This window comes from Pseudophryne corroboree, chromosome 8 (assembly GCF_028390025.1).
Source record: "Pseudophryne corroboree isolate aPseCor3 chromosome 8, aPseCor3.hap2, whole genome shotgun sequence".
Lineage (NCBI taxonomy): Eukaryota > Metazoa > Chordata > Amphibia > Anura > Myobatrachidae > Pseudophryne > Pseudophryne corroboree.
Window position 1 is genome coordinate 99092020 of NC_086451.1, and position 243793 is coordinate 99335812.

At 46.3% G+C, this 243793-nt stretch overlaps 1 long non-coding RNA gene and 1 pseudogene across 1 annotated transcript; both read left to right on the forward strand.

The window, feature by feature from the left end:
- Positions 1 to 84912: 84912 nt before the first annotated feature.
- Positions 84913 to 243118, forward strand: LOC134947528 (uncharacterized). Its single transcript, XR_010182599.1, has 4 exons — positions 84913 to 85126; positions 117256 to 117337; positions 212515 to 212643; positions 242968 to 243118. It is a non-coding gene; the product is annotated as an uncharacterized LOC134947528 (long non-coding RNA).
- On the forward strand, positions 142444 to 142560 carry LOC134951164 (5S ribosomal RNA; annotated as a pseudogene).
- Positions 243119 to 243793: the final 675 nt, after the last annotated feature.

Consider the following 243793-nt stretch of genomic DNA (forward strand, 5'->3'; position numbering starts at 1 on the left):
TCGACCCTTCTTCCACTGGAAAGGGGGTGGGCGCCACACAGCCTGCCCACCTCCTGTACACTTCCGGGGGCTCAGGTCAAACGGACCTGCCTACCTAACACCTCAGGGTGGCGTGGACCTAGTGCCCAGTACCACCTTTATTTACCTCGGGGGAACACTGATTCACTGGGCCTAGTGCCCCCTGACTGCCCACAGGCCGGAGGCCTGATTTCACCTACGGGCCTAGCGCCCGCCTAACTTGTCACTCGTGGGGTGACCTGGGCCTAGTACCCAGCATCACCTTTATATATCCCTAGCGGCCGCCAACTAAAGTAGGGCCTAGTGCCCCCTACTGTCCCCTCAGGCCTATTGCCTGTATTTGCCCTCGGGCCTAATGCCCGCCTAACTGGCGCTGGAGGGGTAGCTTGGGCCTAATACCCAAACTACTCAAATGATGGCCCCCAAATCTTAGCCGGGCCACGGGCCGGGGGGAACCCCGACTGCGCAGGGCCCGACTAAAGGTACCCACGGGCCGGGAGGGCCCGACTACTTGCCCACAGGCCGGGAGGGCCTGACTGTGCCCACGGGCCTAATGCCCGAACACCCGGTGGTCTAGGGAGGAGCGGGTACAGGGGCACCTGAAAAGGGCCTACCTGACCCGCTGGGAGAGGCACCAGGGGGGAGCTTCGCCAGCCCTTTGCTTCCCACCCCTGGTGACCCCTCCGGCGTTCTTCTTTAATCTTCGGCCGCTGGCCCGTCCTGGCCAGCGGCGCCGCCGTCGCCTCACCGCGTCCAGCCGCCGCTGGACATCTTCCTGCCGCCGGACGTCTTCAGGCCTCTTCCGCGGCCTCCCGAGCTCCCACCGCGACGACTTCTTCCTCGCGCCGCCGGGATCTCTTCTGCTCTTCGGCGCGCTTCTGATAGAGATAAAAGCTTAGCTACCATTCTTAATTATAATAATGCAATTCATTTTAATTTTACAAAGAGATTTGATTAAACTAGCTTGAACATATGGAAAATTATAAAAGCTTGTGTTATATAACATTGTGTGTGAAAGTGAGCATTTGGCACCCTGCTCTCTGCTCTCTCTTCAGAAATGGAAAATATCTATATGTAGCTCCAGATAAGCAGAAGGACAAGGGGCATATGAAGTTATATAATTGTGTTAATCATTTACTGCCAATATTTGTGTATAAATATCGAAGCTGACCAAAATAAAGCAGATTACTTATGAGACATGCGGCTGTGTGTGTCTTTGAGTTTTCTCAGCAATACATTATGACCTGGTATCCAGAAGTGACATGATAATCAAAGGGACCGAACCAGAGCTACCTAGACGGATCTATCATTTAATGGGGGACTCTACGGGATGACTAACACAAGGAAAGGCATCTAATGAGAGTTTCTGTGTTGGAGGCGAATTGTTCTCAAGGACTCTGATTTCACATTGGGTGAGTAAAACGATGGGACTGCAGCCATATTTTGCTCAAAATCAGACTTCTTGAGTGTAATTCTAGAGACAATGTGCATTTATGTTTTTCCTTGAACTGTCATTATAAAGAAACCCGATTATCTTGTCACACAGCCTAGATTACTTGAATTATGTTGTATTGCGCAGCTAAAAAGTATTGCTTGTTGTAATCTAAGGCAGATACAGGTGTATTGCTTGCGCAGCTAAAGTTTATTGCTTGTTGTAATCTAAGGCATATACAGGTGTATTGCTTAGCTAAGGTGCATTGCTTGTTGCAGCTATAGTATAAAGCTAAGGCATAAGGCGTAAGGCATATTGCAGTTGTTGTCATATGTTTGTATGTTCTATATGTATGCTGAATGACTGAATCTGTGTCTATGTCTTATTAGCGCATGCGCCCACAGAACAATTGGAATAGTATACAAAGGCGTACCTAGTTTGCAATTGTGTGCGGTACAGAGGTGTACTAAGGTTAATTATTATGCAGGATTTACCCAGTGTTTTTTGCAACGTAGATAACCATCTCAGAATAGGAAAGGCATTTTAAAAGAATTTGCTAGTATTGTGGGATATCATTTGGATGCTCAATTGTTGTCAGTGCATAGAAATGAACCATATCCTTTATGCTTAGCTGATTAACCTACTGATCATTTATTTTTATTTTTTTAAATACCAGCAGTGTCCAACAAGTTGTCAGAAAAGTTAGAAGACTGAATATGGTGTTTTAGATTGCATGTATTGTAAATGTGATTTAGTACAGTCAGACAAGTTCAGTAGAAACAAAAATAGGCTGAGAAAGGTTTGTGTCCAGACAAAACTTATAGCCAGTGATACACAGATACTTCTCGGTCAAGGACATATCCCTCTTCACCGCAGGTGGATTCGGCCACACCCAGAGGGCTTAATTACCCCAATGGGAGGGAAAGGGAGTAAGATGAAGCGCTTAGCAGAACGTGAGGGAAGGAGAGGAATTAAGCATATTAACGCTATCCTTAAAAGAGCTAATTTTCCAAAGGATGGAATCTTAGATACAGAGGCTTGGAAAAGGTTCCAGGCCACAGATAGTCACTGGTTACAAAAGAAAGGTTATTTGGACACTGTAAATATATGGCTTATTGTTTCACAAGAACTGGAAGATGAGGAAAGAATTAGACAGGAAGATTGTAGGTCTAATATAATACCACCACCCAATGTTACAATAACATGTTATGCTATTTATAATGATGGGAATGTGGAAGGGGGGTCAGCCCCCTCAGCAGTATCAATGCATGCAGAATCAAGGACACATGATAAAGCGGGAGTTTTAACTCCTTCAGCAACATATGCAGAACAAATGACACCTGAAAAACGTTATGAAAATACTTTAAGTTATAAAAACAATCCAGAAGGTACACTGGTTCTTAGGGATGTTATCCACTACCCTGAAAGAAAGTGTCTTTATTGTGGGAGATGTGTTCCGGAGGGCAGTGAAAAATGTTTCTTTTGTGGTAACTGGGTAGAGCCAAATTCAGGACCATGTGAATCACAAAATGTGAAACCAAAAACTCCAGGGATATTTAGGAGGTTGTGGAACTTTGCTAGTAGTCCTAACAGAGATCCAAGAGGAATATCTCGTAAAAATTACAATGTAATGCCTGTTAGAGTTAGTAGTCATGCTAATCCCAGACATACAACTGACAGGTTACCTGGGGCTGAAGGTTATATTGCAGCATATGTGGAGCAGGAACAATACATACCCTGGCTCCCTTCAGAGGTTATGCGTACTGTAAATGACTTACCAGATATCAGAAAAAGTCCAGCTGAATTTGAAAAAAAGATTAAACACGTGTATCTTGTGTATAGACCGTGTTGGGTTGATTTAGAAGAGATTCTTAGAGCTTCCATAGGAATAGGTGAATATAATATGCTTCTTGCCATAGCTCCCCAGGAGGCTGATGGTGATAGGGGGAAAATTGAGAATGCTCCCCTTGAAGCCAACCGCTATACTATGGCTTCAGGCTCACAACTGTTGTATAGAGTACAAGTCAGATGTAAGCAAATCAGAGACACTGCACCAGCTGAACCTGATCTGGTACAAAAAAACCTCAGCATAAGGGAATACTCTAACAACGCCAGACTGTTTAAGACCAGGTTCCTTAATGGACTTAGACCTGAATACAGGCAGCAGTTGTATGCAGTCCGACCAGAAGCAAATTTGATGAACATTACCTCACTAGTAGAAGTCCTAGAAGGGATTCAAGATAACGAGAAAGAAAGGAGAGATAAGAGAACTTCCAAAGCACCAGCTGTTACTATACATGTAGTGCAGGCTGCCCAGTCTAACACCAAGACAAATAAGGTCCAAAATCAAGGTAAAGGTGTAAATAACTCCAGGCCCTACACCACAAGAAATGTGCAGGGTGAAGACATGACTGGTAAATGTTTTTGGTGCAAGGTTTCAGGTCATCAGAAGAAGAAAAGCAGAAAATACCAGACATGGCTGAAATATAAGGACTCTGTCCCAACCTTCACGGTACAACAGGAATGACTGAATCCTGCTACGGGGTCCACCTACTCAAGTGACACCTACACTGACCCCATAAAAGGTACTGTTATGCTTACTCTACCTACAGGAAACACCCTAGAATGCCTTTTGGACACTGGAGCAGCAGTCACTGTACTTAAGAAAACTGACGTCCCAGAAGAACTCTTAACCAGCCACTATGTCGATGGGACAGGACTGGGAGGACAGCCCCTCCCTCTTCAAAGAATGAATTTGTTGGGAGCTGATATCCTTAACATCATGCAAGCTACTATTCAGTATACCCCACAAGGAATCAAGTATACCAGCAATATTCCAGCTATCATGAAGCCTAGCATTGAAGCAGCAATTGAAGTTTATCTACATGCAAGTTTTGTATGACAGCACAAAGAAAGAGGCTTCAAGCTACACCACAGATGCATGGAAGCAAGCAACGCCCAGTAGCTTATCTTTCAAGCAAACTGGACAACATTATCCAAGGAGCATCCACCTGCATCAGAGCAGTTGCAGCAACAGCAGTCCTCAAACAGAAATGCATAGACATTGTGCTTAATCATGAACTGATCATTCAGGTACCACATGCGGTGACTGAAATACTACAGCAAGCCAGAACCAAGCACTTATCAGCTGCAAGACTCACCAAGTATGAAGTAGCTCTACTAAGTGCTACAAATGTCACCATCAAGAGATGTACCACCCTCAACCCAGCAACTCTACTACCAGCCCTATTGCAGGAAGAAGGAGCAGAGTATGAATCTCTAGATTCAAAAGGAGGGAGAAGAGAGACATATAATATCTTTACCCAGAATAACCAGGATGATGAGGACCACATGAACTATGGGAATGCATAAAGTGATGAAAATATTCACAATAAAAAAAAAATTTTTCCCATGACTGCATGGCACTGATGGAACAAGAAACTCAACCACTACCTCATGTCACAGACACAACACTTCCTGATGCACAGCACAATCTCTATGTGGATGGTTCAAGATACTATGAGGATGGGATTCCTTATAAAGGATACGCAGTAACCACTAAACATGAAGTTGTGGACTCAGGATCCCTACCATCCCAGCACAGGATTGTGGGCCAGATATGGAAAAGCAGAGGCTTCAAGAAGGCAAGTGGCGAAGACATACAACGTTCTTCCCTGATCAGACACCAGTTGAGAGCTCTGCAAGGGCCACAGAAAAGGTTGCAGTAATGAAGATCCAGGCACATGAAGAAATGACACTCCTGAAACAAGAGGCAACAATCTGGCAAGATGCTGAAGCCAAGAGGGCAGCAAAATGCCCCCAGCAGATAAGGCAAGCCTATACAGTAACCATTCCAGTGCCAGACCAAATGCCTGATTATGCTACGCTGATTGAACTTCAGAACAAAGCAGAAGAGAGTGAGAAAGAAGCCTGTGGAAAGAGAAAGCAACGAAACAACCAGTAAAGGTAGCCATCTACACCACACATACAGAAGTAACAGAAAGAAGCAAAGCCTCAAATGCCTGATCTACAGGATTTGAAGAAATTTCAGGAACAAGCAGGTCCTAAAGAAAAAGCAGCATGGCAGAGAAGAGGAGCCAGACAAGAAGAAGAAACTGGCTTATGAAAATTAGAAGAAAAGTTATACTTACCCAGAAGCTTATATCCACGTATGTGTTAAGTCAGCCATGGACTCACACACCTGGGAAATGATCAGATGGGAAACTTAGTCACAGAAAAGATGGATAGCTCCAGAATTTTATCCAGATGCAACCAAGTTTGTACAAGCCTGCTGGATATGTGGAAATGTCCAATCCAAGACAGAAGGTCAAGACAACCCTTGGAGCAATCCCCAAAAGTTATTTTCCAGACTGCAAATTGACTATAACTAACTGCCAAAGATGGATTGATAGTCACAGACATTTTTCAGTTATTGGCCAATGGCAAAAGCTACAGCAAGATCAATAGATAGAAAATTAAGTTCAGAAGATATTTGCAGATAAGGAGTACCAGAAGTTACAGTATCAGATTAGTGAGTGTGTCACAGAAACCAGAAAGGGATGCTAAAGTGTTCTTACTGAAGAAACTGACACCTCTGTGTTCTCTAGTTTTTTTTATCTCCCAGATTCAGGAGCAGATCTGAATCCCCACAAGCTTTAACCAGGAGATTGGGTGTATCTGGAAAGACACGTGAAAAAGTCACTTGAGCCCAGATTTGATGGTCCATATCGAGTGTTTCTGACCACGCCCACTTCTGTGTCAATTAAGGAAAGAGAAACTTGGGTTCCACTGCAATTTTGCTCAAGTTAAGTTTGAACGATGAAATATGCAAACATGCAAAGGAGATTGTTGAAATAGTGATGTTTTTTAGCAAATTGCATATATCTGAATTTAAGATTCTATTTTGTTTCCCTTCCTTTCAGCTTGAAAGAAATTTGTAAAGTGTAAACTCAAAGAAGAAACTACAGAAGAGCTTGGCAAGAAGGAGCCATGAGCAGTCTACCTTAATGGATATGATGTGAACGGTTCTTTACCTTCCGTGGGATAGAGTGACAAGCACCGTCCTATGGGAACATAGCCTTTAGCACCATTATAGCTAGACTGTTTGCTTAGTCTCTTGTAGGTAGAGTTTATGTGATGCCTTGTAGCTCAACTGTAATGTCATATTGTAATACCAGATGAACCTGTAATGTTTGATTATTATAAAATAGGAGGGAAACTGATAGAGATAAAAGCTTAGCTACCATTCTTAATTATAATAATGCAATTCATTTTAATTTTACAAAGAGATTTGATTAAACTAGCTTGAACATATGGAAAATTATAAAAGCTTGTGTTATATAACATTGTGTGTGAAAGTGAGCATTTGGCACCCTGCTCTCTGCTCTCTCTTCAGAAATGGAAAATATCTATATGTAGCTCCAGATAAGCAGAAGGACAAGGGGCATATGAAGTTATATAATTGTGTTAATCATTTACTGCCAATATTTGTGTATAAATATCGAAGCTGACCAAAATAAAGCAGATTACTTATGAGACATGCGGCTGTGTGTGTCTTTGAGTTTTCTCAGCAATACATTATGACCCGGTATCCAGAAGTGACATGATAATCAAAGGGACCAACCAGAGCTACCTAGACAGCTCTATCACTTCTCCGCCTCTTCGGCTCCCGCCCGGCGTCTGACGTCAGACGCCGGGGGCGGGGCCTATGACGCGGCGAGCGCCGATTGGCTCGCCGCGTCCCTCTCTGATTGGCTGCCGCTCCGGGAGCCGCGATTGGCTCCCGGAGGGCGCCAACGTTTGAATCTTTCCGCAGCCTCCGGTCCGGTGCAGGGAAAAGGGTAATCCCTGCACCGGACACCCGCTGCCGCCATGCACCCAGCGCTGGGGACAGACAAGCTGCCCCAGCGCTGTCCCCAGCCAGCAACAGCACCACTGATGTGCCCACAGGGCACATCTCTACATTTCCCCCCCCTTTTTCCTTTGTAGTCCCTACAAAGTTCCTCATGATGTCCCTTGTCCGCGGGTCAGGAAATTCTGAGGTCCCTCCGGCGAGGTTGTGTTCGAGGGCCCAGCCCGGATGGGTTGTGACCCCACATCCTTCCACCTCCAGCTCCGGGTTCCTCGTCTTACCTCCTGACCTCCATCGGCGGATCCTCTGGGGGAGTGGCATCTCTTCACGGTCGTTCGACGTTGGCCACCAAGGGGACTCTTCCTCCACGGGGACAACAGTCACCCACTCCTGGCCTTTCGGATCGTCTGTGGCATCGTCCCTGTCTTCAGGGGGTGGTACCGACCACCACCCAACAGTGGAATCCTCCGGGGCATCCGTTTCCTCCCGGGCAACAACCACCATCTGTCGCATCTCCTCGTGGGGCATCTCCAAAGGTCCCATGTCTTCCTCTGGAACAGGTCCTCCCACGGCATTGCGATCCTCTCCCCGTACGTCCGTCCATTTCGGCACTTCCGGCAGGTATTCTTGCTCCAGGACTACCTCCTCCTCTTCACGGAGGGCATTCAACTGGGAGCACGACTCCACCCGATCCTGCCAGTCACTCTCGTCGGCGCTTCCGATGCCAGAGTCGTCCTCCATCTGTTCTTGGAGGGATTCGTCGGCGGACAGCTCACCGTAGTCCGAGTCCTCCTCCGATATCTGGACTGGGGTATCATTTTCCTCCTCAGCGTACTTAGTCACTTCCGCTGGTACCTCTGCTTCCTCAGCGTACTCCTTCGCTTCCGCTGGCATCGTTACTTCCTCAGCGTACTCCTTCGTTTCCGCTGGCATCTCTTGGTACCCAGGACACTCCTGTTCCGCACGTCCTGGTCGTGGACGGTTCCATCGCGGGGAGATTCCGGACGTCTCAGTCACTGGGTCTTCACGCTTTTCTTCGCAGCGTGGTCTCTTCACCTCCCAGTCGTCCACCTCCGCCTTATGCGGGAAAGGATTTTGCCTTACTGGGGTCACTTTCTTGGGACAGAGTAGGTCCGCGGCATCTTCCCAGGGGCACTTACTGGCCGCATGTCCTGGTCGCCGACACTTCCAACAAGGGAGGGCCACTGCCACCTTCTCCAAGACGGGTTCCTGGTCCACCTCCTTCACTGGGGAATCTTCACCCGTTGGTTCCGGCACAGATGAAATGGGCACCTGCGAACTAACTTCAAGCAAGGCCTTCCGCTCCATTTCCCTGGTTTCCTCCTCCCATCTCTGGGCGCGACCATCCGCAATCATCCGGTCTTCATTCCACGGACAATCGGGAAGCGCATGTCCTCTCGCCTCGCAGAGCGCACACACAGGCTCTGCAGCCACCCGGTCCCAAAGTTGCTGACGAGACTCCGTCATCTGCTTCACCGTGGCCTCATAGTCCGTCCTGTCTTCCGTCCATGGACATTCCAGGAGCCGATGTCGGGGATCTCCACAGCTTTCACACCGGGGATCAACCTCGTCTTCGCTCAACTCTTCGTCCCAGGGACAACTGTTGTGCTCATGCCCGTAGTTTCCGCAGAGCAAACACCAGGTCTCCTTCTTCGCTTGGCCCTTCTGACGTCTTCGGTCCGCTTCCTGGACCACCTTCTTTGGGGACGTCTCTTGCCAAGTACACTCGCCGACAAAGTGCCCTGTTTGCCGACATTTCTTGCAGGGCGTCACAGCGGCCTTCTTGCGCCCCTTCTCCCGGCGCTCTTCCTTTCCACGCTGGACCGACCGCTGCACCATCTTCAGGAGGTCTGCCCCAGACACCGTCACCCAGTCGCTCTGGTCCGCACGCGTCCGTGGGTGAGTCTGTTCCGGAGTCATCCGCAGGGAGGTCTTCTTGGTGGCGTTCCACATCGTGTCCGTGATCCGGTCTCTCTGATCCTGCCGACTACGCCAAGTGTGAGAGGTGCGGCTGCGTGTGGTGGTGCCTGCTGCCGTGCAGGTGTAGATTCGGTACTCACCAGGCGCCGCTCTCTCTCACCTTCAGGTACCGGAACCTTCAACGGACCTGGAAATCTTCAGTCGGATCCGGACACGGCGATTCCCTCTCGGAGCTGACCGACGACCGAGCTGAGGAGAGAATAGTTTACCTTAAAGGGGGTATCGACCCTTCTTCCACTGGAAAGGGGGTGGGCGCCACACAGCCTGCCCACCTCCTGTACACTTCCGGGGGCTCAGGTCAAACGGACCTGCCTACCTAACACCTCAGGGTGGCGTGGACCTAGTGCCCAGTACCACCTTTATTTACCTCGGGGGAACACTGATTCACTGGGCCTAGTGCCCCCTGACTGCCCACAGGCCGGAGGCCTGATTTCACCCACGGGCCTAGCACCCGCCTAACTTGTCACTCGTGGGGTGACCTGGGCCTAGTACCCAGCATCACCTTTATATATCCCTAGCGGCCGCCAACTGAAGTAGGGCCTAGTGCCCCCTACTGTCCCCTCAGGCCTATTGCCTGTATTTGCCCTCGGGCCTAATGCCCGCCTAACTGGCGCTGGAGGGGTAGCTTGGGCCTAATACCCAAACTACTCAAATGATGGCCCCCAAATCTTAGCCGGGCCACGGGCCGGGGGGAACCCCGACTGCGCAGGGCCCGACTAAAGGTACTTTAGGGAGGGGCCTGACTGTGCCCACGGGCCTAATGCCCGAACACCCGGTGGTCTAGGGAGGAGCGGGTACAGGGGCACCTGAAAAGGGCCTACCTGACCCGCTGGGAGAGGCACCAGGGGGGAGCTTCGCCAGCCCTTTGCTTCCCACCCCTGGTGACCCCTCCGGCGTTCTTTAATCTTCAGCCGCTGGCCCGTCCTGGCCAGCGGCGCCGCCGTCGCCTCGCCGCGTCCAGCTGCCGCTGGACATCTTCCTGCTGCCGCTGGACATCTTCCTGCCGCCGGACGTCTTCAGGCCTCTTCCGCGGCCTCCCGAGCTCCCACCGCGATGACTTCTTCCTCGCACCGCCGGGATCTCTTTGTTATGCACACCAGTGCCTGCAGGAATGTACTGGTGTTTGAACTGTTATGCAAAACAAATGGACTCACAGACAGACTGGGGAATATGACATAACGTACACAGAAGGTGATAGGGTAACAAAATACACACAAAGTGAACAGAGAAGCCCAGAGGCTAAGGAACTGGGTGTCTCCCTTGTATTAGTAATGCTCAGATGAGAAAAGCAAGATGTTGTGTTTTAATACGTAGAGAACCCGAAATGCTGTTGCTAAGGGCAACAGCAAAACCCTAAAGGGTTACCAACGGGTGTGGCAGTAAACTCCTTGGTCAGAGATGGAATGATAGACACAAGGAGAGTCTCCACAATCCTAATTCTCACTTGCAGTGCACAGGTTCAGCTTACTGCCACTAAACTGACCCCTGACACCTAGCACAGTGAGACAGGATTAGACAGGCAAGTCTTAGAATACAGCCGCAAACTTGCTAAGTTCACAGAGTTGTAACAGAACCCCAGCAAGCTAAACGACTGACTCCAGTCTTACTGCTAGGTCTGGATTGGCAGAGTGTAATACCAAATCCCCAGGCCTATTTGCAGTAAGCAACAAACAAATACAAAGCTACACAGTACTGGCTAACTTTCAGGAACTGACTAACCAACAAAGATTCAGCAGCATCTGCTTACCCTAAGAAGAGGCCTTATAAAGCAGGTGCTGTCCACGCCCCACTCAGACCTCACAGACTGTGAGCACAAAAACCAGCACCGGATCCCCTACCGTGCACAGAGCCTGTAACCACTGCACAGCAAAAGACCCGAACCGGAGTATCAGCTGCGCTCAGGTTACTCTGCTAGCACTTGTCTCCCGGTTGCCATGACGACGTGGCAGCACAGGGCAGGAGACCCTAACAGTACCCCCCTCTGACGAGGGGTCAAAGAACCCCTACCACCGGGTTTATCGGGGAACTGCGAGAAGAAAGAGCGTATCAGTCTGGGGGCATGAAGATCACAACTGCGCACCCACGACCGCTCCTCCGGGCCATACCCCTTCCAGTGCACCAAAAATGACAGCCGAACCCGAACCACCTTGGAGTCAAGAATCCTTTCAACAACAAACTCCCTCTGGCCACGTATCAGAAGAGGGGAAGGTCTTCCACTGGAAGAAGGATTACTAATCGCCCGTTTTAAAAGGGAACAATGAAATGTTTTATTGATACCCAAAGAACGGGGCAGATCTAACTGAAATGCCACCGGATTGATAACCCTGGTGATCTTATAAGGGCCGATGAACCGGGGGCCTAACTTATGAGATGGCTGTCTCAACTTCAAATTCTTGGTAGACAACCAGACGAAGTCTCCTAATTTGAGGCTGCAGGGTCTTTTCCGCTTATCAAAAACCCTTTTGGTCACTAATGACACAGACACAAGGGCTTTCTTCACTTTCCGCCAAATACCTCTAAGGACCGAAACCACAGAGGAACCACCAGGCGTGGAGTCCAGGGGGTCAAAAGAATTGGCCTTAGGATGATGCCCATACACACAAAGGAAGGGAGAGATCCCTGTAGCAGAGTGAGCCGCATTGTTATAGGCAAACTCCGCCATGGACAGATGAGCAACCCAGTCAGTCTGACACTTGGAGACATAACACCTGAGGAACTGCTCCAAGGACTGGTTCACCCTTTCAGTCTGCCCATTAGACTGCGGATGGTAGCCTGACGACAAGCTGACAGAAATCTGGAGATCGGAACAAAATGCCCTCCAGAATTTGGCCACAAACTGGGATCCGCGGTCAGAGACCACATCAAGTGGCAACCCGTGGAGACGCACAACATGCAGCATAAATAATTCAGACAGGCGTCTTGCCGATGGCAGCCCAACCAGTGGAACGAAGTGCGCCATCTTCGAAAACCTGTCAACGACAACCCAGATGGCTGTCATCCCCGAGGATTTGGGCAAGTCCACCACAAAATCCATTGAAATGTGGGTCCATGGCTTAGATGGGATAGAGAGTGGATGTAATGGGCCAACAGGAACCCCTCTAGGAGTCTTATTTCGGGCACAGATGTCACATGCCCGAACCCACTGATCCACATCCTTAGCCACCGAGGGCCACCACACCGCCCTAGATAGCAACTCCCGAGTTCTGGCAATACCCGGGTGACCTGCCGACTTCTTGGCATGGAATTCCAGGAACACTCGCTGTCTTAACCTAGGAGGCACAAACAAAAGACCTACCGGAAGGTCTGGAGGAGCCTGCTCCTGTGCTCTAAGGACTAATGATAAGAGGTCCTGGGTAATGCCCACTTTAATACATGATGGGGAAACAATGGGCAACGGCTCCTCGGTGGTCTCCTGGATTGGAGCAAAACTCCGCGAGAGCGCATCAGCCTTGATGTTTTTTGACCCAGGGCGATATGTTATCAAAAAATTAAAGCGAGCAAAAAACAAAGCCCATCGTGCCTGCCTGGCATTGAGCCGCTTCGCTGACTCTAAATATGCCAGATTCTTATGGTCAGTGAGAATTGAGACCACAAACTTAGCCCCCTCAAGCCAGTGTCTCCACTCCTCGAGTGCATCCTTAATAGCCAACAATTCCCGGTTACCCACGTCATAATTCATCTCGGCAGGCGAAAATTTACGGGAAAAGTAAGCACAGGGATGAAGGCGATTATCAGACACTCCCATCTGAGAAAGCACTGCCCCAATACCCATCTCAGAGGCATCCACCTCCACCACAAAAGGACGCTCTGGATCTGGGTGTCGCAGCACCTTGGCCGAAACAAATGCCCTTTTGAGACGGGCAAAAGCCGCTTTAGCCTCACAAGACCAGTGAGCAACATCCGCTCCTTTCTTAGTGAGTGCCACCAAGGGCGCCACTATAGACGAAAATCCAGCGATAAATCGTCTATAAAAATTCGCAAAGCCCAGGAAACGCTGAAGCGCCTTCAAACTAGTGGGCTGCACCCAATCCAGGACTGCCTGTACCTTGGAACCCTCCATTTGGAAACCTTCTGGGGAGATAATATATCCTAGAAATGCGATTTGCTGAACTTCAAATTCGCACTTCTCCAGCTTCGCCCCAAGCCGGTGGTCTCTAAATTTCTGGAGGACTAAGCGTACATGCTTCCGATGTTCCTCCAGGGAATGGGAGAAGATTAGGATGTCATCTAAGTATACAACTAAGAATCTATCCAAATATTCCCTGAGCACATCATTCATGAAATCCTGGAAGACTGCCGGGGCATTACAGAGCCCAAAAGGCATCACCAAATATTCATTATGCCCTGAGTGGGTATTAAAGGCAGTCTTCCATTCATCCCCCTCTCTTATTCGGATTAGATTGTACGCACCGCGTAGGTCAATCTTAGAAAAAATGGTGGCAGTACGAAGCTGGTCAAACAAGACCGAAATGAGAGGCAGTGGGTATGAGTTTTTAATCATGATACGGTTCAATTCCCTGAAGTCGATGCAGGGTCGCAACGAACCGTCCTTTTTACCCACGAAGAAGAACCCCGACCCAACTGGAGACTGTGAAGGTCTGATAAATCCCTTAGCCAAGTTCTCCTGAATGTACTCTGCCATAGCCTGAGTCTCAGGACGTGACAGGGAGTACAACCTGCTCTTGGGAAGCTTAGCATTTGGCAACAAATCAATGGCACAGTCATAGGGGCGATGGAGAGGTAGTACCTCTGCAACTTTTTTGGAGAACACGTCCGCAAAATCTGCATAACACCCTGGCAATCCTGGCAAACTTAGCTGCGAGAGCCTGACTGGAAGGCTCAAGCAACTCCTGAAACAATCAGTACCCCAACTAAGAATCTCCCCAGAGACCCAGTCAAATTGAGGATTGTGGGCCCTTAACCAGGGTAACCCCAACACCAATGGGGCAAAAGTACAGACAGTCACATAAAAGGACAATTTTTCAGAGTGTGTGGCTCCAATAAACAAAGAAATCTGGCTAGTGCAAGAGGTAATTTTACCTTGGGATAATGGTTCCCCGTTTAACCCACAAATCTCAATTTCCGATGCCAAGGGTACTAAGGGAACAGAGTGTTTCAGGGCGAATTGGCGGTCCATAAAAACCCCGTCGGCCCCACTGTCCACAAAGGCCTCAGTCTTGACAGTTTGACCGAGGATCTTCAAGGTCACCGGAATGATAAAAGTCTTCTTGGGAAATTCTGACTTCTGGCCTGACAGGATATTTCCCATCACCCTCAGGCCCTGAAGTTTTCCGGCTTTTCTGGGCATGATACTACCACATGACCTTTATTCCCACAGTACAAACACAACCCCTGCTGTCTCCTCCGCGTCTTCTCACGCGAGGAGAGGCGGGTAGCCCCAATCTGCATAGGCTCCTCGGAAAATTCCTCAGAGTCTGAGGTTCCCTTGGGAAGGAAGGAAATCTCAGTCTCCCTTTCAAGCCTACGCTCTCTCAGCCGTCTATCCACCCGGATGGATAACTGCATGAGCTGATCCAAGCTATCAGGCAAGGGATATTGTACCAGTTGGTCCTTTATCTGGTTAGAAAGACCTCTTCGGTACTGGTGTCTCAGGGCTGGGTCATTCCACTGGGTATCATGGGCCAACCTCCGAAACTCCGTACAGTAAACCTCAACTGGCCTTCGCCCTTGCTTAAGGATCGAAATCTGAGCCTCGGCTGAGGCCGTCTTGTCAGGGTCATCATACAACATGCCCAGTGCCGTAAAAAAAGCATCAACACTTTTAAGCGACGGACAGTCAGGCTGCAACCCATATGCCCAGACCTGTGGGTCTCCTTGTAGCAAGGAAATCACTATGCCCACCCGCTGAATCTCCGACCCAGAAGACTGAGGCCTAAGCCAGAAGTATAGCTTGCAGCTCTCCTTGAAACAAAAGAACTGCGAGCGATCTCCAGAAAAACGATCCGGGAGATTTACTTTCGGCTCCTTAACCCCTGCAGGTGCTGCTGCTGCGGGAGCTCCGCCAGCAGCCTGGGAGGTGTGCATTTTAATGGACAAATCATTAAATTGTCGAGTCAGGACCTGCACCTGATCGACCACCTGTTGCAACGTATTTTGAGGGGTATGCTCCATATTCCCACAAAATTTCAACAGGAGTATTAGGCTGCTGAATATGTTATGCACACCAGTGCCTGCAGGAATGTACTGGTGTTTGAACTGTTATGCAAAACAAATGGACTCACAGACAGACTGGGGAATATGACATAACGTACACAGAAGGTGATAGGGTAACAAAATACACACAAAGTGAACAGAGAAGCCCAGAGGCTAAGGAACTGGGTGTCTCCCTTGTATTAGTAATGCTCAGATGAGAAAAGCAAGATGTTGTGTTTTAATACGTAGAGAACCCGAAATGCTGTTGCTAAGGGCAACAGCAAAACCCTAAAGGGTTACCAACGGGTGTGGCAGTAAACTCCTTGGTCAGAGATGGAATGATAGACACAAGGAGAGTCTCCACAATCCTAATTCTCACTTGCAGTGCACAGGTTCAGCTTACTGCCACTAAACTGACCCCTGACACCTAGCACAGTGAGACAGGATTAGACAGGCAAGTCTTAGAATACAGCCGCAAACTTGCTAAGTTCACAGAGTTGTAACAGAACCCCAGCAAGCTAAACGACTGACTCCAGTCTTACTGCTAGGTCTGGATTGGCAGAGTGTAATACCAAATCCCCAGGCCTATTTGCAGTAAGCAACAAACAAATACAAAGCTACACAGTACTGGCTAACTTTCAGGAACTGACTAACCAACAAAGATTCAGCAGCATCTGCTTACCCTAAGAAGAGGCCTTATAAAGCAGGTGCTGTCCACGCCCCACTCAGACCTCACAGACTGTGAGCACAAAAACCAGCACCGGATCCCCTACCGTGCACAGAGCCTGTAACCACTGCACAGCAAAAGACCCGAACCGGAGTATCAGCTGCGCTCAGGTTACTCTGCTAGCACTTGTCTCCCGGTTGCCATGACGACGTGGCAGCACAGGGCAGGAGACCCTAACACTCTTCTGCTCTTCGGCGCGCTTCTCCGCCTCTTCGGCTCCCGCCCGGCGTCTGACGTCAGACGCCGGGGGCGGGGCCTATGACGCGGCGAGCGCCGATTGGCTCGCCGCGTCCCTCTCTGATTGGCTGCCGCTCTGGGAGCCGCGATTGGCTCCCGGAGGGCGCCAACGTTTGAATCTTCCCGCAGCCTCCGGTCCGGTGCAGGGAAAAGGGTAATCCCTGCACCGGACACCCGCCGCCGCCACGCACCCAGCGCTGGGGACAGACAAGCTGCCCCAGCGCTGTCCCCAGCCAGCAACAGCACCACTGATGTGCCCACAGGGCACATCTCTACAACTATGGGACCTCCTGTGCCATTACAGTCACGTACTGTCCCTATGGTAAATCAACCTTGGGTGGATAATTTGTCTACCCATTTGCAGCAATTGAATCAATCCTTGGTTAGACATAAAACTGCCCCAAGTCACTCTCATGTCACGGGGTTATCTTAGCGGGCTCCTTCCTCCTCACAATCGTCTGGCCTCCCTCAAGGTTCATAACTCTTCCTCATCGGTGTGGTTTCAGATAAAAAATTGCGTCTATTCCCGTTCATACTTTCACTCAGGGTGTTTTACGGATTCAGCCTCCCTATGTCCCTCCTGTGGCTCCATGGGATCTGTTGGTTGTCCTGAATGCCCTGCAAGAGTCTCCATTTGAACCTCTTGAGTCAGTGGACCTTAAATGGTTCACGGTCAAGGTACTATTTCTACTGGCTATTGCCTCTGCTAGAAGGGTGTCAGACCTAGGCGCTCTGTCCTGTCGTCCACCCTTTCTGATATTTCACCCTGACCTAGCAGTTCTTAGAACTCGCCCTGGTTATTTGCCTAAGGTGGTGTAATCTTTTCACCTTAACCAAGAGATTGTGGTTCCGGCCTTATCTCTTCTGATTTGTCCTCCAAAGAGCGGTATTTATGTGGAGAGGACAGCCTCTATCAGGAAGTCAGACACCCTGGGTTTTGTGTGTGTGTGTGTGTGTGTGTGTGTGTGTGTGTGTGTGTGTATGTGTGTGTGTGTGTGTGTGTGTATATATATATATATATATATACGTATGTGTGCGTGTGTGTGTGTGTGTATATACATATATATATATATATATATATATATTTCCGCAGCGGGGTACATTGGTTTCCACAGGGACACATTGGGGCGAGAGATGGATCTTGATCCAGGCACCAACAGGCTAAAGCTTTAGACTGTCCTAGGATGCATTGGGGCCTCCTCTATAACCCCGCCTCCAGGCACTGTGAGCTCAGTTTCGAGTTGGTGCCCTGCAGAGCAGGTCACTTAACAGGGGCGCAGCACTGGGCAGCCCTGAAAAAGCTTTTAGAAGACTTCAAGAGCTGCAGCACTTACATGTCAGGGTGACATTCTGTGCTGCAGCTCTGTCACCTCATCAGCCGCGTTGCATACTCCCACTGGCTCTGTTCCCGGGTACTTGCGGTGGAGAAGCTCCGGCTTAGGCACACGGTCGTAGGCGCTCTCCTGGTTCGCGTGGCTGCTACAGAAGGGAGGAGGTAAGATGGGTCCCCCAGGTGGGACCCGCCATTAAATCGCATTTCAATTGCAATCTAAGGAGATGGACTGCGATGCTGGCGTGGACACTGTAACCGAGCAGGGACCCCACTATATCCACCAGGGCATAGGAGTACAGGTTGGGTGTACTAATGCCCACTTTACTAAAACTCTGTAGTACCAGGTGGTGAGGACCAGCATAGGGGAGAAGGTGCTTGACCTGTAGCCCCTCCCCCAGCTCCGGGCGCCATCTACTGCTGGTGTTCCCACCCTTGAGCTGCCTCATACTCTCCCTCACTCCCTGACGCTGAGTGCCATCTTCTAAGAATAGCTGCGACTGGTCTCTGGGACTGCAGGGCAAGGTCTCCTCTGTAAATGCGCCTGTATATCAGCACTGTGATTTTACACACACTTAAGTATTCTACATGTCGATATTAAGACAGCGTTAGTTAAGAACAAGTGTACCTGTGCCAGAATATATTGTACGAGTATTCTGATATATACATCCGGTGTCCGACCGTGCATTGGGGGTCATTCCGAGTTGTTCGCTCGTTATATTTTTCTTGCAACGGAGCAATTAGTCGCTAATGCGCATGCGCAATGTCCGCAGTGCGACTGCGCCAAGTAAATTTGCTATGCAGTTAGGTATTTTACTCACGGCATTACGAGGTTTTTTCTTCGTTCTGGTGATCGTAATGTGATTGACAGGAAGTGGGTATTTCTGGGCGGAAACAGGCCGTTTTATGGGTGTGTGCGAAAAAACGCTGCAGTTTCTGGGAAAAACGCGGGAGAGTCTGAAGAAATGGGGGAGTGTCTGGCCGAACGCTGGGAGTGTTTGTGAGGTCAAACCAGGAACGAAACTGACTGAACTGATCGCAGTTGCCGAGTAAGTGTGGAGCTACTCAGAAACTGCTAAGAAGTGTCTATTTGCAATTTTGCTAATCTTTCGTTCGCAATTTTGATAAGCTAAGATTCACTCCCAGTAGGCGCCGGCTCAGCGTGTGCAAAGCTGCTAAAAGCAGCTTGCGAGCGAACAACTCGGAATGAGGGCCATTGTTTTATATATATATATATATATATATATATATGCAATCACAAACTGGACCCCGGCACTCCGGTCTGATGTAACTACTGCTCCGGTGCCTTCCCTTCAGGGCTTGCCACCTCTGTTAACATGTATTTCCTTGGGGAGGGCGGCACTCAAAGACTTGGCAAACGATGTAGGTGAAAAAAAACCCGCAGGGCAACCTTTAATGTGACGTTTCGGGGACTAACCCCTTCCTCAGACAACTCGTGCTAACAACAAACAGTGTTTAAATAGACCAAACAATTAAGACATCTTACCCTCCTCTCCAGCGTGTTCCCAGGCGTCCACGGCCGCTGTCCTGCAGCGGCACCTCCGGCCGCGGGACCCCCGTCGCGCCGGAAGTGACGTCACACGTCCGGCCCGGTCGCCATAGAAACACACTGAAACAATAAGCAGAGCAACATGAGCCGTGTGTGCACTTCTACAGCACACTAAACAATTCTCAAACCCAAAGCATAATTTAACAGTGCAAAGTGCAAATACAGTACATGACATAGTGCATAATGGTTTAAAATGTATACTTCGCTAAACAGTGCTACCTTCGTGCGTCTAATTCACATAGACTCCATCGACAATTAATCATTTTAATTCTACCTTCTAAAGGAAAAATATAAAGTGCAAGTGCCATCATCATTTTTTGTTCTTTTAACTTATATAACTCTTTTAATTAGATCCACTTTGCTAACCTAGCACAGGTAAGTGCACAAACTTCTGGATACTGATGCCCTCTTGTGGTAAAAACTGGAAACTGCATCACATGCTGCTTTGGATGGAATAATTGTTTAAACAAAGGGGGTATTCCATCAAGTCAATTTACAGAAAATGTGAAAGGCCCAAAGATTCATTGAGTCCTTTTGGGGATAAGCAATCCAACCTGAAAATCCAACGGGATTTCAGTTGTAGTAGTTTTCTCCCTCGATCTCCCCCACGGCGTGATGTGGTATGTGGTCGACAGCTTTATACCTCAGACTAGCCAGATTGTGTTTAAACTGGACAAAGTGTCGGGCTACCGGTTGTTCGCTTGACCCTGACAATAAAGCGTTTCTAATGGCCAACCGATGTTGGGTCAGCCTCACTTTTAGCTGACACTCGGTCTTCCCAACATAATAGAGGCCACATGGGCATACCAGTATATAGATCACAAATCGACTGGTACACGTTAGTGGCCAGTTGATTTTAAATCGCTTCCCTGTGTGGGGATGGGGTATAGTGTCACCTGTTAATAGAAAAGAGCATGTGGTACACCCCAAACATTTAAAACAGCCGTTCTTTCGGCTGAGAAAATTTTGGGGTGTAGGGGCTGTTAGAAAACCAGTGACATCAGTCTTAACTAACAAATCTTTAAGATTTCTGCCACGTGAGTAGCTGGGTCTTAGCCTGGTATTCTGGAAGCACTTAAGATCTGGATCTGTGCTGACCATCTGCCATAGTTTCTTGGCCCGTTTTGTGGTTCTTGGACTTTGCGTATTAAACTGGTTTACCCACGTGACCACCTCCTGTTTTTTGTTGATACCATTTTCCAAAGATTTTTTGGATGGTTGTTGTGACACTCGAATGGCTTTATCTCTAGCTTTTCGTAATATATATATATATTAGAGATGAGCGGGTTCGGTTCTCAGAGAACCGATCCGGATCCGAGTCAGGCTCGGATCTTCCTTCTTGACTCGGAAACCCGAACTCGGCAAAACTTCATCATCTCGCTGTCGGATTCTCGCGGGCAAGCAGGGAGGACGTGTCTGAGGGGAGCTCCCGCACTCAGCCTCCTAAAGTGTCTTTATTTGCCTTATTGCATCGCCTATTTAGCTCTCCCAGCTCCTTACATCCCGCCCCTATCCCCCCTGTACCTGGTGTGTGAGGTCCCGGAGCGGAGGGGGCCTCCTGCCTCCTTGCGGGTTGGGGCCTGCACACCCACCAGAAGCCGGGGGCTCAATTTTTACTACGGCCAGTGCCAGGAATTCCCCGCCATGGGAATCACTGCTACATCTCCTCCGCCCAGCACCTGGCCTCCTGCTGTGTCCGGCTCCCTCCACCTCTACGCTGCACTGGTTGTCCTCTCTGTGTGCGCCTGGTGGAACGGATAAGAAAGCTCCGTTCACTACGTCCGTCCAGAGGCCTATTTCCGCCCGCCGAGCTGGGAGCTGTAGTGACGGCGGCAGCCGCCGCGCGCTCCCGAAAGTCCGCATTCGGACCAGACGCCTCCGCAGCTGGCCGGGAGGTGCTCCCTCCTGCAACACAACCCAGGCACTGTCATACAGCCGCCGCGGCCCCCGTACTTGCCTCTCCGGGGGTGCTGGATCTCCGGGCGGCTGTCTTCGCTGGCGGTCTCCGGCTCCCGGCGCTCCATCCAGCGCTCATAGTGTGGACGTCGCGGGTGCAGGTGACGTCATCAAGAACTCCCCAATCAGACGCTGGCGGGAAGTTCAAATTCAGATGCCGGGCAGAGCTCCGGCGCCTGAGTATCATCTATTCTGCCTACAGAAGTTGTGATCTCCAGTGCTCCCGCATTCCTGTGGTTTCCAGCCCTCCCAGACAGACTCCAAGCACCTCAGCGCCTCCAAGCACCTCAGCACCTCCAAGCACCTCAGTGCCTCCAAGCGCCTCCGCACCTCCAAGCACCTCAGTGCCTCCAAGCGCCTCAGCGCCTCCAAGCACCTCAGTGTCTTCAAGCACCTCAGTGCCTCCAAGCACCTCAGTGCCTCCAAGAGCCTCCGCGCCTCCAAGCACCTCAGTGCCTCCAAGAACCTCAGTGCCTTCAAGCACCTCAGTGCCTCCAAGCGCCTCAGTGCCTCCAAGCGCCTCAGTGCCTCCAAGCACCTCAGCGCCTCCAATCGCCTCAGCGCCTCCAAGCACCTCAGTGTCTCCAAGCGCCTCAGCGCCTCCAAGCACCTCAGCGCTCCAAGCACCTCAGTGCCTCCAAGCACTTCAGCACCTCTACGCACCTCAGTGCCTCCAAGCACTTCAGCGCCTACAAGCACCTCAGTGTCTCCAAGCCCCCAGTGCACTTTAGCGCAGTTTGTGCCTCCAGCACCTGGTATTCTTCACTGATTCATCAGCGCCTTTCAAGTTCTGTCTTTCAGGAGACCTTCAGCGTCCACGCGTGCCTCCTGTCTGCCGACCTAATCCTGCATGAGGAAAACTTACATTCGGCCATCTCTGCTGCGGTGCAGTTGCGGTTCCTCTTCCCGGTCACCGGAAGAAACCCCGAGTCCACAACACTCCCAAACCAGGTCAGTGATAGTATACTCAGGCCTCATGGACTCGGGGGATCGGAACACGGACTCAAGTGCCATCCAGAATTTGGCTTCCCGCGTGCAAAGTCAGGAAGCAGCACAGGGCCAAGTGATGCAATATCTCCAGGAGTAGTCCGGTCGTTTGGATCAGATTCAAGCATCCTTAGCTTCTGTAATTCCGGCCCCAGTTCCCGTAGCCGCACCAGTTGCCGCTCCCAGCAATGTTCAACCATCGGCTGGTATCAGTCCGCGTCTTCAACTCCCTACTCCTTCCCGTTATAATGGGAATCCAAAAAATTGTTGAGGTTTCTTAAACCAATGCGAAGTTCATTTTGAGCTACTCGCACATAATTTTCCCACAGACCGGTCCAAGGTGGCATATATTATTTCTTTGCTTGAGGGATCTGCATTGGATTGGGTGTCTCCACTATGGGAACGATCTGATTCATTAGTTTCCAATTATACTGAATTCACTACGTCTTTCCGAAGAATTTTCGACAAGCCCGGCAGGATGACCACGGCCTCTTCCGACTTGCTACGCATCCATCAGGGCTCCCGATCCATGGGCCAGTACGTGGTTCATTTGCAGACCATTGCTTCTGAACTTCACTGGAATAATGACGCCCTGAGAGTAGCTTTGTGGAACGGTCTCTCTGATCGCCTGAAGGACGAGTTGGTCACTAGGGAACTCCCGGATTCGTTAGAGGAACTGACTTCTCTCTGCGTCAAGGTGGATCTCCGGATGCAGGAACGTGGAGGTGAGCGTTCCAGGTTCCGGCTTCCTTCCTCTAGGCAAGCAGTGGTACCAAGTCCGGACGAACCCATGCAGATTAACCGGTCCCGATTGTCTCCGGAAGAATGACAGCGTCGTCGTGAGGGCAAGCTCTGTCTGTACTGCGGGGCCGCAGATCACTTTATCAAATCCTGCAAGTCCCGTCCGGGAACAGGCCTAGCTTGTTCCGGAGGAGTCAAGTTGGGGGTTACGACTAAATCTTCTCCGACTTTGGATTGTTTGCTTCCTGTGTCCTTAATCACCAAGTCAGTCTCCAAGTCTTGTGAGGCCCTGTTGGATTCCGGAGCTGTGGGAACTTCGTTACTTCTTCTTGTGTCCAAAGCATGGATTTAAAGGTATGGCCTATCGAGCGGCCTATTTCGTTGACGGCTATCAATGGTACTAGAATATCCAAGGGTCTCATAACGTGGTGCACGGAGCCAGTTAAGCTGCAGGTCGGAGCTCTACATCAAGAATGTCTGGAATTCTTGGTGATTCCGGAAATGCATCATGATCTGGTCCTCGGAATGCCTTGGCTCAAAGTTCATAATCCCCACATTGATTGAAAGTCTTCTCAAATTCTATCTTGGAGTTCTTTTTGTCACGCTAACTGTCTCACTCCCGTCTGTCCGCTCTGTGTCTCTTCTAAGTCGGATGAAGAGCATATTCCAGAGGCGTATCAAGAGTTCAAGGATGTGTTTTCGGAACAGGCGGCTGACCAGTTGCCACCCCATAGGCCTTGGGACTGCCCCATTGACCTTATCCCAGGGAAGATGCCGCCCCGTGGCCGCACATATCCTCTGTCACTTCCTGAGACCCAAGCTATGTCGGACTATATTAAGTCCAATCTGCTCAAAGGATTCATTTTCCCCTCTATCTCTCCGACTGGAGCGGGCTTCTTTTTCGTGAAGAAGGAGGACGGGGGTTGAGACCATGTATCGACTACCGCGGCTTAAACGATATCACCATCAAGAATAAATACCCCTTGCCACTAATCACAGAGTTATTTGATAGGGTTCGTGGCGCCCGCGTTTTCTCCAAGCTCGATTTGAGGGGGGCCTATAATCTTATACGCATCCGAGAAGGGGATGAATGGAAGACCGCCTTCAATGCCAGGGATGGGCATTATGAATATCTGGTGATGCCGATTGGCCTTAGTGATGCCCCTGCCGTCTTCCAGGGATTCGTCAACGAAATCTTCCGAGACATGTTATATCGAAGTGTTGTGGTGTATTTAGACGACATACTGATTTTTTCCAAAGATCTTGCTGAACACAGGACACAGGTCAAAGAGGTGCTCCACCGTTTACGAAAGAATCATCTCTATGCTAAGATCTCCAAATGTACCTTCGAAGTAACATCAATTCCGTTCCTCGGTTATATCATATCGGGGACGGAACTTCGCATGGACCCGGAGAAACTTTCTGCCATTCGTGACTGGAATCAGCCTCTCTCTTTGAAAGCGACACAAAGATTCCTGGGCTTTGCGAATTATTACAGGAAATTCATTAGGGGTTGCTCTACTATAGTTGCACCCATTACCGCTTTGACCAGAAAGGGCTCCAACCCGGGTTTGTGGTCTCCCGAAGCCATGGAAGGTTTCACCTACTTGAAATCAGCTTTTATGTCAGCCCCGGTACTTCAACAACCAAATTTCGAAGAACCTTTTTTCCTGGAAGTTGATGCATCCTCGGTCGGAGTCGGAGCCGTTCTCTCCCAGTATTCCTCGGATAAGAAATTGCATCCGTGTGACTTCCACTCTCGAAAGTTCTCCCCGGCCGAACGGAATTATACTATTGGTGATCAAGAGCTCTTAGCCATAAAATCCGCTTTGGAGGAGTGGAGGTATCTTTTAGAAGGGGCCAAACATGTGATTACTATTTACACCGATCACAAAAATTTGTTGTACATTAAAACTGCACAGTGTTTGAATCCTCGTCAAGCTAGATGGGCGCTTTTCTTCACTCGATTTTCTTTTGTTATCAAGTACCGGGCCGGGACTTTTAATACTAAAGCTGATGCACTCTCTCGTTCACAAACTCCCACAGATGAAGAGGATTCTTCTGAACGGAATTTAATTCTGAATCCAATTTCTGTTTCCGCTGCTTCCACTACTCCGGGCCCTCCCCCTGGGAGAATGTCTGTACCAACTAAATTCCGACCGAAAATACTGCAGTGGACTCACATCTCCAAGTTCTCTGGTCATCCCGGCGTCCAGAAGATGCTCAAGTTTCTACAAAGATCTTACTGGTGGGACACCATGAGGAAGGATGTACAGGATTACGTTAATTCTTGTCCACAGTGTACCCAGCATAAATCTCGTCGTCTACCTCCTGTCTGGTTGCTTCGCCCTCTGTCCATTCCTATGAAACCCTGGACTCATATTTCCATGGACTTCATTACCGAATTGCCCTGTTCCAAGGGTTACAAATTACAATACCATCTGGGTGATTGTTGACCGCTTTTCAAAGATGGCGCACTTCGTTCCATTGACAGGTCTGCCGACAGCTCCCAAGTTGGCTTTATTGTTCATCCGGGAACACTTTCGGTTGCATGGTTTACCTCAAGAAATAGTCTCTGATCGAGGGGTACAGTTCACCGCAAGGTTTTGGAGAGCCCTCTGCTCAGCCTTACAAATTACACTTAAATTTTCGTCTGCCTATCATCCCCAAACGAATGGACAAATGGAACGAGTCAACCAAGATCTAGAGACTTTCCTCCACCTTTATCTCTCCCCTTCACAGGACAACTGGGTGGAGTTGTTACCTTGGGCGGAGTTTGCCCATAACCATTCATTTCATTCTTCCACTGACGAGTCTCCATTCTTCATCAACTATGGGTTCCACCCACGAGTTCCAGAATTACCAATTTTTCCGACAGAAGAGGTACCAGCTGTGACTTCCACTCTACTACATTTCAGGTAAATTTGGAGTAAGATTCATGCTAGTCTTAAAAAGGTTTCTGTCCGATACAAGTTCTTCGCGGATAAGAAACGGCGAGCCGCTCCTCAATACAAGGTTGGTGATAGGGTATGGCTTTCCACACGCAATCTCCAGTTAAAGGTGCCCACTATGAAGTTTGCTCCAAGATTCATCGGTCCTTATCCTGTGCTACAAGTCCTGAATCCTGTGGTCTGCAAGTTGGGTTTACCTTCTCACCTACGTATACCAAATGCCTTCCATGTTTCTCTTCTTCGTCCTCTCGTCCTTAATCGTTTTCATTCAAAGTCTACTAGCCCCACCTCAGTGGAAACTGAAACCGGAACAGACTTCGAGATCAAAACTATTCTGGACTCTCATAACCATCACAAGAATCTGCAATATCTGGTGGAATGGAAAGGTAATGGTCCTGAGGAGAGAAGTTGGATAAAGGCTTCTGAGGTCTCAGCTCCTCGACTAATCCGGATTTTCCATTCTAGAAATCCTACGAAACCAGGAAAGTGTCCAGAGGCCACTCCTAGAGGAGGGGGTACTGTCATACAGCCGCCGCGGCCCCCGTACTTGCCTCTCCGGGGGTGCTGGATCTCCGGGCGGCTGTCTTCGCTGGCGGTCTCCGGCTCCCGGCGCTCCGTCCAGCGCTCATAGTGTGGACGTTGCGGGTGCGGGTGACGTCATCAAGCGCTCCCCAATCAGACGCTGGCGGGAAGTTCAAATTCAGACGCCTGAGTATCATCTATTCTGCCTACAGAAGTTGTGATCTCCAGTGCTCCCGCATTCCTGTGGTTTCCAGCCCTCCCAGACGGACTCCAAGCGCCTCAGTGCCTTCAAGCACCTCAGTGCCTCCAAGCGCCTCAGTGCCTCCAAGCACCTCAGCGCCTCCAAGCACCTCAGCGCCTCCAAGCACCTCAGTGTCTTCAAGCACCTCAGTGCCTCCAAGCACCTCAGTGCCTCCAAGCACCTCAGCACCTCCAAGCACCTCAGTGTCTTCAAGCACCTCAGTGCCTCCAAGCACCTCAGTGCCTCCAATCGCCTCCGTGCCTCCAAGCACCTCAGTGCCTCCAAGCGCCTCAGTGCCTCCAAGAACCTCAGTGCCTTCAAGCACCTCAGTGCCTCCAAACGCCTCAGCGCCTCCAAGCACCTCAGTGCCTCCAAGCGCCTCAGCGCCTCCAAGCACCTCAGTGCTCCAAGCGCCTCAGTGCCTCCAAGCACCTCAGTGCCTCCAAGCACTTCAGCGCCTCCCCGCACCTCAGTGCCTCCAAGCACTTCAGTGCCTACAAGCACCTCAGTGTCTCCAAGCCCCCAGTGCACTTTAGCGCAGTTTGTGCCTCCAGCACCTGGTATTCTTCACTGATTCATCAGCGCCTTTCAAGTTCTGTCTTTCAGGAGACTTTCAGCGTCCACGCGTGCCTCCTGTCTGCCGACCTAATCCTGCATGAGGAAAACTTACATTCGGCCATCTCTGCTGCAGTGCAGTTGCGGTTCCTCTTCCCGGTCACCGGAAGAAACCCCGAGTCCACAACACTCCCAAACCAGGTCAGTGATAAGCACCTCCCGTTCCTCTAACCCTGGCACCCGATTGGCTGTACCTGAGGCGCTGGGCCCTGGAGGCTCCGTCCTCTCCTGACGCCGGCGGCCATTTTGGAAAAGGGCACTGCGGAGCTCCTGCTTCTCCCACTGGCTGGCGATCACGGTGAGGTGCCCAGGCCTCCAGCTGGTCCGTGGCTGGGACCCTCCACCTGGCTGGCGCTATCTCCTGCCACTTGGGAGTACTGGGGGAGAAGTTGTGGGGTACAAGAAAGGAGATCTCCGTCCCCCACCGTATATTTCCCTATCCTGGCTCTAACTGAACCCCTCCTATAAATTTACCACTGTTGGGGACCGAGCCGCACTGCGCCACGGCGCTGCCTATCAATGGGGATCCCCCCTTAGAGCCTCTACTGCTACTACTGTATTTTTTCTTTTTTTTTGCTTTGCTTCGGCTGCCTTGCTTCATATATGATAATTGCAGCTGGAGCTCCATCTACTGGTGGCTTTATTGTTTGATTCCAGCGGCCTGAGAGAGCCGACTTTCCCAGTCACGTGATCCGCAGAATCCTGCCCTGAGTCCAGGGACCTTCTATGTCATAATTTTCACAAGTATACTATCCCTACTACCAGGACTTTTCTAACTCTGTAATGCAGTGATCTTTGCAAGCTGTTCTACACGTACGTTCCACCATGCCCAGAAGTAACAAAAAGCAACACGGAGCGGTTTTGAGCCAGAGCCTGAAAAAATTTGCTTACTCAAATGTTAAATCTCCGGGACAGGGGGCTCCCTCGCTGCCTGATATATCGGATTCAGAGGACTCCGATCATTCCCCATTGACCGGGAAAGATCTGCAAAGGCTTTTCCGTGAAATTCAGGAGACGAGGAAATCAGTACAGGCGGAGGTGCATACGGCCATAGCCTCTCTTAAGGCTGACGTTACTGACCTTGGAGACAGAACGGACCACTTAGAGTCTAAAATGGATGAGGTGGTTGCCTTCCACCAGGGAGTGGGGGATGAAATTCACGGTCTAAAGCAGGAAATGCAACTACTCCTAGAATGCCAAGAAGACCAGGATAATAGGGCGCAACAAAATAATCTGCGCATCCGAGGTGTCCCTGAGGACGTTGATATGATGTTCCTACACGATTACCTTAAGAAACTGTTTGTGCACCTGTCGCCCTCAACTCCAGTAGACCAACTCTTGTTGGACAGGGCCCACAGGGCTCTCCGCCCTCGCTCTCAGGACTCAGCTCAGCCCAGAGATGTTATTCTGCGATGACATTACTAATCAGCTAAAGAGGACCTGCTCAGGGAGGCTAGGAAGCTCTCCAAGCTGGAGTTCCTGGGTCATTCTCTCCAAATATTCCAAGATATTGCACCTAGCACACTGCTTAAAAGGAAAGAATTCCGACCCATTACCTCGGCTCTTCGGGACAGTGTCATTCGCTATAGATGGGGTTTCCCCTTTCGCATTCTGGTATAGCATCACAACCGCCTCCACTCGGCCAGGGATCTAGCCGAAGCTAAAGGACTCTTACGTGACTTATGTCTTTCCCCGCCTCCAGCCTTGTCTGAGTCTCCACGGCGGACGTGCGAGGCATCTTCCATAGAGTCGACTACCACTCTGAGACGCTCTCTGAATCGAGACTGGTCGCGAGTACCCTCTGCACGGAAGTCTGCCTCTGCTGGCCCCCCCACTTGATGTCTTACGTGTTTAATGATTATTTCTTTTCTATAATATGTTTCTTCACCGCATGTTTATTTTGTAGAGATGTACTTTCTCTCTTTTCCCGTTCCACTACTGGCCCGACTTCCCTTATACCTGGCATATGCACCTAGCCGCTTTGCTTCTATTACCGTAGCCATGTATGTAGGGAGGCTATAGGGCTGAGGCTCCCCTTCTGGGAAATGCATCCCTCAGTACTGGAACTGACACCTTTTGTGTTATTTACTGTTTGCTAGTGCTATCCTCCGCCTATAGTGATATTTGTTTCAGTTATGGATAGTCACTATTATCTTACTAGTCGTCCTATATGGTAGTGGGATTTAGGAGCAGTTGTTTAATCTCTTATCCCCTTAACATTGGTCCCTAGACTCAGGACACATGATGGTTAGTGTCCGATGCTCTTGATGCACCTGGCCCAGCCAGGCCGCGTCCCCATAGATGGGTCTTATACCCGAGTCCGGTTGTTGTCACCTAGTGACCCCTTTCTATTGTCCCCTGACTGGCACGCTAGGCCAGATGTAGTTCTTTCTGGTCTCCAATCTTCCCCTCTCCCCTACTTTTCCCATGTCTTGTTTCCCCTGTTCCTGTGTTCTCTTTTTCTTCTTGTTCAGATGTGTAGAAATGTCCGCCGATTGCCATGGGTATTTACAATGTTTTTACTTTGGTTTGTTACAGGGCTGCGGTGTCCGGAGGGAGGTGGTGAGGCGTTCCAAAAACTAGCTGTTCATGGCTCTTAGAATCTATTCCCACAATGTTAAAGGTTTGAACAGCCCTCACAAATGCACCAAGCTTTTTCTCTCCCTTAAACAGGTCAAGGGCGATTTAGTTTTCCTACAAGAAACCCACTTTAAGAAATCCCTCCACCCTGACTTAAAGTCTAAAGCCTACCCTCTTACTTTTCATGCATGTGATGCTACACACAAGAAAAGGGGGGTCTCCATTTTGATAGCGGCCCTCCTTACGCTTGAATTGGTGGACAGTCATGTAGATAAATCAGGTAGATGGCTCATTCTTACTGGGAAACTAAATGACATCCTATGTACCCTTGTTAATGTCTATGCACCAAACCAGAATCAGGCCGCATTCTTTAGGAGGTTGAATGTGCATTTGACTAGACTCTGTAGAGGGGAAGTCATAGTGGCAGGCGATTTTAATGAAGTGCTTGACGCTTCGTTGGATAGATCCTCCCCTCTCTCTCCTCGTTCTTCTACCCCTACACGCCCGTCATCGGCATCTCTTTCCCTGCTAGACCTTTTGAAACTCCAGTTGCTATTTGACTCTTTCAGTCTAACTGACCCTCTGACTAGAGACTATACTTTTTTTTCCTCTGTACATAAGTCCTATTCTAGGATAGACATGATCCTACTCAGCCGAGATCTGTCCTCTAAACTTAAATCTACTAGTATACTCCCTATGATATGGTCCGACCACTGCCCGATCACGGTTGATCTCCATTCTATTGCCCCCCGTCCCCCTCCTGCCTCTTGGCAGTTGAATGATTCTCTATTACATAGTCAGGAAGTTACTAACCAGATTAAATGCTGCCTCACTGATTACTTTCTACTTAACAACCTTTTGGAGACTTCACCTATTACCCTATAATATATATATTATATATACACATAAGGCTGTTTTACGTGGCCATTTGATTAGTCAGGCGTCCAGGTTTAAAAAGTCCCAGGAAGCTAGCTTCCTCTCCCTTTCCACCAAACTTCAGACCCTTGAGCGTCAACATAAACTCTCCCCTACCCCTTCCAACTTAGAGTCCTTACTGCGGTCTGCGGTCTCGCTATCTATGTCAGAGCGTACGGCAAAGACTCTCCAGAGGCTTAATCAGACCTTTTATGAGAAGGGTGATAAAGCCGATAGAATCCTGGCATCCCGCCTTAGAGCACAGCGGTCACGGAATAATATTCTGGCGGTGCACACCGAGTCTGGTGGGGTGACATATGCCCCAGAGGCTATAAACAGGGTGTTCCGGGACTATTATACTAAGCTCTATAATCTAAACCCAGCTGACTCAGGCCCCGGTCCCCCAGATGCCTTAATATCAGAGTTCTTGCATCGGGCTAATCTCCCTCGGCTATCTGAATTCGACTCTTCGGAGCTGAACAAGGATATAACTGATGAAGAAATAGCTGCCGTTCTGAAGAATTTCAAATCTTCTAAAGCTCCGGGTCCTGATGGCTTTACGGCCTCTTACTATAAAAAATTTGCCTCCATTTTGGTCCCCCATCTCAGGGCACTGTTTAATGCTGTACTTCATGGCACCCCATTCTCGAGTAATATGCTGGAGGCCAGGGTTATAGTTATCCACAAAGAGGGCAGGGATCCTCGAAATTGCGCTAACTATCGGCCGATATCCCTATTGAATTTGGATATCAAACTCTATGCAAAAATTTTGGCTACTCGCCTCAATGGTGTGCTCCCGGGTCTGATACATTATGACCAGGTGGGATTCATCCCTGGACGTCAGGCCAGCGACAACACTCGGAGAGCGATCGACCTTATCCAATTGTTGAATTGCAGACAAACCCCATCCATTATCCTTTCTCTCGACGCCGAAAAGGCGTTCGATCGTATTTCATGGCCTTTCTTATTTCAGACACTACAGGCGTTTGGGATATCAGCAGAATTTTTGACGGGAGTCTCTGCCCTATACTCCTCCCCTATAGCTAAGGTCCTCACTAACGGAATATTATCCCCTCCCTTCCCGCTATCCAATGGCACGAGACAGGGTTGTCCTATCTCCCCCCTAGTGTTTGCCATGGTCATTGAACCCCAGGCCGCTATGATAAGAAACTCTGATGGAATTAGGGGAGTGAAGGTGGGCTCGCAGGAGTCTAAGATTTCGCTCTTTTCAGACGATGTAGTGTTGTCTCTTACTCAGCCGCAGTCTTCTCTCCCTGTCCTATATCAGATTATAGAGGAATATGGTTCCCTGTCGGGCTATAAAATAAATTTCATTAAATCCGAAGCTATGTTATTACATGTACCTGGAGATCTCAAACGCTCCCTGCAGTCCTCCTATGACCTTCGATGGCAGACCACTAAGATTAAGTATCTTGGTGTTTATATCACTTCTCACTATAATTCCCTGTACTCTGAAAATTTCCCGCGACTGTTGACCAAGATTAAATCTGATCTGGCAAGATGGAGTTCACATATTATATCCTGGCTGGGTAGGATCATTGCTCTCAAAATGACAGTCATGCCACAACTTCTCTATCTTTTTCAAACTCTACCTGTGAGGGTTCCCCCGAGAGGGTTCTTAGGGATGCCCAGGCCTCATTAGTGAAGTTTGTCTGGAACAACAAACCCTCACGGATAGCCTTTACTGTGCTCCGGCTCCTTCGCTTGGAGGGAGACCGAGGATTCCCCGATGTTAAATTTTATTTCTTGGCCAGCCATCTAAGTCAAATGGTGGCCTCCTTTGCGCCCCGTGGCTCTATTGCCTGGGTGGACTTTGCAGCTCTTTCTTTGGGACTTCGCTCATTGGCTTTGCTGTGGTGTCTGGGAAAACCATATCAGCTCACTCTAACGAACTCCTCTCCTTCTCTTAAATTCCATCTCTCTATTTGGCATAAATCTCTTACGAAATATAATATGTCCTCCTCCTGCTCCCCTCTCACACCCCTCTGGGACAACCCTGATTTCCCTGCTGGGATTTCACCCTATTGGTTCACACCCTGGTTTGGTGCCGGGATCCATGTGGTGCATGATATCTCTCTACAGGGCCATTGGATGTCAATAGACGATATCAAATGTAAGTTTTCCTCGCTATCCCCTCCCTTTTTTGAATATTTTCAGCTCTGTCACTTTTTTCTCTCCCTGCCCCAAGCTGACGCTCTGCGGGATCTTACCTCTTTTGAGTCTCTATGCACTACAAAACCCATATGTAGAGGGTTAATTTCGCTGATCTATTCTATGTTGGTTGGAGTTTCTTTGGGGCCGCAGAATCGCCATGAGCGGGAGTGGAAAAGGGACCTGGGTCCCCCACCAGGCAATGCCTGTTGGGAGGAAGTTCAGGAGGGTATTGCTAAAAGCTCTATCTCTACCCGACTCAAGGAGACATGCTATAAACTATATTATAGGTGGTATTACACCCCGGACAAACTATCTAGGATGTTCCCTTCTGCCACCCCGGTTTGTTGGCGGGGATGCGGTCAACGTGGAACTCTCTTCCATATTTGGTGGACCTGTCCACGTATTGTTCACTTCTGGAATAGGGTACTCGATATACTAAACTCCCTATCTGGTTTAGCACTCGAACTGGACCCGTGGATGTTTTTATTGGCCCGTCCACATCCAGATCTTGACCCTCTTTTGAATAAACTGTTTTCCCATATATTAATGGCTGCTAAATCATGAATTGCTAAAAATTGGAAGGCCTCCGCTGCTCCTACTATTCCAGCTTTGAATAATTATATTCGGTTCGTTGCTAATATGGAAAAGATCACTTATTATCTACATGACTGTCCCCACAAATTTGAACTAGTTTGGGGCCCCTGGTTGCTTATGATGTCTCCCCCAATTTGATGCTCAAACCGTTCTTCTGTCCCCGTCCTCTGAACTCCTAGCCATGCTGTACCTGGATCCTCCCTCCGGACGCCGTCATGCCCTCCATGATCCTCATTTGTTATTGAGTGACGTCTAGCTCGAATGTCTATATCGATGTTGTAATGAGTATGCACTATTCTTAGAAACATTTGATGTTCTTTCCTCCTCATGGTATAGATCGGCTCTGTTCTTTTTTCTGCATCTGCCCCTCTTCTTTTTCTTCCTGCTCCCCCCCCCCCCTCCTCTCTCTTTCCTCTTCCCTGTTTTTTTCTTTTATGCATATGGTCCCCGCATAGGGGACATCTTTGTTTGTTTGTTAAATACGATCAAAATTATTTGAACAAAAAATTTCCATGGAGGCTGATTTTCACCCTTTATTGTACAACTATGGGGGTCATTCCGAGTTGTTCGCTCGTTGCCGATTTTCGCTATACTGCAATTAGTCGCTTACTGCGCATGCGCAAGGTTCGCAGAGCGCATGCACTTAGTTATTTAACACAAAAGTTAGGTATTTTACTCACGGCATAACAAAGCTTTTTCATCGCTGTGCTGATCGTAGTGTGATTGACAGGAAGTGGGTGTTTCTGGGCGGAAACTGGCCGTTTTATGGGAGTGTGTGGAAAAATGCAGGCGTTCGAGTTGCAAAACGCAGGAGTGGCTGGAGAAACGGGGGAGTGGTTGGGCAAACGCTGGGTGTGTTTGTGACGTCAAACCAGGAACGAAAAGGACTGAGCTGGTCGCAATGGCTGAGTAAGTCTGGAGCTACTCAGAAACTGCTAAGAAATTTCTATTCGCAATTCTGCTAATCTTTCGTTCGCACTTCTGCTAAGCTAAGATACACTCCCAGAGGGCGGCGGCTTAGCGTGTGCAATGCTTCTAAAAGCAGATAGCGAGCGAACAACTCGGAATCACCCCCTATGTCTGTATTGTCTAACTTTTTGTCTCTCCTGGTATAAATAAAGAGTTTAAAAAAATAATAATTGCGTTTCGATCGCAGTCTAAGGAGATGGACTGCAATGCTGGCGTGGACACTGTAACCAAGCAGGGACTCCACTATATCCACCAGGGAATAGGAGTACAGGTTGGGTGTACTAATGCCCACTTTACTAAGACTCCGTAGTACCAGGTGGTGAGGACCAGCATAGGGGAGAAGGCGCTTGACCTGTAGCTCCTCCCCCAGCTCTGGGCGCCATCTACTGCTGGTGTTCCCACCCTGGAGCTGCCTCATACTCTCCCTTACTCCCTGACAGACGCTGGGCGCCATCTTCTAAGAATAGTTGCGACTGGTCTCCAGGACTGCAGTGCAAGGTCTCCTCTGTAAATCCGCCTGTATATCAGCGCTGTGATTTTACACACACTTAAGTATTCTACATGTCGATATTAAGACAGCGTTAGTTAAGAACAAGTGTACCTGTGCCAGAATATATTGTACGAGTATTCTGATATATATATCCGGACTCCGACCGTGCATTGTTTTATTTATATATATATATATATATATATATATATATATATATATACTGTATATCTATATATATATATATATATATATATATACTGTATATATATATATATATATATATATATGAAAGCAGTGGAGAACAGCGCCTGGGTATATCTAATAGAGACCAAGGCCAAGAAAATATTTTTTTCTTTTTTACACAACACGCCTCATCTATAAATGAGTGGCAGCTTTTATACAGTATGTGAATAAAATATGAAAAAAATGAAGTAAAACAAGCGCCTAATAGTGTCGGGGAATAAAATCTGTGCAGTCAAGTGCAGTTATTAAAATAAATAACAACTTAACTTCAAATACTTTCAGGCAGATGACATTTGGAAGCCGAACATGTAAAGAGGAAATGAAAGCAACATAGTGTGTACTGTTTTAAGACACAATATTTTGCGGTGATATCAAGAATTAGGAATGTGGCTCGTAAGTAAGCAGAACTGATAATGGAAACTAGAATATATAAAAGACAAAGATTTCACAACAGCTTAAAAACTTAAAAACTAGGAAAACAGCTTAAAAACTAGGAATGTGGCTCATTCCAATCAATGTTAAGCAAACATGATAAAAAAAATAATTTAATAGGCACAATCCTGCCACGCTTAAAAGTAGCAAACGTACAGGACAATTAAAACAAATAGGCAGTTCATCTGTCCATAAATGCAGGTAGCACACGTACAGGATTGAAAAAATAAAACAGCTTATCTGTCCGCATGTAGGGAGTCCAAGGGGTAAGTAGCAGGTTCCTGTCCCAACTAGTGATGAGCGGATTCGGTTTTACTCGGTTCTCAAAACGGCATCTTATTGGCTCACGGATGTCACGTGTTTTGGATAGCCAATAAGATGCCGTTTTGAGAACCGAGTAAAACCGAGTAAAACCGAATCCGCTCATCACTAGTGCCAACGCGTTTCGTCCTATATATATACACACATTTACTAGTCCAGTGCAGTTTTACTGACTTACTAAATTAACTATCTGCATTGTCACTGTGACTGTGTGTGCCTGTATCTGCTGTGTGGATTTTACTTTCAGTGTATCCCAGCTTTAGCTATCATTGTTTTCTGTACCCTAAGGAACTAGGTGCGTCTGGGTCACATATATATTGCTTCACAGTATTTACCGTTAAGTGTATTCTACTGTGTACTCAGTCACATACTGCCAGATTTATTCGCTGGTGTTGTGCACTGTGTACGCAGTCACATTGTGCCGGACTTAGGCCCTCATTCCGAGTTGACCGCTAGCTGCTGTTGTTCGCTGCGTAGCGATCAGTTAAAAAAATGTCAAAACTGCGCATGCGTATGCACCGCAATGGACACGCGTGATGTACGGGTACAAAGAGCATCGTGGTTTTGCACAGGTTCTAGCAATGCTTTCAGTCGCACAGCCGATCGCAAGGAGATTGACAGAAAGTAGGAGTTTCTGGGTGTCAACTGACCGTTTTCTAGGAGTGTTTGGAAAAACGCAGGCATGGCCGGGCGTTTGCTGGGCGGGTATCTGATGTCATTACAGTGTCATTCGTCGCAGCAATCATCCCACAGAATAAGTAACTACAGGGCTGGTCTTGTTCTGCACAAAATGTCTTTGCAGCCGCTCTGCTGCACAGGCGTTCGCACTCCTGCAAAGCGAAAATACACTCCCCCGTGGGCGGCGACTATGCATTTGCACAGCTGCTAAAAGTAGCCAGCGAGCGATCAACTCGGAATGAGGGCCTTAGTCGCTGGTGTTGTGTACTGTGTGCGCTGTCACATACTATGGGATTTATTCGCAAGTATTGTACTCTGGCTGTATCTTACTCATACGCTCTGTGGTTACATTCACTGAAAATGTCTAACACAAAGGGCGGGAAATCCGCAGAGCATGCGCCAAGGATTTGCCTGAGAGGGAAGTTTTGTATGACGGTCTGTGTACTGTGTGCCATACATCTCCCAGTCAGTCCACAGCTCCTGTAACCAATCAGGAGCCACCTTGGGCGGCATTCTCATCTATGTTAAGTATGCTTGTGACACGCCTTACGGGACTATGGGACCTCCTGTGCCATTACAGTCACGTATTGTCCCTATGGTAAATCCGCCTTGGGTGGATAATTTGTCTACCCATTTGCAGCAATTGAATTAATCCTTGGTTAGACATAAAACCGCCTCAAGTCACTCTCGTGTCACGGGATTATTTAAACGGGCTCCTTCCTCCTCACAGTCCACTAAACTCTCAGAAGATTCTTCTGATGAGGATGGGGAGTATACTGCCCCGTCAGACACTGACACAGTTGCTTCTGACGAGGAATCTACTACTCAGGTTGATGTCCCTGACTTAGTGGTTGCTATTAAGCAGATCCTACAGATCACTGATAATGATGAGGATTCCACTACGGTGTCTAGGAAACCTGATAAGTGTAAACGTCAGCAGGTAACTAAAACTTTATTACCGCATTCTGACCATTTAGTAGATATACGTCAAGAACCCTGGTCTTCTCCAGGAAAGAAATTCTCCCTATCTAAAAGGATGGTAGCTGGCTATCCTCTCCCTGCAGAGTTATGTAACAAGTGGGAAAACCCACCGCCGGTGGATTCCCATGTCACCTGTCCCATGGTGTCATCTACTCTTCCTGTCACCACTGTCACCCCACTGAAGGAACAGATAAGCGTTTGGAGGGATGCCTGAAGTCTATTTACTCCCTTACAGGTGCTGTACATAGACCCACTATAGCAGCCTCCTGGGCTGCAAAAGGAGTTGAAGCTTGGGTTCAGGAATTAGAGGAAGAGCTGCCTCAGGATATCTCTGACACTGCCAGATAATACCTGTCTCATATTACCACCACTGCCTATTACATTCAGGAGGTGTCCTCTGAGGCGGGTGTGTTGGCGGCTCGCCGTATTCTGTGGTTGAGGTCATAGAAGGTGGACCTAGACTCCAAAAAGACTTTGGAGGTACTCCCTTTTAAGGGGGACATCCTATTTGTGGAAGATCTCAACAAAATTGTGACTGACTTACCGGCTGCTACGACTGCTTTTCTCCCAAATACTAATCCTTCTGCACAGAAGGCAAAAGGTACCATTTTTTGCTCCTTTCGACCTCAAGGGAAGCAAAAGGTCAGGCATACCCGAGACAATCTCGTGCTCTCAAAACCACTAAGGAAAGGAAAAACAATCCTGGGCAGCCCATCAGCCTGATTCTAAACACGACAAGCCTGCTGCATGACGGGGCAGGCCTTCCCTTGGGGGATCCCAGGGTGGGAGGCCGACTTTTGCGATTCACCCAGGTCTGGTTGAAGACCACTTCAGATGCATGGGTGCGAGAAGTTGTCTCTCACGGGTACACAGTCTGTTTCAAGAGACGTCCCCCTTGTCAGTTCTGCACAACGGTTATCCCTTGGGATCCATTGAAGGTGCAAGCTCTACAACTGGTTATGCTTTCTCTCCTGTGTACAGGAGTGGTGGTGCCGGTACCTCTGTCCCAGAGAGGCAGAGGATACTACTCGACCCTGTTTCTAGTCCCGAAACCCAATGGGTCTTTCCTGCCTATACTGAACCTCAAATCACTGAACAAGTTTGTGAGAGTGTCCAAGTTCCGTATGGAAACACTGCGCTCAATTGTTCTGGCCATGAAACCCGGAGACTATATGGTATCCCTGGATATACAAGATGCTTACCTGCATATACCTATTGCTATATCGCATCAGCAATATCTCTAGTTTACTATTGGCAACCTTCACTATCAATTCCAGGCTCTGCGTTTGGACTGGTCACAGCCCCTCGGATCTTTACCAAGGTTATGGCCGTAATGATGGCTCATCTCCGTTGCCAGGGAGTCAGGATCCTGCCGTATCTGGACAACTTGCTGATTCTGGCAAATTCCTACGATGTCCTCCTCAGTCATTTACAACTGATGGTAAACTTCCTACAAGCCCATGGGTGGATCATCAACTGGAAGAAGTCGTCGATGGTCCCTGCTCGGAGTATGGTGCACCTGGGGACACTGCTGGACACACACAGTGTTCAATGCTTTGTCTCTCGCCCTGCCTCTGATACAGAAGATGCCTGTTCAAGTACGGTCAGACAACACCACCACGGTGGCATACATAAACCATCAAGGTGGCACTCGAAGCTGCATGGTAATGATGGAAGTGTAAAAAATCCTTTGTTGGGTTGAACGCCATCTACCAGCAATAGCAGCAGTGTTCATTCCAGGAGTCCTCAACTGGGAAGCGGATTTCCTCAGTCAACAGGACGTGCATGTCAGAGAGTGGAGTCTTCATCAGGAAGTCTTTCAACTCCTAGTGGACAAGTGGGGCCAACCAGATGTAGACCTGATGGCGTCTCGAGACAATCACAAAGTTACGGTCTTCAGATCAAGAACCAGGGATCCTCAAGCAGCATTCGTGGATGGACTGGCAATTCCATGGAACTTTTGGTTGCCATACATGTTCCCTCCAGTGTCACTCCTGCTCAGGGTACTGCGGAAGTTCAAACAAGAAGGAGGAATACCACTTCTAGTCTCTCCAGCGTGGCCAAGACTGCATTGGTTCTCAGACCTGTAGGATCTATCGATAGAGCATCCTCTTCTACTTCCTCAATGCCCAGACCTCCTAGTTCAGGGCCCTTGTGTCTACCCGGACCTGGCAAGACTGCCTTTGATGGCATTGCTCTTGAAGCTTCACTCCTAAGGGCCAAAGGATTCTCTGAGACGGTTATCCAAACTATGCTGAAGGCCTGCAAACCGGCATCTGATCGGATTTATTACAGGGTCTGGAATTCTTACTTCACCTGGTGTGCTGCTAAGAATTACGATGCTTACAAATTCAGTACTTCCAGACGTCTGGCTTTTCTACAACAAGGCCTAGATTTAGGCTTTCGTCTGGCCTCCCTCAAGGTTCATATCTCTGCCTCGTCGGTGTGGTTTCAGATAAAAATTGCATCTATTCCTGACATTCATACTTTCACTCAGGGTGTTTTACGGATTCAGCCTCCCTATGTCCCTCCTGTGGCTCCATGGGATCTGTTGGTTGTCCTGAATGCCCTGCAAGAGTCTCCATTTGAACCTCTTGAGTCAGTGGACCTTAAATGGCTCACGGTCAAGGTCCTGTTCCTACTGGCTATTGCCTCTGCTAGAAGGGTGTCAGACCTAGGTGCTCTGTCCTGTCGTCCACGCTTTCTGATATTTCACCGTGACCGGGCAGTTCTTAGAACTCGCCCTGGTTATTTGCCTAAGGTGGTGTAATCTTTTCACCTTAATCAAGAGATTGTGATTCCGGCCTTATAACTTCTGATTTGTCCTCCGAAGAGCGGTCTTTGGATGTGGTAAGGGCTCTCCGTATTTATGTGGAGAGGACAGCCTCTATCAGGAAGTCAGACACCCTTTTTGTTCATTTTGGTTTCACAAACGTGGCTGGCCTGCGAAGTCAGACACCCTTTTTGTTCATTTTGGTTTTCACAAACGTGGCTGGCCTGCGAATAAGCAAACCTTGGCCAGATGGATTAAAATGGTGATTGCACATGCTTATGCACACTGCGCAGGCTGGACTCCCAGCTCCTGCTGCTATCAAAGCTCATTCTACTCGGTCTGTTGGACCTTCTTGGGCGGCCCGCCGAGGTGCATCCGCTGAACAATTGTGCAAGGCGGCTACGTGGTCCTCAGTGAACATGTTCATTAGGTTCTATGCCTTCGATACTTCCGCCCTCAGGATGCTTCCTTTGGACGCTGGGTTCTCATACCCACTACGGCGTGTCCCCTCCCATGAGGACTGCTTTAGGACATCCCCGATGTTTCCCTGTGGAAACCAATGTACCTGGCATGGTTAAATCTGTTTCTGCAAAGTACATTGGCTCCACAGGGCGCCAACCCTGACCCACTTAGCTTCTATGGGTTTGTATGGCATAAGTCGCTAGTCCCTTCTCCTGTCGTGAGAACGTGGTTCTACGTGACTAACATCTACCTTCTCTTTTACCTGCTCCTGCATTGGACTGGTTAACGAAACTGAGCTCACAGTGCCTGGAAGCGGGGTTATAGAGGAGGCCCCAATGCATCCTGGGACAGTCTAAAGCTTTATCCTGTTGGTGCCTGGATCAAGATCAATCTCTACATACCGATGTTTCCCTGTGGAACCAATGTACCTCGGAGAAAGAGATTTAACTATGGTAAGTCTACCACAAATCTCCTTATTTATGTGTGCGTTTGTGTGTGTAAACATCCTGTATATGCGTGTGTGTGTGTGTGTGTGTGTGTGTGTGTGTGTGTGTGTGTGTGTGTGTGTGTGTGTGTGTAAGTTAGCTTCCCTACGGGATCCCAGCGGTTGATATACCGACGCCGGGATGCCGAAAGATGCTGCAATCCTGACGTCTAGATACCAACGCCGCATGGGAAACCGGAATCCTGAACATCCATTCAGCAGGAGAAGGTGGTTAGGGTGCAGGGGTGGGAAGGTTAAGGTTAGGAACCGGGGAGGGAGGGTTAGGCACATATAAGAGGAGGTTAGGGTTAGGCACCAAGTGGGGAGGGTTAGGTTTAGTCAGCGGGGAAGGGAGGGTTAGGCACTCACAAGGGAGGGTTAGGGTAGGGTGCAGGGAAGGGTTAGAGTACTTTAGAGGGGGCTGTCGGGATTCTGATGGACAGGGATGCCGCTGTCGGTATCCTGACCACCGGCATAACGTCCATTGGGAAATTATACTGAACATATATATATATATATATATATATATATATATATATTTCCTCAGCCTGCCTCTGTATTAAAGGGCCCCGCTGTCTGAAATGCCCCGGGCCCACCATAGCTTTAATCCGGCTCTGGGGTGTAGGTTAGGGTCAGGTACTAGGGAGAGGGTTAGGGTTATGCTGCGGGAGGGTTAGGGTTATACTGCGGGGTGTAGGTTATGGTCAGGTACTAGGAAGAGAGTTAGGCTGTGGGAGGGGAGGGTTAGGGTTATACTGCGGGGTGTAGGTTATGTTCAGGTACTAGGGATAGGGTTAGGCTGCGGGAGGGAAGGGTTAGGGTTATACTGCGGGGTGTAGGTTAGGGTTAGGCACTAGGGAAAGGGTTATGCTGCGGGAGGGCAGGGTTAGTGTTATACTACGGGGTGTAAGTTGGGGTCAGACACTAGGGAGAGGGTTAGGCTGTGGGAGGGGAGGGTTAGGTTATACTGTGGGGTGTAGGTTAGGGCTAGGCACTAAGGAGAGGGTTATGCTGCTGGAGGGTTAGGGTTTTCCTGTGGGGTGTAGGTTATGTACAGGCACTAAGGAGAGGGTTAGGCTGCGGGAGCGGAGGGTAAGTGTTATACTGTGGGGTGTAGCTTAGGGCTAGGCACTAGGAAGAGGGTTAGGCTGCGGGAGAGGAGGGACAGGGTTATACTGCGGGGTGTAGGTTATGGTCAGGTACTAGGGATAGGGTTAGGCTGTGGGAGGTAAGGGTTAGGGTTATACTGCGGAGTGTAGGTTAGGGTTAGGCACTAGGGAAAGGGTTAGGATGCGGGAGGGGAGGGTTAGGGTTAAACTGCGGGGTGTAGGTTAGGGTTAGGCACTAGGGAAAGGGTTATGCTGCGGGAGGGGAGGGTTAGGGTTATACTACGGGGTGTAAGTTGGGGTCAGACACTAGGGAGAGGGTTAGGCTGTGGGAAGGGAGGGTTAGGTTATACTGCGGGGTGCAGGTTAGGGCTAGGCACTAAGGAGAGGGTTATGCTGCGGGAGGGTTAGGGTTTTCCTGTGGGGTGTAGGTTATGTTCAGGCACTAAGGAGAGGGTTAGGGTTAGGCTGCAGGAGGGGAGGGTTAGGGTTATACTGCGGGGTGTAGGTTAGGGTTAGGCACTAGGGAAAGGGTTAGGCTGCGGGAGTGGAGGGTAAGTGTTATACTCTGGGGTGTAGGTTAGGGCTAGGGAGAGGGTTAGGCTGCGGGAGAGGAGGGATAGGGTTATACTGCGGGGTGTAGGTTATGGTCAGGTATTAGGGATAGGGTTGGGCTGCGAGAGGGAAGAGTTAGAGTTATACTGCGGGGTGCAGGTTAGGGCTAGGCACTAGGGAGAGGGTTAGGCTGCATGAGGGGAGGGTTAGGGTTAAACTGTGGGGTGTAGCTTAGGGCTAGGCACTAGGGAGAGGGTTAGGCTGTGGGAGAGGAGGGATAGGGTTATACTGCGGGGTGTAGGTTATGGTCAGGTACTAGGGATATGGTTAGGCTGCTGGTGGGAAGAGTTATGGTTATACTGCGGGGTGTAGGTTAGGGTTAGGCACTAGGGAAAGGGTTAGGCTGCGGGAGGGGAGGGTTAGGGTTATACAACGGGGTGTAGGTTGAGGTCAGACACTAGGGAGAGGGTTAGGCTGTGGGAGGGGAGGGTTAGGTTATACTGCGGGGTGTAGAATAGGGCTAGGCACTAGGGAGAGGGTTATGCTGCGGGAGGGTTAGGGTTATACTGCTGGGTGTAGGTTATGGTCAGGCACTAAGGAGAGGCTTAGGGTTAGGCTGCAGGAGGGGAGGGTTAGGGTTATACTGCGGGGTGTAGGTTAGGGTTAGGCACTAGGGAGAGGGTTAGGCTGCAGGAGGGGAGTGTAAGGGTTATACAGTGGGGTGTAGGTTAGGGTCAGGCACTAGGGAGAGGGTTAGGCTGCAGGAGGGTAGGGTTAGGGTTATCCTGTGGGGTGTAGGTTATGTTCAGGCACTAGGGAGAGGCTTAGGGTTAGGCTGCAGGAGGGGAGGGTTAGGATTATACTGCAGGGTGTAGGTTAGGGCTAGACACTAGGGAGATGGTTAGGCTGTGGGAGGGGAGGGTTAGGGTTATATTGTGGGGTGTAGGTTAGGGTCAGGCACTAGGGAGAGGGTTAGGCTGCGGGAGGGTAGGGTTAGGGTTATCCTGTGGGGTGTAGGTTATGTTCAGGCACTAAGGTGAGGGTTGGGGTTAGGCTGCAGGAGGGGAGGGTTAGAGTTATACCGCGGGGTGTAACTTATGGCTATGTACTAGGGAGAGGGTTAGGCTGCGGGAGGGGAGGGTTATACTGCGGGGTGTAGGTTAGGGCTAGGCACTAGGGAGAGGGTTAGGCTGCAGGAGGGGAGGGTTAGGATTATACTGCATGGTGTAGGTTAGGGCTAGACACTAGGGAGATGGTTAGGCTGTGGGAGGGGAGGGTTAGGGTTATATTGTGGGGTGTAAGTTAGGGCCATGCACTAGGGAGAGGTTTAGGCTGACGGAGGGAGGATTATGGTTATATACTGCGGGGTATAAGAAGAAAAAAAGAAAGACTCTGTGCTGGGGCACTCTTATTTAAAACATGATTAGACGATAAAATGTAACTTTTAATTATTCATTAAAATAATGTAACAGAAAAAAATATTTATTTGATAATCAACCTTAGAGTTCATGTGTAATTATTAATCGCACACATAAATTGATACGCAAAAGAAAAATAAAGAGAAACAATTATTATACGCCTTGGTGAAAATTATTATCTTAATGGTACCCTTAACTGGGTCAGTCAATGAAACAGGTTAATCCTTCCCAAGGGGGTATCCTAATTATCGGTCCTTATTAATGCAAATGTAATCATTGCTAATCATACTGTAAAAAAACATTGAATTGTTGCCTATATGGGTTAATGACCACCCTCTGCTCTATTATCAGGCAGTGGTGTCACCAGAAGGCATTTAATTCAGCAGATTGTTGCCTTTTGTCACTAAATTTGAAAAAGGGTTGTTAGGCTTAATATAAAACCCTACTCCCTCAAAATGCAACAAAGAGGAGAAGGTGTAGATGCTTTGATTAACTTTAGTTTGTGAGTCTATTAAAATGCATATAGACTAGCGCTACAGTGGTAGAAATATTCAATCACTTGTAGCCCAACATAATAAACAAAAAGGGGGTTCATACGTATAAGAAGAAAAGAGAGAAACATTGATTATAGAAAAGTATTAGGTAGATATCTCCCGACCAATTACTGACCAGGCCTAATGGGCCCTACACACTTGTAGATTTGAAAGATTTAAAAGATGAAAGATATGATAGATGAAAGATTTCCCATGAACGATTATGTGCATACACACTGAACAATGGCTGATGAAAGATTTGAAAGATTTGAAAGATCCAGCTTCATTTAAATACTGGGCATGGTTTTAGGAAGGTGGGCAGGTCTTCTTTGTACAATAAATAACAGCATCCATTTAATCACTGCATATCTGCTCTGTAGTTTGTTTGGTGCAGTGTATACCTGGTAAACCTTTTAGCACTCCCCATAAATAAAGACTCCACACAATTTTTAGTAACAATTTGTAATTATAAATGTTAGAAAAATAATAAATTAGAAACATTCTGGGCTGGATTCATCGATTTTTGAGCCAATGAGTGCCATGACAGCAGGGATTACACCAATAGAGGCATCATGCATTCCAACAATTAGCCAGATACAGTGCAGCAAAAACAGTGGTGCCAACATAACTTGGGATGAAGTAGAAGTAAAAGTGCACATGAAATAAAAGCATTCCCAACGTTCTATTACAGGGTCAAATGAAGTGTAGAAAACCAACATTATGGTACAATTGACTTCAAGAAAAAACATATTGGATGAGGAAGGTCAAATACAAATCTGAAGACAGCAAACAAAAACGCAAATTCAAAAATTCAAAAACATTTTGATTAAAAATGTTGGTCGCCTTGAACAGTGGAGTGTGCACTCAACAGAGTGGTGAACACTCCACCTGAAGAGGTGCCAGGGAAGGGGGATTGTGGCATTTGGTAACCCGGAGCAGGATATGTGGGGTATTGTTGAGGAGGAATTACCGGCGCAGAATACATGGGAGGGTGAGTTGGGGGAGGGGCATAAGATGTACTAGGCACCTGTCTGGTATCTAACACAATGCCACTGTGGTTGGTCAATTCATCATCCTGGCCATGTGATATAATGGCATATACCAGACGCTGGGCGTATTTTTGCTGAGTGGGGTTCATCTCCCGCAACTCACAGGCTAAATGGTCTCCAATAGATTCAAATCTATCCGGTCTGTTTTTTAGGACCTCCTCTGCCTGCCTCAGAATTGTATCTGACCTGCTGGACGAGACAGATCTTCCAGGGATAGCCGGCCGGCGTCTCTTTCTAGCCAGCGGCTGGGGCGTTCCCATCGCCGCCTCACTCTCCTCCAGCTCCGGCATTACAGTGGCTTGGTCGGCCGGCTCATCCACTGCAGGTTCCACGTCCAGCTCCCTCGAAGACAGCTGAGTTATCCAAAAAAATGAAGAAAAATATGTGAAAATAATAAGGCAACAAATGAAACAAGAAACAGTGACATCTGTATTGTGCGGACACTTACCGGATCCACACTCTCCTCTTCCTCAGGCTCGAACATCTCGGGCGTGTTCGGCTCCTCCGTGCTCCGCGCTGTCCTCGAAGGCTCCTCATCCAATACGAACTTCATCAAGTCATAATACCATAATGTTGGCTTCTTGACTTGATCTGACCCCGCTCCTGAACGTTGGGAATCTTTGTATTTCCTGTGCTCCTTAAGAAATACTGTCCTCAGATTCTGGATCTTCCTCTTCACCCACTTGATGTCGGCACCACTATGTTGGACAAGGCTGTACCTGGCCAATTGCTGGTATGCCAGATTTTTCTTTCCTCTGTTGGCGTAATCCCTTGTTTCCACACGCCACAAGCACTCATTGGTCTGGTATAGATCGATGAATCCAGCCCAGAACTCACGGTTTGCATCCATGTCTCTGTGAAAGGTGAGATTTATTTTAAAATATTAAAATCAGAACTTAACACAGTAATCAGATATAATAAGTTCAACTAATTATATATATATCGTGGTGAGAGAGCTTGTGTCTCACCACAAATGCCCACATTCTGGTGGAATCAGCTCTCTCCAAAGGGAGAAGAAAACAAGTCCTGCACATTCTGCACAGCTGCAGCTGGAGAAGCAGATGTCCATGATTTCATGCTCACCCAGAGACAGCAGGAAGTCAGGAGCACGAAAGGGGTTTAAATATCCCTCTTACCCAAAATGCATTGCGCTGGTGCCTGTTAGATACCAGTGAGCCGGGTTGAGTTTATAGCGCCATGGACTGTGGACATTGGCCGTGCCAGGAGACCATGGTATGTGTAACTGCAAGCCACTGCAGCAGAGTTACTTTTCAGTATGGGAATTGCTAGGACCTTTTATGTTTGTCTGTTTATTTTCTCTATGTACCTCTGTGACCAGACCCAAGCCTGTGTATGCTGTGCTACAGTGTCTGATGTCATTAAAGACACTGTGGTTATAACCTGAAAATCTGCCTACGAGTCCTTATTTACAATACCCAAGTTACAATATATATATATATATATATATATATATATATAAAGACAATTGTACCGGCACTCACTTACTGTCCAGGAATACGTACTGCTCAGGTGCCATCCATGAGACCAAATTGACTCAGCTAATACACAATCCAATTGGCGGCACTCCCAAGGCTTAATGTTATGAAATAAACAGACAAACTGCGTCTCAGTGTCCAACGTTTCAGTCTGACGACTTTTATCAAGAACATGTGAGAAAGTGATAAAACATACCTTAAATAGTGTGCTCCATGCGGTACCCCCTCTAGCGCTTCCGGACGCGACCTGTCTCAACCGGATGACGTCACATGGCTCGCACCCATTCTCCGTCCTCGCGTCCCCGGACTCGCGATACTCGAATGACGAGAACACGTCACGTTACACGCCGGCGGGTGGAACGCAGCGCCTGTTCTGCTCTCCGGTCGTCAATGGCGCTCCGTGCGGTTGCTAAGGGGACCTGTCAATGGAGCAAAAAATGTACAGGCCAAGCAATAATAAAACGTGATATACAAAACAAAAGCAGTGCACGTATCTTGTAATACAAATGTACATCCTAATCATAAACTGAGCTCATGGTGATATGTATTATTAAGACCACATAATGTGGATGAAAAAACAGGGAAGTAATACTGATGAGGCAGAATGCCAGTGAATAAATGTGTGTGACAAAATATGTATCAAAAGAGTATCATTAAAAATGTAGTGCATGGCACTACCTGGGGCAGTGCAATTATGCTAACGTCAAATGGGATGAATAAAGAATAGTACTGTGTAAATAACTGTAAATCTACTACAAAAAGCTGCTGCTTCTGCCCAAAGCATCAGGAGCAGCATATCAACAAATACATCATATATATTTTATATATTAGTCCCAAATTAAGATATGTGCAGAAAGAGGGGAAACTGTTGGGTCCACTGCCTGATATCCACTCATGCGAAACCTGATCTATGACCCCTGTTATATTACTACTCGGGGCATGAACCTATTTACTTCTAAATATGAATCAAAATTATGAAAACATAATTAAACAACCAGATATTTCAGATGCCACCTTGGCGGCACTCACCATACAATTCCCAGAGGTACCTTTACTATACAGTTTGCCGAAGATTCACAAATCATTACAAGCTCCACCAGGCCGACCTATTATCTCGGCCAGAAATTCTCTGTACAGCAATATTTTAAAATATCTTGATCAATTTCTTCAACCTTTGGTCCAGGGAGAGAAAACCTATCTCAAAGACACGAATACTCTTTTGGACAAACTAGCCAATTTGGATCAACTCCCTGAGAATATATTGCTCTGCACAATAGACGTTGTTTCTTTATATACGAGCATTCCCCATGATGAAGGATTGAGGCATTTGGAAGAATTCATTACACATAAAGTGGAATACCATGGTCCTCCAGTGCGGCTGTTCATGGAATTAATGGAGAAGACACTCACCCGGAATTATTTCCTGTTTAATAAAGAATTTTATGTCCAACTTAGAGGGTGTGCCATGGGCAGTCACGTGGCAACGTCTTATGCAAATGTATATATGTTCAAGGTTGAACAATCCCTTTTCTTTCAACATCAGTCCTTTCAACAACATTGCCTTTTCTTTATAAGGTATATTGACGATATCCTTCTACTGTGGTCGGGATCGGCCACTAGCTTACAGAGCATGATGTCAGATATTAATGGTGCTCACCCTTACATTAAGTTCACCTACGAAAGCCATCATCAGCAAATCCATTTTTTAGATGTGAATATCCACTGGGATGGACTAGAACTTAGCACATCAATTTACATCAAGCCCACGGATGTCAATAATGCACTGCATGCTCAAAGTCACCATCCGATACCTTTAAAGAAAGGTCTTCCGTATTCTCAGTTTTTGAGAATCCGTAGAATCACCACCAATGAAAATTCGGCATTGGAAGAGATTGAGCGGATGAGTTCCAAGTACATGGCAAGGGGTTACACCAAGAAAGAACTGAACTGTGCTAAGACCAAAGTCATGCAGCTCAGTAGAGAACAACTGAAGACATCTCCAGTTAAGGGGAAGGAACGGACGACAATTTTTGTCAACAACTTTAACACAGCTTCCAAGTTCATAAATACAACCACTAAGAGATATTGGCCGATTGTTAATACGGACCCCTCCTTAAAGGCCTTGCAGGGCCCTAATGATGGCGTATAGACGAAACAAGAATTTGAAGGACTGGCTAGTTCACAACAATATTGAAAGTCCAAATGAAAGCAGGAAAGGACATTTCCTCACTAAAAAGGCAGGCAGCTACAGGTGCATTGGGTGCACAACATGCAGATACTTGGAGACGGGGAATTATGTGTTACACCCATATTCGGGCAAGAAGATGCTCATTCAACATGTATTGACATGCACCACGAGATATGTAGTGTACTTGATTCGCTGTCCCTGCAGTCTGGTGTACATCGGCAAGACGACATGCACACTACGAGAAAGGATGACACAACACAGGTCAGCTATACGGATGGCCCTGGAGGGCAAACCGGTTGATCAGCCGGTTGCACGGCACTTCAAAGAGAAGAAACATTCCTTATCCTCTCTTGTGTACAAACTTATAGATCATGGCCCTCATTCCGAGTCGTTCGCTCGGTATTTTTCATCGCATCGCAGTGAAATTCCGCATAGTGCGCATGCGCAATATTCGCACTGCGACTGCGCCAAGTTTCTTTGCTATGAAGATAGTATTTTTACTCACGGCTTTTTCCTCGCTCCGGCGATCGTAATGTGATTGACAGGAAATGGGTGTTACTGGGCGGAAACACGGCGTTTTATGGGCGTGTGGCTGAAAACGCTACCGTTTCCGGAAAAAACGCAGGAGTGGCCGGAGAAACGGGGGAGTGGTTGGGCGAACGCTGGGTGTGTTTGTGACGTCAAACCAGGAACGACAAGCACTGAACTGATCGCACAGGCAGAGTAAGTGTGGAGCTACTCTAAAACTGCTAAGTAGTTTGTGATCGCAATATTGCGAATACATCGGTCGCAATTTTAAGATGCTAAGATACACTCCCAGTAGGCGGCGGCTTAGCGTGTGTAACTCTGCTAAATTCGCCTTGCGACCGATCAACTCGGAATGAGGGCCCATGTACCACCGTCCATTCGGGGAGGCGACAAGGACAAGAAGCTGTTGCAGCTGGAAGCACAGTGGATCCATCGCATGAATTCAGTCTTTCCATTTGGTTTGAATGAGAACTTGTCCTTTTCTTGTTTTTTTGTAAAGTGGTGGCCGCTTTAGGCTTATAGCATCGCATTCTGGCAGAATTTTCGAATCCCTGCGATGATCTGGTTGTTTAATTATGTTTTCATAATTTTGATTCATATTTAGAAGTAAATAGGTTCATGCCCCGAGTAATAATATAACAGGGGTCATAGATCAGGTTTCGCATGAGTGGATATCAGGCAGTGGACCAGAGGCGGATTGGCCATAGGGTCTACAGGGAAGATTCCCGGTGGGCCGACGCACCTGTGGGGCCAGTTTTGTTTGAGGACATGTGGTCCTTTTTATAGACATAATGAATATGATGCAAAATAATTTGCATATATGAAAATTACTTTGCCCACTTAGCCTGTGATTGCAGATGATCTAGTGTATGCTCTGTCTGCCTGCTTGGCTGACATATAAGATTGAGTGAATGGTGATTGGGATGCGGTTGGTGTAATAAGCAAGAAAATATATCTTTCTAAAGAATTATATAGTTTCATAATTCTGAAGGTGTATCATATAATGTGCTCATAATATTTAATTTTATTTCTATTTAACTTCCCCCTTGATGCTGGACATGCCCACTATCTGGAACGTTTGGGGGAAGGGTGCTGCTGCCATGGCCCATTGCTAGACCTTACACCTCTGGTGCTGCCCATGTGGGGCCACTAGTAGAAATTTTTCCAGGGCCGCTTTTTTTTCCCAATCCGCTCCTGCAGTGGACCCAACAGTTTCCCCTCTTTCTGCACATATCTTAATTTGGGACTAATACATAAAATATATATGATGTATTTGTTGATATGCTGCTCCTGATGCTTTGGGCAGAAGCAGCAGCTTTTTGTAGTAGATTTACAGTTATTTACACAGTACTATTCTTTATTCATCCCATTTGACGTTAGCATAATTGCACTGCCCCAGGTAGTGCCATGCACTACCTTTTTAATGATACTCTTTTGATACATATTTTGTCACACACATTTATTCACTGGCATTCTGCCTCATCAGTATTACTTCCCTGTTTTTTCATCCACATTATGTGGTCTTAATAATACATATCACCATGAGCTCAGTTTATGATTAGGATGTACATTTGTATTACAAGATACGTGCACTGCTTTTGTTTTGTATATCACGTTTTATTATTGCTTGGCCTGTACATTTTTTGCTCCATTGACAGGTCCCCTTAGCAACCGCACGGAGCGCCATTGACGGCCGGAGAGCAGAACAGGCGCTGCGTTCCACCCGCCGGCGTGTAACGTGACGTGTTCTCGTCATTCGAGTATCGCGAGTCCGGGGACGCGAGGACGGAGAATGGGTGCGCGCCATGTGACGTCATCCGGTTGAGATAGGTCGCGTCCGGAAGCGCTAGAGGGGGTACCGCATGGAGCACACTATTTAAGGTATGTTTTATCATTTTCTCACATGTTCTTGATAAAAGTCGTCAGACTGAAACGTTGGACACTAAGACGCAGTTCGTCTGTTTATTTCATAACATTAAGCCTTGGGAGTGCCGCCAATTGGATTGTGTATATATATATATATATATATATATATATATATATATATGCACAAAATAATATAATAAAAATGTTTGTGTGTGTGTATATATTTATATATAGATATGTAGAGAAAACAAATGGAGGCTGCAGGCAATGAGTACACGACTTATAACTCTTTTAATATGAGTATATGTATACATACATCTAGTTTGAGTATCATAGCACAGAGGACTATCACTGGCGCCTCCGGACAGCACACACAGAAAGCCGCTACCTGCCGCTCATCAGATACTCCTGGTCTGAGACCGCACACCGTCGGGTCAGCCAAAAGGAGGTGTCACACCCCCTGACGAAGTCCTTGGGACGAAACATGTTGGCATGATAGTGGGACACTGGACGTACTACGTCTCTTTGGCTGACCTGACGGTGTGCGGTCTCAGACCAGGAGTATCTGACGAGCGGCGGCTAGCAGCTTTCTGTGCGTGCTGTTCGGAGGCGCCAGTGATATTCCTCTATGTGTGTTACTCAAACTAGATGTATGTATACACATATACTTGTATTAAAAGAGTTATTAGTTGTATACTCACTCCCTGCGCCCTCCATTTGTTTTCTCTAAATGTTTTCTCTAAACGGCTCTATCGGGAGGACACTGCAGGGAAATCATTCAGTGGATGAAAATCAGAAGCCTGTTTAAAAATTGACAATACAGGATACGTGAATTTGCGTGATTTAGTTTTGACTTGTTATATATATAATACAAAAATGTACCTTAATAAAGCAGATTAGCCCAGTGATGTGTATATAACTGTGATTTGATTTGATTTCTGCTTTCCTGGAGTGGCAGTCCTTTGCTCCTGTGTAAATATATATTTATATATGCTTCACTTTTTCCACATTTTGTTATATTACAACCTTATTCAAAAAAGGGGAAAAAAAACACTTTTTCCCTCAAAATTCTATACACAATACCCCATAATGACAATATGTCAATAATTCAACATATTCAATAAAAAACGGATTCGACAGTCCCGCTGTCGAAAAACGGACCAATTGACGATAGTGTGCGTCCTGGATTCGACTTCATGGACGGCACAAAAGTGTTAAAAAAAACCTGAAAAAAATTGCGTGGGGTCCCCCCTCCTAAGCATAACCAGCCTCGGGCTCTTTGAGCTGGTCCTGGTTGTAAAAATCCGGGGGGAAAAATGACATGGGATCCCCCGTATTTTAACAACCAGCACCGGGCTCTGCCTCCGGTCCTGGTGCCAAAAATACAGGGGAAAAAAAGCGTAGGGGTCCCCTGTATTTTTAACACCAGCACCGGGCTCCACTAGTCAGAGAGATAATGCCACAGCCGGGGGACACTTTTATATCGGTCCCTGCGGCCCGGGCATTAAATCACTAACTAGTCACCCCTGGCCGGGGTACCCTGGAGGAGTGGGGATCCCTTAAATCAAGGGGTCCCCCCCTCCAGCCACCCAAGGGCCAGTGGTGAAGCCCGAGGCTGTCCCCCCCATCCATGGGCTGCGGATGGGGGGCTGATAGCCTTGTGTCAAATAAAAGAATATTGTTGTTTTTTGCATCAGAACTACAAGTCCCAGCAAGCCTCCCACGCAAGCTGGTACTTGGAGAACCACAAGTACCAGCATGCGGGGGGAAACGGGCCCGCTGGTACCTGTAGTTCTACTACAAGAAAAATACCCAAATATAAACAGTACACACACACCGTGACAGTACAACTTTATTACATACATGCACACTTACATTCATACATACTTACCCATTGTTGACACGAGGCTCGGTCCCCTTGTCCACGTAGAATCCATGGGTGTGCTTCATGCACACTGCCGGGGGACAAACCACTGCCCACCAATGTATATAATATATCCCCTGCCCACCAATGCATTATGTCCCCCGGCAGTGTGCATGCAGCATGTGTTCCTAGTACACAGCATGCATATTGATATGCTGTGTACTGAGAACACATGCTGCATGCACACTGCCGGGGGACATAATGCATTGGTGGCCAGTGGATTTTATTAAATTCATTGGTGGCCAGTGTGTCATTGGTGGCCAGTGTTTTATACATTGGTGGCCAGTGTTTTATACATTGGTGGCCAGTGTTTTATACATTGGTGGCCAGTGTTTTATACATTGGTGGCCAGTGGGAACACTGTGCTATACTTACCACAGACGCGCTGCTCCTCTTCCACGATGCTGCGGCTGGCTGTGCTGCGGCTGCGCTCCTCTTCAGTGACGGCCGGGAGTTCCTCTGATGACGGACGGACGGGCGTGGCGTGCAGGCGGCGGGGCGGAGGATCGTCGTTATCGTGAGTATCGTTCATCGCTGATACATACACAATGAACGATACCGCACATTGTATATGTCGGTATCGTTCAGATTGACTGGCATGTATCAGCGATGATAGACCAGCGATGAACGAGCGCGGGGATGCGCATCGTTCATCGCTGGTATATAAACACTGCACGATTTGAACGAGTTCTCGTTCATTAATGAACGAGATCGTTCAAATCGTGCAGTATTATCTACAAGTGTGTAGGGCCTATAACATAGATTGGATTCCAAGATCGGATGAGATCGGGCTTATCCTATGGAGTATGGCAGTAATCTGCTGAATGAGAGAGTACTACTACCTTTAGAAAGAAAAAAAGAACTTCTGCTGTCCAAGAGAGGGTCTGAGATCCTCAGACCCCTCTCATTTAAGAGAGATACTTGGATGAGAGAGCACTAGATAGAATGAAAAGAATAACTGAGAAATTAAGGATAGATACAAGTAAAGAAGAACCTGTAATAAAGAATTAATTAAACATGAACATCTATGTCATGGAAATTAATAGCTGGGTCTAAAACAGACAACCTGATACTGATAAAATTAGCATGTCTAATGTGTTACTCAATTCTAATGGTGTGTACACACGGTGAGATACTTGCTATGCCCGATTTTCACTTGCGATTTTCCCTGAACTCCCCGGAGCGCAGCACCACCTATTTTGACTAACTTTTCTTGAGATATGGACTATGTGTGCTTACGATTTTGGCTTATGTGAGATGTAATTGACATGTGAGATGAACTAGATAGTACAGCGATCTAGCAAGGATTGACTTGCCTGCACAGTCTATGTTTTCTTGCAATACCGACCTGTGGGGACCGCGCATCGGGATCGAATCGGGATCGCAAGTGGCATAACACCTTGAGATTTGCCCTAACTTTTCTTGCGATTTTGACTATATAGTCAAAATCGAAAGAAAAAATCTCACCGTGTGTATACACCATTAGGCAGATTTACATATCATGCAGAGATATATACCAGGTATCGTAGCAAGATTTGAAATATGTTATTATTCCACACAGTAGCTTGAATCTGAAAAAGAACCCCTGTAGTCAAGTGGTGATAGATTCCCTGAGCTTAGTGCTGTAAACCTCCTGTTACTAAAAAAGAGGTTTTATTTATATGGTGTAACTCTATAAAAGTTCTATACCAACTGGGATATCTTGAGTGCTGTACAAGTAAGTATAAACAGCAAATATCGGGGGTAATTCTGAGTTGATCGCAGCAGGACATTTTTTAGCAGTTGGGCAAAACCATGTGCACTGCAGGGGGGGCAGATATAACATGTACAGAGAGAGTTAGATTTGGGTGGGTTATTTTGTTTCTGTGCAGGGTAAATACTGGCTGCTTTATTTTTACACTTCAATTTAGATTGCAGATTGAACTCACCACACCCAAATCTAACTCTCTTTGCAAATGTTATATCTGCTCCCCCTGCAGTGCACATGGGCCCTCATTCCGAGTCGTTCGCTCGGTAAATTTCTTCGAATCGCAGTGATTTTCCGCTTAGTGCGCATGCGCAATATCCGCACTGCGACTGCGCCAAGTAATTTTGCTATGAAGATAGTATTTTTACTCACGGCTTTTTCTTCGCTCCGGCGATCGTAGTGTGATTGACAGGAAATGGGTGTTACTCGGCGGAAGCAGGCCGTTTTAAGGGCGTGTGGGAAAAAACGCTACCGTTTCCGGAAAAAACGCGGGAGTGGCTGGAGAAACGGGGGAGTGTCTGGGCGAACGCTGGGTGTGTTTGTGACGTCAAACCAGGAACGACAAGCACTGAACTGATCGCAGATGCCGAGTAAGTCAGAAGCTACTCTGAAACTGCTAAGAAGTTTGTAATCGCAATATTGCGAATACATCGTTCGCAATTTTAAGAAGCTAAGATTCACTCCCAGTAGGCGGCGGCTTAGCGTGTGCAAAACTGCTAAAATCGCCTTGCGAGCGAACAACTCGGAATGACCTCCATGGTTTTGCCCAACTGCTAAAAAATTTCCTGCTGTGATCAACTTGGAATTACCCCCATCTTTCCAAAACAGGAGAAAGGTATACAATACTTCAGAATCAAGGGAGGTCATTCCGAGTTGTTCGCTCGCAAGGCGATTTTAGCAGTATTGCACACGCTAAGCCGCCGCCTACTGGGAGTGAATCTTAGCTTCTTAAAATTGCGAACGATGTATTCGCAATATTGCGATTACAAACTTCTTAGCAGTTTCAGAGTAGCTTCTGACTTACTCGGCATCTGCGATCAGTTCAGTGCTTGTCGTTCCTGGTTTGACATCACAAACACACCCAGCGTTCGCCCAGACACTCCCCCGTTTCTCCAGCCACTCCCGCGTTTTTTCTGGAAACGGTAGCGTTTTTCCCCACACGCCCTTAAAACGGCCTGTTTCCGCCCAGTAACACCCATTTCCTGTCAATCACACTACGATCGCCGGAGCGAAGAAAAAGCCGTGAGTAAAAATACTATCTTCATAGCAAAATTACTTGGCGCAGTCGCAGTGCGGATATTGCGCATGCGCACTAAGCGGAAAATCACTGCGATGCGAAGAAATTTACCGAGCGAACGACTCAGAATGAGGGACAATATTCACAACCTAAACCACAGAACATGTCAAGTTAGATAGTTAGCAGTGTATTGCATATCAGAACCATGATTAGCAAAGGAAATAACACAGTAAGCACAATAAATACAGGAGCCCAAGTGGGCGCCTACTGGACCAGGTACCCCCGGGGTGGGTTTGGGTTGCGCAATACCCTATACCCACAGTGACCAAACGGACCGTTTCACCTCTAAATAGGCTTGTTCACTGGTAAAGGTGTGTATCGCAATGGGGGTATATATTGTGTAAGGATTATTACTCACTAAATTGCCTGCCATGCCGCCGCATTTCCAGGAGTGCGCGTCATTCATGATGAGCACTACCGGGAGCTAGTCATTTCCAGAAGCATGATGCACTACCGAGGACTACATCGCCAGAGCATACAGAATAGGGCCGTCACATGTCCGGGAGTGCGCGTCATTCGTGACGCACGCTTCCGGGGGCTCGTACTTTCCTGGGGGTATGATCTCACTACGTATGTTACCGTGAGCTGCAGCATGTATCCGAGCCGGGTGCCTGCGCAAACAGGTGCCGCACTCGCCCTGCATATACATTCCCTGTTGTAGTTGAATGACGGGTTCCGCAACCGGAGCCGCATATTGGACCAGTCACACCTAAGAACTTATGCTGTATTGGTTTGCACATTGCCGCTAGTCAATGTTATCTATAATAGAAGCAGGCCATACAGATCAAAGGGGGTGTAGGTTATGGTAAGGCACTAAGGGGAAGGTTAGGCTGCGGGAGGGGAAGGTTAGGGTTATACTGCAGAGTGTAGGTTAGGGTTAGGCACTAGGGAGAGGGTTAGGATGCAGGAGGGGAGGGTTAGGGTTATATTGCGGGGTGTAGGTTAGGGTTAGGCACTAGGGAGAGGGTTAGGCTGCGGGGGGGGGGAGGGTTAGGGTTATACTGCGGGGTTTAGGTTAGGGTTAGGCACTAGGTAGAGGGTTAGGGTTATACTGCGGGTTGTAGGTTAGGGTTAGGCATTAGGGAGAGGGTTAGGCTGTGGGAGGGGAGGATTAGGGTTTTACTTCGATGTGTAGGTTAGGGTTAGCCACTAGGGAGAGGGTAAGGCTGCAGGAGGGTTAGGCTGCAGGACAGGAGGGTTAGGGGGAGGACAAGGGGTGGGATTTGGTGGAGGTAGGAGGGCCCCCCAGGCGGGACCCGCTGAAATCGCGATCTGGCGTGGCGCGATCTCCGTAGATGGACCGCACGTGCTGGCGTGGACACTGTGGCCGTACAGGGACCCCACTAGACCACCAGGGCAAGGGGAACAGGTCGGATTTCTAATAATACATTTACTATAGGCCCCACAGTACCCGGTGGTGAAGTCCAGCAGAGGGGATAGGGCTCTGACCTGTGGCCCCTCCCCCCAACCCCAGGCGCCATTTACTGCAAATGTTCCCACACTGGAGCTGCGTCCCTCTTCTCCCTCACTCCCTGTCAGGGTTTGGGTGCCATTACCAGTGGCGTGCGGTGAGGTCAGTGGCTGGGGAGGCACAAACAGCTAGCAAAAGTGTAGCCTCCCCTACATTCGTGAAACCAGCACCAGGCAGAACCAGCCAGGGGGCATAATGCCATAGCAGGGGAGACACTCAATATGGGGTCCTCCTGCCATAACATTAACCTACCCCCCCAAACTAGTCAGCCCAGGGCTGGAATTCTTCGGAAGTGGGGTCCCCAAAAAATTAAAACGGGGTCCCCCTCCCAAGTAACAACCAGCACTGGGCTGATAGCCCAGTGCTATGCCCCACGGTATCCGTTTGATAGATAGACGGTGTCTAGTTAGACAGTCAATAGACAGACACCATATGTTAGACACACATTAGGTCGACAGGGTAAAAAGGTCGACATGAAAATGGTCGACATAAAAAAGATAGACAAATTTTTTTTTTTTAATGTAACATGTTTTTGGACTATTTCATACTTTCTCTATCCATGTCGGCATAGAGCTGGTTATAAACCTTGTGGCGAGCGCAGCGAGCCACCGTGCTCGAAGCGTGGCGAGCGAAGCGAGCCCCGCGAGGGTTTGCCTTTCTACAATTAGGGGTCCCAGATGACAAAACTATCCACACAAACCACAAAAATGCAAAAAACATGGGGGTAAATTTACTAAGAAGGGAGTTCTATTTAAGATGGGATGTTGCCCATAGCAACCAGTCAGATTCCAGGTATTATCTTCTAGAAGGTGCTAGATAAATGAGAAGTAGACGCTGATTGGTTGCTATGGGCAACATCCCATCTTAAATAGAACTCCCATCTTCTTAGTAAATTTACCCTATGGTGTCTACCTTTTTCATGTCGATCATTTCATGTCGACCTTTTGACCCTGTCGACCTTTTGACCCTGTCGACCTTTCTCGTGTCGACCTTTTGACCCTGTCGACCTTTTGACCATGTCGACCTAATGTCTGTCTAACATATGGTGTCTATCTATTGATTGTCTACCTAGACACTATCTATCTTTTATACCGAAACCATGCCCCGCACCCCTGGTGGCGGTGGGTGCAGGGTTCATTGTTAATATTGTTCTTCACAAGTGGCCTACAGGTCCCAGCAAGCCTGTCCCAGCATGCTGGCACTTGGAGAACCACAAGTGCCAGCATGCCCTGACATAAATGGCCTGCTGGCACCTGTTGCCCCCCTGTAAAGAAAATATTAAAATAAAAACAACACACAGGGGTATATTTACTAAGCTCCCGATTTTGACCGATTTTGCGTTTTTTCTTCAAAGTGTCATCTCGGGAATTTACTAAGCAGAAATCACGGCAGTGATGAGGCCATTCGTATTTTTTTGCAAGTCCAAGAATAAAAATACGAATGAATACACCATCGGTCAAAACGCGGCTGTTTAGATATGAATCTCGGTCATTTACTAAGAAGTGCAAAGCAAAAAAAAAAAAAACACTGCCGTGAAAAAATACAACTCGTAAAAAAGTGCTTAAAAAAAACAGACCTGCTTTTTTGAGCCGTGATTGGATAGGCATGCACGGATCCATGAGATCCGTGCATGTATATCAGTGGGAAGGGGTGGGAAAGTGTTAATTTTTTGAAAAAGAATTGCGTGGGGTCCCCCCTCCTAAGCATAACCAGCCTCGGGCTCTTTGAGCCGATCCTGGTTGCAGAAATATGGGAAAAAAATGGACAGGGGTTCCCCCATATTTAAGCAACCAGGATCGGGCTCTGCGCCTGGTCCTGGTTCCAAAAATACGGGGGACAAAAAGCGTAGGGGTCCCCCGTATTTTTAAAACCAGCACCGGGCTCCACTAGCTGGACAGATAATGCCACAGCCGGGGGTCACTTTTATACCGTGCCCTGCGGCCGTGGCATCAAATATCCAACTAGTCACCCCTGGCCGGGGTACCCTGGGGGAGTGGGGACCCCTTCAATCAAGGGGTCTCCCCCCCCCAGCCACCCAAGGGCCAGGGGTGAAGCCCGAGGCTGTCCCCCCCATCAAATGGGCTGCGGATGGGGGGCTGATAGCCTTTTTGTAAAAGTGATTGATATTGTTTTTAGTAGCAGTACTACAAGGCCCAGCAAGCCTCCCCCGCATGCTGGTACTTGGAGAACCACAAGTACCAGCATGCGGCGGAAAAACGGGCCCGCTGGTACCTGTAGTACTACTACTAAAAAAATACCCAAAAAAAGACAATACACACACACCTTGAAAGTAAAGTTTTATTACATCCATCCACACAAACATACATACATACTTACCTTATGTTCACACGAGGGTCGGTCCTCTTCTCCAGTAGAATCCATGGGGTACCTGTTGAATAAATTATACTCACCAGATCCAGGGCACCAGGCTCCTCGGATAATCCTTTTGTAATCCACGTACTTGATTAAAAAAATAAAACGGAGACCCGAGCCACGCACTGAAAGGGGACCCATGTTTTCACATGGGTCCCCTTTCCCCGAATGCCAGAAACCCACTCTGACTGATGTCTAAGTGGGTTTCTTCAGCCAATCAGGGAGCGCCACGTTGTTGCACCCTCCTGATCGGCTGTGTGCTCCTGTACTGTCTGACAGGCGGCACACGGCAGTGTTACAATGTAGCGCCTATGCGCTCCATTGTAACCAATGGTGGGAACTTTGTGGTCAGCGGTGAGGTCACTTTCGGTCAACATTTAAACTTTTTTTTTTTTTTTTTTTAACAAAGTGCACAATGAAGCCCAGCACGGATCTCTCAGATCCGGCCGAGATTCATTGTATTAAAATCGGCAGTGTTTTACAAGTCACTCACGTAAAACACTGCCTAAAAAAACGAATGACATCGACATCGGAAAACCCGAAAATGCAGAATACGGCAGCTTAGTAAATTAGTCGTAACAAATTCAAAAAGTTGCAGTTTTACACTTTCGATGTCATTCGTGATTATTCTCCCACCAAATCGGGAGAATTACGAATGTTAGTAAATATACCCCACAGTCTTTAAAAAAAAAAGTTTATTTGACTGGGCTCTTTTGCATGGCTTCCGGCGTCTTCACCTGGGGGGGCGCCACCTCCCCAGGGCTTCCAGCGTCTTCCTCCGGCGTCTTCACCTGGGAGGCGGCGGCCTTAAAGCTCTTTTGCATGGCCGCCGCCTTCCCCAGGGCTTCCAGCGTCTTCACCTGGTGGGCGGTGGCTGCTAAGCTCTTTTGCATAGCCGCCGCCCATCCAGGACTTCAGGAGCTCTTTTCCGCTCCTCCTCCGCCGTCGGACTGACAGCCGCTCCCCACTTATATAAGTCATCCGGAGGGGGCGGGGCGATGACGCAGCGAGTGATTGGCTCACGGTGGCCATCTTGAATTTCAAAAATGATGCTGAGGCCCCATTTTTGAAATTGGAACCGCTCCGCTGCCCAAACTCTGCACCGCCGCCCGCACCTCCGCCGCCTGCACATCTGTCACCACCCGTCGCCCGCACCTCCGCCGCCTGCACCTCCGCCACACGCACCTCCGCCGCCAGCACGTCCGCCGACGCCCGCACCTCCGCCGCGCCCACAACAGTGATTGACAGCGGTTCCAGCGACGGATCCGCTGGCCAATCACTGTGGCCTGACTGACAGGGGCGTGCTTTCATAGGTTGAAAGCACGTCCCTGTGTGAAAGCGGCACCTCTAATGGTGCCGCTTTCCCATGTTATTTCAAAGGGCTTTTAATGCCCATTGCTAGGCCCCGCCTGCGCCCGCCCCCAGCTCCCCATACCTTTCCCTTTCTGACAGGGAGGCACCACGATCGGTGCCTCCCAAACACATTTTCCCAGGAGTAATGATTAGGAGAATATAAAGCAGATACTCATGACACAGAATATGTGGCATAAGTATCTTTTTTATAATATTTTAATCATTAATGGCAGGGGAGGCACTGCCTCTCCTTCCTCCCCTGACTGCACGTCCCTGGCCATTACACAGCTGCGCTGATTCTGGGACTGCTGGGCAATGTCTCCTCTGTAAAGCCGCCTACCTCGTCAGCGCTGTGCATTTACAAGACACTTAAGTATTCTACATGTCATTTAGACAGTGTTAGTTAAGAACAAGTGCATAACTACAGGGGGTATCCGGACTCCAGGTCGACAACAAAAAGGTCGATACACCTTAGGTCGACGCCAATTAGTCGACACACCTTAGGCCGACATGGACAAAAGGTCGACATTAACAAGGTTGACATGGAAAAAGGTCGACATGAGTTTTTCACAATTTTTTCTTTTTTGGAATCTTTTCATACTTAACAATCCACGTGGACTACGATTGGAATGGTAATCTGTGCCGAGCGAAGCGAAGGCACCATGCCCGAAGTTCGCTCAAGCGAGGGGACGCGGTGCACTAATTGGGGTTCCCGGTCACTCTACGAAGAAAACAACACCAAAAAAACATAAAAAACTCATGTCGGCATTTTCCATGTTGACCTTGTTCCTGTCGACCTTTTGTCCATGTCGACCTAAGGTGCGTAAACCAATTGGCGTCGACCTAAGGTGTGTCGACCTTTTTGTTGTCAACCTGGAGTCCCAGACCCCTACAGGGATATTTTTTACAAGTATCCTGTGCTATACATCCAGTATTTACTGTGCATTGTTATATCTGTATTCATACTGTACATAGCTTTACTCAGTAATTCAGTTATTTAGTACTGCTACTCCAGTGCAGTTTTATTGTTAATAATTTCTGCATTGTACATGTGACTGTGTGTGCAAATAGCTGCTGGGAACTCTCTATTCTGTGTATCTCGCACATATTGCTATCCCTATATTCTGTACCCTGAAGGAGGCTGGGTGCATCAGGGTTCTAAAATATATATATATATATATATATATATATATATATATATATATACGGCATACAAGGCGGCACTCAAACAAATGATGAAAGGAGCAGGTAAGTGTGTTCAAGGTTTCGAGATTTATTTCTCGTCGACGAGAAATAAATCACGAGAAATAAATCTCGAAACGTTGAACACACTTGCCTGCTCTTTTCATCATTTGATTGAGTGCCGCCTCATATGTCATATATTTGGGTCTCTGAGCACAGGACACCTAGGAGGGCACCGGAGCTTCTTTGAATTTTCAAAAATGTCTGCGTCGCAGGGCAGGAGATCTGTGGCTGATCCTGCATCATGCAGTGCTGACGCCACAGATACGTCAGGAGTCCTGGGAGTATCCAGGAAAGAAATTCTCCCTGTCTAAGAAGATGCTAGCTCGTTATCCCCTAACGTTAATGGGTATGGCACTAAACCTACATTATTTTGTCCTTGAGGTACCTGTGAGCACACCCAACATTCTGTTTGGTTTAAGACCTTACCCACTAGTGAGTGGTAATCACTTTTTCGTTAAGGAGCATCATACAGGTGAAACTGCTGCTCCTCCACGTCAGTATTACTCTGGGAGTGTAGCATACTCACCGTCTTTTCATATTGGCTCCACCCCCTCCCTATGGACCCATGGTTCCCAATATTATTGTTTCTATCCTGCCCACTGCACTAGGAAGTGTGTAATGTGGGAGTATCACCCACTCTTCCGGTGGACTACCTAAAGATTGTGTCTACCAGGCCTTCTGAGAAAGTAATGGTGTGTAGCGCTTGGCTATAGAGTTACACTTCCAGTACCAGGAGAAGTGGATGATGCCACGACCTCCTACTGCTAAGGTAAGCAGCGTGGTTAGGGGTGCAAAGTGGCTGCCACTTAGGGTGCCCCAGGGCTTGCATCATCTCTGTTCTTATCACAAGACCACTGCCCAAGCTATTGCATTGTCAGAGGATTATAACACATCATTAGAATGACAGGATAGTTGTGGGAAGAGATCAATGGATTCTGGGTATGAGTAATCAATGAAACTGTGCTAAATGATGAGCTCTGCAAGTAGCCTTACTAGGGGTATGGGTCATTGGGTCAACCCAACTTAGGTCGACAGTCATTAGGTCGACCACTGAAGGTCGACACGCACTAGCTCGACATGGGCATTAGGTCGACATGTACTAGGTACTAGGTCGACAGTTGAAAAGGTCGACATGAGTTTTTGGACTTTTTTTGTGTAGTTTTCTTCGGAAAGTCATGGGGAACCCCAATTAGTGTACCGTGCCCCCTTGCATTGCTCGCAAGGTTACCGTTCCCAATTGTAGTCAACGTGGATCGGAAAGTATGAAAAAGTCCAAAAAATGGGGGGAAAGTTAAAAACTCACGTCGACCTTTTGACCTGTCAACCTTTTGATCTGTCGACCTAGTACATGTTGACCTAATGCCCATGTCGACCTAGTGCATGTCGACCTAATGCCCATTCCAACCTTCAGTGGTTGACCTAATGACTGTCGACCTAAGCTGTGTCGACCTAACAACCGTATCCCCTTACTAGTGCCTTGCAAGTACAGTCACAGAAACTAGGTGGAATAACAAGAATATTTCACCCTGTAATATGTATGTGATGTCCTTATTAACAAACACAGAAAAAAGAAGCATTTAAGGTATCTCTGTCTCATGATGTTTGCAGCTTTCATTAGCTGCAGGTAGTGCTGAGCATTGATAGAGCTAAGATTCTGGAATATACTGAGTGAACTGTATGACAAGAGGTCACAGAGAGAACAGGAAGTACACAGTGAGGAGCAGCAGTCCCTGAGCCAGGCTGATGGAAGAGAGAATTTACCAGGAGTGCCTGAATTTTGGGTGAGGTTTTTATTTTTTTTAACTAAGTAGTACAGTAATGTCAGAACAGATCACATTTGTTACATCTGCATTTCCTATGCCAGTGGTTTATTATATAGTTAAAATGCACAGATTAATTGAATGCAGGAGACTTTCTTATACATGATACACTGGAGGTAATTCAGATGGTTCCGGTATGAATGGTCGACCATGTTATGGTCGACAGTCATTAGGTCGACCACTATTGGTTGATATTGACATTGTCGACATGGACACATGGTCGACACATGAAAATGGTCGACATGAGTTTTTTAAACTTTTTTTGGTGTCGTTTTTCGCGTAAAGTGACTGGGAACCCCAATTAGTGCACCGCGTTCGCTCGCCATGCTTCGGGCATGGTGCCTTCGCTCCGCTACCGCTTCGCTCGGCACAGATTACCGTTCCAATCGTAGTCCACGTGGATCGTAAAGTATGGAAAAGTTCCCCAAAAGAAAAAAAAAAGTTAAAAAACTCATGTCGACCTTTTCATGTGTCTATGTCGACCATGTCAATGTCGACCAATAGTGGTCGACCTAATGACTGTCGACCATAACATGGTCGACCATGTGAACGGATACCAATTCAGATCTAGGGAGGCCAAGCCCAGGATTTGGGCCCAAAAATGCCGGGATTTGAATCCTGGGATTGGAGCCTCCAATCCCGGGATTCACGGGATTAGAGTGCGCATGCGCAGTTTTGCCGGACAGCGCTGAGCACTATAGCACAGCACTGCCCGGCTGTCAGCGAGGTAGGTACAGCAGCTATGGGCAGCTATGGACACACACACACTGACCGCGCTGGCGGCATTTCAAATGTAGCGCCGGCCGCCAGCCAATCAGAGCTGGCAGACCGGCAGCCAGTCAGGGAAGCGGCAGCAACCGCGGCTCCTGATTGGCTGCCTGACTGCCAGTTCTGACTTGCTGGCGGCCAGCGCTACATTTGGGCCAGCGCGGTCAGTGTATGTGTGTATCCATGGATGCTGCCCGCGGCCCGCCTAATTAGTAAGTGATATCGCTACCTACACCCACACTCCCTCACTGCTCCAGACATCCTCCCTCTCTGCTCCAGACATCCTCCCTGCTCGCTACACCCACCGGCACCTTCCCTTCCTGTTCCTTACATGCTGCCTACACACCCACCCTCCCGCTGCTCCCTACACCCACTCTCCCGCTGCTCCCTACACCCACTCTCCCTGCTCCTTACATGCTCCCTACACCCACCCTCCCTTTCTGCTCCTTACATGCTCCCTACACACCCACTCTCCCGATGCTCCCTACACCCTGCTCCTTACATGCTACCTACACCCACCCTCCCTTCCTGCTCCTTACAAGCTCCCTACACCCACCCTCCCTTCCTGCTCCTTACATGCTCCCTACACCCTCCGTCCCTTCCTGTTCCTTACATGCTACCTACACCCACCCTCCCTTCCTGCTCCTTACATGCTCCCTACACCCACCCTCCCTTCCTGCTCCTTACATGCTCCCTACACCCACCCTCCCTTCCTGCTCCTTACATGCTCCCTACACCCACCCTCCCTTCCTGCTCCTTACATGCTCCCTACACCCACCCTCCCTGCTCCTTACATGCTCCCTACACCCACCCTCCCTTCCTGCTCCTTACATGCTCCCTACACCCACCCTCTCTTCCTGCTCCTTACATGCTCCCTACACCCACCCTCCCTCCCTGCTCCTTACATGCTCCCTACACCCACCCTCCCTGCTCCTTACATGCTCCCTACACCCACCCTCCCTTCCTGCTCCTTACATGCTCCCTACACCCACCCTCCCTTCCTGCTCCTTACATGCTCCCTACACCCACCCACCCTCCCTTGCTCCCTACATCCACCCTCCCTTGCTGCCCTCCACCTATACTCTCCCTGCTCCCTACACTGATCCCTACTGCAATCCCGTGAATCCCGGAATTGAGCATTTTTCAATCTCGAATCCCGGGATTGAAAAAATGCCCCGGGATTGGCCTCCCTATTCAGATCTGATCGCTGGGCTGCTAATTTTGCTGTCCTCCGATCAGATAGTCGCCGCCTCCGCTTTGTGCAGTCTGGACTTACTCCTCCAGTGCGATGAGAACAGGCTGATGGGGCCCGGAGCTGATGTCAGACAAACTCCCTGCAAATGCTTGGGAACGCCTGCACTTTTCCGGACACTCCTTGTAAACGCTCAGTTGCCACCCACAAACGGCCTCCTCCTGTCCATCACCTTGCAAACACCCGTGCAAACTGATTTTTCGCACCATCACGTCGCTGACCTGCGATGCCCGTTGTTGTTGTCCGACACACGTGTGCATTGCGGTGCATACGCATGCGCAGTTAGGACCTGATCGGCCACTGTGCGAAAATGCACAGCAGCGATCAAATCCAAATCACCCCAACTATTCGCAGCAGCTAATGCGAAGTTTAGTGAAGTAAAATATAAGATATAATACACAAATGACATTAATATGTGTATAAAAACTCAGAGCCGTTACTAAAGACAGGTGCACCTCAACTAATGTACATAGCAGTGGGGAGCGGGCAAAGGGAGATCTAACGGATCACGGTGGTGGTCGGCGGTTCAGCCCACAGGGCATCTGCGCTCTTTGCGACGCATCAGCTGCACCAAAAATCCTGTAAATTAAAGCTGTATAAAATGTCATCCATAGTTGGTGAGACATCAGTTCAGTGTCCATTACTAATATATGTGTATTATAAGGAATAATGCACCCATGCTGCACTCATAAATTGTTATAGCTATGAGACGTCAACTAATGCTGACCATACATTAGGACAACCGGCATCCAATCTGATTCCACATACGATTTCCCTTCAATACTCCCGGGAGACCCTGGCATATGATTTGGAGTTTTCCGTGAAGCATACATCCATCAATCGATTGTGTGCCTCCAAAAAAGCACGTGATCACCTGGAAGGAAATGCCACTCAAAAATGATGCGGATTGTATACGATGCATTGTATGTGCATAAAACAAGATAGGTCATTCCGAGTTGTTCGCTCGCTAGCTACTTTTAGCAGCCGTGCAAACGCATAGTTGCCGCCCACGGGGGAGTGTATTTTCGCTTTGCAAGTGTGTGAACGCCTTTGCAGCCGAGCGCAGCAAAAACATTTTGTGCAGTTTCAGAGTAGCTCTGGACTTACTCAGCCCTTGCGATCACTTTAGTCTTTTTGGTGCCGGAATTTACATTAGACACCCGCCCTCCAAACGCCCGGACACGCCTGTGTTTTCCCTACCACTCCCAGAAAACGGTCAGTTGACACCCACAAACGCCCTCTTTCTGTCAATGACCTTGCGATCGGCTGTGCGAATGGATTCTTCGCTAAATCCAACGCCCAGCACCGATCCTCTATGTACCCATATGATGCGCCTGCGCATTGCGGTGCATACGCATGCGCAGTTTTGCTGTTTTTTTACCTGATCGCTGCACTGCGAACATCGGCAGCGAGCGATCAACTTGGAATGACCCCCAAGGTACGGTGGCCCTAACTCAGATCTGATCATAGATGTGCTTTTGTACCTGGTGAGTAGCTCCCTGCCAGCGCAGCTTCTGTGCGCTGGCAGGCCGATACTCGGTTGCAGAGGCTGCATGTGACATCATGCAGCCACCGCGGCCTGCTCCCCCCAATGGTCAAGACACGCCTCCGTTGTCCGGACCGCGCACCGCCAACAACATTCTAGCGCTATTGGCACACCCCCTCCCACTTCATGACCGCCTCTGTCTGTCAATCAGGCAGAGGCGATCGCAGCCCAGAGATGCTTTTAGCATCTCATTGGGCTCCTGGGGTGTGCACGTGCAGTGCGGCCACTGCACGTGCGCACTCCACAAAGAAATTCAGACAGCGATCGCTGCAGCGATGCAGTCTGAATTACCCCCAATGTGCATACGTTTACGACGGATAATATGGGCTGCACATATGATCTGAGAATGTGACATTTGACCCACGGGGCTGCGCATCACATCGTAATCATACCCAAAACATGTACGATGTGCACACAATGCATCATACGACGCGTCTAAACCATACATTCGTATGTGATATCGACCTAGTGTATGGCCAGCTTAAGTAAACGCTGTTCTTTAGGCATCGTAAATCTCCTTGTTTACCTATTATCCACATTACTTTCACCAGAAATTGCATTATCCCATATATAACATTGGTGATGCTTGGGAGGCATGTAGTCTGGATTCCGGCATTCAGAATCCCAATGGTCACAATGCCACCAGGTCCCATCAGTAAGTAAGTATTGGGGTTAGGGCAGAGGTTCCCATATATGGTCCTCAAGGCACCCTGTCCAGGTTTTAAGGATATCCATGCTTTGCCACAGGTGACGTAATTAGTACCTCGGTCAAATTGATTAACCATCTGTGCTGAGCCATGGATATCTTTAAAACCTGGACCGTTTGGGTGCCTTGATGACCACATTTGGGAATCTCTGGGTTAGGGTTAGGCTGCAGGGGGGCAGTTAGAATTAGGCTGTGGGAGGGGTGGGTTAGGGCTAGGGCTAGAGTACTCATGTAGATCCGTCGGTATTGTGACCGACCGTCGGGATCCTGAATGCCAGAATTCATATCCCACCCCTCTTGAGGGTGTAAGTGCCAGAATCACGCAAGTCTGTATAGGCACATAGGGTGGTATTCATGTGACCGCCGGTCAGCTGACCGACAGTCACATGACCTCCTCCACCAGCCCGACGGGTCACTGTCCCGATGGTCGGCATGCCGACCAACAGGGACTATTTCCACTCGTGGGTGTCCACGACACCCATAGAGTGAGAATAGTACCCGTGGCAACCGCAGGTCGCCACCGAGCCTGCAAGGGGCTTGCTGCACTCGCCCCTCCCCGCCAACCACAAATGGCCTTTTCCTGTCAATCACCTTGAGAACGGGCGTGCAAATGGATCCTTCGCAACATCCCATCGCTGAATGCCGATGCCCGTTGTGGCCATCAGACACGCCTACGCATTGCAGTGCATACGCATGCAAAGTTCGGATCTGATCGCTGCTGTGCGAAAACGCACAGCAGCGATCAGATCTGAATTAGGCCTAGAGTTCTTATTTAAGGGATCATCATATTACAGGGAATGTAACCTCAAGCAACCTAAGCACATGGTAATACCTAGCTCCTGGTAATGGTTCTATCTTGGAGCCTCCATGGCGATGGAACCCCTAGATACATTACTGATTATCAACAACCCGTAACCCCAGGGGTTAAAGTTAGGGGGAACGGGGTGGAACAGAGTTCCACCACCTGTAATGGCAGGTGGAACTAGATCCACCTCCTCCATGGCCCTGCACAGTTACTCAAAGAGAAAAGCCTGCCCCACCACCCTTATCAATAGATGATGTGTGCGGCGCTAGTGTCACTGACGACCTGCAGCTACCTTTCCCTTCCTCAGGTCCTGGCGCCTCCATTGTCCTCTGCCTGCAGCAGCCCCTCCTGGTACTTGTCAAAGGGTGTTCATCCCATCCTCAGATCCCAGTGGCTTTTTTTCTGGCATGGAGTACTGTATGTGAAGTCATGACGTCACTGCCGCTGAAGTTAAGAAGAGCCACAAAGAGGAGCAGGCTCTGGGCATGCTGAATACAAGGTGAAAGAGGGCTGGAGGGACACATAGCGGCATGGAATCTGCTGGAGGGACACGGGCAGTGAACTGCTGGATTGATAGAGGCAGAGATGTCTATAATGGGCACTACTGCTGCAGGCATTATGTGTATAAATGGCACTACTGTGGACATTATGTGTATAAGCGGTACTTCTGTGGGCATTATGTGTATAAATGGCACTGCTGTGGGCATTATGTGTATAAGCGGTACTTCTGTGGGCATTATGTGTATAAATGGCACTACTGTGGGCATTATGTGTATAAGTGGTATTTCTGTGGGCATTGTGTGTATAAATGGCACTACTGTGGGCATTATGTGTATAAGCGGTACTTCTGTGGGCATTATCTGTATGAATGGCAATACTGTGGGTATTATGTGTAAGTGGCAGGGTCACTACTGAGTGATGTAATGTGAATAAGGGGTACTACTGTGTGTCGTAACGTGAATAAGGGGCACTGCTACGTGGTATAATATGAATAAGGGGCACTACATGCAGTGAAATGTGAATAAGATCGTTCTACTTTGTGACATAATTTGAATTGGGATACTATCGTGTTACCACACCTTCCTTGTGAGACCACACTCATTGTTTTGCAACTAGCAGGATGCAGAAAACTGTATCCCTGGCTCCGTCCAATAGGAGGGGGTGGTAGGTGGTGGGGGAAATGAGTTCCACCACCTCTCCAGGACCACTTTAAGCCCTGTGTAACCCAATCTATTTAGTCACTTTGAACAAGATGGCAATCTTATTAATGGCTTTCTACTGACAATGTGTAGGACATGTTGGTTTGTTAAACCAAAATGTGGAATAGTTTGCTGATGCTCATAGCTGCTTTAAAGGAACTTAGTGGGTTTCACTGATTGCTGATTTTAATATTGATCTTTCTTTCTTTGTTTGTTATCATTAGGGTCCCACAGTGGGTGACATCAATTATGGAGATAGCAGCCAGGTCAAAGAATGATAAACTACGCAGAAAAAAGGCCTACAGAATGCTGCAGAGACAACTGGTAAGATAAATTGGGAATGCTACCTGTGGAGTCTTTATTGTCCACTACATGCTGTTCCAACTTACCATAGTATAGACAATACATGTGAATTTGCCTACCTTTGCATTTTCTGGCTGTGAATCACTTATTTGTCATATGGAACTAGAAGCTATTTCTTGGCTTCATAGTTAAGTGTAAAATGCTTAACATTCATTTTTAGTTCCTTATAAAGTGGCTTATATTTCCCATATACACAATCTAGTAGCCCTAATTAAAAAGGGAGCTCACAGCCACTGCTCCAGGCAAGCCTTTAACAGAGTTAACTAAGACGATTTAGGGGGAAATAAACTAAAGTGCATTTCTATGCGGTTTGCAAATAGTCATGGTATCCGGACTCTAGGTCGACGATGAACAGGTCGACAGTCATTAGGTCGACCACTAATGGTCGACATGCAGTAGGTCAACATGGACAGTAGGTCAACATGCAAAAGGTCGGCGGTGCTTATGGTTATCAGGTACAAAAGGTCGGCAGGTTCAAATGGTTGACACACATATGGTCGACACAGCATTTTGGGGGGTTTAGCATTTCAGTCAACTTTTTAATACTTTACTATTTATGTGGACCATGATTAGGAATAGTAACCTTTGCTGAGCGCAGCAGTAGCTGAGTGAGACACCTTGCCCGATGCGAGTTGATGTGGTACACTAATGGGTGTACCACGTGTTTTGATGGTGAAAACAACACCAAAAAACGTAAAAAAATTGTGTTGACCTATTTTCATGTCGACCTTTTGACCCTGTCAAAATCCACACCCAATAGTCACAAATCGGATGCATTTTTCAGTCCTAAACCACAGTATTTTTATTTGTTACAGGTTTTACCTCTTTTGTTTGCCGTAAGTCCAATGCTACTCCATCCTTAAGGGGGCCTAATTCAGACCTGGTCGCAAGCAGGCGTATTTTGCACTGCTGCGACCAGGTAATCGCCGCCTACAGGGGGAGGGGGTAATCGGTGTGCAGGGATGCGAACGAATGTGCAGAGAGCTGCACAAACAAAAGTTTGTGCAGTCTCTGCACAGCCCAGGACTTACTCAGCTGCTGCGACGATCCGGACTGATGCTGACGTCAGAGACCCTCCTTCCGAACGGCTGGGCACGCCTGCGTTCTCCTGGACACTCCTTAAAAATGGTCAGTTGCCACCCACAAACGGCCTCTCCCTGTCAATCTTCTTGCGATCGCCGGTGCGATCGCATTCTTCATAAAATCCGTTGCTGTCCGGCGATGCCCGCTGCCGGCGGCCGATGCGCCTGTGCATTGCGAAACATACGCATGCGCAGTTCAGACCTGATCGCACCGCTGCAAAAAAGCTAGCGTGCGATCGGGTGTGAATGACCCCCAGGGTGCAGTCCTAAAAATTATTTGGCTCAAGCACTAATGTTAACTAGCAGATGTCCTTTCCCTGGCCAGTGGGCACCGGAGTTATACAGTCAAAATACAGTATAGTGCGTATTCTTACGGCACTACAAGCACGTACAGATGTGTCCTCATATGTCTTTGCTGCAGTTGCGCCAAACATCCCCTCTCTGTGCGCCTGGTCCCGTGAGGCTCAGCTAGTGCTGGGTGGCTTTTTTGCCGAACATGCATTTTAGAAGTAATGCGATGCAGCTGTTGTGCTTCATATACAGACTCAGTCACACACAGATATACAGTACAAGTGTCACATAGCAAATTAAGAAGCAGGGGGCCTAATGCAACCTGAAGCCCTTTGAGCAGTGGGCACTGCGCGTGCGAAAGCATCTCACTGGTGCTATCGCCTCTGCCTGTTTGATAGCCTGGTGGGATAGGGTGTTCCAACGGCGTTAGAAAGCCGTTAGGGCGTGGGCGCGGTCCAGACAACGCAGGCATGTCTGGACCATTGCTGCCGCTGCGACCCAAAACATGGCAAGTAGCCGCCTTCCAGCGCAGCCAGTCTGCTCAGGTAGGGGGCAGCTCGCCAAGTGCGAAAGCCTCACCGCCATGCAATGCTTTTGCACCTGTGTGTTGGGGGAAGGGGGGGGCAGGGCTTGACATGCGGGGCGGACTAGCCCTGTGCTGACCGTCCCCCCAAATGTCAGAGAAGCTGTTCGTAGATGTACTAATTTTAGCACATCTACGATCAGGTCTGGATCACCCCCAGAGTCTCTTGGTGCGTCCTAGTCACAATGCGTTGTACCTTGGACGTATTTTCTACAAAAAAGATGCCCTACACTCTCAGAGGACCTATAAGCTTGCTCATGGCATGCATCTCCCACTGTGTATTGAGACTAGATGTATGAGGATGTATCTGTACTTACACTCCAATCTTCTTATTGCTATTGTTCGTAGGATAGTGATAAGGGTGGAGGAAATAATTATTCATGTAATTAATTAAACATATTGAAGTTATATATACTGAATTATTTCAATGTTTGGCTTTTTCTGGCAGTGCCATGCCATGGATGTGCCGTTGGGATCCTGGCTGGCAGGACAATAAGAGTTCTCTTACCTCTGCCACTGGGGAGCTGAACATCTATTCTTTTGCCATACAATGATAAATTGATCCCAATAACGTATCAAGAGTCTGTAGATTCATGCATGTATCTCCATTTCTGTAGGATATATTATAAACCTTGGAGTAAGAACATAGGGGTCTATTTACTAAGTCTTGGATGGAGATAAATCCGACGGAGATACAGTCCCAGCCAATCATCTCCTAACTACCATGTCACAGGCTGGGTTTGAAAAATGACAGTTAGGAGCCGATTGGCTGGTTCTTTATCACCATGCAATTTATCACTCTCCAAGGCTTGATACATCTGGGACTTAATCAGTTAATGTAACATGCGAAGATGGATCACAAAAAGTTATTCCTCTCTTCCCCCAGGGCACTGGGCTGGTGTTCTCTGGGAAGGCAGCTACACTGTTTTCTTGCGTACCTCCTCTTCTCCATAGAGAATCCAGTGCTGTGCTAACCAGACTGAGGTTTGTTTCCACTGCCATGACAGGTGGCCCTTATGTTGTTCCTGTCATGTAGTGGGGAGCAGCCTGGTTTGTCCAGCCGGGTTTTGTCAGTACTTTATCAAGTGGACTTTACACTGTACTTAATGGTGATTTCGGTGATTCTAGCCATTCTAGCAATGGGGGGGGGATATTTGTTGCATGTTTTACCGTCACATTTAGGTTTTTCAGACACATGCAATGTCTTGCTATTTTTGTTTAAATAAACCCATCAGGCATATATATCGGCTTTCCATGTTATCTATGAGAACTGTCTTTTTGCTTACTGTACAGTTGTTAATTTATATTTTCATGATACAGTAACTGTCTAATTTTGGCATAATGCAGTTTTTATTGTATTTTGTTTATGAAGATTAAAATCCGTTTACCAACATATTATTGCAAATGCTAAATATAAATAAACCTCATGGCTCAAAATGGGAAACTGGTAGTTGTTTAGGCAAATGTCTAACTATTGGACAGAAACATAAAAACATATATGCATATAGGAAAACTAATTGATGTTACAAACCAACTTGATACAATCAATGAACAAAATGTATTAGTGCAAAAAATAAAATGATACAAGTGCAATATTCTAAAAAGCTGGAATAGCACATTGTCATATTCATTATTATTTATCTGTAAGCTATCAGGTTGCCGGCATCCCGGCACCTGCTTCATAATTATTAGAAACCCCCCCCCAACCCTTCCTACCTGCAGCCTAACCCTAACCCCCCTTTAGTGCCTAAGCCTACTCCACCGCGCAGCCTGATCTTAACCGTACCCCTCCCCCACAGCCTAACCCTGACCTCCCCTATACTACCTAAACCTACCACCACGCCACTATCCCCCCTCCTGCCTAACCCTAACTAGCCCCGGCATACAGTACTTACATTCACGATGCCGACAGATGGGATTCCGGCGTCCGCATTGTGAGCGGCGACTGAGTAACGGCACCAGTCTTCTGACCAGTGTCAGGATTCCAGCGTCACTATTCCGACTGCCAAACGCATCCCAAAGCGAAGGCATTATAAATGATTGTGCATAATTTCCAGTCCAAATTCCATCTAATGCTATGTGGGAATCCTAAGCAAGAATTTAGTGTGCACAGTAGGATGGTGATAGATAAGCCACAACCAATGGGGAGTCTCAGTGCACCATTTACATTAAGTTCAGGTTGCAGACTACATAGCTCAGCACACAGAAAAAAAATGCTTTGAATTCTCATTTAAAAAGTCTTCTTTTTCCATTTCTTTTATTCTTCAGAGCAATAAAAAAAAAAAAAAGTAATTTTTTTAAATCAAAGTTTGTAGAGAAATAAATATTCCTAATATAATCTTCTTACAATATATTCAATTTGAAATTGACCTATAGTGCCATTACAGCCATCAGGTTGAAAACCTTTGCGAATATTATTCCACAGGAAGTTATTGCCATTGCAGTGTATGAAATAAACATTGTAACCTTATCACCCTTGTAACCGGTTCACTTCTGCTGTCATCAAGCTTCTTTCCTCTCAGTGCTTCATGTCTGAGGTTATCAGATCACCTGATTAATCACAGCCTGCAATGCGAAATGCATCTCGCAGGATTACACTGAGAGCACACAGACCTGTTACAGGCGTTTAAAAAAATGTCACTCGTAAGAATCAGAATAGCTATTACGTTTAGTTATCTAACAATTTGCAATGAATTAGTCGCCTGCAGAAGCATCGGTAAGTATTGCACATAGTAGTTGAAAGGGGCATTCTCACAACCATTCGGGGCACCACAGGGTAATGCAGAACCGAGAATAGGGATCACCGTAAAGATAAGTGGTCTCCTTTTGAAGCCCCTTGCGGAATGCATTATGCTAATTTCACTGTAGATTGGATGGTAGTTAAGTCAAACTAGAGGGCCATTGTGGGCAAACTGCTTAGTGGCATTCGTGCCACTTGAAAAAGACTCAGACATTGTATTGCCATTGTTTTCACTGTATCGCACTAATTACCTCCTACTATTTACATTAACATCATACAAAATCTAAAATATCTCCCAAAACAAAACAACAACTGAACTATACTTGAGACAAAAACAGAATACTCACAGTTTGTATCTCTGGAGAATTCTTAAGGTGAGTTCTGCTACATGATGGGGGAGATTCAAATGTTTGAAAAGTCATTTGGGAGTCTGTTTTTTCCTATCTAATAGACAGGAAAAAAACAGGCACCCAACCGACTTTTCACACATTTGAATCTCCCCCATAATGTGTATTTATATCACTATTATTGAATAGGTTGTGCACATTTATAAGACCTCCCCCTTTCCACACTGTCTCTTGAAATACAACCACCTGTATATATTCTAGATCGTTTATCTTTGAGGAGCCGATATCATAATATTCTAGAAATTATTTTTCCAACAGAGGTTAACCTGTCAAGGTTGTTTTATGTTGAACTTTGCAGACCATAAGGTATAGATTGAGATTTACTAAAGGACAAGAATATATATAATTTAGAGAGTACAATGTGTGCAGTTGAGTCCTGCTGATTCAAGTAATATAGTTTGTTCAAGTAATATGTCTTTATATTCTCAGTTGTCTCCCATCTTCTTGGTCTCTCTCAGTATTCTCCCATGGCCTAGGTCTCAGTTTTCTTCCATGGTCTAGGTCTCAGTTGTCTCCCATGTTCTAGGTCAACTCGTCTTACAGTAAACCAAGATCTATAACTACCCAGTGTTTCTTTTGGCCAAGTCAGAGTCCTATTTTGCTCTAAGAAGAGCACAATTTCAGACATACAGTAGATTGCTTTCAATCAACAGCTGGTTGATTTATTTATTTACATTATAATTATTAGTATTATTATTATTACAGGTTGAGTATCCCTTATCCAAAATGCTTGGGACTAGAGGTATTTTGGATATGGGATTTTTCTGTATTTTGGAATAATTGCATACCATAATGAGATATCATGGTGATGGGGCCTAAATCTAAGCACAGAATGCATTTATGTTACATATATACCTTATACAGACAGCCTGAAGGTCATTTTAGCCAATATTTTTTATAACTTTGTGCATTAAACAAAGTGTGTCTACATTCACACAATTCATTTATATTTCATATAGACCTTATACACACAGCCTGAAGGTCATTTAATACTATATTTTTAATAACTTTGTGTATTAAACAAAGTTTGTGTACATTGAGCCATCAAAAAACAAAGGTTTCACTATCTCAGTCTCACTCAAAAAAGTCCGTATTTCGGAATATTTGGATATGGGATACTCAACCTGTATTATTATTATATATTAATTTTAGACAAGCAATGTAATAAAACAAGACAAACTATTAACAACAGACAAAGAGGGAAGAGGGCCCTGCTTTTAAGGTTGCAGCCTATATGGAAATCATAGTATGATAACTTTGATACAATGCCCAGTTTGCATATTAGTCCAGCCAAGTTACAAAGCTGGAAGTGCTTACTGTGACTATATGAACCAGTCGTGCAGCAATCATGGTTTTGGAGTCAGTAAGCTGTATAGGCATAGAATAGTGTAAAGGTTCAGTTATGACTAGGCAGTGTAAGAGGAATGGTTATTGGGTACAGTAGCCTAGGAGGGTTTAGAAGGTGTTTAAGGAATTTGATGTTTGACTAAACAGGATAGAGTATGGAGAAAGCTTGATGGTTTGGAGACTAGAGGTGTCTTGGAGTCTCAGCAATGTTACATAGCTCTGTAAGTAAATTCGAAATTGAATTGTGATACTGTATGTGGCGATAAGGACTGTTACTTTTCGGTGCTTACCTGCAATATTTATTAAACAGGCTTCTATATCACAAAGCTGTCCTGATCTATTTGCAATATTGTGAAAATTGTTCTAGATGGGAATTTGGTTTGCAAATCTGTTATTACAAGTTTGTTTCTCTAACGTCCTAAGTGGATGCTGGGGACTCCGTAAGAAAAATGGGGAATAGCGGCTCCGCAGGAGACTGGGCACATCTAAAGAAAACTTTAGGACTATCTGGTGTGCACTGGCTCCTCCCCCTATGACCCTCCTCCAAGCCTCAGTTAGATCTCTGTGCCCGAACGAGAAGGGTGCACACTAGGGGCTCTCCCGAGCTTCTTAGTGAAAGTTTTAGTTTAGGTTTTTTATTTTCAGTGAGACCTGCTGGCAACAGGCTCACTGCATCGAGGGACTAAGGGGAGAAGAAGCGAACTCACCTGCGTGCAGAGTGGATTGGGCTTCTTAGGCTACTGGACATTAGCTCCAGAGGGACGATCACAGGCACAGCTTGGATGGGTCCCAGAGCCGCGCCGCCGGCCCCCTTACAGAGCCAGAAGGCAGAAGAGGTCCGGAAAATCGGCGGCAGAAGAAGACGTCCTGTCTTCAACAAGGTAGCGCACAGCACTGCAGCTGTGCGCCATTGCTCTCAGCACACTTCACACTCCGGTCACTGAGGGTGCAGGGCGCTGGGGGGGGCGCCCTGAGACGCAATAATAAACACCTTGGATGGCAAAAAATGCATCACATATAGCTCCTGGGCTATATGGATGCATTTAACCACTGCCAAAATACATAAAAAAACGGGAGATAAGGCCGCCGTAAGGGGGCGGAGCCTATCTCCTCAGCACACTGGCGCCATTTTCCCTCACAGCTCCGTTGGAGGGAAGCTCCCTGGCTCTCCCCTGCAGTCACTACACTACAGAAAGGGTTAAAAAAGAGAGGGGGGCACAAATTAGGCGCAGTATTAACTATACAGCAGCTATAAGGGGAAAAACACTTATATAAGGTTATCCCTGTATATATATAGCTCTCTGGTGTGTGCTGGCAAACTCTCCCTCTGTCTCCCCAAAGGGCTAGTGGGGTCCTGTCCTCTATCAGAGCATTCCCTGTGTGTGTGCTGTATGTCGGTACTTTTGTGTCGACATGTATGAGGAGAAAAATGATGTGGAGACGGAGCAGATTGCCTGTAATAGTGATGTCACCCCCTAGGGGGTCGACACCTGAGTGGATGAACTGTTGGAAGAAATTACGTGACAGTGTCAGCTCTGTATAAAAGACAGTGGTTGACATGAGACAGCCGGCTACTCAGCTTGTGCCTGTCCAGACGTCTCATAGGCCGTCAGGGGCTCTAAAGCGCCCGTTACCTCAGATGGCAGATATAGACGCCGACACGGATACTGACTCCAGTGTCGACGGTGAAGAAACAAATGTGACTTCCAGTAGGGCCACACGTTACATGATTGAGGCAATGAAAAATGTTTTACACATTTCTGATAATACGAGTACCACCAAAAAGGGGTATTATGTTCGGTGAGGAAAAACTACCTGTAGTTTTCCTGAATCTGAGAAATTAAATGAGGTGTGTGATGATGCGTGGGTTTCCCCCGATAACAACTGATAATTTCTAAAATGTTATTGGCATTATATCCTTTCCCGCCAGAGGTTAGGGTGCGTTGGGAAACACCCCCTAGGGTGGATAAAGCGCTCACACGCTTGTAAGGGCTCTATCCTCTCCTGAGATGGCCGCCCTTAAGGATCCTGCTGATAGAAAGCAGGAGGGTATCCTAAAATGTATTTACACACATACTGGTGTTATACTGCGACCAGCAATCGCCTCAGCCTGGATGTGCAGTGCTGGGTTGGCGTGGTCGGATTCCCTGACTGAAAATATTGATACCCTAGATAGGGACAGTATATTTTTGCCTATAGAGCATTTGAAAGATGCATTTCTATATATGCGTGATGCACAGCGGAATATTTGCCGACTGGCATCAAATCTAAGTGCGTTGTCCATTTCTACCAGTAGAGGGTTATGGACACGTCAGTGGTCAGGTGATGCGTATTCCAAACGGCATTTGGAAGTATTGCCTTATTAAGGGGAGGAGTTATTTGGGGTCGGTCTTTCAGACCTGGTGGCCACGGCAACAGCTGGGAAATCCACGTTTGTACCCCAGGTCGCCTCTCAACATGAGAAGACGCCGTATTATCAGGCGCAGTCTTTTCGTGGATAAGCGGGCAAAAGGTTCCTCATTTCTGCCCCGTGACAGAGGGAGAGGAAAAAGGCTGCAGAAATCAGCCAGTTCCCAGGAACAGAAACCCTCTCCCGCCTCTGCCAAGCCCTCAGTATACGCTGGGGCTTTACAAGCAGAATCAGGCACGGTGGGGGGGCCGTCTCAATGAATTTCAGCGCGCAGTGGGCTCACTCGCAAGTAGACCCCTGGATCCTTCAGGTGATATCTCAGGGGTACAAATTAGAATTTGAGACGTCTCCCCCTCGCCGTTTCCTAAAGTCGGCTTTACCGATGTCTCCTTCTGACAGGGAGACAGTTTTGGAAGCCATTCACAAGCTGTATTCCCAGCAGGTGATAATCAAGATACCCCTCCTGCAACAGGGAACGGGGTATTATTCCACACTGTTGTGGTACCGAAGCCGGACGGCTCGGTGAGACCGATTCTAAATCTAAAATCTTTGAACACTTACATACAGAGGTTCAAATTCAAGATTGAGTCACTCAGAGCAGTGATTGCGAACCTGGAAGAAGGGGACTACATGATGTCTCGGGACATCAAGGATGCTTACCTTCATGTCAAAATTTACCCTTCTCACCAAGGGTACCTCAGGTTTATGGTACAGAACTGTCACTATCAGTTCAGACGCTGCCGTATGAATGGTCCACGGCACCCCGGGTCTTTACCAAGGTAATGGCCGAAATGATGATATTCCTTAAAAGGAAGGGAATTTTAGTTATCCCTTACTTGGACAATTCCCTGATAAGGGTAAGATCCAGGGAACAGTTGGAGGTCGGTGTAGCACTATCTCAGGTAGTGTTGCTGCAGCACGGTTGGATTCTCAATATTCCAAAATCGCAGCTGGTTCCGACGACTTGTCTTCTGTTCCTAGGGATGATCCTGGACACAGTCCAGAAAAAGGTGTTTCTCCCGGAGGAGAAAGCCAGGGAGTTATCCGAGCTAGTCAGGAACCTCCTAAAACCGAGCCAAGTCTCAGTGCATCAATGCACAAGGGTTCTGGGTAAAATGGTGGCTTCCTACGAAGCAATCCCATTCGGCAGATTCCACGCAAGAACTTTCCAGTGGGACCTGCTGGACAAATGGTCCGGGTCGCATCTTCAGATGCATCAGAGGATAACCCTGTCACCAAGGACAAGGGGTCCCTCCTGTGGTGGTTGCAGAGTGCTCATCTTCTAGAGGGCCGCAGATTCGGCATTCAGGACTGGGTCCTGGTAACCACGGATGCCAGCCTGCGAGGCTGGGGAGCAGTCACACAGGGAAGGAATATCCAGGACTTATGGTCAAGCCTGGAGACATCACTTCACATAAATATCCTGAAGCTAAGGGACATTTACAATGCTCTAAGCTTAGCAAGACCTCTGCTTCAAGGTCAGCCGGTGTTTATCCAGTCGGACAACATCACGGCAGTCACCCACGTAAACAGACAGGGTGGCACAAGAAGCAGGATGGCAATGGCAGAAGCTGCAAGGATTCTTCGCTGGGCGGAAAATCATGTGATAGCACTGTCAGCAGTATTCATTCCGGGAGTGGACAACTGGGAAGCAGACTTCCTCAGCACGACCTCCACCCGGGAGAGTGGGGACTTCACCCAGAAGTCTTCCACATGATTATAAACCGTTGGGAAAAACTCGACAGGTATTGCGCCAGGTCCAGGGACCCTCAGGCAATAGCTGTAGACGATCTGGTAACACCGTGGGTGTACCAGTCAGGGTATGTGTTCCCTCCTCTGCCTCTCATACCCAAGGTACTGAGATTGATAAGATGGAGAGGAGTAAGCACTATATTCGTGGCTCCGGATTGGCCAAGAAGGACTTGGTAACCGGAACTTCAAGAGATGCTCACGGAGGATCCGTGGCCTCTACCTCTAAGAAGGGACCTGCTCCAGCAAGGACCCTGTCTGTTCCAAGACTTACCGCGGCTGCGTTTGACGGCATGGCGGTTGAACGCCGGATCCTGAAGGAAAAAAGGCATTCCGGATGAAGTCATCCCTATCCTGATCAAAGCCAGGAAGGATGTAACCGCAAAAACATTATCACCGCAATTGGCGAAAATATGTTGCGTGGTGCGAGGCCAGTAAGGCCCGACGGTGGAAATTCAACTGGGTCGATTCCTACATTTCCTGCAAACAGGAGTGTCTATGGGCCTGAAATTGGGGTCCATTAAGGTTCAAATTTCGGCCCTGTCAATTTTCTTCCAAAAAGAACTAGCTTCAGTCCCTGAAGTTCAGACGTTTGTAAAAGGGGTACTGCATATACAGCCTCCTTTTGTGCCTCCAGTGGCACTTTGGGATCTCAATGTAGTTTTGGGTTCCAAAAGTCACATTGGTTTGAACCACTTAAATCTGTGGAGTTAAAATATCTCACATGGAAAGTGGTCATGCTGTTGGCCCTGGCCTGGGCCAGGCGCGTGTCAGAATTGGCGGCTTTATCCTGAAAAAGCCCTTATCTGATGTTCCATTCGGACAGGGCGGAATTGAGGACTCGTCCTCAGTTTCTCCCTAAGGTGGTTTCAGCGTTTCACCTGAACCAACCTATTTGTGGTGCTTGCGGCTACTAGGGACTTGGAGGACTCCAAGTTGCTAGACGTTGTCAGGGCCCTGAAAATATATGTTTCCAGGAGGGCTGGAGTCAGGAAATCTGACTCGCTGTTTATCCTGTATGCACCCAACAAGCTGGGTGCTCCTGCTTCTAAGCAGACTATTGCTCGTTGGATTTATAGTACAATTCAGCTTGCACATTCTGTGGCAGGCCTGCCACAGCCAAAAATCTGTAAATGCCCACTCCACAAGGAAGGTGGGCTCATCTTGGGCGGCTGCCCGAGGGGTCTCGGCTTTACAACTTTGCCGAGCAGCTACTTGGTCAGGAGCAAATACGGTTGTAAAACTCTACAAAATTGATATCCTGGCTGAGGAGGACCTGGAGTTCTCTCATTTGGTGCTGCAGAGTCATCCGCACTCTCCCGCCCATTTGGGAGCTTTGGTATAATCCTCATGGTCCTTACGGAGTCCCCAGCATCCACTTAGGACGTTAGAGAAAATAAGAATTTACTTACCGATAATTCTATTTCTCATAGTCCGTAGTGGATGCTGGGCGCCCATCCCAAGTGCGGATTGTCTGCAATACTTGTACATAGTTATTGTTACAAAAATCGGGTTATTATTGTTGTGAGCCATCTTTCAGAGGCTCCTCTGTTATCATGCTGTTAACTGGGTTCAGATCACAGGTTATACGGTGTGATTGGTGTGGCTGGTATGAGTCTTACCCGGGATTCAAAATCCTTCCTTATTGTGTACGCTCGTCCGGGCACAGTATCCTAACTGAGGCTTGGAGGAGGGTCATAGGGGGAGGAGCCAGTGCACACCAGATAGTCCTAAAGTTTTCTTTAGATGTGCCCAGTCTCCTGCGGAGCCGCTATTCCCCATGGTCCTTACGGAGTCCCCAGCATCCACTACGGACTATGAGAAATAGAATTATCGGTAAGTAAATTCTTATTTTTATTAGCATGCTTAAAAAAATTTTTTTAAGAGGCTAACATGTTGCTATCTAGAGGACTGAGCCATGTGAATGGGATAGCTGCTTTGTAGAAGCGACTAAGGAACTTAGGGCAGTATTTATATTTGCAAGTAAAGCAAAAAAAGCAAGCAACTGGGCAAAACCATGTTATACTACAGGTGGACCAGATGTAACATGTGCAGGGAGATTTAGATTTGGGTGGGGTGTGTTCAAACTGAAATCTAAATTGCAGTGTAAAAAACAGGATTTTGGTACTTACCAATAAATCAATTTCTCCGCTCCATAGGGGACACTGGAGCTAGTATACTAAGAATAGATGAGTAGAGCCTGGCACTTTACATTTATTTAGAAGTGTAACTGGACCCTTCCCCTTTTATGCCCCATCAGCACCAGTTTAGTAAACAGAGCCCAAGGAGATGGAGAGCAAGACACAGAAGAAGACAAAAAACATAAAAGGAGGAGCCAATAGGAAGATGGTTTAAGAACCAAAAAGTTATAAAAGAAACAACACACTGCAGACAACAACATGCAGTCACACAACCAAAAGCAACCAAACAATGGCAGGGCATCCAGTGTCCCCTATGAAATTGGAGAAAAGGATCTACCGGTAAGTACCAAAATCCAGTTTTCTCCTTCATCCACTAGGAGACACTGAAGCTAGTCCCGAAGCTTCCATACCAGGTGGTAGAGTGTTGAAAAACCTGCAAAACTCTGCGGGTAAATCCTGAATCCAAAGCCACAAAGGTGGCAAAACGAGGGTGTACCATGGACCAAGTGGCCGCACGGCAGACCTACGATGCAGAAGCACCTCTGCATGCAGTCCAAGAAGTTCCCACTTATGAGTAGAGTGCGCAGAGATGGAAACAAGCAGAGGCCGAGCACTGGCGATGTAAGCCAGATAGATCCATCTGGCCAATGTCTGCTTCGAAGCAGGCCAACCATGCCTTGTAGTATAGTAGAGCACAAATAAGGCATCTGATTTGCGCAATGCTGATTTTCAGGCAGCATAGGTGCGGAGATCCTGAACTACATCCAATGAGTGTGAAGATGCATGTTCATCTGACAATATAGGCAACACGATAGGCTGTGGATTGCAGAGAACATCTTTGGCAAGAAAGCTGGCTTCATGCAAAGCTCTGCCCGATCGTCATGGAAGATAAGATATGGGGAAGTACAGGATAACACCCCAAGCTCTGGCACCCTCCGAGGTGAAGCTGAAACCAGCAGGAGGACCATATCCCAGGACAGGTACTTGAGGTCCGCCTCCCCCAAAGGCTCAAACACAGTCGATTGGAGTAAGGTCGACGCTATGTTGAGATACAAAAGAGCCGTAGGTGGCACAAAAGGAGGCTACCAAGATTGGAATGTGCAGGTAAGGTAAGCATTCTTGATGTCCAGGAATTCCGCAGCCTACAGACCTGAATGGAGGGATTCCATAATGAACCGTTGACACATTGATTTAAGATGCAACAATTTGAGATTTAAAATAGGCCGGACTGAACCATCCAGCTTCGGAACTACAAACAGATTTGAGTAGAAGCTTTTAGTGCATTGATGCACTGGGACTGGGATCAATACAGAAGCTTGCAACACCTTTTGCTTCTGCCTCACGGCTGCTAGACCTGTGATTGAAAAAATTCACTGGGGAAGGTGAAACAAACTCTATCTTGTATCCATGGGATACAGGATTGCGAAGCCAAACATCGGAACATGTCTGGGTCCAAACCTCCTTGAACTGAAACAGACGAGCACACACTGTGGGAGCCCCCAGCTGGAACAGAAGCTCGTCATGCCACCAGTTTGTCGCAGGCTAAGGGTCCGGATGACGGGAATGACCGGGTTGTTGACCCCCAATCTTTCCTTCTCTAACTGCAGACGAGGGGGTATGTTTACTAAGGTCTCGATTTTGACCGATTTGGTGTTTTTTCTTCAAAGTGTCATCTCGGGAATTTACTAAACTAAAATTTCGGCAGTGATGAGGGCATTCGGATTTTTTTGGAAGTCAAAGAAAAAAAATACGAATGAATACACCATCGGTCAAATACGCCTGTTATTTCATACAACTCAGTAATTTACTAAAAATTCTATTTCACAAACACTGCCGGCAATAGCCAAACACTGCCATGAAAAAATACAAATCGTAAAAAAAAGCAGTTTTAAAATAGACCTGCTTTTTTTTACCGTGTTCTGATAGGCATGCACAGATCAGGGAGATCCGTGCATGTTTAGCAGTGGGAAGGGGTGTGAAAGTGTTAAAGATCAGAAAAAAGAATTGCGTGGGGTCCCCCCTCCTAAGCAAAACCAGCCTCGGGCTCTTTGAGACGGTCCTGGTTGAAAAAATATGGGGAAAAAATTGACAGGGGTTCCCCCATATTTGAACAACCAGCATCGGGGTCTGCGCCTGGTCCTGGTGCCAAAAATACGGGGGACAAAAAGCGTAGGGGTCCCCCGTATTTTTAACACCAGCATCGGGCTCCACTAGTCAGAGAGATAATGCCACAGCCGGGGGACACTTTTATATAGGTCCCTGCGGCCCTGGCATTAAATCACTAACTAGTCACCCCTGGCCGGCGTACCCTGGAGGAGTGGGGACCCCTTAAATCAAGGGGTCCCCCCCTCCAGCCACCCAAGGGCCAGGGGTGAAGCCCGAGGCTGTCCCCCCATCCAAGGGCGGCGGATGGGAGGCTGATAGCCAAGTGTAAAAATAAGAATATTGTTTTTTTGTAGCAGTACCACAAGTCCCAGCAAGCCTCCCCGCAAGCTGGTACTTGGAGAACCACAAGTACCAGCATGCAGTGGAAAAATGGGCCCGCTGGTACCTGTAGTACTACTATAAAAAAAATACCCAACAAAACACAGAACACACACACCGTGATAGTAAAACTTTATTACATACGGTCCACTTCTCCATGTAGAATCCACAGGGTACCTGTGAATAAAATTATACTCACACAATCCAGTGTAGATTGGTCCTCTTCTACTTGTAATCCACGTACTTGGCAAAAAAACAAACCGAAAAACCCGAACCACGCACTGAAAGGGGCCCCATATTTACACATGGGACCCCTTTCCCCGACTGCCAGGACCCCCCGTGACTCCTGTCAAAGAGGGTCCCATCAGCCAATCAGGGAGCGCCACGTCGTGGCACCCTCCTGATTGGCTGTGCGCTCCTGAGCTGTCAGTCAGGCTGCGCACGGCAGAGATACAATGTAGCGCATAGGCGCTCCATTGTATCCAATGGTGGGAACTTTGCGGTCAGCGGTTGACCGCGAGTAACCTCAATTGATGACCGCGAAGTACCAGCTTGCGGGGGAGGCTTGCTGGGACTTGTAGTACTGCTACAAAAAACAATATTCTTATTTCTCTGACGTCCTAAGTGGATGCTGGGACTCCGTAAGGACCATGGGGAATAGCGGCTCTGCAGGAGACTGGGCACAACTAAAGAAAGCTTTAGGACTACCTGGTGTGCACTGGCTCCTCCCACTATGACCCTCCTCCAGACCTCAGTTAGAATCTTGTGCCCGGCTGAGCTGGATGCACACTAGGGGCTCTCCTGAGCTCCTAGAAAAGAAAGTATATTTTAGGTTTTTTATTTTCAGTGAGATCTGCTGGCAACAGACTCACTGCTACGAGGGACTAAGGGGAGAAGAAGCGAACCTACGTGACTGGAGATAGTTTGGGCTTCTTAGGCTACTGGACACCATTAGCTCCAGAGGGATCGAACACAGGACCCGACCTCGATCGTTCGGTCCCGGAGCCGCGCCGCCGTCCCCCTTACAGAGCCAGAAGCATGAAGATGGTCCTGGAAATCGGCGGCAGAAGACTTCGGTCTTCAACAAGGTAGCGCACAGCACTGCAGCTGTGCGCCATTGCTCCTCATGCACACCTCACACTCCGGTCACTGATGGGTGCAGGGCGCTGGGGGGGGGGACGCCCTGAGCAGCAATATGAATACCTTGGCTGGCAAAAAAATCACAATATATAGTCCCAGAGGCTATATATGTGATAAATACCCCTGCCAGAATCCATGAAAAAAGCGGGAGAAAAGTCTGCCGAATAAGGGGCGGGGCTATCTCCCTCAGCACACTGGCGCCATTTTTTCTTCACAGTGCAGCTGGAAGACAGCACCCCAGGCTCTCCCCTGTAGTTTTCAGGCTCAAAGGGTTAAAAAGAGAGGGGGGACACTAAATTTAGGCGCAATATGTGTATACAAGCAGCTATTGGGGGAAAAATCACTCAGTTATAGTTTTAATCCCTGCATTATATAGCGCTCTGGTGTGTGCTGGCATACTCTCTCTCTGTCTCCCCAAAGGACTTTGTGGGGTCCTGTCCTCAGTCAGAGCATTCCCTGTGTGTGTGCGGTGTGTCGGTACGGCTGTGTCGACATGTTGGATGAGGAAGGTTACGTGGAGGCGGAGCAGAGGCCGATAAATGGGATGTCGCCCCCTGTGGGGCCGACATCAGAGTGGATGGATAGGTGGAAGGTATTAACCGACAATGTCAACTCCTTACATAAAAGGCTGGATGACGTAACAGCTGTGGGACAGCCGGCTTCTCAGCCCGCGCCTGCCCAGGCGTCTCAAAGGCCATCAGGGGCTCAAAAAACGCCCGTTACCTCAGATGGCAGACACAGATGTCGACACGGAGTCTGACTCCAGTGTCGACGAGATTGAGACATATACACAATCCACTAGGAACATCCGTTGCATGATCTCGGCAATGAAAAATGTGTTACACATTTCTGACATGAACCCAAGTACCACATAAAAGGGGTTTTATGTTTGGGGAGAAAAAGCAGCCAGTGTTTTGTTCCCCCATCAGATGAGTGAATGAAGTGTGTAAAGAAGCGTGGGTTCCCCCGATAAGAAACTGGTAATTTCTAAAAAGTTACTGATGGCGTACCCTTTCCCGCCAGAGGATAGGTCACGTTGGGAGATATCCCCTAGGGTGAATAAGGCGCTCACACGTTTGTCAAAAAAGGTGGCACTGCCGTCTTAGGATACGGCCACTTTGAAGGAGCCTGCTGATAAAAAGCAGGAGGCTATCCTGAAGTCTATATATACACACTCAGGTACTATACTGAGACCTGCAATTGCCTCAGCATGAATAGTGCTGCTGCAGCGTGGTCTGATACCCTGTCAATATTAATACCCTAGACAGAGATAATATTTTGCTAACATAGAGCATATTAAAGACGTCGTCTTATATATGAGGGATGCACAGAGGGATATTTGCTGGCTGGCATCCAGAATTAAGGCAATGTCCATTCTGCCAGGAGGGTATTAGAGACCCGGCAGTGGACAGGTGATGCTGACTTTAAAAGGCACATGGAGATTCTGCCTTATAAGGGTGTGGAATTGTTTGGGGATGGTCTCTGGGACCTCGTATCCACAGCAACAGGTGGGAAGAAAATTTTTTACCTCAGGTTTCCTCACAGCCTAAGAAAGCACCGTATTTTCAGGTACAGTCCTTTCGGCTTCAGAAAAGCAAGCGGGTCAAAGGCGCTTCCTTTCTGCACAGAGACAAGGGAAGAAGGAAAAAGCTGCACCAGACAGCCAGTTCCCAGGATCAAAAATCTTCCCCCGCTTCCTCTGAGTCCACCGCATGACGCTGGGGCTCCACAGGTGGAGACAGGTGCGGTGGGGGCGCGTCTCGGGAACTTCAGGGACTAGTGGGCTTGCCCACAGGTGGATCCCTAGGTTCTGCAAGTAGTATCACAGGGATACAAGCTGGAGTTCGAGGCGACTCCCCCTCGCCGTTACCTCACATCAGCCTTGCCTGCTGCCCTCGGAGAAAGGGAGGTAGTACTGGCGGCAATTCACAAGCTGTACTTCCAGCAGGTGAAATCAAGGTACCCCTCCTTCAACAAGGCCGGGGTTACTATTCCAAAATGTTTGTGGTACCGAAACCAGACGGTTCGGTGAGACCCATTCTAAAATTGAAATCCTTGAACACTTATATACGAAGGTTCAAGTTCAAAATGGAATCGCTCAGGGCGATTATTGCAAGCCTGGAGAATTTCATGGTATCACTGGACATCAAGGATGCTTACCTGCATGTCCCTATTTACCCTCCTCACCAGGAGTACCTCAAAATTGTGGTACAGGATTGTCATTACCAATTCCAGACGTTGCCGTTGGTCTGTCCCCGGCACCGAGGGTATTTACCAAGGTAATGGCCGAAATAATTCTCCCGTACTTGGACGATCTCTTTATAAAGACGAGGTCCATGGAGCAGTTGTTCGTCGGAGTAGCACTATCTCGGGAAGTGCTACAACAGCACGGCTGGATTCTGAATATTCCAAAGTCGCAGCTGGTTCCTACGACGCGTCTACTGTTCCTGGGTATGGTTCTGGACACAGAACAAGAAAAAAGGGTTTCCTACCGGAGGAGAAGTCCAAGGAGTTGTCGTCTCTAGACAGATACCTCCTAATACAAATACAGGTGTCGGTGCATCAATGCACGCGAGCCCTGGGAAAGATGGTAGCTTCTTACGAAGAAATTCCATTCGGCAGGTTCCATGCAAGGATCTTCCAGTGGGATCTGTTGGACAAGTGGTCCGGGTCGCATCTTCAGATGCATCGGCGGATAACCCTGTCTCCAAGGGCCAGGGTGTCGCTGTTGTGGTGGCTGCAGAGTGCTCATCTTCTAGAGGGCCGCAGATTCGGCATACAGGACTGGGTCCTGGTGACCACGGATGCCAGCCTTCGAGGCTGGGGGGCAGTCACACAGGGAAGAAACTTCCAAGGACTATGGACAAGTCAGGAGACTTCCCTACACATAAATATTCTGGAACTAAGGGCCATTTACAATGCCCTAAGTCAGGCTAGACCCCTGCTTCAACACCGGCCGGTGCTGATCCAGTCAGACAACATCACGGCGGTCGCTCATGTAAACCGACAGGGCGGCACAAGAAGCAGGATGGCGATGGCAGAAGCCACAAGGATTCTCCGATGGGCGGAAAATCATGTGTTAGCACTGTCAGCAGTGTTCATTCCCGGAGTGGACAACTGGGAAGCAGACTTTCTCAGCAGACACGACCTCCACCCGGGAGAGTGGGAACTTCATCCAGAAGTCTTCCAAATGATTGTACACCGTTGGGAAAGGCCACAGGTGGACATGATGGCGTCCCGCCTCAACAAAAAGCTAAAAAGATATTGCGCCAGGTCAAGGGACCCTCAGGCGATAGCTATGGACGCTCTGGTAACACCGTGGGTGTACCAGTCGGTGTATGTGTTCCCTTCTCTGCCTCTCATACCCAGGGTAATGAGAATAATAAGAAGGAGAGGAGTAAGAACTATACTCATTGTTCCGGATTGGCCAAGAAGAGCTTGGTACCCAGAACTCCAAGAAATGATCTCAGAGGACCCATGGCCTCTGCCGCTCAGACAGGACCTGCTGTAGCAGGGGGCCTGTCTGTTCCAAGACGTACCGCGGCTGCGTTTGACGGCATGGCGGTTGAACGCCGGATCCTGAAGGAAAAGGGCATTCCGGAGGAAGTTATCCCTACGCTAATTAAAGCTAGGAAAGAAGTGAGCGCAAACCATTATCACTGCATATGGCGGAAATATGTTGCGTGCTGTGAGGCCAGGAAGGCCCCAACGGAGGAATTTCAGCTAGGTCGATTCTGCACTTCCTACAGTCAGGGGTGACTATGGGCCTAAAATTGGGTTCCATTAAGGTCCAGATTTCGGCGCTATCGATTTTCTTCCAAAATAGAACTGGCTTCACTGACTGAAGTTCAGACTTTTGTTAAGGGAGTGCTGCATAGTCAGCCCCCGTTTGTGCCTCCAGTGGCACCGTGGGATCTCAACGTGGTGTTGGATTTCCTGAAGTCGCATTGGGTTGAGCCACTTAAATCCGTGGAGCTAAAATACCTCGCGTGGAAAGTGGTCATGCTGTTGGCCTTGGCGTCGGCCAGGCGTGTATCAGAATTGGCGGCTTTATCATGCAAAAGCCCTTATCTGATTTTTTTATATGGATAGGGCGGAATTGAGGACTCGTTCCCAATTCCTTCCTAAGGTGGTATCAGTTTTTCATGTGAACCAACCTATTGTGGTGCCTGCGGCTACTTGGGACTTGGAGGATTCCAAGTTACTGGACGTAGTCAGGGCCATGAAAAATATATGTTTCCAGGACGGCTAGAGTCAGGAAAACTGACTCGCTATTTATCCTGTATGCACCCAACAAGCTGGGTGCTCCTGCTTCTAAGCAGACTATTGCTCGCTGGATCTGTAGCACGATTCAACTTGCACATTCTGCGGCTGGACTGCCGCACCCTAAATCTGTAAAAGCCCATTCCACGAGGAAAGTGGGCTCTTCTTGGGCGGCTGCCCGAGGGGTCTCGGCTTTACAACTTTGCCGAGCTGTTACTTGGTCGGGTTCAAACACTTTTGCAAGAGTCTACAAGTTTGATACCCTGGCTGAGGAGGACCTAGAGTTTGCTCATTCGGTGCTGCAGAGTCATCCGCACTCTCCCGCCCGTTTGGGAGCTTTGGTATAATCCCCATGGTCCTTACGGAGTCCCAGCATCCACTTAGGACGTCAGAGAAAATAAGATTTTACTCACCGGTAAATCTATTTCTCGTAGTCCGTAGTGGATGCTGGGCGCCCATCCCAAGTGCGGATTGTCTGCAATACTTGTATATAGTTATTGCCTAACTAAAGGGTTATTGTTGAGCCATCTGTTGAGAGGCTCAGTTATATTTCATACTGTTAACTGGGTATAGTATCACGAGTTATACGGTGTGATTGGTGTGGCTGGTATGAGTCTTACCCGGGATTCAAAATCCTTCCTTATTGTGTCAGCTCTTCCGGGCACAGTATCCTAACTGAGGTCTGGAGGAGGGTCATAGTGGGAGGAGCCAGTGCACACCAGGTAGTCCTAAAGCTTTCTTTAGTTGTGCCCAGTCTCCTGTGGAGCCGCTATTCCCCATGGTCCTTACGGAGTCCCAGCATCCACTACGGACTACGAGAAATAGATTTACCGGTGAGTAAAATCTTATTTTTTACACTTGTCTATCAGCCCCCCATCCGCCGCCCTTGGATGGGGGGACAGCCTCGGGCTTCACCCCTGGCCCTTTGGTGGCTGGAGGGGGGGGACCCCTTGATTTAAGGGGTCCCCACTCCTCCAAGGTACCCCGGCCAGGGGTGACTAATTAGTGATTTAATGCCAGGGCCGCAGGGACCTATATAAAAGTGTCCCCTGGCTGTGGCATTATCTCTCTGTCTAGTAGAGCCCGATGCTGGTGTTAAAAATACGGGGGACCCCTACGCTTTTTGTCCCCCGTATTTTTGGCACCAGGACCAGGTGCTGGCACCAGCCCGGTGCTGGTTGATCAAATATGGGGGAATCCCTGTCAATTTTTTCCCCATATTCTACCAGGACCGGCTCAAAGAGCCCGAGACTGGTTTTGCTTAGGAGGGGGGACCCCACGCATTTTTTTTCTAGATTTTAAACACTTTAATATTTTTTTAAAGGTGCACAATGAAGCCCTGCACGGATCTCACAGATCCGCCCGAGATTCACTGTATTAATTTCGGCAGTGTTTTACTATTCACTCCCGTAAAACACTGGCCGAAATTACGAATGACATCTACATCGGAAAAAACGAAAATGCAGAATACGACAGCTTAGTAAATTCGATGTCATTCGAGTTTGAACTTTAACCTCATTCAGAAAAATACGATTTTTAGTAAATATACCCGGAGGTACCTTTGGCCTTTCCTCATATTTGGTCCTGAGTAGGACCGATGCGGAGTAGTCGCGGTTGAGGGCAAGAAGTTACTTGCCACCTGTGACCAGAGAAATGCATTTGTCCTGTTCTTGACCAAATAAGATATCCCCAGTGAACGGAAGTGCCTCCACAGCAAGTTTAGATTCTGCATCGGCCTGCCAGGCCCGACGGCAGAGCACGGCGAGCTGTGACTGCTGAAGCTGAGATTTTTTTTTAACCTACTTGACCAATATCCCTGGAGGCATCTCCCAGGTAAATAGCTGAACTCGGATGTGCTTGGCTAGGGGGATCAGATCAGCTTGCGGGAAATTTGACCACAGGCCCTTAACTAACGATACTACCCATTTCTCAAAAGCTTTATTTATCCAAGAGCTGACTAAGGCTGGTATGAGTAAAACTCCCGCTGCTGTGCACATGGATTTTAGGGTTATTTTCAATTTACTCTCTGACCCATCCTTAAGGTTGTGGCACCTGGGACAGGTAGTGTTGTCTTTTTTGAAATATGACAGATTGACAGATCCACAGGTGGAGGAGTCTCCCATTTGTCTAGCTGACGGGAAAGGTTAAAGGGAAAGAAAATGGTTGGATATCTGGAACTACTTGTCTGGATGCTTCCAAGCTGCAGACAGCTGCTTGTCTAATTGGAGAGATGTGGAGAAGGTAACAGCCAGTCTCTGTTTCTCTGACGTCCTAGTGGATGCTGGGAACTCCGTAAGGACCATGGGGAATAGACGGGCTCCGCAGGAGACTGGGCACTCTAAAGAAAAGATTAGGTACTATCTGGTGTGCACTGGCTCCTCCCTCCATGCCCCTCCTCCAGATCTCAGTTAGAATCTGTGCCCGGCCAGAGCTGGGTGCTCCTAGTGGGCTCTCCTGAGCTTACTAGTAAAGAAAGTATTTATTAGGTTTTTTATTTTCAGTGAACTTCTGCTGGCAACAGACTCACTGCTACGTGGGACTAAGGGGAGAGAAGCAAACCTACCTGCTTGCAGCTAGCTTGTGCTTCTTAGGCTACTGGACACCATTAGCTCCAGAGGGTTCGAACACAGGCACCTGTCCTCGATCGTCCGTTCCCGGAGCCGCGCCGCCGTCCCCCTCGCAGAGCCAGAAGAACAGAAGCTGGAAGACGACGAAATCGGCGGCAGAAGACTCCTGTCTTCATTTAAGGTAGCGCACAGCACCGCAGCTGTGCGCCATTGCTCCCAGCACACTTACACACTCCGGTCACTGTAGGGTGCAGGGCGCTGGGGGGGGGGGGCGCCCTGGGCAGCAATTGAAGTACCTTTTGGCAATAAAAATACATATATACAGTCTGGCACTGTATATATGTAAAAACCCCCGCCATTTTTTTACACAGAAAGCGGGACACAAGCCCGCCACTGAGGGGGCGGGGCCTTCTTCCTCAGCACACCAGCGCCATTTTCTCTTCACAGCTCCACTGGAAGCAGTTCCCCAGGCTCTCCCCTGCAGTATCCAGGTACAAGAAGGGTAAAAAAGAGAGGGGGGGCACATAAATTTAGGCGCAAATAAAACATATAAGGCAGCTATTGGGTAATCACTTATTATAAGTGAAAATCCCTGTGTTATATAGCGCTGTGGTGTGTGCTGGCATACTCTCTCTCTGTCTCCCCAAAGGATTTTGTGGGGTCCTGTCCTCAGTCTGAGCATTCCCTGTGTGTGTGCGGTGTGTCGGTACGGCTGTGTCGACATGTTTGATGAGGAGGGTTACGTGGAGGCGGAGCAAGGGCAGATAAGTGTGGTGTCGCCCCCGTCGGGGCCGACACCTGATTGGATGGATATGTGGAAGGTCTTAAACGACAATGTAAGCTCCTTACATAAAAGGTTTGATGACGCTGCAGCCTTGGGACAGCCGGGGTCTCAGCCCGCGCCTGCCCAGGTGACTCAGAAACCGTCAGGGGCTCATAAACGCCCTCTATCTCAGATGGTTGACACAGATGTCGACACGGAGTCCGACTCAAGTGTCGACGATGATGAGGCACATTTACAGTCTAAAATGACCAAGGCCATCCGATACATGATTATTGCAATGAAAGATGTATTACACATTTCTGAGATTAACCCTGTTAATACCAAGAGGGTTTATATGTTTGGGGAGAAAAAGCAGCCAGTGACTTTTCCCCCATCTGATGAATTAAATGAATTGTGTGAAGAAGCGTGGAGTTCCCCTGATAAGAAATTAGTGATTTCTAAGAGGTTACTGATGGCGTACCCTTTTTCGCCAACGGACAGGTTACGTTGGGAAACATCCCCTAGGGTGGACAAGGCGCTGACACGCTTATCTAAAAAGGTCTCAGGATACGTCTCAGGATACGGCCGCCCTAAAGGAACCTGCGGATAGAAAGCAGGAAGCTATCCTGAAGTCAGTGTATACACACTCTGGTACTCTACTGTTATGCACACCAGTGCCTGCAGGAATGTACTGGTGTTTGAACTGTTATGCAAAACAAATGGACTCACAGACAGACTGGGGAATATGACATAACGTACACAGAAGGTGATAGGGTAACAAAATACACACAAAGTGAACAGAGAAGCCCAGAGGCTAAGGAACTGGGTGTCTCCCTTGTATTAGTAATGCTCAGATGAGAAAAGCAAGATGTTGTGTTTTAATACGTAGAGAACCCGAAATGCTGTTGCTAAGGGCAACAGCAAAACCCTAAAGGGTTACCAACGGGTGTGGCAGTAAACTCCTTGGTCAGAGATGGAATGATAGACACAAGGAGAGTCTCCACAATCCTAATTCTCACTTGCAGTGCACAGGTTCAGCTTACTGCCACTAAACTGACCCCTGACACCTAGCACAGTGAGACAGGATTAGACAGGCAAGTCTTAGAATACAGCCGCAAACTTGCTAAGTTCACAGAGTAGTACCAGAACCCCAGCAAGCTAAACGACTGACTCCAGTCTTACTGCTAGGTCTGGATTGGCAGAGTGTAATACCAAATCCCCAGGCCTATTTGCAGTAAGCAACAAACAAATACAAAGCTACACAGTACTGGCTAACTTTCAGGAACTGACTAACCAACAAAGATTCAGCAGCATCTGCTTACCCTAAGAAGAGGCCTTATAAAGCAGGTGCTGTCCACGCCCCACTCAGACCTCACAGACTGTGAGCACAAAAACCAGCACCGGATCCCCTACCGTGCACAGAGCCTGTAACCACTGCACAGCAAAAGACCCGAACCGGAGTATCAGCTGCGCTCAGGTTACTCTGCTAGCACTTGTCTCCCGGTTGCCATGACGACGTGGCAGCACAGGGCAGGAGACCCTAACAGTACCCCCCTCTGACGAGGGGTCAAAGAACCCCTACCACCGGGTTTATCGGGGAACTGCGAGAAGAAAGAGCGTATCAGTCTGGGGGCATGAAGATCACAACTGCGCACCCACGACCGCTCCTCCGGGCCATACCCCTTCCAGTGCACCAAAAATGACAGCCGACCCCGAACCACCTTGGAGTCAAGAATCCTTTCAACAACAAACTCCCTCTGGCCACGTATCAGAAGAGGGGAAGGTCTTCCACTGGAAGAAGGATTACTAATCGCCCGTTTTAAAAGGGAACAATGAAATGTTTTATTGATACCCAAAGAACGGGGCAGATCTAACTGAAATGCCACCGGATTGATAACCCTGGTGATCTTATAAGGGCCGATGAACCGGGGGCCTAACTTATGAGATGGCTGTCTCAACTTCAAATTCTTGGTAGACAACCAGACGAAGTCTCCTAATTTGAAGCTGCAGGGTCTTTTCCGCTTATCAAAAACCCTTTTGGTCACTAATGACACAGACACAAGGGCTTTCTTCACTTTCCGCCAAATACCTCTAAGGACCGAAACCACAGAGGAACCACCAGGCGTGGAGTCCAGGGGGTCAAAAGAATTGGCCTTAGGATGATGCCCATACACACAAAGGAAGGGAGAGATCCCTGTAGCAGAGTGAGCCGCGTTGTTATAGGCAAACTCCGCCATGGACAGATGAGCAACCCAGTCAGTCTGACACTTGGAGACATAACACCTGAGGAACTGCTCCAAGGACTGGTTCACCCTTTCAGTCTGCCCATTAGACTGCGGATGGTAGCCTGACGACAAGCTGACAGAAATCTGGAGATCGGAACAAAATGCCCTCCAGAATTTGGCCACAAACTGGGATCCGCGGTCAGAGACCACATCAAGTGGCAACCCGTGGAGACGCACAACATGCAGCATAAATAATTCAGACAGGCGTCTGGCCGATGGCAGCCCAACCAGTGGAACGAAGTGCGCCATCTTCGAAAACCTGTCAACGACAACCCAGATGGCTGTCATCCCCGAGGATTTGGGCAAGTCCACCACAAAATCCATTGAAATGTGGGTCCATGGCTTAGATGGGATAGAGAGTGGATGTAATGGGCCAACAGGAACCCCTCTAGGAGTCTTATTTCGGGCACAGATGTCACATGCCCGAACCCACTGATCCACATCCTTAGCCACCGAGGGCCACCACACCGCCCTAGATAGCAACTCCCGAGTTCTGGCAATACCCGGGTGACCTGCCGACTTCTTGGCATGGAATTCCAGGAACACTCGCTGTCTTAACCTAGGAGGCACAAACAAAAGACCTACCGGAAGGTCTGGAGGAGCCTGCTCCTGTGCTCTAAGGACTAATGATAAGAGGTCCTGGGTAATGCCCACTTTAATACATGATGGGGAAACAATGGGCAACGGCTCCTCGGTGGTCTCCTGGATTGGAGCAAAACTCCGCGAGAGCGCATCAGCCTTGATGTTTTTTGACCCAGGGCGATATGTTATCAAAAAATTAAAGCGAGCAAAAAACAAAGCCCATCGTGCCTGCCTGGCATTGAGACGCTTCGCTGACTCTAAATATGCCAGATTCTTATGGTCAGTGAGAATTGAGACCACAAACTTAGCCCCCTCAAGCCAGTGTCTCCACTCCTCGAGTGCATCCTTAATAGCCAACAATTCCCGGTTACCCACGTCATAATTCATCTCGGCAGGCGAAAATTTACGGGAAAAGTAAGCACAGGGATGAAGGCGATTATCAGACACTCCCATCTGAGAAAGCACTGCCCCAATACCCATCTCAGAGGCATCCACCTCCACCACAAAAGGACGCTCTGGATCTGGGTGTCGCAGCACCTTGGCCGAAACAAATGCCCTTTTGAGACGGGCAAAAGCCGCTTTAGCCTCACAAGACCAGTGTCACAACTGAGGGCCTGAGCTGACGGGAGGCAGCCTCAGTTGTAGGGGCTGAGATCTACCGGAACCTGGGAGGTTGTATCAGACCCCTGGACATGTAAGTAACATGAATAATAACTGCCCGAAGGCGTGACCACGACAACATGGATAAAAGTCAATGATGTTTATTATGACAACTCCGCAACACAGCAGCAGTAAAAGAAAACGTAAAAGTCAGCAAATAATAAATACAGTTCCTGGGTACTACAGGATGGCAGGAGCCACAGGGCACTGGTAGTGTGAGATAGTTCTTGCGATCTTCTAGATGGAAAGTCCTTACCAGGCCCGACTGTAGCAATGGAGATAACCCAGGATTGTGCCAGCTGGTGTTCCAGGAAAGGCTGGGTTGCTGAAGGTAAAACAGCTGCTGTGGATACTGGCTGGAACCAGACTGTTGTTAGCACGGAGTGGATACTGGCTGGAACCAGTTAAATAATAAATGAACTTGGGAGCGATGAAATATGAACTGAAATGTAGAACTTTGAGAGCGGAGAAATAATAATACCGGTGGAGAGTGGTAAAGTGTAGAAAGGACACCGGCCCTTTAAGGGAAGCTGTACTCTGCTGGAAGCTGAGCTGGAAGCAGGTAATGTTGTAGCTGGAAACAGATGAATCCACAATGGATTGGAGAGTCAGGCTACACCGCAGGTGGAATGCTGGTGCGGGTCTCTATGGTGGAAGTCTTGAGACAGGAGCTGGAACCTGGAAGACAATCACAGGAGAGAGACAAACAGGAACTAGGTTTGACAACCAAAGCACTGACGCCTTCCTTGCTCAGGCACAGTGTATTTATACCTGCAGCAAGGAAGGGATTGGCTAGGCAATTATGCAGATTAACAATACTGACAACAGATTGGAGGAAATGATCAGCTGACAGAATCCAAGATGGCTGCGCCCATGCAGACACTTGGAGGGAAGTTTGGTTTGTAATCCATGTGGTAATGAAAACAGTAATGGCGGCGCCGGCCACTGGAGACAGGAGACGCCAGGCTGACAAGTGCACATCCAACCACGCGGACACAGCGGAGGCCGCGGCTGTAATCGCCACTCTGACACTCTGCATGCAGAAGCTCAGGGACGGCGGCGGAGGCCGCGGGAGACGCCACGCCAGATGTAATATGGCGTTACTGTGACAGCGTCTCAGAGAGACAGGAGAGGATACAGGAATGTACACATCAGGATAACAGATGGGATCCGGTCCTGGAGCGCTGAGCCAGCCTTAGGAGGCATCTGATGGGTAAGAAATGGCGTCCAGATACCCGGATCGTGACAGCACCCCCCCCTTTAGGAGTGGCCCCAGGACACTTCTTTGGCTTTTGAGGAAACTTGGAATGGAATCTCCGGACCAAGGCAGGAGCATGGACATCAGAAGCATTGGTCCACGACCGTTCCTCAGGACCATAACCCTTCCAGTCAATAAGATATTGTAGTTGACCGTAACGGTGACGTGAGTCCAGGATCTTGGCCACTTCATACTCAACGCCTCGTTGAGTTTGGACTTTCGGAGTTGGAGGAAGTGAGGAATGAAACCGATTCAAGATCAGCGGTTTCAACAGGGAAACATGGAATGTCCTGGGTATTTTTAAGAAGGGAGGCAACTGGAGTCTGTAAGCAACAGGATTGATGACTTGTTCAATCTTGAAAGGACCGATATAGCGAGGTGCAAACTTCATACTGGGAACTCTTAACCTCAAATTCTTCGTGGATAACCATACCCGATCACCCACCTTGAGAGCAGGAACTGCTCGACGCTTCTTATCCGCAAACTTCTTGTACCTGAACGATGCCTTGAGCAGAGCTGATCGTACGCTCTTCCAGATATTGGCAAACTGATGCAAGGTGATATCCACTGCGGGAACCGAAGTTGCTGGAAGCGGTTGGAACTCAGGGACTTTAGGGTGGAATCCAAAGTTAGTGAAGAATGGTGTTGAAGCAGATGAAGAATGATACTGGTTGTTATGACAGAACTCGGCCCAGGGAAGTAATTGAACCCAGTCATCTTGAGAGGAGGACACATAGATGCGGAGGAAGGCCTCCAAGTCCTGATTCACCCTCTCGGTTTGACCATTGGTCTGAGGATGGTAAGCCGTGGAAAACTTTAGCTTGACTTGGAGGACTTGACATAAACTTCGCCAGAATTTGGCTGTGAATTGAACTCCTCGATCTGAGATAATTTCTTCAGGAAGACCGTGGAGTCGGAAGATCTCTTGTATGAATACTTGAGCCAACTTGGAAGCTGACGGAAGACCGGTGAGAGGAATGAAGTGTGCCATCTTGGTGAACCGGTCAACTACCACCCAGATGGTATTGAACTTGTTGCACATGGGTAAGTCTGTAATGAAATCCATCGACAAGTGGGTCCATGGTCGACGGGGAACGGATAGTGGAACCAGTTGCCCCGCAGGCGACTGGCGGGATACTTTATGTTGGGCACACTTTGGGCAAGATGCAATAAACTCCAGGACGTCTTTTTTCAGAGTTGGCCACCAATAGGACCTAGAGATAAACTCCAGGGTTTTTTGGATACCTGTATGTCCGGCAAAACGGGAAGCATGGGCCCCAATGCATGAGCTTCTTCCTTAGCATCGGCTTCACAAAACTTTTCCCTGATGGGGGCGTAGAGTCCATCCCTACCGTGGAGAATGCCAACGGATTTATAATAGGATGCTTGTCTGAAGACTCTGACTCATTTTCTTGCTCCCATGAGCGGGAAAGGGCATCGGCCTTGCGATTCTGAGAGCCCGGACAGAACTGGAGTTTAAAGTCGAACCTGGAAAAGAAAAGTGCCCATCTGGCCTGACGAGGGTTGAGACATTGTGCGCCCTTCAGGTATAAAAGGTTCTTGTGGTCTGTAAGTATGGTGATTAAATGAGAGGCTCCCTCCAACAGATACCTCCACTCTTCTAGAGCGAGCTTGATGGCTAGCAACTCCTGGTCGCCAATGGCATAGTTGCGCTCAGCTGGGGAGAACTTCCGGGAGAAGAAACTGCAAGGATGTAAATGGCCATCTTTAGCCCTCTGAGATAACACCGCTCCTACTCCAACGGAGGAGGCATCCACCTCTAGGATGAAAGGAGAGTCGATGTCAGGCTGTTTCAGGACAGGCGCAGAGATGAACCTCTGTTTTAAAAGATGAAAAGCTTGCATGGCTTCTTCAGACCACTTGGACGGGTTAGCACCCTTCTTGGTGAAAGCAGTAATAGGCGCCACAATGGTGGAAAAGTCTCATATAAACTTTCGGTAATAATTGGCGAACCCTAAGAACCTCTGGACCCCTTTGAGGGTTAAGGGTACCGGCCAATTCTGAATTGCTTGTAGTTTCTCAGGATCCATCTCTAGTCCGGAACCGGACACAATGTACCCTAGAAACGGAATGGACTTGACTTCAAAGACGCATTTTTCTAATTTGCAATAGAGATGATTGACACGGAGACGGGACAGAACCTCTTTAACCCAAAAACGATGTTCCTCTAAATCGTTGGCAAAAATGAGGATATCGTCTAGATAGACCACGACATGACGGTATAGAATGTCTCTGAAGATCTCATTGACAAAATGCTGGAAGACAGCTGGAGCATTGCTCAATCCGAAGGGCATGACGAGGTACTCATAATGTCCGTCACGGGTGTTAAAGGCGGTCTTCCACTCGTCACCCTCACGGATCCGGATGAGATTGTATGCACCGCGCAAGTCCAGCTTTGTAAAGATGGTAGCTCCGCTAACTCTGTCAAAGAGCTCAGTAATCAGGGGTAAAGGATAACGGTTCTTGATGGTAATGTCGTTCAAACCTCTGTAGTCGATGCACGGCCGCAGACCACCATCTTTCTTTTTTACAAAAAAGAAGCCTGCGCCGGCTGGGGAAGAAGAAGGTCGAATGAACCCCTTTGCTAGGTTCTCTTTAATGTATTCCTCCATAGAATGCGTCTCAGGCAGAGACAACGGATAAGTTCGGCCTCGAGGTGGAAACTTCCCTGGAACGAGATCAATCGGGCAGTCCCATTCTCTATGAGGAGGAAGGATATCAGCAGAAGCTTTACTGAACACATCCGTGAAATCTTGATATGGAGGAGGTGGAACATCAGACGACCTGGGGGAGGAAGAACAGACAGGCAATACTTTAAACAAACATGTCTCTGCACAGGAGGAACCCCATGCCAGGATTTGCGTAGTCGTCCAATCAATTGTAGGATTGTGAAGACGGAGCCATGGAAGGCCCAGGACCACAGGATGTGTGGCTCTTGGAATCACTAAAAGTGAAATAAGTTCGGAATGAAGAACTCCCACTCTCAGACGAACTGGTAGAGTCCTTAGAGCAATAACAGTATCAAAAATTTTACTGCCATCCACGGCAGTTAAGGAAAAGGAGGAAGGAAGTCTCTCGGTGGGTAGGGACCACCGTTTAACATAGGCTTCAGTAATAAAGTTCCCAGCTGCTCCGGAATCAAGGAGAGCAATGACGTTCCGATAACGTTGAGCAACTTGAAGCGAGACTGGGAGATTACAATCATGAGGAGATGGAGAGGAGATCATTAGTTTGGAGTTTTCCCGGACGTTCGGGACAGGCATTGATGGTGTGAGACGGAGCTGCACAGTAAAGACAAAGAGACTCAGAGAGACGTCTTCGGCGCTCAGCAGGAGTTAAACGGGAACGGCCAATTTGCATGGACTCATCTTTAGATGGTGACAGTTGACGAGGAGGAGGAGCAGAAGATTTTGGAGCAGATGATCTTCCACGCTCAGTTGCTCTCTCTCTGAAACGTAAATCAACTTTCGTGCAGAGTGAGATGAGCTCATCTAACTTAGAAGGTAAGTCTCTGGTAGCTAACTCATCTTTAATAAGCTCAGATAAGCCATGCCAGAATGCAGCATACAGGGCCTCGTCGTTCCATGCCAGTTCGGATGCCAGGATCTGGAACTGTATCAGATATTGTCCTACAGTACGTGACCCCTGGCGTAAACGGAGAATCTCGGATGAAGCTGAGGTTACCCGGCCTGGCTCGTCGAAGATGCGCCTGAATGTTGACACGAATGCAGTGTAAGAAGATAGCAGGGTGTCGGACCTCTCCCATAACGGTGATGCCCAGTCAAGGGCGGAGCCACTGAGAAGAGAGATGATGTAGGCAATTTTTGTACGGTCACTGGGAAAATTGCCAGGTTGTAGCTCAAACTGAATCTCACACTGGTTGAGAAATCCCCTGCAGAATCTTGGAGATCCGTCAAATTTTGCTGGCGTTGGAAGATGAAGACGTGGAGCAGAAATGGGTAAGGTGGGTGGGGTTATAGCTGGAGTCACTGTGGTTGACGCACCAGATGCGCCTGATCCACGGAGAGTTGTCTGAATCCCATCCAGCCGAGTAGAGAGATCCTGGAGACAGCGGATGATGTGGCCCTGTGCAGCCTCCTGATGTTCTAGTCGGGCTGCCAGTTCTTGCATCGGCCTGGCCGCTTGATCCTGGTCTCCGGCTGGATTCATTAGGTCAGTGCTTACTGTCACAACTGAGGGCCTGAGCTGACGGGAGGCAGCCTCAGTTGTAGGGGCTGAGATCTACCGGAACCTGGGAGGTTGTATCAGACCCCTGGACATGTAAGTAACATGAATAATAACTGCCCGAAGGCGTGACCACGACAACTTGGATAAAAGTCAATGATGTTTATTATGACAACTCCGCAACACAGCAGCAGTAAAAGAAAACGTAAAAGTCAGCAAATAATAAATACAGTTCCTGGGTACTACAGGATGGCAGGAGCCACAGGGCACTGGTAGTGTGAGATAGTTCTTACGATCTTCTAGATGGAAAGTCCTTACCAGGCCCGACTGTAGCAATGGAGATAACCCAGGATTGTGCCAGCTGGTGTTCCAGGAAAGGCTGGGTTGCTGAAGGTAAAACAGCTGCTGTGGATACTGGCTGGAACCAGACTGTTGTTAGCACGGAGTGGATACTGGCTGGAACCAGTTAAATAATAAATGAACTTGGGAGCGATGAAATATGAACTGAAATGTAGAACTTTGAGAGCGGAGAAATAATAATACCGGTGGAGAGTGGTAAAGTGTAGAAAGGACACCGGCCCTTTAAGGGAAGCTGTACTCTGCTGGAAGCTGAGCTGGAAGCAGGTAATGTTGTAGCTGGAAACAGATGAATCCACAATGGATTGGAGAGTCAGGCTACACCGCAGGTGGAATGCTGGTGCGGGTCTCTATGGTGGAAGTCTTGAGACAGGAGCTGGAACCTGGAAGACAATCACAGGAGAGAGACAAACAGGAACTAGGTTTGACAACCAAAGCACTGACGCCTTCCTTGCTCAGGCACAGTGTATTTATACCTGCAGCAAGGAAGGGATTGGCTAGGCAATTATGCAGATTAACAATACTGACAACAGATTGGAGGAAATGATCAGCTGACAGAATCCAGAATTGGAGGGAAGTTTGGTTTGTAATCCATGTGGTAATGAAAACAGTAATGGCGGCGCCGGCCACTGGAGACAGGAGACGCCAGGCTGACAAGTGCACATCCAACCACGCGGACACAGCGGAGGCCGCGGCTGTTATCGCCACTCTGACACTCTGCATGCAGAAGCTCAGGGACGGCGGCGGAGGCCGCGGGAGACGCCACGCCAGATGTAATATGGCGTTACTGTGACAGCGTCTCAGAGAGACAGGAGAGGATACAGGAATGTACACATCAGGATAACAGATGGGATCCGGTCCTGGAGCGCTGAGCCAGCCTTAGGAGGCATCTGATGGGTAAGAAATGGCGTCCAGATACCCGGATCGTGACAACCAGTGAGCAACATCCGCCCCTTTCTTAGTGAGTGCCACCAAGGGCGCCACTATAGACGAAAATCCAGCGATAAATCGTCTATAAAAATTCGCAAAGCCCAGGAAACGCTGAAGCGCCTTCAAACTAGTGGGCTGCACCCAATCCAGGACTGCCTGTACCTTGGAACCCTCCATTTGGAAACCTTCTGGGGAGATAATATATCCTAGAAATGCGATTTGCTGAACTTCAAATTCGCACTTCTCCAGCTTCGCCCCAAGCCGGTGGTCTCTGAGTTTCTGGAGGACTAAGCGTACATGCTTCCGATGTTCCTCCAGGGAATGGGAGAAGATTAGGATGTCATCTAAGTATACAACTAAGAATCTATCCAAATATTCCCTGAGCACATCATTCATGAAATCCTGGAAGACTGCCGGGGCATTACAGAGCCCAAAAGGCATCACCAAATATTCATAATGCCCTGAGTGGGTATTAAAGGCAGTCTTCCATTCATCCCCCTCTCTTATTCGGATTAGATTGTACGCACCGCGTAGGTCAATCTTAGAAAAAATGGTGGCAGTACGAAGCTGGTCAAACAAGACCGAAATGAGAGGCAGTGGGTATGAGTTTTTAATCGTGATACGGTTCAATTCCCTGAAGTCGATGCAGGGTCGCAACGAACCGTCCTTTTTACCCACGAAGAAGAACCCCGACCCAACTGGAGACTGTGAAGGTCTGATAAATCCCTTAGCCAAGTTCTCCTGAATGTACTCTGCCATAGCCTGAGTCTCAGGACGTGACAGGGAGTACAACCTGCTCTTGGGAAGCTTAGCATTTGGCAACAAATCAATGGCACAGTCATAGGGGCGATGGGGAGGTAGTACCTCTGCAACTTTTTTGGAGAACACGTCCGCAAAATCTGCATAACACCCTGGCAATCCTGGCAAACTTAGCTGCGAGAGCCTGACTGGAAGGCTCTAGCAACTCCTGAAACAATCAGTACCCCACTAAGAATCTCCCCAGAGACCCAGTCAAATTGAGGATTGTGGGCCCTTAACCAGGGTAACCCCAACACCAATGGGGCAAAAGTACAGACAGTCACATAAAAGGACAATTTTTCAGAGTGTGTGGCTCCAATAAACAAAGAAATCTCGCTAGTGCAAGAGGTAATTTTACCTTGGGATAATGGTTCCCCGTTTAACCCACAAATCTCAATTTCCGATGCCAAGGGTACTAAGGGAACAGAGTGTTTCAGGGCGAATTGGCGGTCCATAAAAACCCCGTCGGCCCCACTGTCCACAAAGGCCTCAGTCTTGACAGTTTGACCGAGGATCTTCAAGGTCACCGGAATGATAAAAGTCTTCTTGGGAAATTCTGACTTCTGGCCTGACAGGATATTTCCCATCACCCTCAGGCCCTGAAGTTTTCCGGCTTTTCTGGGCATGATACTACCACATGACCTTTATTCCCACAGTACAAACACAACCCCTGCTGTCTCCTCCGCGTCTTCTCACGCGAGGAGAGGCGGGTAGCCCCAATCTGCATAGGCTCCTCGGAAAATTCCTCAGAGTCTGAGGTTCCCTTGGGAAGGAAGGAAATCTCAGTCTCCCTTTCAAGCCTACGCTCTCTCAGCCGTCTATCCACCCGGATGGATAACTGCATGAGCTGATCCAAGCTATCAGGAAAGGGATATTGTACCAGTTGGTCCTTTATCTGGTTAGAAAGACCTCTTCGGTACTGGTGTCTCAGGGCTGGGTCATTCCACTGGGTATCATGGGCCAACCTCCGAAACTCCGTACAGTAAACCTCAACTGGCCTTCGCCCTTGCTTAAGGATCGAAATCTGAGCCTCGGCTGAGGCCGTCTTGTCAGGGTCATCATACAACATGCCCAGTGCCGTAAAAAAAGCATCAACACTTTTAAGCGACGGACAGTCAGGCTGCAACCCATATGCCCAGACCTGTGGGTCTCCTTGTAGCAAGGAAATCACTATGCCCACCCGCTGAATCTCCGACCCAGAAGACTGAGGCCTAAGCCGGAAGTATAGCTTGCAGCTCTCCTTGAAACAAAAGAACTGCGAGCGATCTCCAGAAAAACGATCCGGGAGATTTACTTTCGGCTCCTTAACCCCTGCAGGTGCTGCTGCTGCGGGAGCTCCGCCAGCAGCCTGGGAGCTGTGCATTTTAATGGACAAATCATTAAATTGTCGAGTCAGGACCTGCACCTGATCGACCACCTGTTGCAACGTATTTTGAGGGGTATGCTCCATATTCCCACAAAATTTCAACAGGAGTATTTGGCTGCTGAATATGTTATGCACACCAGTGCCTGCAGGAATGTACTGGTGTTTGAACTGTTATGCAAAACAAATGGACTCACAGACAGACTGGGGAATATGACATAACGTACACAGAAGGTGATAGGGTAACAAAATACACACAAAGTGAACAGAGAAGCCCAGAGGCTAAGGAACTGGGTGTCTCCCTAGTATTAGTAATGCTCAGATGAGAAAAGCAAGATGTTGTGTTTTAATACGTAGAGAACCCGAAATGCTGTTGCTAAGGGCAACAGCAAAACCCTAAAGGGTTACCAACGGGTGTGGCAGTAAACTCCTTGGTCAGAGATGGAATGATAGACACAAGGAGAGTCTCCACAATCCTAATTCTCACTTGCAGTGCACAGGTTCAGCTTACTGCCACTAAACTGACCCCTGACACCTAGCACAGTGAGACAGGATTAGACAGGCAAGTCTTAGAATACAGCCGCAAACTTGCTAAGTTCACAGAGTAGTAACAGAACCCCAGCAAGCTAAACGACTGACTCCAGTCTTACTGCTAGGTCTGGATTGGCAGAGTGTAATACCAAATCCCCAGGCCTATTTGCAGTAAGCAACAAACAAATACAAAGCTACACAGTACTGGCTAACTTTCAGGAACTGGCTAACCAACAAAGATTCAGCAGCATCTGCTTACCCTAAGAAGAGGCCTTATAAAGCAGGTGCTGTCCACGCCCCACTCAGACCTCACAGACTGTGAGCACAAAAACCAGCACCGGATCCCCTACCGTGCACAGAGCCTGTAACCACTGCACAGCAAAAGACCCGAACCGGAGTATCAGCTGCGCTCAGGTTACTCTGCTAGCACTTGTCTCCCGGTTGCCATGACGACGTGGCAGCACAGGGCAGGAGACCCTAACAGTTACTGAGACCTGCTATTGCTTCAGCCTGGATGTGTAGTGCTGTAGAAGCATGGACAGATACTCTGTCAGACGACATAGATTCCCTCGACAGGGATACTGTTTTGCTAACCCTGGGCCATATAAAAGACGTCGTCTTATATATGCGGGATGCTCAGAGGGACATTTGCCTGCTGGGCTCTAGAATTAATGCTATGTCCATTTCTGCCAGGAGGGTCTTATGGACTCGGCAATGGACAGGAGATGCTGATTCTAAAAAACACATGGAGGTTTTGCCTTATAAGGGTGAGGAATTGTTTGGGGACGGTCTATCGGACCTCATGTCCACAGCGACAGCTGGAAAGTCGACTTTCTTGCCTCAGGTTTCCTCACAGCCTAAGAAAGCACCGTATTATCAAATGCAGTCCTTTCGTTCTCAGAAAGGCAAGAGGGTCAGGGGCGCATCCTTTCTTGCCAGAGGCAGGGGTAGAGGTAAGAAGCTGCACCATGCAGCCAGTTCCCAGGAACAAAAGTCCTCCCTGCTTCCACTAAGTCCACCGCATGACGTTGGGGCTCCACAGGCGGAGCCAGGTGCGGTGGGGGCGCGTCTCTGAAACTTCAGCAACCAGTGGGTTCGTTCACAGGTGGATCTCTGGGCTGTACAAATTGTATCTCAGGGATACAAGCTGGAATTCGAAGCGACTCCCCCCCACCGTTACCTCAAATCAGCCTTGCCAGCTTCCCCCATGGAAAGGGAGGTAGTACTGGTGGCAATTCACAAGCTGTACCTCCAGCAAGTGATTATCAGGGTCCCCCTCCTTCAACAGGGAAGGGGTTACTATTCTACAATGTTTGTGGTACCGAAACCGGACGGTTCGGTGAGACCCATTCTGAATTTAAAATCCTTGAACACTTATATAAAGAAATTCAAGTTCAAAATGGAATCGCTCAGAGCGGTTATTGCAAGCCTGGAAGAGGGGGATTTTATGGTGTCGCTGGAACATCAAGGATGCTTACTTGCATGTCCCCATTTACCCACTTCACCAGGAGTACCTCAGGTTTGTGGTACAGGACTGTCATTACCAGTTCCAGACGTTGCCGTTTGGCCTGTCCACGGCACCAAGGATATTTACCAAGGTAATGGGCGAAATGATGATACTCCTTCGGAAGAAGGGAGTTATAGTTATCCCGTACTTGGACGATCTCCTCATAAAGGCGAGGTCCAGAGAGCAGTTGTTGATCAGCGTAGCACTCTCTCAGTAAGTGTTGCAACAGCACGGCTGGATTCTGAATGTTCCAAAGTCGCAGCTGATTCCTACGACGCGTCTGCTTTTCCTGGGCATGATTCTGGACACAGAACAGAAGAAGGTGTTTCTCCCGGTGGAGAAGGCCCAGGAATTAGCATCTCTGGTCAGGGACCTCCTGAAACCAAAACAGGTATCGGTGCATCACTGCACGCGAGTCCTGGGAAAGATGGTGGCTTCATACGAAGCCATTCCCTTCGGCAGGTTCCATGCAAGGATCTTTCAGTGGGATCTGTTGGACAAGTGGTCCGGATCGCATCTCCAGATGCATCGGCTGATCACCCTGTCCCCAAGGGCCAGGGTGTCTCTTCTGTGGTGGCTGCAGAGTGCTCACCTTCTCGAGGGCCGCAGGTTCGGCATACAGGACTGGGTCCTGGTGACCACGGATGCAAGCCTCCGCGGATGGGGGGCAGTCACTCAGGGAAGAAACTTCCAAGGGCTGTGGTCAAGTCTGGAGACTTCTCTACACATAAATATATTGGAACTAAGGGCCATTTACAACGCCCTGAGTCAAGCAGAGCCCCTGCTTCGAAACCGGCCAGTGCTGATTCAGTCAGACAACATCACGGCGGTCGCCCATGTAAACCGCCAGGGCGGCACAAGAAGCAGGATGGCAATGGCGGAAGCCACAAAGATTCTTCGGTGGGCGGAGAATCACGTGCAAGCACTGTCAGCAGTGTTCATTCCGGGAGTGGACAACTGGGAAGCAAACTTCCTCAGCAGACACGACCTCCACCCGGGAGAGTGGGGACTTCATCAAGAAGTCTTCACACAGATTGCAAAGCGATGGGAACTGCCACAGGTGGACATGATGGCGTCCCGCCTCAACAAAAAGCTAAAAAGATATTGCGCCAGGTCACGGGACCCTCAGGCGATAGCTGTGGATGCCCTAGTGACACCGTGGGTGTACCAGTCGGTATATGTGTTTCCTCCTCTTCCTCTCATACCCAAGGTACTGAGAATAGTAAGAAAGAGAGGAATAAGAACAATACTCATTGTTCCGGATTGGCCAAGAAGGACTTGGTACCCGGAACTGCAAGAAATGCGCACAGAGGACCCATGGCCTCTGCCTCTCAGACAGGACCTGCTGCAACAAGGGCCCTGTCTGTTCCAAGACTTACCGCGGCTGCGTTTGACGGCATGGCGGTTGAACGCCGGATCCTAGCGTAAAAAGGCATTCCGGATGAAGTTATTCCTACGCTGATAAAGGCTAGGAAGGACGTGACAGCAAAGCATTATCACCGTATATGGCGAAAATATGTTGCTTGGTGTGAGGCCAGGACGGCCCCTACAGAGGAATTCCAGCTGGGTCGATTCCTGCACTTCCTACAGTCAGGGGTGACTATGGGCCTAAAATTGGGGTCCATAAAGGTCCAGATTTCGGCCCTATCCATTTTCTTTCAAAAAGAACTGGCTTCACTGCCTGAGGTTCAGACGTTTGTTAAGGGAGTGCTGCATATTCAGCCCCCTTTTGTGTCACCAGTGGCACCCTGGGATCTTAACGTTGTGTTGGATTTCCTGAAATCCCACTGGTTTGAGCCACTTAAGACCGTGGAACTAAAGTATCTCACGTGGAAAGTGGTCATGCTGTTGGCCTTAGCATCGGCTAGGCGTGTGTCGGAATTGGTGGCTTTGTCATGTAAAAGCCCATATCTGATCTTCCATATGGACAGGGCAGAATTGAGGACTCGTCCCCAATTTCTCCCAAAGGTGGTATCATCGTTTCATTTGAACCAACCTATTGTGGTGCCTGCGGCTACTCGGGACTTGGAGGACTCCAAGTTGCTGGACGTAGTCAGGGCTTTGAAAATATATGTTTCCAGAACGGCTGGAGTCAGGAAGACTGACTCGCTATTTATCCTGCATGCACCCAACAAGCTGGGTGCTCCTGCTTCAAAGCAAACTATTGCTCGCTGGATCTGTAGCACGATTCAGCTGGCTCATTCTGCGGCTGGATTGCCGCATCCAAAATCAGTAAAAGCCCATTCCACAAGGAAGGTGGGCTCTTCTTGGGCGGCTGCCCGAGGGGTCTCGGCTTTACAGCTTTGCCGAGCGGCTACTTGGTCGGGTTCAAACACCTTTGCAAAGTTCTACAAGTTTGATACCCTGGCTGAGGAGGACCTTGTGTTTGCTCATTCGGTGCTGCAGAGTCATCCGTACTCTCCCGCCCGTTTGGGAGCTTTGGTATAATCCCCATGGTCCTTACGGAGTTCCCAGCATCCACTAGGACGTCAGAGAAAATAAGAATTTACTCACCGGTAATTCTATTTCTCGTAGTCCGTAGTGGATGCTGGGCGCCCGTCCCAAGTGCGGACTTTCTGCAATACGTGTATATAGTTATTGCTTAAATAAGGGTTATTGTTATGAGCCATCCGTTGAGTGAGGCTCAGTTGTTGTTCATACTGTTAACTGGGTAAGGTTATCACAAGTTGTACGGTGTGATTGGTGTGGCTGGTATGAGTCTTACCCTGGATTCCAAAAACCCTTTCCTTGTAATGTCAGCTCTTCCGGGCACAGTTTCCCTAACTGAGGTCTGGAGGAGGGGCATAGAGGGAGGAGCCAGTGCACACCAGATAGTACCTAATCTTTTCTTTAGAGTGCCCAGTCTCCTGCGGAGCCCGTCTATTCCCCACGGTCCTTACGGAGTTCCCAGCATCCACTACGGACTACGAGAAATAGAATTACCGGTGAGTAAATTCTTATTTTCTTACCAAATAGCGAGGTATCCCGTCATATCCGAGTCTGAGATCTGAAGGACCTGACAGAGTTCCAGGATGAGTAGTCCTTTATCCCCTGACTGCCTGAATCTGTCTCCTACTGTGGGGAATCTTCCAAGTCTGATTCCTCCATTATCCCACTTTCCTCCTTGCATGAACAGCGATTTGCTTCCAATTCATGTTCAGTCTGCAGGACCGCCGGCAGAAGTCTCGTTTTTGAAGGGCATCATGAAGAACTCTCTGAAGACCTGGAAGAGGACCCCATTTTCTGCAATAACCCCTCAACAGAGAAGGCTAACCCTTGAGCTCCAGCTGGCTCAGCTGCTTGTGAAGAAGGCAAGGAACCAGAATTGCATCCTTCCCCCCTTGCAGAAGCACATTCTCCATGGGAGGCCGCCAACTCATGAGTCAGTTCAGACATGACACCTGCTGAGGTTGCTACCCAAGACGGAGCATCAGTCTGAGCAGGCTTAACCCCAGTAGGAGCTGGCCCCTCAACCCTCAGAGCGGGGCTTTTTTTCTTTTTTTGATTTGTATCCGAGACCAATTCCTATTGCCCACTCTAAGGGTCATGCTGTAATAACTGATATTATTACTACTGTGGCCTTAAAAAGTAATTGTTATGATAATGATAGTAAGCGCTAAGAAAATATATATTTGTACAAATTATATTTAGATACTGTTTAACAGCCAATAGGTTTGAGAATTATAAAGGACCAATGCGTTAATTTTCTGTATGAAATAGAACAAGTCTCTTAAAACATATATTGTAAACTATAATACTAGTCTTTTGTGTATTTTGGTAAAAATGGATCTGGACTGGCAATACTGAACAGATTCTGAATCCACTTTTGAGATATTTCCTTGTCCTCCTCCCCTTTATGATGGGATACAGTCCGGATTCCGGAGTTCGGATCCCGACATGGATTACAGTGCCTGCGCCGGTATCCTGAATGCCAGTATCCCAAATGAGGAACTGCTGCCACTCAGGAGAGGTAAGCCATGAGGGGGTTAGGTTTAGGCTGCAGGGCGAGGGTTAGGCTGTCGGAGTTGGATGGTTAGGCTGCGGAGAGTGAAGGTTGGGGATAGGCACCCCTGGGGATGGTTAGGCTGTGGGGGAGGGAGGGATAGGTTTAGGCTGTGAGAAGGGGGGGTTAGGCACCACCGGTGAGGGTTTGGTTTTGGATGTGGGGGAGGGAGGGTTAGGTTTAGGCTGTGGGAAAGGGAGGGTTAGGGTTAGGCACCACAGGGAAGGTTTAGGTTTAGGCTGTGGGGAGGGAGGGTTAGGTATTAGGGTTAGGTACTTCACTGTTTAGGTGTTGCTATTCCCAGTGCCTGGATGTCGCAGTTGGTATTTTGACTGCCGCCATCCCAACCGCCGGGATATCTTATGTATTTCGTTTATTACTTCTTGCGTAAGTAGATACTCTGAAAAACCCAGACCCCAAATAATGAAAGTTGAACAATCCGAATTAAAGTGGAACCAGGTTCTACAGTGTTATATTTTGCTTCACTACATAATTCCTTTTATACCCAGGAAAGAGCATTTTGTTCAGGATGCTATACACTTTCCCAGACAAGCTTCCTTCAGCCCAGACAGCATTACGTGCATTGTGTAGTTTGAAATTTTGACTTGGAAAGGGGAGTCTTGCTGTCAGGGTGGCATCCTGTCTTTAGGGTCATGGAGAATGTGCCATGTAAAATATTGTTGTTGTTTTTTTTTTTTTTTTTTTCAAATTACCTTGAGCATCAGCTTTAGTAGATGACGTTGAAGGACTAGTATCGTCATGACTGGTGGCAGCAGCTGCAGCGATAGTATTTCCTTGCTACTCTTCTCTAAACTGATCATTACCCATTTTTAAATTGACAGCCCTACTCACACTGAAGGGATTCAAAGGCCTTTTCTATATACGTGAACAAAGTCGCACTGGGGTACAGCACACAGAGCAGTACAACTAACAGACTCTATATATATATATATATATATATATATACATACATATATGTAAAAACTGTTTTCTTATATGTCCTAGATGATGCTGGGGTCACATCAAGAACCATGGGGTATAGACGGGATCCACAGGAGACATGGGCACTTTAAGACTTTCAAAGGGGTGTGAACTGGCTTCTCCCTCTATGCCCCTCCTCCAGACTCCAGTTTAGAATCTGTGCCCAGGCAGACTGGATGCACACTGAGGAGCTCTACTGAGTTTCTCTGAAAAGACTTTAAGTTAGGTTTTTTATTTTCAGGGAGCACTGCTGGCAACAGTCTCCCTGCTTCGTGGGACTTAGGGGAGAGAAGTCAGACCTACTTCTGTGAGTTTAAAGGATCTGCTTCTTTGGCTACAGGACACCATTAACTCCTGAGGGTTTGGAACACTAGGTAGGCCTAGGGGTTCATTCCCAGAGCCCGCCGTCACCCCCCTTACAGAGCCAGAAGTCAGAAGACAGGTGAGTAGAAGAAGATCAGAAGACTTCAGTGACGGCTTTGATGTACTGCACAGCGGCCGCGCTGCGCGCCATGCTCCCACACACAACAGCACTGCAGGGCGCGGGGAGAGGGGGGGGCGCCCTGGGCAGCATATAAACCTCATTTATCTATCTGGCAACAGCGGACAAGGTGCCTGGGCACTGTCCGGACCCTCGCCAGTGGCAAAAAGGTAAAAAAATTAGCGGGTCTGAAGCGCGCCAGTAAGGGTCTCCTCCTGGGAAGAGCACTCCGCCTCAGACATGCCGACACAAGTGCACCCACCACACGCAGATACACTGGGCCTATAGGGGACAGACGTACCACAAAGCCTGTCAGAGAGACACAGAGGGAGATATAGCCAGCTCACACCCCAGCGCCCAAAACCCAGTCTGAACTGTTTCAATTTGCTACAAGCTACAAGAGAAATACAGGCAGGTACATATCCATCATGCAGAACCATCCGGGAGGCGTCTGATTAGTTCCAAATTTATTCTGCAGCACGACAACGACACCAAACATACAGCCAATGTCATTAAGTACTATCTTCAGCGTAAAGAAGAACAAGAAGTCCTGGAAGTGATGATATGGCCCCCTCAGAGCCCTGATCTCAACATCATCGAGTCTGTTTGGGATTACATGAAGAGACAGAACTTTGAGCAAGCCTATAGTACATCCACCAAAGATCTCTGGTTAGTTCTCCAAGATGTTTGGAACAACCTCTCTGCCGAGTTCCTTCAAAATCTGTGTGCAAGTGTACCTAGAAGAATTTATGCTGTTTTGAAGTAAAAGGGTCGCATTGATTTGATTTCAATTTTTCTTCTGTTCATTCACTTTGCATCTTATTAATTGATAAAAATGAACTGTTAACACTTCTATTTTTGAAAGCATACTTTGCAGCATTTTTTCCACACCTGCCTAAAACTTTTGCACAGTTCTATATATATATATATATATATATATATATATATATGTACACTATTAATAAAAATTGTCCAAACAAAATTGAAAACCGAGGGTGGAGGCATTAGTTGTAATGCACTAAAGACACGTTAAAATAAATCGAAGAAATAAATGTTTTGCAAGTTTACAATAGCAGATGGTAATGTGAGACTTCCGTCCATGATATTCACCAAGACTGATTCTAGAAATGACACTGTAATTTTAGATTATTGCTTTAAATGTAATAGGAAATTTTGAAGCTTTGAGTACTTATAATTAGGTAAAAGACCAATAAAAAAACACAGTTGGTCATTCAGAAGAATCTTTTTTTTTTAGGGGAACATCAAAGCAACAACATGAACTATTTACAACATCCATTCCCCTTTCTAGGTACCCCAAACAGCCATGAAACTGAAGTATACAGAAAAAAAAGAGGAGAAAAGCAATCAGAGAAGAAAACTGCATCTACGAGGTGTTTTTAATCTACCTAGCAACTGGTATCAGTACAAACTTCACCTTTTATTGAAGGTCTTATATGCTCCCAACTGAGCCTAATATATTTTACCTATTTGACAAATGAAATACATTTAATAGATTATTATTATTATTATTATTATTATTACTCTTTACAAACTAAAATCCCCTTGTCACAATCCTGACTAAAATCATATAATTTGGTGACTTAAGCCCCATACACACTAGGCCAGGGGTGGCCGAACTTTTGGGACCTGGGATCTACTTTTTGTTCACTTACTTACCGGTGATCTACTGGCATCAAATAACACCAATAATAACGCTCACATTTAAAAATAGCATTAATAATGATGCTATCAAATAACTGCACCAATAAATATGCACACATTTAAAAATAGCATTGAGAATGACAACATCAAATAAGCCCCCTCTGTGCAAATCCCCCTTTTGTGCAGATATCCCCCTTCCAGTCCACAGCATAATAGCCACCTGTACACTAATCCCCTCTGTGCAGATCCTCCACCCTTTGCAGATCCCCCCTTGTGTAAAAAAAAAACGCCTTTGTGAAGATATCATGCTCTGTGCAGATCCCCCTTTGCAGATTGTCCCTTCCCTTGTGAAGAAACCCTCTTTGCATAACTTACCTGACAAGTCACTCTGCCTAGCTTCAGTCCTCCCTCTCCATGCAGCCAGTCACGGCTCCCGCTTTCACACTGCATGGCCTCCCGCTGGCTGCTTCTCCTGTTGTCGCCACCGCCGGCTGGATCAAACTGGATTCAAATAGCGCCCAGGCTCCTCACATCGCGGGTGATGTCATTACATCATCTGCACACTGCATCCCTGGGAACTGTGAAGAGAAGCAGTGGCGGCAGGCTCCTTACAGTTATTTTTTTGTTAAATCTGTTGCGATCTAATGGCGGATGCTCCGCGAGCTACCGGTAGATCGCGATCTACCTTTTGGCCACCTCTGCACTAGGCGATATTCTGAACAATATCACTCAGAAAGGGCTTTCTGAGTGATATTGTTCACAATATCGCCTAGTGTGTACACTCATTATCATTAATGATGCGTGCTTCCGTGCGTCGTTAATGACCCCCTCCCTCATCTGAACATGTACAGACTAGGGAAATCCTCTTTAAAGACCGCCATGCTGCAGATGCAGCATGGGTGTCTTTCCCCCTGCCGCCCCTCCCCGCCGTCGCTCCCTTTCCCGCTGGCATCAGCAAGTGTGTATGGTGCTTAACCTCTGCCATCTGTCCTGTATCCTGTGTGTTTTCTGCTGGCTGGGATAAACAGCTCCCCGTTACCATGAATTCCCTGAGTGCTGAGTTCTCTATCTGGAAAGTGAAAGTTGCTAACGAGCTGCACTTGTGTTGATTAACCTGCTGTGTGAATGCTGAATTCAGCAAGTCTCTTCATGCTGTCCTATGCTTCCGTGCCAGCATCCACAAATCCAGAGGTCACCAGATACAACTCCTTGTGCTCACAGGCCTGCAACCATTACTGTCTATCTCTGAATATCTGCCATGCTGGTTCCGTCCAGCATTCAGAAACCTGCCTTGTCGGAAAGCCAATCCCGACACCCTGGCAACCTGCCTTGTCGGAAAGCCAATCCCGAAATCTGGATAACCTGCCTTGTCAGAAAGCCAATCCCGACATCTGGAAAACCTGCCTTGTCGGAAAGCCAATCCCGATATCTGGAAAACCTGTTTTGTTGGAAAGCCAATCCCGACATCCGGAAAACTTGCTTCGCTGGTCAAGCCAATCCCAGCATTCTGATTAACCTGCTCCTGAGCATCCATCATTCACCAGTCGCTGGTCTCCTCATCCCACTGACATCCTGATCCCGGTGACATTCCAGCTACCCTTTGCACTGGTGGTCCACTCCACCAGTGTATCAGTACCCGAATAGCTGGTCACCTTCACTCCTACATTCTTCACCTTTGGCAAAGAAGTTTGTATTTAAATAAAGGTTATCCACCTAATATTTAAAAAATAAGATTTTACTTACCGGTAAATCTATTTCTCGTAGTCCGTAGTGGATGCTGGGGACTCCGTAAGGACCATGGGGAATAGCGGGCTCCGCAGGAGACTGGGCACTCTAAAGAAAGATTTAGTACTATCTGGTGTGCACTGGCTCCTCCCTCTATGCCCCTCCTCCAGACCTCAGTTAAGGAAACTGTGCCCGGAAGAGCAGACATTATAAGGAAAGGATTTTGGAATCTCGGGTAAGACTCATACCAGCCACACCGTATAACTTGTGATACACTTATCCAGTCAACAGTATGAACAATAACAGGGCATCAACAATGGATGCCAACATAACATAACCCATTATTAAGCAATAATTATGTACACGTATTGCAGAAAGTCCGCACTTGGGACGGGCGCCCAGCATCCACTACGGACTACGAGAAATAGATTTACCGGTAAGTAAAATCTTATTTTCTCTGACGTCCTAGTGGATGCTGGGGACTCCGTAAGGACCATGGGGATTATACCAAAGCTCCCAAACGGGCGGGAGAGTGCGGACGACTCTGCAGCACCGAATGGGCAAACTCAAGGTCCTCCTCAGCCAGGGTATCAAACTTGTAGAATTTTGCAAATGTGTTTGAACCCGACCAAGTAGCAGCACGGCAAAGCTGTAATGCCGAGACCCCTCGGGCAGCCGCCCAAGAAGAGCCCACCTTCCTTGTGGAATGGGCTTTCACTGATTTTGGATGCGGCAATCCAGCCGCAGAATGAGCCTGCTGAATCGTGTTACAGATCCAGCGGGCAACGGTTTGCTTTGAAGCAGGAGCACCCAACTTGTTGGGGGCATATAGGATAAACAGCGAGTCAGTTTTCCGGACTCCAGCCGTTCGGGCTACATAAATCTTCAAAGCCCTGACTACATCTAGTAACCTGGAGTCCTCCAAGTCACGAGTAGCCGCAGGCACTACAATAGGTTGGTTCAAATGAAAAGATGACACCACCTTTGGCAGAAATTGGGGACGAGTCCGCAATTCTGCCCTGTCCATATGAAAAACCAGATAGGGGCTTTTACATGACAAAGCCGCCAATTCTGACACACGCCTAGCCGAAGCTAATGCCAATAGCATGACCACCTTCCACGTGAGATACTTTAGCTCCACGGTCTTAAGTGGTTCAAACCAGTGGGATTTTAGGAAACCCAACACCACGTTGAGATCCCAAGGTGCCACTGGTGGCACAAAAGGGGGCTAAATATGCAGCACTCCCTTAACAAACGTCTGAACTTCAGGAAGAGACGCCAGTTCCTTTTGAAAGAAATTGGATAGGGCCGAAATCTGGACCTTTATGGATCCCAACTTCAAGCCCATAGTCACTCCAGACTGTAGAAAGTGCAGAAATCTGCCCAGTTGGAATTCCTCTGTAGGGGCCTTCCTGGCCTCACACAAAGCAACATATTTTCGCCATATGCGGTGATAATGCTTTGCTGTCATGTCCTTCCTAGCCTTTATCAGCGTAGGAATAACTTCCTCCGGAATGCCTTTTTCCGCTAGGATCCGGCGTTCAACCGCCATGCCGTCAAACGCAGCTGCGGTAAGTCTTGAAACAGGCAGGGCCCCTGTTGCAACAGGTCCTGTCTGAGAGGCAGAGGCCATGGGTCCTCTGTGAGCATTTCTTGCAATTCCGGGTACCAAGGTCTTCTTGGCCAATCCGGAACAATGAGTATTGTTCTCACTCCTCTTCTTCTTACGATTCTCAGTACCTTGGGTATGAGAGGAAGAGGAGGGAACACATAGACCGACTGGAACACCCATGGTGTTACCAGGGCGTCCACAGCTATCGCCTGAGGGTCTCTTGACCTGGCGCAATACCGTTGCAGCTTTTTGTTGAGACGGGACGCCATCATGTCTACCTGTGGCAGTTCCCATCGATTTGTACTCTGAATGAAGACTTCTTGATGAAGTCCCCACTCTCCCGGGTGGAGGTCGTGCCTGCTGAGGAAGTCTGCTTCCCAGTTGTCCACTCCCGGAATGAACACTGCTGACAGTGCTTGTACGTGATTCTCCGCCCCCCGAAGAATCCTGGTGGCTTCCGCCATCGCGACTCTGCTTCTTGTGCCGCCCTGGCGGTTTACATGAGCCACCACGGTGATGTTGTCTGACTGAATCAGCACCGGTTGGTTGCGAAGCAGGGGCTCCGCTTCACTCAGGGCGTTGAATATGGCCCTTAGTTCCAGGATATTTATGCGCAGACAAGTTTCCTGACTTGACCACAACCCTTGGAAGTTTCTTCCCTGAGTGACTGCCCCCCACCCTCGGAGGCTCGCATCCGTGGTCACCAGGACCCAGTCCTGTATGCCGAATCTGCGGCCCACGAGAAGGTGAGCACTCTGTAGCCACCACAGAAGAGACACCCTGGCCCTGGGGGACAGGGTGATCAGCCGATGCATCTGAAGATGCGATCAGGACCATTTGTCCAACAGATCCCATTGAAAGATCCTCGCATGGAACCTGCTGAAGGGAATGGCTTCGTACGATGCCACCATCTTTCCCAGGACTCGCGTGCAGTGATGCACCGACACCTGTTTCGGTTTTAAGAGGTCACAAGCTCTTAAGCCTTCTCCGTCGGGAGAAACACCTTCTTCTGGTCTGTGTCCAGAATCATGCCCAGAAAGGGCAAACGCGTCGTAGGAATCAGCTGCGACTATGGGATATTCAGAATCCAGCCATGCTGTTGCAACACTTCCTGTGAGTGCGCTACGCTGATCTGCAACTGCTTACCTCGACCTCGCCTTTATGAGGAGATCGTCCAAGTATGGGAGAACTGTGACTCCTTGCTTTCTCAGGATCACCATCATTTCTGCCATTACCTTGGTAAATATTCACGGTGCCGTGGACAGACCAAACGTCAACATCTGGAATTGGTAATGACAGTCCTGTACCACAAATCTGAGGTACTCCTGATGAGGCGGATAAATGGGGACATGCAAGTAAGCATCCTTGATGTCCAGAGACACCATAAAATCCCCCTCTTCCAGGCTTGCAATGACCGCTCTGAGCGATTCCATTTTGAACTTGAATCTTTTCAGATAAATGTTCAGGGACTTTAAATTTAATATAGGTCTGACCGAACCATCCGGTTTCGGTACCACAAACATTGTGGAATAGTATCCCTTCCCCTGTTGAGGAAGGGGAACCTTCACCACCACCTGCTGGAGAAATAGCTTGTGAATTGCCGCTACCACTACTTCCCTTTCTATGGGGGAAGCTGGCAGGGCCGATTTTAGGTAACGTTGAGGGGGCATCACCTCGAATTCCAGCTTGTATCTCTGAGATACAATCTGTATAGCCCAGGGATCCACCTGTGAGCGAACCCACTGGTGGCTGAAAAGTCGGAGACGCGCCCCCACCGCTCCTGGCTCCACCCGTGGAGCCCCAGCGTCATGCGGTGGATTTAGTGGAAGCCAGGGAGGACTTCTGTTCCTGGGAACCAGCTGTAAGGTGCAGCTTTTTTCCTCTGCCCCTGCCTCTAGCAAGAAAGGAAGCACCTCTGACCTTCTTGCTTCTTTGTGCACGAAAGGACTGCATTTGGTAATACGGTGCTTTCTTCGGTTGTGAGGGAATATATGGCAAAAAGTTTGACTTCCCAGCAGTAGCTGTGGAAACCAGGTCCGAGAGACCGTCCCCAAACAATTCCTCACCCTTGTAAGGTAACACCTCCATGTGTTTTTTGGAGTCGGCATCACCTGTCCACTGCCGAGTCCACAGGACCCTCCTGGCAGAAATTGACATTGCATTAATTCTAGAGCCCAGTAGGCAAATGTCCCTCTGGGCATCCCTCATATATAGGACAGTGTCTTTTATATGCCCCAGGGTCAGCATAATGGTATCCCTGTCTAAGGTATCCATTTCCTCAGACAGATTATCTGTCCACGCTGCTACAGCACTACACATCCACGCCGACGCAATTGCCGGCCTCAGTAGAGTCCCTGAATGTGTATAAACAGATTTCAGGATACTTTCCTGCTTTCTATCTGCAGGATCCTTTAGGGTGGCCGTATCCTGCGACGGCAAGGCCACCTTCTTAGATAAGCTGCTTTTCTCACCTGCATTTCAGCAAATCTTCTGCTTGGATTCACTTGCAGTCTCCTCTCCTACTTCCACTTTCCCTCAACCTATTTACCTACTTAACACTATGTCAAGGCTTTCCTATACTCCCCACATCACTCAGTGTCTACCTAATAATGTATCTTTATCCTTCCCCCCTAGTCTCCTACACCTCCTCCTCTCTCCCCTCCTCTGTCTCCCCTCCATCCCTCTGTTTCCTACCCCCACCTTTCCTGTTACCCCACTTTCATTCACCTCTGCCCCATGGTCCTGCTACCCCACAACTCAGCCCTGCTCCCTCTCTCCCTTCCCTGTCACCTGCCCACACCCCCATCCACATCACACTGACCTCCCTCCCTGCCCACCTCCTGCAGTTTCCCCTCCTAGCTCAGGCACCCGTACCATCACTACTCTCTCATCATCCCTGCCCTCAAAGTTAATCCCACCTCATCGCTACAGCAACCCTGAAAATCTCATTCACATCTCTCCCACAAACTCATACCCCCTATCCTGTGCACTCTGGAATGCCAGATCTGTTTGTAACAAACTGGTCCCCACTCATGACCTTTTCATTTCCAACTCCCTACACCTACTAGCCATTACTGAAACTTGGATTACACCCTCTGACACTACTTCTGCTGCTGCTCTCTCTGCTGGGGGCCTCACATTCACACACACACCCCGACCTGGGGGTCGCCATGGGGGTGGTGTTGGGGTCCTTTTACCTTCTAGTTACTCCTACCAACTCATACCACCAGAACCATCCCTTATATTCTCTACATTTGAGGTCCACGCCATACGCCTCTTCCAACCAGTCCATCTTAGAGTAGCTGTCATTTACCGCCCCCCTGGCACTGCTTCCAAATTCATCGACAACTTTGCTTCCTGGCTTCCTCACTTCCTCTCTTCTGACATTCCCACCATTATTCTAGGCGATTTCAACATCCCTATTGACATCCCCACACAATCCCCTGCCTCTAAACTCCTTAACCTCACCTCTTCACTTGGTCTCTCCCAGTGGACCTCCTCACCCTCCAATGTGAATGGGAGCTCACTGGATCTGGTCTTCACTCACCGCTGTGATATTTCTGATTTTTCCAACTCCCCATTTCCCCTCTCTGACCACCACCTGCTCTCCTTTAACCTATCTCTCTCGACTTCCCCATCTCTACCTCCTAAGGCTACCATCACTAAGCGTAACATTGAAGCTATTGACACCACATTCCTTTCCTCCCTGTTTGACTCACTTCTCTCTCCTATTCTCTCTCTCTCATGCCCTGAACAAGCCACTTCCACATACAATGCTTCCCTTACTTCTGCTCTTGACTCTGTTGCTCCACCAACCACTATTCACCCTCGCAAATTAACACCTCAACCCTGGCACACCAAATGCACCAGATATCTGCAAAAATGCTCACGTACTGCTGAGCGACACTGGAGGAAATCACGCTCTAAGGCAGACTTCCTCCATTTCAAACTTATGCTTTCATCCTTCAGTGCTGCCCTTTCTCTTGCTAAACAGTCATACTTCAAGAACCTCATCTCCTCCCAGTCTTCCAACCCCCGGCGCCTCTTTGCCACTCTCAACTCACTCCTCTGCCCACCTCCACCTCGTCTCCCTTCCTCACTCTCTGCTCTTGACTTTGCCACTTACTTCACATCCAAAATTTACTCCATACGTCAGGACATCACATCACACCAGACCATCAGTAACCAGCCTTCTCCCATCCCTTACCAACCCTCCCCATCCCTCGCACCAACTCTGTCATCTTTCTCCCATGCATCTGGAGAGGAAGTCATTGCCCTCATTCGTTCCTGTCCCCTCACCACCTCCCCACTTGACCCTATCCCCTCCCGCCTCCTCCGCTACCTCTCTTCTTCTGCTTGTTCCCATCTTTCCCACCTTCTCAATCTCTCCCTATCATCAGGCACTGTCCCCTCTGCCTTCAAGCATGCACTCATCTCTCCTATTCTTAAAAAACCTACCCTTGATCCAAACACTCTCTCCAACTACCGACCCATCTCTCTTCTCCCTTTTGCCTCCAAACTCCTTGAGCGTATTGTCTACAACCGCCTTACTTCCTTTCTTTCCTCACACTCACTGCTTGACCCATTCCAATCTGGCTTCCGTCCTCTCCACTCCACTGAAACTGCCCTTACAAAAGTATGCAATGACCTCCATGCTGCTAAATCTAAGGGACACTACTCTCTACTTATTCTACTTGATCTCTCTGCTGCTTTTGACACTGTGGACCATCCTCTCCTACTGCAAATCCTTCACTCCATTGGTCTGCGTGACACTGCCCTCTCTTGGTTGTCGTCCTACCTTTCTAACCGTTCATTCTCTGTCTCCTCTCATGACTCCACCTCCCCCTCACTTCCACTAACTGTAGGGGTACCCCAAGGTTCTGTCCTTGGTCCTCTTCTCTTCTCTCTCTATACGTCCTCACTAGGTAAGCTCATTAGTTCTTTTGGTTTCCAATATCATCTTTATGCTGATGACACTCAAATCTATCTTTCCTCTCCAGACCTCTCCCCTACTCTCCTCACTCGTATCTCCAACTGTCTCTCTGCTATCTCTTCCTGGATGTCCCAGCGCTTTCTTAAACTTAACATGTCTAAGACCGAGCTGATCATCTTCCCTCCCTCCCGCATAACCTCACCTCCTACAATCTCATTATCTATTGATGGCACTACTATCTCCTCTACCCCCCAAGTGCGCTGTCTTGGAGTAATCCTTGACTTCTCCCTCTCCTTCAAACCTCACATTCAGCACCTCTCACAAACCTGCCGTTTTCATCTAAAAAATATTTCCAGGATCAGACCCTTTCTGACCCAGGATGCTACTAAGACTCTTATCCACTCACTGGTCATCTCCAGACTGGACTACTGTAATCTCCTCCTGACTGGCATTCCTGACAAATACCTCTCTCCACTCCAATCTATCCTCAATGCTGCTGCCCGGCTCATTTTCCTCACCAAACGCACTACGTCCACCTCTCCTCTCTTACTAGACCTTCACTGGCTCCCCTTCCCTTTCAGAATCCATTTCAAGCTTCTCACACTTGCTTACAAAGCCCTCACCCACTCCTCTCCCATCTACATCTCTGATCTTATCTTGCTTTACACTCCCACCCGTCCTCTTCGCTCTGCTAATGCTCGCCGACTCTCCTGCCTACGGATTACTTCCTCCCACTCCTACCTCCAAGATTTTTCACGCGCTGCACCACTTCTCTGGAATTCCCTACCTCTCCCCCTCAGACTCTCCACCTCTCTACAAAACTTCAAACGGGCTCTCAAGACCCACTTCTACACCAAACCCAGCCAAATCTCATCCTAAACCTCTGTTCCACGCTCTCTATGTACCCCATCTGTCTCACCCCTGTCTGTCTACCCCTCCCCGTTAGAATGTAAGCTCTCACGAGCAGGGCCCTCTTCCCTCGTGTGCTTACCCTTTTCTTACTTTAATAATCTTCAACTGCACCAAATCCAGCAGTCTTCTGCCACCTGATACTTATTCCAGTGTCATCTGCTGATGTAGCTATGTTTATTTACCCTGTACTTGTCCTATATTGTCGTCAACTGTAAGTTGCTGTTTTCTTGTTTGATTATTTGTTTATGTACTCTGTAATTGGGCGCTGCGGAACCCTTGTGGCGCCATATAAATAAAGGATAATAATAATAATAATAATAAGCGTGTCAGAGCTTTATCTACCCTAGGGGAGGATTCCCAGCGCACCCTGTCCTCTGGCGGGAAAGGGTACGCCATAAGTAACCTTTTGGAAATCAGGACTTTCTTATCTTGGGAATCCCACGCTCTTTCACATAACTCATTTAACTCATGTGAAGGGGGAAAAGTCACCTCTTGCTTTTTCTCCCCATACATATAAACCCTCTTGTCAGGGACAGGGTTTACCTCTGATATGTGTAAAATATCCTTCATCGCTATAATCATCTAACGTATAGCTTTTGTCATTTTTGGTTGCAATTTTGCATCATCGTCGTCGACACTGGAGTCAGAATCCGTGTCGACATCTGTGTCAACCATTTTGGATAGTGGGCGCTTTTGAGACCCTGAGGGCCTCTGCGCTGTAGGATCAGGCATGGGTTGATACCCTGACTGGCCCGAGGTATCAGCTTTATCCAACCTTTTATGTAAGGAGTTTACATTATCATTTAACACCTTCCACATATCCATCCAATCAGGTGTCGTCACCGTCGGCGGCGACACGTCAGTCAACTGCACTTGCTCTGCCTCCACATAGCCCTCTTCGTCAAACATGTCGACACACGCGTACCAACACACCACACACACAGGGGGAGCTCTAAATGAGGACAGGACCCCCACAAGGCCTTTTGGAGAGACAGAGAGAGAGTTTGCCAGCACACACCCCAGCGCTATATAACCCAGGGATTACACAGTAACTTAGTGTTTACCCAGTAGCTGCTGTATTATGATTTATGCGCCTAAATTTATGTGCCTCCCCTCTCTTTTTTACCCTTCTACCGTGATTCTGCAGGGGAGAGCCTGGGGAGCTTCCTCTCAGCGGAGCTGTGGAAGGAGAATGGCGCTGGTGAGTGCTGAGGAAGAAGGCCCCGCCCCCTCAGCGGCGGGCTTCTGTCCCGCGATTTCTTGTAAAATAAATGGCGGGGGCTCATACATATAACAGTGTGCCACTGTTTATATGCAGCATTCGCCAGGAGGTAACAATTGCTGCCCATGGCGCCCCCCCCCCTGCGCCCTGCACCCTACAGTGACCGGAGTGTGTGGGTTAGTGTGGGCGCAATGGCGCACAGCTGCAGTGCTGTGCGCTACCTCATGTGAAGACAGGAGTCTTCTGCCGCCGATTTCGATGTCTTCTCCGCTTCTGCCGGCTTCTGTCTTCTGGCTCTGCGAGGGGGACGGCGGCGCGGCTCCGGGAACGGACGACAAGGTCAGGTCCTGTGTTCGATCCCTCTGGAGCTAATGGTGTCCAGTAGCCTAAGAAGCGCAACCTAGCCGCAGTTAGTAGGTTTGCTTCTCTCCCCTCAGTCCCTCGTAGCAGAGAGTCTGTTGCCAGCAGAAGCTCTCTGAAAATAAAAAACCTAACTAAAATACTTTCTTATTAGCAAGCTCAGGAGAGCTCACTAAAAGCACCCAGCTCTGTCCGGGCACAGATTCTAACTGAGGTCTGGAGGAGGGGCATAGAGGGAGGAGCCAGTGCACACCAGATAGTACTAAATCTTTCTTTAGAGTGCCCAGTCTCCTGCGGAGCCCGCTATTCCCCATGGTCCTTACAGAGTCCCCAGCATCCACTAGGACGTCAGAGAAATATATTTATAAAGATATCAGCTATTTGAATAAAAAATCTCTCCTTCAAGTAGCAAAAAGAACACCTTGCATAATCTTAGAGATTAAAGTTTAAGCATAATAATTCTTTATGTAGATAAGCTAAAAATAAAATTATGCCTTTTCAAAACAAGGTAGTGGCCTGAAATCGCTTCCGGTAATTTATAGAAATGGGGCAAACTTAAAAAACGTAAAGAACACGTGAGTAGGACACAACGGGCACTGCCTGGTCTTTGTAGCCCACATGGGTTCCTTATATGTGGGAAAACAGCTCATCATTCTTGTAAGCACAATATAAACAGGACCACTGAGAATACTTCTAATAAACATAACACTAGATTTAAAATCAATAGTTTTACTAACTTCAGATCATGTCTGTGATTTGCATGTTGCAGTGTTGGTGCAATTTACAGAATATAAATAGAACAACTATAAATGCCTTGGCATAAATGCCTCAATAGTGAAGATCACTCTTGGATGTACATTATACATTTTCCTTCTTTATCCTGATAGCCTAAATGAGGCTATATACTGTACATCAACACTATTATTTAGGGTGGAAGGTATGTAAGAATTTCTCTATTTTTGCACTTTTTTTTGTTTAGATGAAGAGGCCAATGGTTTTTATGAAAAAAAAAGAAAAATAAAGAAAATTATTTATATATATATATATATAAATATATATATATTGAGTATCCCTTATCCAAAGTTCAAAATCACACATTTTTGGTTCCACTACAGAGAATATGGCATATATATATATATATATATATATATATATATACTGCTCAAATAATTAAAGGGAACACTAAAATAACACATACTAGATCTGAATGAATGAAATATTCTTATTAAATACTTTGTTCTTTACATAGTTGAATGTGCTGACGACAAAATCACACAAAAATTATCTATGGAAATCAAATTTATTAACCCATGGAGGTCTGGATTTGCAGTCACACTCAAAATTAAAGTGGAGAAACACACTACAGGCTGATCCAACTTTGATGTAATGTCCTTGATACAAGTCAAAATGAGGCTCAGTAGTGTGTGTGGCCTCCACGTGCCTGTATGACCTCCCTACAACGCCTGGGCATGCTCCTGATGAGGTGTCGGATGGTCTCCTGAGGGATTTCCTCCCAGACCTGGACTAAAGCATCCGCCAACTCCTGGACAGTCTATGGTGCAACGTGGCATTGGTGGATGGAGCGAGACATGATGTCCCAGATGTGCTCAATTGGATTCAGGTCTGGGGAACGGGCGGGCCAGTCCATAGCATCAATGCCTTCGTCTTGCAGGAACTGCTGACACACTCCAGCCACATGAGGTCTAGCATTGTCTTGCATTAAGAGGAACCCAGGGCCAACCGCACCAGCATATGGTCTCACAAGGGGTCTGAGGATCTCATCTCGGTACCTAATGGCAGTCAGGCTACCTCTGGCGAGCACATGGAGGGCTGTGCGGCCCCCCAAAGTAATGCCACCCCACACCATTACTGACCCACTGCCAAACCGGTCATGCTGGAGGATGTTGCAGGCAGCAGAACGTTCTCCTTGGCGTCTCCAGACTCTGTCACATCTGTCACATGTGCTCAGTGAGAACCTGCTTTCATCTGTGAAGAGCACAGGGCGCCAGTGGCGAATTTGCCAATCTTGGTGTTCTCTGGCAAATGCCAAACGTCCTGCACGGTGTTGTGCTGTAAGCACAACCCCCACCTGTGGACGTCGGGCCCTCATACCACCCTCATGGAGTCTGTTTCTGATCATTTGAGTAAACACATTCACATTTGTGTTACGTTCCTGGTGCTCAGAACAAGAGAGATGTTGCGTAGTGAGTCCAGAGCACCAGAACGTGAAGCTGAAATAAGGTGTGGTATGGAAATAGCCCCTAGCAGCCTACCTCCATTGTTTCACCCGTGTGGTCAGTTCGCGCCTGCGTGACTATGGTTTCTTGGGCCCACGGCAGCCGCGTTTGAAGGGCGGATTAGGTCTGCCCAACTCCGATGCCCCCAGGTCTTATAGTGAGACAAGGCGTGAACCGAGACAGGATAATAACAATGGGACCTCTAACTAAAGCAAACAGAAGGCTAGGGGCTACTAACAACCCTAAAACTAAATACATGTGCGGCACGCCGCCAAAGGAAAAGAACAACAAAGGAAATGCTGTCCACACGCCGACACTATACTGTTGTGTACCGGCGGTGACAGCATATGCAGAACCCTCTGCAAAACACCAGTAACAGATATAACCAAAGAATACAGCGGCCTAGGCCGACGGACGCGGCAAAGCCGCTACTCACGAAACTGGTACAAATACTGGCAAATGGACAGGAACCCCCAATGTAGCAGACACAGGCTCACAGAACCGGAGGACAGGCAGAATCCCAAACGACAGACCGGTGGACACCAAGAAGCCAGATACTCGATCAGGCACAGACAAAGCCACAGGACTTCTGGACAGGAACGCTTCACGGCAGGACACTGGATCAGACACTGGAACAGACACCGGAACAAGGCTGGAAGCAGCTAGACAGAAGCTGCTAGACAGAAGCTCAGAAACTCAGGAACTGACAGTAACTAGCTCAGAGCTATCACCGGCGTCTGTGTATTGCACTGAGCCAGAATATAACAGAGAGCCCTAATTAATTATGTTGTGCAGCTGCCCTGTTGCACGACTCCAAACTGACAAGATGCAATTAACAGACAGGTGAGGCCAAACACATGGAAACAGGCTGCAATTACACAGACTCACCACCGGCAGCAAACAAGAATCTTCTAAACCAGAGCAAAGGGAAATCCTGGCCTGCAAGAGAACATAAAATACATAAACGGAAAACAGGAATGAACCACTACCTGTGGTTCATAACAATTTGTGGCTTGCTGGAGGTAATTTTGCAGGGCTCTGGCAGTGCTCCTCCTGTTCCTCCTTGCACAAAGGCGGAGGTAGCGGTCCTGCTGCTGGGTTGTTGCCCTCCTACGGCCTCCTCCACGTCTCCTGATGTACTGGCCTGTCTCCAGGTAGCGCCTCCATGCTCTGGACACTACGCTGACAAAGCAAACCTTCTTGCCACAGCTCGCATTGATGTGCCATCCTGGATGAGCTGCACTACCTGAGCCACTTGTGTGGGTTGTAGACTCCGTCTCATGCTACCACTAGAGTGAAAGCACCGCCAGCTTTCAAAAGTGACCAAAACATCAGCCAGAAAGCATAGGAGCTGAGAAGTGGTCTGTGGTCACCACCTGCAGAACAACTCCTTTATTGGGGGTGTCTTGCTAATTACCTATATTTCCCACCTGTTGTCTATTCCACTTGCACAACAGCATGTGAAATTGATTGTCAATCAGTGTTGCTTCCTAAGTGGACAGTTTGATTTCACAGAAGTGTGATTGACTTGGAGTTACATTGTGTTGTTTAAGTGTTCCCTTTATTTTTTTGAGCAGTGTATATATATATATATATATATATATATATATATCAGTTAAGGGATACTCAACCTATATATATATATATATATAGAGAGAGAGAGAGAGAGGGAGAGAGAGAGAGAGAGAGAGAGAGAGAGAGAGAGAGAGAGAAAGTAGTACTGTATGACTTATTTTCTTGTCCTTAATGTTAATTCTAGTAAAACTTATCCTATCAATTTATTAATACAAGTACTATTAAAAGAATGTAATAAAATTAGCTCCTGCCATTGAGAAGGTAGCTAGCTGTTGTAGCCTCATTGAAATTTTTTTCCCATCTCTCCCCCTCTTCCCAGTTCTATCTTCCCTGCCCCCGTTTCCTTATCTGCCACTCCTCTTTTCCTGTTTCTCTCTACCTTAACATGTATCTTCCCTGGCTCGTTCTCTTCACAGCTACCTCTTAGATGAGGCTTCAGGCCCTTGGTCTATCATAAAGGAGGGAAGCTTAGATAACATAGGGGAAGATTTGTCAAAACTTGGAAAGAGATAATTAGCTTCTGTCATTTTACAGATTGTGTTTGAAAATAGGTTGGTACTTTATCTCTCCAAGCTTTGATACATCTCCCCCATTGTGTGGCATTAGTACTGTCAGTTTGGAGCCATGAGCGTGGGCATGTATACACAACTGTCGGGCATTTAACATAGGTATTCTGCAGGTGGGAAATAGGAATACTACGAAATTAGAATTTTAATAAACCTCCCCTAAGGGTCGTGGCCACGGCAGCAAGGGAGTAAGACACGGTCTTATCCTAACTGTCCATCCTGCTTAGTGTCCAGGCTTACATTTGAACCGTGTCCGTCGCCTGTGTCCTTGTCACGCTGCCAGTGAGCTGTGAGGTCGCCCTTCTATTTGGCGTTACAGCAGCCCTTTGTGGATCACGGTCTGCGCATCCCGGGAGTCTCCGTAGTGGTTCCGGACTTCCGGCTACGTGCCTGCCGCCTGCCTGACTCCCGCTTCTGAACCTCAGCCTGCCACTCACCTGCATCCTTGGAGCGCGGTTTGACCTCCATGCAGGGGGGATTCCGCGCTGCCTGCGCCCTGCACTTCACTGTGTGGATTGGGGAGGGGAGGCCTGAGCACCCGGCGGCCATCTTGAGGGAGAGTGCTTCTCCCTGTCAGCGCACCCGATCTGCTACCCTGCTATGGCTATCCTGGGTATACAGAGATCCTTGCAGCTCTATCCAGTGCAGTGCTGTGCACTCTCAGTAAGTACACATTTCTTTCTGCCTCCACCCCGGCTCATCTATTCATTTATACTATTACCTGCCTGTGCTGGACTGGTGGACTGTTGCCCTGATTGTACCCTCATACTGCTGTGCCTTCTTTTGGGAATATCCTTCTTATTGGCCTGGGATTTTTACCTGCACATCTCTACAATTGCTGGGAGTATTTTATTTGTGCACTATGGTGAAAGGAGGCTCTGCTGCTGCCAAACTGGAGAAATTTGCCAGACAATCTGCACCTCAAGCTACTTCCTCCCCGCCCAGGCCTGACCGGTCTGCCCTAGCTCCTCATCTCCTCCATCTCTCCAACAGGTGCTTGAGGCTATTGCGGGCAGTGAGAAGTGTCTGTCTGACAAAATGGAGAAGGTACAGTGCGATCTCTCCTTACTACATCAGGATGTGCAGCGTTTCCGAGAACGAGTTGGGGAGGTCGAGACCCGTGTCTCCACGCTGGGAGATATGAATGGTCCTCTAAAGCAGACTGTTTCCTCCTTGTCTCAGCAAGTTTTCTCGATCCAAACTAAGCTTCTGGATATGGAGGGGCGTCTGCGTAGGAATAATGTCAGGTTCATTGGTCTACCAGAAAAGGAAGAGGGTACACATCCTGAGGAATTTCTTGAAACCTGGCTTAAGGAATTATATGGCGCTGCCTCCTTTACTCTTCAGTTTGCAGTTGAACGTGCTCACAGGATTCCTTTCAGGCCTTTACCGCCTGGGGCCCCACCGCGCACATTCATCGCAAAGTTTTTGCATTATAAGGATAGAGACGCAATCCTTCGCCTCGGACGCACTAAAGGCCAACTCACCAGGAATGGGGTGACGATATCCGCATTCCCTGATTTTGCCGCAGATGTCCAAAAACAACGGGCTCAATTCATGCCTATCAAGAGATGCCTCCGAAACCTTAACCTCTCTTATTCCATGCTCTTCCCCTTCAGACTTAGAGTCGTGGTGTATGCCACTGTTCGGGAGGGTATATGGGGTGGGGGTAGTTGGGTTCTGGGATTGTTCTTCTTTATTTTTGTTTTTTGGCTGACTCTGTACTTGTTCACTGCAACTATCTATATGCTCTGTCTCATGATGGAAGGTCTGTGTGTGCTCCCCAAAGTACCTTTTTCTTTTTTTTTTCAGTTATTGCTATCCTTGCCATGTATTTTGCCATGTGTCCTCCATGTCTGACTTACGCTTTTTAGCATGGAATGTCTGGGGTCTAAACGATAGGGTGAAGCGCTCCTTAGTCCTCAAGATGGTTACGAAGTATGACCCAGACATTGCATGCCTTAGTGAAACACATCTAGAGGGTAGCAAGCTGTTATCGTTCTGTAGGGGTGTATCTGTTTTAATAAAAAAACAGTACAATTTGAATTAATGTCCCTACAGACGGATCCCCATGGTAGATTTGTTTTTATAAATTGTAAACTGTACTCGCAACCGACTTTTATATTAGCTGTTTATGTTCCTCCGATCTTTTCGTATGATGTTTTACAAAAGGCAGCCATCTTTATAGCCTCCTCTCCATGTACTCCTGTTATCTGCCTGGGTGACTTTAATAACCTCTTAGACCTTTTTCTTGACAAATGGAGAGTACACCCCACCTCTGCAACTGGCAGTGGCCCCTCGAAATTTGCAGGATATATCGACAGTTTAGGCTGGGTAGATGCATGGAGAACTCGTAACCCATTGTTACAGCAATTTTCTTGCTTTTCTAGGACACATGGCTCTTTCTCCAGAATCGACCTGGCCTTAGTCTCACCTTCGCTTCTTCCCAAAATTACTGATATTCATTATGAGTCTAGGGGTGTTTCTGACCATTCACCTTTATTGCTGTCGCTCAATGTTGAATGCCAAAGGGTTCACTCCTACTGGAAACTTCATACATCATGGTTAGCACAGATAGGTGTTAATGTTGATTTGATGGGACAGTGGGAGGGGTATGTTGACACTAACCTTGGTTCTGCCCACGTGACTGTTGTCTGGGATTCGTTTAAAGCCTTCTTACGAGGCACATTTATTAGAAGTATTGCTGTCATTAAATCATCCCGATGGCACACTGAGAAAGACCTAGAGTCTGATTTTCGGGAGTTGGAGGTGCAATACTTGAGGGACGGTTCTCCCACTGCCAGTGCTCGCTGGCAGTTGGCTCAATCAGCTTGGTTGGCCCACCTGGCAGATAAAAATTCCAGGAGCCTTATGTTCCGTGCAAATTCCCTATATATGCATGCTGACAAGCCTGATAGCCTATTAGCCCATTTAGTCCATTATGAACGCCCTGGGACTGTTGTCACACAGCTGATTGACCCTACTGGTGCTACTGTTACTACAACGCCTGATATTGTACATGCTTTTATGTCTTTTTATAAGGATGTCTATAGATCCAGGCTGTGTTGCTCTGACCAGGAAATATCCGGCTGCTTATTGACAGTTCCTCTCCCTAAATTGACAGCCGATGCTAGTGCCTTTCTGGATGTTCCTATCACTATTGAGGAGATTTCTGCTGCCGTCAGAGCTTTTCCGAATGGCAAGGCTCCAGACCGTAATGGACTTCCCATTGAGTTATATAAACAATATATTGATATATTTGCCCCAAAACTTCATGCTTTATATTCAGAGTTAGCTAGCTCTGTTACTGATCTTTTCATGCAATAGAACCCCAATCAGTATAACCCATATTTTTGAATTGTAACACCAGCCATGTAAGTCCCCCTTTAAAAAACGTGCCGATGGACTCAGACATCACGACCCATCTCCTCACACATTACCTAGCTGATCGACGCATACAAAGGGAGTGCAGTCACTCCCATCCTTGGTCCTTGTTTTTACCTACTAACAATGACAGTGCTACCTACCAACAGGCAATGTCTAAACCTTTATCTGTAAATGTGAACCCTTTTTAAAGTTACTCCTTTGCCCTGTCTAGCCAGATAACATAAGGACTGGCAACCTATCCCTTCTTTAAGATGGCGCCGTCTAACCCTTACTATATTATCTGTTATTCCCTTCCTGCATTGTTCCTGCCCTCATCCCTCGATGGACATTACGTATGATGCGCCAGAGCGGGAGCAACCCTGTCCCTGCCCCTTCGCGTCCACTATCCAATAACATTGTTCCTGCCCTCATCCCTGAATGGACCTATGTACATTGTATATGACGCGCCAGAGTGGGAGCAACCTTGTCCCCGCCCCTTCGCGTCTACTTATCCAATAACAGCTACCGTAAGCTGACACACCCACGTCCCGATTGGCCAGGACGTGCCTCCAGACAGATGCACCGGAACGGGAGTCTCTCCACTCCCGCCCCCCGCGTCTGGTCAGATACCATCAGCCATGATTGGCTGATGCCTAATTCCCAGCAGTTTTAAACCCCTCACCATGATTTACATCTCAGATCTCGGAAGTGAACAAGCCCGCATAGGCGAAATGCGTTTTCCATGGAGGGACCACTCCATGGAAGGACCTGCTGGCACCAGCCGTCTCTAGGATACGACACCCCAATCATTCTTTTGGACTGTCACTTTTGGAGCCTCGTAAGCCTGCACCCGTTGGGTGAATAGCATTTTCAATACCCACAGATGCATACCCACATCTGATACATATTTATGTATATGTGATTATTGTATCTAGGCATGTTTATAGAAATTTTTTCGTGCATTCCCACACCTGACACATATTTATTCACATGTGATCTTTGTACACACATTTTTTCACATGTGATTTTTGTATTCAGGCACAGTTATTTAATTTCCTGTGCAGCAAACAGTCCATAAGTGTCAGTGATCAGTTTGAGCTATAACCTACATGCTGCCCAGATTAACAGTGTAAAGTATAGTCTATCCATCAAGAGATACCAGTAGATATAGAGCAGCTTTCCGTCAAAGTGACAGGTACCACACCCCCTTTCTCCTAGGGCACGCCCCCTTTAATATTAAATTATAGTGTTTGATATCGCTTTTATAAAAAAATTTGATATAAAATTTATAGAGTTCGATATTAAACTGTATTAAAAGATAATGGCTTTGAAAAGAATGTCACGTAACACCAGCCGCAGAATGTCACGCAACGCGGCGCGTCAAATCAAGCAGGTGAAAGATGCATATTACACAGTGTTAAAACCAGGTAGTTTTAGCGGCATTGATAAATATTATGGGTCGGTTAAAAATAAATTTAAAAGATCCGACGTAAGAAAGTGTTTACAAGAACAAGACGCATACACGTTGCACAAGCCGGCAAGAAAAAACTATAAAAGGAACATGATTTGTGTATCGGGTGTAAATCAACAGTGGCAATGCGATTTGGTTTCGCTGATAGATCTGTCAAAATACAACGATGGTATTAAATACATATTAACAGTCATCAATATATTCAGTAAGAGGGCATGGGCTGAATGTCTGACCGCTAAGAACGCCGCAACAGTCGCTAATGCTTTTGAAAAAATATTCCAGCGGGGTGCTGTGCTGATGAAGCTACAAACCGATAACGGTAAAGAGTTTCTAAACAGAAACCTAAAAAAGGTGTTAGAAAAATACGTTATTAATCATTTCACGACCAATAACGATGTGAAAGCGGCTGTTATAGAGCGCTTCAATAGGACTTTAAAAACACAAATGTGGCGCTATTTCACGGCAAAGAATACATACAGATATAGAAGATATATAGACGTTTTACAAGACTTCATACGCAGCTATAATAACACATACCATAGAACGATTAAGTGCGCTCCAAATGATGTGAATGACTCTAACGCATTGAGTGTCTTCAAAACGACCTACGGTGATTACTTTAGAAGTAAGAAAGCCCCCATTTGTTTAGGAATCGGTGACCACGTCCGTATTTCTAAATATAAGGGCATATTTCAGAAAGGCTACGAACAGAGTTTTTCTGAGGAAATATTTGTTGTACATAGTGTGAACACTAAAGGGCTTAAGCCACTTTATAAGTTGACAGATCTGTACGGTGAAGTTATAACAGGTAGTTTTTACCCCGAATAGCTTCAAAGCATACCAAAAAACTATAACAGGGTTTACAAAGTGGAAAAGGTTTTAAAAAATAAGACGGTCAGAGGCCGTACCAGCAGGCAGTAGAGTATTTAATCTAGAAAATCTATTTTTAGGTCAAGTGCTGAAAACCGTTATAGCCTGCTTTGTGGATAACGAATCATTTTCAGGAATCCATAACCGGAATCCCCTTTGCTTTGAACATAAAAATGTAAGTTTTGCGTCCCTTTATCTGGATGGAATACCGCACCCCGCCAAACCATTTCAACCCGACTTTGAACGCGGTAATGCTGTAAGAGAGTATATGTCACTCATACAGATCACAAATAAACAGAAATCTGACAATGGTATACTGATTGACCGCGAAGAGTACCTCAGAGGCTACATGCTATTATATATATTATATAAAAAGATCCAGCTCTGTTTTTGCACATTCGACGGACTCGTGGTGTATGAAAGACATGTTTAAAAAATATCACCAACGGAGCGCTTCGGCTTTCTCTTCTTCTTTGAGTTGCGTCGTCTCTGGTTTTTATTTAAAAAGGGTATGTCCCAAGGCGGAAGCGCTATCATACGCTTCCGTTTTCTTTTAGACACGCCTTTTCTTGTATATATTAGTCCTGAACCATCTTGTTTTGCTTGGTTCGCATCGTGTATCTTATTCACCACGGCCGTTGTGGCTTGTCCGATAACATCTTTCGCTATATTACGTGTCGCGGTCTTCATATGCGGTTTAGCTAACTCTAAACCTCTCCGGAAAAGAGGAACAGCTTTTCTGAAAAGGCTTCGAAAAATACAGCCTAAACCGCAGCCGTACATGTACGCGCTGCCGTGAAAACCTGGTAATCCATTACCGGCTTGAGATTTATAATATTGCGCGTAGAGACCCGGATCGCCATAATTTTTAACAGCGACCATTCTGGTTAGTTAATAAAATTCAGTTTTGTGGCGTCTGAAGTGTAGCTTCACGATCGCTTTCCCAAACTTAAATGCCATGTTCTCGTTCTGGTCGTTCTTTATCTCTATGGCTATCGTGTCAAAATGTGTTTTGCACAATGGTACGTAATCGGGCTTCTCGTATCGTATTGTGATCACCTCATTGTTATAACCCTTCATTTCAACAGTGCGAAGTGGCGGTACATAACTATCCCCGACCCGCTGGTGTTCGATAATGTCTGTGTACATGTACATCGTATATTGGCCGCCTTTGATGTTGGCGCATGTTTTAGAAATCTTAGTTTTAGGTTGTAAACCCAGTATCCATGTCATCTTAGAACCGGCGTGGATTTGATACAACCGATTACTGTCGCATGTTACAACGTGTGCAAACGGATCGTACGTTAGTCTTAATCCAACGTCCAGTTTCAGTTGTACAATTTCAGCGTTGATTACGTTCAGTAGCGCTGCGATTGTTTCATAAAAACCCGGTTTAATGCACAAACTCGCGACTCTCGCCACCGGCTGATCCGCCGTTCCATCCCATGATAATTGCAGTCTACAATCTTGTAAATCCAATGTATTCCACGTGTGCGGATATTGTATCTCAGTAAGAGCTACTTCCCATTCGCCATTTAAGTCTATCGGTTTAGCCAACTTTGTCGTATAGTTAGAAATCTTATTTTGCGGGAAAGTAACCGCTGAGGCATTGCTGGGTAAGGTTATGTAGAACGACTTGTCATCCATCGCTTGTCTTGTTTAGATAGTGATGAGCTTTATATGTCTTTTATCACCGATGCCGCGACCCAACTGTTAAATTTTGCGGGGTACCCGCGCCACTTGACTAACGCGTATTTTCGGCCTCTGACCGTCTTATTTTTTAAAACCTTTTCCACTTTGTAAACCCTGTTATAGTTTTTTGGTATGCTTTGAAGCTATTCGGGGTAAAAACTACCTGTTATAACTTCACCGTACAGATCTGTCAACTTATAAAGCGGCTTAAGCCCTTTAGTGTTCACACTATGTACAACAAATATCTCCTCAGAAAAACTCTGTTCGTAGCCTTTCTGAAATATGCCCTTATATTTAGAAATACGGACGTGGTCACCGATTCCTAAACAAATGGGGGCTTTCTTACTTCTAAAGTAATCACCGTAGGTCGTTTTGAAGACACTCAATGCGTTAGAGTCATTCACATCGTTTGGAGCGCACTTAATCGTTCTATGGTATGTGTTATTATAGCTGCGTATGAAGTCTTGTAAAACGTCTATATATCTGTATGTATTCTTTGCCGTGAAATAGCGCCACATTTGTGTTTTTAAAGTCCTATTGAAGCGCTCTATAACAGCCGCTTTCACATCGTTATTGGTCGTGAAATGATTAATAACGTATTTTTCTAACACCTTTTTTAGGTTTCTGTTTAGAAACTCTTTACCGTTATCGGTTTGTAGCTTCATCGGCACAGCACCCCGCTAAAATATTTTTTCAACAGCATTAGCGACTGTTGCGTCCGTTCTTAGCGGTCAGACATTCAGCCCATGCCCTCTTACTGAATATATCGATGACTGTTAATATGTATTTAATACCATTGTTGTATTTTGACAGATCATATCAGCGAAACCAAATCGCATTGCCACTGTTGATTTACACCCGATACACAAATCATGTTCCTTTTTATAGTTTTTTCTTGCCGGCTTGTGCAATGTGTATGCGTCTTGTTCTTGTAACCACTTTCTTACGTCGGATCTTTTAAATTTATTTTTTACCGACCCATAATATTTATCAATGCCGCTAAAACTACCTGGTTTTAACATTGTGTAATATGCATCTTTCATCCGCTTGATTTGACGCGCCGCATTGCGTGACATTCTGCGGCTGGTGTTACGTGACATTCTTTTCAAAGACATTGGGGGTCATTCCGAGTTGTTCGCTCGTTATTTTTTTTCCGCAACGGAGCGATTAGTCGCTAATGCGCATGCGCAATGTCCGCAGTGCGACTGCGCCCTGTAAATTTGCTATGCAGTTAGGAATTTTACTCACGGCATTACGAGTTTTTTTCTTCGTTCTGGTGATCGTAATGTGATTGACAGGAAGTGGGTGTTTCTGGGTGGAAACAGGCCGTTTTATGGGTGTGTGTGAAAAAACGCTACCGTTTCTGGGAAAAACGCGGGAGTGGCTGGAGAAACGGAGGAGTGTCTGGACGAACGCTGGGTGTGTTTGTGACGTCAAACCAGGAACGACAAGCACTGAACTGATCGCACTGGAAGAGTAAGTCTCGAGCTACTCAGAAACTGCACAGAGAAGTCTTTTCGCAATATTGCGAATCTTTCGTCCGCAATTTTGATAAGCTAAGATTCACTCCCAGTAGGCGGCGGCTCAGCGTGTGCAAAGCTGCTAAAAGCAGCTTGCGAGCGAACAACTCGGAATGAGGGCCATTATCTTTTAATACAGTTTAATATCGAACTCTATACATTTTATATCAAATTTTATATAAAAGCGATATCAAACACTATAATTTAGTATTAAAGGGGGCGTGCCCCAGGAGAAAGGGGGTGTGGTACCTGTCACTTTGACGGAAAGCTGCTCTATATCTACTGATACCATTGCTACTTCTCAGCTTAATTGTCGTTAGACTTATATGTAATTTATCTCTAGACTATAATCAGCAGTGCATTAATTGCACTTAACTCCATCTACAAGTTTGTTTAAAATTGTGTTTAATTCATGAATGATTTCTGGTTATAATAATATATGGTGTCTCCATATACTGTAGGAGAATATATGTCTGACTCACACATGTTTTATAAATCTGCCTGACGTTGGAGATTAATTAGGAGCTCTTCACTCCTATAAGACTCACCGAATAATTACAATAATAAAAAATATATTTTTCTTATAACCTTTTTCTGGCTTACTATCTTTCCGTGGACTCTGATCCACGATCCAGGGTGCACGGCGCCACAGTTGTGGTGGGTGTTGCACCTTGCCTAACGGGGAAAGCAGATCCACATATTACTCTCTCTTTTCCTTTAAAACTATATCCTCTACCGTTCTTATATAGGTGCACTCTCATTGGTATACAGTTCCTCTACTATCATACCACGCTGCCAATGCCCGATCTCGTTCGATCTTGGAAGCCAAACAGCGTTGGGCGGGGTCAGTACCTGGAGGAGACTTCCTGGGAATACCCGGTATTGTAGAGTAGGAATCATTCCCTTTATTTAAAAGGTGAACACCAACAGCAGTATCACCACTAATCTCTTTTTTCCTCCTTTTGCTCTGTCAGTTCAGCGTCAGGCTTTGATAATCTAATCTATATATACCTAAAATATGTGTGCATTCGGAGTAACTGGTGACCATCTAAGTGGCTCTCTGAAGATACACCAATTACACACTTTTTTTTATCCTTCCTCAGTCCCATTAATACAGAATTTCTGTACTGGTCAGGAGAAACGGGTGTTAGACAATTAAGTGTCTACAACCTTTCTAATCACTTTCTGTGTAAAACAGACCAGAGCATTTTAAAAAAAATTCCTCTTTATTCACATTGTGGATCACGTATGGGTAACGATTTTAATTTTGAATAATAAACAGATGTTTTAAAAATATTTCCTTTATATATATTTGAAGAATTTTCTTCCTTGTATAAGAGTGCGCCCACACAAGAGCTTTCTTTCTCTCCCATTGCTAGTAAAGACCACGCATATCCAGATTCCTATAGGCCAATTTCCCTTATTCCTACAGACGCCAAGAGCATGGCAAAGGTTTTAGCTATCAGATTAAATACAGTTATATCTACCATTATACACCCGGACCAATCTGGTTTTATGCCAGGCATGTCTACATCCATTAATCTATGTTGTATGTATACCATACTTCAGTCTCCACATGTCTACCCTTCTGACTCGGTCCTGGTCTCCCTGGATGCGGCTAAGGCATTCGATAGTGTGGAGTGGCCGTATCTGTGGGAGGTTATGAGAGCCATGGGCTTTGGTCCTAAGTATATTCAATGGATCAAATTGTTATATCAACGACCTTGCATCACTATCTCGGTGAAAGGATATGTCACATCCCATTTTACACTATCTCGTGGCACCAGACAGAGGTGTCCCCTTTCTCCCACGTTGTTTGTGTTGGCCATTGAGCCACTTGCTGCATGCTTAGGTCTCATCCAGATATAGTGAGACTGAATACAGGTACCAGAACTGACAAGGTGGCTATTTATGCAGATCTCCTTTTGTTTTTACACGATTACGTGCTATCTGTGCCCTTGGTTTTGCAAGTTATTGATAACGTTGGTAAATACTCGGGTCGCTGCATAAACTGGAACAAGTCTCATATTATGCCAGTGGTGGTTCCTCCTCCCACTGTACCGAAGCTTTTCCTACCTTTGTGCTGGACTAATCAATTTAAATACCTAGGTATTCAGTTTACAAATAACCCTTCTGAGTTTGTCCCTTTGAACTTAGATCCCATAATGCAACATATTATACAAAAGACTAAGGTTTGGTGCAAACTCCCTTTTGTGGTGAATCGGCAGGGTCAATCTGGTCAAAATGATATGGTTACCCAAAATGTTATATATACTTTTACAATCCCGGTGTATGTATTCCCTTAATTTTTTAGGAAGTTGGGCAGTGTGCTCTCCTCCTTGGTCTGGACCAACAAAAGGCCTAGAATTCAACTGGCTACTCTCACTAGGTCCCGACTAGATGGGGGATTGGCACTCTCCGACTTTCAGTTGTACTACTATGCTGCTCAAATGTCACATATACGGACATGGTTACAGGATGTTGATGTTTGCTCTTTACATTATGTGTTCATCCACTGTTACTACCCTGAACTCACTCCACTGCAGGTTTTACAGAGTGGAAATATGTCTACATATTCTCCCCTCATTGTTTTCCAATCTGTGAAAATCTGGCGGGCACTCCGTAAATTGGCTGGGTTTGCGGGTTTAGATCCAGATACCCCCTTTGGCATTCTCATTGGCTTCCTGAAAAGAGCACTTTTGATGGATGGACGGCATGGGCCCCTAGGGTTGTCGTATCCATTTCTCAGGTGTACTGTAATGGTGTATTGAAATTATTTCAACAACTTAAAGAGGAATTTAACCTGCCTAACTCCTTTTTTTTATCGGTACCTCCAACTCAGGAATGCATTGCAAACACAATTTAGGGACTCCCCGCCTTCTATCACTGTGTTTCCTGCTAATACCTTTATCCTCAACCTTGGGCGTACTAAGACTTATTCTTATCTTCTTGCTCAATTCCACACTGATCCACTCTCCCGCCTCCGAACAAGCTGGGAGATTGACTTGGGTCCTATGGATGATGAGGAGTGGGATCTTGCTAGGGAATACCCACGTACAGCTACAAAGTCACTCAGGTTTCAGCAGATCCAGTTTTATATTCTACACAGGACCTATATGACCCCTATGAGACTGAGCAGGATTGGAGTTGGTCACTCCACATAATGCCCTAAATGTAACACTTTCCCGGGAACTTTTTCGCATTTAGTTTGGGATTGTAGCGTATTACAAGTATTTTGGGAGGGGGTCAGGTTGATTCTGGAAGATACGGGTATCCCTTCAGTGGTACTTACTCCGAAACTGTGTGTCCTTGGAACGGGTGTATCTGACTCCCTCTCTAAATGGGAGTGATTATACCTATATAATATGTGCGCATTAGTAAAAGTTTGCATTGCTAGGTTGTGCATGGCGTGTGCTGGACCCACATTATCAGCCTTTAAAACATTGGTTAATGATTAGAGATGTAAACCGGACATTTTTAGGGTTTTGTGTTTTGGTTTTGGATCGGTTCCGCGACCGTGTTTTGGATTCGGACGCGTTTTGGAAAAACCTCCCTGAAATTTTTTTGTCGGATTCGGGTGTGTTTTGGATTCGGGTGTTTTTTTCCCAAAACCCCCTCAAAAACAGCTTAAATCATAGAATTTGGGGGTCATAGTATTATTAACCTCAATAACCATAATTTCCACTCATTTCCAGTCTATTCTGAACACCTCACACCTCACAATATTATTTTTAGTCCTAAAATTTGCACCGAGGTCGTTGGATGACTAAGCTAAGCGACCCAAGTGGCCGGCACAAACACCTGGCCCATCTAGGAGTGGCACTGCAGTGTCAGACAGGATGGCACTTAAAAAAATTGGCCCCAAACATCACATGATGCAAAGATAAATTAAAGAAAAAAAGAGGTGCAAGATGGAATTGTCCTTGGGCCTTTCCACCCACCCTTATGTTGTATAAACAGGACATGCACACTTTAACAAACCCATCATTTCAGCGACAGGGTCTGCCACACGGCTGTGACTGAAATGACTGGTTGGTTTGGGCCCCCACCAAAAAAGAAGCAATCAATCTCTCCTTGCACAAACTGGCTCTACAGACGCAAGATGTCCACCTCCTCCTCATCGTCCGATTCCTCACCCCTTTCACTGTGTACATCCCCCTCCTCACAGATTATTAATTCGTCCCCACTGGAATCCACCATCTCAGGTCCCTGTGTACTCTCTGGAGGCAATTGCTGGTGAATGTCTCCACGGAGGAATTGATTATAATTCATTTTGATGAACATCATCTTCTCCACGTTTTCTGGAAGTAACCTCGTACGCCGATTGCTGACAAGGTGACCGGCTGCACTAAACACTCTTTCGGAGTACACACTGGAGGGGGGGCAATTTAGGATGCGGTCACTCATATAATCCTCCACCATTCTTTCAATGGTGACAGAATCATATGCAGTGACAGTAGACGACATGTCAATAATCGTTGACAGGTCCTTCAGTCCGGACCAGATGTGAGCACTCGCTCCAGACTGCCCTGCATCACCGCCAGCGGGTGGGCTCGGAATTCTTAAGGGGGGTACTCACGGAGCGATATTCTAAGCAATCTAACTAGATTGCTTAGAATTTAAGCAGGATCGCTCCGTGTGTAGCCCCTACAGAGATAGCGATGCACAGCTCCACGCATCGCTATCGCTGGTGCTAGATTGGGCTGCCGTGCAGGCCAATCTAGCGGGACGCTCATTTCACCCTCTGGGTGAAATGAGCGCCCCCCCCCCCCCCGTCTCCCCCCCCGCATGCTCAGCACAGATCGCGCTGTGCTGAGCGGCGGGAGAGATGTCTGCTGAGCGGTTCGCTCAGCACACATCTCTCCTGCATCGGCCCGTGGGTACTGGGCTTTAGCCTTTTGCTCGCAGCCCCAGTTGCGGGAGAATGTGAAGGAGGAGCTGTTGACGGGTCACGTTCCGCTTGACTTGACAAGTGTCTCACCAGCAGGTCTTTGCACCTCTGCAGACTTGTGTCTGCCGGAAAGAGAGATACAACGTAGGCTTTAAACCTAGGATCGAGCACGGTGGCCAAAATGTAGTGCTCTGATTTCAACAGATTGACCACCCGTGAATCCTGGTTAAGCGAATTAAGGGCTCCATCCACAAGTCCCACATGTCTAGCGGAATCGCTCCGTTTTAGCTCCTCCTTCAATCTCTCCAGCTTCTTCTGCAAAAGCCTGATGAGAGGAATGACCTGACTCAGGCTGGCAGTGTTTGAACTGACTTCACATGTGGCAAGTTCAAAGGGTTGCAGAACCTTGCACAACGTTGAAATCATTCTCCACTGCGCTTGAGTCAGGTGCATTCCCCCTCCTTTGCCTATATCGTCGGTAGCTGTATAGGCTTGAATGGCCTTTTGCTGCTCCTCCATCCTCTGAAGCATATAGAGGGTTGAATTCCACCTCGTTACCACCTCTTGCTTCAGATGATGATGGGGCAGGTTCAGGAGTGTTTGCTGGTGCTCCAGTCTTCGGCACGCGGTGGCTGAATGCCGAAAGTGGCCCGCAATTCTTCGGGCCACCGACAGCATCTCTTGCACGCCCCTGTTGTTTTTTTAAAAATTCTGCACCACCAAATTCAATGTATGTGCAAAACATGGGACGTGCTGGAATTTGCCCACATGTAATGCACGCACAATATTGGTGGCGTTGTCCGGTGTCACAAATCCCCAGGAGAGTCCAATTGGGGTAAGCCATTCTGCGATGATGTTCCTCAGTTTCCGCAAGAGGTTGTCAGCTGTGTGCCTCTTATGAAAAGAGGTGATACAAAGCGTAGCCTGCCTAGGAACGAGTTGGCGTTTGCGAGATGCTGCTACTGGTGCCGCAGCTGCTGTTCTTGCTGCGGGAGGCAATACATCTACCCAGTGGGCTGTCACAGTCATATAGTCCTGAGTCTACCCTGCTCCACTTGTCCACATGTCCGTGGCTAAGTGGACATTGGGTACAACTGAATTTTTTAGGACACTGGTGACTCTTTTTCTGACGTCTGTGTACATTCTCGGCATCGCCTGCCTAGAGAAATGGAACCTAGATGGTATTTGGTATCGGGGACACAGTACCTCAAACAATTCTCTAATTCCCTGTGAATTAACGATGGATACCGGACACACGTTTAACACCACCGCAGCTGCCAAGATCCGAGTTATCCGCTTTGCAGCAGGATGACTGATGTGATATTTTGCCTTCCTCGCAAAGGACTGTTGGACAGTCAATTGCTTACTGGGAGTAGTACAAATGGTCTTCCGACTTCCCCTCTGGGATGACGATCGACTCCCAGCAGCAACAACAGCAGCGCCAGCAGCAGTAGGCGTTACACTCAAGGATGCATCGGAGGAATCCCAGGCAGGAGAAGACTCGTCAGACTTGACAGTGACATGTCCTGCAGGACTATTGGCTTTCCTGTCTAAGGTGGAAATTGACATTGAGGGAGTTGGTGGTGTGGTTTGCAGGAGCTTGGTTACAAGAGGAAGGGATTTAGTTGTCAGTGGACTGCTTCCGCTGTCACCCAAAGTTTTTGAACTTGTCGATGACTTCTGATGAATGCGCTCCAGGTGATGTATAAGGGAGGATGTTCCTAGGTGGTTAACATCCTTACCCCTACTTATTACAGCTTGACAAAGGCAACACATGGCTTGACACCTGTTGTCCGCATTTCTGTTAAAATAATTCCATACCGAAGAGGTGATTTTTTTTGTAATTTGACCAGGCATGTCAATGGCCATATTCGTCCCACGGACAACAGGTGTCTCCCCGGGTGCCTGACTTAAACAAACCACCTCACCATCAGAATCCTCCTTGTCAATTTCCTCCTCAGCGCCAGCAACACCCATATCCTCATCCTAGTGTACTTCAACAGTGACATCTTCAATTTGACTATCAGGAACTGGACTGCGGGTGCTCCTTCCAGCACTTGCAGGGGGCGTGCAAATGGTGGAAGGCGCCACCTCTTCCCGTCCAGTGTTGGGAAGGTCAGGCATCGCAACCGACACAATTGGACTCTCCTTGGGGATTTGTGATTTAGAAGAACGTACAGTTCTTTGCTGTGCTTTTGCCAGCGTAAGTCTTTTCATTTTTCTAGCGGGAGGATGAGTGCTTCTATCCTCATGTGAAGCTGAACCACTAGCCATGAACATAGGACAGGGCCTCAGCCGTTCCTTGCCACTCCATGTCATAAATGGCATATTGGCAAATTTACGCTTCTCATCAGATGCTTTTAATTTAGATTTTTGGGTAATTTTAATTAACTTTTGTTTTTTGGATTTTACATGCTCTCTACTATGACATTGGGCATCGGCCTTGGCAGACGACGTTGATGGCATTTCATCATCTCAGCCATGACTAGCGGCAGCAGCTTCAGCACAAGGTGGAAGTTGATCTTGATCTTTCCCTATTTTACCCTACACATTTTTTTTCTTCATTTTTTAATGTGCAGAATTATATGCCAGTAATATATCAATAGCAATGGCCTACTGTACTGTACTATATATGTATACTGTTGGTCACCAAAATGCTGCACTGTAATACTAGAAGCTATAGAAAAGTATATATATTATTGTATATATCAGTACAGAGCGGTGTAACTGTGACACATGTGTCCTGACAAGCAGTATAGAAGCTATAGAATAGTATATATATTACTGTATATATCAGTACAGAGCGGTGTAACTGTGACACATGTGTCCTGACAAGCAGTATAGAAGCTATAGAATAGTATATATATTACTGTATATATATATCAGTACAGAGCGGTGTTACTGTGACACATGTGTCCTGACAAGCAGTATAGAAGCTATAGAATAGTATATATATTACTGTATATATCAGTACAGAGCGGTGTAACTGTGACACATGTGTCCTGACAAGCAGTATAGAAGCTATAGAATAGTATATATATTACTGTATATATATACATCAGTACAGAGCGGTGTTACTGTGACACATGTGTCCTGACAAGCAGTATAGAAGCTATAGAATAGTATATATATTATTACTGTATATATATATATATATATATATCAGTACAGAGCGGTGTAACTGTGACACATGTATCCTGGCAAGCAGTATAGAAGCTATAGAATAGTATATATATTACTGTATATATATATATATATATATCTATATCTATATCAGTACAGAGCGGTTTAACTGTGACACGTGTCCTGACAAGCAGTATAGAAGCTATAGAATAGTATATATAATATTACTGTATATATCAGTACAGAGCGGTGTAACTGTGACACATGTGTCCTGACAAGCAGTATAGAAGCTATAGAATAGTATATATATCTTCTTCATACTAGTAGTTTAGGAGTCTGCTGACAGTGTCCACCAGGTCCGTCATTATATTATATACCTACAGTAGTAATATATTTAGTATATTATCTATACTAGCAGACGCAGTACGGTAGGCCACGGCTGTACCTACCTCTGTGTCGTCAGTGCTCGTCCATAATTGTATACCTACCTACCTGTGGTGGGGGTTTTTTTTCTATCTTCTTCATACTAGTAGTTTAGGAGTCTGCTGACAGTGTCCACCAGGTCCGTCATTATATTATATACCTACAGTAGTAATATATTTATTATATTATCTATACTAGCAGACGCAGTACGGTAGGCCATGGCTGTAGCTACCTCTGTGTCGTCAGTCACTCGTCATCCATAAGTATACTAGTATCCATCCATCTCCATTGTTTACCTGAGGTGCCTTTTAGTTGTGCCTATTAAAATATGGAGAACAAAAATGTTGAGGTTCCAAAAATAGGGAAAGATCAAGATCCACTTCCACCTCGTGCTGAAGCTGCTGCCACTAGTCATGGCCGAGACGATGAAATTCCATCAACGTCGTCTGCCAAGGCCGATGCCCAATGTCATAGTACAGAGCATGTAGAATCCAAAACACAAAAGATCAGTAAAAAAAGGACTCAAAAATCTAAATTAAAATCGTCGGAGGAGAAGCGTAAACTTGCCAATATGCCATTTACCACACGGAGTGGCAAGGAACGGCTGAGGCCCTGGCCTATGTTCATGGCTAGTGGTTCAGCTTCACATGAGGATGGAAGCACTCAGCCTCTCGCTAGAAAAATGAAAAGACTTAAGCTGGCAAAAGCACAGCAAAGAACTGTGCGTTCTTCGAAATCACAAATCCACAAGGAGAGTCCAATTGTGTCGGTTGCGATGCCTGACCTTCCCAACACTGGACGTGAAGAGCATGCGCCTTCCACCATTTGCACGCCCCCTGCAAGTGCTGGAAGGAGCACCCGCAGTCCAGTTCCTGATAGTCAGATTGAAGATGTCAGTGTTGAAGTACACCAGGATGAGGAGGATATGGGTGTTGCTGGCGCTGGGGAGGAAATTGACAAGGAGGATTCTGATGGTGAGGTGGTTTGTTTAAGTCAGGCACCCGGGGAGACACCTGTTGTCCGTGGGAGGAATATGGCCATTGACATGCCTGGTGAAAATACCAAAAAAATCAGCTCTTCGGTGTGGAAGTATTTCAACAGAAATGCGGACAACAGGTGTCAAGCCGTGTGTTGCCTTTGTCAAGCTGTAATAAGTAGGGGTAAGGACGTTAACCACCTCAGAACATCCTCCCTTATACGTCACCTGCAGCGCATTCATCATAAGTCAGTGACAAGTTAAAAAACTTTGGGCGACAGCGCAAGCAGTCCACTGACCAGTAAATCCCTTCCTCTTGTAACCAAGCTCACGCAAACCACCCCACCAACTCCCTCAGTGTCAATTTCCTCCTTCCCCAGGAATGCCAATAGTCCTGCAGGCCATGTCACTGGCAATTCTGACGAGTCCTCTCCTGCCTGGGATTCCTCCGATGCATCCTTGAGTGTAACGCCTACTGCTGCTGGCGCTGCTGTTGTTGCTGCTGGGAGTCGATGGTCATCCCAGAGGGGAAGTCGTAAGACCACTTTTACTACTTCCACCAAGCAATTGACTGTCCAACAGTCCTTTGCGAGGAAGATGAAATATCACAGCAGTCATCCTGCTGCAAAGCGGATAACTGAGGCCTTGGCATCCTGGGCGGTGAGAAACGTGGTTCCGGTATCCATCGTTACTTCAGAGCCAACTATAGACTTGATTGAGGTACTGTGTCCCCGGTACCAAATACCATCTAGGTTCCATTTCTCTAGGCAGGCGATACCGAAAATGTACACAGACCTCAGAAAAAGACTCACCAGTGTCCTAAAAAATGCAGTTGTACCCAATGTCCACTTAACCACGGACATGTGGACAAGTGGAGCAGGGCAGACTCAGGACTATATGACTGTGACAGCCCACTGGGTAGATGTATTGACTCCCGCCGCAAGAACAGCAGCGGCGGCACCAGTAGCAGCATCTCGCAAACGCCAACTCTTTCCTAGGCAGGCTACGCTTTGTATCACCGCTTTCCAGAATACGCACACAGCTGAAAACCTCTTACGGCAACTGAGGAAGATCATCGCAGAATGGCTTACCCCAATTGGACTCTCCTGTGGATTTGTGGCATCGGACAACACCAGCAATATTGTGCGTGCATTATATCTGGGCAAATTCCAGCACGTCCCATGTTTTGCACATACCTTGAATTTGGTGGTGCAGAATTATTTAAAAAACGACAGGGGCGTGCAAGAGATGCTGTCGGTGGCCAGAAGAATTGCGGGACACTTTCGGCGTACAGGCACCACGTACAGAAGACTGGAGCAACACCAAAAACGCCTGAACCCTTCCTGCCATCATCTGAAGCAAGAAGTGGTAACGAGGTGGAATTCAACCCTCTATATGCTTCAGAGGATGGAGGAGCAGCAAAAGGCCATTCAAGCCTATACATCTGACCACGATATAGGAGGTGGAATGCACCTGTCTCAAGCGCAGTGGAGAATGATTTCAGCGTTGTGCAAGGTTCTGCAACCTTTTGAACTTGCCACACGTGAAGTCAGTTCAGACACTGCCAGCCTGAGTCAGGTCATTCCCCTCATCAGGCTTTTGCAGAAGAAGCTGGAGGCATTGAAGGAGGAGCTAAAACAGAGCGATTCCGCTAGGCATGTGGGACTTGTGGATGGAGCCCTTCATTCGCTTAACCAGGATTCACGGGTGGTCAATCTGTTGAAATCAGAGCACTACATTTTGGCCACCGTGCTCGATCCTAGATTTAAAACCTACGTTGGATCTCTCTTTCCGGCAGACACAAGTCTGCAGGGGTTCAAAGAACTGCTGGTGAGAAAATTGTCAAGTCAAGCGGAACGCGATCTGTCAACATCTCCTCCTTCACATTCTCCCGCAACTGGGGGTGCGAGGAAAAGGCTACGAATTCCGAGCCCACCCGCTGGCGGTGATGCAGGGCAGTCTGGAGCGACTGCTGATGCTGACATCTGTTCCGGACTGAAGGACCTGCCAACGATTACTGACATGTCATCTACTGTCACTGCATATGATTCTCTCACCATTGAAAGAATGGTGGAGGATTATATGAGTGACCGCATCCAAGTAGGCACGTCAGACAGTCCGTACGTATACTGGCAGGAAAAAGAGGCAATTTGGAGGCCCTTGCACAAACTGGCTTTATTCTACCTAAGTTGCCCTCCCACAAGTGTGTACTCCGAAAGAGTGTTTAGTGCCGCCGCTCACCTTGTCAGCAATCGGCGTACGAGGTTACTTCCAGAAAATGTGGAGAAGATGATGTTCATTAAAATGAATTATAATCAATTCCTCCGTGGAGACATTCACCAGCAGCAATTGCCTCCAGAAAGTACACAGGGAGCTGTGATGGTGGATTCCAGTGGGGACGAATTGATAATCTGTGAGGAGGGGGATGTACACGGTGATGAATCGGAGGATGATGATGAGGTGGACATCTTGCCTCTGTAGAGCCAGTTTGTGCAAGGAGAGATTAATTGCTTCTTTTTTGGTGGGGGTTCAAACCAACCCGTCATTTCAGTCACAGTCGTGTGGCAGATCCTGTCACTGAAATGATGGGTTGGTTAAAGTGTGCATGTCATGTTTATACAACATAAGGGTGGGTGGGAGGGCCCAAGGACAATTCCATCTTGCACCTCTTTTTTCTTTCATTTTTCCTTGCGTCATGTGCTGTTTGGGGAGTATTTTTTGGAAGGGCCATCCTGCGTGACACTGCAGTGCCACTCCTAGATGGGCCAGGTGTTTGTGTCGGCCACTTGGGTCGCTGAGCTTAGTCACACAGCTACCTCATTGCGCCTCTTTTTTCTTTGCGTCATGTGCTGTTTGGGGAGTGTTTTTTGGAAGGGCCATCCTGCGTGACACTGCAGTGCCACTCCTAGATGGGCCAGGTGTTTGTGTCGGCCACTTGGGTCGCTGAGCTTAGTCACACAGCTACCTCATTGCGCCTCTTTTTTTCTTTGCGTCATGTGCTGTTTGGGGAGTGTTTTTTGGAAGGGCCATCCTGCGTGACACTGCAGTGCCACTCCTAGATGGGCCAGGTGTTTGTGTCGGCCACTTGGGTCGCTGAGCTTAGTCACACAGCTACCTCATTGCGCCTCTTTTTTTCTTTGCGTCATGTGCTGTTTGGGGAGTGTTTTTTGGAAGGGCCATCCTGCGTGACACTGCAGTGCCACTCCTAGATGGGCCAGGTGTTTGTGTCGGCCACTTGGGTCGCTGAGCTTAGTCACACAGCTACCTCATTACGCCTCTTTTTTTCTTTGCGTCATGTGCTGTTTGGGGAGTGTTTTTTGGAAGGGCCATCCTGCGTGACACTGCAGTGACACTCCTAGATGGGCCAGGTGTTTGTGTCGGCCACTTGGGTCGCTGAGCTTAGTCATCCAGCGACCTCGGTGCAAATTTTAGGACTAAAAATAATATTGTGAGGTGTGAGGTGTTCAGAATAGACTGAAAATGAGTGTAAATTATGGTTATTGAGGTTAATAATACTATGGGATCAAAATGACCCCCAAATTCAATGATTTAAGCTGTTTTTTAGGGTTTTTTGAAAAAAACACCCGAATCCAAAACACACCCGAATCTGACAAAAAAAATTTGGTGAGGTTTTGCCAAAACGCGTTCGAACCCAAAACACGGCCGCGGAACCGAACCCAAAACCAAAACACAAAACCCGAAAAATTTCCGGTGCACATCTCTAACTGTGACACATGTGTCCTGACAAGCAGTATAGAAGCTATAGAATAGTATATATATTACTGTATATATATATATCAGTACAGAGCGGTGCAACTGTGACACATGTGTCCTGACAAGCAGTATAGAAACTATAGAATAGTATATATATTACTGTATATACATGTCAGTACAGAGCAGTGTAACTGTGAAACATGTGTCCTGACAAGCAGTATAGAAGCTATAGAATAGAATATATATTATTACTGTATATATATATATATATATATATATATATATCAGTACAGAGCGGTGTCACTGTGAAACATGTGTCCTGACAAGCAGTATAGAAGCTATAGAATAGTATATATATTACTGTATATATATATATATATATATATCTATCAGTACAGAGCGGTGTAACTGTGACACGTGTCCTGACAAGCAGTATAGAAGCTATAGAATAGTATATATATTACTGTATATATATATCAGTACAGAGCGGTGTAACTGTGACACATGTGTCCTGACAAGCAGTCTAGAAGCTACAGAATAATAGGATTTTAATACCTACCGGTAAATCCTTTTCTATGAGTCCGTAGAGGATGTTGGGGACACCAAAAGAACCATGGGGTATAGACGGGATCCGCAGGAGACATGGGCACTTTAAGACTTTCAAAGGGGCGTGACCTGGCTCCTCCCTCTATATCCCTCCCCAGACTCAGTTTGGAACTGTGCCTGGAGAGACGGACATTTCGAGGAAAGGAATTAACAAACAAGGTGAGCATTATACCAGCTCATGCCATAAACATGCCGAATAACATGGCATTCAACTGAACACATGCCAACGGACATGAACAAAATTCAGCAACAAGCTGAAGAAATCATAACACAACCTGTGTGTAACCAGAACTAAACTGCAGATACGGTACGCACTGGGACGGGCGCCCAACATCCTCTACGGACTCATAGAAAAGGATTTACCGGTAGGTATTAAAATCCTATTTTCTATTTCGTCCTAGAGGATGTTGGGGACACCAAAAGAACCATGGGGTTTATACCAAAGCTCTATAGCGGGCGGGAGACCAATGTGATTGAAGGAATGTCAATACCACATTAAGGTCCCAAGGTGCCACAGGGGGCACAAAGGGAGGTTGGATGTGCAGGACCCATTTTACAAAGGTCTGCACCTCAGGAAGTGAGGCCAATTGTTTCTGAAAGAAAGTTTGACAAGGCAGAAATCTGCACCTTAATGAAGCCTAATTTAAGGCCCGCATCCACTCCCTTTTGTAGAAAATGGAGAAACCGTCCAAGGTCAAACTTCTCCACAGGAGCTTTCTTGGACTCGCACCAGGAAACATATTTCCTCCAAATACGGTGATAGTGCATTGACATCACACCCTTCCTAGCAAGAATAAGGGTAGGGATGACTTCACTGGGAATACCGTTTCGGCCTAAAATCTGGCGTTCAACCGCCATGCCGTCAAATGTAGCCGCTGTAAGTCCTGATAGACGAACGGCCCCTGTCGTAGCAGATCCTCGCGAAGAGGAAGAGGCCAGGGATCTTCGACCAGTAATGCCTGAAGATCTGGGTACCAAATTCTCCTTGGCCAGTCTGGAACTACAAGGAGCGCTGGAATCTTTGTTTTTCTTAGAATTCTCAGAACATTTGGGATGAGAGGAAGCGGAGCGAAAATGTACACCGACGGAAACACCCAAGGTGACGTCAGTGCATCCACTGCCGCCACCTGAGGGTCCCTGGACCTGGAACAATACTTCAGAAGTTTTCTGTTGAGGCGAGACGCCATCATGTCTATGTGGGGAACCCCCCAAAGACTTGTCACTAGTGTGAAGACCTCTTGATGGAGGCTCCACTCTCCTGGATGTAGATCGTGTCTGCTGAGGAAGTCTGCTTCCCAATTGTCCACCCCCGGAAGGAATATTGCTGACAGAGCGCTTGTATGCGTCTCTGCCCAGCGGAGAATCTTTGTGGCTTCTGCCATGGCTGTCCTGCTCTTTGTGCTGCCTTGGCGGTTTATGTATGCTACTGCTGTCACATTGTCCGATTGGATCAGGACAGGCCGGATTCGAAGAAGCTGCTCCGCTTGCAGAAGGCCGTTGTAAATGGCCCTTAGCTCCAGAACGTTTATGTGAAGATGAGTCTCTGGACCTGACCATCTTCCTTGGAAGGTCACCCCTTGTGTGACTGCTCCCCAACCTCGGAGACTTGCATCCGTGGTCACTAGGATCCAGTCCTGGATCCCGAACCTGCGTCCCTCTAAGACAGGGTTTTTCAACTGCTGTGCCGCGGCACACTAGTGTGCCGCAGGCAGTCCTCAGGTGTGCCGCCGCTACCCGCCCGCCAGAGATGCCTGCCACACCACTAATACCTGCAGCAGTAACTGATATCAGGCTTGGGCAGCGCAGAGAACCTCCGTGGGCCGGCCGTGACCTATTGCAGTGATGCACCGCCGCATGACTCATAGGTCACCCGTTCCACGTGGTATCGCCGTCCCCCGCCCGTCCAGCGCTTCTCCATGGTGTGCTCTGCTCCGACGCGATGCAGGGAGGGAACGCTCTGTGCTGCTTCTCACTGCCCCAATGCTAAGGACTGAGCTGTATACTGAGGTTGGAGCCAGTGGGTTTTTTTTTTACCTGGGGGGGGTGGAATTACCATGTGGGGACAGTGTGCGGAATTACTATGTGGGGACAGTGTGAGGAATTACTATGTGGGGACAGTGTGCGGAATTACTGTGTGGGGACAGTGTGTGGAATTACTATGTGGGGACAGTGTGCGGAATTACTATGTGGGGACAGTGTGCGGAATTACTGTGTGGGGACAGTGTGTGGAATTACTATGTGGGGACAGTGTGCGGAATTACTATGTGGGGACAGTGTGTGGAATTACTATGTGGGGACAGTGTGTGCCATTAATATGTGGGGACAGTGTGTGCCATTACTATGTGGGGACAGTGTGTGCCATTACTATGTGGGGACAGTGTGTGCCATTAATATGTGGGGACAGTGTGTGCCATTACTATGTGGGGACAGTGTGTGCCATTAATATGTGGGGACAGTGTGTGCCATTAATATGTGGGGACAGTGTGTGCCATTAATATGTGGGGACAGTGTGTGCCATTAATATGTGGGGACAGTGTGTGCCATTAATATGTGGGGACAGTGTGTGGAATTATTATCTATGTGGGGACAGTGTGTAGAATTACTGTGTGGGGACAGTGTGTGCTTTTTATATGTGGGGACAGTGTGTGCCATTAATATGTGGGGACAGTGTGTGGAATTGCTATGTTTTATTTCTACGGGAGCCAATGTATTTTTTTTTATAGTGGGGGTGAAGCTATTTATTTTATTTCTGCGGGGTCCAACTGTTTTATTACTGTTTATATTTGTTATATATTTATATTATATTGATTAAGAAAACTGATGGTGTGCCTTGGCAATTTTCAAATGTTGTTTAGTGTGCCACAAGTTTACAAAGGTTGAAAATCACTGCTCTAAGAGGTGAGAGCTGTGGAGCCACCACAGGAGTGAGATTCTGGTGTTGGGAGATAGAATTATTCTCCGGTGCATATGAAGGTGGGATCCGGACCACTTGCCCAACAGGTCCCACTGAAACACTCTGGCATGGAACCTCCCACACTGGAGGGCTTCGTATGCCGCTTCCATCTTCCCCAGTAACCAAATGCATTGATGAATGGAGACTGTTGTTGGTTTCAGAATGAGTTTTACCAAACTCTGAATTTCCAGAGCTTTCTCCATAGGGAGGAACACTCTCTGCTGGACTGTGTCCAGAATCATACCTAAAAACGCCAACCGGGTTGTTGGGATTAACTGTGATTTCGGCAAGATTAAGAGCCAGCCGTGCTGTTGCAGAATCGATAGGGACAGTGCAATGTCCTGTACCAACTTGTCTTTGGATCTCACCTTTATCAGGAGATCGTCCAAGTATGGGATAATTGTAACTCCTCGCTTGCGGAGGAGAACCATCATCTCTACCATGACTTTTGTGAAAATCCTCGGAGCCGTGGACAGGCCAAACGGCAACGTCTGAAACTGGTAATGAGTAAACCTGAGGTACCTTTGATGAGGGGGATAGATGGGGACATGAAGGTATGCATCCTTTATGTCCAATGATACCATGAATTCCCCCTCCTCCAGACTGGAGATCACCGCTCTGAGAGACTCCATCTTGAATTTGAATTTCTTCAGGAAAAAATTTAGAGATTTCAGGTTGAGGATTGGTCTTACCGAGCCATCCGGCTTTGGTACCACAAACAGGCTTGAATAAAAGCCCTCCCCTTGCTGTGCCAGGGGAACCGGGACCACAACCTGATTTTGACACAATTTTTGTATTGCTCCACAGACTAGAACTCTGTCTGGAAGCGAAGCTGGTAAGGTCGATTTGAAAAAACGGCGAGGGGGAACGTCTTGAAACTCCAGTTTGTACCCTTGGGTCACAATTTGCAACACCCAAGGGTCTAGGTCCGAACGAACCCAGACCTGACTGAAGAGCTTTAGACGTGCCCCCACCGGTGCGTTCTCCTGTAGGGGAGACCCGGCGTCATGCGGTGGATTTGGCAGAAGCCGGGGAGGACTTCTGCTCCTGGGAACCCGAGGAGGCGGGTGTTCTCTTGCCCCTTCCTCTACCTCTGGTAGCAAGGAAGAAATTACCTCGGCCTCTTTTGTACTTGTTGGGCCGAAAGGACTGCATTTGATAGTGTGGTTTCTTTTGTTGCGCAGGAACATAAGGTAAATAGGTTGACTTACCCGCGGTGGCCGCCGATACCAAATCAGTAAGACCATCCCCAAAAAGTTCACCTCCCTTAAATGGAAGGGACTCCATATTTTTCTTGGAATCGGCGTCAGCATTCCACTGGTGAGTCCAAAGCGCTCGCCTAGCCGCAACTGACATAGCATTAGCCTTAGCACACAGGAGGCCAGCATCTCTTGCAGCCTCTTTCAAGTACGCAGCCGCGTCCCTGATATAACCAAGCGTCACTAGGATGCTATCCCTATCAAGATTATCCAAATCAGAAGACATTCAGCCCATTTTTCAATAGCGCTACTTATCCACGCTGACGCAATAAGAGGCCTAAGCTGCGTCCCCGTGGTTGTAAAAATAGCTTTCAAAGTAGCCTCCTGCTTACGATCAGCCGGCTCCTTAAGGGTTATCGACTGAGCCGCAGGGAGGGCTACCTGTTTAGACAAGCGCGCTAGGGCCTTGTCAACTGTGGGTGGTGTTTCCCACTTTTCCCTATCAGCCAGAAAGGGGTACGCCACCTTGATCCGGTTAGGAATTAGACATTTTTTATCAGGGTTGTTCCAAATGCCATCAAAGAGGTCATTTAGTTCAAAACATGGATGAAAAGCAACTGAGCGTCTCTTTTCCTTGTAAATAAGGACCCTCGTTTCAGGTGTAATAGGGTCCTCATCAATATGTAATAAGTCTTTAACAGCTACAATCATATACTGGATACTCTTAGCTAATTTATGATCTAATCTGGAATCAGACCTCAGAGTCTGTGTCGGTATCTGTGTCAACTAATTGGTCAACACCACGTTTGAGCGACCCCGGAGGGCCCTGGACCTGCAATAAAGCGTCCTCCATTGATCTCTTCCACACCTGGATTTGAGATTCAGACTGATCAAACTTTTGATTTAAAAGAGTGACATTAGCATTTAAAGCATTCAAAGTAGATAACCAGTCAGCAGCGACAGGGCCACCCCCAAAACATTTGGTGTCCCCAATAAATTATCCCCCTGAGAGGAATAATCTGCCTCAGACATGTAGTCCACTGAAAACAGCACCCAAATCAAAGCCTGTCAGGGAACACAAAGGGAAAAAGCCAGCTCACACCCCAGCGCCAAAATGCAGGTCTGAAAACCATCTCAAGTGCCCCAGAGCTGCAGCGCTATATTTATCTATTAATTCTGCCCCCCTTCGTTTTCTTATGCCCCTGGTACTTGCTGCTTGTGAGGAAGAACCAGCGCTGCTTGTGTGGAGGAGGAAATGGCGCCGAGTGAGCAGTGAGGAAGAAGCTCCGCCCCCATAATGGCGCGCTTCATCCCGCTTAAATATACATTTATTTATCCTGGCGGGGGCTTTGGACTGTGCCTAGGCACTTTTAATCCCACTAGCTAGCTTTTCTGAGGTAAAAAGGCTCCCCAGGCCCCCCCCCCCCCACCAGCGCCCTGCACCCAGCGGTGTGTACTGTATGGGAGCCCGGCGCGCACTGTGCACTCGCTGTGCGGTACCTCTGTAATGCCGTCTTAGTGAAGAGAAGTCTTCTTTTCTTCTACATACTCACCTGTCTTCTGACTTCTGGCTCTGAAAGGGGGTGACGGCAGGCTGTGGGAGCGAAAATCCGAGAGTACCCGGCGTTCATCTCCCCTCAGGTGCGGAGGCATCCTGTCAGCAGCAGCAGAGCCCTGAAACTCATTAGAAGTGGGTCTAGACTGCTCTCCCCTCAGTCCCACGAAGCAGGGAGGCTGTAGCCAGCAGACCTCCCTGAAAATAAAAAACCTAACATGTCTTTTCAGAGAAACTCAGTAGAGCTCCCCCGAGTGCCTCCGTCTCGCAGGGCACATTTTCTAAACTGAGTCTGGGGAGGGATATAGAGGGAGGAGCCAAGTCACGCCCCTTTGAAAGTCTTAAAGTGCTCATGTCTCCTGCGGATCCCGTCTATACCCCATGGTTCTTTTGGGGTCCCCAACATCCTCTAGGACGAAATAGAAAGTATATATATTACATTTACTGTATATATATATATGAGTACAGAGCGGTGTAACTGTGACACATGTGTCCTGACAAGCAGTATAGAAGCTATAGAATAGTATATATTATTATACTGGTGGTCCCCTGTCCCCACAATGCAGCACACTGAGCACAGAGATTTGCAGCACACTGAGCACAGATATGGAGCGTTTTCAGGCAGAGAACGTAGATATTTTCAGCACACTGAGCACAGATTATTTGCAGCACACTGAGCACAGATATTTTCAGCACACTGAGCACAGATTACGAGCTTTTCAGGGGAGAGAACGCTGCCACGTCCTCTCCTTTCAATCTCCAATGCACGAGTGAAAATGGCGGCGACGCGCGGCTCCTTATATAGAATACGAATCTCGCGAGAATCCGACAGCGGGATGATGACGTTTGCGCGCGTTCTGGTTAACCGAGCAAGGCGGGAAGATCCGAGGCTGCCTCGGAACCGTGTAAAATGGGTGAAGTTCGGGGGGATTCGGATCTCAACGAACCGAACCCGCTCATCTCTATTAATGATACAGTATTTAAGGAACGCTCTGTCTATATGCAAAATAATGCTAGCACTAGGTGCGGAAAAATTATGTCTTTCTGGCTTGACGCTACACACTCTGCACCAGATTTCTTCCGTAGTTCTATTTCCATACCAAATGGAGTTACTGAATACTGTTGTGCGAAGCTGTGGACAGTTTAGAGTGTTATGGGATACTTATTTATTTATTATTATTTATTACCAGTTATTTATATAGCGCATACATATTCCCCAGCGCTGTACAAAGAATATTTGCCCATTCACATCAGTCCCTGCCCCAGTGGAGCTTACAATCTATATTCCCTATCACATGTACACACAGACACATGCACGCTAGGGTTAATTTTGTTGGGAGCCAATTAACCTACCAGTATATTTTTGGATTGTGGGTGGAAACTGGGAACACACGGAGGAAACCCACAGAAGTACGGGGAGAATATACAAACTCCACACAGTTAGGGACATGGTGGGAAACGAACCCATGACCTCAGTGCTGGGAGGCAGTAACGCTAACCATTACACCATCTGTACTTGGGGTCTTATGTCAGCTTGTTGGCTTATTTTTTTTTACTTCTACCTTTTTTTTAGGGTTGTTGTTTTTTTTTTTTACTTTTGGTCTGGTTTTTCTACCAACTTAGGTAAGTTACAAAAATAAAAAAAATTGTATTGAGGACGATGCGAGTATACACGTACAATACTATTCTTTTCTGTACATGAATCTGTACAAGATATTTGCTGTCACTTGCTATTGTACTGTCGAATACTGTGACTGAGGCAACCTGCTGAAGGCTTAACAGTTATGTGTGTGCACTACGGGATAGTACGTATATTATGTATACATCCAATAAGCAAAGGGTTCTCATATTCACTAGTATAATATGAAAGCATAACAGAATCCATTTTGATTCTAGCTAGATGATATAGCAAATTCATCTTGAACTTTATACACACCCTGAGAGAAAAACAACTTTGTTGGCTGAGTATTGTTTCCAACTACGCACTTTCTAGAAGCTCACGAGTATCTTGTTAGTATTCTTGACAATTGTCCAAATATTGCATAACTATATTGCCTAACATTGTATTCCAGAAGAATGAAATCATATGGGAGTGATATACAAAATGGGCGTTACTTTGTATTATATAAAACTCATTGTTGATACGTGTATGTCATTGTTAAATGATTTGAGACAGGACGAGAGGATGTCCCTCGTCCCTGTATACGGGCGTGGCCCTTTGAATAAATAATAATTGATTTTTATAAATCCGTTTTCAATTCATTAATTTTACTTAACAACCCAAACAGCAACAAGATGGTTAATTTAGTTAACCAAGAGAATTCAACAAGATGGGGGCTATGTCCTTGGAACTATAGATCTCAATCTCTTCATCAAATTCTCAAAGGGGTGTGCCAGCCAGCAGCTGATGATGGAAGGAACATCCAAAGTCATTACAGCACTGGTAAGTATAGAATACCATGGTATGTGCTATATTCCAGTACATGCTGTTTCTATACCTGCCAGCTGTCTGTGTGATTGTATTTTTTATAATATGAGAATAAGTGGAGAGATTGGACACTAGTAAAATAACTCAGGGACCTGTTTGTTAGTTGTTGTTTGTTTGTAAAATTAATACCAAAATTATGTCCAAATCGGTTGAAGGACCAAGTAACTCGGAAATGATGATTGACAGATGCTGTTGCATGTAAATAAGAATACCAAAATTAATTCAAAGATTTGAGCAAAGAAACAGTGACCTGTGTTTTTCACTCTATGAATGATTGCGTGAATAAGTGCTTTGGACCAAGAGCCAAATAAAATAAAGTAAAAAGCACATAGATCACCTCCCCTTGTTAGTCAGCTATACGTGTAAGAAGGATACATGAAATAAATAGAGTGAACAACCCGAGGTTGTAGGGATTATATGTAATTGAGTGTAACTATATATTGCAATACTAAGCTGCTAAGAGTTGCTGGTTGTTTTAGGCATAACCTAAGCATGTTGCTTTGTGATAGTAGTTGTGATAAGAGGATCTACTGCAGTTTCCCAGTTGACAGACGTGTCGCGTGTGTGAAAAATTGCAGGGATTGCGAATTTTTCCGGCGTATGGGAAGGGCAGGGAGGATTAACTCTAAGTGTGCATATCATGTATGGAAGAATTATTCCATAGAAGTACAAATTTTGTATAGTACTGTGACAAAGGGTACAGTATATGTTTTGCATTTCAATCATGCTGTATAATATTGGCCTGATCAACCAATACTAAGCGTATTTTGAAATCGGCAAAACTGTTGAAATCTGTAAGAAATTGAAGTTTGCAAACTATTTAAATTTTTTTGTGTTATGATTTTGTGGGTGGAACATAATGTTCAGTTAAGTATATTCTCAGATCTGTGTCTAATGGAGTATATTCTCAGATCTGTGTCTAATAGAAACCTTATGTCTGTGATTGGCATGGTTACAAGTTTTGAAATATAAATATATATATATATTTGTGAACGGAGGAAACAAAAGTTGATGTCCGTGTTCAAATGGCTTTTGGCAGATCTGTAGTTAAAAATATGTGTTTATCTAATGTTACTATCTAACTATGAAGTGAAGTTTTCATATGGTATTGGTTAATACGCAAATATTCTTTAATGCAATATATTGTGAGAAGGTCTGCCAGCAGAGAAAAAAAAAAAAAAAAAAAAGAAAAAAACCCCTTCAGTTTCCAATGCTGTGTGAAGCACAGAGAGCTAGGGGGCTGTAACAGCGCAGATTCGTGCCCCCTCCTTTCCAGCAGCAGTGTAAGCCATGACGCAGTAAAGAAAAAAAAAAGTGTTCAGTGAGCTTTCATTTTTTTTCATCTAACAAGATAGATCATAATAAGCATAAGTCAGTGATTCCAAATTTTTTTTAATCATGTGGCCCTAGAATATCAGAATTTTTTTTCACGGCACCCCTAGGAAAGGAGAATGTATTATTGAGAAATGTAAAGGTAGATATTACATTAGGTGGATGGCGTTTATATGTCATCCTTAGAGTCAGTTGTGTGGTGAGGGACAATATTTGCTTCAGTTTGGCCACATATTTTATGACTGGCAGCCACCAGCACTGGATAATTTGAATTGGTACTAGACCATCAACCCAGGGCACCCCTGCAAATGTCCTAGGCACCCCAGGGTAGCTACGGCACACAGTTTGGGAGCCTCTGGCATAGGCAATACTCTAGAAATGTTTGTTATACAAACTATCTACTCTAGTTTTAATATAAAAAGCTAATATCTTTACCAGATAACCTGTAGAAAATGCTGCCAATTTCTTTCTACAGCATAACTGTAATCAGAAAATATAAGAACAAAAAAATCCCAGCAACAGATTGCTGGAGATACGCTGACAGTGTTAACGCTGACAGATCTGCATCTGGTATACAGTCAAGAAGACAACGCCCTAACTATGGTGGGCTATACGGGGAAAAGGTTTTCAAAGCAGCAGACGCAGCAACTAAAATCATAGGGAAAGATAAAGGAATACGCATTCTTTAATGTATATGCTGTAAATCAAACATTGCGACAAGCAATTAATCACTACGATTCCAGTATTAACATACTTTTAGACAATTCTTCAAAGTTATTTGGAAGAATCCTAATGTAAAAGTTACCCTGGGTATTTCTAAAGATTCCAGGAAGAATAAAGTAGGAACAGATTAAGTTGGATGCATAGCATATCTATATATCACTTACCCTGGGTTCGTGAGATAAAAAAAAAAAATATGCTTGCTAAAATCCATCTCATTGTATAGGCATCGATATAATACGTTGCAAAAGTTCTTAGTGGACTGCACAATATGCAGTGATGAACCAGGTTCCGTAGCCAGGAAGTGTGGGGATATAATCGTATACAAAAATACAGATAGAAATGCGAGCAGGAGCGTTGTTCAGTTTTGTAAGTGATTTTTCAGTGAATATGTATATGTGCCAAAACATCCATGGGATGGACACAGTCCAAGAAAAGTTTGCTTGGAAGCAAATAAGAGTGTGCATGAAAAAAAAAAAAAAAAAAACGTACAGTTTGTGTGGACTGGCCAGTCTGAATGATATGTTGAGATAAGTAAAGAAATGTAACCAGTATGTGGATGATATACCTTTGTGCTATAAATTATTTGAAGTATTGGTGTCAGATACTAAACAGTTGTGTTTTTTTACAGAAAAGACCACAAGGTGGCGCAAGACAAAAGTCAACGGTGTGCTGACATAGTTAACTACCTAGACATTATTTGGCGCTAGGCCAAAGATAGTTAAAACCCTTAGAGGGTGGAGCCTTGGTATACATTTATTGATAGATAGATATGTATGACCAGATGATAAATCTCTAGATACAGTAATTTTTTGAAATGCTATATGCAAACATTCAAGTTCATAACCAAAGAAATTATAGAAGGTAATACAATATTACACTTTATCATGAATAAAACATTATGGATACACAGTCAGAGCCAAACCATCCACTTATGCATAAGCAAGAACATATATGTTTAATACTGAGTATATAGGTTTAATACTGAGGTTAAGCAGTAGATAGTATATGATGTGTACATTTTACCTCTGACAGTATACAACTTATTTATAATATAGCAATAGTGTAGCTTACGGAGAGATTTCAGGTTTAAAGATATATCCCTTCACTCAATAGGGGATATATGAACCAACAGGGAAATTGTAACAAATGATTTGTTCCATGAAAAATGTGTTTATTAGGACACATAAACTCATTGACATACTACATACATAAAGTGCATGGGTGAATCTGGACCAGTTAAAGTGACCGTGTGATAGATGTAAATCTCTCACCATATATTGGGATTGCGTTGGGCTAGCTTAAAGAAGCAACATGGGTCCGAGGCTGAAAATAGCCTAGGCACCACCGCAGCGTATTCAGCGTATCAGTCCTTTTACTTGCTTCACTGATCCTCGTCACCCGATTCCCCCGTCCAAGAACCTATCCTGGTAGGGTTTCCTCTGGTGGCACAGTGATGCCCAGCTCAGAGTGTTTCCCGATTCACAGGATCCACCACAACTTAGATACAGCTGCATACTTGTCTTCCTCACCCCCAAAAGTGGGGAGTATAAGGAATATAATGTGGATGAGTAAGACAATTATAATGATTACATTTAAAGGAATTGAAAAAAAAAAAACTGATTATCAGGAGAATAATTTCTCGAGCATCCATAGGGGATAATGGGATGGTGAATTGGTGAATTAGTATTATTAATAATAAAGTGTTGTTGCCAATTTTCATTAAGGGGAAATGTCATGAGGATGCAAAACTAAGGGTAATTAACATGAAATAGATTCACAAGCTTTCTATAGTGGGATGAAGTTTAATGGAGAAGTGTACATTGTGTTTTGGCATGGGACCAAAATAACAAATTATGTGATAATAAGAGGGATCGTGATGGTGATAAAGAAAGCTATAGCATGTTTACTGCAGATGGTTGGGTTGATTAAAAACAACATTGTTTTAATACAACATAGTTTAATGCTAAAAAGGAACTATAGTATGTGTAACAGGTGTTAAGGGGTTATTTGAGAAATGAATAATAAGGCCAGAGGTGTGAGCTATTGTTTCAAAAGACAGTAAAGTTTCTTTACTGATAGAAAGAGTTTATAGGAGTTTGAAGAATATTTTGTGTTTAATATGTGTAATGTTGAGAATAAAAAGTCATAATGTGACAAGAAAGGTTTAAAGAATTAAGCATTATTAATCTACAAAAGAGACAGGAAAGGCAGAATTTGAATCATGGCATGGTCCAATCGTTGGTTCAATAGTGGTAGAATTACACCTAAGCCTCTGCTTAATCTCTCTTCTATATCATTTTTTTGTTATTCTTTTTGGAAGCCAGCAAAGATATGTTATCCCGCAAAGATATATTATCCAGAGACTGATTCAAAACTACAAAATTATTTGACGATTCAAATGTGTCACACAAATTATTTAAACAGTTACAAGAATATCAAAAGCTGCAAGAACCTTGGAAAGATATTTAACCAACACGAAAACACACAGTCCGGCACAGGACAATCACTAAGAGAGTGAAGACGGTGTTATGGTGAGAAGTTGCTTATGTTTTGGTTCCATTACAGATCGCATAGGATGGTCCTGGGCAAGTACCGCTGACTCTGATACAGCCGTTGCAAAGGCTGCAGAAGAAGGACACCTAGATCCATGAGCTTGCAATGAAATGAAAAGGTCAGAGACCAGAGCTTAAAGGAACCTAACATTAAAAACAATTGTATGGAGATACAATACAGAGACTGTTACTACTGTTACTACCACAGAGTTGTATTTGAATGAACCCTTCAATCAAGATAGAGATGATTATGATCATTGATAATAGACTATGTGCTTATAAGCTAATATCCTACAGAACTTTTAATATTTTTTTTTTTTGAAAGTATACGGGAGCGACGTTATTTATAACAGCATTAAGACTTAATTTATTTATTTTTCTTTGAAGAGAGAGCGAGCAAACGTGTGGTGTAGGTATGAGTACTCATCCATTATTGTGGATGGGAATTATTTCAATAAGACCCTTCCTTCCTCTTTTCTTTTCTAAGCAGGAAATCCAGAGGGATTTATGACCGGTGTAACGAACACACACTTTGAAAAACGTGGTTGTGAGTATTATACTCTACTTGAAGACAGATGTATAGATTAATGCATGGATACATTTAAGTAATTTAGGATATTATTCTGAGGAGTATCCAGTCCAGCAATACCATTAATTGTTGGAAAGATTTTAAGTACTGCAGCTATATAAATTGTATTGCTAATCATTATTTAAGACTATTATAATTGTTAGATATGTATACATAGATAATAGCAGGCCAAAGTTCTCTATGCAATTTACATTTGATGTGATTACCAAAACTTTATAGAGTCGTGATAATAGTGAAACACGGTACATGTGTATAGATACAATAGTATCTCAAGAAAGAACCACTGGTGATAATATCAGCTACACATATCGGGTGTATTTCAGTTAGTGGAAATAAAATAGGTCAATAATACACGAAAAAAAAAATTATCTTATGTAGATAGAAAAGGTTGATTTAAGGGAATGTGAAATGATTGTTACAATATACTAACCTAAGGTTTCTAGATGTGCTAGATATAATGAGTTAGGTATATAAATAGTAATGGTTACATAGGATGTTCATTAAAGTTTATGATTTAATAAATGTATTTTACCAGTAGTAGATTCAAAGGTTAAAAGAAGATATCATACATAATGGGGAATGGTAGTTGCCACCATGTCTTTAGGATATGATATATATAATTGGTTACCTATTAATTCTAAAAATGTTTGTTATTTAAGAAGATTGATTTAGCAATGTTATACACAAACATATATTAACTTGAGAAAAGTTTTCTTGCAGGATGAACTATTCCTAAAAAGAGTAATTGACTCAGTAATCAGGAAACATGTTCCTGCCACCAGAGTATCAATAAAACCTCGAAGTGGTAAAGGTGGCTAATAAGTTCTCCTATGGCTAATGAAGTCGTATGATTAATCAACTGGAAGTTGACGTTTTATTTCAATTAAATTATTGATAACATGATTGAACTTTATGATAGGATATTCCAGAACTGTGGACATTTGTGATGATTCCAGGACATTGGACATGAACTATTACGATACCATATTGTTCTACATTTTTTAATACCACAAATTGGAGGATATTGTTGCTGTCCGGAAACAGCACTTTAAGCTCAATGCTGAGCTTATTTGACCAAAGACATTACGGATCCTGATACGTGTAATGCCAAGTATATAAAGGCGGTCCATGATAAAAAAAGAACTTTAACCAAGGCATTATGATATGGACTGGAAAAGATAAATGTTTAAATCCTAGTATTCGATTTCAAGATTAGGAAAATGTTTTTTAAGTATATTGTATGTGATTGTATGTGATGATGTATTCTGTGATGAGGTTTATTCTTTGGTAACCCCGATGTGATTATAGACATTCATTTGATGTTCACCGCATACAGGTGCGGCCTATGTTGTATTTAGAAGACTACTGTCAAATGCAGAATAGTAATATTACATGAAAAGATTATTAGTGAACTATACGTTCCCAGAAATTCTCCTGAGATGACAGGGTACATGGATAATGTCCCTGATCAAAGGGTGGAGCTGTCGAATACTGTGACTGAGGCAACCTGCTGAAGGCTTAACAGTTATGTGTGTGCACTACGGGATAGTACGTATATTATGTATACATCCAATAAGCAAAGGGTTCTCATATTCACTAGTATAATATGAAAGCATAACAGAATCCATTTTGATTCTAGCTAGATGATATAGCAAATTCATCTTGAACTTTATACACACCCTGAGAGAAAAACAACTTTGTTGGCTGAGTATTGTTTCCAACTACGCACTTTCTAGAAGCTCACGAGTATCTTGTTAGTATTCTTGACAATTGTCCAAATATTGCATAACTATATTGCCTAACATTGTATTCCAGAAGAATGAAATCATATGGGAGTGATATACAAAATGGGCGTTACTTTGTATTATATAAAACTCATTGTTGATACGTGTATGTCATTGTTAAATGATTTGAGACAGGACGAGAGGATGTCCCTCGTCCCTGTATACGGGCGTGGCCCTTTGAATAAATAATAATTGATTTTTATAAATCCGTTTTCAATTCATTAATTTTACTTAACAACCCAAACAGCAACAAGATGGTTAATTTAGTTAACCAAGAGAATTCAACAGTACCAATGTATGTTTCTACATCAGATTGTCTGTTTTTTACTGTCATTCCATGTATGTACTACTTTTTCTTCAATAAAAAAAATTACTCTATTAAAAAAAAAACCTCCACTAAGGGTATGAAAAGGGTCTTAATATAATGACGTAATTGCCGATGCGTGGCTTGCGTTGCGTGAACGATATCGCCAAAATGGGCAATCGGATCAAAATTTGGATTGCACCTAAAGTGTGTATAATTTAATAAACTACAAAAATGGTCCTGTCACTTTTTACTGTATATGCTACGGGTGCTACTCGGGCAACTCCGAGAACATGGATCAATATTTACTAGCATTAAGATGTCTCAGATTTACAGCTCTATAGATTTACTAAATTTTTATCACTCATTTATATTTACAACCGTGAAAATAAGGAACTCCCGTGCGAAGAACGGGTAGAACAGCTACTAGATTCTAAACCACTATACTTTTATTTTTTGGTTATATATACACTATATGGTGAGTGGTGACTAATATCTAGCCATTACGTTTCAGGACTCGTTTATTTTTTAGAAAGATTCTTCTGTTTTTTTAAGAACCATAAAGCATTAACCAGGTATTGTGGTCAGGCATATTTAGGCACAGTGTAAGGAAATGGGTATCCGGGAATATAGGTCAACAGTCATAAGGTTGGCAATCAAGAGGTCAACCACTAATGGTCAACATGGTCAAAAGTGCGACATGTAAAAGGTCAACAGGTTCAAAAGGTCTTTCTATTCTCTACCTATTCCTTTTGACCCTTTTGACCATTTGCATGTCACCATTTGGGGTCGACCTAATGACTGTAGACCAGCGGTGGCCAACTCGCGGCTCTCGAGCCGCATGCGGCTCTTTACATCTCCACATGCGGCTCGTAAACTCCCGCGGCGCCTCCCGCTGGCCTAGTCTGCAGTGCCTGGTGCCGGCCCGTGAGCCAATCAGAGCTTGCAGACCAGCAGCCAATCAGGAGTCTTAGCTGCCGGTCCGCGAACTCTGATTGGCTCATGGACCGGCGCCTAATTAGAGAGAATCAACACCGCCGGAGAGTGAAGACTGAGGGGCAGGAGAGGCGCACGTGCGCTCCCCTCACAAGCAGCAGACTGAGCAGAGCAGCAGCGTGGCGGTGAGCAGCACTTGGGGGGGCGCAGTGTGGGGACATGTGTATCTTACACTGGGGGCATATCTGGCACGGTATCCGGTTGACAGATAGACAGTGTCTAGTTAGACCAGTGATTTTCAACCTTTTTTTTACTCGTGGCACACCGAACAATATTTTAAAATTGCGAAGGCACACCATCAGTTCCCCACAGGAAAAAAAAAAACCACACATTGGCCCTCACAGTAAAAAAAATCCACACATACATTGGCCTACACAGACAAAAACAATCACATTGCTCCCCACATAAATCCTATTGCTCCCCACATGAATTATTCACATTGTTCCCCCCCATAAATCCATAAATCCTTGTTCTACCCACATAAATCCTATTGTTCCCCACAGGAGTAATAAAATAACAAATATTAGTCCCTACCGGTCAGCTGTCCTCCTTCCTGTCCCTCAGTGGCGGGGGTTGTTCATAGTGGAGTGCTGCGAATACTGAGCAGCGGGCGGTCGGGCAGGTGTGGATGTGGGTGGGCAAGGAAAACTGTGTATGCAGACGGGAACTGGAAGATGTGTATGCAGGTGGGTGGGCTGGCTGGATGGTGAGACGCGGCAGCTGTGACCTATGATATCACACCGCCGCGTCTTCAAGGCATAGGTCACGGCCAGAGCACGACTGATCCTCTAAGAAGAGCTCGGGCCAACAGTTCATTCTGAAGGTGCAGGAAGCTGCTCTGGGTCCGCGGCACACCTTGCAACTGGTCGCGGCACACTAGTGTGCCACGGCACACTGGTTGAAAAAGCCTGAGTTAGACAGTCAATAGATAGACACCATATGTTAGACAGACATTAGGTCGACAGGGTCAAAAGGTCGACAGGGTCAAAAGGTAGACAAGGTCAAAAGGTAGACAGTACAAAAGGTCGGCAGGTCAAAAGGTCGACAGGTCAAAAGTAGAGATGAGCGGGTTCGGTTCCTCGGAATCCGAACCCGCCCGAACTTCATTTTTTTTTACACGGGGCCGAGCGACTCGGATCTTCCCGCCTTGCTCGGTTAAACCGAGCGCGCCCGAACGTCATCATCCCGCTGTCGGATTCTCGCGAGGCTCGGATTCTATCGCGAGACTCGGATTCTATATAAGGAGCCGCGCGTCGCCGCCATTTTCACACGTGCATTGAGATTCATAGGGAGAGGACGTGGCTGGCGTCCTCTCCGTTTATAGAGAAGAGAGTGAGACTAGAGTAGAGAGAGACACAGTAGTAATTTTGGGGAGCATTAGGAGGAGTACTACTACTTGCTGAAGTGATAGATAGATAGTGTGACTGTATAATGTATATATGGGGGAGACACTGACAGTGGGGAGCAGTTAGAGTCTGAGAGCAGGACTCAGGAGTACATATAACGTACAGTGCACACTTTTGCTGCCAGAGTGCCACACTGCCATTGTGACCACACTGACCACCAGTATAATATATATTGTGATTGTCTGCTTAGGAGTGCTACTTGCAAGTTGCTGATAGTGTGACCAGTGACCTGACCACCAGTTTAATAATCACCACCAGTTTAATATATATAATATATATATATAATTGTATATAATATATATATAATATTGTATACCACCTACCCGTTTTTTTTTTTCTTTCTTCTTCTTTATACATACTACTATAGTAGCTTACTGTAGCAGTCTGCGGTGCTAGTGTGATATTATATATATATATATATTGATTTCATCTCATTATCATCCAGTCTATATTAGCAGCAGACACAGTACGGTAGTCCACGGCTGTAGCTACCTCTGTGTCGGCAGTCGCTCGTCCATCCATAATTGTATACCACCTACCCGTGGTTTTTTCTTTTTCTTTCTTCTTTATACATACTACTATAGTAGCTTACTGTAGCAGTCTGCGGTGCTGCTGAGCTGACAGTGTCCAGCAGGTCCGTCATCAGTCATTACATAATAAATATATCTACCTGTCTGGCTGCAGTACTAGTGTGATATTATATATATATATATTGATTTCATCTCATTATCATCCAGTCTATATTAGCAGCAGACACAGTACGGTAGTCCACGGCTGTAGCTACCTCTGTGTCGGCAGTCGCTCGTCCATCCATAATTGTATACCACCTACCCATGGTTTTTTTTTTCTTTCTTCTTTATACATACTACTATAGTAGCTTACTGTAGCAGTCTGCGGTGCTGCTGAGCTGACAGTGTCCAGCAGGTCCGTCATCTGTCATTACATAATAAATATATCTACCTGTCCGGCTGCAGTACTAGTGTGATATTATATATATATATATTGATTTCATCTCATTATCATCCAGTCTATATTAGCAGCAGACACAGTACGGTAGTCCACGGCTGTAGCTACCTCTGTGTCGGCAGTCGCTCGTCCATCCATAATTGTATACCACCTACCCGTGGGTTTTTTTTTCTTTCTTCTTTATACATACTACTATAGTAGCTTACTGTAGCAGTCTGCGGTGCTGCTGAGCTGACAGTGTCCAGCAGGTCCATCATCAGTCATTACATAATAAATATATCTACCTGTCCGGCTGCAGTACTAGTGTGATATAATATATATTGATTTCATCTCATTATCATCCAGTCTATATTAGCAGCAGACACAGTACGGTAGTCCACGGCTGTAGCTACCTCTGTGTCTTTTAGTTGTGCCTATTAAAATATGGAGAACAAAAATGTTGAGGTTCCAAAATTAGGGAAAGATCAAGATCCACTTCCACCTCGTGCTGAAGCTGCTGCCACTAGTCATGGCCGAGACGATGAAATGCCAGCAACGTCGTCTGCCAAGGCCGATGCCCAATGTCATAGTACAGAGCATGTAAAATCCAAAACACCAAATATCAGTAAAAAAAGGACTCCAAAATCTAAAATAAAATTGTCGGAGGAGAAGCGTAAACTTGCCAATATGCCATTTACCACACGGAGTGGCAAGGAACGGCTGAGGCCCTGGCCTATGTTCATGGCTAGTGGTTCAGCTTCACATGAGGATGGAAGCACTCAGCCTCTCGCTAGAAAAATGAAAAGACTCAAGCTGGCAAAAGCACCGCAAAGAACTGTGCGTTCTTCGAAATCCCAAATCCACAAGGAGAGTCCAATTGTGTCGGTTGCGATGCCTGACCTTCCCAACACTGGACGTGAAGAGCATGCGCCTTCCACCATTTGCACGCCCCCTGCAAGTGCTGGAAGGAGCACCCGCAGTCCAGTTCCTGATAGTCAGATTGAAGATGTCAGTGTTGAAGTACACCAGGATGAGGAGGATATGGGTGTTGCTGGCGCTGGGGAGGAAATTGACAAGGAGGATTCTGATGGTGAGGTGGTTTGTTTAAGTCAGGCACCCGGGGAGACACCTGTTGTCCGTGGGAGGAATAGGGCCGTTGACATGCCTGGTGAAAATACCAAAAAAATCAGCCCTTCGGTGTGGAAGTATTTCACCAGAAATGCGGACAACATTTGTCAAGTCGTGTGTTGCCTTTGTCAAGCTGTAATAAGTAGGGGTAAGGACGTTAACCACCTCGGAACATCCTCCCTTATACGTCACCTGCAGCGCATTCATAATAAGTCAGTGACAAGTTCAAAAACTTTGGGCGACAGCGGAAGCAGTCCACTGACCAGTAAATCCCTTCCTCTTGTAACCAAGCTCACGCAAACCACCCCACCAACTCCCTCAGTGTCAATTTCCTCCTTCCCCAGGAATGCCAATAGTCCTGCAGGCCATGTCACTGGCAATTCTGACGATTCCTCTCCTGCCTGGGATTCCTCCGATGCATCCTTGCGTGTAACGCCTACTGCTGCTGGCGCTGCTGTTGTTGCTGCTGGGAGTCGATGGTCATCCCAGAGGGGAAATCGTAAGACCACTTTTACTACTTCCACCAAGCAATTGACTGTCCAACAGTCCTTTGCGAGGAAGATGAAATATCACAGCAGTCATCCTGCTGCAAAGCGGATAACTGAGGCCTTGGCATCCTGGGTGGTGAGAAACGTGGTTCCGGTATCCATCATTACTGCAGAGCCAACTAGAGACTTGTTGGAGGTACTGTGTCCCCGGTACCAAATACCATCTAGGTTCCATTTCTCTAGGCAGGCGATACCGAAAATGTACACAGACCTCAGAAAAAGAGTCACCAGTGTCCTAAAAAATGCAGCTGTACCCAATGTCCACTTAACCACGGACATGTGGACAAGTGGAGCAGGGCAGGGTCAGGACTATATGACTGTGACAGCCCACTGGGTAGATGTATGGACTCCCGCCGCAAGAACAGCAGCGGCGGCACCAGTAGTAGCATCTCGCAAACGCCAACTCTTTCCTAGGCAGGCTACGCTTTGTATCACCGGTTTCCAGAATACGCACACAGCTGAAAACCTCTTACGGCAACTGAGGAAGATCATCGCGGAATGGCTTACCCCAATTGGACTCTCCTGTGGATTTGTGGCATCGGACAACGCCAGCAATATTGTGTGTGCATTAAATCTGGGCAAATTCCAGCACGTCCCATGTTTTGCACATACCTTGAATTTGGTGGTGCAGAATTTTTTAAAAAAACGACAGGGGCGTGCAAGAGATGCTGTCGGTGGCCAGAAGAATTGCGGGACACTTTCGGCGTACAGGCACCACGTACAGAAGACTGGAGCAACACCAAAAACGCCTGAACCTGCCCTGCCATCATCTGAAGCAAGAAGTGGTAACGAGGTGGAATTCAACCCTATATATGCTTCAGAGGTTGGAGGAGCAGCAAAAGGCCATTCAAGCCTATACAATTCAGCACGATATAGGAGGTGGAATGCACCTGTCTCAAGCACAGTGGAGAATGATTTCAATGTTGTGCAAGGTTCTGCTGCCCTTTGAACTTGCCACACGTGAAGTCAGTTCAGACACTGCCAGCCTGAGTCAGGTCATTCCCCTCATCAGGCTTTTGCAGAAGAAGCTGGAGACATTGAAGGAGGAGCTAACACGGAGCGATTCCGCTAGGCATGTGGGACTTGTGGATGGAGCCCTTAATTCGCTTAACAAGGATTCACGGGTGGTCAATCTGTTGAAATCAGAGCACTACATTTTGGCCACCGTGCTCGATCCTAGATTTAAAACCTACCTTGGATCTCTCTTTCCGGCAGACACAAGTCTGCTGGGGTTCAAAGACCTGCTGGTGAGAAAATTGTCAAGTCAAGCGGAACGCGACCTGTCAACATCTCCTCCTTCACATTCTCCCGCAACTGGGGGTGCGAGGAAAAGGCTCAGAATTCCGAGCCCACCCGCTGGCGGTGATGCAGGGCAGTCTGGAGCAACTGCTGATGCTGACATCTGGTCCGGACTGAAGGACCTGTCAACGATTACGGACATGTCGTCTACTGTCACTGCATATGATTCTCTCCCCATTGAAAGAATGGTGGAGGATTATATGAGTGACCGCATCCAAGTAGGCACGTCACACAGTCCGTACTTATACTGGCAGGAAAAAGAGGCAATTTGGAGGCCCTTGCACAAACTGGCTTTATTCTACCTAAGTTGCCCTCCCACAAGTGTGTACTCCGAAAGAGTGTTTAGTGCCGCCGCTCACCTTGTCAGCAATCGGCGTACGAGGTTACTTCCAGAAAATGTGGAGAAGATGATGTTCATTAAAATGAATTATAATCAATTCCTCCGTGGAGACATTGACCAGCAGCAATTGCCTCCACAAAGTACACAGGGAGCTGAGATGGTGGATTCCAGTGGGGACGAATTGATAATCTGGGGATGTACACGGTGATATATCGGAGGATGATGATGAGGTGGACATCTTGCCTCTGTAGAGCCAGTTTGTGCAAGGAGAGATTAATTGCTTCTTTTTTGGTGGGGGTCCAAACCAACCCGTCATTTCAGTCACAGTCGTGTGGCAGACCCTGTCACTGAAATGATGGGTTGGTTAAAGTGTGCATGTCCTGTTTATACAACATAAGGGTGGGTGGGAGGGCCCAAGGACAATTCCATCTTGCACCTCTTTTTTCTTTAATTTTTCTTTGCGTCATGTGCTGTTTGGGGAGTGTTTTTTGGAAGGGCCATCCTGCGTGACACTGCAGTGCCACTCCTAGATGGGCCAGGTGTTTGTGTCGGCCACTAGGGTCGCTTATCTTACTCACACAGCTACCTCATTGCGCCTCTTTTTTTCTTTGCGTCATGTGCTGTTTGGGGAGTGTTTTTTGGAAGGGCCATCCTGCGTGACACTGCAGTGCCACTCCTAGATGGGCCCGGTGTTTGTGTCGGCCACTAGGGTCGCTTAGCTTACTCACACAGCTACCTCATTGCGCCTCTTTTTTTCTTTGCGTCATGTGCTGTTTGGGGAGTGTTTTTTGGAAGGGCCATCCTGCGTGACACTGCAGTGCCACTCCTAGATGGGCCCGGTGTTTGTGTCGGCCACTAGGGTCGCTTATCTTACTCACACAGCTACCTCATTGCGCCTCTTTTTTTCTTTGCGTCATGTGCTGTTTGGGGAGTGTTTTTTGGAAGGGCCATCCTGCTTGACACTGTAGTGCCACTCCTAGATGGGCCCGGTGTTTGTGTCGGCCACTAGGGTCGCTTAGCTTAGTCATCCAGCGACCTCGGTGCAAATTTTAGGACTAAAAATAATATTGTGAGGTGTGAGGTATTCAGAATAGACTGAAAATGAGTGGAAATTATGGTTTTTGAGGTTAATAATACTTTGGGATCAAAATGACCCCCAAATTCTATGATTTAAGCTGTTTTTTAGTGTTTTTTGAAAAAAACACCCGAATCCAAAACACACCCGAATCCGACAAAAAAAATTCGGTGAGGTTTTGCCAAAACGCGGTCGAACCCAAAACACGGCCGCGGAACCGAACCCAAAACCAAAACACAAAACCCGAAAAATTTCCGGTGCACATCTCTAGTCAAAAGGTCGACATGAAAATGGTCGACATAAACAAGATAGACAAATGTTTTTTTTTAAATGTAACATGTTTTTGGACTATTTCATACTTTATCTATCCATGTCGGCATAGAGTTGGTTATAAACCTTGTGGCGAGCGCAGCGAGCCACCGTGCCCGAAGCGTGGCGAGCGAAGCAAGCCCAAGAGGGTATGCCTTTCTACAATTGGGGGTCCCAGATGACAAAACTATCCACACAAACCACAAAAATGCAAAAAACATGGTGTCTACCTTTTTCATGTCGACCATTTTCATGTCGACATTTTGACCCTGTCGACCGTTTTATTTGTCGACCTTTTGTACTGTCTACCTTTTTCATGTCGACCTTTTGACCATGTCGACCTTTTGACCCCGTCGACCTAATGTCTGTCTAACATATGGTGTCTATCTATTGACTGTCTAACTAGACACTATCTATCTTTTATACCGGAACCATCTGGCACTGGGGGAACATGTGTTTCTGGCACTGGGGGCATATCTGGCACTGGGGGGACGTGTATCTAGCACTGGGGGCATATCAGGCACTGGGGGGACGTGTATTTAGCACTGGGGGCAAATCTGGCACTGGGGGGACATGTGTTTCTGGCACTGGGGGCATATCTGGCACTGGGGGGACGTGTATCTAGCACTGGGGGCATATCTGGCACTGGGGGGACGTGTATCTAGCACTGGGGGCATATCTGGCACTGGGGGGACGTGTATCTAGTGTATCTAGCACTGGGGGCAAATCTGGCACTGGGGGGACATGTGTTTCTGGCACTGGGGGCATATCTGGCACTGGGGGGGGACGTGTATCTAGCACTGGGGGCATATCTGGCACTGGGGAGACGTGTAGCTGGCAGTGGAGGCATATCTGGCACTGGGAGATGTGTAGCTGACAGTGGGGGGGCATATTTGGCACTGGGGGCATATACGGCACTGGGGGGATGTGTATCTGGTACTGGGGGGGCGTGTATCTGGCAGTGGGGGCATATATGGCCCGGGGGGGTGTGTATCTGGCACTGGGGGATGTGTATCTGGTACTGGGGGGACGTGTATCTGGCAGTGGGGGCATATGTGGCACTGGGGGCATATCTGGCACTGGGGGGACATGTGTATCTGGCACTGGGGAGACGTGTAGCTAGCAGTCGGGGCATATCTGGCACTGGGGGGTCATGTGTATCTGGCACTGGGCGCATATCTGGCACTGTGGGTATATCTGGCACTGGGGGGACATGTGTATCTGGCACTGGGGACATATCTGGCACTGAGGAGTGGTGTTTCTTTGGCTGTTGGTATTCAATATTCAGGCGGTCAACTTTTTAAAGTAAGATTAACATACACTATGTAGACAAAAGTGATTGGACACTGACAGCAAATACAGTAGATCAACGAGATTTTAGTGACTGCAGCACTTTGTGGGTCCACCACGTGCAGTGATTACTGCAGACACCCTTCTTGGCAAACGGTCCACAAGTTCCCGGACAACAGCAGGCGGTATGTTCTGACTTAAGTACAGTGACTATAAAGAAGGTCGAGTCAGCCTAGAACGCACCCGTCGCTCCAATTTGTCCTAGAGGTTCTCAATTGGGTTTAGATCTGGACTCTGAGCTTGCCAGTTTATCTGGTTTACCAAACTTTTTGGTACCAGTCCAGCGTCACCCTGGAAACATTATATAACACATAGCCTAAGATTATCCCCTTTTCAAATTTGGTTAGCTCCTTCCGGTAAGCCATTTAGTTTGCAAAAGATCTAATCAGTGTCCCTCTACCCGTTTTACACCTTCTTGAACACATAGCTGCAGGACCACACCATTTCGCTTGGCAGGGAGTGGGGGTGGGGGAGTGCCCAATCACTTTTGTCTATATAGTGTAGAAAGCAGGTGTGTAGTATACTGAGTTGACAATCACAATGTCAGCTTGGTCTGAATACCGACAGTCAACATGTTGAAATGCAATTTCCAATGCACTTTTCATGTAACACTAACCCTAAACGTATCTGCAGCCTAAGCCTAAAACTGAACTCTAAAATTGGGTGTCGACATTCATGCTGTTGACATTCCAAATGTTGACTTCCTCTGGCCAGCCAGAAAAGGGTCCCGGGTGTTAGCGGTGTGGGTAGTGCCTGGTCTCCAGTGTTGCAGCTAATGCACTGGTGACCCGCCACTACCCACACCATTGCCACCAGGGCCCTGAAGGCGCTACTGCTGTGAAGCCCAGAGGGGGAGGAGCCGCTCTCTCCTATCAGGTCCTCCCCTTTTCCATGTGCAACTGCTCTGCTTCTCTGAGGAAGTTCTGCAGCTGCCCTTGCGACCATTGATGGGGTTCAGATTTCATCCTGCAGCTCTGCCGTGTGCCCAGGTAACTAAGTTGTAAATATTACTACAGATGGTAATGCGAAGGATGATACAGCGCCACTTGTGGATTAAGATCTCAGTGATGAAAGTCGTATGCTAAAAAATTAATTAAAAACACAACCACCTTGTTAAAGGTGTCTGCCACCCCTTAAGGTTGCAACACTAGTACAATGCTGCCTAAAAGATATATAATAGGGGGATAAGGGTACCGGCGACTATTGTTGTGTGAGTATGCAAAAGGTTACTGTTAAAAAGTATGATTCATGAGCCAAAAAATATAAAATTTGAACAAACAGTTTTAATAGCACATATAGATAAGATGTTTAAAAAGGTCATAAAACATCCAAAGACAAGTAAAAAAGGTAAAAAGATAAAAAGGTAAGGACTTAGCTTTTAAAATAGGCAAGGGGGTCACTGCAGGGAACCCAACGCGTTTCGTCACATCAGACTTCTTCAAAGGGTAGGGACAGAGTGAGATGGCATGCCTATTTATAGCCCCAGTGGTAACTGATATGGGTGTGTGATGACATCATAGGTCATGTGGTCAGAAAAAAGCAATCAAGGATATTTAACATAAGTATAATCAGGACATTATATCAGAACATGGCCCCAGATAGTGTGGGTCACAATAGCCAATTTTATGTGGAAAATGAGTGTTCATAGTTATTCAAAACGTTCAGAAAGACTTTAAAACAGTTAATTGCGGCACTTCCGCCACACTTCCGGTGACGGAGGTAGCGCGTCACGTGACCTCCGAAACTTCTGCCCCACTTCCGGTTCGCTAGTGCGCATGCGTCGGCGGCGATTCGTGTACACCGCGCATGTGCCTGTTGTCTTGTTTAGGATGGCAGCAGACGTTCTTCTTGAGCTCAGGGAAAACTGTATGTCCACCAACCGGCGCATCATAGCGGCCATTTTGCAGGGGCTATGTTCCATAGAATATACATGTATTACGGCGGCCATCTTTCCGGAGTTTAAGGAGGCTCAATACTTGTAATTTTGCGGTATCCATGGCAATAGTCATATGTAAATAGAACAAGAGAAAACATGGTGAAATCTATGTAGTGGTCTTTTCTCATAGATAAACAACTTATTAGTTTGAATAATTTAGATGGCCACACATATAATGGTGCAAGATCTGGATCATAATTTGATAAATTTCTAACAATTAGTGAGGAGATGAGGAATGCAGGATATAATATGGGAAAAGGTTAGTGCAAAAAGTGAACCATGTGCAAAGTGAGACTTCATACTGTGTAAATACATATTTATTTGTTTGGTCCGGTATCTATAAAAATAATAAAAATAAAAATAAAAATAATAAAAATACATATGAAAATAAAAATAGATAATCTTATATATTTACAGCAACCTAATATGGTGTGTTATTTTTCGGAATAACTATTAACTAAGGGAAGAGTGTGTCCTCCTTAGTTAAGGTGGTAAAGTGACATGTGCAATATGAGATATCATATGTGTCAGGTGATGATAGACCGGTTACTGGTTGGCTTGACGTCATTTGTCAGTCCTTACAGTACCCGATCTTCCCGGATAGTCACCCTCTGGTCGGGCCCAGACACTGCTTAGCTTCCAAGGTCGGACGAGATTGGGCGTGCCAGTGTGGTTTGACTGTACACACCGGTAGACGTCGTAACACCAGCACAAGATCGCATGACACTTGAAACATATCTTTATTCGTGATTATGGAAGCAGACAACACAAATACACGGGGGGGGGGGGGGGGGGTTAAAAAGAAAGGAAGATACGGCACCTCATAGGAAGGGTGCAATCTCATATCCCTCGTTCAGACCCCTTGGTTGCAGGGTCTGTAGCTGGAATATCCAATACATCTCCCTCCTCAAATGTTTATTCGCAAGGTCACCTCCTCTTTCTCCCAGACAGACATGCTCGATGGCCTTGAATGTGAGATCTTCAGGATTGGAGTTGTGCCGTGCCGTGAAATGTCTTGAAACAGTGTGGCTCTCCACCTTGTTCTTGATGTTTCGTATGTGTTCCTGGATCCTTGTTTTTAGTGATCTTTTCGTCTTTCCCACATATCTCTTTTTGCAGGGGCATTCAAGTAAGTAGATCACTGACATACTATTGCAATTCATGAAGTCTTTTATAGTGTATTGTTTCTTGTCATCTGTGTCTCTGAATGTTTTCCGGTTAGGATGCAGGTATTTACAGATGTTACATTTCCCACATTTAAAGGACCCCACACATTTGGGCATCATGTTGTTCCTGGTCTGGTTCTCCTTCAAAAGACTTGGAGCAAGGTGGTCTTTAAGGTTTCTGGATTTCTTAAAAATAAGAACAGGTTCGGGCGGTAGGATGTCCTTGAGTACCGGGTCCATGAGGAGGATATTCCAGTGGTTCCTAAGCGAGTTCCTGATGGTCTTCTCATGTTGGCTATAGGTGGTAATGAAGGCAACGGAATTCATGTTGGTATCCCTTTGTTTATATTTCAGGAGGTCCTTTCTGTCCACTCTCCTTGTCTTTGCTAGGGCTTCCTCTATAATGGGTCCCGGATACTCCTTGTCCTTGAACCTTTTGCTATAGATCTCCAATTGGTCCTCACAATCCTTGGGATTCGTGCAGTTCCTTTTCACCCTTGAAAACTGTGATGCTGGTATGTTACCCTTCCACTTCCGGAGGTGGTTGCTCTGGTAATGCAAATAGCTGTTCATATCCACCTCTTTGATAAAGTTCTTAGTGGTGATCCTTCCATCTTCACCGGTAAGAATCAGGTCCAGATATTCAACAGATTTAACATCATGTTTTGAGGTGAAAGTTAAGTTGAGGTCATTGCTTCCCATAGTGTTTAAAAACTCATTAAAAGATTCTGCAGAGCCGTTCCAAATAATTAAAATGTCATCGATATATCGTTTATATAATATCACATTCTTAAAAGCACTGGAGTTATAGACGTGTGTCTCTTCCCAACGTCCCATAAATAAATTAGCAAAGCTCGGGGCAAAAATAGTCCCCATAGCTGTGCCACAGCGTTGTAGGTAAAACTGGTTAAGAAACTTAAAATAATTGCGGCTGAGGATAAAAAGCATAAGGTCACAAATAAAATCTCGGTGGACGGGGGTCAAATCTGGGTCATCGTCCAAGTATTCCCTGCATGCAGCTATGCCCTTAGAGTGTTCGATGCAGGTATATAAAGATTGGACATCCACAGTCGCCCACAGGTATGTGTCCTTCCATTCTACCGTACTGAGTGTGTTAAGTATCGATGTCGTGTCCTTAAGATATGATGACAATGCTGTTCCGTTGCCTTCATTACCACCTATAGCCAACATGAGAAGACCATCAGGAACTCGCTTAGGAACCACTGGAATATCCTCCTCATGGACCCGGTACTCAAGGACATCCTACCGCCTGAACCTGTTCTTATTTTTAAGAAATCCAGAAACCTTAAAGACCACCTTGCTCCAAGTCTTTTGAAGGAGAACCAGACAAGGAACAACATGATGCCCAAATGTGTGGGGTCCTTTAAATGTGGGAAATGTAACATCTGTAAATACCTGCATCCTAACCGGAAAACATTCAGCGACACAGATGACAAGAAACAATACACTATAAAAGACTTCATGAATTGCAATAGTATGTCAGTGATCTACTTACTTGAATGCCCCTGCAAAAAGAGATATGTGGGAAAGACGAAAAGATCACTAAAAACAAGGATCCAGGAACACATACGAAACATCAAGAACAAGGTGGAGAGCCACACTGTTTCAAGACATTTTGCGGCACGGCACAACTCCAATCCTGAAGATCTCACATTCAAGGCCATCGAGCATGTCTGTCTGGGAGAAAGAGGAGGTGACCTTGCGAATAAACTTTCGAGGAGGGAGATGTATTGGATATTCCAGCTACAGACCCTGCAACCAAGGGGTCTGAACGAGGGATATGAGATTGCACCCTTCCTATGAGGTGCCGTATCTTCCTTTCTTTTTAACCCCCCCCCCCCGTGTATTTGTGTTGTCTGCTTCCATAATCACGAATAAAGATATGTTTCAAGTGTTATGCGATCTTGTGCTGGTGTTACGACGTCTACCGGTGTGTACAGTCAAACCACACTGGCACGCCCAATCTCGTCCGACCTTGGAAGCTAAGCAGTGTCTGGGCCCGACCAGTACCAGAGAGGGTGACTATCCGGGAAGATCGGGTACTGTAAGGACTGACAAATGACGTCAAGCCAACCAGTAACCGGTCTATCATCACCTGACACATATGATATCTCATATTGCACATGTCACATTACCACCTTAACTAAGGAGGACACACTCTTCCCTTAGTTAATAGTTATTCCGAAAAATAACACACCATATTAGGTTGCTGTAAATATATAAGATTATCTATTTTTATTTTCATATGTATTTTTATTTTTATTTTTATTATTTTTATTTTTATTTTTATTATTTTTATAGATACCGGACCAAACAAATAAATATGTATTTACACAGTATGAAGTCTCACTTTGCACATGGTTCACTTTTTGCACTAACCTTTTCCCATATTATATCCTGCATTCCTCATCTCCTCACTAATTGTTAGAAATTTATCAAATTATGATCCAGATCTTGCACCATTATATGTGTGGCCATCTAAATTATTCAAACTAATAAGTTGTTTATCTATGAGAAAAGACCACTACATAGATTTCACCATGTTTTCTCTTGTTCTATTTACATATGACTATTGCCATGGATACCGCAAAATTACAAGTATTGAGCCTCCTTAAACTCCGGAAAGATGGCCGCCGTAATACATGTATATTCTATGGAACATAGCCCCTGCAAAATGGCCGCTATGATGCGCCGGTTGATGGACATACAGTTTTCTCTGAGCTCAAGAAGAACGTCTGCTGCCATCCTAAACAAGACAACAGGCACATGCGCGGTGTACACGAATCGCCGCCGACGCATGCGCACTAGCGAACCGGAAGTGGGGCGGAAGTTTCGGAGGTCACGTGACGCGCTACCTCCGTCACCGGAAATGTGGCGGAAGTGCCGCAATTTACTGTTTTAAAGTCTTTCTGAACGTTTTGAATAACTATGAACACTCGTTTTCCACATAAAATTGGCTATTGTGAGCCACACTATCTGGGGCCATGTTCTGATATAATGTCCTGATTATACTTATGTTAAATATCCTTGATTGCTTTTTTCTGACCACATGACCTATGATGTCATCACACACCCATATCAGTTACCACTGGGGCTATAAATAGGCATGCCATCTCACTCTGTCCCTACCCTTTGAAGAAGTCTGATGTGACGAAACGCGTTGGGTTCCCTGCAGTGACCCCCTTGCCTATTTTAAAAGCTAAGTCCTTACCTTTTTATCTTTTTACCTTTTTTACTTGTCTTTGGATGTTTTATGAGCTTTTTAAACATCTTATCTATATGTGCTATTAAAACTGTTTGTTCAAATTTTATATTTTTTGGCTCATGAATCATACTTTTTAACAGTAACCTTTTGCATACTCACACAACAATAGTCGCCGGTACCCTTATCCCCCTATTATATTACTACAGATGGGTCCACGGTTATCTTGACTAGTATTCTGTGCCTAGGCACAACATGATTTATTAGCATAAACCCTTCATCTATTGTTCTCAGCTGCAATACAAAACAGAGAACAATACAGCAGGGGATTAAGTCCGATTGGCCAGTCTCAGTTAATCCTATTAAAGGTCAAGATAAACGTGGACCCATCTGTATATCACCCTCAGACTCTCCCTCTCTATTTCTCCCTATCACCCACTCCCAGTCACCCTGTCCCTATCCCTCTCTAACTCTCCCTGTCACCCTCGCCCCATCATCCCCGTCATCATCTATCCACAGCTCCACCCACCTCTGCATCCCGCCTTTTCCCCATGGAAGCCCTGCCCATTTTGTCGGTCCTGGGCCCCACAATTTCTGATAGCAGCCCTGCCTCTGGCAGGCAGAAACAGCTCTGTAGATACAGTGGTCAGGTGACTCCATCTCATGTTGCCCACCCAACTGAAATTGTCTATACAGATGTGTCCTCTTACATCTTTGCTCCGGGCGCTAAAAGTCGCATTACACATAATGCGCAAATGCCGTGTGACTCGTAGCGCAGAGTGTCTTTGCAATTTTTTAGGTGAAAATGCATCTTAGACGCACGAGCAGCTTCTGCTGATTAAAATTATATGCAGCATGCCTATATTCTGAATGTAGAATCCTGATGGTGTACCCTATTGTGTGGCACATGCAAACCGTACACAGATTCACACCTTTGTGGGGGGGTTTTAGTGATGAGTGGGTTCAGTTCGTCGGAATCCGAACCCCCCCGAACTTCACCCTTTTTACACGGGTCCGAGGCAGACTCGGATCCTCCCGCCTTGCTCGGTTAACCCGAGCGCGCCCGAACGTCATCATCCCGCGGTCGGATTCTCGCGAGATTCGTATTCTATATAAGGAGCCGCGCGTCGCCGCCATTTTTCACTCGTGCATTGGAAATGATAGTGAGAGGACGTGGCTGGCGTCCTCTCAGTTTTATTCAGGTGGCTGCAAATATCTGTGCTCACTCCTTTATTGTGGGGACTGGGGACCAGCAGTATTATATAGGAGGAGTACAGTGCAGAGTTTTACTGACCAGTGACCACCAGTATTATACGTTCTCTGCCTGAAAAACGCTCCATATCTGTGCTCAGTGTGCTGCATATATCTGTGCTCACACTGCTTTATTGTGGGGACTGGGGACAACCAGTATTATATAGGAGGAGTACAGTGCAGAGTTTTGCTGACCAGTGACCACCAGTATTATACGTTCTCTGCCTGAAAAACGCTCCATATCTGTGCTCAGTGTGCTGCATATATCTGTGCTCACACTGCTTTATTGTGGGGACTGGGGACCACCAGTATTATATAGGAGGAGTACAGTGCAGAGTTTTGCTGACCAGTGACCACCAGTATTATACGTTCTCTGCCTGAAAAACGCTCCATATCTGTGCTCAGTGTGCTGCATATATCTGTGCTCACACTGCTTTATTGTGGGGACTGGGGACCAGCAGTATTATATAGGAGGAGTACAGTGCAGAGTTTTGCTGATCAGTGACCACCAGTATTATACGTTCTCTGCCTGAAAAACGCTCCATATCTGTGCTGCATTGTAGTATATAGTAGGAGTACAGTGCATAATTTTGCTGACCACCAGTATATAATATATAGAAGTACGGTACAGAAGGCCACTGCTCTACCTACCTCTGTGTCGTCAAGTATACTATCCATCCATACCTGTGGTGCATTTCAGTTTTGCACAGTTTGCTGACCACCAGTATATAATATATAGCAGTACGGTACAGAAGGCCACTGCTCTACCTACCTCTGTGTCGTCAAGTATACTATCCATCCATACCTGTGATGCATTTCAGTTTGCTGACCACCAGTATATAATATATAGCAGTACGGTACAGAAGGCCACTGCTCTACCTACCTCTGTGTCGTCAAGTATACTATCCATCCATACCTGTGGTGCATTTCAGTTTTGCACAGTTTGCTGACCACCAGTATATAGTATATAGCAGTACGGTACAGTAGGCCACTGCTCTACCTACCTCTGTGTCGTCAAGTATACTATCCATCCATACCTGTGGTGCATTTCAGTTGTGCGCAGTATATATAGTAGTAGGCCATTGCTATTGATACTGGCATATAATTCCACACATTAAAAAATGGAGAACAAAAATGTGGAGGGTAAAATAGGGAAAGATCAAGATCCTCTTCCACCTCGTGCTGAAGCTGCTGCCACTAGTCATGGCCGAGACGATGAAATGCCATCAACGTCGTCTGCCAAGGCCGATGCCCAATGTCATAGTTGAGAGCATGTAAAATCCAAAAAACAAAAGTTCAGTAAAATGACCCAAAAATCAAAATTAAAAGCGTCTGAGGAGAAGCGTAAACTTGCCAATATGCCATTTACGACACAGAGTGGCAAGTTACGGCTGAGGCCCTGGCCTATGTTCATGGCTAGTGGTTCAGATTCACATGAGGATGGAAGCACTCATCCTCTCGCTAGAAAACTGCAGTGCCACTCCTAGATGGGCCAGGTGTTTGTGTCGGCCACTTGGGTCGCTTAGCATAGTCACACAGCTACCTCATTGCGCCTCTTTTTTTCTTTGCATCATGTGCTGTTTGGGGACTATTTTTTTGAAATGCCATCCTGTCTGACACTGCAGTGCCACTCCTAGATGGGCCAGGTGTTTGTGTCGGCCACTTGGGTCGCTTAGCTTAGTCATCCAGCGACCTCGGTGCAAATTTTAGGACTAAAAATAATATTGTGAGGTGTGAGGTGTTCAGAATAGACTGAAAATGAGTGGAAATTATGGTTATTGAGGTTAATAATACTATGGGATCAAAATTACCCCCAAATTCTATGATTTAAGCTGTTTTTGAGGGCTTTTTGTAAAAAAAACACCCGAATCCGACAAAAAAATTTCAGGGAGGTTTTGTCAAAACGCGTCCGAATCCAAAACACGGCAGCGGAACCGAATACAAAACCAAAACACAAAACCCGAAAAATGTCCGGTGCACATCACTAGTTTTTTTTCCATGTGGTGGCCAATATGTTTTATTATTTTCCTGTATTGCGGCCTATGGGAGCTATTCAGAGTTGGTCCAGATTTTGCTCTCACAGCAAAATCTGTGACCATATACCCACATGCATGGTGCCACCTCGCAATGCGATTGCAAACCAATTGTGATCGCATTGAATAGAGGTTGACCCCTGCCTATGCGGCCAGGCTGCGTAGGCAGGGGCACCGCCGTCATGTTTCCACAGGCGACGTCATTGGCCGGCCCTGAAAATGGCCCTGACACACCAGCACTTCCCGATCCCCCCCCCCCCCCCAATGCCGCGGTGACGCCCCCAGGATGCCCATTGCCTGTCAATCAGCATGCACTCGCATCCTTCCGGGATGCAATCGCATGTTGAAGGGTCACGCACTGTGGCCACTGCGTATGCGCAGACCCTCTTAAGTGTTTTATTGTTTTCCTGTGTTTCGGCCTGTGGGGCTGATTCAATTGTTTGGTGTCTAATATTCCCATCTAACAGGACTGTTTAAACGCCCAAACAATTGTCACAATTAAATTTTTGTTTGGGCGAACATGCATATTGTACATGTCACTTCCAAACAGACTGGGTTTAGCCACATAAAATGACTAAATCTGTTTAAAGTCCTTCTTTGGGCATCCAAACTTCCGTTCGGACACCCAAAGTACCTCAGGAGGCTACAAGAAGAAATGTAATTCCTGTGGCTACCGAGCGGGTAAGTAATCCAAGAATTGAATTGCCTATTTTGTACCCCCTATTGGTAGCCGCGGGGTAAAACAATTGATTTGACCCCTATGTGTTTTATTATTATCCTGTGCTGTGGCCTATGTGTTTTATTATTTTCCTGCAGGAGCATTATTATTTTTCTATCGGGGCCAATGTGTGTGTATTTTTACTTATCAGTGCCAATGTGTGCGTTCTTTTTCCTATCATTACCAATATGCGATTTTTACTCTCCTGTCAGTACCAATATGAGGGTTTATTCCATGAAAGGTCGCCAAAATCTATATTCGCTTACCAAAAAAGTTAGGCTCGGTATGGCCCTGCAGATATTAAAGCTCAAATTAATATATTATATCAATTACGAGTATATTATATATATTATATCTGTTTTAAATGGTGAATTGCAAAATTCAGACATTGTTGTGTTGGTACTAAATGTAAAACAAATGTTCTAATACTTTATTTAAAAATATTATTTAAGTAGTGTTTAAAAATGAAAACATTTAGAAGAACTAATAGCAACAACACAATCCTAAAATTTGAAGCGGTGTGTACAGAAGATTGTAGTGTAAACATATTAAAGACCATCAAAGCAGTGAAAAGTAGTAAAAAAAAAAAAGACTGCTATAGAGATGTAAAAAGGTGCAAGAAGAAATAAAACAAACAAATAAAAAAAAAGCCCATATAGGATAGTACAGTTTTTTTTAAACCTATTGCATACTTGCCTACTTTTGAAAAAGCATTTCGGGGAGATTGTGTTTTAGAAGAGGTTCCATGTACTGTAAGTGTCCACAAGAAACCTTATTTAAAATGCATATAGCCTTAGGGATCATTAATGGGGTAGATGTATTAACCTGGAGAAGGCATAAGGAAGTGATAAACCAGTGATAAAGCAGTGTTAAGTGTAAGGTGATAATGCACCAGCCAATTAGCTCCTAACTGTTAATTTACATATGGGAGCCGATTTGCTGGTTTTTTATCACCTTGCATTTATGACTGGTTTATCACTTCCTTATGCCTCCTCCTCGGGGATAATACATCTGCCCCAATAACCAATGCAGGAAATTCTGATGATCCCATTTGAATGTGTGTAGCTCTGCTTCAAACCCCCCCCCCCCCTTCCAAAGAACCAAAGAATGTAACAGCTGCATAATAGGGATAAGGTGCAATCAGGGAGATTGAGGGACTATTCAGGGAGTCAGGGAGATTGCTACTATTTCAGGGAGTCTCCTGCAGAAAGAGGGAGGGTAGGCAATTATGACCTATTGTCACCAAAAGATGTAAGGTTTGTGGCCAGGTGTAAATGAAGAGATTAGTGTGTTAGGAAGCAGATGATGACCTCTTTCCTCATAGCATAGCTGAAGACACGCTACAGTACATAGGAGGTGATAAAGCTGATTATCTTTACAGTAATGAAAGCTATACCTTAAACACACCTTAAATACACTTTAAACCTTTAGCCGCTGTGGCCGCTATACTTAATTCACACTACGCACCTTTTACACTATTAGCGTAAAAGGGTTCCGTAGTGTACGGACTTTGCGTACACACGCCGCGCTGACGGTACAAAGTACTCACAGCGCATACATACCCAGAGATACACTTTAAACCTTCTACATCAATGCTATGCAATAATAGTAATAATACACTTTAAACCTTAGCAGGGCAATGAGCACACGACACCAATTGTGATTTTACCGCTGGGTTCCGACACCACAGTGGATTATTTGTGAAAGGGGGTTTACAATACAAATTATACACTACAATACAAGACAATATATATAACAGAATAATGGCTACAGTCAATGTACATACGTGAGAATATTTGCGTGCGCTTCCTGGTCCAGTCCTCCGTAATCAAATAGATAACGTTGTGAGTCTTGTGTGTGGCCGGCCTGCAGCAGGCTTTATTTATACAAGTCTTCCAAAAGCAATACAATGGATACTGTAATCCCTTTGTCCATTGGACACAGGGATGCACTTTTACAGTACAGGAGAGGTCATAGGTTGATTTGAAAAGGTAGGCGATGTCTTTCTCAACTGCTCTTGTGGGTGGTCTCCTCTGGATTCCCGCCGCATACATAATATACAGTAAATACAGTTTATATCTATATTCTGCTTCTGCACATAACTATCCGCAGGAACATGCGATCTTCCGCAGACCAACACCGGAATGTTTCCCTTAAAATACCCTACAACTGGATACCAAATATCACCTTATAACCTTAGTCTGTCCCCTCTTATCCTGTAAAGGTGAATCCCTTTGTTCTGCAACCATTTAAAACAGCTATAACTTTCTGATGTGGTGCAAGGAGACTATGTGTACATTGTGCACTATTTGGATTAAATATGTAATGTGTTCTGATGGCCCTCCTGGCGTACACAAACTCTGCCGTAAATACCCATACCACGCGCCGATGCGCAGGACCGCGGGAGCGACCATACGCAAAGTGCGTACATGTGCACGCACTGCAGAACAAGTGCACGCGCAGTGGGCATGTGTGTGCAGTTTGTACGTGATGTGTGTTCTGTAATATTTTTCAACTTTGACAGTCCACCCTTTGGCAGTCACCAATAACTGCCACTATCTAATCACTAAACAGAAAAATATCAATACAATATCTACAGACGATTGGATGGTCGGAGGAGAGTTGTAGGTGGGAAATGTATGACCTAGTGGGATAGTAAAAAGCATGTATGTATGAATCCATGTCTGAGGGGCATGTATCATCGTGTTGTATATGTTCTAAATAAGCTTTGAGGTATTGTGAAGTATACATTAAATCCTTCTTATCCCGTATTAAGGGTCTGTAAGTGGGCTGACAAACACTACCGAGCTCTTTTCGGCTTCTTGTTCCAACAAATGGGGTGCACATTTAGTTGATGATACATGGAGGGGGAACATATGTGAGTGCTAGTATATGTGGATATCACCTGTCGACTATGTGTGTCATTAACTGAAGGTTGTAGAGATGAAGATAAGACACATATCTAAAATACATTCACATAACATTTTCATAAACATTCTTGGGTAGGGCTGATGTCTTCTCCGGATGGGTGTATCTGGGCAGAGGGGGAGACAAAGGAAAAACGGGTGAAAGATACAGGCCATGGAATTCATTTGCAATCCTTATCATAACACTGTCTCTATGGATGGGTCGTAAATTAAATCTGCTGCTATAACAATGCCCTCGCTCCTTAGACTCATCAAACTTGTGCCGTGCTTGCGCCGTGTCAGAATTCGAACACACCTAAATATCAAGCCAATAATTATGACGACTCCCAGGATACAAAGGAGAAACTTTCCTACACTCATAATAACATTTTGAGCCCACTCTCCTAACCCTGAGAACCAATTTTGCGGGTTCAACCATGAGACCCAGCCGGTCAGCTCATTACCCACAGCGGTTAGGGTAAGGTTGTGTCTCCTCCGGAACTCCCACTTCAACTGCAAGATATCGTCCATCTTTTGATCGATGATCTCCGTGGGGTCGTCAGTGCTGTTTGTAATATACGTACAGCACTTCACACCATACTGAGTTGCCAAAGTGACACAGGACCCACCTGTCACAGCTGTGATATAATTAAGGACCATCCTGTGCTGGATCAATTCCGTCTTGTAAGCTTGTAACTCCCTTCCCGTATACCTGAAGGTGTCGTCATACATCTCAGTGATATTATCTATCAAGCTCGCTAGCGCATGGATATACCTATAATTTATAATTCCTCTGGCAGAACGGGTGATGTCTAACACGAGAAGGAATTGAATCCCGGTGGATTCGTGGATCAAATCAGAGGCTACGTGCTCTGTCCTCTCTATGAGGTGTCTCTTGACGATGTGTTCATAGTGAGTATGAGTATAAGGAGCCTGAGCACTGCGGTGAACATCTTTCATCTTATCATGGGTTATGGTCATGACCTCTGGCAACACTCTTCCGACATAACACAATCCCACTGAGTTCGGGGCAAGCCACTTATACGCCTTCCTCCCACATATGAAATAGGCATCATCGGGGAGAACATAGGGGACAGAATATGACATTACCATATTACAAACTTTCCAAGTGAAAAACCCAATCCCTAGTTCTCCCATCTGCTCAGTACAAGTATCGGGCTGGATGATATGAGCACAATACCCTGGTGATACTTCTCCAACCCACATGGTCTTGCTTCCTCGAGTATACCTATACCGAAAATACCTTCCACTGTTGGCTATTTGGCGTACAAGTTCAGAGTCTATGGGTATCCTATCAGCTCTGTGCGAAAAGGCCATTGTCTGGTTATTCCATGTCACTTCCTAATTTCCCGGTTTTCGGTAATTGGAAATATTGAAACATAATAAGGATCTATCTACATGATACTGGTGGAGCTTCAAACTAGGGGGCCTAGAAATATTGAATTTCTTGTCCACCGGTCTCCCACCCCGTAATTCGAATACCTCATCTATTGCTAAAGGGTACGGTACTAATCCTGACTTGCTCTGACCTTGAGGTACTTGTGAGCACACCCAGCATTCTGTCTGGTTTAAGACCTTACCCACTAGTGAGTGGTAATCACTCAATGGATGATGGTCCATGTTGATATTAAGGCTGGACTGACATCTCTGGATGCACCCATCCTCGACTATGTTCTCACAATTCCTACAAATGCAATTTTCCTCAGCCAATAACCCTTCACAGTGCCTCCGAGCACCCTGACTACCAGATCGCTTTCTGATACTCGCCTTTGCTCGAGTGATGTGTTGCTCTTGAGATTCTACAAATCCATCCTCGCCATCAGAACCCATTCCAGATCCTTTCTCGACCTCTCTGGGACCCTCACCGAAACAGACTGTCCTGATCAACAACAGGATTAACAAGAAAACCCGGAACGCAGTCTCTTGGGGGTAAGTCCATCTTGTTAAGGGAAGAGAAGGGAAACAAGAAGGGTGAGAAAGAGGAGAGAAGGAGGGTAGTGGGAGATGGAGAAAATAAAAAAAAATAAAAACTGGTGCGACAACCGCCTCTAGTCTTGTTGTTCTCTGCGCTCAGGTGCCGTCTCAACAGTCCTGCCTCTCAACCTTCCCGGAACAGACACTCCAGTGATACGATGTTCTCTATACTCTGCTCTTTGTCACGGGTTCTCTCTGGGTCAGCGACCTTTCTGTAGGGAACATAAATCTTGCATTTCAATGTGTTTAACTGTTGTGTATTATCAGTTGTGTGAAGTGAACCATCTTTGGAAAGTGAAAAGAGAGGGGAAATAATAAAAAAGAAAATTTGTCAGATTTGCGTTCACCATCAGGCTGTCACACCATCATGTATATCGGTATCTATGCACAGTCTCCCTTCACCAGTATTCCCATTCTCCACCCTTTGTGCATGGCCAGGCACACTGATACTGGTGTCCCTATGCTGGTGATATATACTGGGTTTGGGCAGAACTCTGAAAAGACCGAGTAGGCATGTGACGTTTGAACTGTAATCCTGTCAGTGAACGTAAGAAATGAAGAGGAAACTTTGAAGACAAATCACAGAGTTTAGTAACAGGTAAGTTTGTAAAGGCAAAGAAGATTTTACAAAGTTTGACATCTGGATTGGGCGCTACGGGGAATGATTCCCTAATCGGTATGTTCCCCTTAAAAAAAATTCTATGTGTGTTAAATCTCTACTGGGACTATCCCAGCCATCAATCCAGTGTCTTGTCCATTCTAAGTTCATAGGGAACCCGGTATCTTTGAGATAATTTCCTCTACCTGTGATGGACATGCATCTAAAACAGTGAAATGCAACATTAGTCTTCGTGGGTATCTAACATATTTTGTGCTTCCTGGGTGGGAGCACTCATTATGTTTACCATCTCTAACAAAACTCCTGTTAAGTTACTTAGAGGTCACTTCTGCTAGAGAGAGAAGCAGAAGTTTAGAGGCCTCCTCATAACCCCAGTAAGTTCTGTCAAAAGAGTAAAGTTGCATTTATTCTGTTCTTCCCATTAACCGAATCTGTGTTTTTCTATACTGTATCGTGATTCCTTACTATATGTCCCTTGATCCCGTCTATGTGTTTAATAACGTGGCTTTTTTTCTCTGTCTAGGGGTCTATATTGACTATGTGTTCTACTATACCTACAATCTCTGGCAAAATGCCCTTCCTTCCTACAAATGTAGCATGTTCTCGGTCTTTTCCAACAGTAGGGGTCTGGGTTTTTTGGTTGATGAGACTTTGGTGTAAGAGCCTGTATACTTTCAATCCTCAGCCTCTCCTCCTGTTGTTTTCTACGCCTAACAATATTTTTGTGGTGTGCAATTGCGCACTCTCTAAGGCAAGCTACTGTGACCCCTGTCCAATTAGGCAAAGATGTTTGTACTCTGTCCCTTACTGTCTTATCGAGTCCGTCCATTAGCACAGAGACAGCCACCTCCCTGTAATTCGTATCGTTCCCTGTATCTGATACCCCCATGTATCTATCCATTATTTGCAGGGCCCGATGGAAATATTCAGATGTCATTTCATTTTCCTTCTGTTTTATGGAGAAAATTCTTCTCCACTTAACAGTTGTGTGGAAATACAACTCTAGTTGCCTGTTAATTTGCTCTAAGTTCTCCTGATTGTGTTTGTCAGTCATAAGACTATCCGACTCTAATCTACAATCAGTGATACATTTTTGGGTGTCAATATTAGGGGATAGGCACGCTTTCAAAAGTATCCGCCAGTGTTTGTTTGTCGGTTCAACGCATTACCCAGATCTCTGATAAATTTCTGACATCTAGCTAAATCCTTCCGAGGGTCGGGGAATTCTGAAATGATTGATCGCAGCTCATCTCTGGGCCACGGGCAATACATTGCATTATTCCTGGTAAGGACTACTCCCTGACTATCGGTTCCCCCATTGGGAGTTACTGTTCCCAAGACAGGGTGTAATTTTACCATTCCGTTCCTGATTTGTTTACTGTGAGGTGTTGTTGTCTCTGTGCAATGAGCTGTCTCACACTTACCGGTAGCTGTGACCTCACCAGTTCTTTCATTGGGGAATATTGTTAATGCACTACCTGGTTGGACAGACCCCACCTGATTGTCCTGCAAAGTGACTGCTTGGAGGAGAGCTGCGATTTGGCTGGATCCTTCATCTTCCTGTGACCTATAACCTGGAAAAGACTTCAAAACAGGATACATCTTGCAAAAATTAGGATTAATACATTGTTTTTGCATACTACTATCGTTTACGGATATATCATTGACTGTAGCCATCTCTTCCCCTTCGACCTGTGTCGACACTGGTGTGTTTGTGTTCTCATTCCCGCTAGGTTCTGAACCTGCTTTGCAAATTTGTTCTCCTTGCATATCCCCCTCCTGTTGCCATAATTTTAAACAATCATTATGCCTAATCCTTTGTTTTCTGGATTTTTGAAGACATATTTTACTGCTTACATTCTGCAGTACCTCTGGTTCAAAGCTGCCCACCTTAGGGAATGGTTCCCTATCTTTGTCAGGCACACATTCCCATTCAGACAAAAAGTCTTCAATACTTTTTCCTTTAAACTCCGCTGACCCCATGGGCCGCGGCTCTACAACCTGAACCCTGGTTAAACGTCCCTTACTTGAGCAACTGGCTCCCATAAGTGTGGGCCTTTTCCCACAAACACCAAAATACTCAATATTAGGTAACGGTGAAAGTTCTCCGAGCGCTCTTCACCCGCTCACCGCCCACGTTGGCCAGTACTACCATACACTGTCGATAGCGAAGGCAATGTACCCAACTTAGGGCCCTATGTGACCTATATTTACTGGAAATTTTTAGGAATAACTTACCCTTTCCAGTAAAGTATCGGCCGTTGGAGATTTTCCTGAGAGAGACCAGCGAAAAAACTCCCTATGCACTTTATTATACACAAATCACGCTTGCGTATGTTCTATACAGCGCTGATGATACCGCGATTTTACGCAAAAGCTCGTAAAAAGGATATCACGTTGCGCTATATATCGCACCCACAAACGCGCGGTCCAATCGCACAGCGTATAGGTACTTGTTACTTATCTGCCGTACGACCACTGGAATTGATTTTCAGGCTGCGAAACCTCAGCCGGAGCATATAAAAAAAACTATATGGGTCACAACACTTCACAATTCCCTACCACGTTCCTGTGTAAGTCTCCTCACGACTTACGTATTAAACCTTATATTAACGTGAGTCAGCCGCCTCACGCCACCAAGTCTCCACTCACTTGATGTACCACACACCGAGATTCCAAATTCCGTGGTTCAAATTTCCACTCGCTCCTGCGTTCGCTCACTCAATTACACTTTGGTTTTTCTGTACAGAAAATGGTCATTCATTCAGACAAGCAGCTTTACTCCCAGAGGCAATACAGTAAATAAGGGTTTTATACTAAACTTTGGAAGCTGGGCAATCTTTTGTTATTGTAGCGTGGCTACTGTCTCACCTTTAAACTAAACGAACTATTGTGTAATTTGTACTTAGCGACCGTATTCTTATGCAATTTGCGTAAACACGCGACCGTGCTTACGCCGCGTGTGCAGTTCCGTACCTTGTCCGAGACACGTGTACAAAACCGTACGTCCGCAATAGCACAAATCACACAATTTCTATACATGTGAGCAATATTAACTATAATTGCTCACTTAACGCCACACAGTTTCTTTTCTGTATAAACCTTTATAACTAGGCCAGACTGCATTTGTGTTTTACACTTACTTCCTTTGTTTATATTACGAATCTAGTAATCTGAATGTTATGGCAACAATGTTGGAGAGTATGCACAGAGTATGGGTGTACGCTTTTGTTGTGTACGCATTTGGCGCCAAAAATAAATTCACAGATTTTAAATAGCTTTTTTCCTGCTTACCTTACGAGTTCTTACCAGCATCCCTACAAACCATACAGAGCAGACACCATCTAATCAGCAATTAAGTAGGGTTTTCAGTGTATCCACCGACCAAGAAAAGGATACGTAGGATACCTTCTGTCCACCCTTATGCTGATAGATTATGTCTGCTTGTGACCTGTTAAGCAGTAAAAATGTGGAAAATCGGACGATGCCCCCAATTGATAAAGCTGATTATCTTTACAGGAATGAAAGCTATACCTTAAACACACCTTAAATACACTTTAAACCTTTAGCCGCTGTGGCCGCTATACTTAATTCACACTACGCAGCTTTTACGCTATTAGCGTAAAAGGGTTCCGTAGTGTACGGACTTTGCGTACACACGCCGCGCTGACGGTACAAAGTACTCACAGCGCATACATACCCAGAGATACACTTTAAACCTTCTACATCAATGCTATGCAATAATAGTAATAATACACTTTAAACCTTAGCAGGGCAATGAGCACACGACACCAATTGTGATTTTACCGCTGGGTTCCGACACCACAGTGGATTATTTGTGAAAGGGGGTTTACAATACAAATTATACACTACAATACAAGACAATATATATAACAGAATAATGGCTACAGTCAATGTACATACGTGAGAATATTCGCGTGCGCTTCCTGGTCCAGTCCTCCGTAATCAAATAGATAACATTGTGAGTCTTGTGTGTGGCCGGCCTGCAGCAGGCTTTATTTATACAAGTCTTCCAAAAGCAATACAATGGATACTGTAATCCCTTTGTCCATTGGACACAGGGATGCACTTTTACAGTACAGGAGAGGTCATAGGTTGATTTGAAAAGGTATGCGATGTCTTTCTCACAGAGCCGGATTAAGAGGGGGGCCCCGGGGGTAAGTACCCCGGGCCCCCCTTTTCAAAAGGGCCCCCCGCAGCACCACCACCCACCAGAGATCGGATCTCTGATCCGATCTGCTGTCCTGTGTTCCCGGCTCCCCACTTTACTGCCACTTGCGGCAGCTGGGCGCCGGCTGTCCCGGTTCTCCTCTGCATCAGCAAAACACCGGCCCCGGCCCCCGTCACACACACCTGCAGTGACTAATTGGGTTAATCATGGCCGGCCGCAGCTCAACCTCCTGGCTCCGCCTCGCAGCGTCTTCCTATGTCTGCTCCGATGTGACGCGCTATCGTCTCGTCTCCCGCCTTGCCCGCGCTCTCTGTCTCTGTGCCACGCCATGAGGAGGTGGAGGAGCATGTTGCTCTTCTTGTGCAGTCTATTTACTTTTAATAATGGCGTGGCCTCTGCAGGGCATTGGGCAGTAGCTGTCAGCCTGTCAGAAGTACTGTCTCAGCGTGACTTCTGTAATGTAAGTAACCTGCTGCAGTCTGCAAGGGAAAGGAGGGGAGGGGGCCAGGCAGGAGGAGTATAATTAAAATAATTAAGTACATTTTTAGGAGGGTGATATGATTAGAAAAACATAATTATTTTAACAAATACAGTATTAAAAAGCTTTTTATATATATATATATATATATATATATATATATAAAATAAGAATTTACTCACTGGTAATTCTATTTCTCGTAGTCCGTAGTGGATGCTGGGAACTCCGTAAGGACCATGGGGAATAGACGGGCTCCGCAGGAGACTGGGCACTAAAAGAAAGATTAGGTACTATCTGGTGTGCACTGGCTCCTCCCTCTATGCCCCTCCTCCAGACCTCAGTTAAGGAAACTGTGCCCGGAAGAGCTGACACATCAAGGAAAGGATTTGGAATCCAGGGTAAGACTCATTCAGCCACACCAATCACACTGTACAACTTGTGATAACCATACCCAGTTAACAGTATGAACAACAACTGAGCCTCAGTAACATATGGCTCATAACAATAACCCTTTAGTTAAGCAATAACTATATACATGTATTGCAGAGAGTCCGCACTTGGGACGGGCGCCCAGCATCCACTACGGACTACGAGAAATAGAATTACCGGTGAGTAAATTCTTATTTTCTCTGACGTCCTAGTGGATGCTGGGAACTCCGTAAGGACCATGGGGATTATACCAAAGCTCCCAAACGGGCGGGAGAGTGCGGATGACTCTGCAGCACCGAATGAGCAAAGGCAAGGTCCTCCTCAGCCAGGGTATCAAACTTGTAGAACTTAGCAAATGTGTTTGAACCCGACCAAGTAGCAGCTCGGCAAAGCTGTAAAGCCGAGACCCCTCGGGCAGCCGCCCAAGAAGAGCCCACCTTCCTTGTGGAATGGGCTTTTACTGATTTAGGATGCGGTAACCCTGCCACAGAATAAGCTTGCTGAATCGTGTTACAGATCCAGCGCGCAATAGTTTGCTTTGAAGTCGGAGCACCCAGTTTGTTGGGTGCATGCAGGATAAACAGCGAGTCAGTTTTCCTGACTCCAGCCGTCCTGGCTACATAGATTTTCAAAGCCCTGACTACATCAAGTAACCTGGAGTCCTCCAAGTCCCGAGTAGCCGCAGGCACCACAATAGGCTGGTTCAAATGAAACGCTGATACCACCTTAGGGAGAAATTGGGGACGAGTCCTCAACTCTGCCCTGTCCATATGAAAGATCAGATATGGGCTTTTACATGACAAAGCCGCCAATTCTGACACATGCCTAGCTGAAGCTAAGGCCAACAGCATGACTACCTTCCATGTGAGATACTTTAGCTCCACGGTCTTAAGTGGCTCAAACCAGTGTGATTTCAGGAAATCCAACACAACGTTAAGATCCCAAGGTGCCACTTGAGGCACAAAAGGGGGCTGAATATGCAGCACTCCCTTAACAAACGTCTGAACTTCAGGCAGTGAAGCCAGTTCTTTTTGAAAGAAAATAGATAGGGCCGAAATCTGGACCTTTATGGACCCCCATTTTAGGCCCATAGTCACCCCTGACTGTAGGAAGTGCAGAAATCGACCCAGATGGAAGTCCTCTGTTGGGGCCTTCCTGGCCTCACACCAAGCAACATATTTCTGCCATATGCGGTGATAATGCTTTGCTGTCACATCCTTCCTAGCTTTTATCAGCGTAGAAATCACTTCATCCGGAATGCCCTTTTCCGTTAGGATCCGGCGATTCAACCGCCATGCCGTCAAACGCAGCCGCGGTAAGTCTTGGAACAGACAGGGCCCCTGCTGTAACAGGTCCTGTCTGAGAGGCAGTGGCCATGGGTCCTCTGAGATCATTTCTTGTAGTTCTGGGTACCAAGTTCTTCTTGGCCAATCCGGAACGATGAGTATAGTTCTTACTCCTCTCTTTCTTACTATCCTCAGTACCTTGGGTATGAGAGGAAGAGGAGGGAACACATAAACCGACTGGTACACCCACGGTGTCACTAGTGCGTCCACAGCTATCGCCTGAGGGTCCCGTGACCTGGCGCAATATTTTTTTAGCTTTTTGTTGAGGCGGGACACCATCATGTCCACCTGTGGCAGTTCCCAACGATTTACAATCTGTGTGAAGACTTCTTGATGAAGTCCCCACTCTCCCGGGTGGAGGTCGTGCCTGCTGAGGAAGTCTGCTTCCCAGTTGTCCACTCCCGGAATGAACACTGCTGACAGTGCTAGCACGTGATTCTCCGCCCATCGAAGAATCCTTGTGGCTTCTGCCATTGCCATCCTGCTTCTTGTGCCGCCCTGGCGGTTTACATGGGCGACCGCCGTGATGTTGTCTGACTGAATCAGTACTGATTGGTTTTGAAGCAGGGGCTCTGCTTGAATCAGGGCGTTGTATCCTTGCATGGAACCTGCCGAAGGGAATTGCTTCGTAAGAAGCCACCATCTTTCCCAGGACTCGCGTGCAGTGATGCACCGACACCTGTTTTGGTTTCAGGAGGTCCCTGACCAGAGATGACAATTCCTGGGCCTTCTCCTCCGGGAGAAACACCTTCTTCTGTTCTGTGTCCAGAATCATTCCCAGGAAAAGCAGACGCGTCGTAGGAATCAGCTGCGACTTTGGGATATTCAGAATCCAGCCGTGCTGTTGCAACACTTCCTGGGAGAGTGCTACACTGACCAACAACTGCTCTTTGGACCTCGTCTTTATGAGGAGATCGTCCAAGTACGGGATAATTATAACTCCCTTTCTTCGAAGGAGTATCATCATTTCGGCCATTACCTTGGTAAATATTCTCGGAGCCGTGGAGAGAACAAACGGCAACGTCTGGAATTGGTAATGACAGTTCTGTACCACAAACCTGAGGTACTCCTGGTGAGGTGGATAAATGGGGACATGCAAGTAAGCATCCTTGATGTCCAGCGACACCATAAAATCCCCCTCTTCCAGGCTTGCAATAACCGCCCTGAGCGATTCCATTTTGAACTTGAACTTCTTTATATAAGTGTTCAAGGATTTTAAATTTAGAATGGGTCTCACCGAACCGTCCGGTTTCGGTACCACAAACATTGTGGAATAGTAACCCCTTCCCTGTTGAAGGAGGGGGACCTTGATTATCACCTGCTGGAGGTATAGCTTGTGAATTGCCGCAGTACTATCTCCTTTTCCCTGGGAGGAGCTGGCAAGGCTGATTTGAGGTAACGGCGAGGGGGAGTCGCCTCGAACTCCAGCTTGTATCCCTGAGATACAATTTGTACAGCCCAGAGATCCACTTGTGAGCGAACCCACTGGTTGCTGAAGTTTCGGAGACGCGCCCCCACCGCACCTGGCTCCGCCAGTGGAGCCCCAACGTCATGCGGTGGACTTAGTGGAAGCAGGGGAGGATTTTTGTTCCTTTAAACTGGCTGCCTGGTGCAGCTTCTTTCCTCTACCCCTGCCTCTGGCCAGAAAGAATGCGCCTCTGACCCGCTTGCCTTTCTGAGGCCGAAAGGACTGCATTTGATAATACGGTGCTTTCTTAGGCTGTGAGGGAACCTGAGGTAAAAAAGTCGACTTCCCAGCTGTTGCTGTGGATACGAGGTCCGAGAGACCGTCCCCAAACAATTCCTCACCCTTATAAGGCAAAACCTCCATGTGTTTTTTAGAATCAGCATCACCTGTCCACTGCCGAGTCCATAATACTCTCCTGGCAGAAACGGACATTGCATTAATTCTAGATGCCAGCAGGCAAATGTCCCTCTGGGCATCCCGCATATATAAGACGACGTCTTTTATATGTTCCATGGTTAGCAAAATAGTATCCCTGTCGAGGGAATCAATGTTGTCTGACAGGGTATCAGTCCATGCTGCTGCAGCACTACACATCCAGGCTGAAGCAATAGCAGGTCTCAGTAGAGTACCAGAGTGTGTATACACAGACTTCAGGATAGCTTCCTGCTTTCTATCCGCAGGCTCCTTTAGGGCGGCCGTATCCTGAGACGGCAGTGCCACCCTTTTAGATAAGCGTGTGAGCGCCTTGTCCACCCTAGGGGATGTTTCCCAACGTAACCTATCCGTTGGCGGGAAAGGGTACGCCATCAGTAACCTCTTAGAAATCACTAGTTTCTTATCAGGGTAACTCCACGCTTCTTCACACAAATCATTTAATTCATCAGATGGGGGAAAAGTCACTGGCTGCTTTTTCTCCCCAAACATAATACCCCTCTTGGTGGTAACCAGGTTAACGTCAGAAATGTGCAATACATCTTTCATTGCAGTAATCATGCATCGGATGGCCTTTGTAGACTGTACATTTGTCTCATCCTCATCTACAGTGGAGTCAGACTCCGTGTCGACATCTGTGTCTACCATCTGAGCCAGAGGGCGTTTATGAGCCCCTGACGGCCTCTGAGTCGCCTGGGCAGGCGCGGGCTGAGACCCCGGCTGTCCCAAGGCTGCTGCGTCATTGAACCTTTTATGTAAGGAGTTGACACTGTCGGTTAAGACCTTCCACATATCCATCCAATCAGGTGTCGGCCCCGTCGGGGGCGACACCACACTAATCTGCCCCTGCTCCGCCTCCACGTAACCCTCCTCATCAAACATGTCGACACAGCCGTACCGACACACCGGGAATGCTCTGACTGAGGACAGGACCCCACAAAGTCCTTTGGGGAGACAGAGAGAGAGTATGCCAGCACACACCACAGCGCTATATAACACAGGGATGTACACTATAATAAGTGATTTTTCCCAATAGCTGCTTACTTATCTTATTTGCGCCTAAATTTAAGTGCCCCCCCTCTCTTTTTTACCCTTCTTGTATCCAGATACTGCAGGGGAGAGCCTGGGGAGCTGCTTCCAGCGGAGCTGTGAAGGGAAAATGGCGCTGGTGTGCTGAGGAAGAAGGCCCCGCCCCCTCAGCGGCGGGCTTCTGTCCCGCGTTTTGTGTGACTTAATGGCGGGGGTTTGCACACATATACAGTGCCAGACTGTATTATGTGTATAATTTGTGCCAAAAGGTATTATAATTGCTGCCCAGGGCGCCCCTCCCCCAGCGCCCTGCACCCTACAGTGACCGGAGTGTGTGGTGTGCTGTGGGAGCAATGGCGCACAGCTGCAGTGCTGTGCGCTACATTAATGAAGACAGGAGTCTTCAGCCGCCATTTTCGTCGTTCTCTTCTGTCTTCTGGCTCTGCAAGGGGGACGGCGGCGCGGCTCCGGGAACGGACGATCGAGGTCAGGCCCTGTGTTCGAACCCTCTGGAGCTAATGGTGTCCAGTAGCCTAAGAAGCACAAGCTAGCTGCAAGCAGGTAGGTTTGCTTCTCTCCCCTCAGTCCCACGTAGCAGTGAGTCTGTTGCCAGCAGATCTCACTGAAAATTAAAAACCTAACAAATACTTTCTTTTCTAGCAAGCTCAGGAGAGCCCACTAGGTGCATCCAGCTCTGGCCGGGCACAGATTCTAACTGAGGTCTGGAGGAGGGGCATAGAGGGAGGAGCCAGTGCACACCAGATATAGTACCTAATCTTTCTTTTAGAGTGCCCAGTCTCCTGCGGAGCCCGTCTATTCCCCATGGTCCTTACGGAGTTCCCAGCATCCACTAGGACGTCAGAGAAATATATATATATATATATAGTGTTGGATGCTGGTTATCAGAAGCATCCCGACAGTTGAAATCCCGGCAAGAGCCAGTAAGTGTTCTTCTAACCCTATCCTAACCCTCCCTTTTATGTGCCTAACCCTAACCCTTGTACCCTCGCTGCCCAACCCTAACCTCCCCGGGTGTCGGGTGTTGCCTAAACCTGAACCCCCTTCTCCGCACCCTAAAACTAACTGTGTGTCGTCCCCCCACCGCAGCCTAACCCTCCCCGCAACCTAAACCTAACCTTCCCTCCTGCACCCTAACCCGAATTCCCTGGGTGGTCGAGTAAACCTAACCCCTTCCCATCCCCGGCGTACTTACCTGCCCAACTGTTTGGACATTCAGGATCCCAAGGGTCAGGATTCCGGCATCAGTATTCTGTTCCCATTCAGGATTCAGTCGTCTGTTGGGATTCCATTGCGGGTATCTTGTGCACCGGGATCCTGACTGTCAGGATTTTAACCGCATATCTATCTATCTATCTATCTATCTATCTATCTATCTATCTATCTATCTATCTATAGATACATATTTATCTATATACACACACATACACACATATATATATATATATATATATATATGAAACGAAATAGAGTAGATGGCGCCAAAGGAGTTATATCAACGCCCTACCTAAAAACGGACCCTTACAGTACTCTCCGGATAAATTACGTCAGATAACAAATACTAACATAAAAATTTATTAAAACAACATATAAACCCGACACAAATGTTCATAAGTATACAGAGTTGATACATTTACATTTGTCGCACAATTTGAACAATCAGTTTGTAGTGATGAGGAAAAAGCGTAGATATATCACTACAATTTCCTCCTTCTCCTTATTGTAGATTCGGAGGTAACATCAGATAATAGATAGATAAATAACCCAACGCGTTTCGTCTTGTTCCAAGACTTCATCAGGGGTAAAATCTCTTCATTTCAGAACATATTGTCAGCACATAAAAGGTCATTCAAAGATGTATGAACAACGTTTCAATATTTCAATGGGACTTGATTGATACAGCGAGGACCATACCTCATATATCATCAGCTTGAGTCTGACATTCAGATATTCGAATATGGGGAAGATTCATATGTGTATAGAATCTAACTGGTTCACAAGCATAAGGAACCTCGTCGGTCAGCAGCTTGAACCTGACACTCAGAGACTCAGGAGTGAAGGCAATTCAAATGGGTATAATGTCTAACCAATTTAGAACACGTGGTAGACCCTCCAGTAGTGCAGTGCTGACAGCCAACACATACATATACAGACATATATCTGATCTGTTCAATATGTTAAAATATGGATGTTTTTTTATAATCATATCACCCTCCTAAAAATGTATTGACTTATTATGACATATTTATACATTATAGAAATTATATGTACATTAGCCTCCACAATTTCTGTGCTTCCTGATGCCAGGGGTGCGCTCCCCAAATGCTGTATGGAGTTCTCAAGTGATGTCTGTGTCCCAGCGATGCTGAAGCAACGTCACTGCATATTCGGCGCTGATGGGTAATCTATGGAGCAGTACTCCTGGCGTGTGCTCTAATATAGATTTTAACCTTATCTAATGTGACTCTCTTTTGGTTAATGCTGAGCGATTCTCTGTATGCAGTTATAGCAGACAGGTGGCTGATTTATCTGATGTAGTAGGTATAAAGGGGCAGCCATGGGCAACTTCTCCACTAGGTCACTGCTCCACTTTTTTCACTGCTTAGTACATCTCCCCCATAGAGTTATTTATATAGATCCGGAAATGACGCCATGTGTGTTCCAGGGTAGACATTGGTCCACATTTTGGCCCCAAACTTTGATTGATTGTGGGGTATATAAGGGCCTATTAGACAGGATCTAGTTTGTGGCTTGATCCCTATGGACTATGGGGGTCATTCCGAGTTGTTCGCTCATTGCCGATTTTCGCAACGGAGCGATTAAGGCTAAAATGCGCATGCGCATGGTACGCAGTGCGCATGCGCTAAGTATTTTAGCACAAAACTTAGTAGATTTACTCACGTCCGAACAAAGACTTTTCATCATTGAAGTGACCGGAAAGTGATTGACAGGAAAGGGGTGTTTCTGGGCGGAACTGGCCGTTTTCTGGGAGTGTGCGGAAAAACGCAGGCGTGTCAGGGAAAAACGCGGGAGTGTCTGGAGAAAAGGGGGAGTGGCTGGGAGTGTGTGTGACGTCAAACCAGGAACGAAACGGCCTGAGCTGATCGCAGTGTAGGAGTAAGTCTGGAGCTACTCAGAAACTGCTAAGAAATTTCTATTCGCAATTCTGCTAATCTTTCGTTCACTATTCTGCTAAGCTAAAATACACTCCCAGAGGGCGGCGGCCTAGCGTGTGCAATGCTGCTAAAAGCAGCTAGCGAGCAAACAACTCGGAATCACCCCCTATATGCTGTATTGAATTGTTGTACCTCCTGAGGACGGTCCTGATTGGACCGAAACGTTGAGGATTGCTACTATTTGCTGGATATATAAGCAATAAACCAACAGTCTTTCTGTGTGCAATTTAATCTGGTGAGAGCCCCTTTTCTTCTCTCTCTCTCATACATATATTTATAGGTGATGCTAGACTCTCACCCTGACTGGTTTTATTTATTATTATTTATTACCAGTTATTTATATAGTGCACATATATTCCGCAGCGCTTTACAGAGAATATTTACCCATTCACATCAGTCCCTGCCCCAGTGGAGCTTACAATCTATATTCCCTACCACGTGTACACGCACACACATTCACGCTAGGGTTAATATTGTTGGGAGCCAATTAAAATTAACCTATCAGTATATTTTTGGATTGTTGGAGGAATCTGGAGCACCTGGAGGAAACCTACACAAGTATGAGAAGAATATACAAACTACACAGTTAGGTCCATGGTGGGAATTGAACCACTGACAACGACAACTGCTGTGAAGCAGTAATGCTAACCATTACGCCATCTGTACTGCCCACGGAGCTAGAATTTTTTTTTCCCGTTGTGCACACCCTAATGTAATGTGCTGTGCACGCCACGCAGGGCTGCTGAGCCTGGGCAGCAATAGAAGCTGTCCAATAGCGGGTTGGGTTGTAAGGGGCTATAGGCAGGACAGCTGAGCGACGGCTCAGCTGTCCAATAATCCGTGAAGCAGTAGCCTGCGGCTCAGTCATTGGCAGGCTGCAGGGCACTAGGAGGAAGATTGTGGAGTGAGGGGGTTTGTGTGGACTCTAGCTCTCCTATTATATCTGTGACAGCAGCCTGCCAGCAAAGTAAAATCAAAGTTAGATCTTAGGGCCCCCCGTCTTAAGTACCCCGGGCCCCCTGAAGCCTTAATCCAGCTCTGCTTTCTCAACTGCTCTTGTGGGTGGTCTCACAAATATCACCTTATAACCTTATTCTGTCCCCTCTTATCCTGTAAAGGTGAATCCCTTTGTTCTGCAACCATTTAAACAGCTATAACTTTCTGATGTGGTGCAAGGAGACTATGTGTACATTGTGCACTATTTGGATTAAATATGTAATGTGTTCTGATGGCCCTCCATGCGTACACAAACTCTGCCGTAAATACCCATACCACGCGCCGATGCGCAGGACCGCGGGAGCGACCATACGCAAAGTGCGTACATGTGCACGCACTGCAGAACAAGTGCACGCGCAGTGGGCATGTGTGTGCAGTTTGTACGTGATGTGTGTTCTGTAATATTTTTCGACTTTGACAGAGGGTTATTCAGTACAGATTTCAGGTTCTGCTAAATTGCATCACCTGTTGACCACCCCCTGCAGCCGTAGCTAGTGGCTGCGTGTGACATCATGCAGCTGCCCCGAAACACCATCGACCCACCCCCATTTTCGACTGCCCAAATGCTTCTGCCTATCACTCAGGCAGAGGCGTTTGCAGCCAATCTGATTAGATCGCATTGGCTGCTAGTGCGCGCTCAGGACGGGACCTGTGTGTGTGCACTGCCGCTGCAGCCGGGGTTATTGTGGTTGCATTGTTTAACGATGTGACCTGAATAACCCCTATAGTCAGCAGAGCAATATACATGGTCAGTTTCCCTATATTTTGTATCCTTTTTTCTTCTCTGTACTCCATTATACTGTACATTAAAAATTGGATGAGACTACCATATAATATATATGTGAACTATTGATGTTACTTATATGGTTACTGATCTTCCATGTTTTTGTGCAATTTATCGTTTATGGGTGGTCATTCCGAGTTGTTCGCTCGTTGCCGTTTTTCGCAACGCAGCGATTAGGTGGGAAATGTGCATGGTACGCACATTAACACAAAACTTAGTAGATTTGCTGGTGTTTGTGCGGCGCTTTCCAGTCGCACTGCTGATCGGGGAGTGATTGACAGGAAAGGGGCGTTTCTGGGAGGTAACAGAGCGTTTTCCGGGAGAGTGCTAAAAAACGCAGGCGTGCCAGGGAAAAACGCAGGAGTGGCTGGAGAAATAGGGGGAGTGGCTGGCCGAACGCAGGGTGTGTTTGTGACGTCAAACCAGGAACTAAACGGACTGAGGTGATCGCAGTCTAGGAGTAGGTCCGGAGCTACTCAGAAACTGCAGGAAATTATTTAGTAGCAGTTCTGCTAATCTTTCGTTCACTATTCTGCTAAACTAAATTACACTCCCAGAGGGCGGCGGCCTAGCATTTGCAATGCTGCTAAAAGCAGCTATCGAGCGAACAACTCGGAATGAGGGCCCTGGACCTCTTTGCAGGCCACTTTAATAGAAAAAAAAGAAAAATGTGTGTAGTATACAGATAAATCCATGTTTATCTTGGCCTTTAATAGGATTAACTGAGACTGGGCAGTCGGACTTAATCCCCTGCTGTATTGTTCTCTGTATTGTATTGCAGCTGAGAACTACAGATGAAGGGTTTATGTAAATAAACCATGGTGTGCCTAGGTGCATCAAAGAAGCCAAGATAACCGTTGACCTATCTCTCTCTCTATCTCTCTCTCTCTCTCTCTATATATATGTATGTATATATAAGCAGCGGTAATGGCGGCACTCCACAGACTTCAGACCATTTTAAAACAGCTTTTACGTTATTGCGTCCTACGCCGTTTCGGGTAACAAACAGTCGTCAGGGACAATCATACACAAACTAACAAACATTTACAACCAATATATACCTCACCAAAACACCGGCGCCTTGAGTATTGAGACAACGGCTGGGCATTAGCGGCGCCGTGGGGCAGGTGAGCTGCGGTGATGTATTGATTGTTTGGTGAGGTATGTATTGGTTGGAAATGTTTGTTAGTTAGTGTATGATTGTCCCTGACGACGGGTTGTTACCCGAAACGGCGTAGGACGCAATAAAGTAAAAGCTGTTTTAAATTGGTCTGAAGTCTGTGGAGTGCCGCCATTACCGCTGCTTGTATCCAGGTCTTTCGAGGACTGATGGAAGGCACTGCAGCCCTTAACTGGAATTCCCCACAGTGAGTGCCGGGTTCTTTGGTATGCATGTTGTGTATATATATATATATATATATACACATATACACACACTCACATACATATACATATACATGCTCAGTACAGTGTTGTGACCTGAATGAGAAAGATCGTAATAGATTGCAATGTTTTCCATTATCCATGGAGAAGGCAGGAAAAACAATGATACGAGTTCCCAAGTAAATGGAGTTGTGCTGATAAACCAGTTAATGGGGGTAATTCCAAGTTGATCGCAGCAGGAAAATTTTTAGCAGTTGGGCAAAACCATGTGCAGTGCAGGGGGGGCAGATATAACTTGTGCAGAGAGAGATAGATTTGGGTGTGGTGAGTTCAATCTGCAATCTAAATTGCAGTGTAAAAATAAAGCAGCCAGTATTTACCCTGCACAGAAACAAAATAACCCACCCAAATCTAACTCTCTCTGCACATGTTATATCTGCCCCCCCTGCAGTGTACATGGTTTTGCCCAACTGCTAAAAAATTTCCTGCTGCGATCAACTTGGAATTACCCCCTATGACTGGTTATTTCTATGTAGTCCTGAGGAATTATTTCCATTTATCATAAAAAACACAAGTGTATTACACAGGCACCAGTATTGTATTCATAACTGCGATATTGTTGTTGAATATTACTAATAATCTGACCTTTGTGTTGCTAGTGGACATCTGGAATAGGACTTGAATACACTCCATTCCCAACCTATGTGTACCCAGTACAAGTGAAGGCTTTGGTCAGATCCATTTTTCCGGATCAAATCTGCAACTATCCTGACCCTGATCATGAAAAGGTGATAATCGCTTTCCCTGCATGGTTAATTTTTTTCTGTTTTCACATTTTAATCCTTTATTTTGATTGGCTGGTTGGCTACAATCAGCGTTCAATAAAACAACACAGTTGAAAAAGAAGTGTCAGTTGTAAACCATTTTAGAGCAGGGTCACGCTAAGGAAGACACAGTAAAGGCCCCAAACATTAGCAATCAATTGGGGCAATTTGCCAATTTGCAGATGATTGTAAGAATAAATCTGCAATGTATAGGGGCCCTCATTCCGAGTTGTTCGCTCGCAAGCTGCTTTTAGCAGCTTTGCACACGCTAAGCCGCCGCCTACTGGGAGTGAATGTTAGCATAGTAGATTTGCGAACGAAAGATTAGCAGATTTGCGAATAGACAGTTCTTAGCAGTTTCTGAGTAGCTCGAGACTTACTCTGCCACTGCGATCAGTTCAGTCAGTTTCGTTCCTGGTTTGACGTCACAAACACACCCAGCGTTCACCCAGACACTCCCCCGTTTCTTCAGACACTCCTGCGTTTTTCCCAGAAACGGCAACGTTTTTTCGCACACACCCATAAAATGGACAGTTTCCGCCCAGAAACACCCACTTCCTGTCAATCACACTACGATCACCAGGACGAAGAAAAAACCTCGTAATGCCGTGAGTAAAATACCTAACTTAATAGAAAATTTACTTGGCGCAGTCGCACTGCGGACATTGCGCATGCGCATTAGCGACTAATCGCTCCGTTGCGGAAAAAAAATAACAAGCGAACAACTCGGAATGACCACCAGGGTTCGCAGATTAACACCAAAAATCAATTGGGATTGTTTAATCATGTTGTCCAACATGTTGCATTTCACAGATCATTTGTGGCTGTAGATTGCTAGTGTATGGTAACTAGTGCTATTTTTGTAAAAAAAAATAGGTTCAGGAACTCCCAGAGGTGGGCAGCAGTGGGCGGAGCTGTGAGGCAATGTAGGAGGAGCTACAGTGTGCAGGGCACCTCTGTAAGAATAAAGCCTTTTTCTATGTAAGAATAAAGAATTTGCATGCTTGTGGGCGTGGCCTTGCTGCAATCATGCCTTGCAGGAAAAGACGACCTTATACCCCAGTTTTGCAAAATGCACACCCAGACATTGGCCACCACAGGAAAAATAGAATGCCTGATTCATGATCCTTACATTATTTGTAATTTTTCATCCTTATAGTAATGCACCTTATACAATATGCCACACACCGTAATACCCATTACACATTATGCAACACACTGTAATGCCCATTACACAATGACACACCAAAATGCCCATTACACAATTTGTCACACACCTTATCGCCCATTACACAATATGCCACACACCGTAATGCCCATTACACATTATGCCACACCATAATGCCCATTACACAATGGCACACCATAATGACAGTTACACAGTTTGTCACACACCATATCGCCCATTACACACTATGCGACACAGGGTAATGCCCATTACACAATATGCCACATACCATAATGCCCATTACAGATTATGCCAGACACCGTAATGCCCATTACACAATATACCACACACACCGTAATACCCATTACACAATGACACACCATAATGCTCATTACACAATTTGTCACACCGTATCGCCCATTACACAATATGCCACACACCATAATGCCCATTACACATTATGCCACACATTGTAATGCCCATTACAGATTACGTCACACACCATAATCCCCATTACACAATATGCTACACATCGTAATGCCCATTACAGATTTTCCTTGGATACTTTTTGCAGCTAGAAAACTGTACAATCCGTTTTTAAATGCATTTACAGAGTCCACCATTATTACCTTCTCCGGCAGGGAGTTCTAAATCCTTATTACCCCTTCGGTGAAGAACCCTTTCCTACGTTTTGTACGGAATTTTCTCTCTTTTAGCCTCAGTGAGTGCCCACGCGTCTTATACAGAGTGCTATTAATAAACAACTTCCCTGCTAACTCTTTGTATTGACCCTTTACATATTTGAAGATATTAATAATGTCGCCTCTTAGTCTCCTCTTTTCAAGGGAATACATATTTAACCTAGTAAGCCTTTCCTCATACTCCAGTGTCTCTAACCCTTTAATCAGTTTAGTAGCTCGCCTTTGAACTCTTTCGAGCTCCCAGATATCTTTTTTATAATATGGTGCCCAAAATTGAACACAGTATTCCAGGTGCGGGCGTACCAATGATTTAAACAGAGGCAGGATTACATTCTCGTTCCTTGTCTCAATACCCCGTTTTATGCACGCAAGGACTTTACTTGCCTTCTTTGCTGCATTTTGACATTGTGTACTGTTATTAAGCCTATTATCTATGAGCACCCCCAAATGTTTTTTCCACTAATGTTACCCCTATATTTTCCCCATTAAGTGAGTAGGATGCAAGTTAGTGCATAACTTTGCATTTTTCAATATTGAACCTCATTTTACACACTATAGAGGTTATGCCTACTGGTCTTTAGTTCCCAGGATGATTTTTAGATCCCTTTTTAAATAATGGCACTACCTCAGCTATACGCCAATCCCTCTGTACCATACCTGATCTAATTGAACTATGGAAAATCAAGTAAAGGGTCTTGCTAGCTGTGCCCTAAGCTCCATAATAACCCTCAGGTGAAAACCATCTGGGCCCAGTGATTTATTAAGCTTTATGTTGCTTAGCCTCTCCAGGACTACTTCCTCACTTAAGCATCTAGCCAAGAATCATTACCTTCACTGTCGTTATGCACTACTATCACCTTCTGATCCTCCCTGGTGAATACTGATGAAAAATAATTGTTCAGTATATCCGCTTTTATTTTGTCATCATTTGTCAAGGCTCCCAGTTCATCTTTTAATGGGCCTACATTCTCCTTTTTTAGTCTTTTACTGTTTATGTATTTATAAAACTTTTTAGGATTGGCTTTACTCCCTATAGTGATTTGCCTTTTGTTTACAATTTTAGCTGCTCTTATTACTTTTTTGCATCTTTTATTGCAGTCTTTATAATGCTGGAATGACTCCTCCCCTCCAATTGATTTAAATGCTTTGAAAGCCTGCCTCTTTTTAGCCATTTCTTTTTTTACCTCCTTATTAAGCCACATTGGTTTGTGTTTAGTACTCCTGTGTTTACTGCCCATGGGAATGAATTTGTGAATATTGGCCCTCATTCCGAGTTGATCGGTCGCAAGGCGAATTTAGCAGAGTTACACACGCTTAGTCTACGCCTACTGGGAGTGTATCTTAGCATCTTAAAAGTGCGAACGAAGTTTACGCAATATTGCGAACAAAAAAAACTTAGCAGTTTTAGAGTAGCTCCAGACTTACTCTGCCTGTGCGATCAGTTCAGTGCTTGTCGTTCCTGGTTTGACGTCACAAACACTCCCAGCGTTCGCCCAGACACTCCCCCGTTTCTCCGGCCACTCCTGCGTTTTTTCCGGAAACGGTAGCGTTTTCAGCCACACGCCCATAAAACGCCGTGTTTCCGCCCAGTAACACCCATTTCCTGTCAATCACACTACATTCGCCGGTGCGAACAAAAAGCCGTGAGTAAAAATCCTTTCTTCATAGCAGAATTACTTAGCGCAGTCGCAGTGCGAACATTGCGCATGCGCTCTAAGCTGATTTTCACTGCGATGCGAAAAAAAAGAACGAGCGAACGACTCGGAATGAGGGCCATTGCTATCCAGCAACCCTTTTAAAGCTACCCACATTTCCGAAGTGTCCATACCATGAAACAAAACTTCCCAATCAATGTCGTTTAGTGCCTGTCTCAGCATATTGAAGTTAGCTTTTCTAAAGTTTAATGTTTTGGTTGATCCCTTATTGCTATGTTTCTTGAAACTGATGTCGAATGTGATCATATAGTGATCACTGTTTCACAAGGTCTCCCCAACTGTAATGTTTGATATAATGTCCACATTGGTAATAACTAGGTCCAGAATATTATTACCTCTAGTTGGGTCCTCGACTAATTGAGATAAGTATTGATCCTTTAATGTGTTTAGAACCCTGCTGCTCCTAGCTTTTACACATGAATCGTTACTCCAATTTATATCAGGATAGTTAAAATCCCCTAACACTAGGATGACCCCCATTTCCGCAGCTTTTTAAATTTGCTGTAAGAGTTGTTCCTCCTCATGCATGTTAATATCCAGTAACCGTAATGCCCATAACACAATATGCCACACACCGTAATGCCCATTACACAATGATACACCATAATGCCCATTACACAATATGCCACACACCGTATTGCCCCTTACACAATATGCCACACACTGTAATGCCCATTACACAATGACATACTATAATGCCCATTACACAATATGCCACACTGTAATGCCCTTTACAAATTATGCCACACACTTTAATGCCCATTACACAATGACACACCATAATGCCCATTACACAATATGCCATACACCGTATTGCCCATTACACAATATGCCACAGACTGTAATGGCCATTACACAGTGACATACCATAATGCCCATTACACAATATGCCACACTGTAATGCCCTAAACAGATTATGCCACACACCGTAATGCCCATTACACAATATGCCACACACCATTTTGCCCATTACACAATATGCCACACACCCTAATGCCCTTTACAGATTATGCCACACACTTTAATGCCCATTACACAATGACACACCATAATGACCATTACACATTATGCCACACACCATAATGCCTATTTCACAATATGCCACACACCATAATGCCCATTACACATTATGCCACACACCATAATTCCCATTAAACAATATGCCACACATCGTAATGTCCATTACACAATGACACACCGTAATACCCATTACACATGCCACACACCGTATTGCCCATTACAAATGATGCCACACAATGTAATGCCCATTACGCCACACAACGTAGTGCCCATTACACATTATGCCACACCGTATTGCCCATTACACAATATGCCACACATCGTAATGCCCATTACACAAAATGCCACACAACGTAATGCCCATTACACAATGACGCACCATAATGCCCATTACACAATATGCCACACACCGTAATGCCCATTACACATTATGCCACACATAGTTATGCCCGAAACACAATAATGCCCCTTAGAAATTATGCCCCACAGTAAGGCTTCTGATTACTTTTAAATTACCTGCTTATTGTAAGGGGTCTCATGCTCGTTGTCCAGGAATCAATGCTCGTTGCCAGGGGTTTCATGCTCTGGGTTCCATGCTCGTTGCCAGGGGGTTCCCTGCTTGCTGCCAAGGGTCTAATGCTTGTTGCCAAGGGGTTTCATGCTAATCGCAAAGGGGTTTTCCTGCTTGCTGCCAGGGGTCTTATGCTTGTTGCCAATGGGTTTCCTGCTCGTTGCCAAGGGGTTTCCCAGCTTGCTGCCAGGGGTCTCGTGCGCGTTGCCAAGGAGTTTCACTGTTCCCTGCCAGGGGTCTCATGCTTGTTGCCAAGGGGCTTCCCTGCTTGCTGCCAGAGGCTCATGCTCATTGCCAAGGGGTTTCCCTGTTCGCTGCCAAGGTGTTTCTTGCTAATTGTCATGGGTTTTATGCTAGCTGCCATGCTTGGCATGCTTGTTGCCAAAGGGTTTCACTGCTCGCTGCCAGGGGTCTCATGTTTGTTTCCTAGGGGTTTCTTGCTCTACAGAGAGCACCGGGGCTGTGGGGGGCTGCATAAAAATAGAGCCTGTAGTGGCTTGGGAGCATCGTTGGTTGCGAGAAAGCCCACTGTGTTAAAAAAAAGCAAACCCAAAATGACCACCATGGAGCAGGAGACATGCTAGAGATCCTACTTGACCTCTAGCGTCTGTCTCCTGCTCCGCGGTGGCCATTTTAGGTGGGGTTTTTTTACACAACGGGCTCCCCTACAGCCCCTGGTGCTCCCAAGCTGCTACAGGGGCTGTGGGGGCTAGTTCTATGCAACCCCCGCACTCACCAGCCTACATTTAAAAAAAACTTTCGGCGTCAGTGGCTAGGACAGTGGTTCCCAAACTGTGTGCCGTGGCACCCTGGGGTGCCTCGGGACACTTGGAGGGGTGCCTTGGGTTGGTGGTCCAGAACCAATTCAAATTCTGCATGGTCAATGTAAAAAGCAAAACCAGTGTTAATGGCTGCCAATCATAAAATATATTGACAATCAGAAGCAAATCTTGTCCCTCACCACATAAGGTACCCTAAGGATGACATATAAAGACAATTTACTTAATTTAATATTTATTTCTAAATTTTTCAATAAGAAACTATTGGCTTAGGGGTGCCGTGCAAAAAATACTGATACTCTAGGGTGCCGTGATTCAAAAAAGTTTGGGAACCACTGGGCTAGGACGTTCCTGGTGACGTCATTTCTCACTATACCTTCAGGAAAGGTCTTTCAGGAATGTTCCGGGCGAAAAATAGCCCTGATGGTAACAATCAGCAGATTTGCAGACCGTTTCTACTTAAAGGGGCCCATATATCAGCAATCACAATTTATTGTTTCACAGATCCTGTGATTTTTTCCTGGTGACGTCATTTCTCACCATACCTTCAGGAAAGGTCTTTCGGAACGTTCCGGGCGAAAAATAGCCCTGATGGTAACAATCAGCAGATTTGCAGACCGTTTCTACTTAAAGGGGCCCATATATCAGCAATCGCAATTTATTGTTTCACAGATCCTGTGATTTTTTCCCCCTATACATTACAGATATATTTCAATGATTTACAGATCATCTTCAGTTAAACAGATCTGCCAATCTTGAAAGTTTCATCAGTTTACTAGAAAAAGTCTGCAGACCTGCTGATTGTTAAGCTACCCATACACCTAAAAATGTATTGTCCGATTTGGCTGGTTGGAACGAAAATCTGGTAATGGATGGGAGCAATGACAATTGACCATTTGCTCTGAAATACTGGAAAACTGACAAAACAGTCATTCAGACAAATTGGTTAAATCAAATGGATTTAACCAATTTGCCTGATTGACCATTTTTGTCTGTATTTCAGTGTATGGGAGCAAATGGTCAATTGTCATTTGCTTCAATCCATTACCAGATTTCCGTTCCAACCAGCCAGATCGGACAATCTACAGTCCCACTTGATCTGTGAAATTAAACATGTTAAAAAACCTGATTTAACAAACCCAATCAATTTGTGGCCGAAATCTGTCATCTGTGAGCCCCATACATTGCAGATTTATTTGCACAATCATCTGCAAAACATCAGATTGTCCCAATTGATTGCTGATGTATGGGCTCCTTTAACCGAGTAGCCTTTCAAGGTTGACATATCTGTATTTGCTGAAAATGAACTGCAAATCACTGAAAATTTTTGTTATGTATGGGTGCAGAATGCAGATTGGTGGATTGGGAAATCTTGAAATCTGGGGGGGGGGAAATCTCAGAATCTGTGGATTGCTTTTTCATGATTGCTAATGTGTGGGGGCCTGAAGATACAGATAGAAAGGGCGGGAGTGAAGAAGAAGTTGCATCTTCCATTTGTTTATGATTATTCTTTAAGATACAGGAGTAATGCCATGTTGTGGGAAGCACAATTCTATTGGGGTTTTTTTGTCATAAAGTTTCATAGATTGTGTATCTGGTCCTGAACGAGGGCACAATTCTGATTAAAGGGCCTTATTCAGGTTCAGTTGTAAATTTGCAGATCAGCCGATCTGTATCTACATGAGCCAATAACAGAGTGCAAATTCCTAATTTCTCCATGAATATTTGATTACACAGGATCATCGGATGTCTCTTACATCTGTACAATATATGGATGTTTTTTGATGTATCAGCACTCAGCTTGGAATGTTTTAATGGATATTTTAACAAATTAAAAAAGTGTTGTTTTTGGGCGTGGCCTGACTGGAGAGGCAGTTGGATGCAGGAGTTCAGGGCTCCTGCTCCTTAACATCTCTATATCGGCTGCCGCTGGAGATTATTGCCCCTTAATACTCACCCCACCCTCCCTGTGGCTCCGAGTACCCGGGTGTTTGTCTGCGGAGCCGGGGGACCGTTTACTCGGTCTCTGCGGGTTGTGGCCTGCACTGGGGGCCAGAGCCGCGGACTGGATTTGTACTCCCGGCCCGCTGAGAAGCTCCGTGGGGCGCGAAATCACCGGCGCCTCACGTGATCATTGGGAGACCCTCTCATCTCCTCACCTACTCCGGAGCCTAAGGATCACTCGCTGGGACCCCCCTGTGCCGTCGTTGGTGCCCCATAGAGCGGTACTCGGGATCCGGCGGTCGCAGCCGGGGAGAGCCGCGGGACCGCACTTCCGGCGCTGCGCTTACACTACACTGCCTCTGCCTGTCACACAGACACGGAATCCTTCCTGAATGGCTGCACCTTCCCTGCACCTTTATCTCCCTAGATATCACACCTACTGGAAGTGGGGGGAGGAAGGAGGTGGATTTAGAGGAATAGAGGAGTACAAGAATTATAAGATAAAGGTGGTGGACCCTTTTTCCAGCCCTTATTGGACTCTCATTGCCCCCTGCATATTGCCCTGATCCACCCTGCACTTTGTGTGCCGGGTCCCGGAGCCGGAGGGGGCCTCCTGCCTCCTTGCGGGTTGGGTCCTGCGTGCCTTGCAGAAGCTGGGGGCTGAATTCCTGCTGGGACCCGGACCCCGCCGCGGACACTGGGGGGTGACCCACTCTGACCTGCCTGAACGGAAGCCTCTCATCGTGCCTGGCTCCACTCTGCTCATCGCGCCTTGACTGCAGCTTCAGTGTGCGCCGAGAGGGGCTCTGAAGCTGACCAGCGGGCTCCATGGCCTGAGTGAGTACTGCAGCCTGTTTCCGCCCAACGAGCCGGGGACACCTGCTGGGCCCTACCTCACATACCCCGAAAGGAAACTACTGTGGTTATGTGGGGTGGGGATTCGTATGTGTGCCTGCAATAGCACATCTCTATGTCCTGACACTGCCTGTGTCTATCCCTTAATTCTCTCAAAACGGGGGGCCGAATCACACTGGGCTACAGTGATAGAGTTTAGGGGGGACCCCTTGGGATAATTTTTCCAATACTGGGAGTGCCCCTATTATATCTTTGCCTTGCCTCGGCTGTCTTGTTTCACCTATGATAACTGATGCTGGAGCTCCATCTGCTGGTGGCTTTTGTTTGATTTCAGCTGCCTGAGTGAAATTACTTTTCTTATAATGTGATCCATTGGCACATGCCCTGAGTCTTGGGACTTTCTCTCACCGATATTTATGTCATGATAATTAAAGTATGGTTTGCCTACTACCGGGACTTTTCTAGCTTTGTAATGCAGTGACCTTTCCAAGCTGTTCTACCCATACGTTCCATCATGCCCAGAAGTAACAAAAAGCAACACGAAGCGGACCTGAGTCTAAATTTCCGGGACAGGGGGCTCCCTCGCTGCCTGATATTTTGGATTTGGAGGACTCAGACCACTCCCCGTTGACCCGGAAAGACCTACACCTGCTTTTCCGCAAAATTCAGGAGACGAGGAAATCTGTGCAGGCGGTGCAGGCGGAGGTACACACGGCGATTGCCTCTCTTAAGGCTGACGTTACCGACCTTGGAGACAGAACAGACCACTTAGAGTCTAAAATGGATGAAGTGGTCACTTTCCAACAAGGTATGGGTGATGAAATTCATGGTCTAAAGCAGGAGATGCGGTTAATCCTGGAACGCCAAGAAGATCAAGACAACAGGGCGCGACAAAATAATCTCTGCGTCAGGAATCCCTGAGGACGTTGATATGACGTCCCTGCATGATTACCTTAAGAAACTGTTTGGGCACCTTTCGCCTTCAATTCCGGAAGACCAACTCTTGTTGGATAGGGCTCATAGGGCTCTCCGCCCTCATTCCCAGGATTCGGCTCAGCCCAGGGATGTTATTCTGCGATGCCATTACTATACGGCTAAAGAGGACATTCTTAGAGAGGCTAGGAAGCTCTCCAAACTGGAATTCTTGGGGCACTCTCTCCAAATATTCCAAGATATTGCACCTGCCACCCTGCTTAAAAGAAAGGAGTTCAGACCCATTACTTCGGTTCTTCGGGACAATGGCATTCGTTATAGATGGGGCTTCCCCTTTCGCATTCTGGTGTGGCATCATAACCGCCTCCACTCGGCTAGGGATCTGGCTGAAGCTAAAGGACTCTTGCATACCTTGGGCCTCTCCCCTCCACCGGCCTTATCTGAGTCTCCACAGCGGGCGCCTGAGGTCTCTCCCATAGAGTCGATTGCCACTCCCAGACGCTCCTTGAACCGAGACTGGACGAGAGTACCCTCTGCCCGGAAATCTGCCTCTGCTGGCCCTCCCACCTGGTGCCTTATGTGTTTATTTAAAGTTTAATCTTGTATTCTGTTGTTGCTGCACCTGCATGTGTTGTGGTGATGTAAATTTTTTCTTTTTCCATTACAACTACCGGCCCTGTTCCCCCGTACCTGGCATATATCTGTAGATTTTCAGCTTTTCCCACTGTATTCGTGCGTACTGGGAGGGTTAAGAGCTGGGGCTCCCCTCATGGGCAACGTACCTCTTTGTACTGGAACTGACAATCTTTGTTTTGTTGTCTGTTAGTACTGTCCCCCGTCCGAGGTAATATCTGTTTCAGCCCTGGGTAGTTACTTGTTTGTTACTGGTTACCCTCTATGGTAGTAGGATCTAGGAAGTTGTGTCCCATCTTTTCTCCCTTTATCACTGGTCCCTAGACTCAGGACACATGATGGTTAGTGTCCGCTGTCCTTGATGCACCTGGCCTGGCCGGGCTGCGTCCCCATAGTGGGGTCTTATACCCGAGTCCGGTTGTTGTCACATAGTGACACTTCTCTGTTGTTTCCTGACCGGCACGTTAGACCAGACGTGGTTTCTTCTGGTCCCCAACCTTCCCTTCTACCCTACTTTTCCTGAATTTTGTTTCTCTTGTCCCTCTGTCTCTCTTTTCTTGTTCAGATGTGTACAGATGTCTGCCGATTGCCATGTCTGTTTATAATATCTTTGATTTGGTTTGTTGCAGAGAAGCGGTGTCCGGAGGGAGGAGGTAAGGCGTTCAGAAAACTCGTCTGTCATGGCTCTTAGGATATACTCACATAATGTTAAAGGTTTGAACAGACCTACCAAACACACCAAGCTCTTTCTCTCCCTTAAACAGGCCAAGGGTGATATCGTTTTCTTACAGGAAACCCACTTTAAGAAATCCCTTCATCCTGATTTAAATTCTAAATCCTACCCCCTTACATTTTATGCATGTGACGCTACGCATAAATAAAGAGGGGTCTTCATCTTGTTAGCCGCCCACCTCACGTTCGAGTTCTTGGACAGTCATGTAGATAAATCGGGTAGATGGCTCATTCTTATTGGGAAACTAAATAATATCCTATGTACTCTTGTTAATGTTTATGCTCCGAACCAAAATCAGGCCGCCTTCTTTAGAAGCTTGAATTCACATTTGACTAGACTCTGTAGAGGTGAAGTCATAGTGGCAGGCGACTTCAATGAGGTTCTTGACGCCTCGTTGGATAGATCCTCCCCTCCTTCTCCTCTCCCTTCTATCCCTAAACGCCCGTCCACCACATCTCTCATACTGCTAGAACTTTTGAAACTCCAATTACTATTTGACTCATACAGGTTAACTGATCCATTAATTAGGGACTATACATTTTATTCCCCTGTCCATAAGTCCTATTCCAGGATAGACATGATCCTACTCAGCTGGGACCTGTCCACTAAACTTAAATCTACTCGTATACATCCTATGATATGGTCCGACCATTGCCCGATCACTGTCGATCTCCATTCTATTGCCCCCCCATCCCCCTCCTGCCTCTTGGCGGTTGAACGATTCCCTATTGCATAGTCCAGAAGTTACTTACCAGATTAAAAGTTGCCTCACTGACTATTTCCTACTTAACGATCTTCCGGAGACTTCACCTATTACTTTATGGGAAGCAAATAAGGCTGTTTTATGCGGCCATTTGATTAGCCAGGCATCTAGGTTCAAAAAGACTCAGGAAGCTAGTTTCCTCTCACTTTCTACTAAACTCCAGACTCTTGAGAGACAACATAAACTTTCCCCTACCCCTGCCAATTTAGAGGCTTTGCTGGGGGCGAGGTCTACGATCTCGCTCTCCCTATCAGAGCGCACAGCAAAGACTCTCCAGAGGCTTAATCAGTCCTTCTATAAGAAAGGAGACAAAGCCGATAGAATCTTGGCATCCTGCCTGTGACGACATGTGATGACACAGCTGGCGCGTCGTGTCGCTCAGTGGTAAAAGACACGTGGTTACTTTCCTAGCCCTGGTCCTACACATGGACTTCATCAATTGCCAATATGTTATTAGTTATATGTTAGGCAATATTGTATTATATTGTATGATGTTATTGTTACAAGGGTACAGTTATGTTTTCAATGTATATATATGAATGTAATGGTTATTGTGTTATAGTTTGTAAAATAATGTTTTCCCAAAATGACTGATCAGATAACCTGTGTGTTTGCTGTTGTGTAGATACAGCCAGTCTCAGATGTCAGGCCATACACCCCCCTCATTCTTCCCCACACAATGGATTCCAGGCCACACAATCAGATTAAGTAAGGTTACTTTAGTTAACATCTATTGTGGCCTAGGGGACATGCCTGGGCATGTGAAACTGTTCTGGGGGTGTCGCCTTATTGTAGAAAAGACAAAGGTTTGATAATAGCAAACAGGGGACGTGAGAGAGATCTGGAACAGAAGGTCAGACAGTGGCAGGAGACTGACTAAGGAGTAATGTTCTGTCAGGAGCTCCAGGAGGGATTGTTGTGTAGAATTGGATCACAGAAGTGTGCTGAGCTGTTTATAACCCATTCTGTTCAATAAACCACTGTTGGATTTTCATCTACCACCATGACTGAGTGATTTTGAACCCAATATCCTCACATTTGGCGGCAGCAGTGGGATCACTCAAGACACCAGCAGAAAGGTATAAACCACAGCAGGCAATGGATTCCGCCCCGCTATGCTACCGTTACAGCAAGAAGGATCAACTACAGGACCTCTGTCGAGCAAGACGGATTGAGTTTAATACAGTGGATACCAAGGAATCCCTAATTGGAAAACTGGCTCAATGGGACGTTGAGCACCCTTGTGATAAGGAGGAAGAGGAGGATATGGTCGAGGCCTCAGCGGAGGAGACCAGTAATGGAACCAGGGCAGTGGAGCTTGTGGTTGGAAGTTTGTCAGCATATCGGCAGGCTGAGAAGCCGGATCTTTTATTTATAGTTTCCAAAATGCAGTACATTTGGGAGTACTGGAATGAAGCTCAGTGGGAAATCAGCAGGTGGAGAGTATCCAGCATACAGGACAAGTTGTGTCATCTGGGGAATGCGTTCATGCACTGCAGAAGTGAAGCAGCCACATGGAATCTGCTGGGGGAGCCAGAGTTTGAGGAATTCAGGGAGGAAGTGATCGCCACAGTGGCCCAAATGACACAAAGGATACAATATACAGAGACGGAAGGGCAAGTGCAGAGTAAATTGCCTTCCCGGACAGAGCCAGAGGAAGTGGCATTGGATCGGGGGCCCCTGGATACCCCAGCATGGCGAGGCCAGTGTTACAGGGTGGATGCGGAAAGGCACCACCTGCAACAGCTTCTCCCATACCCAAGGGAAGAAATTGCCCAGTGGTCTATACGGAAGGAAGCACACGAAGTGAAGACAGCAGTGAGCGCAATCCAGGCACCCCAGGAGGAACTGCACTACAACTTCCCTTTTGCTGAGATGGAGGATGAGGACTTAGTGAGAGAGTGTCAAGAACTGTCTGCCCAGTATGTTACACTGGAAAAGAACGACCTTGACCAGGTGGATGCAAGGAAGCACTGTCTGCAACCCGTTCTCTTGTCCCTGGGGGAATGTCACAGTGAAACACTCAGTGACCGGCCTGAGCTGTGTTACAACTGGCCATTTGCAGGCTTGGAGGATATAGAAACCATCCCAGAGTGCCAGCGAGACATTGAGGAAGAAGTTGCCACTATCACCCGACCACCACTTCAGCAACAGAGCCTCCAAGGGAATCCTTCAGGTGAGCACCAACCAGTCCTGGCTATTGAGCCATTTACAGTGTTGTGTTTGGGGGAGGCTACTGAAAATGAGAAGGAAGTGGGGTCTGTCATCCAAACACCCCAGGAGAAGATGCACTATGCCTTCCTATTGGCAGAGGTGGAAGAGGAGATCTCTGCGAGGGCAGCAGTAGGTGGCAATGTCCCAACTATAAGCATGGCTAGTGCAGACAGGGTCTCACTTCAGGCTGATCAGCATATTCGGCTGAGGGAGGCCTATTGTGAAGCTATGTTCATGGCTGCCCCAGTTATTTTATCAGAAAAGGATGTTCAGGAAGGGCCCAGTGTATCTCCAGCAATTGTATCTCTCCCAGAAGATTATGGAGGTCTGTTCTCATTCAGTGAACTTGATGGTAAGGAGCTGCAGTCTGAATGCCAGAATCTCCCCTGTGACTCAGAGAAAATCCAGGTATCAGACCTGGTGAAAATAGCATCAGCTCAGGAACTGGAAGGGAACATGTTGCTCTACTCTAGGGCACCTGAATGTGTTTTGGACTGGCATTGTGTGCAAGGTGAAATGACTGACTCTAACCAGGACAATGGTGGTCAGCCAGTACATGTAGCAGTGAATGGAGAAGGTAATGCCACTGTCCCGGTGAACCTACATCCATGTTCCAGTACAACGATGGTCGAGTTGGTGGATACACACAAGGAAGCTGAGCAGATTGTACTCCAGGCCAAAGCATACAAGACTCAGAGTAGGATCCCACAAGTTACCCAGCTAGCCAGGCTGGAGGAAGCATTTACCCAGGATAGCACAGAAGAAACTTCTGGCATGAAGGAATCCCCATTGTGCCCTGACAATTACCATACCCGTGGTTCATGTTTGGGGGAGGGAAGCCACTGTCCTGATGCACCAGAGGTGATGGAAGTGGGGTTCCCAGGGAATACATGGTTGGGGAGGGAGAGTGAGGGCCCCAGAGATCAGATTTTGTTTATGGAGGAAAATTGTGACTATTTGAAATGTGAGGTTACCCAGTTGGGTGCAGGGGAATTATTAAGCCCCCAGGTGCAGTTATTGGACTTACTGAATTATACTGTTGCACATGCTGTTACCCCAACCCAGCGGCTGTCTACAAAGGGGACTTTGATTAATGTATTTGGATGGGACACCGGGGGGAAATACAAGAACTATGGACTGCTGATCACGTTTCCACCGGACCCTGGTAAGACTGTATTGATTTATGTACTGTGGGCCACGCACCCACCAGACCGGGGAAAGAAATTCCCACACAAGCCTCATGACAATTACCACAGACTTTGGACCTGGGACGTTGGTGGGCTCCGTACAAACTGTAAAATGCTATTCACAAAAACCACCAGACCCACAAGAGAAACTTGCCAGTCATTATTATGACGGGGCACAGACTGTCTGATGTAGGAGAGCATCACTGCGCTCAGCAAGCTTCAGCTACTTAGGACACAGGGCGAGAAAGTAGGGGAAGGTAATGTGACGACATGTGATGACACAGCTGGCGCGTCGTGTCGCTCAGTGGTAAAAGACACGTGGTTACTTTCCTAGCCCTGGTCCTACACATGGACTTCATCAATTGCCAATATGTTATTAGTTATATGTTAGGCAATATTGTATTATATTGTATGATGTTATTGTTACAAGGGTACAGTTATGTTTTCAATGTATATATATGAATGTAATGGTTATTGTGTTATAGTTTGTAAAATAATGTTTTCCCAAAATGACTGATCAGATAACCTGTGTGTTTGCTGTTGTGTAGATACAGCCAGTCTCAGATGTCAGGCCATACACCCCCCTCATTCTTCTCCACACAATGGATTCCAGGCCACACAATCAGATTAAGTAAGGTTACTTTAGTTAACATCTATTGTGGCCTAGGGGACATGCCTGGGCATGTGAAACTGTTCTGGGGGTGTCGCCTTATTGTAGAAAAGACAAAGGTTTGATAATAGCAAACAGGGGACGTGAGAGAGATCTGGAACAGAAGGTCAGACAGTGGCAGGAGACTGACTAAGGAGTAATGTTCTGTCAGGAGCTCCAGGAGGGATTGTTGTGTAGAATTGGATCACAGAAGTGTGCTGAGCTGTTTATAACCCATTCTGTTCAATAAACCACTGTTGGATTTTCATCTACCACCATGACTGAGTGATTTTGAACCCAATATCCTCACACTGCCTTAGAGCACAGCGATCACAGAATAATATTCTGGCAGTACATACCGAGTCTGGCGAGGTTACGCATGCCCCGGATACCATAAATGGGGTGTTCCAGGATTATTATACTAAACTCTATAATTTAAACTCAGCTAACTCGGGTCCTGGGCCCCCGGATGTTTTAATATCAGAATTCTTGCATAGGGCCAACCTCCCTCGGCTGTCTGAATTCGCCTCTTTGGAGTTGAATAAGGATATAACCAACGAGGAAATTGCTGCCGTTCTGAAGAACTTCAAATCCTCTAAAGCTCCAGGCCCTGATGGCTTCTTGGCTTCATATTATAAGAAATTTGCCTCCATTTTGGTCCCCCATCTTCGAGTATTGTTTAATGCTGTACTGCATGGCGCCCCATTCCCAAGCACTATGCTGGAGGCCAGGGTGATAGTTATCCATAAAGAGGGCAGGGACCCTCGAAATTGCGCTAATTAACTGCCGATATCCCTATTGAATTTGGACATTAAACTCTATGCCAAAATTTTAGCTACTTGTCTCAACGATGTGCTCCTGGATCTGATACACTATGACCAGGTGGGATTCATCCCTGGATGTCAGGCCAGGGACAACACTAGGAGAGCAATTGATCTTATACAATTGTTGAACTGCAGACAATCTCCGCCGCATTTCATGGCCTTTGTTATTTCAGACTCTGCAGGCGTTTGGGATATCGGCTGAAGTTTTAACAGTAGTCTCTGCCCTCTACTCCTCCCCTATAGTTAAGGTTCTCACTGATGGAATATTATCCCCTCCCTTCCAATGGCACGAGACAGGGGTGTCCTCTCTCCCCCCTGGTATTTGCCATGGTCATAGAACCCCTGGCCGCTATGATAAGAAACTCTGACAGAATTCGGGGAGTGAAGGTGGGCTCGCAGGAGTTTAAGATTTCGCTCTTTGCAGATGATGTACTGTTGTCTCTTACTCAGCCGCAGTCTTCTCTCCCCGCCTTGTATCAGATTATAGAGGAATATGGCTCCCTGTCGGGCTTTAAAATCAATTTTATTAAATCTGAAGCTATGTTATTACATGTCCCTGGAGATCTCAAACGCTCCCCACAGTCCTCCTATGACCTTCGTTGGCAGGCCAATAAGATTAAGTATCTAGGTGTTTATATTACTTCCCATTATAGCTCTCTGTACTCGAAAAACTTCCCGCGACTGCTCACTAAGATTAAATCTGACCTGGCTAAATGGAGGTCCCATATCATATCCTGGCTGGGTAGGATTATTGCCCTCAAAATGACAGTTATGCCACAACTTCTCTACCTCTTTCAAACTTTACCTGTGAGGGTTCCGGAGAGGGTTCTTAGGTATGCCCAGACCTCATTTGTGAAGTTTGTTTGGAACGATAAACCCCCACGGATAGCTTTTACTGTGCTCCGGCTCCCTTGTTCTGAGGGGGGGCGGGGATTCCCCGACGTTAAACGTTATTACCTGGCTAGCCATTTGAGTCAAATGGTGGCTTCCTTTGTGCCCCGAGGCTCTATTGCCTGGGTAGATCTAGCAGCCCTTTCACTGGGGCTTCGTTCATTGGCTTCGCTGTGGGGTCTGGGCAAACCATATCAGCTCACTCTAACGAACTCTTCTCCTTCTCTTAAATTCCATCTTTCTACCTGGCATAAATCTCTCACGAAATATAATTTGTCTTCCTCCTACTCCCCCCTCACCCCCCTCTGGGACAACCCTGCCTTTCCCGCTGGGGTTTCACCTTATCGCTTCACATCCTGGTTTAGCGCTGGGGTTCATGTGGTACATGATCTTTCTCTCCAAGACCACTGGATGTCGATAGACGATATTAAATGTAAGTTTTCCTCTCTATCCCCTCCCTTCTTTGAATACTTTCAGATCCCCCATTTCCTTCTCTCCCTGCCTCAAGCTGACGTACTGCAGGACCTTACCTCTTTTAAATCCCTATGTACCAAAAAACCTATGTGTAGAGGGATAATCTCGCTGATCTATCCTATGTTGGTTGGAGTTTCCTAGGGATCACAGACTCGCCATGAGCGGGAGTGGGAGAGGGACCTGGCCCCCCCCCCCCCCCACCAGACGATTCCTGTTGGGAGGAGGTACGGGAGGGCATTGCTAAAAGTTCTATCTCTACCCGGCTCAAGGAGACATCCTATAAACTATATTATCGGTGGTATTACACCACGGACAAATTGTCTAGGATGTTCCCTTCTGTTACCCCTGTTTGTTGGCGAGGATGCGGTCAGAGGGGAACTCTTTTCCATATTTGGTGGACCTGTCCACATATAGTTTGTTTCTGGAATAGGGTACTCGATATACTGAAATCCTATCTGGTTTGGTGCTCGTACTGGACCCATGGGTATTTTTATTGGCTCGGTCGTTTCCAGCTCTTGACCCTCTTTTGAATAATTTGTTTTCCCATATACTTGTGGCTGCTAAATACTTAATTGCTGAAAAAATTGGAAGACCTCCGCTGCTCCTACTATCCCTGCTCTGAATAATTATATTTGGTTCGTTGCTAATATGAAGAAGATCACTTATTATCTGCATGACTGTCCCCATAAATTTGAACTCGTCTGGGGCCCCTAGTTGCTTATGATGTCTCCCCCACAGTGATGTTCGAAATATTCCTTTGTTCATGTTTTCTGAATTCCTAGCCATGCTGTACCTGGACCCTCCCTCCGGACGCCGTTCTGCCCTCTTTAGTCTTTTCTTGTCATTGACCAATGACTGGCCCATCTGCCTTTATTTATATTGTTATGTATATGCACTATATATTGTTACATTTGATGTACTTTCCTCCTCATGGCCTAGATCGGCCCTGTTCTTTTCTTTTGTATCTGACATTTTCTCCTTTCTCCCCGCTCCCCCCTTTTCCTTTCTCTCTGCCCCTCTTTGTCTCTTTCTCCCTTGTATATGGTCCCCTCTTGAGGGACATCTTTGTTTGTATGTTACCTGAAATTTATTTATTTTTTTAAACTCCACAGAGACTGGTTTTCACCTTTTATTGTACATTTGAATCTGTTTTGTATACCTTTTTGTCTCTCCTGGTACAAATAAAGAGTTTAAAAATAGTTGTTTTATGTTAAAATGCCTTTGAATTTATAACACATATGGTAGTATTACTGTACACATTACTGGTATCATCAGTTTAGCGCCCTCAGATCTCCATAAGTAGATAAAGACAACCTTTCTGTCAAACTTGACAGGTGGTAACACCCCTTTCTCCTAGGCTCCACCCCCTTTAATATTAAATGATAGTGTTTTATATCGCTTTAATATAAAATTTTATATTAAATTTTATATAAATTTATAGTGTTCGATATTAAACCGTATTAAAAATTGTCACGTAACACCAGTCACAGAGTGTCACGCAACACCAGTCGCAGAATGTCACGCAACGCAGCGCGTCAAATCAGGCGGATGAAAGATGCATATTACACAGTGTTAAAACCAGGTAGTTTTAGCGGCATTGATAAATATTATGGGGCGGTTAAAAATAAATTTAAAAGATCCGACGTAAGAAAGTGGTTACAAGAACAAGACGCATACACGCTGCACAAGCCAGCAAGAAAAAACTATAAAAAGGAACATGATTTGTGTATCGGGTATAAATCAACAGTGGCAATGCGATTTGGTCTCGCTGATAGATTTGTCAAAATACAACGATGGCGTTAAAACTGTCTCCTGCATACACTCAAAATCATAAAAGATGTATTTCTTTGTGATTATCGGCGTGTTATCGGTTCGTACGATCTTGCATGTCACGTACAACAGCGTGTTGTTCAGATCGTAGTAGTGTTCACCGCTGGCTGCTATATAAAATTTAAGCGGAGCTGTGTCGGATAACGCCGCTAAAGGTTGAACTTCGACGTATAGACTTTTCTCTATGCTAGTTTGTGTCGGGGGCACGTCAAAAAGATCCAGCTCTGTTTTTGCACATTCAACGGATTCGTGGTGTATGAAAGACATGTTTAAAAAATATCACCAACGGCACTCTTCGGCTTTCTCTTCTTCTTTGAGTTGCGTCGTCTCTGTTTTTTATTTAAAAAGGGTATGTCCCAAGGCGGAAGCGTTATCATACGCTTCCGTTTTCTTTTAGACACGCCTTTTCTTGTATATATTAGTCCTGAACCATCTTGCTTTGCTTGGTTCGCCTCGTGTATCTTATTCACAACGGCCGTTGTGGCTTGCCCGATAACATCTTTCGCTATATTACGAACCGCTGTCTTCATATGCGGTTTAGCCAACTCTAAACCTCTCCGGAAAAGAGGAACAGCTTTTCTGAAAAGACTTCGAAAAATACCGCCTAAACCGCAGCCGTACATGTATGCGCTGCCGTGAAAACCTGGTAATCCATTACCGGCTTGAGATTTATAATATTGCGCATAGAGGCCCGGGTCGCCATAATTTTTAACAGCGACCATTCTGCTTAGTTAATAAAATTCAGTTTTGCGGCGTCTGAAGTGTAGCTTCACGATCGCTTTCCCAAACTTAAATGCCATGTTCTCGTTTTGGTCGTTCTTTATCTCTATGGCTATCGTGTCAAAATGTGTTTTGCACAATGGTACGTAATCGGGTTTCTCGTATCGTATTGTGACAACCTCATTGTTATAACCCTTCATTTCAACAGTGCGAAGTAGCGGTACATAACTATCCCCGACCCGCTGGTGTTCGATAATGTCTGTGTACACGTACATCGTATATTGGCCGCCTTTGATGTCGGCGCATGGTTTAGAAATATTAGTTTTAGGCTGTAAACCCAGTATCCATGTCAGCTTAGAACCGGCATGGATTTGATACAACAGTTTACTGTCACATGTTACAACGCGTGCAAATGGATCATACGTTAGTCTTAATCCAACGTCCAGTTTCAGTTGTACAATTTCAGCGTTGATTACGTTCAGTAACGCCTCGATTGTTTCATAAAAACCGGGTTTAATGCACAAACTCGCGACTCTCGCCACCGGCTGTTCCGCCGTTCCATCCCATGATAATTGCAGTCTACAATCTTGTAAATCCAATGTATTCCACGTATGCGGGTATTGTATCTCAGTAAGTGCCACTTCCCATTCGCCATTTAAGTCTATCGGTTTAGCCAACTTTGTCGTATAGTTAGAAAACTTATTTTGCGGGAAGGTAACAGCCGATGCGTTGCTGGGTAAGGTTATGTAGAACGACTTGTCATCCATCGCACGTCTTGTTTAGATACTGATGATCTTTATATGTCTTTTATCACCGATGCTGCGACCCAACTGTTAAATTTTGCGGGGTACCCGCGCCACTTGACTAACGCGTATTTACGGCCTCTGACCGTCTTATTTTTTAAAATCTTTTCCACTTTGTAAACTCTGTTATAGTTTTTTGGTATGCTTTGAAGCTCTTCGGGGTAAAAACTACCTGTTATAACTTCACCATACAGATCTGCCAACTTATAAAGCGGTTTAATCCCTTTAGTGTTCACACTATGTACAACAAAAATCTCCTCAGAAAAGCTCTGTTCGTAACCTTTCTGAAATATGTCCTTATATTTAGAAATACGGACGTGGTCACCGATTCCTAAACAAACTGGGGCTTTCTTACTTCTAAATTAATCACCGTAGGTCGTTTTGAAGACACTCAATGCGTTAGAGTCATTCACATCGTTTGGAGCGCACTTAATCGTTCTATGGTATGTGTTATTATAGCTGCGTATGAAGTCTTGTAAAACATCTATATATCTGTAGGTATTCTTTGCCGTGAAATAGCGCCACATGCGTGTTTTTAAAGTCCTATTGAAGCGCTCTATAACAGCCGTTTTCACATCGTTATTGGTCGTGAAATGATTTATACCGTATTTTTCTAACACCTTTTTTAGGTTTCTGTTTAGAAACTCTTTACCATTATTGGTTTGTAGCTTCATCGGCACATCACCGCGCTGGAATATTTTTTCAAAAGCATTAGCGACCGTTGCTGCATTCTTAGCGGTCAGACTTTCACCCCACACCCTCTTACTGAATATATCGATGATTGTTAATATGTATTTAACGCCATCGTTGTATTTTGACAAATCTATCAGCGAGACCAAATCGCATTGCCACTGTTGATTTATACCAGATACACAAATCATGTTCCTTTTATAGTTTTTTCTTGCTGGCTTGTGCAGCGTGTATGCGTCTTGTTCTTGTAACCACTTTCTTACGTCGGATCTTTTAAATTTATTTTTAACCGCCCCATAATATTTATCAATGCCGCTAAAACTACCTGGTTTTAACACTGTGTAATATGCATCTTTCATCCGCCTGATTTGACGCGCTGCGTTGCATGACATTCTGCGACTGGTGTTGCGTGACACTCTGTGACTGGTGTTACGTGACAATTTTTAATACGGTTTAATATCGAACACTATAAATTTATATAAAATTTAATATAAAATTTTATATTAAAGCAATATAAAACACTATCATTTAATATTAAAGGGGGTGGAGCCTAGGAGAAAGGGGTGTTACCACCTGTCAAGTTTGACAGAAAGGTTGTCTTTATCTACTTCCATACGCTCTATCTTAGCTCCCATAGCGCAAGACTTGTCATTTTTCCTTTTATATATATATATCTACAGGTTGAGTATTCCATATCCAAAAATGTAACTCTGGACCCTTATAATACACATTATTGGTTAGCAAAATTTTAGTTGCCACCATTCTCATATCGTGTGGTATGCACGTATATAAATTGCACACGTCCACCGCACACAAAATGCAGTCTTCACACACATCAGGAAGGTTGGCAAGAGAAACCAAAAGGCTGTTTCACCATTTGGTGTATTTCAAAAGAGTGGAGCGTTTAGATGCATTAGCCCCTCGTGGTTTGAAAATAAAAAGGGTGTCATAAGAGATACAAATAAACATATGGTGAAGTCCTCCACCATATGTTTATTTGTATCTCTTATGACACCCTTTTTATTTTTCTTTAAAGATTTATTTATACCCCTGAGGAAGTCCTACCAAAAGGACGAAACGCGTAGGGTTTTAATCTAATAAAGTGATTAGGACACCGGGTATACATTGGCAAGTCCCCACCACTGAGCTCACATCCTGGGGTGGTTGGTGGCACTTATGTTTACACCTACTTTATGTAACCTGGTTATTTTCTTGAATACACCTTGTATGTAATGTTGAAAGTATACTTTATATTTTATGTTGGATGTTACCAATAAGCATCATAATTTTACTAATCAAAGGTTTTATATTTTGGGTGTCTACACTTTTCTGGTGAGAGGTTATTTTCTAGGGGAAATACCTGGTTAAGTACAACAGAGCATTGGATCCTAAAGAGATCAGGAAACTTATTCTGGGTTGGAATTCTCACTTGAGTCCAATAGAAACACGGTGAAAAAACCCAGATTTATCAATCTTCAAACTTTTATACGGACAATTGGTTGTGATATTTTAGCGCCTTCTGGGTTATTTTTTTTGTCTACATTGTTTCCGTTCCCGCTAACAGGGGATCTACTGTGAGGTGCTGCTCTTGTGAACGCGTGAGAAGGGTACATTTTATTTATATATATATATATATATATATATATATATATGTGCAAGGGAGGGTAGGGGTAATAGCAACTCACAGTGTCTACACATTAAAGGATATATATGTGAAGAAACGATAAAATACGTATACCTCAAGTGACCTCCCTTTTCTAAGATAAGCACCTTCTCTTATCTAAAAATATTTTTATATACTTTTATAGTTCCAGTTATGTTTTCTATGTTTTAATTGGTTTAAACTCATGTTTTAACTTCAATCCTTTTTTATTTTTTATTTTTTCTTGACTTTTTATACCACCCCTAAAAATACACATTTTTCTTATTGTTATTATATGTTTTTTAATAATAAATACCCCCCTGTTTTTTAAAAAGAAAAATACGTATTTTATCGTTTCTTCACATATATATCCTTTAATGTGTAGACACTGTGAGTCGCTATTACCCCTACCCTCCCTTGCACATTTTTAACTAACAGGCAGCTTATCACTGCCTATCTATTGGGGTCAGCTGACACCTTTTATTCGTAAAGGAGTGACTACACCTCTGGTTAATACATTTTATGTATACACTTTTAATTTTATAACCGGTCTATACACCTATACTTGTGGCGCCATACTCTCACCACGCCATATATATATATATATATACACTGCTCAAAAAAATAAAGGGAACACTAAAATAACACATCCTAGATCTGAATGAATGAAATATTCTTATTAAATACTTTGTTCTTTACATAGTTGAATGTGCTGACAACAAAATCGCACAAAAATTATCAATGGAAATCAAATTTATTAACCCATGGAGGTCTGGATTTGGAGTCACACTCAAAATTAAAGTGGAAAAACACACTACAGGCTGATCCAACTTTGATGTAATGTCCTTAAAACAAGTCAAAATGAGGCTGAGTAGTGTGTGTGGCCTCCACATGCCTGTGTGACCTTCCTACAACGCCTGGGCATGCTCCTGATGAGGTGGCGGATGGTCTCTGAGGGATCTCCTCCCAGACCTGGACTAAAGCATCCGCCAACTCCTGGACAGTCTGTGGTGCAACGTGGCATTGGTGGATGGAGCGAGACATGATGTCCCAGATGTGCTCAATTGGATTCAGGTCTGGGGAACGGGCGGGCCAGTCCATAGCATCAATGCCTTCGTCTTGCAGGAACTGCTGACACACTCCAGCCACATGAGGTCTAGCATTGTCTTGCATTAGGAGGAACCCAGTGCCAACCGCACCAGCATATGGTCTCACAAGGGGTCTGAGGATCTCATCTCGGTACTTAATGGCAGTCAGGCTACCTCTGGCGAGCACATGGAGGACTGTGCGGCCCCCCAAAGAAATGCCACCCCACACCATTACTGACCCACTGCCAAACCGGTCATGCTGGAGGATGTTGCAGGCAGCAGAACGTTCTCCTTGGCGTCTCCAGACTCTGTCATGTCTGTCACACGTGCTCAGTGAGAACCTGCTTTCATCTGTGAAGAGCACAGGGCGCAAGTGGCGAATTTGCCAATCTTGGTGTTCTCTGGCAAATGCCAAACGTCCTGCACGGTGTTGGGCTGTAAGCACAACCCCCACCTGTGGACGTCGGGCCCTCATATCACCCTCATGGAGTCTGTTTGTGATCGTTTGAGTAGACACATGCACAGTTGTGGCTTACTGGAGGTCATTTTGCAGGGCTCTGGCAGTGCTCCTCCTGTTCCTCCTTGCACAAAGGCGGAGGTAGCGGTCCTGCTGCTGGGTTGTTGCCCTCCTACGGCCTCCTCCACGTCTCATGATGTACTGGCCTGTCTCCTGGTAGCGCCTCCATGCTCTGGACACTACGCTGACAGACACAGCAAACCTTCTTGCTACAGCTCGCATTGATGTGCCATCCTGGATGAGCTGCACTACTTGAGCCACTTGCGTGGGTTGTAGACTCCGTCTCATGCTACCACTAGAGTGATAGCACCGCCAGCTTTCAAAAGTGACCAAAACATCAGCCAGAAAGCATAGGAGCTGAGAAGTGGTCTGTGGTCACCACCTGCAGAACAACTCCTTTATCGGGGGTGTCTTGCTAATTGCCTATAATTTCCACCTGTTGTCTATTCCATTTGCACAACAGCATGTGAAATTGATTGTCAATCAGTGTTGATTCCTAAGTGGACAGTTTGATTTCACAGAGGTGTGATTGACTTGGAGTTACATTGTGTTGTTAAAGTGTTCCCTTTATTTTTTTGAGCAGTGTGTGTTTTTATATATATATATATATATATATATATATACACACACACACACACACACACACACACACACACACACACACAGTATATATATGTGAAAATAGTGAAAAAAGTGCTAACCGTGATAATTCAATATAAAAACACACTCATGACAGTCAGAGGTGGATTTATACCTCATGGGGCCCTAGGCAAAATACTGGGTTGGGACCCTCCTCCCTGAAAAATCTATATTTTTGCTGCTGATTGCAGGTGGCATTGGTAAAGTACCTTGGCGTGTGCACAGTCTACAGATAAATGCTTAAAAGCATGAACATCAGCATTGCATACAAATCTGAATCAGGCTCTATATTTTTTGGAAGTAGGTTTAATACCTGTGTCATATATAGAGTAAACTGACTGCCCACATACAGTGGATGAAACCATTTTGTGTGTCCAAACATTTTTTTATCCTATCAAAAAACATCAAAGGGACTTAGAGAGTGTGGACAGGTCCATGTGATGTCATGATATCACACAATAGTCATGTAATGCTCCTCTGGGAACGTTTTAGGCAGCCAGGATATTGTTATGGGGCCCCTTGGGGCCTGCTGGGCCCTAGGCAGGTCCCTAGATTGCCTTGTGGAAAATCCTCCTCTGATGACAGTATAAATATTAGTGATGAGCGGGTTCGGTTCACCCATTTTACATGGTTCCGAGGCAGATTCGAATCTTCCCGCCTTGCTCGGTTAACCCGAGCGTGCCCGAACGTCATCATCCCGCTGTCGGATTCTCGCGAGATTCGGATTCTATATAAGGAGCCGCGCGTCGCCGCCATTTTTCACTCGTGCATTGGAAATGATAGTGAGAGGACGTGGCTGGCGTCCTCTCAGTTTTATTCAGGTGGCTGCAAATATCTGTGCTCACTGCTTTATTGTGGGGACTGAGGACCAGCAGTATTATATAGGAGGAGTACAGTGCAGAGTTTTGCTGACCAGTGACCACCAGTATTATACGTTCTCTGCCTGAAAAACGCTCCATATCTGTGCTCAGTGTGCTGCATATATCTGTGCTCACACTCCTTTATTGTGGGGACTGGGGACCAGCAGTATTATATAGGAGGAGTACAGTGCAGAGTTTTGCTGACCAGTGACCACCAGTATTATACGTTCTCTGCCTGAAAAACGCTCCATATCTGTGCTCAGTGTGCTGCATATATCTGTGCTCACACTGCTTTATTGTGGGGACTGGGGACCAGCAGTATTATATAGGAGGAGTACAGTGCAGAGTTTTGCTGACCAGTGACCACCAGTATTATACAGTCTCTGCCTGAAAAACGCTCCATATCTGTGCTCAGTGTGCTGCATATATCTGTGCTCACACTGCTTTATTGTGGGGACTGGGGACCAGCAGTATTATATAGGAGGAGTACAGTGCAGAGTTTTGCTGACCAGTGACCACCAGTATTATACGTTCTCTGCCTGAAAAACGCTCCATATCTGTGCTCAGTGTGCTGCATATATCTGTGCTCACACTGCTTTATTGTGGGGACTGGGGACCAGCAGTATTATATAGGAGGAGTACAGTGCAGAGTTTTGCTGACCAGTGACCACCAGTATTATACGTTCTCTGCCTGAAAAACGCTCCATATCTGTGCTCAGTGTGCTGCATATATCTGTGCTCACACTGCTTTATTGTGGGGACTGGGGACCAGCAGTATTATATAGGAGAAGTACAGTGCAGAGTTTTGCTGACCAGTGACCACCAGTATTATACGTTCTCTGCCTGAAAAACGCTCCATATCTGTGCTCAGTGTGCTGCATATATCTGTGCTCACACTGCTTTATTGTGGGGACTGGGGACCAGCAGTATTATATAGGAGGAGTACAGTGCAGAGTTTTGCTGATCAGTGACCACCAGTATTATACGTTCTCTGCCTGAAAAACGCTCCATATCTGTGCTGCATTGTAGTATATAGTAGGAGTACAGTGCATAATTTTGCTGACCACCAGTATATAATATATAGCAGTATGGTACAGTAGGCCACTGCTCTACCTACCTCTGTGTCGTCAAGTATACTATCCATCCATACCTGTGGTGCATTTCAGTTTTGCACAGTTTGCTGACCACCAATATATAATATATAGCAGTACGGTACAGAAGGCCACTGCTCTACCTAACTCTGTGTCGTCAAGTATACTATCCATCCATACCTGTGGTGCATTTCAGTTTTGCACAGTTTGCTGACCACCAGTATATAATATACAGCAGTACGGTACAGTAGGCCACTGCTCTACCTACCTCTGTGTCGTCAAGTATACTATCCATCCATACCTGTGGTGCATTTCAGTTGTGCGCAGTATATATAGTAGTAGGCCATTGCTATTGATACTGGCATATAATTCCACACATTAAAAAATGGAGAACAAAAATGTGGAGGGTAAAATAGGGAAAGATCAAGATCCACTTCCACCTCGTGCTGAAGCTGCTGCCACTAGTCATGGCCGAGACAATGAAATGCCATCAACGTCGTCTGCCAAGGCCGATGCCCAATGTCATAGTAGAGAGCATGTAAAATCCAAAAAACAAAAGTTCAGTAAAATGACCCAAAAATCAAAATTAAAAGCGTCTGAGGAGAAGCGTAAACTTGCCAATATGCCATTTACGACATGGAGTGGTAAGGAACGGCTGAGGCCCTGGCCTATGTTCATGGCTAGGGGTTCAGCTTCACATGAGGATGGAAGCACTCATCCTCTCGCTAGAAAACTGCAGTGCCACTCCTAGATGGGCCAGGTGTTTGTGTCGGCCACTTGGGTCGCTTAGCTTAGTCACACAGCTACCTCATTGCGCCTCTTTTTTACTTTGCATCATGTGCTGTTTGGGGACTATTTTTTTGAAGTGTTATCCTGTCTGACACTGCAGTGCCACTCCTAGATGGGCCAGGTGTTTGTGTCGTCCACTTGGGTCGCTTAGCTTAGTCACACAGCTACCCCATTGCGCCTCTTTTTTTCTTTGCTTCATGTGCTGTTTGGGGACTATTTTTTGGAAGTGCCATCCTGTCTGACACTGCAGTGCCACTCCTAGATGGGCCAGGTTTTTGTGTCGGCCACTTGGGTCGCTTAGCTTAGTCACACAGCTACCTCATTGCGCCTCTTTTTTTCTTTGCTTCATGTGCTGTTTGGGGACTATTTTTTTGAAGTGCCATCCTGTCTGACACTGCAGTGCCACTCCTAGATGGGCCAGGTGTTTGTGTCGGCCACTAGGGTCGCTTAGCTTAGTCACACAGCTACCTCATTGCGCCTCTTTTTTTCTTTGCATCATGTGCTGTTTGGGGACTATTTTTTTGAAGTGCCATCCTGTCTGACACTGTAGTGCCACTCCTAGATGAGCCAGGTGTTTGTGTCGGCCACATGGGTCGCTTAGCTTAGTCATCCAGCGACCTCGGTGCAAATTTTAGGACTAAAAATAATATTGTGAGGTGTTCAGAATAGACTGGAAATGAGTGGAAATTATGGTTATTGAGGTTAATAATACTATGGGATCAAAATGACCCCCAAATTCTATGATTTAAGCTGTTTTTGAGGGTTTTTTGTAAAAAAACACCCGAATCCAAAATACACCCGAATCCGACAAAAAATTTTCAAGGAGGTTTTGCCAAAACGCGTCCGAATCCAAAACACGCCCGCGGAACCGAATCCAAAACCAAAACACAAAACCCGAAAAATGTCCGGTGCACATCACTAATAAATATATACAAATATGTATCATTAAATTACATTAAATATTTTTGCACCCCAAACAGAGTGGCAGCAAAAGTTTTCTGATGACTTATATTTCCGTAAGTCCAAAGTTAAATGTTCAAAAGTAGTAAAACTTCTGCGCCTTCGGTGCTTTTTTTAAAGTAAAACTGTGCTTTAGTCAGTATGAATCCGTACATATAGCTATGCATACCAGACATACAAAGAATAAGAGCCCATACTTAGGTCTTTCTTGGGAATCCTTCCTCTATCCCTGGTTACTGTGTGGACGTACTCGTCAGGTGCATTATTACACACAATGGAAGAGGAGCGATATATCAGTACCACGTACTTCCACTTTGGATAAAGAGACTTGTGCAAATCACACAAAAAAGAATAAAGTGGCAAGTGCAAATAGACCCAAAGTGCATCCTTATAATTCAAATGGCAAAATAGGTTTGCCTATTTACTATAAGCACCCAAGGAGTGATACTGTAAGGTTAAAAAGTATGACAACTCACTCTTTATATATAAATAAGGTATGTATATCTGTATGGGACAGGTTATAATCTATAAAGATGTCATAAATAAACTTATGCATATTTTATTTTACACTTTCATGTTTGTATTTGTTTTTGTCTTATTGCAAGGTTGTTATGGTGACAATGGAAGATCTTTTCCTGGTAAAAGATGAAACATCTCCAAAACCCGCCGCAACATTTCCAGCTGAAAGTTGATCTTGGAATGGAACAGTAACACAAAATATGTTGACAAAGTAAAATAAAATCGTTTCTACTTGAAGCAATCTCTAGCTCTCCATTTGTTATGGTACCTTGGGGTATATTTACTAAAGTGTGGGTTTATAGAAAAGGAGATGTTGTCCATTGCAACCAATCAGATTCTAGCTATTATCTTCTAGGTGTTAAATTAATTATAAGTAGAATGTGATTAGTTGCTATGGGCAACATCTCTCCTTCTATAAATCCGCACTTTAGTAAATATACCCCTAAATGTCCCAGCATGTACTGTCTGCCAGCCACAGGTTACTTGTGCTATAAACCTTGTTTACAATGCCATTTTTTGTTGTTGCTTTGGCTTAACCTCTCCAAATCCAGTTTAGCAACTAGAACAGATGTGTGTATACTATTTAGTAATGGTATGTTCATTTTAGAGAGAACATTGATTATTCTTAGTAACACTCATCACTCAATCAAACCCAGTGGACAGATATAGCCGTGAGAAAGTCTTGATGTTCAAAATGTGGATATTCCAGGTCAAAGGCCTTACGCTGAAGCAGGGCCGGTGCTAGGGTGTTCGGCGCCCCCCTGCAAACTATAAATTTGCGCCCTCCCATACTTTACAAAGGGACAGCGCACATAATACTCCCTGTAGTAGTGCCGCATACACACGTAACGCCCCCTGCAGTAGTGATGCTTACACACGTAACGCCCCCTGTAACAGTGATGCTTACGCACG